The sequence below is a fragment of the Drosophila simulans genome, chromosome 3L (assembly GCF_016746395.2).
Source record: "Drosophila simulans strain w501 chromosome 3L, Prin_Dsim_3.1, whole genome shotgun sequence".
Taxonomy (NCBI): Eukaryota; Metazoa; Arthropoda; class Insecta; order Diptera; family Drosophilidae; genus Drosophila; species Drosophila simulans.
The window spans coordinates 15,239,768-15,505,197 of record NC_052522.2 but is presented as its reverse complement, the minus strand read 5'-3'; the positions used below and the strand labels follow the sequence as shown (position 1 = coordinate 15,505,197).

The following is a 265,430-nucleotide window of genomic DNA, read 5'->3' as shown; positions in this document are numbered from 1 at the left end:
TATTTACCTTTAGATTCCTGTTTGATGTGAGAGTGTCTCGCTCCGTGTGTTGATAGTTCTGCGAGCAATTAATTGATTGTGACAGATTGCTCCATACCGACACTCCATTCCATCAGAATTCTTTGAATGGCCCTCGGGGGCTTTATGTTAGTTCCTCCCGGCTTGATTGACACTTTTGTGTCTCGTCATGCGTTTAAATTGTGAAAAACTCTCGCATTCCCCCCGTTCGAGCAACAAAAGAAGTGCAGAAGTAAGTGGGTTTTTGAGGAGACCTGTGCCACTGCAGCTGAATGCAAAGAATTGCATTCAATGTTGCCCCGGGCTATGCTAAACAGATGTTGCTCCATGTAGACGCAATGTCGTACTTGCTGTACTTGTTGGGCTGTCATCAAAATCGTTTCATTGTTGTCCCCAGCACGCATATTAATTTTATGGCTAACAATAACATATCCATCGACAAACTATTGTGAAACGCATTTAATAGTGGCAATAAAAAGGGAACGAGCAAAATGTAGTGTAATGTGTTCAAAGGGATTTGAATTGTTCTGTTAACTGGGAATTGAGAGTGCCCTTCGGAAAAATAAAAACTTTATAAAACTCAGCTCGCAAAACGAAGTCAAAATTTTTTATATAAGATATAGATAAGATAAAATATCTTTTAACATTACTCAATAAAATATAATGATACTTACAAAGATAAATTATATTATAAAACTACATCTTGTATCTTGAGTTGTACTATTACATTTATTATTTTTAGATCATTGAGAACCAATAATTTACATCAAAATAGTTAAAAACACATGTTATGGTACTTTAATTATACTTTTTAATCTATATCGTAATATAAAATAATCTTTAGCTTTTAGAATCTTAAGCTCACAAACGCTTTGAAGGTCCTAAACTAAGCGTATCCTTTCGCAAACTCGCAGGATACAAGAAGATAGCGGCGCATTGCCGTTCACGACAACTGGAGGACATTCAATCCCCTTTGTGGACCTCTCACCTTCATCCTCTCCCCTCTTCCTACCACCCCCGAAAAACCCCCTTTTTTTGACGGGCTGTCAGTGACAGAGGCGAGTCAGTAGTCAGTGTCGTCATTGTTGTCGCTTTTTTTCCCAGTCGCCGTTGCATTTGTCGTTGTCGGTATGCCACATGTGCAGAAGGCGGCGGGCACAAAAAACAAACTATAAGATTTTATTGCTTTCTCGCATGTGAAGAAATACGGGCTGCTGCAGGTTATTCTGCTGCTTCTACTGCTGCTGATGCTGCTACGGCTGCTACTGCTGCAAATGCAACATCCATTGCTGCTGGCAGGAAGCAACAAGCCGGTGGCAGCAGAAAAAGCAGAAGAAGCTGCCACTGCAAACAAGGGCGTTGCACGACCTGTCAAAATGAGCAATTACTTTGCAAAAATGTTGCAGAACTCACGTGAACGGGACTCAGGCAAAAAGCAGATCCAGAAACAGATCGAATGCCCCTATTCTTCAAGCTACACAAAGAAACAAAATGATAAATAGCTGGAAGAATTTGAGGTGTTCTTCATTCTTTTGCTCTTTGATGAATGTTTCTCAGATTCCTCTGACTTTACAACCAAAATATTTTAGATATTAAATATTTTATTTATATATTTTTATGCAGCTGCCTGAAGAATACATCAACTTTTTCTGCAGTGCACCGCTCCCCAAACTGACAAGTCGTTTGTCTTCTGAGCAAAGTTTTTCGGCGGAGCGCTACCTCAAAACGCTGGCATATGAAAATGGATGGCATTTTGCTTGCCTTTGAGTATCTGGGGGATTTGCAGTAAATGGCTGTCGCAATTGCTAATTGTCTGGCATTATTAGCTGATTAATGTGGAGCACAGACTTCACTTGGTGTGGCAAGGAAACTTCAACTGCAGCAGCGAAGCTGAGTGTGAAATATTCACATTGGGCCAGTGCAATATGTGGAAAACTATTAGAACTCTTAAGTTCATGTTGCATCTGGAGAGGCCATTACAATTTCGACTTTGGCTCAATCTCAGCTGGGAATTCGCTCATGTGGAGCTTAGAGGGCTTTTTCGCGACCTGTCAAAGTCAGCAGTGGAAAGTCGCGACATTACACTGCGAGAAAAACTGAAAGATATCAAGAAAATAGTATTACCCTTACAATATATATTTTGTTATTAAATACTTATAATATTGCTTTAGTTGTTTACTTTCTCTGCAATAGATTACTGTTTTGTTCTGAGTGATTCCTTGTGAAAGATGTCGACCTTTACGAGAGTTGCTCCTCACCTTCATTCCCTCCTCCATCTGCTCCAGCAACTCCATCTGGGCTATGACGAGGAGATGATGTTGCCGCCTGGTGTTGCTGCTTCTGTGGCTCCTGATGTTGCTGCTGGGACTGCTGTTGTTGCTGTTGCTGCTGCCGTTGGATGTTGATGCTGCTACTGTGGCAACGTGTGTTTTGCCCATCGGGTCGTCAGCGGGTGTTAGATTTTTGTTGCCAGTGCTTTCTGGCTTAGAACTCGTACTACTTCTGCCTTCTGTTTCCGTCGTATATTCGATTTTTTTTCGGCTGGCTCCAAGTTTTGCCGTTCATTTAATGGCTTCATTTTGCTTTGACATTCCTCCATGTGCCATATAGCTCATCCTCCCGCACTCTTTTGGCTTGTCAGCCTGTCAGTTGTTGGCTGTTTTCCCCACTTTTTTCGTCTTCACCACTTTGGCTGGCTCCTGCTCTTTTTGGCCTTTTAAACTAATTGCATTGCCGTGTGCGCCGGGTGGGGAAAAGTGCAATAACTATTTAAATGATTGCCTCCGAGCACACATGTGCAGCCACAGGCTCCTCCGCACTTTTCGCACGTTCGATGGCATGCCAAACTGACTGACTTGCTCATTATACTCTTATAATTGCCACAGTAGTTGCGGTTTTTTTTTTTAAATAAGAAATAAAGATACATTTGTTTTTGAAAAAGATAAGGTAAGCCAATTAGGTTACCGCAACTAAATATAATATTTAAATTTGATACTTTTTCTAGACATTTTCTTTTTTGAAAAATGTAGGAGTCCGCAATCATTTTCCAAGAAAAGTGCATCACAAAGTCCATGCACCACGGCCTGGAAACTTTTTGTTTTGGTTGCCAAGTGCCAATTAAATGTTGCTTATGCTTGATTCGAGCTGTCAATTTTGTGTGTTGCACATTTGTTGGCTGTTTATGCGATGCACGGAGAGTCCAAAAGACTTCCAGCTGTTTGACATCAGCGTCCGCAGCAATGGGAACAATTCAGTTTTATGCTTTTTCCGTGGAAAAGCGGAAAAGTTTTCCCACTCTCGCGACGAGGAGCATTGACCCAAAGTCGAATTGCAGGGGCGTGATAGAAAATACACCCTGTCCGCCCCAATAATTGTGCTGTTTTGCAGGGGGAGGGCAACCCCAACACTTGGCAATCAATTAATCATAATCCTGATAGGAAAACATGTAACAACCGCAAACAACGAGTCCGTTTCGGAATGGTAAGCCGATCGATAACACGAAAAATCCGAGCACGAAAATTTAACCCCACAAGTGTCGAGAGTGTGGGTAGTGTGAAAAACCATAACATGTGCTTATCACAATGTGCAGCTGAAAGCCATGACAAATCTAAGCACCCCCCACCCTGGCGGAATCACCTAAAACCACCCGCCCCACCTCATCCAATACGAAACGTGCCCCATTGCGGCACAAACGATAATTACATTTGGCCAATGCTTCGCCGTGGATGCCATAGATTCGAATTATCCTCATTGATCCTTATGGACACGGCTTAAATGCAACGCGAGCAGGCATAACTTGGACAGTGATAAATGGTGGCTACTAGTGCAGTGAAAGAAAATCTGCGGAAATCTCAAGATCCCAGCGAATGATGCAGTGGTTCCTGCCTTTTTTCGTTGCCCATTGTGGCAAATTTATCGCATATGTCGTCGGTCTCACATGATGTGCAAGATTTTTATTCCATAATTTTTAATGGTCTGCTTCCTAGGATCTCCTTCTCCCGGCCAAAGCAGGAGTCCTGCCTGGCCTGCTGGAGTCCTGTACAGTAATAGAATTTTGCATTCGCTCGCTTTTGCAAGCGATAAATGTGATAAATGAGTGCCGGCCATGTCTGTATGTTAGTCGGTTTGGGGAGATAAATGCATTATGCAGATGCCCGCTCGAAGGATTTATGTGCCTGGTGTTTGTCTTGGTAATAGCTTAAGTCGAGAGCGGATATAAATATTGGGCAAGGCATTAGATTGTCGGAGCATAATGTGGCCAAGTGTTATGAATGCGGTCCAACTCGATTCGAGTGGCAAAGTCCTTGTGGCCTGACAACTCGATGAGCAAGCAGATTTGTTGCACAATTGCCAACTGGGGTTATAAATTCACTGCGGAAAGTAACGGTTGCGTAACGTGTAAAACAAGTATTATCTGCAGATAAAATACTTCTCGATTCCCACAAGACTGCTATTTGATCTAAGACAGGTGTTCATACACTTCGGTTATCAGTTTAGATATTAAAAATGCCACATAAACATAGACATTGTATTATACAGTAATAAGTAATATTGTTTCCCATTTTCCGCAGTATATTGTAATTTGAACAACAATTTATTGATATTACAATGTTAGACTTACTGCTAATACGGCTAGTTACCATAATTTACAACTTTGACACGCACATGGCATCCGAAAAACTAAGTTAAAGTAATTTCCAAGACCCACTGCATTTTATACAACTTTGATCATAAGAAATAGCTTATAGAACCATTAAAACCTGTAAGGCCAATCTAAAAACTGTCATAAACCGGCTACCAAATGCCAAAGATTGCGGACCCCCAAATGTTTTATCCATTTCAACCGAATATTTTTACATTCAGCGCAGCAGCAACTTCTTTTGCTGCAAATATCGCTGGCCACCTGAACGATCGCGAATTTAATGCTGGTTAACCAGCAAACTGCTCGACCGATTTATGGCAAATAAACATTTTATTTTCCATTTCCTGCAATTTATTTTGCCAACGCAGTGCAATTGCATTCAGTGCGCTTATCAATGAAAAGCGCACAATAAAATCGGCGAACAAACGAAGCTCACCGCCGCCGTTGAGTTGGAGTTGTCATAAATGTTTTGGCCGTATTTATTTAAAAAGCATCGTGTGTGCTATTATATTTATTTGCATATTAAAACGCAAACAAATGACAACGGCAGCGACATCAACAAACGTTGCAAAACCACCGACAACAAACATTGCCGCCGAGCATCGAAACGCCTGGCACAGTACAACTCATATATGTGCGATTCATATGTAGAAAAATGTTTATAATGCCCGGCGCGTGCACAGAATTTTAAATCGAAATATAAACACGCTGCGAGAATGATATATATACTGATGGTGCGGGGGATCGGTTCGCTATACGGCACACTTAAAAGATTAACCACGAGCACGAAACTCCGCTTTGTTCCAGGTTTCAGGCCCCAGGTTCCCATGCCATTCCGTTCAGATCCATACTATATGTACTCGCTATGTATGCCAGCACGTTGAAATCGGAATTTCCTCTTTTGTTGGCTCGGCTTTATTTTTGTTAAATATTTAACATTGCTTAAGCCGCTGAAAAAAACAACAAAGGGCACTCGCCCACATCTTTTTCGCCATGGACAGCGCGCCACGTTTCGGTTTTATTTATTTAAAATTTAAATACTCTGAATATCTTTGTCTTGCGCCGAAATTTATGTCTTTGTAAAAAGTACTTGAAATTCGTTGTTCTCCATTGAATGTTTTACTTTATGTAACTTATTATCTTTTAGATACTGTCAATAGTTCATTTTATTAATAGAAATTTATATTTGGTTTTATAGTGCATTAAATACTTCGACTTTATGTAATGAATTTTTGTTTGCATTCTTACTTGCATATCTTTTGATACAGTAAAGCTTTAAGGCGATTTTCTCTGCCACTGATTTTACTTTGATATAAGGGAAAAATATTGTTAATTTATTATTTAAGGATTATTAAACACATTAATTTGCTGAAAAACCAAAATTAATAATTTAAGATCCGAATATTTCTTTAATTTACCAGTATAATGTTGTCAGGTATAAAAGAACATAATTTATTCCAGAGCTGGTTTTATAAAAACTGTTATAAATATATACAAATTCGTTGATCAAAAGCAAATTAAAACATCTTAAATTATTCTAATTTAGTCAGTAAAACACGTGCCAGAACTCTGTTGAATATATTAAGTAAATCTATCCGTTTATATGAATACTTTAGTAACCATAACATTTTTAATAGGGGAATGCGGTTTATTTTCTGATATATAACGAATTTTAAATGAATAAATTAAATATTAAATAAATGCATCACAATATTTGCATTGTTTTTCTATGTAAGCCTTATTTTTCTAAATTTGTTTTCCCATATTTGTTAGCATACCGAAGTTAGGGAATTCCTAATTCGTTGGAATGTTTGGCCATATGTCCTTACTTCTTTGCCTTTTATTTACATAAGCGACCTGCACACCGACAAATTGTTTGCTTTTGTTTTCTGTCAATATTCGAGGAGCTGTATATGCACTTGTCGCCATCATCGCCGTCTTTGGGTAAACAGAAATCCCACGTTACGTAACCGATGGCAGAGGACTCCGACTTCAACTCCCGCTCTTCTCTGCGGCAATGCAGTGCATTTCCAACTTCAGCCGCCAAAATCCACTTGACTTTTCTTTTGGGTGAGATACTCCAGAGTTTTAGATGGCGATGAAGATGGAGTTGGAGTTGGAGATGGAGCTGGGACTCTGTACGATTTCTAATTATAAACTGCTCTGTCAGCGGACCAGAAGGCAAACCTTTTCAAGTCGGTTTCCCCAAGTTCATGAACTTGTGCATTGAACTTCTTCGCTCAGCCGAGCGGTAAACCAACTTTAGCTCCAGGATTGTCTTTTTTCGGTTGTTTGGGAGTGGTTTGTTTGGTGGGGTTGTGTGGGGCAGGGGTTAACGGGTGAAAAGTGCGGAGTCCAAACACTTTAGACACAAATTCGGGAGATTTTTGTTGGTGCTGCTTGTTTTCATTACGTTGCAGTAGCCATCTGTTTCTCCTTTTGCAACTGCAGCAGACTTTTAATTTTGTGTGGATTTTTCGGTTCCGTTCGAGGTTTTTCCAAGAGTTCATTGGGTTAGGTTGGGATTGGTATGGGATGGGTTGGGTTGCGTTCCGGGTCCGGGTCCGGAGGTTGAGGTTCCGCTGCCGTGCCATGTAATGTAAAGTGGAAGTTGTAATTTAGTTGCTCCGAATGACTTTTCGGCACAACATTATCATTATGTGCATTTAATTGGTGTTTGTCTTGGCTGTCTACTTGACTTTGGCCGCTCTTCCTCTGTCTTCCTGGCTTTTCCTCTTGGCTGCCCTGAATTTTCCCGACTTGGCTTTAATTTGTGTGAATTTCCACTTGCTCTCTCTCTTATTATTTGTGTTCTGGCTGGCCGGAATTGTCTATCGGAAATGAGGCGTGGATATTAAAGAGTGGTGCGGTAGGTTAATGAACCTCAAATGAGGCAATTGTTGTGTGTCAGATATGATGGGATCAGATGGATTATACGAAGTGTTTCTTTAATGTATTTTTAGGTGTGAAGAAAGAAGCCATGTGATTATGTTCTAAGTTATGTTCTTAAGATTTAAATTATTAAATTAGCAAGGAATGGAAGTATTTTTTCTTTGCTCCTCAAAATTCTTAAAATTTTCATGTAAGTAAGGGGTGCATTAAGAGGTTATTCTAATTATTTAAGCATTTTTGCACGACTTATGCCCGCTTTAATTCGCTTCCCATGGCTTATATCCATCTAGATGTGAATATCCCTGTCACCGTGAGGCCGCCCATCAGGACATCCTGGGCAACCACAATCAGTGGGACAGGACCTCCGACACACAGAGGGACCAACAACTGTCCGCAAGCACAAAACACATCAGCAAGTACGGCAGCAGCAGAAAAACGTTGAAATTAATGAGAAAATTCTCAACTTGATGCAAAAAACCGCAAGATAACACAGCGGGCTGGGTTGGAAAAGGACGTGGACAGGATATGCAAGTCCAGTTCCAAATGCAAAAACACGTAATCCAGCGGGGGAGTGAAAAAACGGAGCGGAGGGCTGGTATATCCTTTTAGAGCAGATAAAAATTGCATTGCATTTAACAGCATTAAAAACCCAACAGCAAACAAAGTGCTAAATAAAATTAGTAAAAAAGGGAAGCAAACAGCAAGTAGCAAAATGATATTAAGGGCGAAAGGATGCGAACGCAGATCCAAACAGCGCGAAGTAATGACAAAAGCCGCCATTAGTTGGCTTTTATTCGCAGGCTATCTTCATAATCACCCAAACCAACTACTTCAATGCAAGGATGTGGGTCCTGAAATACACTGTTCACACTTAGCAAATTGGTCTGTTATTAATTAGCTCTATAAGGATGAGCTCAAAGAGTAGATCTTAGATCTAATAATTTGGTTTAGATATCAAAATGCGCAAGAGAACTCAAGTTAATTTGTTTGATTCTTCTGTACAAAATAATACTTTAAAGTCTTAAAATCTGCTGAAATGTTGTTTTGTTTTCGAAATTGTCATTGATTTTGCGCAGTGTTCTGGGAAGTTATCCAGGAACAGGGGCACTAGTGGCAGTTGGGAATCACGTGGAACATATGCTGACAAGTGCATCGACACGTGGCAGTTGCCGTAGTGGAGTCGAGTGGAGTGCCAAGGCAAACGTTTGTTGGACACGTGCGCCAACTTCAGTTTACAGCCGTTTTCCGGGAGAAGTGGGATATGTGGGTGGTTGGATATTCGGGTGTTTGGTAGTGGGTGGTGCTGGACTGGCGGAAACTTAATTTTCGTACTTGCAGCGCGCACCTGACGTACTGGCAATCGGTAACGTCATCGTTATCGCTGACTGATGTGCCCATTCAGTTGGAAGCGGTAGATGAAAAGTTTCGTGGGAAGAAATGAGGGTCATATGCGATAGATGCGGTGGATTAAATATGCAGTTGGCTAAAAAATAAGTGAATTAAAACTCCAAATAATATAAGAAACGATTTATAAGACAAAATCGATGCTTAATTTATATATTTTATTGCAGCGATTTTACTAAATTCCCCTTACTATCTTTATAAAATAATAAATCTCATGTAATCCTATTATGGATTAAATTGTAAATATATGAATGAAATTGCTGGTGGATTAAATATGCAGGTGGTTTCAAAACAAAATACGAGTATAACTGCGCTTCAAGCAAAAAAAAAAAAAAACAAAGTGAATTGAGAATCGACCGTGTTTAACTTATTAATCCATTTTTCTCGCTGCAACCAAATAGCCCTGGGATACGGAAAAGCGTATTCCGGAAACGACAATGTGAGCAGCCGTACAACTCCGTTCGATTGATTGCATTTTTATGATTAATGCATGGATGGTGGGTACCGCCAGCGTTTTCCCTTCGATTCGCAAGCCAATCGCTCTCGCACTAATACACCGGCAATTTAATTAAAGCCCGTCTGGGCCTGGCCCACAAACGGTCATAATTATGCAACAGCTTTTCTGTTTGATGCGTTTATCGATTTATTGAAGTGTTAACCAGCGTGACGGCAAGTTGTTGATATGCCTCGATTATATATTGCCCCCCCATGGATGTACCACCCACATCCCATATACTCCCATATATGTACGTACGTGTGCATATTGATTGACAGCATGCGGTTATTTTGTCGTTGCCACGCCCAATGGGGCACCACCCACCCATAGGGCTGGCCGAGTGTGGGCGTGGCCCCACCCACTAATGATACGCTTCAACGCGTTTTACATTGATTTCGCCTCGTTTGCATGTTATTTATTATTATATTGCCCGCTGTTCGTTGGCCTTTTTTGTCTTTTTGTTTTTGCTTTTTCATTTGCAATGCATTTAATATTTTCACTAAAAGTGTTCTGATCCACCCACTTAGCCACCCACATAGCAAGCCACTGTCCTTGTGAAATTAATTTAGTGTAATGGGTTTTTACGAACACTTCGCTTGTATTTATGAATATTGGATAGTAATTATATGGTAAATCGGCTTTTGGCTGCCACAATTAACCGTATAAATTAATTAATAGGTTTTCGGGCACCGTGCAACTTTATGGGGTTTCTAGAATTTAATCCAATTGAATGGGAAGCGTTATTGTTTTAAAACTAGTGAATGCTTTTTAAGGTGGTATTTTTTCAGCAACTATAGAAGATTTTAAACTAAATATAGTTTTGTTTTTATATATATACAATAATGTTATTATTATTTTTATTTTCTCCTTGGCTCTTTAGTAGCTCTTATATTTCATTAATTATAATTTCTATGGACGTATAAATAAATAATTAACTGCCCTAGATAAAAGTCATGGGCATATTTATGCTAGGCCCTTGGTGAATTCGCATTCCCAACTGGCTTATGCAAAAACCTTTCTCAAAAATTAACTAAACAATGGGTAAATTAAGCCAAACGAAAAATCGCATTTCCCTTGACATTAATTTTGACGACGTACCTACCACTCGGGCCCAACCCAATCCACATCCGGGCAGTCCATTAAGTTCGAGGCATTCTGAGCACTTGCGAAACAATTAAAGTAATTTGCCACATACTCGCGTCGTCCCCCGACGCAATGCAACAACCAACAACCAACAGCCATCAGCCAACAAGCAAGTGCGACCAAGTTCCTTTGTGAAAAAGAAGGCCAAATTGCCAGCACTTAACTTTCGCAGCCGTTGTCCAACTGTACTCGTTGCGAGCGGGCAGGACATGCCAGGATCCGATCCTGAAACATGCCACACGCTGCTAGAAAAACGCCAACATCAAAGTCGGGTGGCATTCTGGGGAATTTTGCATTTTCGTTCGCCCAGCCTTTTGTGCTCCCCCGGTATTGTCACACATCCTTGCAAATTCACGTAGACAAAAACTGGTAGCTAAATTAATTCAGAGATTATGGCTTGCTTAAATAAGATATTTATGCTTGAGGGAACAGTGATATATAACCGAAAAGAAGAATTTTTATAGGTATTTCTAGATAAATTTATAATTTTCCACTATTATTGTTAAATCATTTTTCTGGAGTCATATTGTAAATTTAATTGTTTTTCAAAAGATACATTTCATTAAATCAAAATGGAATAATATTTATGACTTACATTTTATAATGACACATTAAAAGCACAAAGCTTTGCTTTTTGGAAGTTCTTGAAATCCGCATAAAAAATACGTAAAATTGTCGAATTATGCAACCACAAATTTTGTGTGGGTCCGCGCTTGCATAAGATATTTTTTTTTTGGTTTCTAAAAAGGGTATCCCCGAATCTTTTTTCACGCTTTCCACTCACTTCACTCAAGTTGCTGCCGTTGCCTTTGGTTCAGTGGTTGTCGCTCGGGCTATGTGTGAAATATGCCACTTTAATGAGCCAACGTTGCGCACTGAGTGCTCTTGCATGCAACCCTTTTCACCTCCCCTGCCCACTCCCCACTCACCATGCCACCAAAGTCCTTTCCAGTGGCTCCTGTACCACAATCCAGCACCACCCCCCTCCCATCAACCACTTGACGGTACTAGTTGTTGTAGGTGCAGTGGCGTGGACTAAACTGAATCCCGCCAGCGGCGCTTGGCCATCTGGGGGGGAAACACTGAGAAAAAGTCTGATCTAAGCTTAGAAGTTTATTCCCTATTTAAAATGGAACTAAATGGAGGTACCTTTATGCACTCATATAAGCCATTTAACTACTTTAAGGCCACATGGACAAAGTCATTTTATGTGAATGCCTTGGAATACTTTTGTGAGTGTTTAGAGCACTTAAAAAATAAGATACAAAGTTAATTAAGTTATTTTCATTTGTAATGAAAGTTTTGCAATAAAAGCCGTACTGACTTAGATTAGGCTTGTTGTGTCATTATTTATAACAAAATTTATCACTTTTTTTTCAGTGCATGTGCAACAAACACTCGCAGGATTAGAGTGTTTTGGAGTCCAGGAATAGAGACCTAGGTCCTTGTTTGGGGGAATGGCTTCGGGGCGTGGGTCCATTCTCTTTTTTTTATGCTTTTCGGATGGACTGCCTCAATTGACATTTTGAATTGTGCAGCTGTTGCCGCTGCAAAAAACGCATTGCATATTGCTGGGTGGGGTGGGTCAGCCACCCAACCTCTCCCCACCTTTTACCAGAATACAGAACATCCCCCATCCCTGCCGTCCACAACCAGTTGTGAGAAGTGCCTAGGCACAAGGATAATGCCGGGCAAAAAACACGTGTTTAACGCATAAGTGCGAACGTGACGCTAAACTCATTTAAAGGATTACGTTCTGCACACTGTTAAGTGTATTTGAGAGCTCCTGCGGCTGTGTGAGTGTGCCCCAGTCAAAGGGTGTGTGTGTGTGTGTGTGGGTAAATAAGATTAAATTTGTTGAAAGCATTGCGACCAAAACGCAAAGTGTTGTCCACACTTTTTATACCCAACAAACTTGGTTTCTAGAAGTACTTACAAAATAAATTGAAAGTTTATTTGCTGATTTTTTATAATTCTTGAAAATCCTAAGTTTAATTTTTAAGAGATGGTAACATGGCAACTTAAAATTTTTAATGAGTATCCCTGCAGTTCATAACTCTGAACCACCAGCATTCTTACTTACTGTTTTATATACTCATGTTTCTTCAGCTGCCCCCAACTTTCCTGCGGTACCGCCATCAAGGGTTAAAGTCTATTTATGCATATGTTGGATGGATTCCGAGTCTGTTTACTCGCAAAAAAGTAGGTTAAAAGCACTTTTGGACTTCTGCGCCACGCCCCCATTTTGGGTTGGGCGCTGTTTGCACTTGCGTTTGTGTTTGTGTTTACATTTTGTCTTCGGTTTTGTAGTGTACAGTTTTAAGCCTCAAGTTGTTTGGCCATTGTATTTGTTAATCCTTTCGGGGCGTTGTCTGCCACCCATTTGCCCCACCACCGGAATCACCCATCCGCCCTGTTGGCACGACTTTAAATTTAATTAATTACAATTTTATGCGTTGGCTGCGAAATTCATTCAGACACCATCGCCATTACCCCGTTTCATTCGTTTGTTTGTCTGTTTGTTGTTCCATAAGATTAAATATCAAATATTTGTCCAGCTGTCTGTCTGTCTGGGCTTAGCAAAAGTCTTGGCCACTTGCCAGTTGGTCCGGGAATCCAGAACAGCAGAGCCAATTGGATATTTTGCCTGGGTTGTCAGGTGCATTCGAACAGCACTTTGCCGTGTTATCTCATGTTGTGTCTGCATCGATAATGCAAAATGGGATTAGTCGATTGATGTGTCAGATACTGGGGAATTAATGTTAGGTTTCTGAGTTGAACATTAGAACAAATTGGAAATAATAAATCGAATATAACATTTAGTGTATCTGTTTTAAATTTCAAAATATGAAAGTTTTGTCTGCTTTTATTACCTTGGTATGCCTCAGATATTGTTTCTTGTCGCATTGAATTGTTTGTTATTTAAATTAAATAAAATCTTATAATTTATTGCAACCAATTGCAATTGTCCTTTGTAAAATTGAAGGGTTTTAGCTTAAGCTTATAAAGTGATTAAATAAAAATCTAAAGTAAATCTGCTTCTGAAATGTACACATAAATAATTCGCTTAACTTAACCCCTTTCGCTGCTTTGTTTTTTAGTAGCTGACAACCCTGGCGAATCAATTCCTGGAAAGGGTTAAAAACGCTGAACGCTTATTATCATTTTGACAACTAACAGACACTGGCTCTTAACCCACCCCCGACTGGCGGCTTAACCCCTTCGTGCCGACCTTATCGAGCGTTTAATTAATGAACTTCAAACATAAGCATTCCATCTGCAAAGTAATATCTATCGTTTTTCCCCGGTTTATGCAACGGCAGCTAATGATATCGGTTGCAGTCGCGTAGCTAAAGAAAAACATGGCTTATCGATGCTTAATTCAATTATGCTAATTCGCTCTGAAGCGATTCGAGTGGTTGTGTCAACGCCATAGGATAAAGTTCAGGTTCAGGTTGGGTCAGTTCAGTTCACTCCACTCCAGTCCAGTCCAGAGTTACCGTAACCAAGACCCACTCACAGGTGGTCAACTGAGCGTGAATAATGATTCGGAGGAGGGGGATATGTAGATGGAGATGGCGATGTCGATGGTCAGCGGGTGTCTAATTATGCAGCTCGCTGTGTCGCCGTCTTTCTTTGTTCATCAAACTGTTTAGAGAATCAAGATAAACTTTTTAATTCCCGGCCAACTCGTAAAAGCCCTCTCCACGTGGGAAGTGACGAAGAGTTTCCCAACTAACCAACAGCCAGTTTTGTACAATTTATTTAAATTTAAACTGCTACAGCAACTGACGAGCGACTTGCGACCATAAAACTGGACATTTAACGAGCGCACTTTTCACTGGCACGTTGTGTCCGAGCTCGAAGTTCTGGCTGCCCCATGAAAAGGGTTAATTTGCAAACCCCTAAACCCTCTCACCTAAGCCCAGACCATGTGTTCCAAGGGTCTGAGTGAGTCCTTAGACCCCTTTTTTTTTATTCACTTAGTCTGGCCATCTGATAATTAGAAATTTATTAAGCTTAATTATGTGTCGGCTGGAAGTACGCACTTTTTCGGATGTCCCGAGTAGCTTGATTAAATGTGGCCGACGAGCAAAAAAGGGTTGCCTAATTTTGTTGTGTTTGTTTTGCCGGTTTCGTTGGGTCACTAAATATCCCTCTTTTTCGGGGCGCCAAAAGTTTCCGCAATGTGGTGGCGTTTTATGAGTCATAATGAAAATAAAATTAAGTTGATGCCTTTTTCAAACGAATGAAGCGAATTTGCATTTCGACGCATATCCTTTTTGGTGTAATAAAAATAAAATCATAAATACTTGGTCAGGCGCGGCTGCACAAAAGAATGTTTAAGTTTATGACTAAGAAATGGGTATGGAAGTAACTCGGAAAGTAAAGCAAGTTTTAAACCGTTATTAGGGGTATAATGGAGGCTTAAAAATATATACTGGACATAAACATTTTTTACAGCACTTTGCATTGTTTATTAAAATCTGCTGAAGCTAATGATTTTAAGGAGATTTATTTATATAGCATTGATGTTAATGGCGTTCTTATTAAATAATTTATTTATACTTAAAATAATAAATTTGAATTATTTGTCAGTTTTATATGAATATGGAAAAACTGAATGTGGTGAAATAATATTTAGGTTGGTATTTGTCGCTTTAATGAGCATACCAAAATATTTAAGCACAAGTTTTAAAATACCACATATGTATTTTGTATGGGATTAACGAATGTTTGCCCCAATCCAATCATAAATATTTCCCAAACCATCCACACATAAACGCCCAATCTAAATGCCATAAAAACAAACCGAAAATACTCGAGATGAGGAGAAAACTTTCGCTGGGGAAAACTTTCCTTCATCATTTCCTCGTTGGGCCCCACCTAATTGCCGCTGATCGATGATTTTGATGATCAGTGCAACACATTCAACTTTTAACCCGTTTAGAATCTATAAAAATAGAAACGGAAATGTTTTTGGCGTGGGCCGCAAAACGGCGTCGAGGCCCGAAAACAAGAAAATTATTTAAAAACGCATTAAATTTGCATATTTATGCCTACCCCTGCGACTTGATGTGTTTATAGCGCGATGTGGGGAAGGAACTATCATCATGGGGTGATAAAAAACTTTTTAATTGGGTGATACCCATATCTCTCGGCCGATAAGTTTTCGAGTATTTAAGATTCATATTCATTTATGCCAAAACAGCGGGGAAATTGTGCAGATGGGAACAGATGTTGGCGACGTCGACTTATTCGCTACGTGACCAATCCGAAATCCGTTGACTTATGTCAAGATGACGTAGAGTCGCGTTTTGCCAGGAAATCGACTGGAATCAAATGAAGATAGACGCCGCCAGACGGACGCAGTTAGTCCGTCCGTGTTCGAGCAACTTTTTGGCAGTTGTGAGAAATCAAATAAGGACGCAGCAGACACAGATTGCCATTGCAGCGGCTGGTCGACACGACTAAATGACAGAATGTCAGACAAAATGACAGTCTAGTCGGGGTTTTGAAGCGAGGAAAAGCCTTCATCGAATCAAATTTGTTTGGGCTTTATTCAAAGGGGCATTTGCATCCAGTTGAGTGAGGATATTTTTGTATTGCTTAAATATCAATGACATTACCGTCGTTTTATTAGGGCATTCCTAATTTAATAATTCCTTTTTTTAATGTTATACTGAAGCTAGCACATTTGGTCATGTCTTATACATATTTAAATATATTATATAAAAAAATATTGCTTTCATATTATTTCACATTTATGAATTCATTGACGTTTTTGTGGTATTATTTATAGTTTATTTCTAATTTTGCCGTTCACATTTTACTATTAAGCAACTGACATTGCCATTTTTTTCCATCAATTACCTTTTTATTTCACACCACGCTGTCAAAACATCGAAAAGTAGTTTTTGGCAGCGGATTAAAGAGCTTAAATCTTTTTCTATCATTTTTTCCGAGCAAGCCACCGACCACGCCCCCTTTTCACAGCCGCCCCAGCTCGACAGCTGTCAACAGTTTGGCAAAAATGGCGTTCAATTCGTGCATGGAAAGCGAATGAAAGAAAAAACAAATTGCGAAAAAAATGATGAAAACTTTGGCAAGTGTTTCGCCAATTTTAATAACCTTTTTGTGTAGGCACGAACTCGACAAAAAGCGGGTTCAAAGCTGTCAGCAATTTTCGTCTGGCGGCGAATAAATCGGTATATGCTATGCACAAATATATATTCAATTTCCCATTTATATTTACTTTGGCCTTAATGCAATTTGACGCCAAGCGGCGGCAATTGATAGCGCTACCAGATACCGGGGACTGGTCAGCAGGATAAAGGATAAGGGGGCTTTCCGGGATTCGGGCATTGGCCATCGGGTAACCGGAGACAGGCGACAGCAGACGGGCGACAGGACATTCAATGTTGGCTTCTGCGGTCTGCTCGTTTTTCTGGCACGTTGACGCCTCTGACCAGGACATCAGCTATATTCGGTCTACCAGTAATCCAGCACTGAGAGAAAATTGGGTGGCATTATATTCTGATTTTAGTTGCAATGAGGGTTCTTAAATGTTTTTGCACAGTATTTTTCATATACATAGAAAAACATTGTAGAGTTTCTGATTTTATATATATACAATTATATATTATTATTATTATTATTATATTATATGACTCTTGAGATATTTTTCTTAAGTGCAGGTCTGTGGGCTTCCCCGTCTGCCTACATGTTCTGCATGTCCTTCGATGCGTTTGGCCACAGAATGTCATGCACCTGTCAACTGGGCCGTAATAAGATGCCAAAACAGTTATGCGGTTATCCCCGACCAAGGGATAACACGTGAAGGGACACACATCCGGTTCCTTGGCCACACGCACACACACACTAACACAGACGCACGTCAGGAAGTGCGTCATAGTAAGCTTTTGGGACTTGAGGGGATTAGCTGTAAGCGGTTTAAGGATTTATGAAGCTATACATCTTGTAATTGGTGGATCGAACGGTAGACGCATTGATTTGGGTTTAGGATAAGGGAAGAGGAGTTGTACCTTAAATTTAAATATTTCTTACAGAGTTTTTCAATGAAATTAAAGATATCGAATAAAAGGATCAAAACTTGCAAAGTTTTTGTACTACTTAGGGATTGCTCATGCGATATCCAGTAAAACATAAATAACGCTTAATAATGCTTAGCCAAAGCCCTTGTCCTCGACTAGTTACAACTTTTCTTTGAATTATGCAAAGTTTTAACATCATCCTGGTAATTTTTCAATTTCTTTCATTTCGTTAAGTAAACTTCATCCTTCGCACCCATCATCTAGTTGAGTTCTCCTTTCGCTTGCAAAATAAATGAGATTTTTTAATCCGGCCGTCTTGTAATTTTTCGCACTCTTCAGCAACTATTTCTCTGCATTTTGCCCATCATCGTCATCTCGCCATCGTCAGTTTCAGCTTGGACACTTCAAAAAATATGCCAAGGTCATAATTTTAATCCAGCTTTCAGTCGCAGTTTCGCCGTTTTCCGCCGCCCAACGTCTCACGCACAATGTGGCAAATTAGCAACAATATTTAAAACTAACTGCCAAGGCTTTGCCACTTTCCCTTTGCCACTTCTGCTTGCCTTGCCAATTATTTAAAGCGCAAACTTTTGCCATTTGCAACAAGACAAAGATGGCCAAAAGGGGCGGCGAGTTGGTGGGAGGTGGTGGTATGCAAACTTTATGGCCAAAACATTTCAACTTTAGCAAGAGCCAAAATTGTCGCACCGAAAAGCACTCACCAGAAATTTGTTTGGGGCGAGGGAGGAACAATAATAGCTGAAATTTTTCACACATTTTTCTGGGTCAACCATAAAATGTGGATTTTAATTTTCAATTTGCCTGGCTGACAATTTTTAATTAAAAGCGTGAGCAAAATAAACATTAATTTTTATTACAGACCGTCGGTTGTCGCACTCAAAAAAGCTGGTGGCTTATCATAAGCATTCCTATGGTAATAACATCATTATCAACTGCCTGACGCCCCTCACTCTTTTGGGCCAGTTCATCCTGGATCCTGGCCATTTTGCGTTGACAAAGTCCTTGCTCTGGCTTTTAACGCCTTTTTGCCCGCTTGCCATTTGGCTTTCCGGTCTCTGCCTTTCGCTGCCTAATGTACAAGCGTCTTATCCTTATTACCATCTCATCTTCATTTCTGCCCGTTCAGCTTCCTGGCCACGCAAATCCGGGCATCAAATTTATACGGCATTTCCAACGCAAAAACCTCGAAACGAGTCAGTTGAGCTCTTTGTTTTTTTCGGCTAAGGGCTTAGCATTTGTTGTTCTTGCTATTTGTATTGCTGTTGCTCTTAGTGTTGTTTTTGTCGTTGTGCTTACTGTGGGTTTTTCATATTACCGGAAATTGTGGTCACCGGAAGTGGGATTATGTTTTCAAGTTTGTACCGGAACTTTGGCGCTTGACGGCGAACGGTTATTGTCGCAACACGAATCTGGGTTGCGGTTCAGTTCAACTCACTCTGGGCTCCATTTTCGGGTTGTGTTAGGTCAGTTAGGGCTTTTGATTGGGGATTGGTATTAATTTGGGCACATTTGTAGCGGAAAGTGTGTATGAAATGGTGATTTCTGGAGGTTTTTAAGGTCTTAGTAGTCGGGAAAGTTAATCAGGTGGTTTTCTGAGTATTAGTATTCCGTTTATAGTTAATTACTATTTATTTAGTAATCGTTTGAATCATTATTACTTGTGATTGTTATTTAATAACCGTTCTTATATAAATGCACATTAGCTTAAAGCCTTTGAAATCGACTTAATAGCTTAAGCCTTTAAAGTGTGTAATCCAATATTATGTTAGGCGGTTCAATCGGATTGTTATCACGTACTTTGGCTTCCCATTCCATATTTCCTCAGTCATCAATTAATTTTACGCCACTCGCCGAAAATTCCGCCATTCCCAGGCCATACTTACGTCAAAGTCAGGCTGGCAGGCAGTTTGAACATTTCTGCGATTTACGTGGCATAACTTTTATTGGCTTGCGGCGCCTTTCTGTTGCGTCCTGTTGTCACCAGGATTCAGTTGGAGTCCTGGAGCTGGAGCGCGAGTTCTGTCCCCAAATGGGACGTAGTCAATGGCACCGCCTCGAACTTGGTCCTCGCCGTCATTTTGTGCACTTAAAGTAATTAAGCGAATTACTTCAAAAGTCGCCAAGTTTTCTAATTATATCGAATAAATTTGTTTAATAGTATTCCCTGGGGTAAAAGTTCTTACTCACAGGCATCGCTGTCTTTCATTTTCTCCTCCCATCTGGACCAGAAAACCAATTTGCACGCCATTCAAATTTCTGTTGATTTTTTCCGATTTTCCGCGTTTTTTTCCCCGTTGGATCTTTGTTTTTTGTTTTCTGTGATTTTGGCGCCACCGTTGATTGTTTACTCTAGTGGAAATGTTAATTTCTGGACTTTTCACTGAGGCTTTGCGCTGATTTCTGATTTCCACTGATTTGAATGATTTCGGCTCGCTGTGGATGCTCAATTGGGGCTCTTGTATTTGGGCCTTTGTTTCTTTTGATTATTTGGCTCACTTGCTTATTTCAATTTCCGCTTCGGTTCGTCTTTTTATTTCCGCCTTTTGTTGCTACTCCCGTCGATTGGCCTGCTCATTTGGAAACTGAACGGCTTTTTAGTTTAGTTGGAGGTTGATTGAATTTTTAGATAAGCTTTTGCTGAGCGGGGGGAGATCTTTAAGGAATTTAAGCTTGAATTAATTTCTAAAAATTATTTGTCTTTTCCTGAGTTCGCCTAATGTAATAATTTAAATGGCGAGTGCGGCAGCCTTTTTCCAGTTGAAAGTGTAAATATCTTTTGTGTTCTTGTAAAATTCAAAGTGAATATTTTCTCAGCTCTCAGAAAGATTTTCCACCTCAAAAGCACTCCCATATATGCAGTTTGTTTTTCTTTCCCACCTTAATTAAATTCATTCGAACTCCGAACTGTCCGCTTTAATAAAGTGTTTCATTTGTCTGGTCTGGAGTTGGTAACTGTATCTGTCACATAATCAGCTCGCGCGCACACTTACCCAACAATCCAATCTATATCAAAGGCAAATAAACACGCGCCTCTTGAAATCATAACCTACCCCTCTTAACACCCTCGTCACCGGCAACCGGGTTTAACCCCCTGCTGCACAATCCCAGTCCAACTTACAGACAATTGTAAGTTGGTTGTGTCTGACCCAATTCAAGTTGTACTGCTGCTGCTGCCGTCTGTGTAACTATATATCCGTAAGTCAACTAACCGGAGAGGAGGATCCTGATCCCACCGTACACCCGTACCCCCCGACTTGTTAGGTCTTAATGAAGCAACGCACGTAAACAATAAGCAAACTTTGAAGCGAAAATTTTGCGCAAATAACGCTGGGAGTGGAAAAAACCAAGGGTAACGGGAAGTTGCGGATGGGAAGGGGCCAGATACGGATACGGATACGTGCGGCGTGAGGCAGGAACCGGCGCGAAGGTCGAGGGTCCTCTGCCCCCTCAACTCCGTGCTCCTTGCTCCTCGTGCCTCTTAACCTACCTCGGACTGGAAAAGTTTCGCTGCTGTAACAAGTTGTTGGGAATTAGTTGCGAAAAGTGTGGCAACGCCGCTGCTCCTCCGCTCAGCTCATTAATTTTAAGGCACAAAAGCGGAAGCGTGCAGCCGGCTTCCGGATACGGATACCGAACTCGACCACGGGCCGGAGACAGCAGCACGGCCGTGTCAGGACTCCGGCCCTCTGCATTTCTTTATTTGGCTACAGGGAAAAAAGAGCCGCAGGTATAAGTATCAAGTATTTGAATGGATAGCAATAGAACACAGGACAGTTATTTAAAAAACTTTCAAAATTTTTAAAAATATTACTATAAATATTTACTTATTTACTTTATTTATATCAACATGTGTTATTTTATTAACACATTTCTCTTTTTTTCAGTGCAGATTTGTTTGTCTGCCTGCCACACTTGAGTTATGGTGAAACATTTTTGTTTCGGCCTTTTTGTTTCTCTAGCTCTCTTAATAAGCAAGCGAAAACTTTTGAAGTGCGCGAAATATGCGCAAATGGCACGCGAGGGGCGGAGAAAGGTGGAGAGGTGGTGGGTGGGTGGTGGAGATGGTGGGGCAGTGCTATGTGGGGCAACAGCTGATGATGCCACAACCACTCTTTGGACTGGTGGTGCAACATCACCCAGTTCTACGCCCGAACAATGAATAGGAAATTAATGTAGGTCGAAATGGCAGGGAATGCTCTTGAAATAGATTAATTAGATAATTGGGTTGGAAACCTGAAAGCTATGGCTGTACACAGCGAAGAGTCCTTCAAGGATTTTCAAAAATGTGGCGCTGCCATAGACATGATGAATGGAAAACGCCACTGCAAAGCTAAAGACCAACTTTGCTTTCGTGAGGAAGATCATGTTAAAGTCTGCTTAGTTTTCTTAAATTTGCGAATTAGTTTCGACTCTCGTTTGTTTTTATTTCTTTTTTTACCCGGAACCATAGATCAACACCTCTGGTGACTAATCGTAAAGCACATTCTCGCACATCCTTGAAGATGCATGCTTTCCAGTTGAATTCCTCTGTCGTTTGCCTAGATACTCGGGCCATAATCCTTTGCCAAAAAAAAAATCACCAGTGTTCATTTATGTGGCATCTTGGCCGTAGTTGGCATAAACTACAGCAGCAATGCCCCGAGCATATTTCAACTGCAAATCCTTTTAAAACGAAGTAGAGAGCCTTTTGTTTAGCTGCAGGCTGCAGGAGTTGCAGCAGGATAACGAGGGGAGTGTGGGGCAGCGTGGAGAAAAGGCCTCTATATTTGTTTTCTTTCCTGTTGTTGTCGAGCAGAAACGAAAATATGCAGCTCGGCACAAAAATGTGCACTTGTTTGTTTTGTTTGTCAACAGAGTCCTGTTGGCAGTCCTTTTTGCGGTCCTGTGGCCTGATGTCTGCAATGCCTGCATATGTTGTCAGCGCTAATCAAGCGCACATATGATAAACAGACTCGCAGACAAACGTACGCAGTCCGAATCGGAGAAATGCAGAGAGAGAAATTAGTGAGGTCAATTAATGCGAAAGATGACAACGGGCACTCAATCCCAAATAACATTTATAAAATTTCAAAAAGAAATGACCAGCTTAACAGGATGACCTAGCATATTTATAATATATGTATATATTGTGAATTATCTTAATATATATTTATCACTATTTTTTTTAAGTGCACTCACCAAGACATGCGACACTACAAAAATTACAACTAGCCGGACAACAACAACAGCGGCATCAGGACTTATGCAATTGTATTTGTTTACCCGGACGGCTTAGCTCTGAGTTCTCCTGCCTCTTCCCTTGCATTGTTTGCATTTCTTTCACTTCCTCGGCTTTGTACACATCCTTTGTGACGAGTCCTTTGGCAGAGCGCAAAAGTTTCTGCGCAATTTCACAGGCATTTAGCACCGCACATGCAACTGCAACTGCAGCGGCCCAAAGGTACAAAGGTGCTTTATGGCCTTTGATTGATTTATGTTAATCTTGGGCAATTATGCCGGACACGCACCCAATTGCTATGGTATGGTATGCTATATGGGGTTGGGGGCTGGGGTCGTGGAAAGGACCTCTCTCCTTCGAAAGGAGATGCTAATTGCATTTGGCCATTAAATGCATAATTTGCCATTGATGGCATTCGGACACGGCGAATGGAAAATCACTTTTGCATGTTATGTGTGGCCTGCTGTGGGATATGAATCGATTTGAATAATGAAAGGGAACTGGGATCTAGTTGTTTATTCACCGGCTGTTGCATAATCAGCATCCGAATGAATAAGCCAAACAGGAACTCATTGACAGTCGAATGGATTGCCTACTTGGGTAACATCAGGCTTTGCAGGGCAGTGTGTCATCTTAATTAAGTATTTATCATGTACTTATGACGAAATTAAATAAATACTAACATTAATGTGTATAAAGTATCTAGGATGTACATTTTCACTTATATTTCATACCAAGCAGTTGTCCAGTTAACTGTTTTTAGTATTCCAAACTTAAGAAATACAAACAAGAGTGTTGTGGCGAATATGAGTGTAAGAAGTTTATAGTTTCTAGATTCGTTTAGACCGCAAAAACCATTTGCTGTTCCAGAAACTGCACTTAAATCTGCACTTTCTAGACTGGCAGAAAAATGGTGCGGAGAAAAGTTGCTTAGTGCCGCAGTTACCACTGTGAAAAAGCGTCTTTTTGCGGGCGGTTTCGACGTCTAAACTACTAACTAAAGTAACATTTTATTATGTCACTATGTCACACACATCCACACACCCCCACGGGCACCAACACCAGTGCACACACACACACACTCACACAAACGTACGGGGCTGACATGTTGACATGTTAAAGAGCATGTAAGTGAAGTGTGATGGAAGCTGGAAGATAAGATGAAAGCGGAGCGAGTCATGCACAAAGCATAGAACCCGAGCCCAAACCCAGAGATATAGTCCACATCCTTCCTTCCTTCAGTCTTATAGCCACGCCCCCTGCCGCTCAGCGCCCCTTTCCTGGTGGCGTCTTGTCTATTTTATGGTTTACTTTTAGTTAGTTAGTAAAAAGAATACAAGTTCTGCGTCCTTTTTTCGGGCGCTCACGTCAGCCGAGGTATTTTTATGATGGAATTTTTAATGAATTTACTTTTAGCTGGGTGTCACGGAGCATCTGCCTGCGCTTGCATAGGAGTCCTTGTGACTCCTGTCTGAAAGACGGAATATTCACAATTTTCTAAGGATTCATATTAAAATCTCGCAGAGACAGGCTGTGAGGTTTCATACTTCGCTGCACACAAACGAAAGAGGTGTAAACTTGTTTATCAAACCCCACTTTTGTTGGAAAATATCGTTCGGGGTTGGTTTTCCATCCGAGCAGATTGAATGCGACAAGTCAAGTGATGTGAATTTAATTTGCATTGCCATCAAAATTGGATTACAAACGAAGAAATGCGAACAAATGTTATTGAAAGCTCAAAGAGGAATTCCAACAAATCAAATTGTGTGATGACATTTTTTGTGGTATTCTACAAAGGTGTACAAGTGAGTTATTTCGAGTGCTTGGCGAGTATAGTTTGCTTTTGTTAGTGGGCTAGCATAAGAAAATATTTGCAATGCCAAACTTAATTCCATTGTTTGCTAAAATTTCACAACAGCATGACCATTTATTTCATGCTTTAAATATATATAACATTATTGAAGAGATTACATTAAAACCCAAATATCGAAATTATTTCGATACCAATAAAACTTCAACTAACCCAAAGCCCAACAAGTTTTTAAATAGACCAAGTAAATGATTATTTTCTAGCTGCATTTAGGCCATCAAAGTTTCCCTGAACTACCCAACATAGTGCACTATGCCCGCAAACACGCATTGATTAAAATCGCTGCAGTTAAAACTTATGCTCAAGTTCAAAATTAGTCGAAAGCTAATTAACGATAAGCTCGGCTTGCCAAAGTGCAGTGCAGAAGTTTTCGGCGGGGCTCGGAAAAGTTTTTAATGCATTTATCGAGTGACTTTGGTCTCTAGCTAAGTGCTTATTATCGGGCATCTATTTCAATTTCCCCCTGGCAATTACAAGGCAGCCGAAACTACACAGTGTAGTTGTCGGGAAAAACTACGTATTTTCCAGCCGCCCAAGACCTCTGACATTTTGAAACACCCACAACACACCGTGTCACCTTTAACCCAGGGCAGTTCAAAGGCAACTGCCATCGACTGCTCATTTTCGGATGGGTTTTGCGCCAGGGAAATGGGAAAATTCACTCACCAGAGAGAGCGAGAGCGAGAGAGAGAGAGAGAGTGCGCAATCGAGTGGGAGAAAATTTCCCTTCGAGTCCAAGTCTCTCCGAGAAAAACCGGTTTTCGAGTGGGTTTTCGAATGATATTGGAGTGAGTTCGGGTGCAGTGCATTTGTTCCACTTTCTGAGCAGGATATTTTTGGCACGTTTTTGTGTCGTCGGAGCCTTTTGTGCATTGAGTTTTTGCCACACTGCCGGCTTATGGTCAACATGAGCAGAAATGAAGCGTGCTGTGGGTCGAATCCCCTTCCTGATTTTTGTTGTTGTTTTGTACCCCATTTTAGCCTTTTTGAAAGCAACAGCAACTGCTGGCAGCAGGAAGCATTGCGGTATCCTGACGCTCGAGGGACTCATAATGGTCGAGATTTTGCGTTCTGGTAACAGTTTGGCCACTGGGCCACTTTAAAGCCGCTGAAAACTGGGTTAGTTTAAGATGGCTAAAAGCCAGACGTCACATAATTTCCATAAATTCTTCATGGCCCAAACAAAACTTTTCGCTGGCCATAATTCTTCGTTTGATTTGGCGCAAACTTCGCGCTCACGCTTATCAAATGCCACAGAACCCCTTTTTGCCTTTCATTAAAATCAGCACAGACTGGAAACTTTGCCACAAAGCAATTTGCTGGAAAAACACAAGACCGAAAAGCGTTGGAAAAACTTTAAACAACGAACGTGACCGAGGTGAAGTTTTCCCTTCTTAACAGCGGTTTTTTCCTCTGGTCTTTCGTACGGAAAATATAGTTTTTGGTCAAACTAGGTCAGTTGGAGAGCAAAAAAATAAGGCAAAGGAAGAGGGCGAAAGGACGTCAAACATTTAAAAACATAAAAGACATGCCAGAAATTGCATGCTTCTTTAAGCAAGGACTTGACTTGATTTCTTGAGTGCCTCGCCCACGACTCACTCAAGAGCGAGTGAATCGAGAAAATGAGTGAGTGGAATGGCAAATTTCCCGCATGGCATGGCATTCTCAGCGACCCGATGTAGGCATTATGCTCTGCCAGCGAGCAGTCAGTCAACTTATAGCCGCTCCAGCGAACGGACGCACCGAAAATCGAGCTATAGAAACTCTACGGCAAATAAAAAACCCGAAATCGAACCCATGACTTATATATAGAGCCAAACGATTTGTTTACGTGTCGTGACGCGAGTGTGCCAGCAGTTGTGTGCGTGTGCCAGACGCAAGCAGAAAATAAAGTTTACAAATTAAAATAAATCAAAGGCAATCACCATGATTAGCACCACGGATTATCCAACGGTGGAGACCACCACCACAGCCGAAGAGCTCTATGCGGAGTACATATCCGCGCCGGCCAGCAGCATGAGTCCCGCTGCAATTGCCGAGCACCTGCAGCAGAATCAGATCACCTTCGAGATACCCAGTGCCCACGATCTGCGACACATCGACGCCCTCAACTCCTTCAACGCCCTGCTCCAGAGGATTGGCAATGCGGCGGTGTCCTACGATCCCGCTCCACCCAGCGGCTGGTCCCCGGATGGCAGCATCAGCACCGAGCAGCTCTCCAAGTCGGTGGTTCTGGATCTGGCTGACTTGCGGGATAGGTCCGAGGAATCGAGCGAATCCTCGTGGTGGAGCCAGATCTTCGGGGATGCCGACATGCATGTGATCATCAACTATCTGTGGATCGGTGTGGTCAGCTCGCTGGTCATTCTGTCGCTGGTCTTCATTCTCTTCAGCTGCTACTTCTACAGGAAGTTCCGCACTTGGAAAAAATGCAGTAAGTTTCAGTCGGACAGCCACCCAAATATAATCCCCACTCATTTTCCGCCCCCAAAATGCCATACATCTGGCTTTTATGTGCTCGACTTTAATCAAAATGTTTCGCCAAAGCCTTATCTCCGGCCATTTATTCAGCTGGCTAAACAATATAAAATGCAGAAACAGAAAGAGCAACCGAAACAGGTCCCACCACCCATCGGTTCCATCAGCTTGGTAGCTTTGCTCCATGGAGCTTCATATCCATAGAGCTCCTGTGGCCGCAAAGCCTCATAAATTTTTTGGCGCGCTTCGAAATTGTCAGCCAGCCGTTTGCATCGTTCTGTTGTAATTTTAGATACACAAGTTTATTATGCCACAAAATATATGTGCCGCATATTTATAATATTAAATTGACTCGCCTCGTAGGCATTGTGCCCCTTTTATGATAGCGATAATGTACGAGCTGGAGAATATGGACGACCTCGTCGACCCTTCTCCCTCGGAAAAGTGGAATTGTTGCCCCGAAATTTGTTGCTCTGCAGGCGAAAGGCGTGAAATTGTGACTTGATATTTATATATATTTTGTGTTGGGGGCCGAGGCGATAAAGAGTAATATAATAAAATAATGATGGACCATATCACTCAGCTGCTTAGCTAAAGTCTGAGGAAATGTGGTCTTTGAAAATGAGGGAGATTGTAAAATATTTATTTTGTTTGATATTAGTTTAGGACCTAGAAATATTCAATATGGGATTTTATATTTTTCTGACATCTCCCACACTTTTAGTTCGCCCAGTCCAGTATTAAATCCAAAATCAATCAAGTTTGACACAACTGTTATCAAAATCCCACCTAAATCCTGCCCAGATTACCGCCACTCAACCCAAATAGAACCCATGTAAATATATATCTTATCTTCTCGAAACCTGTTGCTCCCAATCCCAAAAATAAATCATATGTTTAGGCACTTTACACATAATTACGGAGCACACCACAACAAAGAACCCAACTCATACTAAGCCAAATAGAACTAAAATGGAATTGTATTGGAGGGGCTGGCTAAACAACCTACACAACTAACAAGACTCCGACTCAAGTGTCAAACTTTTTGCAGACCAATTTAGCCAAATGATTTATTTAGGCCGGGCAGCAAGTGAAGGACTACGGCCAGGAGCAAACTTTCGTCCTGTTCCTGGGTCTGTGAGCAGAACTTCTTGGGCCAAAGGGCCGTGGCCTTAAAGCCTGGCCAACTCAACTGTCAAACTGTCAATTTTGTGCTAACGAGCCTTAAAAACTTTGCCCTGCGATTACGACACGCGACCAAGAAGGGTGGATCCGGAAAGCTCCATTTATACATATATATATATACGTGAAATATCAATTTGAGCGATATGTGTTGGCTGCTTTCGGGCGTCCAATGCGTCTAATTAGTTTCGTTAGTGTCGTGTTCTGTGCTTCTTTTTTTTGTGCGCTCTTCCCTAGTCCTATGGCCTAGATAGATAGCAAGTGGTGGTCGGTGGGATAGGTTGCCCGGGATACTGGGATACTGGGATACGAGAAGTACGTGTGTCATTTATAATTAAGCAACTAGGCCGGAGTTCACTTCGGCTTTTGTGCATTTAATGCCAGCTACGTGGCGTCTCGCTGTGTTTACCTTATAAATGCTTAACGAGGCCCAAACACAAGAGTGTCTGGCCCAGTTGCCATTCAGCCAGCCAGCCAGGCAGCCAGGGAGCCCGGCTTACACCTTATTTATTAAACTGTCACACACACTGGCAATGGCAAACTTTCGGTCCTTTGGCTTTGGCTTGTTATCAATTAGTGCAGCGGAGGACTACGACTGAATTTATTAACAGACCAGATGAAGTTACTAAATTAAAGCCAAGCAGAGGAGCAACAGCCACTGTTTATCATGTTGTATAGGTCCTGCATAATTTAGTTGCGTAAAAATGTAATTAAGCGTAGCATATTTGCCCAAGACCAGAAAAAGTTGCTCTTAGCCGGGCAGTCCTTTTAAATTTTTAATGGTTTTCGGAGCGAGCAGCGCAGAAAAACTAGAAGCTGCTCTCTTTTTTGGCCATGGAAAATATTTTAGTTGCTCTTGTAGTTTTTTACCCCCATTTTGGCAAACTCAAATTGAGTGCTGTAATTAACCAAATTGTTTTGTAGCCGACCAGCACTTAGTGGTATGGGAAAGGCATACATAATAGAGCTGGCAAAAGTTTTAATGGCTGAGACTGCATCTTTTGTGTGGGAAATCGAATACCCATTTCAATGGGCGGCTTAATAACAATTGAAAGCAGCTTAAATACAATGATCATAATTCTTAAATAAAAAACTCCACTCAGATCGAATAAAGCCAGAAAAGTTGGGGCGTTTAAAAAATTAACAGACATTTATGGCAACACAAAATAAAGCAGCTCACTGCTTTCCATTTGCCAGTTTCCATTCGACGAGAGTGCCAGCTTATTGCGATGAATTTAAATTGTTGCATACATTTGGGCGCATCGACAACAGAAATGGGGGAAAAAAGACAGGATACAAATGCAAAAATAAAGAGAAGGAAGGCAAAGTGCCAATGCAGCTGAAAAACAAAAGGCATCAACGAATGGCGTTAATTTTTTTGTGCCAACCGCACAGAGAGCGAAATACAAACCGAATTTTGTAGCTACATATTTGTTCCATTAGTGATACTTTATTTTTCTCAAAATAACATCACTAACTGCTTGCCAAAATAATAGCAAGTGAACGCAAAAATATTTGATATCCCCATAGGACTTATAGTTAGTAATATAAATTTTCTGCGTGCATCGGCCACCTTTTTCCCGATTTTCCGACTATCTTTGCGTCCATCTGCAATGCTTGAAACGGCTGAGAGGCTGGGGCGGCCACCTTTTTCAGGGGCGGCTGTTTGTTCAACACTTGCATAAAATATGAAGCCTGCAGTCTGTGTATGAGTGGGCCACGCCCCCTTAGTCCAGCGCCCTGTTTGCCGGCTGTCTATCAAACAGAGAGCAAGGAAAAAAGCACGGAAACAAAAGTCGAAAAAGGGAAAACAAAGAGACAGAGTCCTCATGTGGGGTGTCCTGGCCGAAAAAAAGGATATATATATGTGTGTGTGTTACAGTTATAACAATAAATCAACAACTGCTGGCAGCCACTGTAACTGCTGACTGGTTCTGCTACCGCTGCGTTTTAATATTGTAATGCGCAAATTTTTCAACAGGCTTTACCCCATGCCACAAAAACCGAAACACCGACCACCTTTCCTTCCTGCGAGATGCGCTTTAATTGAAAAAGCGTTTTCGGGAACAGAGAATTTATGAAAAATACAGCCTGAACAATTAAAAAACTGGCGAGTTTTTCCACAGCGAGGCGGCAACCAAATTAAATGACACAAAAAATGGACAGAGGCGATCCCCTATTTATTTATTGAATGCAGTTTAAATTGCATTTAATAACACTGAATACCTGCCTCTTTTTGCAATGCCACATATGCTGGGCCGAAATTCTATTTGAGGCAAATTATTGCTTCATGCATTTTTAATCAAGGCTGTAACTCAAAATACAACCAAATTAAATTCTTTGATGGCCTCGGCTTAGAGCGCGTGTGCATGGAAATTGGAATTTTCCAATCTTAATTTAAGTCTGCTTAATTTGAAACATGCACATGCACACACAAACTCATGCACACACACATGGAGCAGCAGCTGCGGCATTATAAAAATTAAATGCTTTCTGCTGCCTACTTTCCGGGGCTGTCGAGCTTTTATTTCATTGCAGTTGGCAGTTGGCGAGCGTGTATGTGTGAGCCTGTGTGTCTGTGTGTGTGCGAGCGAGTATTTTATTTCATTCCATTCTGCCACGCGCGCACTTCCGGCATATTATTGCCTAGTTGCTGTTGTTGTTGCTTGGTTGGCCGTCAGTCCGCTGTGAAGGAACTTCGCCTGTCCTGCCATCCTCGCCGGCATTTCCGGTCAGCACAAAACTTTCCGCTTCCCCCGTTTTGCCTTTTTTTTCGCCTCTGCATTCGGGAAAGTTCAAGCGTTTGCGCCTTTACGCTAAATTGAATTTAATGCCACGGGCCCCATCCTTCTACAAATGTCCTTTGACATGGACAAACAAAGTAATGACAGAGTCAAAACTTTGATGCCTGATTGGGAAGCACCCATTCCGCTTTTCCTACACAGCAAGAAATGAACAAAAAAATAGTATCATAAAATAAATTCTAAACAAAAAACGTATTTCGTAGGACATTTTCAAAAATATTAGTTACCTCGAATATTGTTAAGAATCTTAACATTGCTTGCCCCAAAAAGTCCCTATTTTTTCTCTGTCCATCTAAACAATAGAAACTTTCTGCTGACAAACTCAACTAACAAACTCCGTTTTCTGTTTATTGCAGATAAGGACATACGTGCCCAGATCCATGCGGCCAGTGACTCGTACTCCTCGCACCTGGTTGGTTGCGATGCCAGCAGACTGCTGTTGCACCAGCAGATGCAGCATCCACATCATCGGAGCAGCGAGGCTGGGTTTTACCAAATCGAATCGCCGCCCTGCTACACAATCGCCACCGGATTGCCCAGCTACGATGAGGCACTGCATCATCAGCCCCGGCACTTTGCCTACGGCATGAAGTTCGTTTATCCCTCGTTGGCGGCCGTGCATCATCATCACCATTGCATTTCCAATTGGGAGAAGCAGGAGCCGCTGAATAAGCTGCAAAAGTGCAAGCTGTCAGCGGCAGTGGCAGTGGAGGAGGATAAAGCCGACTCCTCATCGTCCTCGTCTGCATCCGCATCGCCATCCTCTTCGGAATCCAGCAACTTGGCCGCAGCAACGCCTGCCATTTGCATTAACATGCCAAGTGGGCGGCAGGATGAGGAGGTGGATAATTCAGATTCCGATTCCGCAGTTGCAGTTGCAGTGGCAGTAGCACAAAGTTTACAGCCGGCGGCGCCTGCCGACGATGATTGCGCCTCATTGGTCGTTGTTGTTGCCGCGTGATTGCCCACCCAGGGGTCAGGGGTCAGGGAATAAGGGGTCAGTCGAGGGTTTAGGGCCGGGAGTAGCAGCCCAATTGCTTAGTCACTTGTAAATAGTTGCATCGTCTGCTAATGTTGTTTGCCCCATGTAATAACATATATCTCCGAGAATGTACCCTCCTCCCTCTAAGCAAATTTAGTTTTGGTTTTTAGTTATCTGTTATATATTATTGTATTACGCAAGACTGAGTATTATTTATTGTACTATGTATAAAACCGAATTGTCTATCGATTAAGCCCTAATATCTAAGCGAGAGTTGAAGAAAAAATATAAAACTCGAATGAACACATTGCAAACTAAATTGAAATTTTCGTTTTCATTTCCTTATCAGTTTTTCAGTTGCGCCCAATGCCAAAAAAACAAATCATATCCAATGCTATGCGATTTCCACTCCCATTGTTGACCTTGCTGGCAGTGCACGAATCCTAATCCCTCAGATACCCGTTTTTTGGGCAGAGCAAATATCAGATGCCGTTTGGGGTTTCGGATTTGGTTTTGTTTTGAAATTATGTACGTGACTTGGATGCGCCTGGCCGAGATTAGGTCAGCAGAAATGCAGTGCAGCTGGGAAAGACCCCACGAACGTGCACTGCTGAAAGGACTATTCAGCATCCGTTTTAAGTGTTACTTAAGGATTTGGCCAAATAACGGATTAAGTCGGAAAAGTTTATAGAGGAAATTAAGCTGATTACACAAGCGCGTGTCTTTAAAAATGGTCAGTTAATTAAATGATTGTGATCTTCTGGCATCAAGATTTGTCTATGATCCATTAAGATATCCATTGATATTTGAAATTCCCGCTTTAATTTTCAAAACTATTAAACATTATGGTTATTTTTTCCCTTGTAAAGATTCCGCTTCAATTTCCAACACAAAAATTGTTGTCCACCCTCAAGACATCATTGATCAATAACTAACAAACACAGTTTCTTAATGTTGCAGTTACTACGATAAAATAGAAACATTAACTAGAGTAAAATCTAAAGCTAAAGCTCACAAAACAAACAAACGGAATACATATTGTCTACTATGGAAAGGAGAGAAAGGGAAGAAATTAATTATGCAAAAATATATATGAAAAGATATTATCAAATCAAAAAAAAAAAGAGAACAAAATCTTGAAATTTTATTTGCCTGTCTGGGATGATTTCAGCTCCTCAGGCGATGAACCTAATTGGGTGCACAGAAGACCCAAGGAACCTAACGGCCAACAAAGCAGCACTAAAAACACGAGTTGAAGCTTCGTGCGAGCATAAATAATTTCATGTCAAATTTGACACTTTTGTTGAAGCTTCTGCGTCTTTAATGCTGCAATTTGTATTCAAATGTACGATTTGTTGATGAGTCCAAGCAGAATGAGGCATGGACGTGGTGGAGGCACCGGAGGCATGGGAGGCACTGGCATGGCACATCAAACATTCCATAACGCAGCGGAGAAGTGAGCGAGGAGCTGCAAACACCAAACAGGGCCATAAATTATATTATCGTGCATCGTGTATCTGGTTCAGGTCGCAGTCATGAGTGACTGTGCCTCAAAACTGGGCAAAAGCAGGGGGAGATTCCGAATGGGAATGCCAACGGGATTGGGTTCGGGGGAGTGGGAATTGGGGATTGGGGACTCTGGACTGCGGACTGTCGACTGTGGACTGGCACTGACATCAACACCAGCAGCTACAGCACATCTACAGAACTTGTGGCCCTCGTTCCCTCTGTGTGTCGTGGTCGTGCCTTGCGTTCTCGCCATGATTTGCCAAAATGCACAAAAACCCAGTCGAAGACAAAAAATATAAGTCTCGCAGAGAATAGCGAATACAAGATGCTCTTGTGATGGAACGACAGGTGATGAAAGTGTATTGCAGAATCAACAACAAAATAGGGTAATAAGTAATTTAAAACTAGGAATATTGATCAACTGTAGGAGAAGGCTTTACCATAAAAAGTTGATAATATATAGCGGATCTTCAATTATTCACCTATATTCAGGTATACGTCTATAAAATAGGTTATCAATTCAAAGTAACCTTAGCTATTTAATAACCATACAGAACCAGCCATACCCTGCACTGCCAAACCGATCCCCGAGAGCTGCCCTGAACCCCAACAAGGTTAGAGACCAAATAGAAGCTCCATCAGCGAAAACCGTAGGTGGAGAGGCCTGCCCAACAGATAAGCGATGTGGTCGGCATTCATACATGCGAGTAAATGTGTTATATGCGATGAGTTACTACTGTACGGTGCGAGTATCCGAGTATCTGAGTATCTGGGCACCGGAGTACGCTTCGGTACGTTTTTATGGTGACTGCACGTGTGTTGGCCGTAATTTGTTAAACGGTTTTTCTGATTTTTTCCTTCGGCAGAGTTCATTGAACAGGTTGTTTTGGCCTGACTTTTCGGTCGGCTCTTGTTTACCCCATTTTGTGGGCGGCCCATAAATCCCTGAGACATTAATTTGTTTGTCACCTGTCGCACATGCGGTTGAATAAGATGTGTTGCCCCCTTTAATGAGTGCAATTAAATGCCTAATGGCTCTGATGACAATCGGCAAATCGGATTAAATTTATAGGGGAAAATAATTCATATATTGTTTACGGCTTTAAGAGCCTATTGCAATATGCTCGAACTGACATTCATTACAAGCTTCTCATAGTCTGGAAGGTTTATTGGATAAGGCTCTCTGGTAATTAATGGCTCAGCCCAACGGTCTGCATTTGGTCGATACTTATCTTCATGGATCCTCTGGTCTACTAATTTTCGGATTTCATCATCGGATAGCTCTTCCCATGGAGGTGGGTCTTTTCGTTCCAATAAAATTTGTTGTCTGGTTAGTCCTGTCATTTCATCCTTTTGCAAGCTGTTATCCCTATTTCTGAATCCACTTTCTGAGCTCTGGAGAAAATTATTTTGCCGGAGATCACTGTTCTCATCAGCAGGAGTAACACTTTCAAGCTTATCATTTTCAATATAATTTTGTCGTTCATTATCCATTGAATAAGAATCCCTCCTGGTGGGTCTTGCCTTAGGAATAATATATATATGTGAAGAGTCGGTTGACTTTGGCTGGTAGTCTGCTGGAGGAAAATCGACATTTGGATCACCAAAACCAGCTGCCGATTTTCCTACGGCATCACCAACATCTACTTTTGGTCCAGTATTGGGATTTTGATAAAACTTATCAATCGGCTGTCCAAAATGAACATTAATGGGCACATCCGTGTAATCATCCTCCATATCCTCGGTGGGAGTCGAATGCACTTCACCATCTTCTAGGACATCTTTTGAATTACCTCCATAACGGTCATCAAAGGGCACTACCATGTCGATACCTTGCGTAATATATTCAGGATCCCATTCGTCCGGCTTACGATGTCTGTGGTGTACGGTTTTCGGTTCTGGACCTTTAGTTCGGGACCTTCCACGACTCCTAAATCCATTTTTTGGCCTTTGATGGTAAACTGACCAATCTTTTGTGGAATACCTATTATTTGGCCTGTGTCCGTGAATGTGATCTGTGTCATAAGGGTTCCGGTTCCCTGGATTTCCTCTGCCGCTTGGAATCTCAGGATAGTCTTTTGCATTTGAATCACTATCATAACCGTCATCAAATCCTCTGTTGAACCACGGTGGCAGTGTTGTTCCATCTGCATAAAATAAAATATGTAATTTCTCGCAGTGTAATTATTTCCGATATAATTACCGCCATCAAGACTTTTATAAGCATTGGTGGTTCTTATTGAGCCATTGTAATACGGTGTAGAGGTCTCTAACCAGCTATCAGGCGTGATGGGTCTATAATGAATCTGCCAATAGAATGTTAGCCAGAAAATGATGAGGAAGTCGTGAAACAGAATCAGAGATCCCAAGAAATAGTCGTTCAGTCGCATCTCAGCAAATCGGTTTCCATTGATTGTTTGGCCATGGTACATTACGAACTAAGTATATGTAGACCGAAATTGAGTGAATATACATTTGGGAATTACTTACCAGTAGAATCGTAAAGGTTATAGATATTTCCACCACTAGATAGGCATAGGGAATGGTTTTGCTCACAAGTAGTTCAAATAATAGTATAAAACTGGCCACAATCAGGAAAAGAAATGCTAATATAAATAAAACCGCAATATCTAGGGTGAGGTCCGCCTAGCAATTATTTATTTTTTTGAGCAATAAAAAGATTATTTAAGCTTAAATTCATATCTTACTCGTGCTGGTAGAAATACTCCTATTAGAAGAAAGATTGCCATTAAAATTAATGCGACTCCAAAAAATGTCAGGACATCCGCCCACCAACTAATGGCGACTAGAGCAAATGTGGATATGATCTGAAGCTCGACCTGAATTAAGTTTAAAATTAAATTAGCAAATAATATATACATTCATTATGAAGCTACTCACTATAATCAGTGACATGAAAAAGTTGAGACCGTTGATGAAACGCAGCTTCTCAATAAAAATAAAAAGCGCGAAGATCAAGATTGCCAAAGCAAAGGTCGCAAGGCAGATGTAGTATAACGACGTGAATATTTCCCTTGCATCCTCTCTGGTGGCAAATGTAAATAAGGCAATATGTTTATTGATATTATTACTTACATAAAAGCTATTACCAGCCATTGGGCCAGAGCTAAAATGAGCCACAGAACCAATAAGCCATATGCCTTCAAAGAAAACTTTCTTCGCGCCTTTCGGTAGTAACGATGCTCATCCGATACATACATCGTAACTCATGGGTCTACTATGTTTTAAATCAGTATATTTGACTGCAAATTTGTCCACGACCACGAAAAGTTATTAGGAAAAGATCCAAAAGATTCGTTTTGTGTATTGTGTGGAGAAAAATTTTAAAAGGAGCCTCAAAACTAATGTGATTTTTTTAAATGTTCGACGATTTATTCTATAACCGAAATGCAATATATTTATAATCTTTAACAGCAGCACGTCATGCAGTTCTACCTTATTAAACTTTCTGCAGCTATAGTATCCCAATTATCTAGTAACCAATCATAATCGGTTTCATTTTTAGGCGACCAGTCATCGTCAGATGTGTTTTTGTCTGAAATGTTCAAAAAATTTGTTCAAAAAGCTATTTAACATAAGATTAATATCACATACCGTAATCACCATACTCCGGATATTCGGGTGTTGTTCCTCGTGTATTTGGGGTACTAGTCGACATCCAGAAGAAGTCAGCTGATGTGAAGTAGCTATAATGAATCTGCCAGTAGAATGTGAGTGCGTAGGTGAGCAGAAATTCGTGGAAGACCAGCAAAGCGGCCAAGATGAAATCCTTCAGCCTCATCTGGATATACCGATCTCCATTAATTGTTTGAGCATGCAGCATGATCATCTTAAAATGAATTGTAATAAATATATTATATAATATGCTGCTGAATAAATTTACCGATGTCATTACAAAGGTTAGGCCAAGCTCAAATGTGAGATAGGCATAAGGCATCAGCTTTGGCAAAAACAAATGGGCCAACAGAAAATATGTGGACATCATGGCCAACACAAAGCTCAAGATAAAAAGCGGAGCTATGTAGCGAGTTAAGTCCATCTGATGGTTCGGGATAAATTATATACATGAATAATGATTTGATAGTCCTACCGAAAACGAAAGATGACATCCAACGACCAGGGCAACCATCATCAGGAGAGTGCAGAAAAAGAAGAAGGCCAGAAGATCTGGAACCCAAGTACGAGCTGCTAGCACATACATCGAAAATATCTCCAGTTCCACCTAATGTACATGTATATGGATTTTAAAAATTTATGGAAATTTTATAAAGCACTTACTATCACAAACGCTACAACCCAGCTATAGACCCTGTGGTTGCGAACACCTTGGTTAAAACAAAAAACTGTGAAACATAAGCCAGCCAGAACAAAGGTGGCCGAGCAAATCATCTCAAAGTCACGGAATATTTTACGACCACTTTCCCTGTGAGGTTTAATGTTATGAAATATTACATTTATTTTGTATCTCAATTACCTACACCAGGCAGACCAGAATCCATTGAGAGACAGCTAAGCCCATAAATATTACAAGGGATCCGTAAGTTTGACGGCCAAATTTTTTCCTTCTGCTGTCAGTGTCCATACTTTTCAAAACAGCGCTTGAAAGTTTAAAAGTAAGACCATTAACTGTAGATTTAATTACAATCGAAACAAATAAACAATTACAATCAAGAAAACAACAAAATAAAATAATACAAAAACAAATACATTCGTGATGGATGTGTGAGAGGTTACTATTATCCTTTAAATGAAATTGTTGATTGTAATTGTCTTTGATATATATAAATTTATCTTCAAATTAGTATTCATTTTGCATTATTATTTAATAATTAGTTGTCTTGTGGACTGTCAGTTTTAAAATAGGGGAATCCCATTACTATTCTTAGCCAAGCTGTGCATTTTAGAATATACATTTGCCCTGTTAATGTGCCAATTATATTATGGTATTAACAAGTTCCGTCGACCCCGGGCAGTTGAATTGGCTCAGATGCAGGGGAGCAGCCTTTGAGTATCTCAATGCAGTTAGCCCTATCATTGTGTCAACTTACTTTACTGCTCCGTTCACACACAGCTGCGACCTGGCCCCGATACAAATACTGCAGCTACAGTAAACACACAGTGGGGCAGCCAAGCGGCTAACGCGTAAAATCAACAAAAATTAACGTGGGGCAAACAAGGCGAGCACGGAGCCAAGGTTGAGAAATTTGTGCTCAGCTCGATGCAGCAAACAAATTTGCACTTGTTAGCCCGACTTTGGGTTTTTTTCCCTCACCATTTTTGTGTGTTTGTGCGCTGGCAGCGGAGAAAATAGCGCAGAATATGCCAAAGCGACTGTCAACGGCAAGTGTTAAAAATGCCAGATAAATAATGTTAGAGCAGCCCCAGACAAGAGCCACAATGGCAAACAGACTCACTAATGAGCTGACTGCACTGTAAACTCAACTTTTCTGGCTGGCTGACATTCTGACAGATTCGAGGCTGACTCGCATGCGTCACACAAACAAAAAGACAGAAAGATACAATTTGCATACTAAGCCCTGTGCGCGTCACACGGTGCGTATGAGCAATGAGGAATAAAAATCATTAAGCGACACATTTGGCATATCAAAGCGGCCCAAATGGCGTGTGGCATTCCCAATCAGCAGCCGTGTGCGTTTGTTAACTCACCGAAAATGCGACTTGAGAAGCAGCTAGCTAACTATCTGACTATCTGACTGGCATGCAAAATTAATTACGGCCAGAAATTTATTTACGACGACTACGACGTTTCTTCTTCTCCACGCGCTGCGGCAGCCATAAAAGTTTAACGCTTCAGCCGAATTTAGGAGCCGGAAAACAGGGACCAGCGAAACCAGGAACAAGACTGCAGCTTAGATACATTCTCCTTTTGCCGCCGCCATAAAATCCAGGCGCTGATGACATTTCGCCAGCTGCATTGCAGTGGATGTGGACGAGGACGTGGTCGCGGATGTGAATGTGTCACCACTGCGGTGCTTCCATCCAGCTACTGCAGCTAGTGGGGATTTTACGAGCTTTTGCAACACTGGTAGTTGGCGATGGTTAAAGGGGGTTCCCCCAGAGAAGGGTGTGCCGAAAATCACACCGCTTAAGTGCGCGTAATGAAATTTTAAGCAGCATTCGCTTCTGTTTATGATTTAAGCTGTAAAATGGATGCATTCGCCGGAGCCTCTAATTCAATTTGGTTTGGTAAGTGCACAGCTTAAATTATTGCCAAAGGGTTGAAACATTCCGGGGACATTTTTCCACTACACTTACAATGTAACCTAAAGGAGGTATACAATAAAATGCCAATATAAGGAAAATATATATTATAAAAAAATATGCTTCGTTAAATATTAGATATTTATAACCTTTAAGATTTGTATATTTGAATAATTTAATGTTTTGGTGATCCAACGTTTATTTCTGTTTCATTTATTTTTAGGTTATCCCATGAAAAAGCTATTATGCTAGCTCGAATTCACCCCACTCCATTACATAGAATGGATTGACTGCCTCTGTAGATTAGCTACAGCTAAGCAAACAGGGCAATCGGAAACCCTTTCGATTCCCTAGATTAGCCAGTTACATGTTAGTTTCTATCAAACTGGGTCGCTGTCAGATTATTCCAGCCATGAAGCGCACATCCACACACTATACATATGTATGAGGAAATACCGCTGACTTAGGTCAGGGATAGGTTTATACAGCGATAAGCCAGAGGTCTTATCCCAATTCTCAAACGCTAATATAAAACAAAGAGCAGTGCGGCTAACTTGCTGTTTGTTTAAGCCAAATGCAAACAGCTAGCAGACGCTCATTAGCAGCAGCACACGCCTGAGATAAGGACCACACCGGGTCTGAAGATAGCTTCTCATCCAGAATACAGAATCCAAAATCCAGATAAAATGCCGCAGGCCAAGTTCAAAGAGGCGGCGAATCGTGTGTCGTCACATCATCAAACAAAATGAGCAGCAAATTAGAGGCAGCGACTACGTAGACTACCGCCGCCCGGAAAATCTCTTTAGGTGGGAGACGGGGTACCCACTTTCATTTCCATTTTCCACTTGCGTCATCGAAATTTGTAGCAGCTTATCAAGCTGGCTGCCTGATAAAAAGATGAGCTCCGGAAAATTCTCGGATCTCCGGAGTCGGTCGGTGTTTCAGTTTCTGTGTGTGACTCACTTTTGCCGCAGACCAGAATTCCGAACGTGACCTGGCACTTTAGTGACACTCACTCTCATAATCGGAGTGGAGTGTTTTTCCTTGGTCCAGCGCCTTTATCAATTTTACGACTTCCTTTCCCGTCGAAGTCTGGCCAGAAACATATACGTGTATGTACATATGTATGTGGAGCGAGGAGAAGGACCACCGGCTAGCTGCAATTAGTTTTATTTTTCTTTCCGATTCGTGGTCTTGTGGCTCGCTTTAGTATCTTTATCTTAGCTAATTGATATTTATGGCCCGAACACGTTCTTCCACTTCGCTTCATTCGTTCAGGTGAAAATGTGAAAATTCTCGTGGTGCGTTTTCGATTTTCCTTAACCGTGGTATTGGCAACATGGAATTATGGGCGGTAGGTTGGGTCGGTTATACTTTATTGGGGCATGCGGGAACGATTCTTGGTAAGCGGTGACTCAGACATTAGCTTAAGTTCCGTGGGGTCAACGATGGAGTCACGTTTTGGTTTTACACAGAAACAAGATTAGAGTCGTAAACAGTCGAGGAGAGTCCTCTTGGAATGGCTGGGAAATGGCTGTGGAAAGGTGAGTTCCCCCAGTCTGAGTCATCAATCACACTGCTCCCCGAATGATCCAGATAAAAAAAGAAGTGCACTCACAGGAAGCCCAAAGGATACTACAATCGGCCAGCTGTCCCGCCAACGAAGTTATAGGCTATCATATTTCCCTCTGGCATATTTATCCTAAAAACAACCGTGAGGAAGCATATTTTTTCCAATAAACACTTCACAGGCTTCCTAAAAAAATGTATCGAAAATTAACAATACTTGTAGCCATTGATTTATGAATGAGTTCCTCTAGCTGTGTGTTGTCTTTTTATGGCAGGATATTCTTTTTAGAGCATGATATTTGAGTTTTTGCGCCGTGTTTTTTGGTGGTAGGCAGGATATTATGAATGCATTTAGAGTGACTACTTAAAAGTAAATAAATAATGTAGGAAATTGCTTCACTGTTTATTCAGGAGACCATGTTGAATAGAGAATGAGTTGACGAACTAGATGCGAAAGTGGGGATTAAAAGGTTCAGCCTGCAAAGCATAACGAAATCAGCTTCTTAATGCAATATCTCATTGTATGAATCGTATTTTAATGATTATGAATTTTTTGTAATAAAACCTAAAAAATCTTAATAAATATTTAAAATTCACAAACATTTCGCATATAGTTGGTATTATTTTTTGTTCGAATTAACATTTCTAACATTTCTTCTAATTAACGAATAATTCATTATATAGAAGGGTAAATACGAAGGGTTACTTTGAATGTACTCCACATGCATTCCAAGATTTCCATATATTTTCCCAGAGCAGCAGGAACAGCAGCCCTACTCGACTTGACTTGAAGTTCATTCTTAATTTATGACACTTTCAATTAGGAACTCCTGCTAAAAGGCTAACATCAGGTAGGATTCTAGGGAAACCTATGCAACTCCCATCCACGCTGTGTGTGCGAGCGGATTCCAGGAATAAATTGAAAACCATAATTATGCTCACGCTTACAGCCTTCGCCTCCAGCGACTGTCAATTGCAAAAACAAACAGGAGATGGCGAAAAGAGCAGGCAGCCAACAAAGGCCAAGGCTATGCCCATACAGATTGAGATTCGGGGAAGGAGTAGTGGGAGATACTTGCAGATACTGGAAGATAGATTGACAATAACGAGGCCTAGGCCCAGGGCCGGGCCTACCTGCAGCGCCTCGCAAGTGCTTTGTCCTTGGTCCGGGCGAAAGATAGAGATACTGAACAAACATTGTCAATGTCGCATGTCTGGTGCTGACAAATCGCCAGGAAAAGGGGATTTATGAATAGGCCGAGTGCCAAAGAAGCCAAGGAAGCAGGATGAGGTTTTGGTCCCCTGATCGCTTCATTATTGGGCAGAACATGTCAATTTGGTCCCAAACTTCCTCCTACGAAATTGTACAAAAACTGAGCAGTTCCAGCTGCGACTTTGTCTCATTCATAAATTGCAGCACAAATCTATCAAAATCCCCCAAAGTTGATTAGGCTGTCAGATAAATCAATTTGTCGCCGGGCATAAAATATTTTTATTATTTCACAAAAGTCCGGCTTAGGCTGAAAATTTAATGCCATAATTTAGATTGATGGCCTCGAGATACGGGACAAAACAGAAAGTGTCTTTGGTATAATTGCAAAAGCAAAAGTAAATTGAGTTTCGCAGTCCTTGGAGATGCCAGAAGGAGGTGGCTTGAAGGCCTCTGTGCTAATTTTATGACTAGTTCGTGACTGGAAACTATGGGGAGTGATAAAATAAGGAGGGAGGACCAGGACTCACCTGTTACCTGCATCTAAAATTCAGAACTCACAACTCGCGACCGACACGCGTTCCACTTGAAAATGTGCTCGCAGCGATGGCAAATAAAATAAAAATTTTTACGTGCCCACGCGTCCTCAGTCAACAATTTTCGCGGCCAACAGCAACAACAGCGGAAAAACGAAAATCCGTTTGCACGTTGTTTTTCCAGAAAATTAGTTTAAAAGCATCATAAAATAATTTTCGTGCGGCGTTGGGAAATTTCGCGTTTCGTCTCTCGTTTTATTATTGCCATTGACTCCCTTTCAACTTTGGCCATTTCGGGTTCGCTTTTCGACCATTCCCACACCCATTTTCGTGCCCAGGTGGGTAAATGGATTTGGAGCGCTTAGATAGCCCATCATCATCATCATCATCAGCATCGCCATTCGCTGGCTCTCTTTCAAATGGTCCGGCGCCATAAAAGAAGCAAATGCACAGGTCCAAATTAGATTTATGTCTTTTTATTCCCAGATTTTTTTGTGGGGCAGTTAAAATTGAAAATGGTTTGTGCCCTCTGCACTTAGGTCATCGCAGGGTGAAACGTAATTAGAGATACAATTTATGTGTAGATGCAAGGGTCAAATTGAAAACAAATTGTGGCAGGTGAAAGACAAATTGGAAGGGATGATTGAAAATAAATTAAGTCTGTAAAACAGAATAACTTAACAAATATTTTACAATATCAAATTTCGAACTCATCACAGATAAAAAAATAAAAATGATTTCATCTTTTGTATGAAAATCCCCTTAAGCATTATCATTATCATAGTACATTGTTTGTTTAGATGAAATTACCCCTTTTTTCTGGTATCATCCACTGAATCACGCAACTTAAATCGGACCTGAAATTCATCTTTTAGATAGCCGAATTTCGTCATTCGTGATAAGGCACAGTTTAGAGAATCTTCCTTTTCGACAATCAGTCTGAATCATAGCCGAGATAACAGCGTTATTTGGTTAGTTGAAGTATCATCTGTTGCCATGGGGAATTCCCAGGGGCTGAATATAGTAAAAAAGCAGTTGAACACAACAACTTCCTTATTAGTCGGACAAATTTGTATCTTGTCCCACATCCAGAGCAATATCCTTCTGGCTCACGTGTAATCCATACCAAAATGCACTTAAGTCCGCACTCCCACATGTATCCTTAAGACCCAAGGAGAGTGCCCTGAAATTCGAGCAATTTGTTTTCATAAAGGATGCCCTCTCCCACTTCCTTCTTATACAATATGATGCCAATGGCCACTAAATAGTATCTGGTATCTTAAAAAAGAAGACGAGTGTATCTTTTGTTGTTGCTTGTTTTCGTAGGAATTATGCCAGGGAATTTGTTGAAAATCTCTCAACTAAAGCATGTGTGGATTGTGGCATTACTCGCATGTTGTTCCTCCTTTTAGCAGTCGCTTCCTCTGAGAAAACAATCACCAGATCCCTGCCAAACCACTTGGCCGACAAAATGAAAATTAAAGAAAAACTAAAAATGAGGACTTGCGGTCGAGGCGTGAATGTGTTTCAAGTGCCTTTCGCCGAGCTGTCCAACAGATTGTTTGCTAAGCTTTTTTAATAACAATTTGCCACAAATGTGGCCAGGTTTTGTTCTCTTCTTTGCGCCTCATGCATTTTTATATGTAAACATAATTTCTTTAATTGGATTTCGTCGTCGGTGCTGCGCAAACATTAAAAGCGCCGTCTGACGTCGCCATTCCATTTGGTGACAATGCCGGTGTGAAAATCGCCGAGAGGTGGTGTCCGGGGTGGCACTGTCGAACAAAAACAAAACCAGGCTCAGAGCCAGACGGTGGCTTCCAACTACCAACATGCAGCCAGCTAGACAAGCCAGTCAGTCGGCCAGCTGGTGGAACCCGTTAAAATTGCGACCAAATAAAAGAGTGTGTGGCTTAAGTGTTTAGTTTAGGTCTGCTAAACTTTCCTGGGCGCTGCAAAAGTTTTGGTATGTTGGTGAGTGTAGACTTTAAGAAAAGGTTCGCTCTGTTTTGCAATTAGAAATTAGTATAAACTAAGTCGTAAAATCATTTATTACAAAATTATTACTTATTATTTGAAAGATTGTGAGTATATTAGGAGTAAATATAGATATGTATTCTTCAGTACTCTTTTGGGAATGTGTTCAATATAAACACTCTTTTCTTTTAATACAAGTACATCCATTTAGTGACTGCTTATCGCAATAAAACTTGTTTTTTTTTTGCGAAATGTAATGAAAGTACACCACTTGCAAATACATTACAAAGCTAGTTTATTACCTTCTTAAGGCCTTAGCTGACATAAAACTAACCGTAAGACTCCACCGAATGCCTTCAGCAATTCTTCTCTGCGGACTTTCTTTCCTATTTTACTTTTAACTGTTGAGCTAATCCCGACCCAGTGCGACTTTTATAGCGTACTACATCCTCCCATCACCCAGCCGTCCCTTTGACCGCTGACCATGTCCAAGTCACTCTTCATCCGCTTTGGTGGAGTGTATATCACCGCAGGGTATTCGCTCCAAACAAATGCCACCGACAGGCGACAGCGCGACACGCTGTCTAACAATTTTAATTTTTAATTTTAAACTACGGCTGCGACGACGTCACGCGGCTGGGTCTTAACCAGGCCCAAGCCTACACTGAGAGAAATTCCTGTAAATACTTATATATATTTTAAAACTAACACTTACTGCTAAAAGTCTACCCTTTTAAATATATTTAAGTAGCCTACAACCCAAATATATTTCTTAGCACTAAATCTTGGACATTACTTTAAGCAAACTCAATAAGTAATGTTATTATATTATGTAAAATATATCTTTTTTTGCAGTGCACTAAGTTCTGTTCACAATGCGTCCAGTTTTTCTCTAGCCGCTTTTGCAGCGCCACGTATCTGGGTCAGTGGTGTCAATTGCTCGCTGGTGTCGCTGCCACTGTTGCTTTTGCCATTGCCATTGCTTTTGCTTTTGCTTTGCTCGTGCTTTTCAGTTGCTTTTGCTTTTCTGGTGCTTTTGCTGCTGCTGTTGTTGCATCTGTTGTTGTCAACTTAATTATGTCGCAATTGCTTTGAAGTCGGGTTCTTGTCGTGCTGTATTTTTTGCAAATGTAAAGCAGACAGCAGGTGGCAGCAACATGGCCACATTGCTCCGCTGCCGCTGTCCAGTTGAAATTGCGCTTTATTCAATTTTTATGCCAGCTCGCAGTTCCCATCGCCCCCAAAGGAAACTCCCCCACAAGCCTCCTGCCTCTTAGATCACCCACTGTCCTCCGCCCACCGCCTACTTGCCCTTTTTAGTGGATGCAGTGTCGTTGTCACTAGTTTAATTGGATTTGGACCCGCTGCCTTGCCAGGGCTTTGTCTTTGGCCGTTTCCATTTCCTTTCGACCAAGTCGTGGATTTCCCTCATCACCCTCAAGACATTGAAAAAAATAGGATGTTGTAACTTACTTCATATTTTAACTGGAAATTTTATCAATGGTGAGCATTTTTCTAGACGAACTGATATACGTAATATATATCCATTTAGGTATTTTTTATAATTTCTAAATTTTAGTTTTTGGTGTTTTTAAGTATATACAAGAAAAGGAAGCTTAAGGTTTCATTTTATACGGCAATTTTTGTCTCTGTGCATCATCATCGTGATCGCAATTCGTTGCTGTAGCTAAAAAGCTGAAGCGCATTACAAATTGGTTTAGTTATTGGCTTAATTGAATTGTTGCAGATTGGACTTTAAATAAGCGCGACCCAGTCTTCGCTTCAGTTTTGAGCGAAAAGCGCCAGCGGCAATCGGTGTATAAATTTCCATCAGGTGCGCGTGTAAAAGGTAGCATGCAATTAATTTTTAGCGTGGGTGTGGAATGACTGCCGGCTATATAGTACTATATATAGTGTGGTGTCTAATTGGAACATTCGCAGATGAGCGTGTGAAAAGTGGCAGAAAAGGCAGAGGGGCTAAAAGCCGAGGGGAAAATGCTTAGCTGTTGGCTTAGAGGTGCGGGGAGTGGAAATCCCATTACAAATGCAAATAGTGCGGAATGATGGGGGATTATCTTATCTTAATTGCTTTTACTCCAGCTGATGTTTAACTAAAAGTGGGGAACGTTTAATAAGATATTGGAGAATGTATGAACCACACGATTTTTGCAAGTTAACATACTTAAAGTTAAATGCTTAAATCGACTATTTTAACTGGTTTTTAGAGGGTTAGGCCAATTGGCATGCAACAATGTAATCATCATAATAATCATTCTGTTGAATAAGATAAGAAAAGAGTTCAATGTTTTTATTAATTTATCCCTTTATAAATGAATTTTCATTTAGCCCCAAAATGTGAGGCATAATAATACTAGAAATATTCCTCTATTGTCCCCCTACCCAAGCGAATTCATTGATGGAGTCTTGAATCACTCTGGAAATCATAATTGACTTTCACTTCATTCATTAGCCCACAGCACTCAGTTCGATTGTTGTGGATCCTTTTGGCCGAATCACTCAACTGCCATTCACAGGCTAACAAACCTTTCGAGCCCCTTTCAAACGCCCCAATAACCGATTTATCGAACCCAAATTCGAGGGGGAAAAGTGAATCTGAAAGGGGAAAATGATATCCGCGCCAAAAAAAAATCACACAATGCAGTGAGAGTGACACTTCCAAGAATTGATATGCCGAAAAGCAAATGCTTTGTAATGCTTCTGTCGCCAGGTTGAAAAACTCCCCCTATTCCCCAGATTTCTTGTTTGCATGCAACGTTGACGAGGCGAAAAGGAAAAAAACTGAAAAAAAGAAATGTCAGCACGGAAAAAATTGGACTACGAACTCTTTTTTCAGGCCTGATTGACAAGAAAATCAGTGAGGCAGGGAAATGTTTTTGTTTCTTTTTCGGTGACACTCGAAAACTAATGCGCTTATCAATGGAAATGGATCTGGGGTCCCACCGAAAAATGCAGGTGATTGTGTTGGATCGTGTGTGGAAATAATTAACATGTACTTTCAATTTCGTGAGCCGCAAAATGAAAACTGTGGCGAGGGCGCAGCTAAGAGAAACATAAATGAAAACCCAAAGACACAACAATCAATAACATTTGTAATGTCAATAATGACAAGGCCCCCAAAACTGGAGGTAACCCTACTACAACAGAGAGAGTGCATTGATGAATTGCCCAAGCACATCAATCCCCCGGGCACCTTGCATATCATTTGATAAGAGTGCTGCGATAAGGAAATACAAGAAATTAAAGAAGTTTGTGCTGCGGGAAAGCAATCCGAAAGTTTCCCAACACCTTGTGAACATGACCAACACGATAATCAATAATAAAAAATTTGTTTATTGATCGATTCCGATGGTCTGACGAAACCAATTGGGGTCAGTAGAATCGGAATCGGGTCTTAAGTGGGAAATCGGAAGAGAAAATCGGCTGGGCGCCAAGTGCGAAATTAAGGTTAATTGAAAGTCTCCCATCGATGTTAAAGGTCTGTGGGTCTCTGGGTCTCAACTATTAAGGGATCCCACACTGGGAGCAGCCCAGCAGTCCATACAATTAAATGAAAGAATTCCATTCGATATGCCGGATTTGATGATCTTGTGGTTTATTAGACAAGTTCGGTATGTTAATGCAAGCGAATGTTCACCACGTGCGAAACTTGTTTCGCTCATTCGGGTTCAATGACTGGCCACAAAGTGCAGTTGATTAATTAAGATTTGATTAGGCTAGATCGTGGGCTGATGCACAGAACCATATAAAAAATGACAGCAAAGCACTGACCTCACTAGGTGTTTACGTTCTATAATGGGAATGCAGCTAGATTTTGAAGCTGTAGTTTCATGTAACTCCCCTAATGAATCGTATTCTCTGCAAAATTACTTCAATCTGACTATCTGGTGAGCAACATGGTGTTACATGGCACTATCATTTCCTCAACTCAAGAGCTAGTCCGATATAATTACAGATCTCGAGCAGCGACAACTTGTTGCTGTCGGCGTAAGCGATCTATAAATCACGGGGATAAATAATAGAGTTGATCTAGGGAATATTAATATGAAATTAAAATATTCCGCGTTCTATCTACAGATGAAAAGTACGCTTTGATTAGTTACAGTAGCTACAAATTACGAGTCAAATGAATCAATAAAGGTATATTAAAATGCTTGCAAAACAGTTCCAGTTACCCGGCTTATGGGCGGATTTTTTTTGCACACTCGATTTTGAAAGCTATACATTTATCGGATTGCGTGCTGCGTAATTTAGCTTTTCAGCAATCCAGTGTTTTGTAACTTGTGCGATTGCATTTGATTCAGTGTAAATTTAGCTTAACGTTTGCCCCGTTTGTATCTATAAATTGCCTAGACATTTGGATCATAAACGTTTCTATCTATCCATCAGCTTCGTAACATCTAGGTTTTCCCCCACCTAATGGACTACAAATATTGAAGCCTTATACAGCCAGTTAACCCTGTCGAGAATGTCGAACAAATTTATGCTTGAGTGCTAATAATGTTCAATCAATTGTTGTATAGAAAACCTTTGGAGCGATAAACCAACAAAAAACCGAAAACTTTGACAGCCGGTGATGGGGAAAGGTCCCCAAGACGGCGACAATAAAATGAAATAACATCATAAGTACTACACATGGATGATATGGTGGATATGGTGGAGGTGATGGGGGGCTGGAGGAGGAAGTCTGGCCAAGCGCAACGAACTTGGGGCTAAAACGCGCCCAAGATAATCAGACGGCAAAACCATAAACAAATAAAGTAAAAATCCAAGCAACGACAGCGTCGGAAGGTGGACAACTTTGGAGTGCTCCATACCGTGTGCTTCTATCTGTCTCTATAGCTGCAGGCGGAGAAAAAGCCTAGAAGTATAAGCAATTTATACTATTTAATATTTTTATATATTTTGTATATACATTTTTTTAAATTTTAGGTCATGCCAAAGTATAATAAACTTTATAAGAATTTGTGATTACCATCAAATTATGGTTTTTTAATTTAAGTGTTGCTTTTCAACATGATTTACTACGGAATAATTTGAAATTGTGACAATTTATTACACATTTTTTATAATAATTTTATAATAAATTATTCCATAATTATTTATGTGATATTTCAACAGATATTTGTCTTAAATAAAGAATTTCGTTCTTGAAATTTAATTTTTTCTAAGTGCACTTGTAGCTGTATCCGTATCTTTAACTGTGATGGGCGTATAAACATTACAACTGCGGTTCATTGACATTGAATGGGTGGGTGCCTACACGCAAGATGTTCCTGTGGGCAGGGGATTCGGAGGTTTGGCTTGGCTAAACTTGAGCCAGACTTCCAGCTATTCTGCTAACTCTATGCACAACTGCGTTTTTAATTGTGCCTGGAATAAAAGGCGCACTCATCGCTGCACTTGTTGTCTTCGGACTCAGATACAGATACAGAACATAATAGGCCCAAGCCACTTGGCTCGTCACATAAGAATATGAAAAGGATGGCTGGAATGCTAACGCGTAATTTCTACGAATCCATAACAAACACAATGGGACCAAAGACAATGCGGAGTCTAGAACTTGGAGTTGGAGATGGCACCGGTACCTACTCGGAACCTTGAGGGTTGCATGACCTATATCACAGATTAGGGAACTGCGAACTGACTTTCCCATGGCAGCGGCACGTCTCGGCTTCGGTCCATATGACAAATGTTTCACATCACTGCCCCCCGACAACTGCAGCAATTACCTGGCCAGGCTCTCGTACTTGTGTAGTATATACTCCTGCCATGACTTTCGCTCCGTCACAGCTCAGTTGGTTGCATTGCGTCTTGCTGAGCTTCAAAAAAAAGGAAAAGGCACAAGATACGTATCCAGAAAATGCGCCCCCGGGCAGGGTGAGAAAAAGTCGGAGTGGAAAAGGCAGAACAAGTGCTTCTAGTTGCCCGGCAGGATGTCATGACTTTATGGCCCATGCCCACGGGTGGCTATTGGGAACTGAAACTCCGGATTCGAGAATCTGGGATTCAGGGAATCCGTCTCAACTGCGAGACTGATTCGCCCAATGATACTTCTCCTGATCTCTCAATTAGAGCACTGTGCCCTGTAATTATATGGAAATCAGTTCGTTTTAGATGTGTGGCAAAAATCTAGGGTTGAATTTACAACTCAATTAGAGCTGGAAGGAAGTGGCAGTCATATTGCCAAGGGGTTTCCAGATGCCAGCTGCCTTTGGATAATTGATTTAATTTGAAGTATAAATTTGTAAGGTGGAAGGGCGGTCATTCATTCCAATGCTTCCCAGAATTAAAGTCCAGTGCAGTGCTTGCACTATCAATAAGTTTACTAGAGTAAACACATTTAAGGTCATTTTATTCGAACTTTCTAGATTATTATTACACAATCAATATTTTGTTTACTCCAAACAGTGTAATCAGCAACAGTTTTTGAGATATTTTATTGCAAACTCATACCTACCCCTTTTACATATGTGAATATAAATCTATATTTAACATAGGTTAGCAACGAGTTCCGCATCTGCAGTACTTTTTCTTAACAATTAAAAGATTAAATGATGTAATTGTTTAGCAAACGTACGGCACTTTTGCAAAACGGTCATAAAAAATGGGAAAATAATAAAATAAAAACGTGAGTTTATACGTCACAGTTCAGCAAATAACTCAAATCAAAGTAATCGGCCGTCCCAGGGTTTCCTATACAATTAAAGCCGGTCCATTTAAATCACTACCAGCAAGCCGATTATGGAGCTGAACATAACTCAGGGGCTCGATCGGCGGATTCTTTGGGGCCAGCTTCTAGCTAAGGTCAGTCGCCATCATCAATAATGCACACACGGAGCCCCTGAGATACAAAGTGCCCTCAGCTAGGTCGGGAATCAAAAATACACCGCTCAAGATCAAATTTAAGCCGATTTATTAGTGTCAGAAGCGGTTGACTGGCGACAGAGGGCGTCGGTGGGGAGTGAGAATACCTAAGCCGAAATCCGAAAAATTAATAAACTATGTAAAAATTGTGGCTCGATGGCGGGGCTGCATTATGCAAAGCAGCCCAGAGACCCCGATCTCAGAGTCAGTGAAAAATTAAGCAGCTTTATCAGCATCAGAGCATCTGAGAGCATCACCCGCATCCGAAAATGAGGCCCCCAAAACCGAGAGACTAAATCCCAAGCCACCAGATCCAAACACCAAAGACTAAAGACACCAACTGGCCGTGGACTCATTAATTTAAGTTTTGTTCGCGGGCAGGGAGACGACCAAAACACAGTAGTCGGCATTGAAGACACAAAGCCCAGAATGCCTAAATGGCTCATTAGGGTCTTAAATTAAAGCTACTTGGCCCAAGTCGGTCAACTAAGCCGACGTGCGGAGAAAGAAAAAGAAAGCGGCGCGAAGACAAGACCACAATGCGGAGGAACCCAGATATACATACATATGTATATGCAGAAGCTACCGAACTACCCCGAGAATAGGTTAAGGCCCAAGAAAACCCAAGGCGGGCCTTAGCCTCCTTAATTAAATTGCCATTGTCTCTTCTCACGGTCCGTGACAGTTGATTGCAAAAGAACCGCATACCTGGCGTACTTAGTTGGGCGGTTCTAAGTGCAGGGAATGGGAATCGGAATCGGAATGGTATTGGGACTGGTATTCGCCCATATGGGTTAGCCGCACTAACCAGAGAAGAATGCCCGGATAATTGTCTGTCCCCTGTCTTCAAGACGTCATCGTTGCGAAGACAACCTCCGGCATTTTGCTAATCTCCCCAGCCTCTCTGCTGATTCATTTCCTCAACGAGATTAGCGTGATAAGAACTGCTCACTTCTGGCCGCTCTTCGATGAGCTCATCAGGAAGCATTGAGCCCGGAGACCATAGGCAACCCTTTGTGAATCGCAACAAGATTCATCTTAGACTCTGTCTTGTTGAAAAGCAATTTCTCCTCTCCATCTTCCAGCGGGTGCTGATCTTATCCGGCCTGTTTTGAGTGCTTGTATTTATGTGATTTTTATCGACGGGGGCATCGTAATGGGAAATGGCAACGCATTTCGGAGGGGGGCTCTTGAAAGTTAATTATTAGGGGATGGCTATAGAGTTTTAGTTGATTTATTGGGCTGTTATGGGGCCTGAGGAAATGCTTAGAAATGTGTTTTATCATCACCAGTACAGCAAATGTTTCGCTTCGGTGGGAAATTAGTTTCAATGCTTAAAAATTCTACCTTTAATGTCTTGGTATTTCCATTGACAACCGTTAAGAAAATATCCCGAGAGCATTATCCAAAGATTATGTCATACCCTAGTCTGCGCCTCTTTGATTGCAAGGATAATCCCCCGTCAGCTTGCCCTGCTCATCCACAAAACCTCCAATTACACACACATCAATCCTATAAATGGACAACTATTGTATCTACTCGAACCGATCCTCAGTGCCAATCCCCCGTTCCCGGTTCCATTCTCAAGATCCAAAAGCGAAGACCTAACCCTACCTGCTGCTATCGCCAAAAAGTGATCAACCCAAAGCCAGGTGATCATCGCGTCGCCCACAAAATTGCTGCCCGAAATAAGATATCTGCACGTAGCTGTAATTTAAAACTCCACCGAGCCAAAATAATAAAAAAAAAGAAGACAAAATTGAAGAAGAACAAGAGAAGTCTCGGGCCCCTTTGGGCAACAACAACAGTCCCACAAACACATTATCCTACAGCAATAATTTCTCTTTCCCCGAAGAACAATGCAGCGGAACAAGAACTGAACTGTACACCCAGCGGAAAAATGTGCCGTGAAATTTGGGAAAGAAATTTCTAAGATAGCCGTAAAAGTTCGAATAATGACAATGAAAGATCGACAAAAATATGAATAATTCTTTAAATACCTTTAGTATAAGCATGAATTTTCAAATAAATTTTGAAGCCATGTGCCTTTCTCGACATAATTAATATTTGAATGTTTTCAAAAAGCATCCTATAATTTCCTATTTTTCAAAAATTTTTCCCTATTTTTTTCGACTGCAAGGAAATGGAGATATGTCATTTGCCCGGCTGCAGAACGATCCGAAATCGAAGGAGCCGCCAGAGAAATGAAGATCAATGCCACAGGGAAGTCCCACTATCCTCTCCTGCCGATTCCTATTCCCAGCCCGAATCCTCTTCCTTTTCCCTCTCTTCTGCTTGAGCAACATGTGCGCCGCTTTGTAACGCCAATTATGGTCCCATAATTCCAGGGCATTGTCAGTTTCTGTGGGAGCACAAAAGATGCGCTCCGGGAATCGGAATCGAAATGGGAATTACAAGATACAAGATCGTTTCACGGCGAGAGAACGTTCTCAGCGATGCGTATCCGAGCGGCAAATGAGCAAGAAGAGAGGAGTGATCGAGATCTTGGCCAGGTAGATTTGGATTTACACTCCGGATCGGATGGGATCGGATCGACTCGACTCGGCTCGGTTCGGTTCTCTCTTGAGTGGAATGGAGTTAAACTCGTGGAGCTGCTCGGCTTGACCGCTCGACGATGGGCCGCTCAAATCAGTTTGTTTGTAGACTCAGACGTCGACGGACGTGTGCGTTCGTTAAAAGAAACCGGAGACTAAGAACGATCCACGAGATACAGATACCGATATCGCAGCAGTGAAAGTGTGCCGCAGCGGAGACACGGATACAACAGCAGAGATATAGATACAAATAGAGATTACACCCGCCAGTCGACCGATATAAAAGTAAACCATGGAGGAATTGCCGCGCGCATTAAACTACGAACTCTCGCACGATTTGCATTTCGATCATTACGCCGGTGCCGCAGCTCAGAAGATTCTGAACAGCGGGAGAAGTTCTCCTGAAGCCTCCACGCCGACCATCACCACATTGGATGCCATCTCCAGCAGTGATTTCCTGAAACAGATTGGCCAGCAGATCCTCACTTCCATTCAACTGAAACATCAGCATCAGCTGAACGAAGTCAGCCATCCGAGGAATTCCACCAGCGAGGAGATCATGGATTTCGATCTGGCCAATCGGGTGATTCTGGACAGCAGCAGTGTGGATCAGCTGCAGCAGCAGTTGGAGTACGATAAATTCATGAACGAGGTGTGGATCGGCATCGTCTTCACCCTGATCCTCATCTCGATGGTCTTCTGCATCTGCTCCTGCTTCCTGTACCATCAGTTCCGCACCTGGAAACGCAATTGTAAGTATTCCGCATTAGAAATGGGGAAAATGTACATACGGCATCCATATATAGTTGTTAATTGAGATTATGATCTTATCGACTGCGTGTTTTGATTAGCCAGTACTGCCAAAAAAATGAAAAAAAACACTCACAATTCAAACCACATAAACAAGTAAAAATTCCAGGCCATTATAAATTTTTTTTTATTGCTGAAATTAGGTGACCTGACTTCAACCGTCATCAGGGAAATATACTCCATTAGAAGTGGAAATCTTTTCGTATTTTATTCCGTCTTAAGTGCTTCCACATCTCTAATGATTCACTTTGTTACGTCAAACTAGGTTTTTTTTTTTTTTTTGAGGTCGTAAAAGCAAAGTATTTCGTTAACTGTCGTCAGGTTCAAGAACAAACACCAATTTTCTGTAGTTCGTGATGCGGCCTAAAAAGTCACGAAACCTTGGGAACAAATTAGCACATCGCCAACGAAATCGCAGAAAAGTGCGGCAAAAATTTCAGAGAAATTCGTCTACCTCGAGTTTAATTCGAAAGCGGTGCCAAGGCAATTATGAAAAAGAATGCAGCGAAGAGAAAATATTTAAAAAGTTAATGGCAATGAAAGCCAGCAAATAGGGCAAAACAAATGCGGGCAGAAGCAATTGTAATATTGCAACTGGGTCGAGGTCTTCATTAATCTCGCCCAGTCAGTCAACACCAATCCAACGAAGGCAAATACTAATAAACAATTATTAATCTTTGTTTTGCAGATCGCAACAATGCAAATGGCTCGACGCAGTGCACCATTGTGGATATAGAGGCGTTGAAACTGCATCCGGATGTGGAGGATCCTGTGCCGGAGTACACCCTAGTATCTGGATTGCCCAGCTACGAGGCGGCTCTGGAGCTGCTACAAAAATCCCCGCAGTCATCCTGCCTGATTGTCTATCCGAGTGTGTTTAATGTGTTCAATAAGCAGGAGCGGAGCAGCCAGGAGCTGCAGCATCCAGGAGTAGCAACATCAGCACCACCAGCCGCACTCGAGAATCAGCTGGCACCGCAGACACCTTCGTTTTGTGATGCCACAATGCCGCTGCTCCCAGCAACAGCAGCAGCAGCAACACACGCAGCAGCAACAGTAACAGCAGCAACAGCAACATCTGCAACATTGGCAGCTTCGCCCACGTGCGAGGCGATTAAGCCAAACTTTGTGATGATGCCAATTGTGCCCAGTTATGCGGAGGTATTCGGCAGCTCGTACAAAACCGTCGACGAGAAAAAGAAATCGAAGTCGAAAGACAGCCAGTCGAAAGACGATATCAAGCGGTAAAGGTAAAAGTGAAGCCCATGCGGATACGGATCCGGATACCTAGCCAAGCAACTGAGCTCTGTGATATTTTCATGTTCATGCTGGAAAGACATACCCATATGTAATTAAACTAAGCGCTGTGATTATCAAAAAGACGTAACTAAACATACTACTCGCTACTAAATGTGTTAGCTGGATAGTTTCGCCACATTGTACTTAATGATTTCGTATCCAGTACTTACGGAAACGCAAAGATGCATATTGTTACTAGACTTAAGTAGGCCACAAACTAATTATTAATAAATTATACACTAAACAATTTAAATGATCATGGCTTTAATTATTCCTCGAGTAACAAGCACTCGCTTAAAGCTAGAAACACCGAATGGAGCTCTTCATCTGCCGCCAGCTTCTTTGATTATTATTTCGCCATCAATCAGTTGACATTCAAATTGATTCATTGATGCTGCAGCAACTGATTTGATTGACGCCAGGAACAGATGGCATACAAATCCTTTCGCCAGGCGCTGCCACTCCCCGCTCCACACTGAGCTTTGTAAATAGCTTCCAGCTTCGGATGCCGGAGCACAACATCAACAATCCGGCAGATTGAGATAGTTGTCGTAGATAGATAGATAGATGGATAGATAGACAGATAGAGACAGTTCGATTTGACATTGAGCTAAGGACGTGATAGCTTATTCGACTGCCGGTGCTTGCAGTGCGCTCAATGCATTTGTGCAATTGTAATTTCGCATTGATAAGCTAGTAAACCCATGTATAGGTATGCAAATCGCTGGCAGAGACAATAGACATAATAAATGATCTCAAACAGTGTTTTCCTAGCATCGATGCTAAGTCGGTGGACGTGACTCCCAGTTAACCCCGTGCTGGAAAACGTGGCCGCTTCCGAAGGCAATACGAATTGTGGTAGGTCTTGGGTTCTATCGCTCTATCTTTAAGAGTAAGAGGTTTTTTCAAATTTATTTCTATTTTATTTTTATTCTACGCTACACGGCGCCGCATTCCAACAGCTGAGTTGGGAAGCACTACTGCAACTAAGTTAGTATCTGCAATCTGAACAACCCGCTATCGACATTAACAAATGGCATGAATTCTATGGAAATTTATCTCACTGTGCAATGGATTTGTCGCTCTTAACCGCCATGTGATTTTTATTTATCATTATTATTATTATCGTTATTGTTGTATTTATAGATTGCCGGTTGCAGTTGCACTTGCAGTCGCCGTCCGTTTCCGTGCTTCATTATTGTTATACCCATTTGAATGGGTAAACAAATCACCGACAACCAACTAGAAATCCACATGTGAGGGTGCGAATAAATTGCATTTATGCGAGTGCAATAAAAGTTATTTATCTCGCTAGCCGTGATTCACAATCCGTGATCGGTGATCACAGGTCCGTGATCGGCGGTCAATGAAATGGGCCAAGTTCTGGGGAAGAACCTCTTGCGGTGGCATTTGCATATCGGTGGGAACAAAAAAAACAGACTTCGACCGAATGCCGCCGCTTATGCAAAGCAATAATTATTAATTGCAAATGCAGTCGAGATTTACGATCGCTCTTTGTTTATTTGACAGTTTATGACATATTCCCCGATGCGAGACGCCTTACTAGCTTAGCCTCATGTCTAGAACCTATGAATATCTTATCTTAGCCAGCTCACAAGGGCTCGAATGATCTATGGTTGGATTTTATTGTCGGCCGCTTGGACTCTAAAAATAAGCGAAACCTGACCAAAAAGCACGCCCACCAATTTGTCGGAACGCCACAATGTGTGCAAATTGTTTCATTAGTTGGATTTTGGGCGCCGTTCAAAAACAATGCCAAAAAATTCCAATAAGCGCGTGGTCAGTTGTTTAAACAATCCACTCACGTTCTACCGACCATATCCAAAGCTATCAGGCTAGAAAGAAAGGCAGAAGTGTTGGCTCTACTGGTTAGGAGAACAATTCTGGACTATTCAATTGTTCCGTAGTTCAGCTACTTATTACAGCAGGCCATATAATTTCATCACTGCCATTACGGGGTATAAAGCAAACAGTTCCAGTGCATACTTGAAATTGTTGCTAATGAGTTTTAGTATCGGTTTTTATGTTAGCCTCGCTAATTGACTAGCTAATGGGTTAAAGCCCAATCGGTTATGATGCAAAAATTCGCCAGTTGCCAGCCAGCAAAATGTGGCAATTTGTCTATGCTTTCACCTTGCCTCCAGACAGCATGTCCAATTTTATTTTTGTTTGGAGTTTTATTTTTCGATTTGCATTTGCATTGCCGGTTTTAACGGCTGCTGCCACGAAAACATGTGTAGATCGCACCAAGGCACATCAAAATATTATACAACATAAACAACATAATTAGCTCGAAATGCAAATTTGAATGGGAATCCGAATGCGGAGAGGCAGCGAGAAAGCGCAACCAAAGGGCAATTTATTAAAAGCCCATCCATCGGATGCATCTTTCCGATCGGTGAAAGTTGCAGGTTGCTGGGGCAGAGGGTACGGCCTAATGAAGCGGACAATTTATTAATAAAATGCACATTAGCCCACGTTTATGGCCCCGCACAACACACGTCGACTTGGCCAACTGAATTTTCAATTAAGCGCCAAAATCGTGGCCCAAGCCGAAGTTAAATTTTAAGCTGGAAGTGGAAGCTGGAAGATAACCATACCCATACCCATTCCCATACCCAAACCATCGTGTGGCTCCAATCGACTAACTCCCAACTCAGACGAATCGCCGCCGATGTTTGAAAGCGAAACCGGTTGGCCAACAGCCGCTGGCTAAAAGGCAACGTCATACGCAATATTTGACCCACTTTATTGTGCAGGCGGCTAAAACCGAAACCAAAACAAAAGCCAAAATTAAAATTGGCAAGCCCGCTAGCTGTCTCTTGGAAAACGGTCACCAATTGTGGACATCTACACACATTTCTATAAATGTTTTTTATGGTCTCAGCGTTGCTTGTTCAAATAAAATATATATTACACAAACAAGCCACGCGGCATTTAAATCGATTTTAGCCTCGAGTCGAGTAAATAGCACAAAAAAAAAAACCTAAAAAAGCTGTGTAAATTGTATTGAGCCAATATTTAAATATTCATTTAAGCCCGTTGACCTAAAATCTAAAATTTATTTTAAAGTATTTAACTTTTCAAGGGTGATTACCGGCGATTATAGTCATCTTTTTTTTCAGATCTCCATGAAATGTTTATTTATGCTTTGCCGAGATTCTTATTAAGAGCCATACAGTGCCTCCAATTTGTTTATCACCCGTGTCAGCTGTGGAGCTTTTTTATAATGCCATGCGTTAAATTCAACCGCGATTTGTTTATCTTTTCTTTTAGACTTTGAGCAAACATTTCCAACTGAAGCTGCGTTGTTTGCTTGGATATTGCCCTAACTCAAAGGTGAAAGAAAGATCTGAAAAAAACAAAAAAAAAAAAAAAAGTAAAAATGCACGCAAACAATAGCAATAAATATTTGCAACAACTTCGCTGCCAAGGCTAAGATTTTGCAATTTGATGTGTTTGCCTTTGTAAGTGGCAAGCGAGAATGCGGCGGTTGGGAAAATATTTACTCAAAATGTTTTCCATATATGAATGTAGATATGGTGAAGTGTAGTAAAAGCTTTGCCGCGCGGCTTAAATAGCGAAAAATTAAGAGCTTTTCTAGATAAATAATCTAAACTATAGTTCTGCTTGCCTGGTTTGTGGCAGACCACAAAAAGATAATAATTTGAATGCTGTATCTTTGCACACAGATGCTGAATACTGAAAATCAATTTTCCGTTCAAGAAAATTAAAGAATTTTCAGATTGAAATTCCATAAAAAAAATAACAATAAATTGATTTGGGCTTGGCTTCGAGTGCGGCATGAAAACGCAATTTAGGATTGGGTCAAGCATGGAATGCGAATTAGTAACTGACAAACGTTCTACGCTCCAAAAACTCAGCAATATAACAATCTGTGCACTTCAAATTTGTATAAATTGGCAGCAGAAAAGTGCAGGCGGTTCAACTTTTATGCTTAATTCAAGTGAAATATTTACCTCGATTGCGTTGCCAAACAAAAGCAAAATTAAATTCTATCTCCATGAAAATAAATATATAAAAAGTTGGAGCGTTCCGAGAAGCCTGACTAAAAGAAAAACAAATAAAAATGCAAATAAAAGTTGTCCGATTCGAAGTTATGGGCGCGCTGCAAGATACTCCAGGCCTGAACCCAGCTCATAAAAACCCAACAGGAAAACTCCGCCGAACGAGTTAACTGCGATGCGCTAACTGTTCCTATCTTGGGCGCTTCCATCAGAGGAACATCAAAGTGCAGCAGTGGGGGATCGGATCGGATTGGATTTGGGACTCGGAATGGGATTGAAAAGGCACTGTGAAAAAATGTTGCAAATGTTAACTAAGGTGTTTACCAGAAGGATAAATTATTTTAAAAAAGATACAATACGTGAAAAAATGTTTTCACTATTAGTTAAAAAAATCTATTGGGACTATTTCGATTTTTCTTAAGATACACCAATGTATTTTTTAATTTTAAAATTTATAAAACGAACTACCTTTATATTTTATTTACGTTGATGTACATTTTTTCATATATAAATTTTGAATATGAAAAATGGTTAGTCATATGTCTAATCTTATACGATATAAATACAAGCTTTTCATGCAATTTAATTACTATTTTATATATATGTTAAGCGAGCAGAAATGCGTCATTTTCAAGTTTTTTTCTCCGTGTATAAATGGGATTGGGACGCGGATTGGGAGCTCGCAGCAGCCAGCCACAGCGGTTACAGATGCAGATGGAGATGCAGACAAAGATACAGATACATATAAAGTAGGTTGCTGCAGGTTTGTTTTCCTGATAAGCTCGCGCCATGAGATTAGCCTGTTTTCCCTTCATCCTCCATCCAACAACAATTTGTTTTTCTTTTTCGGTCTTTGTCTGTTCTGCGTATTTGGCTGCGGTTTAATTTTATGGGCCAAAGATTTTATTTTGTAACTTAATGTTTGTTTGGCTCGCACGAGATTCGAAGCAGCAGGTTGTTGGATCTTCTTTTATTTTGGTACTCATCTGCTTTCAACGGAAATGCACTAAAACGGAGAGATGACGAAGAGCGGGGGACAGCCATTTACATTTTATAACCCCTTTTCCTATTACACTTTAATCGCAGCCATTTGCAGTGATAAGTATTACTTAAAAGCATTGATCTGGGAGCCATCGAATTACTTGCCAAATCGTATGATAATTTGATTGGTAACCATGGTTACTTCGTTATCTGCACCGCTAACCACACAATTGTCCCCCACCCACCCTGATTGGATTACTAAAATGCAATCAAAGCTCGCTAATCTTATCAAAAATGTTGCTCCCAGTGGCCAACGAATCGTGTAATTATGTTTAATTGGCCCAGCGAATCGAGTTAACACTTTGCGGGCTAAATAAATATTTTAATTAACTATTCAAATTGTAGATGCAATCGCGAAACCATTCACCAATTCTGTTTCACTTAATAAAATTAAAACGACCACAAAATCAAGATTACTTTTTTTCGCCGAAAATTTAAACCGCCACATGAATGAAGTTCATTTTTTTCGCACTAAAAAAAAAAACGAATCAATGTTTAATTATAGGAACTGCTTAGCCATAGCATTTATCTTCCTATTTTGCTAAAAATCACTTAACCGGAAACAAAATAGCTTGATAGCTTCCGTCCCTTTTAAAATACCAAGCATGAGTGCACATCGACCACCGAAAATTCAGTGGGTTAAATTCTTACTGCATACTGATAACTGTCTTATCTAAAATTGAGTTTTCCCATTCATGTGATCAAACTTTAATAACAGTCAGTTTAAAGCCATGACTTCACCTAGACGCGTCTATTATGGCCTTTTTCTGGCTTTAATATTGTTTTTGGTTCTTACTCTCTATTATAATGTTGGCGAAGTTGATAGAACACCTGCCAAAGGAAGTAACAAGCACACTTTGGATCCCCTGTACGAAGATATCAGGATTCTCTGCATGATACCCTATAATTATAATAGCCCAGACACTGCCAAATACGTAAAACGCACCTGGGGAAAACACTGCAATGTTTTGCTATTTGTGAGTGGGGATATCGATGGCGAGTTGGAACCCTATGTGCCCGTGATTAATACCACGGATACGTGGACATTGGTACAACAGGGGCTAATGCAGGCCTATCTGTTCTATGGCGACAAAATCGATTGGTTCCTCAGAGTCGAGCCCTCTAGGTAAGACCCCGTATTTATTATTCACCAGATCATAACATAATTTGAATCGTTCGACGCAGTCATAAATTGCCGAAGAGCTCTATTATCGTTTTCTTTTATCGCTAGAATATTGTTATGATATTCTAAGCGCGCAACTGCCAGTACACCGAAAAAGATTTTAAGATTGCATTTATAAAGAATATACCATCATCAAATATAGTTCTTAAACCTAAAGCACAAACTAATGCCTCTGAACTTAACGACAATTGGTTTTTATTTTAAAACGAAATATTTTATCTATATCTATTTTTAGAACTAAAGCACGCTTTTAGTTAGCTAAGAATGCAAATTAAATTACAGATAACCAATGAATTTTTACATTGTATACAATCTTACCGCTGTTGTTATTTTTTTCCGTGGCTCCTTATTCATTCTTGTTGTTTATTTTTATGAGCGTTGAGTTCGGTGGCCGCCTCACTCAACATATTTTGACTTCTTTCATTGATAAAGTTATCAGTCAGCCTTCGGCAGTATTTGTTTGTGCTCGCTCGAGTTTGAGTTTGGGTTTCGATTGTTGTTCGCTGGATGTTCCCGTTTACGTTAAGGTCTACATCCCGTTTTGCTGTGTCGGTTCCGTTCTATTCACTCCATTGTAGATCGATTTTTCCTCGGCTTCCTTTTGTGGTTTGGCCCACGTAGAGTTTCCTTTATCTGGAGGAGCTGGGGGAGAGATGTGCCAAGGAAGTGCGAGTATCTATAGGCGGTAGTTTATCTGTCTTTTGTAGGGGACACACAATGCACTACCCCACACCCGGTTCCCCATTTCCCTCTGTGTATATGTCGCTTGATTGCTCTCCGGGGAGGTTTGCCTTCATAATTGGTACAAATTTCAGTTCGAAGTTGGAAAAGAATATTTTCCCATGGATTTTCATTCACGGTGCGGAATGCCATTAGCATAGTTTGCCTCAGATTATGCTGATAAGGCACAAATGAATTTCTATTCAGTGCGAGTGATCGCAACCCTATCCCAATGTATTCCCCATTCAATTCGAATTTGTGAAAATAAAGTGCACTCTATAAACTAGACATTTATACAGACAGGTTCAATATGTCATTCCATTTCACAGGCATTGATTAGTTTAAATATATTTGCAATTGGCGCTATCAATTTATTTTGATATTTTGCGCACTTTTCAAAATGCAATTCAATTAATCCCTGTTTACATTCAAATGCCAAGTTAATGGTCATATAAGTGCTAGAAGTTTCAATATGCCCTGCTCGTAAATGTTATTGATTAGAGCACACTATCAATAGTTTTTTTTTTAATATTGGGAAAAAATGCGTGCCAAGGGGGTCAATTAAGTGTGCCGGAGTGCTGTCGATTGAAATAGTATTTTCCTAATTTATGCCGTCATACATAATTGGAAATTTATTGGATGTGTGATGTCAACACCAGCCGTAGAATATTACAAAATCAATTGAATTATGATTGGATTATTTATACCGCGCTTAATCGTCTCTAAAATGACTTGATAACTTGACTTGGCGTCTACTTCGTGTGGTGGTCGTTGACTGGCAATTAAGAGTTTATGTCTTTAGCAAGAGTCATTAATGTTGGTAGTTTTATTAGCCGACTCTGCATTGGACAAAGAATACGATATTCAATGACGGCTTCTTCTGTTTCATCAACGTAATTAGCCTGATGGGAAAACAATGCAAAATTGAAACATTGTGATCGAGAATCTTTACGATTATACCCATCCCATATCCAAGTATATAGCACCTTACCTCATCGACATTATCAACAATTACTTATGTCTCGGTCCGGTTGTTTGGCAAATATTCAACGCAGTGTTTATGATTTTCTACGTTTATTTTCATTATTCTTTATTTTTGTAGATTTTAGCCATCGTTGTTTGCGCCGCACATTTGCGGCTTGAACTTGGACTTTGTTTGCTTTGCGTGTCCACGATTCATTCAAAAACGGATCTTGCCATGTTGTTGACACGGTTTTTCTAAATGGCAATTGTTTGCTTGTCGCTCTATCCGCACTAAATTTTTTCGAATATCCATAAGACTCACACATCCACCATTTTGGCTATTCGTACATTCGTACATATTTGAATTGCGGCTTTGTATGCACAGCAGATCAGTGATGGATTTTATAGATATGCACGATTTTGCGACGTGAATAAAGAATGAGAATTTGTTAGGTGACCACAAAGGAAATTTTCGACTAAAGTCTAAGTGTTTTCCAATTTCAGTTTTGTAGTTGTGGAGAATCTCCGGTATATGATACACAAACGGAAATATCAACCCAGCCAACCGATATATTTTGGCTACGAGCTCGAGAATATTGTTACACATGAGGTAAGTTTTATTTTAAGGGAAATTTAAAGTATATTTTAATATTTGGCACTATTTTTTGCAAACATGTTTTATTGCGGGCCTTAGTCCTTTGTCCACCATCATAGTGGGTATGTTATAAGTCGCGAGGCCTTAAAAAGATATACGATGGCTTCGAAGGATCCTGACAACAAGGAGTGCACTCATTGGGAGGGTTATGTTGAGGGTCTGGATATACATCGGTGTTTGAAATTTGCTAATGTAACGGTAGCAGAAAGTCGAGACGAATTTGAGCACGAGACATTCCTGCCAGTTACAATGGATTACCAGTTCTTAGATGGCTATGATACTATACCATGGCTGCGTAAATTGTCTTATCACAAACGAACAGAGGTAATACCACATTGCTATATTTGATAAAGCTGAATGTAATATTTCCGTTTATCACCTTTTTAGAAAACAGTTCCCATATCCAGTCGCGCCATTTGTTTTCTGGTAGAATATCCGCCAGAAATGTACGATTACTACTATTTTGTTTATCGAATGAATATCTTTGGCAACCCCGTCCAAACTCCATAGACTTTAGGCCGTAATAAAAGACTCACCTCTGGCAGCTGTCGACGAACTACCTTCCTGATGTTTCAATTACTGAAGGGCTGAGAGGGCCTTGGTTACTTCCTAGTAAATCCATGCAATCCCGAGTAACCCACATATCATGTCCATCACATAACTCATCTCACATGTGGGAAAAAGGGGGAGGATAAACGTGTTCATCAATGAATCTGTCGTCTGGCCTGGAGTCTCATTTTCCCAATGCCCTTTGTCTGTGCAAAATTACTTCCGTTTTTCTTCGATTTTCGGTTTTCTTTTTTTTTTGCCCAACTGCAAAGTGTCATTGTTACATCATGTCTGTGGGAAAGGAGATATCCGCATGAATGCAATATTGCACTTTTCCCTGCTTCCTGTAACCTTAATCATGTGTAGGCCTTTTGTTTACCTGTTAGATGAAAACTTGGCTCATCTGGAAACTTGAGCACGTAAACTGAGACATTAATATCCCACATAAGCAGAATATCGCTTACCTCGCACAGGTACCATATTTTTGGTTTGACAGTTTCACACGAAACCCGTACAAGTTGCTCTCACATGTGATTATCGAAATCTATACAAACATTTGTGTGTCTTTTGTTTTCGCAACAAAAGAGATAGGCGATTGAATAATATTTTCAAAATATATGTGACCGTGCTGTGTTATTTTGGGATGTCTAAAAATATATACGAGTATCTATGCAAATCTAGAAACGTGTTTAAATCGTGTAAAGAGTTGTAGTTTCGGATTCCACGAAGTTTGTTGAAATACGAGAAACATGACCGCCAGATGTGGGGGCCCAGTAATCGATACTCCACTTAAAGTTTGTGTAGTTTACGCAACACTTTATGAACTGACCAAACCCTTCCGGATGTAGCGACCCACTCGCCCCTTCACTTTCAACTGCAAAGTTTTGCATCAACTTGAAAGCCATTATCATCAATGAAAGACGATGGCAAAGCGTCTTCGATGCCCGAGTCGTCAGGTGGGTTAATAATTCTAATTGAAAAAGGCAATTTGTATGCGGCGGGCAAAGGGAGACCAAAGGCAGCTCCGACAGACAAAAGCACTCAATATAATTAAATTGTCGACGGACCACCCAGCGCCAATAGTTCCACCACCTGAACCGCCGATTGCAGTAATCGTTTAGAAATGCCACGACTGTTCAGTACACGGCGCCTCTTCCTGGGCGGAAAGAATGCAATTTATCTGCTTATCCTGGGCACTATGTTCTATACGCTAATGTTGCACCTGCCAGGGAACTCGAAATCTCGAGAAGTCGTCGAAAGCTATGGTCCGCCGCCCTCTAGGATTTTTTGCATTATCTCCACCTATGCATATCGCCACGAACATACCGCAATTCACATCCATCGGACTTGGGTCAGGCACTGCGATCACTATCTTTTCGTCAGCGATGACATTAATCACTACTTGGAACCGGCGGTATTTATGCATATGAATGACAAATGGCACCGAATGAGAGCCTATCTGGAGTACGTCTACAAGTATCACTTCCATCAGGGGGACTGGTTCCTCTACTGCAACGACGATAAGTAATAATGACGAATTTTGAATGGAAAACTAATACTCTGAGTGCTAATAAATTGACTTTTCAGTTTTGTAGTCGTGGAAAATCTTCGTCACATGTTAAAGACATATAGTCCCAAGGAGCTCATCTACTTTGGATGCAAGCTGCGAACACCCAATGGTCTGGTAAGTTAGCGTCTTATTTTATTTCCTAACTTAATAACTCTAAATAATTACTTAACTTTAAAGAAGTTTCACTTTTATTACCCTGATTACATATATTTTTTATTAATTTATAGGTCTTTATGCTAGAAAGTTCCGGGATTGTCTTCAGTGCAGCTGCTCTTAAGCGATTTGCACTCATGGCCCTGACCAACGAAAGTATTTGCAGTTCGGAGACGAAAGGAAATGATTTCACTAAGGAACTGGGTCGATGTCTCACAAATGTCAATGTGATAGCCGGGGATAGTCGAGATGAGTTTCAGGGACATCGATTCCTGCCTTTCGAAGCGGATTTGCATTTGGGATCAGCTATGAATGAATCCTTAGAACACCACAAGTATTTTTTGGAACATTCATACTATCCAGTGAAAGATGTGAGTTTTTAAAACTGAGTTATTGATTAGCTCATAAAATTTTTTATTTTTTGCCGGATTCTTTTCAGATGAACTTGCCGGTCTCTTTGCATTCAATATGCTTTCATGTTCAGTATATTCTCAACATTTATGATCTGTACTACTTTGCATATAAAACTCGAGTTTTTGGAGTGCCGCTCAACTTGGGCTTTGAAAATGAAAGGATGGGACTCGAAAATAGAACTGCATGATGGGTCTTTATAATGTAATTAAGACAAATATTCTTAAGTTATTCCAGTTATTGTAGAAATATACGCTTACATGCTCTCTCCTAAATAACAAAATATAAGTAGTAATATTTACAAATAATATTCGGCAGTTATGGACATAGCTTTCGACAATGCCGTAAAATTCTCCTATTGTGTCTTAATATTATCCCAAAAATGTTGCAGTCTTTGGCTATTCAGATATCCGAATTTCCACTGTTGCTTATGGTTCTTCGGATCACAGACACTCGAAGTAACCGCATTTAATTCCGGCTGGGCCTCCAGGCAATGTCTGGAGTTCTGCTCTTGGCCAGAGATTACCTGATGGGTCTTGGAGTCGAAGGACCAGAACTGGTTTCCACTCTGACCATGGCATTGGTATATATGAACATTCACTCCGTGATTGCGCACCTCCAAGCAGTAGAATCCAGAACGCAACTCCCTATGATTAGTTAGGCTCCAATACTGCTCTGGACTTGGGAATACGTGGTCCGAACTACAAGGAGCTAATTTGGGTTGACCATGACTAGGATCTTTGCGATCCAGGCAGAGTTTCGGTAATGCTCTACTTTGTAATACTCCCGAAGCGTATTCTGCGGGATCTAATATGGGATACAGATTGAGGAAATCCGTTGCGAGGTTATCCAAAAACCACTTGAAAGGCTTGCAGTGGAGGCGGTTCTTAAGGGCTCGTTGCTCGGCGAGATTGCCCACCGGAATCACTGTTAAATGTGGCATGTTGGCATACAACTTGTCCTTGTATTCATCTAACCAAATCTCAGCCACTCGGCGGTAGTTCTAAAAAATAATTTAGTTGGCTTGTGCCATTATTTTACATTCAAACTATTTTGTATAATATATTATGGTACTGAACATAAACGGAACTCACCCTTGAAATTAATTTCTTCTCGCTATTTTTATCCTTATTGGTATAGCGAACTTGGAAATTTCCGTCTCTAAAGAGATGACCAACCCTAGAGCAGGGGACTTCTAGGATCTGTCCTCCGCACAACCATAGCTTAAGACTCAGCTCGAACTGCTCGGCTCCCCAGATCTTCAAGCCCTTGTCGTAGCCACCGAGCTCAGAGAACCACTCACGTCCAATAGCAAAGAGACCACCATTCATTATGGGATTCTTATGCGGAGCCGGCATGGCAACCGCCTCCTCCTTGAGAAGTGGAAGCTGAATATAGTTAAATTCCCAGTTAAAAAAGCCCCTTGACGGCTTGCCTCTTCTGTAGGCAAAGTTATCAAAGTCAATGGTGTCTATAATAGGAGTAGTGCAGGTCCTGTTGTCCTCCAAAATGGGAGCAATGAGCGGCTCCAGCCAACCTTTGGTGACCTCCACGTGGGAGTCTAGGAAGACCAGGACATCGGCCAGGGCCAGTTCCGCGCCCACGACTCTCGCATGCATCAGACCCACCTGGGTTGTGATCCTGCGGTGCTGCACCATATTCAGGAACTTGATCTTAATGAAGTCGTTGAGCTTCTCGTCCACTTCGGTGCTCCCGTCGTCCACCAGGATAACCTCTCGGAGCAGCTGGATCGGAGTCCGGCTCCTCAAGCTGCTCAGTGTTCGCAGCAGCACGCTCGCCTCCTCATTGTGATACGTTATCACCACACTGACCGACGGGAGCTTTTCCAGCGGGTACTTGAGCTTTTTGCAGCTGTTGAAAGATCACAAAATTCAGAGAGTCTTATCATATTAACAGTGATGACTAGTTAGCTATTTATATGAAGAAACTACGAAGTAAAGCGTGTATAGGATCTTAGCCATAAGTACTTTAAATAATAAGTATTTTAAATAATATATTAATAATAATGTATCCTCTTAATATTTAAAATATGACTAAAGAAAATATTAGCTATTTTTATAAATATACTAAGATATAAAGTGTGTCCAGTTATAACAATCGTTTCCTAATATGATAGAAGATGTAATTGCTAGTAAATTATTGGATCTGAATTTTGCATTAACTAGACAATTTCTGCTTAAACATCAATTAAATTTGTTTTGTTTGAGAAATGTCTCATTAAAGCACCGACAGTACTGAATCGTATGCCACTCTTATAATGCTACCGATTTGCGCTCTGCAAGCTCTTAAAGCTTATTCTCTCGCCACTCACCTGCGATGTCGCATGTCGTAGAGCGATCGCTCAGGTGAGATGCGCTTGGAGAGCCAAGCATTGTAACCCGTTTCACGCTGACTTTTGGCGATGGTCTCCAGCTGCTCCTCAGTCCAATTACCCCGCGCCGGTCGACCCAATGCTCCCAGATCCGGAATGACCTCCGACTCGAAGACCGCCTGCAGATCCCTTATGTCACGCTCCAAACGAGAAGTGGTCGAAGTTGCACTTTCATCACGCTCCAGCTCCAATTTCAGGGTATATAGATAGTAGATAATACTGCCGATGGCCATCAGCAGTAGCAGCGGCAACACCTTCTTCTTGTGCCTCCAAATGTCCAGGCACATCGTATCACAGAAACAAACACAGCCCTCCGGAACGGACAGTAAACTTTCGGCTTAAACCGCACAGCGTTTTGGCCAAGACTGAAGCTGGCCAACTGAGAGCATGACGAGAGCGGTCTTGGTCTTCCACACCAGTAATCCCATCTTATACGCTGAGAAAGTTTTCGATTCGGTGGCTCAATGAGCAGATCAGGGGAGGGCATATTAAAATTTCTGAAGGCCATTGGAGTGGGTTTCAGACGTTTTGCCATAAAAGCTAACGACAAATGACTTTAATAAATCCTGTCTTAAGACAATGAAATGTACTGGTTAGTAAATATCTTACAAGGTACCTTTTTATATACTCAATTAGTTATGTAAGCGCAAATGAATATGAAAAGTGTTGGGTATCCGATAGTCTTTACTTCCCCAAATACACTATCGAATGAATTTGTTCCATCCAAACCGAATTGACGAAGGCCTTTAACAGTTATTTTTAATATTTATTTCAGTCTAATTTTAATCATAATGAGAACACTACTATTTGGTACACCGTGTAGCTGTGCGATTTTCATTTTAGTATATTGTATAATTACTCTATTTATCTGGTTTTTGTATACAGATAACTTGTCAAACCCCATAGTTGACTTTGAATACTTTTCAATACGAAATCTTGGCGAACTTGGGAAAGAAGCGCATTTGCAAATGACAGAAACTGATTTAGTTGATGCTGAACTACAGAATGAGAAATATCAATACAATGCCTGGCTATCAGAAAGAATCCCGTTGAAAAGAGCTCTAGAAGACTATAGGGATCCACAGTAAGTACAGTAAGCAAACCAATTTAATTACATGTACTAAATACTTTTTTAAAGATGCCTCAGATTCAACTATAGTTCAGAAAAAAGGGTTACTGTTAGCATAGTTATAGCCATCCAACAGGAGCATCCTCACACTCTGCTGAGAACCATCTACAGCGTTATTACGCAAACATCACCCCATTTACTCAAGGAAATAGTACTGGTTCATGATGGGCATCCCGATATTGATCTTATCCGGCACATTCATCATAAATTTCCCATAGTTATTCAGCTGGATATGGAATCTTTGATGGGAATTATTCAAGCACGTTTGACTGGAGCTAGTATAGCGACTGGAGATATTCTCGTATTTCTCAATGGCCACATGGAGGTCACAAAGGGTTGGCTTCCTCCTCTACTTGAACCCATACTGTTGAACAACCAGACTGTCACTGAGCCTCTTGTTGATGCCATATCTAGAGAATCGTTTGCCTACCAGAAACTGGTGGAACCTGAGCAAATGGCCTTCGATTGGCAGTTGGATCACATTTTTCTGCCCCTGGATCAGCACTCGTGGAATAGCCTTCCCAAGCCATACCCATCCTCTCAACTGGAGGGTCGTGTATTTGCCATTGATCGCAAGTGGTTCTGGCATCTTGGGGGATGGGATGAAGGACTCCGGGACTACGGAGGCGATGCTCTGGAACTCAGCCTCAAGGTGTGGCAGTGTGGTGGTCTCATCCTCGCTGTTCCCTGTTCACGAGTAGGAATAATCTATAAACGCGATGAGCTTGAGGCCCAGATGGCACCAAATAGAAATCCCAGTTTACAAGTCCAAAAGGTTGGTTAATATTACAAAATTATAGCCGAAACAATTCACATATTTCCTTAAAATTTCATATGTTATTAATTTCTTTTCCGGGTTTTAATTACTTTGCAGAACTTTAAGCGTGTTGTAGATGTCTGGTTGGACGAGTATAAGCTGCACTTTTATCGATACAATCCCAAGTTGAGAAACCTTACTACAGAATCGCTGGACAAGCCGCGGGACTTACGACGCCGACTGAACTGCAAATCCTTTGGATGGTATAGAAGCCAAGTGGCGCCGCAAATTAGGAACCACATTCTTCATGCTGGTCTTACCAACTATGCGATAGGTAAAATAATGCCCTTTGTGGCGCCACATTTTTGCTTATCGATCAAGGGAGGATTTCCTGTCATAAGGAAATGCCTCCCAACCAATTTCGAGGACTGGACACTGACGTCTCGTTGTCAACTGAAACATGGTAACATGTGCCTGGATGTGGACTATAAAAATAATGTGCGGGCTACGAAATGCACTAAAAAATTGACGAAAAATCCATGGCACTATAATTACCAGCACAGCTCATTTGTGGCCAACGGAAACAAATGTCTACAAATTGATGTCAATAAAGTTGAACTCATTTTAAGTGCTTGCGATTCTCAAGTGACGGAACAACGATGGATGTTCACTAATGTGCAGGACTTCAAACGAGGCCGCAACAGGGATGTTTGCTCAAGTGTTAACCGCTAAACTTATGGAATTCTTAAATTTAGTAACTCTAGTTTTGATTTTTCAAAAGGATTAACGTTTATTCCTTTAAAGCTACAACTAATGTTTAAGAATTATGAACCAATTCCGAAAATCTTATAAATATATCTTGAACTTCATATACTTTAGAACCTGCGGACCTTACAGCTATCATAAGGCTTAACTCTATAGTTCTTTGATATAAAATCTATACTAAAGTATTTGCTGATTGCATTACACTAAGATTAATATTATCGAGAATCCACCTTTGTTTTTCGTTCGCGGCGTTGCAAATAGCAAGAAAAATATTAAGTTCATCCGCAAATTCCAGACACTTTGTGTTGCCTATTAGTTGATTGCTTACCAAATCATAATGCCAACTTTGCCGACCTCCTAGGCTGTGGCACAAGTTGTATCCCAACCTCAAATTGGGTTGCACTTCTGCACAAATAATACCAGCCACGCGTAGATCTTTAACATAGGTTAGCGTCCAGTTTTGATGAGTATTATTTGTACTGCAGCGTTCTAGAAATAAATGCTGACTTTTTGCATTGATGGTCAAACACTTTTTGGGAAATCCAAGGGTTTTAACATGTCCTGAGGCATAATCCGTTCGATTTAGGGCCGTAACGTGTCTGAGACCTGGCGTTATATCATTTATAAACTCCTTAAACGACTTGCATTCGTTTTGCTTATATAGTTTTCGCGGTTCATTGAGATCCCCCTCTGAGATATTCAGGAGATGCGGCTGGTATTTATAAATGGCTGATTTTAGATCTCCTGTCCACACTTCTATAATGCGTTTGAGGTTCTGGAAAAATCATATATTTAAAACAACATTTCGCGATTGATTTCATTCTTGTTTCCTTTGTACATACCCTTGATTTTTGTTCACCCATTTCATGGAGATCTCCATATCGTTTTAGGTAGTCCTCATCCTTGGGCTGCAAGTGCCCAACTCGGGAGCAGGGAACTTGAACTATTCGACCACCAGTACACCATACTTTGAAGCTGAGCTCCAGCTCAGCAGCACCGAACCCCCGGAGATTCCTATCGAAGTTCGCGATGTCCTGGAACCAGAGAGCTGAAATGGCAAAAACGGAAGTCCTTACGGCAGCCACTTCGTAGGGCCGAGGAAGGTGCGACCTCCTCGCTCTAGATAAAGGCACTTCCCTACGAGTTAAGCTCCAATCGTACATTCCTCGTCTTTCTATAGATCGTTGGTAGGCCAAAGTCTGCTCGTCCAGATTATCTAGAATGGGAGTGGCCACGGTATAACTTTGCTCCGCAATGGTATCAAGTAATGGGGATAACCAGCCATTTGTAAACTCCACTTGTGCATCCACGAACACCAAGTTTTCGGCCTTGGCTTCGGAGGCGGCCAAAATGCGAGCCTTGATTAGGCCCACTTGTTCAGACAGGTGAAGAACTCTCGCATTTGGATGAATATACCTGTGCACATAGTTGTCGAAGAAGCTGAGCGATACTTTATCTTTCCAAAAGTCCATATCACTGTGATCGTTCACCAGAATAAGCTCGATATATAGGTATTTTGGAGTCCTTTCCACCAAACTATGTAATGTTCTTAAGAGTACCACGAGCTGTTCGTTTCTGAATATCATAATAATACTGGCAGATTTCATCTCATCAGAATCCTCATCGTATTCAAACTTCAGGCATCGTGGATCTCGTAAGTCTGGCAAAGAACGCCTTAGAGGAATTCTTTCCGCCAGCCAAGCGTTATATAAGTAATACCGCCAACCCTGCGTATACGCATCGATTTCCCAAGATGGAACACTTAAATAGGAGGCAGATCCATTTTCGCCCAATCCCGGATGAGAAAGTGGTCCCATCAGGCCATCCCAACTGCTCAGATCTCTGTGCAGCAGCAGAAGTACAATAAATATCCACAGGGGTAAAACAATGTATTTAAAACAGTAATTTAGAACTGACGCGATATCTTCCATGTCTATGAAACAACTGATTACTTAATAGGCGAAATGGCAATATGTATACTGGCATGGCTATTTTAAAGCGTAACATATTAGTTGAAAGTGGAACACTTACACGAGAATGAAGTTTTCGTTTATACCACTAGAAATATCCCAATCTTATCTATATTTATTAAAAAATAAATATAAAATTATTGTCATTATTAATTCACTTAGGATCTAGATATCTTAGCCCTTTAAGGTAAATCCACTAAATATTTGTATTTGTAAGTAAGGATAAGATTATGATGGTCCAAACTATTTTCTGTTAATCAAAATATCATATTGAGCCATGGAAGTTTGTTAGAACTTCGACCAAATACTTTTTGTATTAAATAAGATTACTTGCTTTGTGGGTTTTTCTAGCTGTGTATACTCAGAAAAATAAATTAGAATTAGCTAAAAACAAAAATATTTTTCAAGCAAAAAATTCCAAATTATTAAAGATAAATATATTATATTTCCGAAGCCCGGTACTTTCTCCACCCATTATTTATCCCAGCAAACCGCAGCCACTACAGAGTTCCCACACCCCGCACCTGTCACATACGTGCGCATTATGCATCCATCATTACTCATGCCATAAACGGAATCCACTTAATCTCGCAACGAAACATCCAAACATTTATTAAAGACATCGCACGTTGAGGGTTGCCAGCGCCGGAGGTCCCATTCCCCCGAATCTTCAAGATATTCAGGCAAAAACTGCAACAAAAGGTACAATTTATAGTTCGACACCCTTGCCGGCTAAGTCCAACCCCCAAGATTTTTTGGGGGGGTAGCGCACGCCAAGGACATTGGGTGGGTGGTTCGAAAATGAAATTGCTGCCGCCCCAAAATTTGGCAAAGACCTTGAAAAAAAACACCCAAGGAACAAAGGGAAGGGGAGCTGCTTTGTGGGGACGAGGGGCTGCTTGGGTTGGAGGTGAGTGATAGAACTTTAAGCTCAAACGCCCGGCCGTATGCAATGAATATTTACGACTAGGTCCTCTGAGGATTACATTGTCGGGCTTTTGGGCCTGGGGCTTTATGCAATTGTGCGCAAGTAAAAATCTAATTTATCCACCCACCACCCAGCCGGCGTTTTGTTTGACAATTGCCTGAAATGATGGCAATGCATTGGCATGAGTTCTACGCTCTGCCGGCACGTAATTCTTCCGGACCTTCGATCTTCCGGGGGAATTCCCCCACAAAGCAGGCTGGAAAAATCGCTTCGCTTACGCATATCAATGCACCCTTTTTCGGACTACCAAAGTCCGTGGATTTGGGGTGGCTCTGCAGAGCTCTATGGGGTGGGTGGCTGCCGGGTGGGTGGTGGTTCGGTGGCTCAGTGGTTTAAAGGTCCCAATCCTCATCATAACACCACATGTTCCGAAATTCAGCGGCGACGTGGCGTCTACTTCATGTAGATTTCTATCTATTCTATTGTCTGACTTTGTCGCGTGGTAAATTTCGGCATTCATTTCGTTTGATGAGGCGCAAAGTTGTGGAATTTATTGCGTACGGGAAAGAAGTTAAGTGGATTTTACGTAAATTAATGAGTTTCCATCGGGGGTTGATGCCAGCCAGTGGCTATTTAAATTGCTATACAGGATGTTGGTCATGGGTTGAGGAATGCTGGTAGTGCGAATGATTGCATAGGATCGCTAAACAGATCGCTGGAGGATCCCCCTGCAGTTATTGCCCTGCTGATTTATGCTGCAAATAATAAACATCAACTGAATGCCGTAAAACATTAAGAGCGCCATCAGTTGGACATTCTTCTGTCTCCAGTGGGGGTACACTGAAAAAAGAGGAAAAGATTAGTAATAGTTACCCAAATAATGTATTTAAATATACTTACTAGTTTCAATTTATCCCAAGTGCCCAATTCCTGTTCATCACTACTTGCGACATGAAAATGAATAATTTTCTTATGAAATATTTAAAGTATCTGAATGTTTTTCGGTGTAACCATCATAGTGGACACACAAAGCACCCACAATAAATTTCACTTATCAAAGTTTTCGCTAGCCGGCGGAGACAAAAATGGAGCAAAGGAAAGACGCGACGAGGGCCATTCGAAAAAGAGCTGAAAAGAAACCACGACGACGACTAACTTTATTGCATAGCCCCAGTCCAGATACAGATACTCGCCCTCCACGCACAGGAGGCCAAAGACGAGCGACGACGCCAGGCGGCGGGAAAATTAAATGTCTTTTGTCAACAGACGTTGCAAAAGGAACACTGGCCAGGAGTCGGTTGATGGAGGACTTGGACCGGAGGAGGAGCGGGCCCTGGCCAAAAGACAACGAAAAGCGAACGGACAATGACGCACTTTTTGGCCAAAAAGTTTGCCCACTCTGATATGCATTAAAGACGAATCGAAGGAGGGTGATGCCGATGGTCGATGGCCGGGGCTATGACTATGGCCAACTCCAATGGAGCGCAGAGCAATCTCGCTGTGCAAACTGGCATCATAATGGGCCACTTATCATGGCAATCACTCAGCAGTCAGTCGGGGAGTTTGTCTCTGCACTGCGAGAAATGCCACCTAAATTGGTAAGCCTTTCGAGACTAGTTCATAGTTAAAAGCCGTGGATTTCTTTTTCGTTGTAAATAATTTTAATTAATTTCTAATCAATTGAGACTGCGTAAGTGGCTTTCATGTGCAAAAGATACTCTTTAAATTCTTGATTTCAACTTCTATAATTATCGAAATTTATTAATTATCTAAGAAACCATTTTAGCTACATCTAATTAGATTAATACGAATTTTCTCCCGGTGTGAGCAAGGAGTGCAACTCCAGTGTTATGTTCATGGACACCCCAGAGCTTCGCTCCCAACTTTGCTTTACTACTTTCCGATACTCAATCGTCGTTTGCCTTTTAATACTTTGGGCAAACACATTAAATGGAAATTTCGTGCAAGAAGACCAACACCACCATCCTTTTGGATGAACTGAGAAGCTGAAGAATAGAATGTCCTGGGGGTAGAGCTTTTCCGACTGATTTTCCGAGAGCGAGGGTGAGCCATGCAAAGTGCCGGCATTTTTGGCAAACAGCAAACGCATTTTTCATGTGACATTTGCCAAAAAGGAAAAAAGCAAAACAAACTTTTGGCCCAAGCGTAGGACTTTCAGCCGACTGTTTGATCTCTTCACATTGCATTGCTTTTCATAGTTTTTTATTTTTTCCCCATCTTTGCCGGCCTGGGAAATCCTTGCGTCAATATGCCCGAAAAACAGTTTGGACATTTTTTCTCGTTTCGAGTGTTTTATAAATAAAAGTTCGCTTTTTCTCACTCTGCCTGGATAACTCTGAGGAAAAAATTTCTGTCTGTTTACTTTGAAAATTGCTGTGATTCGGGGCAGTTCGTTTGCATTCCTTGCGAGCAGGAACAGGACCAAAAAGGGAGGAACTCAAGTGGCATCTCTTAAGGGGGTTTAAAATTGAATGATTGTTGAATTAGCAGATTAAAATTATTCGCCCTAAAGGGAACTTCCATAATGAGAATTTTGCAGTGTGCTTGCGGTAGGGATTAAACGAATTTGAGATCTATATCGAATCTAGCTTTATTTGTTCAGATTATCAGATAATTATTATATTATTTATAGAACATTAGATAATGTTTTAATCAAACGAACAATAAGAACACTACTTATATACCATCGATTATTTTCGAACATAGCAGCAGTGAAAAAATAACACTTCGAAATTAAATCAGATCTAATTTAGGACCCAAACAGAACTCGAAATAAATCGAAATTCAAGTTCAAGTTGCCCATATGCCCCGACATTTGTATCTGTGTCTATTTAGGCATTCGTATCTGTATCTGTATCTGCATATTTGTACATCATGCACCCGAAGCTGCAGTTTAGGACCCGTCTTTCGGCATCTGAGAGTGCCTAATTAATTGTCAAACATTGCGCGCTATGTGACGTTAATAAATGTCAACTAAATGAGCTGCATGTACGGCAGCCAAGCGAGGCGAGACGAACTACTCAAAATGGATGTGGTTCGGGACTGGGAGAGACAGGAGCTCTGGAGAAGGAGGAGGGGGCTGATGCGACTCCCTAAACAGATGCTGATGATGCAGACTGGGGCTACTTAGTGGCGTTGCCAATGCCACATGTTGCACTCGCCGCCGAAAACAAATGAAAACTATTTTAAGCCGATTGTCTGTCGAGTGCCAGGCAGGTGTGACTGAAACTTTGTCGGGACACTGAGAAAAAAAGACACTGCAAGGGTGATCACATTGGACCCAATTTAAAGTTCCAACTAAGAGTAAAGTAACATATTCTGAATTTAAGAATAATGTACAAATTGTAAGTGTGTTATAGTAATATTGCTAATCTAAGGCATTTGTGTTGGGTTTCGGAACCAAAATAGTTTGAATATATTCATCATTTTAAGAGTGATATAAAATAGTATTTCTCGCAGTGCAAATCGGTCTCCTTCGAATCAGCCCCGCCATCTCCTCGGTCTGTTTACCAAATTAGATGCATTTGAATTGATGTGCGTGCATAAATTACGTCTCAAATCCGAATCTCACATCGACTCTGGTTTTGCTCGGTGGGTTGCTTGGGTTGCATTGGACTCTGGGGTTGGGCGATTGCCTGTGGACAAGTTTAAATTAAATGTTTAACATTCAATCAGGGACGGCGGCCAACTCAAACTACTCGTAACTCCAGTTCAACCGAATCCCTATGTTTCTCAGCCGGCAGTTGAAATGCATTTGTAAACTTTTCTATTTGTCAGATGCGAGATACCAGCTTGGAGGTACATAAACTTATTCACCCACCCCTCACTTCTAAACTTGCAATCAAGGCAACTTCCTGCCTGCCGCTTTCACACTTTAATTTCCGGTCTTTATTGTTATAGTTTCTTTGGGTTTGTGTTACGGTTTCGGCTTGAGTTGAACTGAGTTCTGGTTGAGTTCAGCTGACAGGCTCTATATGGCTCAAGTGGTTTCGGTGATCTGTCATTCGAAGAGGGGGTGGGGCGGGGGCTGAACTCAAAGTGACTAGGATGTGGACAACCGCGTTTTGGAATTGAAAAGTTAGACAGGAAAATTAATTAACATGAAGGCGCTTAGACGAGAAGGAGACAAGGAAAATGGAAATTTGCCGAAATGTACGTGAACTCTCATTTTGGCTGGGTATTTTGATCGTAGAGATTATTAATTCAATTTAATTTTTCGCACAAAATTCTTTAAAATATAAATTATATAAGTTATTGCATCTTAAAATACTCTTCCCCACGCTTTTTACCAATTAGGCAAAGTAAAAGCTCCTGGCTATGCTATCATATTCGTCTGTTAAGTTATAAATAATGTATTTTCGTTTGAATTTTCCACAACCGGCTTTCAACATGCTTTGGTAAGTGATCACCTTTTAGTTGAAGCGAATTTAAGCTGCAGCAATGGCCCAACTTTCCCTAACTTCCTGATATATCATTGACATATCATCCAGCTGAACTTTCGCATCTGGCCCCGGGCTAACAACCTTCAGCAGACACACACAAAAAATAAGTACATAGAGGTAGCTGGCAAGCTGAATCCGCTTTTCACCTGCATGCAAAGCCACCGAGGAAATCTCCTCTTACCTTGGGTCATCTTCAGCAAGCCAAAGAAGGGTTTAATATGGTGAAAAAAAGGGGGAATTCCCCGGCACCGCACACTTAACCCACCCGCACACACTTGTCTCATTTGGTATTTGTTTTACGCTGAAAGTGTGAAAGCGACGGCGAGGTGTGGGAAACATGGGTATAAATATGCGCTTGGGGTTAAATTCTATTTGAACTTTCTACATCCGTTTTTGTGCTGGCAAAAGGAGTACCGCACCGAACGGGGGAACCATGGAGCATTTCATTCACACTTTCATTACAGTCTGTGGAATATATTGCACCCCCGGGACGTTTGTCACAATCCGTAGAAGGAGCCGGAGCACTCCGAGTCCGAGTTTGACTCAAAGTCAGCGATGGACCCTCAAACTGGTGGGAGATATATTTGCATTGAGATTCGCCTTTCAGCGTCTGCCATGCGGAAGTTCTCTGTGGCAATTGCATTGGAATTTCCACTTTTCTCCCGATATGTACCTTTGGATATCTCGTCCATCGCAACAATGCGGTGCAATTAGTTGATAGCACGCCTCGTGCAACTCATTTCCCGAACAGCGACTGGGAAAAATAGTAAAATACCGCCCAGTCACGCGGCCACATTAATCAACATTGGCTTCACAGTCGCGTTGCAAGTTGCACGTTGCACGTTGCCGGTGCCAAGTTGCCAGTTGCATTCCACTCGGATATAGGTGCCAGGTTCTGTTCGGTGTAGCCCATCGCAGTCATCTCAGTTCCGAAGATTAATTAAGGTCAGCAGGGAGTTCAGGCTCAAAAGAATGCCGCCTAAGACGGCTGACCTAGTCTAGTCATGCCAACTAATATGGGAAGAGCCATGGAGCCGCTTCTCTCACTTCCTTTTTCAACCAAATTAAATTTCTTGCCCTGTGTATTTTTTACACTATAAAATAAAATTTATAACACATCGACTTTTGGTAATGGATAAAATTTACACACCCCACATTACAAAAGTAGGAATTGTATGCATTTAAACCATTATATATCTTTACCACTGCTATAAATTGATTTAAATATTAGAATAAGTCGCTAGCCTCATATATTTTTCTAAGTGCATAGTGTTAGCCCCACAAACAGTAGCGTCGTTAGAGATCCGCTTCCAAAATCTGACTTAGAGGCTTCCTGATGCATGTCGAATGCAGCGTAATGAGCGGGGGGTGGTTCACCATATGTGGTCCCCATTTCCACATCCATATTGTTAGCGGGCGAAATCTACGATGAAATCGACTTCAGGAGTCATCAAACATCATCAATTTAATCAATGGTCAGCCCACTGGGGTGTCCTTGGCACGAGGGGGCGAAAGTGGGAGTCGCTGCACTTCCAAATTGCAAAGTCAAGCAGGCTGAACTTTTTCTGGGGGATGACCCGGGCAAGCTTACAAGTAATTAAGGGTGGCAATTTTAAGACAAATCCTTGGGGTAAGGTGTTCCCCCGAACAATGCCAAGGATTCGATGGATTCATTCGGATTGGATATGTAATTGAGGGGGGTTTGCTGTGGGGTGTCGCTTCTGTCGCCCTGAAGTACGTGATAAGGGCATTAATGATGGCTAAGCCGCCACCTTCCGACAACCAAATAAAACTTGATGAGTTTCAATTATTCTGCAGACGGGGAAGCTCCCGATGAGAAGTCGAATTTTGGCTGATGAGAATGCTGCTTTGAAGTAATAACATTCCGTTCATTATTTTGTTTTAGATCTATGATAAAGAAAATCATCAGCTATATTGGATGAGTATTTAATGTAGAGCGGAATTTTAATAGAATTTTAATTTGTGGCCAGAAATATTATCAATGAGAATAAACTCTTCTACAAAGCAACAAAAAATGCAAAGGAAAGTTGAAGAAGTGGTCTTACTCTTTACCCATTAATTATTACTCAAAGGAAACTAATTGCTTTTCGCCATTTCATAAAATAAGCTGCTGTGAAAAGCAACTTTCGTTGGGCACATTCAATTAAGAAATAAAGAGGAAATTGAAAGGAAAGACGAAGTCCGAGGTTTCTATCAAATAATTTAACTGAAATAAATTCCATAATTTTGCTAAGCAATCTCAATAAATTAGTCTGCCAAAGCTTCACATTTCCAATCCAAATTATGGACCACAAATTGTGTCTAACGATAATTTACGGTCAAGAGCACACCGCATCCATCAATCTGAGTTGCACCTTGCTGCTCTGCTTTCATTCTCAGCATCATTACACATTCTAACCGCAGGATCGCAGTCAGACAACATCCTTCTCACATGGAATTATCAAATTGCACCTGCTGAATTCATTAAATTTGGCTAACGATCTGCTTGAAAGGCAGCAAAACAGGCCCAAAAAAAAAAAGAAAACATCATAAAAACTAAAGCCGAAATATTTGTCTTCCGCTGCTTAAAGTGCTACACATAGCCCAGCACAAGCATCATTAATTTTGCACGTAATTATGTGAGGCAAGTGGTAAAACACCTAACAAAAAACCCAAACCAAAAACCCAGCCAACCAAGCTGCAAAAACACAAAACTGTAAATCAGTGCAATTAAATGCGACTTTTCAACAAAATTTACTGAAAATTTATGACAACAAACGAGACTAATTACGCGACGAGGAACAAGAAACCGAAACGAGCGAGAATCTGATGATGAAGTTGGGGCGACGATGAAGACGGCGACACTATAGATACTGCAAAATTGAAGGCAATAAAATTGCGTTGGCCAAAAGGCGCGACAATAAAGCCCCAAACGAGAGCAGAACTATCATTAATCAAGGACCTAATGAGAGCAGGCGCGCCACGGCATATATGTACATCTAGTCTGGGCAGGAAGAACTTTATCGCCAACTCGTCATCGATATGTTGGCCAGCAATACATCAAGCCAAAAGTATTCTTCGCCGTTGAGGCACAGCCCACTTAACTAAACTGACAGTTCAGCTGCTACAATTTAGTCGATTAACGTCAGATCAGCAGACGATCCTGACTTCTCGAATCCCAATCCCTGTTCCAAGGGATCAGCCCTCTGCGATCGTTCTTTACCATTTTTATTTTTGCCCTGGCAACCTGTCGTCATCAATTTTGTGGAGTCGTCTGGACCCGAAAAAAAAGTAGTGGCAGCTGTTTGGCCTGGTCAACAAACAACGGCCAAAATCACTAAGTGGCCCCGAGTGCCGCAGGTAGCTGCCAGACGGCAGGAGGCACGATCATTGTTCAATGATCATCAGGACAAGGGGCACTCCAGCACAGGTCGCGATTGTACACTCAGAGAAAATATGAATCTTAAGTGAGCTACTTCAAAGTAATAACCATTTTAAAAAGAACAATTAAAGTTTAGCTATTATTAACAAAAGGTACATCGAACTAAATAATGGATATTGCTAGAAGCTATATTATATAAATTTAAATATTAAATTCTTGTATTTTATTATTAAGTAAGAATCAGACTTTTTGCTGAGTGTTTTGTTGAACTCAAGCAGTGCGCAGGTGACTTTTTACCTTCACATATTCCATTTGAATTATGAAATTATGCAACCCAAGAAGAAAGTTAATCCCGCAGATGCGTATTCCCTCATTGAATGTCAGAGATTTTCCTAACGTTACATGATATGTGACCAGATCTTTATCGCTACCAGGCCATCAGGCCATCAGAAGTATAATTAAAAATCGTTCATTTGGCTCGTTTTCATTATCTCGGTATACAGATCTATTGATTGCCTTTCCTGGAACCGCGATGCTGGCTTGTTAGTTTAACAAGCTGAAGGAGAAGCTGCGACTTGGCGGCCATGGAGACTGCGGCTGACCATTTAGTTGGCCGGAATTAATGGTCAGCAGACTTCGGCTCCATCTGTTCGACCAAGTCCAAAGGCTAGAGAACCATACGATTTTGGTGGCCCGAGAACGCGTGTCTGCATTTAATTTAATAATATGGTGTCATGTAGCAGTTGTTAGGATGCGCTAAATGCCCCATCCTCAGTCTACGAAACTCGGACTGGCATCTGTTTGAGTTTTCGGAGTTGTGTAACCCAATGCCAGACGGCTCTCGTAGACAAAAGCAAGCTGTTCCTGCCCCGAACAACAAACCTGATGCCGAACCTGAACATGAACCTCAATGGAAATTATAGCAAGTCTTGTCCATTTAAGAGGATTTAGGTTCGGTAGGTTCGCATTTGTATGCTAACAAGGGCGTGCGCTGAATGGTCTTTAAAGTAGGTGCCTGAAAATTGAAGAATTTCCCCATAATTAAATACGAGAGAATGCAGAACGATTCTCTGGTTGAACAACTGCCGATGACTGATCTAGTTACCTCAAGTGCCGGCTCTTAGTTTGCCCTTACACTTAGCAGCTTTAGATGGTATCTTTGAGTACGTGAATGAACCGTGAGATATGATGCAAATACGAGATACGTATCTCCACTTGAGCTGACCACACAGTCACGTTCTCAAGTCACCCTTAGATATTTAATACCTGAAAATAGTTCAGTGCTTTCATTTTAGGTATTGAGGATTAATTCGAGTTTTTGTCCAATTTAAAAAATATTATATGAATGCAAAAGTATCTATGCATGAAGCAAACCAACCATCCTAGATAATTTCGAAAAAAACTGATAGTGCATTTAGTGAGTACAGCTATACATATAGTGCATAATATTTTCAAAATGCAGAATGAATAATCGCAATCTAGCAGTTCCATCTCATATCAGCCACAATAATAACACCACTCACTTTGCCACAGTATTTCGAAAGTGCTCGTGTTCATTTGCATTCATTTTAGCATACCATAATTCGTTTGATATTCTCTGTTTTTTCGGAGGAGGTCCTTTTCCTGATTATCATGCTGGGTATGCCATCAGTGGAATGTCCTCGCACTTATTACATATGCAAATGGCAAACAGATTTATATACACCGAAACCGTTGACAGGACTCCCAGCCAACTTTCATTTGCCAACTTTCCAACTGTGGAGCTATGCATCCCCCGCTTACCATTCAAATGCAAATCCCCAAACTAATTTTTATTTCGACAAAATATTCACGGCTCGTTGCATTTTGTGGGGCCATCCTGAAATCAACCCTTCCGAGGGTTCAGATAGACGGGTTAGCCAGCTGGTCCATGGCAAATGCACAGAACACTACATAATACAATCGTAAAATTTGCCACAAAAGCCACTTGGAAATATTAAAAACAGCCGCAGGACAATGACAGTCACGCTCTCCAATAAATCGCTTACGCACAACTTTTCCCTCCGCTCCTCGAGGAGTGATGAAAAATTTTCCATTTTCATTTTCCTACATGCAATAAAATCTAATAATTTTTGGGGGTTGTGATGCCAATTTCTGGGAGGCTGTCGCCGACAAAATAGCTACAAACAATTGGCAACACTTGTGTTGTGCGGCGATTTTTTGGGGGTAGAACAACCCTCAAGTAGTGCACTTGCCACATCTCAAAAAGGGGTGTGGGTGGGGCAGCGGGTGGTGGGGGATTAGCCAAGAAAATTGGGGGAGTTATTGCAATCAAAACGAAATCATTTTTATGCGATCCCCGCTTCCCTTCCGCACGACAAGTTTTCGCCTCTCTGATATATGAGATGTAATTAAAGTCCGGACCACGAAATCAGTTTTGGTTTACTGCAATAGTTTTGCGGTGGGTGGCTCTGAATGCGGGGGTGGTTGGCTGATGGGCGGTGGGCGTTAGTCGGTGGGTGGTGGGGCGTGTCGGTTGATTGCAAATTGGTCCATGGCCTGTTGGTGACGTGTCTTTGATTACGCCGCAAGTCGCTGGCGCTGTCATAGTGTTCCCGGATTCTGGCTTCTGGTTTCTGGCTTCTGGCCGAGATTCACGGACTCCTTGCTGTTTGTTTTTAATATAAATGCAAATTTCGCCAACGGCATTCGCCAGGCGCCATGCTCCATAGTACATATGTGTGTGCGAGCCTGTTCCGGAGATCTGTCATAATTAATATTTTGAAGCTTTGGCCACCGCATCGCAATGCGTGCGGATGTCTACAACTAGTTGCAGGACGCATATTAAACAGGATAGCCATCCGGCACTCTAAGAAAATCCCTCAAAGTTAATTATAATTTTGGTCAAAGATGATATTGTGCGCTTTATGACACATTTTAAGCGCTATGAGAGCTTGAATCCCTCTCTGAAATCGTACATAATAAAAAGTGAAATAATGGCAAACTCAATCTAAAACAGATAAATCCACACTTTATTTAAGAAACAGACCTTAATGAAAATTTTGAATTAATTTGAAAACTATAGCTGGAAATATATAATATATATAATAATATTAAAAAGGATCAAAACTGAGTTTTGTTAAATTGGAAATATGAAAGAGCTTCAATTTATCATTAATCGAATAACACATTTTTCCGAGTGAAGGCCACACAACTATGCCGCCGGCCTATGAGCAGTTTTAATGCAATCTAAAGTTTTTGACAACCCCTCACTTCAGTCCACAGAAATGAACTGTGTCCTGGGCCCGAAAGGATCACCGCCCAGTTTCCTGTCTCCAGTGACCAGTGTCCTGTGAGCATTCTGGTCCCTTTCGAGAGCCGGGTGAGGGTTTAATTTATGACTTGCAATTAGCAGTTGGCAAATGTGTAATTTTCATAGATGCAGAGCCTTTTCGGAGTTGATATATAATGATAGGACATGCCTCCACAGGATATTTCGGCTAATCGAGATTTGAATTTCCAGCCATTTCGGAACAAAGGGGAGTTTAAACTTTTAAGTGGAAGAGAATTGCCCAATATTAGGTTGCCATTTAATTGTAGTAATCTGACGAAGGCCAAAAAGTTTGACTTTCAGGAAATGTTGCAACCAATTTGTATCAAAATATGAATCCAAAACTGGGTCAGCTTATCACAATAAATGGAAAGTTTCTAAGGAGTGCCCGAAGAACTTTAATCTGCGTCTGAACAAGTTTTTCATTACAACGATTTATGGTTGAAAATAAAATCAACAACCGACCCGCAAAAGAGCCAAAGCTCAGCACTCCAGATTCCTTAACAATTCAACGCACTGCAGCAGTAATTTCTCCGCTCCGGACATTCGTTTTCCGTAAGCTGCAAGGGCAAGCTCAAATATTTATAATGCTGTCCAACACTTGGTTGACCACAACTGCTGGCCTGGCCAAGAACATTGACCGCAGCCCAAAAATACACAAAAAATAAAATAAACAAAAAACCCAGAGTGTTGGGCAATCGATGGGGAGGGCGAAGCGGTAAATTGATTTTTGTATCTCATCGAACAAGTTGAACAAGTGCAGGATCCGGGTAAAAGGAATAAACGTATCCAGAGTGCTCGCACACGCCCCGATAATTATGAAATGCGAAGCAAAGAAAATCTACAAAAAACCCAAAAATAAAAGAAACCAAATTTCTACAGAAACAAAAATCAATTTATGAGGCGAACACGCCCCAAAAACTTTGCAGCAACGACGTTTAACTGCAAAACGCCCAATTTCCAAGGCGTGTCCGAGCAACAGACATTTGAAAGGATATGTGGCGAGGCAGCCAAAGGACAATGCCTGGCCGCAACATATGCGAAAGGGATAATAATTCACTGGCCGAAAGGCGATGGGAACAATGGTCGCATAACTCAGGCGCGCCAGATGAACTAAGGACATACATATATATATATATATGTAGTTATATGTAGGGATACAACGAGCTGACCGACCGCATTATGGACTTGGGATCGCTTCTAATTCAAAGGACACGCGCACAGCGGGATGTATGCGATGTCCTTTTCGCCAGCGTTTGATGTGCGGCGGCGACTAGAAATTGACGTTTAATGAGCACAATACTCGCTCCCACGCGGCACCGATGGGTGTTTTATTTGAACACTGGAAAAATAATATTGATTTGCTATGCACTAAAATATAAAAAATACTTTTATATTTAATAGGAAATGCTTAATATCTTATTCACAAATCTTAAGTACTGCTTACTCTTGCCTCATCATTGATTTTATAGGAAATTAGGATACTGTATCTGGATCTATCCATACTACACTCTATATTTTTTCTAGGTGCATCCTCTTACATAAATCCCGGCTAGCCAGGACCTCGTTTGTGCAACACCTTTTGTTATCGCCGAAAACACTTGTCCTGTGAACCAGGACTCCTTGCTGCCCAGTCGACTGGCAGTGTCTGGCCGTCTGGTCGATGGGGATTTTCGATTAGCTCGCTCTTACACATATCAAAATCGGACGTTAATTGTTTTCAGGTTCGTGGCATGTCAACAGCTCCAAACACGTCGCCGGCTTCACCGAGGTTCTCTGCTCGATTTATCTGTCTAGCCGGCGAAATTTTATGGATTTGTTTTGTTTACCAGCACTGAGATTGCAACAATTACTTATGAATCATGAATCAAGTTGGCGAGACTTGGACTTAACGACGGTTTTTAAGGAGCGCTTTAATGCGATTTTTGATGTGCACATTTTCTCGAGACTAGTCTGCAATCTAAAACCAACCATTGATTTAACGAGATAGATATAAACAACACTACATTATTTTCAAATGCTACGATTTAAGAATTTTTGTCTAACTAATAATGGAAGACTTTAGTGGACTGAATACTTACCTATTAGTTAAACGCTTTATATCATTTTATAAATCCTAGTTACTAAGTTTAGGAAGAAAATGTAAAATCGCGAGCATTTGTTAATCAATGACGAATATTTTAAAAATAATTTGTATTTTAAGCTTGGACTTTTTTTTGTATGTAACTGACTTTTTGTTTTATTTTTCTATTAGTGAGCAATTTGTACATGCCATTAAAATCACAGCTACCCACCACATTCCACGCGTTTTAAGATCGCAAATCGCTTGACTTTTGCGCTTTTGTTTGCCCTGCCAATGAATTAAAATCCCCGGCACTCACGCAAACATATCGGCGAAAAACAAACAAGTGCTGAGGCGAGACAAGGGTCCTTCAAATTGACCACACTGCGGCCAAGTACTGGTCGCATTCTGGCCCTGGAGCACCAGCTGTTGCGTAGACCCACCCACTCAGAGTTAGACCAACCATCCACCACCCACCACCTTGCAGCCACCACAAATTCCAGCCGCGGAACAACCAACTGAATTCTAATAACTTTAAACAAAAACAAACTTCCTGGCCACATGCCTCATGCCCATGCACTCGCGTATTACAGAAATTACAATGAGCGAGTTTAGAGAATTCGTTTCGAAATTTCACGCCACCGTCTGTGACAAAATTTTTTCTGTTTAATAGCAAAGGACAAGTGCAGCCAGGAGCAGGATGAGTCATCCCCTTTCTCTTGCGTCCGGGGGCAACCCTCGGTGGCAAGAGGAAAAAGGTTGCAACACGAAACCTAAACCGAAAAACTCAAAAAAGCATCGCAACCCCGTAGACACAGTTGCCACTTTTAATCAGCATGAAAGTTCCCGTTCCCGTTCCCATTCCCATTCCCAACCGGCTGTTCAGCTATTTAAGGACCCCGGAGATTCCGATTCCCCCGAATTAAAACTCAGCCGAAAATGAAAATTTCTATACTGCGTTAGTTTGCCTTTTTGTTGAAGGCGAAATAAATGAATGCATGAATTCCAAAGCAATTTTGATGTTGACATTGAGTAATGTTGGTTCCGTTCAGCCTGGCTGCTTTGCTCTGGATCTATGGATCTTAGGATTTTTGGATTTTTGGAGTCGGGTTGCTCCGGTGGGTGGTTGTTTGGTTTGGCATTTTCATATCATTTTCGAATATTACATGCGGATTAGCATTTCCTCATCGGGATTGCAACAAAACGTGTGCCCATCTATTGGGGGGGGTTTTTTGTGGGGTGCTTCGCAGTTGTGGAATGGGGAGCGCTCCATAAAAGGGGGTGGTTCACTGCACTGGGTGGGTTTTGGTGGTTTGGCCTTTGTCTGGGGGAGTGTGCTGTCGATTACCCTCGGAAGGTGTTTTTTAGTGTTCTTAAAGGCCTTTGTTCGGAAGACATTAAAGTTGTAAGGAAGGCGTTGAGGAAGTGAAATTGACGCACGAAAAGATACAAATAATAATGAAAATGTTTAAAAAAGGGCGCTTACATCACATTTTTTTATAGCCAATCTATTTTAAATAATTAGCATAATGTTTAAGGATTTTTAAGGTAAGAATATAAAGCGTCGATATATTGTCAGATGTTCCCTATACTATTATATTTAAATTATTATTAAATTATTTTACGTAATATAGCTCCTTGAACCCAAATACTCCTAAGCTATTCAAAATGAAGCTGGAGAACACCGCATTGCACTCATAGTTCGCAAAACTCAAATAGCTTTCCTCATTTTCGTACTTAAGAAAACTTGCCATAATCCCAGCATATATACCTTCAACAACTTTTGGCTTTTACAACCCGACTTTCGGACAAGTTTAAGGAATTTCCCAAATCAACAGCCTTTCAGAAACCGAACTGGCAGGAGGGGGGATTTTAGGGGGCTGACGGAAAACCCGGGCGTCGAACTAACTTTTCAATTTTCTTTTCACGCTCGCATTTTACAAGCTGCTACATGATTAGGGTCAATGGTTGCAGGCTCCCTACTTCCTCGCTCCGGTGGAAAATTGTAACAAGCTGCCAAATTTCACACTCAGTTTCTGATTCTGAAATAACTCAAACGAACACCTAACGAAGTAAAAGTTTGGGGAGGGGAAAACGGAGGGGGTTTGTATCTCTCAATCGTGTCATCACTGCGATTGTAATCATAATAAAATTCACTGAAAATTTTATTATTAACTGAGAGTTTATTAAAAACGCATTGGGTTGCCCCTGGTCTGCTCTGATTTGTTTGCCTGGATTACTGTTTGCTTTTGGTCTTGTTTGTTATCGAGATCATGGACACATGTCGGGGATGGCTGATTACTGACGCTAGATAAATATTAAGCAACTATGTGGAGTGTTTCCTCTGCGAAGAAGGATTCGGATTCGGATGACGACATCATCGTTCGCTTCCTTGCAGTAATTGACTCTCTGCCAGAGGGCACAAAACTGCTACCCCCAAAATGGTAATGAAATTTTGGGTTCGAGTGCTATCAGCATATATGTGTATGGGGGAATCCCCCCAGTCAGCCAAACTCCACTCGAGTTTGTTATTGTTGTTGTTTTGGCACGTGGCACGTGCAACGTGGCCAGGAAATGCCCTGAAATTGATTTTTATTTTTATTTTAGTTGGGAGTCTTCGCTTTTTTGCTCCTGTTGCCCCGAGGTCTTGGCGTAATTATTTCTGTCCGCTGTTCCAGAATGTGATTAGATTTTCCAGTAAAAGTTTACTCAGCTTTTGTTGTCGCTCGATGATAATTAAAAATGATTAGCTCATAAATATTTCCTCCTGTCGAGGGTGAGATTTATGCGAAGGTAAACAAGGAGACAGCAGATGCCCCAATGGCCACAGAAAAATATATTCCACTCAAAAGTAATACTCATGGAGAATTTAGGGGAGGCAATCGAAAAGTTTGTGCTTATGCTAATAAAAATGATTCAAATTTAAATAAGTAATGTTTTATTCTTTACTATTTACTTGTAATCCTACGATTTTTAAAGATGCATTACATCGGCAATATTATCACAATTCGCGTCCATTGCATTCATCTGGTTCACTACAGATTATAAATATTAAAAATTATAATTGTTATATTAAATTACTTGCATGTATTCTTACACAAACACTTTGTGGCTTCCAATTCACAACGGGTGATATTGCTCCACTTGAACCCAATTTCCTGGCTGCAGTTATGATTTAGCTCATTTGTCATTCTATTGAACTTTCCCATTATGGTTTCAGTTTCCTGACATTTAAGCAGCAAATCACTGCATTTGAATAAATCCCCAAAATAGTTGCCTTCACTTGCTATAAAAACACTGAAAACTTTCAACGCAAATTAGGCATAATAATAATAATATTAAATCCACATAGTAAAGAGGCTTACCAATCAGCACCGATATGATTGACATCTTTAAATTAACTTAATATGATTTCCCATTTTAACGGCTTTTATAGAGTTGGACCTTAAAATTACTTTGTTTGCATTTATTAACTTTTGATACAACAATATGTTTATTGCCAGTCTGTTATTGCTTAAGCTTTTGTTAATATCTTCTGTTGCTGAACAAAAGAAGATTTCTTATAAAGACTTTATTACAATTCCAAGACATCTGCAATGTTGTTGCAGGACATATCATCACAGCGTCGAAAAATCACTAAAATATAAAATCAGTGAGCGATTAATATGACTTAAATTGCAAATGTGACTCACGAAGACAGGTGGCTTTTTCCATTTCACATCGAGACACACTATTCCACCTTCCTCTGCGCTCCCGACGACAATGACGATTAAATGAATCTATAGTCTCATCGAATCGTCCAATTCTGGGTGTAAATCGTTGGCAATCGTTATAGATATTCTCACAGTACTCCCGACTCCATTGAGCTTCAATGTGGCTCAATTGCAGGATACAAAGAACTTAAAAAAAATGGGTTGTTAGAAAGATAAACAATCGTTGACAAGATAAAACTCTTACCCAACAGCAAGAATATTTTCCACATTTTTAAGCTTCCCAAACTGATGTGACACTATCTGCGCGGTTGTATTTATATGGGCAATCGGATCAAGATTCCTTACCATGATGAAAGGAACACCTTTCCACAGTTCCATTTTACTCAGGTGCTTCTTTTGTTGTACCTGCGAATCGATGTCAGTAGGGCTATCCTTGCTCTAATTTGAATTTCATTATTATACAAGTGTTTTTTTCTGTTCGCCCGTGTATAAAACGAGTTATCTCAGTTTCCAGCTATCAGTTGTAATAAAAATGCGGTATCTGTGCGTTTTTTCCTTAACCCTTATCCTTTGCTGCCTTTCAATAAAGGCTCAGAGCTTAAATTGCACCAGGCTTCGCGAAAATTGTCGTCCTTGTACCCGCCGCTTGGTGGATCCTATTAACAACCTGGAATTCATTAATAGCGATTGTAGGGAAAAACTAAGAGGACGTTGGATTTGGCGGGATGTAAGGCGTTGTGATATGCAAATTGTTGCGTGCGAAAGTAAGTAAAATATATAAGTATTTAAAAAGTATTATATATAGAAATCTGAGAATATTTTATAAATTGCAGATCACGAAACCCGACTGGATTGCGAAAATGTGGCTAGAATAACAGGCATGAGACGGATTCGTTGATATTTCATAACTCTTGAGAGAAATTTAAAACTTTTTGTCTTTTTAAACTATATTTTTTAACATAATAAAGAAATATGTTTGTACAAGCAATTTAAGTACTTTTGCTTAATTTATTTCCCGCAAGTCCATAGTTAGGGAAAATCGATTTCCAAAATCAAGCTGAAAAACGACCTATGCCCAGGTTTTTAAATTAATATTGTTATCTAACAGCTTTGTATCATATGTGACCAAAAGAATAACATATATTTTTTTTGGATTAAGGACACTATTAAAATTTGTTTAATGTTGCAAGAAAATATGCACACATTTATTGAATCACAAAATATAGTAAAGTTTTGCAGAAAGAACAACCCAGTTGATTGCAATATTTAATGAGAGCCAAACTTAAAATATTACATTTAAATAAAAAATAAGAATACAAAATTGAATCTTGTTAAATATCATTTCTCGTTTTCAGTTTATTCAGGGGGGTTTAAAATTTTCACCACAGACGCATGCGGTGGGCAACATTCTTGCAAGTCGGTGTTTCGCAATCGCGCACAGTAGCTGAATAATTAGAAAAATATAAGTTTGATCCTTCTGAAGCTTTTCCAGATGTTCACTCACATAAACAGGCTATTCGCAGAAGATCACAGCGGCTTACATCTGACCAGCCAGAATCCGAACGGCGACAGTAGTCGTTAAAGAACTTGGAGGTATCGTCCTGTTTTCCCAACCTAGCTTCATTTTCAATGCACTTATCATAGGTGCGAATGCAGATTTTGTGACGCCTGTTAGCTTCATCGGGATTGCCTTGTATGTGAGCCATAAACAGGCACACAATAGCTGAGAGGAAGTAGCTTATTACCACTTAAATAATTATAAATACCTATTGGTAAAACTTACCCAATGACAGCAAAAGTTTTAACATGGCTTGAAATAGTTTTGAGGTCTAAACTGACTACACTGGAACGGGTCCCGCGGTATTTATACCCATAACTATACACTTAAAGCTGTCATTTGCAATTGTCCAAAAATCGCTATAGAATTAATTAAAAACCCAACTGCATTTAACACAGGTATTGGGATCATATCTGTTTCTTTGTCCAGATTCAATGAATAATAAATTCTTTATGTTCAATAAATTGGGGACACTTAAGAACTCGCTTCCTTGTTGGCCATCATATATAAGGCCCCATTCTGAATACGGTTTCATCAGAGTGTGCATCACCACAAAGTGATTTGAAGATGAAGTTGACACTCTGCTTCCTGCTGATCCTGGGCTTTGTGATAGTCCATGGCCAATCGAACGACTGCAAGGAGATAAAGGATATTTGCACGAAATGCATCCAAAGACTTAATGATCCCTATAACAAGGCGGACTTCATAAATAAAGAATGCAGAAGAAAGGTTCGAGGCAGCTATGTATGGAAGGACCAGAATCTTTGCGAACTTCAAGCGATAGCTTGTTCGGGTAAGCCGATATCTTTTCGTTAATTTATACAGTTTCATTAATGTTTAATTGGTTATTTTCAGTTCCGACACGAGCAATGCTTTGTGTTGTCATCGCCGAAGTTGCCAAAATGCCCAAAGTGACTCCAAGACCTCCAGGATAATAAATATAGCATATGGCCAAAGCATATGATATTCACATTCGGGACTGGATAATAATTGTTTCTCATATTCTTGAAACAAATATGTTTAAATACAATAAAATGCATTTATCAGAAATTCTGTTTGATTAAATAGATTTACTATCATTATCAAAGCTTTTAAGGAGTATAATATAAATCTCCCAAATTTCAAAATAGCTAGCGCAGGATTATATAAGGAAAACTACGCTAAATTTGCAGTCATAATTACTACAAATGTAATTTATGCTTATTTACGTTATAGAAAAATATTTATTTATTTTATTTTTTAAGTCAAAGTCCCGTTAAAGTTCAAATTTAAATCAATACGTTCAAATTAAATGTAAACACAATATTATGGATCTCCAATTCTGGTCAGATATTTATAGCACATCTAGAAATAAGTACATGAGTAACAGCTGTGGAACTGCCTTGAATATCGTTACTATATAGATATCGGTATTTTGAGCAGATAATTTTCCTTTTCCGGTTTAAAAAAATCAGATTTTTGTAAGTCCTATATAGTTTGAGATTCGCTTCGTTGTTGCACATCTTATTTGATTAAGATTAAGTTATAGAAATACGCAGTATACGGTGGTAGGAAAACAAAAAGCTTATATATTATAATTTTCTATGCTGTAAATGTCCAATGCCTGTTAGTTTTACAATTTTACAATTAATTAAATATAAATAAACTATAAGCAAAAGCCAATTATTTAAATAGTGGAAATTAAAATCACTTTATTTGCTCTCATTGAAAACCTTTTTCTATTTCGGCTGACAACACATTTATTAAATCTCACAAGAGTAAAATAATGCAATTTATTAAGACCGCAGGCTATCGGCAACATTTTTGCAGGATGCATTATCGCAGCGAACCATAGTTACTAAGGAGGAAAAATCTTAATAAAATTTCAAAAAAAAAATAATAATTTGCTCACATATGCACGAGGCTTTGACCAGCTCACAACGGGTTAATTTCCTCCAGTTTCGGTCATTTCGTCCACAATATGAATTGAATAGATCCACGGTATCATCTCTAGTTCCCACGGTGGGCTGTTCACGAAGACAGTCGGCGAATAAACGATCGCAAAATTGGCGACCCGAAGCATCCTGAGCTAGGACCTGGCATATAAATATGCAGCAGAAAGCTAAAGGATTGGAATTATAAAACTAAGTTTTATCATCTATAAGGGTTGCTTACCCAACAATAGCAGAAGTTTTGACATTGCAGAAGTTTTTAAGGTGAACTTGTTAACTACTCTGACTATATCGTAGTATATCGCCCTGTATTTATACCGTAAACATTGATCAAGGAAGAATACGTTTACAATTGTAACAGGTGTACAAGGGCTTTATCTTTTTTACAATTTTATATGAACAATCCAAATTCAATAGGTCAGACTAGAGTAGAGTCTGTAACGCAAAATTAGTTGCTTTATTATCTCATCTGAAAAACAGATGTGGTCCTATTTGGAACATAACACTTCCTTGTTTCCAACTGATATAAAAGCTGAGATTTTTTAATTTAAGCCAAAAGGAAATCTCCAGTTGATTTACTTGCACGCAGGCTTAAAAATGCAATTGACAAGTATTATCTGCGTCATCTTGTTCCTGGGCATTGTACTCATTAATGGACAAAGTCCCGAATGCCGTAAGTTAAGGGACACTTGCAATCCTTGCATCCGAAGACTCAATAATCCCATCAATAATGTGGAGTTCATGAACGAGGGATGCCGTGAGAAAGTCCGTGGTAGATACATCTGGAAGAATCAGACTCGTTGCGATCTTCAAGTGATCGCTTGCGGAGGTAAGTTGATATAACCTTTTTGAAGAATAGGTACCTAGTTCTAAAAACCAACCATAAGTCTCGCCTAACTGAAATGTTAATTAACTAATTTACTAACACTTAGCTTAGCTTGTCACTTAGCTTTAAAACCTTTGAGTTTTGATATTTTTATTTGAAAATGTAAATACATCTTTTGGACTAAAACTAATGTATATTGAAATGAAAACCAATTTAATTAATATTTATTTATTAATTTTTCACAATTTACATAATAATAATGTTATTGACTTTTCCCGCATTTGCAGCTCACAAGAGGAAACTGGATTGCTTGGTAATAGCAGAGATTGCTGGGATGCCAAGGCGAACTTAGAAGAATGCCCACCAGCATTGTGATTACCACATGGGAGCGCAGCTAAAATATTAAAAGTGATTTTGTCCAAATAAATGCATATGTGAAGAGATTTGACTTGGTTACTCTAGCTTGTCTGTGCGGCCAATAAAGCGATATGTTCTTGTCGTAGTCGCGGTCTTGGCCTTCAATTTATTCTGGACCCTCTCAGCGCTCAGCCCTTCCAGGAATCAACAGTCGCCCGACCACGAGAGCATCTTCCACGTACGGGGCATTATCGTAAAGACGGGTCCAGACCAGCATCGCGATGAGTTGAGCCAGGCACGCACATCGTGCACATCGTCATGCTTGTCTTGCACTTGATGCATCCTCGTCATCTCGTCTGGCAGTTCTTCAAAACTTCTCACTCCCCTCCATCTTTTTCCAAAGCATAATTTTTCAAACGAAATGTTTTTGATTTTCTTGATGCCATAAAAAATTGTAGTTTATTATTTGGCTGTCTGAGATTGCAGCCAATGCTTTTGGTCCAAACGCTAGACGGGGGAGTTCATCTAAAGATCTGAACTTGAGGAAAATTTTCCACGCTACATGTGCAAACAGAGTGGCGCCTATTAATACCTGTCCCAAAATTTGCAGCCGCCCGAGTTCATATCTATAATTACATTCTTTCTACAGTTATTGACACAATTGGCAAGTCAACTGGCGCATTCTAAATGGTATATAAGTTCTTTGTGGAGCTATGGATGCACACAGTTTCCGACAACTTCCTAAAGGGGTTTCACCATGAAACTAACCGTGGTCTGCTTAGTGGGTAAGTTGAATTACTAAAATGGATAATTCATTTAGCTAACGTGATCTTTTTAGTGAGCTTCTTTCTGCTGTACTATGCAGAGCAGAGTGAAGCCTGCCTGGAGGTAATTGAGAAGGCATTGGGTCTCGAACCGTGCAATCAAGGTGGTCGCAAGGAACACAAGGAGCCTCATAGGGGTGGACCAGGACCTGTGAGATCTACTGGGAGGCGCAGGAGAATCCCTAGGAGACGTGAGACACCTAGACCAAAACATCACAATATCAGAAAACGGAAGCATCACAGAAACACAAGGAAGCCTAGAACACACGTTCCTTGTACGAAGAAGAAAAAGAGGACGGAACCACCGGTTCCACCATGCACTTGTACAGATAGCACAACTCGAAAGACCAATCCGACTTGTACTTGTACAGATAGCACTACTAAAAAGACCAATCCGACTTGTACTTGTACAGAAAGCACTACTCCATGGACGGAACCACCGGTTACAGATATTTCTACTCAAAAACCCAATCCTCCATGCACTTGTACAGATAGCACTACTAAAAAGACCAATCCGACTTGTACTTGTACAGAAAGCACTACTCCATGGACGGAACCACCGGTTACAGATATTTCTACTCAAAAACCCAATCCTCCATGCACTTGTACAGATAGCACTACTAAAAAGACCAATCCGACTTGTACTTGTAGAGAAAGCACTACTCCATGGACGGAACCACCGGTTACAGATATTTCTACTCAAAAACCCAATCCTCCATGCACTTGTACAGATAGCACTACTAAAAAGACCAATCCGACTTGTACTTGTACAGAAAGCACTACTCCATGGACGGAACCACCGGTTACAGATATTTCTACTCAAAAACCCAATCCTCCATGCACTTGTACAGATAGCACTACTAAAAAGACCAATCCGACTTGTACTTGTAGAGAAAGCACTACTCCATGGACGGAACCACCGGTTACAGATATTTCTACTCAAAATCCCAATCCACCATGCACTTGTACAGATAGCACAACTCAAAAGAACACTCTTCCACCCAATCCACCAAGCACTGAACCACCATGCGGTTGTAGTAGCTCTCACCCGTCTGGATGGAATCCTGGCGGTCCTATAATCCCAAGCGGTTCAACGACTACCAAGAAACCAGACGAATGCTCGAGAAAACCGTCAGGTTGGAATCCCGACGGTCCGATTTGGACAATACCAACACCTTCTCGAACGCCCTGCGGCTGTGTCTCGTGGAATCCACCAGGTTGGAATCCTGGCGGTCCGTGTTTTCCCCCATTTCCCGGACCTTCCGGACCAGGACCTGTTATTCCCAACAATGCAGAATGCGGATTCGATCCACAATGCCCACAAGGCTGGAATCCCGATAGTCCTCTAATACCCGATCCCGAAATTCCCGGGAACTTTGGACCCGGACCTGTCATTCCCCTCAGTGGAGAAAAAGGATGTGGCTGCTCGTGATGTCCCCCATTTGATGTCCACCAAAAGCGGAACATAGGAAAGAACTTCGTACTACCGTGGATCGAATACCATTACTGATAGAAGAATGCATCCAATAAAAACCATGTTGATTGAACAAGAATGCTGACCTAATTGTTGTTCATAGTATTATATTGTTTTGCAATCAGACATTGCGGGATCCGGCGGAATATGACGGTACAGGTCAGCGGGTCCAGTCGGGACAGCTCGTCGGGACACTTTGGTGGGACTGGTTGCAGGACTGATCGACGAAACAAGTTGGCGGGAAAGGTCGGTAGTTCAAATTAAAACTGAATATGGTAATTCTTTGCGCTTTTTGGATATCAAATATACCCGTTACAAAGTTATGAAATGGATGGTGATGATTTTCCACTCAGCCTGTGCCAACAAACTGCTTATATAATATTTGAAAATTGAACATTTGGCGCTGCACTTGAAAAATGCTTAGACCAGGCCATCATGATGATGAAGTTTATAAAACTCTTGACCACAGTTGCCGCACCCGTCGCTTCGCCACTCCCCTCCCGTTTTGAAAAGTCTTTCCTTTTCGTTGCCTTCCACTTTGGACATGTCTGGCCAGCTGACGTCGGAAAAAGCGGTTAGAGATGGGGTCCGAATGGAGCGGGCTTGGGGATTTAGAGATGGGGATGGGGTATATGGAATGCATTGCACTTGACTTTAGCGCCACTTGTAAGTGTAAATTTTATTTGAGCCAGCGAAGTAGGTACACATGTAGACACTCACATTCAACAGCCATGCCCTTTGTCAAGAGAGCTCCACATCCAAAGTGCCTGGCCAGCGATATTGGCGTTCGCACTCGTACTTGGTCTGGGACTTGGAAACATTTTCGACTTGGTCTTGGATTTGGCTGTGGAGCAGTGGTTTCAGTTCCGTAGCCGGTTTTTTGGACCGGAGTTTGGCGTCGTGTCGTTGACAGCTAAGTGGTGATAATCGCTTTGGAATTGAATCTGAGCGAGTACATTTACAGGCAGACGAAGTTAAAATTAAAAATGCAACAGACTTAAAGATGCAAGAGTTTTGCTCAATGGCCATCGGACAAAAGGCGTCACTTGCTTCGCTTTGGTCTGTCTCAATTTTTGGGTAGGCGTTTGGACTTTTGTCTTTTGGGTTGCGGTTTTACTAGCTACTATGGTTTCATTGGCTTGTTGCAGTGACTTTACTTTGGTTAAGTGGATTTAAATCATTTGGGCTTGATTTAAATAAATGTTTAAAGTCATAAAATCATGACTTGAGATCGTAAAAGGAATTAAGGTGGTGAAAAGCACTTGCATGTGATGAATATAAGAAGTAAGTCTAATTGAGTTTCTTCTCGGCTAAATTCTTGATAATATATTCGAGTTGTTATTTCAATGCTCTCTGGTGTTTTTATTATTAATAAAAGCAATTTTATCATTATTAATTAATACGATCCATGCCAGCGAGTTCAGCAATATCATTACAGTTCATGCGTCGATTAGAACCTGATGGCAAATGAGATGGTAAGTAAATAAATACAAGTATATAGGTTTGTATTCTTCTATGTACAACTTACCCAAGCAGTTCAGCCTGGTGAGCTCACAACGTCCTACATTCCTCCAACGCCAATTGTTCCGAGTCTTAGTCCTGCACTCTTTATTGAGAACGGGCAGGTTACGATCAGGTGCATTATTCAATGATTCCACGCAGAGTTCACATCTGCGGGTCAACTCGTCGCAGTTCCGATTTTGTCCAGCCACCAAGACCAAGAGCAGGACTTTGAGCCAGAATTTAAACTAATTATTATGGAACACTGCTACATAGTTAAAAGTCCTAGCTTACCAGAAAATACGGTTAAAACAGCTTTAATATGCATAATTTTAGTTTTAAACTTTTAGGCTGTTGACTGGAACTTATCAGTTAGGTAACTACCGAAGACTTTGACAGAACCTGACTTTATATAAACACCATAACCTATGCGTAAGCAGCTGTTTCACAACAAAAGGTAAAAGTTAAAAATATGGAACAAAAGCTTTACAAAATTGTCATACACCCTATTCAAGCCCCTAATAAAAACTAGACCATCTTTTGAGTGCATTGAAGGGCATTAAGACAATAACTTCCTGGTCTAAATAAAGGGATTAATGCATAAAAGCCACGTGGTTCTTATTCCGAAGGCTGTCGATCACTTTATAAAAGCCAAAGACCGAAGCACACTTATCACTGAAGTCAAACAAGTTGTCAGTAGCAGTACCAACATGTCGAAAATTACTCTCCTTTTTGGTAAGGATATAGACCGATATACCATAAATGATTATTAACCCTTATGATAACCATTTTAGCTATTCTTTGCCTTTGCGTGGCTGTTCAGGCTCAAAATCGTGAACAAGAAATTTGCCGTAAAGAAAACGAAACTTGCCGACGAAATGAACGGAGATTGGGAGTTCAAAATGATGTTTCGAACACATTTAATAATCACTGCAGCCGCCAGCCAGGCATTCGAAACTGGCGAAATGTCTCTCGTTGCGAATTGACTCTGGCTACTTGTCGATGTAAGTATCTGATTTGAAATAACCGTATTTCATATAAAAATATATTATTATATTATCTAACTTATCGATTTAACAGTGACACTCGAGCGTTGTGCTGTTATAAACTGCAAAAATGTGAGAAACAGCCTTGATGGCGGGTCCGGTCGACCTCCCACTTCAAGGACGACAACCCCGCGAATTCCTGACACACGACGACCTCGAACTACTCGTAGGACCCCAACTACTCGTCGTCCTCCAGCAACTAGACCTTCTCGTAGAACTACACGTGGTCGTGCTCCAACTACCAGATCTTCTCGTAGAACTACGACTCGCCGACCTACTGAAGAATAACTCCTGGAACCAAATCGTTCAGAATAATATCCTGGAAAATGTATACTGCTGAAAAACAATAAAAAACTTTAATGCTCTCAAAAATATTACCCTCTATATTAATATAACAGGATCTGCCTAAAAAACAAAATATATTTGGCTCAAAGACTTTGATCGAACTTCTTTTAAAATATTTAAAATTTTGACATATAAAAAATTAACATCTGTTTATTTCATATATCATTACTTAATTAATATCTTAAGGCATTGCAACTTATGAGTTATTATCAGTTTTATTAAATTCATCAGGGGATTCTTGTGTACCTTCTATGCTCAATTTTGTAACCGCTACGCTATTCTCTTCTAACTTTTTGGCGGCAGTATCCAATTTCGATGTGGCGTTTTTGTTTTCAGGTATTTGTACTCCAATAATGCTCATTATATTCCTTGAACTTTTCCGGCAGTCTTCGTTCATCAACGAGTAAAAGAGTATTCCGGCTAAAAAAACTCCAAGTATTATGCCAAGAAAGAGGCAACCGATAGACTTTCTGGCAGGTAGTCCTTTGAATAGAATATGTAATTAATTTCAACGAAAAATAATTTAATAATATTTATAATAATATTCAATATTATTTATAATGAACACTCACCTTCATTTAAGAAGGGTCTACTAGCCAGTTTCCTATTTAATGTTGATGAGCTTATTGGGATCATTTTTGAACGAGGTCTCTTTGTCGAATAAATTAAAAACGTGTTGAGCTCATTCTTTTCTTTTAAATATTTTATGACTCTGAAACAATTGAGTAAACATACAGTTTAAATGCATAAAAATTGAGCAGACAGAAATGCGCACGAGGTAATTTAACACGTTTCGTCTTACTAATAAAAAACTTTTCGAATACTCAATTTTGAGCGGTAATCAAATATTTAGTCGTATTGACTGACTAGTTGCACTAAGTGAAATCTAATATAGCTGTGCCTTCCATATTCAGATAATGATTGCGAAAATCAATTTGACATATCTATTATGTATTGATTGTTTGTATGAGCAAGTTTTCTTTATTTCCTCAAAAAATTCTAAGCATATAAATTGAGAGCATCGAAGTATTTATTTCATTGCAGTAAAAAATGATTTTCCTTTTTATATGTATGTCCATTACATTTTTCGATTCTGATATCGGTATTTTATTAGGCAAGTGCTCGCCGGACATTCTCGCAGGACAACGTGTCACATCGTTCAAGGGTCACTGCACAAAGATAACATATGTATAAAATATATAAAAAAAGTGTTTATATATACTTACATATGCAATTGGCTTTTGCGAGTTCGCATCGGGAGATTTCGCGCCAATTTCTATGGGTTCGCCGACAGTTCTCATTGAAAATATTCGAAATATCATTGTTTCTGCCATTTCTCACGACCCTTGACTCACATCTATCGACAATTCGTCTACAAATATCTCTATCGCTTTGGGCCTGAACGATAACGAAAAGGCAAATAAAAGCTAAATAAAAGAATAAAATATATATTTAATAATTTATGTATTTGGACTCCGAAATTCCATATGCAGATCCTTACCAATAAACAGAGTAATCTTGGACATCGTGAATTTCGTACTAAAAATCGTTTACGTACTGTGTAGCTTGAGCTAAAACATGGGCTTTTATAAAGTGTAGCCCGCTTGAAGAAAAATTCCCGGCTTTTAATTTTTGATTTACTTTTTTACTGCCATCCAGGAAGCAAAATAAAAGGCTTATTCAACTTAACAAAAGCTCGTCCTACTTTGAATACATTTCCTAAAACTTTTCCACCCTTTACTAAAGGCTTTTATTTCTGATTTAAATACTTGCCATATTTCTTAAAACATCTGTCATTTCTGAGATATATTGTTTATGGTATTTATATAAAGTCAAGTTGGATCGGAAACTTCTGTAGTGCGCTAACTGATAAGATACCATCGTAAGAGTTTAAGCTACAATAATGCGCCTGAAAACAGTTTTAACCGTCTTTTTCGGTAAGTTTAAGCTAGAAATAATTATGGCATTATGTTCAGAACTTAAACATCTGGTTTATAGTCATATCGCTGACTCTGGTTGCTGGTCAAGAACGGGACTGTGACGAATTGGCAAGGAAATGTGAATCCTGTGTGAGGCGTCTAAATAATTCAATCGATCGCGATTTACCCCTGTTCAATAAGGAGTGCAGACAAAGGACCCAATTATCTTGGCGCTGGAGGAACGTCGGACGCTGTGAGCTCTCCAAGCTAAATTGCTTGGGTAAGTTTATCTAAATACTTATATATATACTTATATCTTTAATAAACCTTTTTATGCTATAGGTTGGCAATCACCCATGAACTGTGAAGACATTGCTATGAGGGCTGGTATGGAACGCAGGCGTACTTAATGAGCATCCACTAATGCATAAATGAAATGATTAAAAAAAAAAAACTAAAGAGAGCATCGAAGTAAAAAACCAAGTTATTTTATTTGCTATACAATTCAAATTTCTTCGCGCCACTTATGCATCGCATATCGCACTATCCGATCTTCAATTTCATGTTCAATGTGTGGATCATGCTGACCGTAATCTGTATCTTGCTGATTTTCTGGATTTTTAGACAAACGTAGAAAATATAAATTTCGCTGGACTTTTGTTTTATCATTCATACTACCTTCAAAATAATCCATTCCAGTGGTATAATGATCAACGTAGGATTCGGAATAATTATCAGTTGATACATCTACTTGAGGATCTGGGTGGTTAGTACTGTCATGGTTTTCATTGTGATAATCATACGACACTGTCATCTCATTATCACTACTTGCCACATCCTCATCTGGCCTTGTTAGGTGATCATCTAAGGGCTCTTCTGGATCAACATATTCTGCATATTCTGGTTGTCCAAAGTCTATGCATTACAATTGTTAAGCACCCAAAATAATTTACGAATATTCAATTGACTTACCCACTAGCAGTAGAACGCAAAATAAATTAAAATTTATATTAAATGACATGTTCTCCTTGGCTGTCAGATACTGATAATACTGATGGATGGCAGTAAAAATACATTGCATTTACCATTTCGAGCTTTTAATATTTAAACAGCATGTTCCTTATTAAGTATTCACATGTATGGTGTTGACCTGGATCTATTTGCTTACCGAAAATTATATTTAGGGTATCAAAGCTTTTTATACCAGTTGTCAATAACTAAAAAAAATACAATTTTTGTATTTATTTTGCTGGTCAACAAAACCTAGAAGGGTCATTACCCTATCCTATTTTGGCGAAATTCCTATGAAATACCGAGATTAGTAGACCGTAGAAGCTCTTCAAAGAATTTCAGAAAGCTTCCGGCTGTTCACCAACAAAAGAACTTCACCACGGGCCCAGGGAGAATTCACCACGACCGATCAACTTTAGCTAAACCTCTCACTGGTAAACAAAACTCGGCCAGAACGTGCGAGAGGAAAAGGCCAAAACAGGCCTGTCTGGCTCAAAAAATAAAAATAATAATTAAACAAAATCTGGCGGGTAGGCGTTAATACGCGTACAATATTGTTTAAACAAGAGACGAGATTCTGTCGCTGTCACTGTCACTCGATCTATCTGCTTAAATACATAATGTGATAACGAAGATTGCGGGTATGGGCATTAAACAATCTTTCCAAACTGCGGTTCAGTCGTCAACTGTTGTCGCTGTTTTTCACACACAAAATACGAAATACGAAATACGAAATCCGACATCCAAAATCCGAAAACGAAACCAAAGGAATAAAATAAATAATATATGCGCAGAATAAACGTTGAACAGACCAACTAGTTTAGTTTGTTGGCGAGTTACCAAAGAAACGGTCACGTTTGGCGGCTTCAGTTTATACGTTCTCGTGCCAAATTTCAGTTAATAATAAACTGGTACAGTGATTGATTGATTGATGGACTCATTGAGTGAGTGAGCTGCAATCATGGCTAATTACACAGTGGTGCGTGTGACAAAAGTGCAACCATACCTGCATACGGTGGGCAATAGTTATGCAGCTTTGGCCAATGTCGATAGCTTTTATGCGCCGACCTTGGAGGCCGGATTACTGGATTTCCATGCAAATGGCACTGCAACCCATGCCAATTTAACGGCGGAAAGTGTCCTTGTTCTCATCGGCGAGGAGAACTACAGCTATCGATCGACCTCGACCATAGTCCTCATGGTCTCCGCCTGGATCCTGCTCATTCTGGGCTTTGTCTTCTGCTGCTGCGCCGAGTGCTGTGGCGTCAGCGTGTGGCGTGGCAAAAAGACGCGGTCCAGCATCGATATCGATGGCTTAAATCAGGCGGAACAAGGTGGAAGTGGAAATGGGAGTGCCTCCGCCCGCGATGCAACTGCAGGTGAGTGCACCAAGTTCGCTCTATCATCGAAAGCTTTTGTTTTGGGGGCTCGTTTGCATACTTTTAGGCTGCCATCGAATATTGATTGGCCTGGGGGGAGACTGGCCAAGTTGTTCTCCCTTGCCGGTGGATAACTAAACTCATATTTCACGAGTATATCCTATAAATGGCTACAATAAACGAGCAGCCACAGGGATATCCAAGAATTTGCAAGTGTGCAATATACCCTGCGATTCGCTTAAGCACAGAGCCTAATGGATGTGTATAAATATAAATATTCAAAGGAAGCGGAATAAACATGCTTATCATATTTAACAATTATTAGATTACTTAACTATTTTTCTTTTTTAATTACTGAAACATTTTCTGACCCTTGCACGGATCCTTTATAAACTTATGTCCTAATTCTACCAAATTTCATTGGCTCCAACCGAACTGCAGAGTATAAAAATGCATTCGAATGGCCTGTCAATGCGCTTTGCTGTTATTGCTGAACTACTTTTCGAAACAACACGAAGGGGCTTCTGTGGGCTTGGGAGTTGCTCTGCGGAAACTGCCTGCCTCATCGATATCATAAAATATTTAGCTATGTCTCTTATTTCGCTTCGCTCCGTTTTTGGCAAATTTGGCATGCGTTTTGGCTGAAAATTGGCTTTTGGCCAAGTTAACGAAACGTTCACAGAAATGAATGCTTCTACACAAACATTCACACGCAAATATGCCAGTCGGGCTTGCACATACACAACAAAAAAATGGGAGAAACTTAAAAAAAAAATAGTTATTTGTTGTTACGAAAGAATACGAATTAGTTATAAAAAAATAAAATATTGCTGGCCCATCTACATATGAGTTAGGGTATTTATTGAATGCTCATTGTATATTTATATTAGTGCGATAACTTAATATATTTTTCTCAGTGCACGGGCTGTAGAATTTCGTCGGATAATTTGGTTGCATATGCTGCGCTCAATGCAGCTTCTGTTTGCATCGTTGGCAATTAGCATTGTCTCGAAGATATTGCGTTTCATTAGAGCGATATGTGTTTCAGAGTGTTTGTTTGCGCCTGAATGTGCGTATGTGTGCGTGCGTGTGTGTGTGTGTGTGAGCCAAAGTGCACAGCAGTCAATGGGTCATTTCGATAACGGCAAAATTTGTTGCAAAATTTGTTTGGCATTTAAGCCAAAACTGGGATTTGTGTATTGTGTGGCTGCCAGAGCTTAAGTTGTTGCATTTCTGTCATGGTTTCTGTCGATTTTTGGTATGCTTTTGTGTCCTGGCATTTCAACTTAACAACTGATACCATAGTTGAGCCATTGTGAGTAAGCACAGATGATAGGTTCAAAGTGCACATAAATAGGGCTATGTTACGCCCATTTGAGTGTGCAAAATTGTGTTTAACGAAAACCGATGACTTTTGCCGGAGTATTTGCCTCGTTCTTTGATAAAGCATACATTTGAGATGTTTTCATTTCTCAAATCTAAGATATAAGAACATTTTCTAGGCATGCTGTGAGATAATCATTTATTTCTAGCTGTGCAGAAGCATTGGTAGTTTCAATTTATCAACTCGCTTATCACCTAGTTAGATAAATTGCAGATCAATAATGCCACAACTAACCTAGATAACATATTTCTTTGTACCTACCTCATGGTGGGGCACAATCAATTTATACGCTCGAGCGCATTTGGCCCATTTCGATAACGAAATAGGAAGCATCTTAGTATGTCAGTGCAATAAATTCCTCCACTTTCGTTTCGAACTGTGGCCACAAAACGTGCCTGGGCTCCATACCAGACCAATAGTTGCCTAGTTAATACCCCCGTTCCTTACTCCACTTTTGGCCCACACGGGCAACTTAAAGTCGAGAGCCATAAAAATTGCGCAAAGTCACAAATGTTTTATGAAACTTTTTATTTTTTTTTTATATTTTATTTAGCCCAACGCTCATTTCGCTGCACAAGTTTTAATAAAAACTTCAGCCTCTTGTGCGAACCAACTGCAGTCGATGCCGCTGCTCCCCGACTTTTCTGTTCAGGAATTCATAACCGCATTTCTCTGCCAGGCAGCCGGGCTGCCGGGGAAAATCGAGCGGGGCAAGTCGGAAAACCAGGAGGCGCAGTTGTACATACCAATTGCTTATGTATCGACAATACGGGGCTGTGAGTGCAGATACCCACTTTTTCGCCTAACCACCCACTTTGGGGTCCCAGCTGATGCGGCAAAAGCCCCGGCGTATAATAAGTTTTTGTCTTCCATCGAGGAGGAGCGCCTGCCTGCCAAGTTGCTCGCCTCGAGTTGAATCTATAATTCAGTTTCGCCAGCTATTTTCTTTTGTCTTCGGTGCGTAGACCACTTTAAATTTCCTTAACCAATTCGCCAGGAAAATGCTGGAGCAACGTATTATAGTCTAGCATAAATCCTTTCTATCGAAAAAGATAACTGTATCATATAGATAACTCATAATTTAAGATTACAGAAAGTTTTAAAAAGTTTATGAATTTTCTTTTAAGAATTACTAACTTAAATTCTGTTTGACCCTGCGTTAAGTTTAGTGTTATAAAAGAATACCCAAAAATACACGTTTTTCTACTCCGCGAATCAAGCCAAAAAAATAAGGGAAATTTTTATTATTTATGCGAGTAAAAAATGCGTAAAAATTTCTCTCAACTTTATTTGCTGTTTACGCGCTTCATTTACGGGAACCAAAACACCAAACACGCCTCCCACAGCCACCCACTGTCCCGATAATTCGTGTACATCATTTTTTACAGCCCCTCATCAGTTGGTGGCGCTGCTTAGTTAGTCTTTCATGGCACTTTGATTGCTCATTTGGCATTTATTTGATGATGCCAGGACCCGTCTGTCTTCGGGGTCCTTAAATTATTCATTGTGCGTGTGCGTGGTGGCTCCTGCGCCTCCATCGTTTGCCATCTAAGCATCTGAAACATCGTCTCAATCCTGCAATGAGCCTGGCGAATTTTTTTTTTAAATATTCATGTCCCGCCTTTGGCTAGCGAAAAGAGCAAAAAAGAAAAATAAATCCGGCAGACAAGTCGCCGAAAACATCCGCGGACGAAGGCGACCAACTAAGAGTGCGTAATTTTTACCGACAGCGCATTGAAAATATCGCCCTCGGCGATAACAGCAGACATCAAGGATTGGGTGTGGGGATGGATTTCGCAGGACTCCATCATCGGGTGGGGGTCACGGCGTCCTACGTGAGTTTGAAACTTGTACTTGGTCAGGACTCGGCCAGGCGGATTGGATTTGCACCATGTTTCAGCCGGAGACGAAGCATAAAAATGCTTTTAGGGTGGATCTTAATTCGAAGAAAAAAAAACTAGGTCATAAAAAAATCATTTTAAAATTGTTTTAAGCTTATTTAGATGTTATGTTACAAACAGAGCAAAACTAACTTACGAGCAGTATCTCGAAAGAGATACTAAAACAGCTAAATTAAAGAATTTGGTTCACCCCAGCGATCAGTGCTTATGTAACCCACTTGGCCTGTTTTTGCTTTGACATTTCATCTAATTTGTATTTATTGTGTTGGATTTTCCTCTTCAAATTGCGCATACAATTTACATTTTTTATTGGCGCCGGCTACTTCGAGTATAAATTTCCCCGACTCTAGCAATTTTTCGACTTCATTCTGCAATACATTTTTTTCACACGTTCGATTATTGATTGAACTGGGGCCGAAAGAAAGATGTTCGATACTTCAATTCAAGGGAGATGAAAATTCGTGCAATTTGAAATGCAGGTCAATTGCATTTGTTTTATCGAGGGGTGGTTCTGCATTTGAAGCTGTCAATTTGCAATTTGATTAAGTTGAATTTAATTGCTTTTGTTGTATAATTATAGAGTAATTGCAAATTGCATTGGTCTTACTGTAGTGTCACTTATTTTGATAAATAATGCTCAATTTATTTTATAGCTATAGCTATAGCTTTTTTAATTCGACCTTTTCAATTTAAAATGACTGAACAGTGTGTTTTAAAGTGGTTTATAAATGAATTTTGAGCTGCATATTGAGTACAAATGAATTAATGGATTAATTATAGAGTCAGAGGGAAAAGCAATGCCAAACAAAGGTACGTCATTGGAGTAACATTAATCAATTAAAAAGGTTAAATCTGAAATACAGCATATGCAAATGAATCAACTGATTTAATTATTTAACCAATATTTGGCAACAGCTCCTTAATTGGCATTTAATGCTCCTTCTGCTTTAGCCGTAAATCTTGCACCCATTCAACCGTTTCAATTGCCCACTTAGCAGCCTTTCAACACAAATTACCATAATTCGAGCTCTTTCTCCATTCTCTTTTTGAAAAGGCTCACACACACTTAACCTTTAATTAAGATACTCGAAAGTTTTCAATATTAAGCTCAATTGTATGCAGTGGCGCCGCATTGTCGGCTCCCTTGCACCATGGTGCACGTTCCCATTTTCCGCTTTGCCACAGGTTCTACGACACGGGGGAAAACAAGATGATCTAAAACATTGCAAATTAAAATTAAAGAATTTTATTTCCAAAATTTTAAATATTTTCTTTGTACTCTTTTTATATCATATTTAACAAATATTTATTCTTACAACTATGTGTTTTCTTTAATAGGAGGGCATTTTCATATTTGTCTTGTATAAACTAAAAGATTTTCTAGCGAATATCATTCAGTTACTTAATATCCGCCATAAAAACATTGCTAACTAGACTAATTTCGATTACAAGGACTATTTTCCCCAGTGTCCTGTCCCTCTTATGCCCATTACCATTCGACTTTCCCGACTCCCATCATCCGGTTCCCCATCGCACGCTCACATGTCAAGTCGTTGCAATTTTCCATAACGAAATTAACGCCATGCCAGGCGGCGCTGCAAAGTATGCAACGTAAATTTTTGCGCCGAACCAATAAAAATAATTGAGGCAAAAGCGCCACATGTGATGATGTGATGGTGTTGGCGGGGCTGCAAGGGGTTAAGGGGGCTTGGTGGCACAGGGGTATTGAAAATGCAGGGGGTCCTTGCTCGAATGGCAATTTTGCTTTTATTGCCTGAATGCCTGATGACGGCAGCTCCTCATTGCACAGCCCTTTTCAATCCCTCCCGCTGACACTGCACTCAAAAGTTGAACTCTTTTATTAATAAATTATGTATTTTATAATGTTATAACATTTATTGCAGGAAAATAAGACTTTTAACGTCACAACCTTATAATAACTAATAATATTCTTTAATATAATGAGTTTTCATAGTTTTAAAACTGACTATACCCACTTTCTAGGCTCATGAATTATAAGGTAAATTAAAGCGCGGGTTTACAAATTATTCTTATTAATTATTCATATTTTAAAATGCATTGTTGCTTAGTTTTGTTAATTTATTATAAATTTTAAACAAACAGCACATTAATATAAAAATAAAATTAATACGTTTAAATTCACCAGTTTACTTTTACCATACCGTTTCTTATATATTTATTATTAATTCGTTAAATCAAAGTTAAATAAAATCGATTTTGATCAAATATTGAAAGTTAGCATACATTTTTCTCAGTGCATCCATGCGATGTTGACGCTGGCGCCTTCGCATGGCTTTTAAGTGCTCAGTCTTTGTTGTGGCTCGCCTTTGTTGTTGCAGCTTTGGTTGTTGTTATTGGCGGTACTTACACTCTCTTCCTTTCTTTTTTTTATGCCGCTGTCATCGCTCGGTTTGCACTTGCATTTATTCTTGTTTTCATTTCCGTTGCGCTTATCACATTATTGCAAGCTCATTGCCGCGGCTTCCCTTCTGACGCACACGCACACAAGCATCCGGATACTCTTAAGCTCGCACACAGATACACACGCAGACATATCAGTCAAGCTGTCTTGCTTTCTGTTTGACAAAAGGTACTTGTGTGCGTAAGAAGGAAGAAATATTCATGCGTTATGGGTATTACTGCTATTTTAATAATGGGAGTAAAGTCAAAGGTAAATTAAATACATTTTTTAAGTTACATATTTGGATGTCAAAAGGTATTAAAATTTAAATACGCCTTAAAGCTTGCCTGGCAAAAACAAAGAATTTAAAATTTGAAATATTCAATTTATATGGTCATAAGTATCATACAAATAGGAAGATCTGTATTTTACTTTTTTAGCTGTTTTTGAAAACATGTACACATGTACATGTAAGGTAGATGAAATACACATATTCAGTTGTTAATCTTTTCTGTATTCTATTCGCTGTAAACTATTTCTTCAGATCTTCGAGTATTTAAATATAAATGAAAATATAAGGCAACGATTTATCGGCATTTACGAACCATTTCAACCCCTTGTCAACGTCCAGAAAAGAAGAAAGTCTGGAAATTAAACACAAAACACAACAAATGTCAAATCCTAACCTCCGAGCAGTTCAAACCCTCTTTAACTATGGCACTTTCTCGTTTCCCCCCCTATCTGGGTCCCTAGATTCACACAATTTTGCATAGACATTAATAAATAATTTGGAACGTGTGAATGATTTTCATATAAATCGCCGCCAAGAAGGAGGAGGTTCCGGCAAAAAGAAAGGGAAACGGAGCTCTGGCCTCCATGTGTGTGTAACGTTTGTCTACTCTTGCAGCTCATGTAATATTCATGATTATTTGAAATTTGCGCTTCGTTATCCTTTATCCCTTTTTATGTTTGGGCGAGGCAGACGACAATCATATGTTAACGCGACGCCTTTTCCTTCTTCGTCGCCTGCACAGATATACCTATGTATATAAACCCCTATGTATGTACTTAAGGGATGGGGGCATGGGGGCTGGCAGGGGGTCCTTGCATATCAACTGAGCGTAATCGGGTTTTCATGCTTTGCTGCCACGCAGGACACACTGGGGAATTCCTCCAATGCCATTGATAGCAACTCAACGCGACTCTGGTCCGTCAATATCCCCTGGCAAACTGTTGCGTCGCCCATTCTCGCCTGCCAAGCGATTTTTTCTTTGCCACACGTTTGTCGCTGCACTCAGAGAAAAAATATATACCTTAATTTGAAAGGATGCAACTAAAACATAGGCGCTAAAAGTACTGTTCTAAAAATGCCTAATCAATTATTAATTCGATTTAGAACATTGTTACATGGTAATAAAATCAAATGAATAATAAAATCAACATTTCAAGCTGATATGTAGATCTTAAATGTTTTCTCCAAGTGTACCAATACACTCATACCCATTAAGCTAGTCCTGTGTCTGTGTGCCACTTCCGTTTCGTCGCTTATCAGCCTTCGTCCTTCGTTATTGTTGTGGCTCCCTTGGTGCACTTTTTGCTGCAACTTTATATGCAATGCCGCCAAAAGCTAGCAAACGCGATTCCTTTCTTCCCGCTCGCCTCCCATATTCCCGCCCACAAATGTCAATGGCTTTGTGCTGAAACTTGCTTGATGCCGCTGGAAGTGGGCGTGGCCAGCCGCCCATAGCCACAACCTGGCTGCATTGCGATAACAGACAACTCGAAACTCCAGCACCACCAAACTCGTAGTTTGTTGACAAACTGAGAAACAATTATGATTGATTGTGTGTCCAGGAGACCAGGGCAGAAACGCCAGGAAGCCACTGGAAGCCGGCTGACAAGGAAGCAAACTATTCGAAAGTAATTTTTGAGATCGCCAAGGTAGATAGTGCTGAAGGATTCCAGGACACACAGGAATCTATTGCAAACAATGTGATGAAAACTTTGAGTTTCAAATTACATGACAGCGTAAAAGTTTAAAAAACTGAAAGGTATATTGAAGAACGCGGAAAATATACATAATCTAATCAGTTTAAAAGTACTGAGATGTTAAATTCAAGTATTTAACTTGAAGTTTTATTATGCATCTAGCTAAATATTAGATACTAGTAATTCTAGAAATTAAATTATATTTAATTTGGAACCAAGCCCCACACCTTTTTAAATTTGTTTTTTTTTTTAACAACCTTATTTCGACTGGAACTTCTTCTACCCTCACCTCTTTCTTGTGGATATTCCTCAATTAAATAGGATAATGAATGAGCCAGTGTGTCGCCCCATGACATTAAGACGATTTGTTCAATATTTGCCCCTAATGAGTATTTAAATTTATTCAACAAGGAGCGGAAGCGATCAAAAACGCCTCATTAGGTCGGTGCTGGTCAGTTTCGGTTCCAGTTTACGATTCTTTTCGTATAATAAAATACGAAATAGATTTTCCTGCTTTGTTGACAAACAGCTCGTAAATTACACCCTCGTTTTTCAGACATTTTATGAACAGAACCGGGCCAATATCGACCTTTCAAGCCGGCTACTGTGTGTGAGTCGAGTGCATTGGCCACGGTTCTGGTCGTTTGTTCTGCAACGGAAGTTCAGATAGAGGTAGGGGCGTAAAAAGATTGTTGTATAGCATAGTACTTGCCTGGTGACAATCCCAAAAAAATAGAAATGATTACAGAAATGCTTGCATAACTCTATGAGGAATACTCGGGCCAACAGCCTTTCAATTTCCGTTCTCACAGCGGCATTGGCCCAAAGGTAAACAAATCAATAAGTTGAGAGAAGCGCGAACGATTGCATCCTTATCAAGGCATATGTCGTCCTTGTACCTGTCGGAGGTGCAAAGCCGAAAAGGATACAGCCTGCTGTCAGCCTAACCATTTCCGTTTAGCAAGCCAAACAATAACAATGAGATTTTTCCTCGCTGCGGCAGTCGCTCCGGAGATAAAAGAGGAAAAGAGGCCGCGACCGGAAAAGCGCATTTAACGCGATTTGATGGTTTACAAATTGGCTTAAAGGAACCGGAGAACCGGGGAAACTGGGGAATCGGGGACCGGGAACATCGGGAGATATCCCACAAAGAGGAGTGTTCGAACAACTGACGGCATTTGGTCGAAGGGTCGGAGATTGAGAATGAGAATGAGGCTTGTTGTGTTTGGATAAAAGATTGTTGCGATAGGGTTGCCGATGAGGGATCTAACGGAGACAAGGTGGTTCGGTACTGGAGTCGAGTGCGTTAGTAAAAGATGGTTTATCATAAGGACGAGGGTTTTTCCTTTTGGAGATTATAGGAATATGCAAAAGGGCTTATTATCTTTTATTGTATATTTAATTGGATTTTTCCTGGAACCTATACTCACTGATATTCCAATAATGCTAACTGCGTACCATTGAAAATATATATAGTAATAAAATATGGAACAGAATTTTAAGCACAGATAATGACTTTAATATTCAGGTAACTGCAAAGTGCTATTGAAGAGTTTTTGCTTATAAGTTATGTCTTACCATATAAGCTGTTTAAAAGTATATATCCATCGAGCTGCGCATTCTCTGCTATTATCTTGGCCCAACAATGTTACCTAACTATTTCATAATTCAGAAGCATTATCTTTCTATGCGGTCAGTTCTCGTTCAAAGACCCCGGTTACTCAGAAGTCTATAATTAAGTGCATTACAGGCGGCCACCACGCCGCGCACTTCCTTTGTTTGCTCACCTTTTCCCGAGTGGAGCGAAGTGAAGCGAGTGAAGCCGCAAATAACGCTGACTATTTGCCAAGTATATTCAACTGGCTGGAATGTTCGCATTGGAGATCGGGGCTGACATGGGAAATACCCGGGGGTTAATAACATTCCGTTGCAGAGTTACTTAATTGATGGCTTAATCAGCAGACTGTGAACTTTAAGCGGTAATCTAGCCGAACGACATCAAATTCCAAAGGTGATGAATTTATGATTTTAATATAACAATTTTATCAAGATCTTATCACCAGACTCAGTGGCGTCGCATTCTGTCTGTTGACCTCATTTGTTTTTAATTAAAGCATGCTGTTCACAACAGTGTGACGAAATCATTCGGTTAATTGTAGTGCAAAAATACCAAAACTGGTTGAATTACCTACTTAAAATAACTTGTACTTTCGATGTCATCACGTGAGCTGTGTCACTTGATTATTCTGCCCGGCGCATGCGCAACCGGTTCACAACTTTTCACTACTGCCAGCCGGCGTCTGACACGCAAAAAATATAAACGTAAACATCACAATGTTATAAATAATAATAAATACACGTCGACGCCTGGTTTTCGTAGTATTTTGGTTTTTTTGGGACTAATTAGCCATTTGTGGTGAGTTTGTCCTAATTTGGGGAGTTTCCTGTCCTAAGTAGTCTAATTAGATCAAGTTAGCGAGCGCAACAACCTTTGGTGCATGCAATAGGGTTAAAAACTATGCTAAGGTCTTGATGATGTTGTGGTGAATTTGATTTTAATGATTGAAACTCCTAATATTCCTGTATATTCAAAAAAAATTTGGTAAAACAAATATACTATTTATTGAAAATAATTGCTAATTGGTTGCATAGAAATGTAGCTATCCATTCTGTTATATCTATTCCCCATTATGGAAATATAAATATATGTGTTTTGTTTCGAAATATCAGAGATCATTAAAAACTATTTGTAAGCAATAAATCCTGTTAATTACAGTATAAAAATAATAATTATAGCTAACGAAGCTTTATGGCCAAGCTAATGTAAAAAGCATGCAAAATACCAGATCGAACCAAATCGAACCGAAACTTACAAAAAACGTATGGCACCGCATGAAAAACACATTTGTTGTTTTGCCTAAAAAAAAGTATTTAGCTCATGTTTAATGTAGAACGTAAATAGTAATCTGACGTATGTACGAGCTGACAAGATGATTGGTGACCACTTGAGATAAGGAATCACCGTGATACACAATGCAACCGGCTACTCCAAATAAATCATGTGTACACAGATACTTTAGATTAATATTGGGGTGAAATGACCAGGGGGGAATGTCCACAAGACACCTGGAAACAAGTAAACTTATTGAAAACAAATATCATTTGTACGACTTTAAAACAATAACTCAATCAGCCGTTGTCCCACTTCCCCATTCAGGCCTTTTAACCCAATTAATTCCATTCAATTTAGCTTTTAGCTGTTAAAGAGCAAAAAGAGGTCATTTTAATGCACTCAATTGTTGATTGATTCGCCAGTGCGATTTATTTGCAAATACACACATACTCCGTAATCTATCAATTGGAAAGCCCGTGACAAAGGCTCTTCAAAAGCGATTAGGAGCACCCCCTTTGAGTGCCAACTGGGTACCAGCTTTAAGTGCCAATATCAATAAAATAATTCGAAATTGATAAAGCTCTAATCATGCGTCACTAAGCCTGTGCAGAATGCTAATTGCAATTGATGCTCATAAATAGTGCAACGCCACACAGAAAAGTCAATATTAGCAAATGGAAAATTCATAATCAGGCAGTCGATCGAATCAATTTGTGATTTACAAATAGTTAACCGCAAACACAGGAAAAATTACTTCCACTAAGCACACAGACAAAGCAACTTCTGCATTTGGAATTATGCAATTGCATTAAAGCACAACATAATTGAAATTGTTCTACATTTCGAACATACATAGTTTAGGCAGCAAAGTGCAGCAGCCACAAATTCCCAATAATCAAATGAAACGAAATAATTAAATGCAAATTTTAATAAACACCAAAAAGATAATAAAACATACACTACGACAGCCGAGCAGCCAAATAACAAATATTACCGAAACACTAATGAAATATTCGCTGTGAAATTGTCCATGAAATGCTCACGTTTCGGCAACATAAGTCCAATGCATAAATTTAAATGTAAATGATATGCAATAAACATGAAATATGCATGGCCGGATTAGAAGAACAATTTCTGATAGTCGCCGGCGAAATTGCAACTGGAAATAAACCAAAGCCAAATGCATGAAAGCCAGACTGCACTTTATAAATTTTACTTAAAACATTGCTGTTTATAAATTCAGATAAAATTTATATTTATGTATATGGTATATAAATACAAAAAAGACTGTGTGAATAGAAATTCTTATTACTGATTAGAAAAGGCGGAATCGTAAGTTATAGCAAATTAATAAATTTACATAAGCACGATTGCTTTCACTGCAATAGGTAGACTGCAATTATTATTAAGTATAGACGGAATATATTAAGCAATAAATAAATAATAAAATGTGAGAAAATTGCGGCTAAGGAAACAGACGACTTATTTACAATTATATTATTGAATCATAATTATTGTACATTATAAATATAATTTGTAAACTATATCAATACAAATGAAAATAAAACTTTAAGCCTGTAGGAAACCAAAGATCATAAAGGCCTATATTATTAAGTGGTGTTATATTCTATAATAAAATTTATTTACTAGTTATAACATTTATTTAATCAAAGCGAAATGTCACAAACAAATAAATCTAAGAATATAGTAGAATCAAGCCGAGTCAATTGCTGCAATCGACTCGTTATGATTACTGATTTGCTAGTTTTAGTTTTCTCAGCAGACTTACTAAGTGCACCTAGAAAAATATGAATTAAATTTCCATTCGCATATTTAATTTAAAATTGGTTCCCTTTCATTTACAATTTATACCTCAATCATAATTATAAAGATATATACATGTATATATATTTAAATCATTAGTAAAAACTTTAATAAAATTAATAAGATTAAACATTACATATATGCTGATTAAATTTATGAAAAATATGTTAATTATATGTTTTATTAATACAATAGCTAGCTTGTAGAGGTAATCATTTTCCAAGTGTCATTTTTGTCTGCGGCGACCGTTGATCGCGTTGTCTCACTTGATTTAAATATTTGCCGCGTCTTCGCGTCAGAAGCAGTTTCGGCCAGACATAGCTCAATCTCAATCTCAATCCGTATCTGTATCTGAATCTCAGCATCTGCCTAGGTTCCGTCATGCAGTCAGTCTGTCAGTTTGTCACACGCTCAGTTAGTCATTCATTCGGTTTGTTTGCCAAGAGTCGCTGGCTTTTTCAACAATATTTTGCGGTCGCAGTCGACGTCGCGCTGTCACCGCGACGGCAGTTAACTTTTCGCTGTTAACGTGGCTATAATTGCAAGACGCAAGAAAGCAGTTTTAATTGTTGTAAACAAGCGCGCCCGGTCGGTTCATTTGGCTAAACAATAACAAACGGCCAAAAGTTCTACGCGAGTTTTTCAATCATTTTTTATTGTTGATAAAGGTCGTGAAACTTAAATGGAAAAACCAAAAAACGTTTGGCGCCAAATATTTAACTCGTAGTAAACAACTATTTTACATAAGCAGTGTAAATAAATGAAAATATCTAAAAAGAAGCGGAAACTAAATGAAAATGATTTAAGAAATGTGTTCATAAAATATAAAAAGTAAGCTTTAATGAAATCGTGTGCTTCCTACTTTTCAATATTGCATGTTTGCTGATTAGCTGCGTCTTCAATAAAAGTGTGATTACATTACAAAGAACTGGAAAATATTTAATATGATATAAACAATAAAATAGAGAGCTAAATTAAAGCAATTCAGCTCATAAAAAACGAATGCATTGCCATTACTTAAATAAATTGTTTGATGAAGAAACCCATTGAAAAGTCAATGACAATATTTATCAATGAAAGCCATCTTTTTGTTTTATTTTTTGCTAGCATTCCAATATATATTTGTTGTGACATTAAATTGATTTGTTAAACAAGTGTCCAAGCACTATACATTTATATACTATTCTCATTATCAGTCGTTGGCTTGATCTAGTATTCAAGTTGAGATCTTAAAATTTTCCGCTTGATTTATTCATTAATTGCATATATTCCAGACTTTTAAATGCCCAGATATCTGTACTGAAATTCAATAGGGCTCCACCAGTTTTAATTAATGTTTATAGATGCTGAAAACAAGCGGCCTAATTGACTGTTATTGAAGCTGTTCTAAATATAGAACAGTCGTCTGCCATAAAATGAGATGGGTGTGTGCTTCAAGACTCGGAAAAGCCTCTGATTGAGGCTTAAGTTACGCCTATCTAGTTGTCAGTTGATCGAATTTGAATAAATCAAATAGGCATTATTGATTGAGTATGTGCACACAAGCGATTTCTAATGAATGACTGATTGATAATATAATTGGTGTTATTAATAAAAATCAGCAAGCCACTTTTATAGATTTATAGATACTATAAAAAATATAAACTTTAATTCTCAATTTAAGAAATTCGAGCTTTCTAAGTCACATTCATTTGCTTTGAACTTTGGTAAATATTTTGTTGATATTCGTAGGCCTTTAGTTTATGGAGTTTATGGATCTTAAACCATCATTAAGTAATTCACTCAGCAAATCGACATTTTACACGTGAGCTGCCTTGGATTTGCCCTTATGCACTTCACGTGTAATCGAGAATTAGCTGGGCAAATATGCGAAGATTTTACAGCCTCGCAAGTGGCAGAGATTAAACGAAACGGAGCAGAGCTCCGGAGTAATGACAAATGTTTTCCCTCATTTCCACTTGGCAAATCAATAAAACTGAATTTCATACAGATAGATAGCCGAAGGATACACAGTATATGCATATGTTTATTGCTAAGATAAATTCCCCAGCAGCAAAACAGTAAACAGCAGAGATATATATGAAAAAAAGGAGAGCTTTAATGCCAACGATCAATATTTGTGCAACAAATCAGCAATGAGAGCGGCCTGTATCTGTGAGATACAGATACCATTTTTTCAACCCAAAACCGTACGAGATGCGTGAGGCGAATTAACACCGATGCGTTAACACAATTAGTTGAAAAGTGAAAAACGGCATAAAGTAGAAGCTGGAGATTAAATAAAATAAAATCTATATGCCAATCGGGAGTGTCGACAAAAAGCGGGCCAGCGAATTTGCAACTTTACACTCGACGCCCGTTTTCAGTCGCGCAATGAAGCTCCAGCATCGCGGCTGAGTTAAAGAAAGAAATATATACGAAAGCACATGTGCCGACTGTACTAAAACAAAGTGATAAAAAATTATTACGTAATATATATAGTTCTGAAAGATGGCCGATTTACTAAAGGCTCTGAATATTACGGGCAACCTGCTGGCAGGCCTCGAAGATGCCGGCAATCTAACGATTGCAACTGCCACAACCACAACTTTAAGTGAAGGCCTTAATGGCAATGCAACGACCTTGGATGCCGCAGCATCCACCAGTAGTGGCGAAAAACTCGATCTTGGTGGCTTCGATCTGCCCGGCAATTACTCCATACTCATTAATAAACTGGAGCAGCTGGCCTTGGGCTTGGATTCGGCATTGGGAAATTTCACCATCGATCGCCAGGAGGTCGAGATCAATTTGAGCGGTGCAGCCACGGCCAACGACGTTGCCGATGTGGCTGACGATCTCTTTGATGTCCTGCCAGCTGCTCGGGCACCTCCGCCGCATATAGCGCACGGATCAAGGATATATACGGGCGACGATGGCCAGGACTTTGCCCACGTGGTCAGCGATATCTGGATTGGAGTCATCCTAACGCTGCTCATCGTCTTTGTGATATTCTTCATATGCGCTTGCTTCGTTTATCACAAATTTCAACAGTGGAAGAACTCATGTAAGTGTGGCCAATGGGGCGTATGCGTAATATTTGGTATAAATGTATTTTAAAAATCCATTCGGTGTGAGATTCTTGATTCGATTTGCTGTTATAAATCAACTTATTTTGCATATCTTATTACTTAAGCGCCATTCAGTCTACCCTTCGAATTTCACCTATGTCAGCAGATCAATAATCAGCGAAATATTATTTCGCAATACTCCGTTGGGATTTAATCTGTGCCTTCATATTTACATACCTGACAAATCAAACAAACGCTATTGAAAATTCCGATTCGCGGTAATCCATAAATCAAATTGCAGAATCATTCGGGCTGAATTAAACGTCAGTGGAAACTCGTTTAGACTTGGACTTTGGCGCGAAGAGCGTCGAGAGCCAAGCAAATAAAAAACAAAAATAGAAACCGATAAAAGCAAATAAACAAAAGTACCAAAAGCAAAGTCTGCGGCAGGAAGGAACTTTTCCAACACAAATGAAAAAAGCGTAGAACAAAAACAAAACAATAAACTCCATCCCAGCGGAGTATGTAGTATGATTCACCACCTCTATAAAAAAGGGGGAATTGAAATTTCAGCCAGTATTTGGTTAGCACATACCACACGCATTCGTATCTTGTGACTTGGAAACAGTGGAAACAAGAGCCCAAGATATTTCACAGCTTTGCTGGCTAATAAACAATAAATGAGTGTGTTCCATGAGCTGCCTGTTTGCGCCTACTATTTGCCAAAATAATAATTAGAAGCCGCAGATCAGAAGCTAAAAACACTGCAAAAAATTATCACGAAAATGTGCCATTTAAAATAAAAACAAATTTTGATACAATTAATACAATTTAACACAATTACCATTCGTAAAAAATCTATAATGATTTAATAGAGCAAGAAAATCAAATTCGATTGTTATTGAATAAAATAATTTGGTAAAAGAAAGATAATAATTCTTTTATAAATTATTTAATTCAATGATAGAAAAACCTTGCCTATAAAAAAACTATAGTTTTCATTTTTCCTTTGTTCAAAAATTCAAAAAAAAAAATAATCATTAAATAATGCATTATGTAGATTTATTATATGTTTTCAATTTAAAGCTGATTAAATTTTCTTATAAATCAACGAATTTTTACTGTGCACCACCTCATCACATAATAATAATTATGTATTGTCCTGTTTCCACTCCCCAATAAATTAGAAAGCAATTAGCCCAATAAATTTCCAACTACATTGATTAAACATTGGGTAGAGAACAGCCCCCAGACAATGTGTTTTGGGCCCTTATCTTTCGAGAACCCCATCTTCTTGGCTTTTGGATCTTGGTTCTCTGGGCCATTGTCTTTGCGTTGTTGGCCGCCTTCAAAAACAAACATAACGTTTCCAGTTAATTAAAGTTGCAGTCAAGTGGGCCATTTAGAGTGAGAAATTCAAGCATTTGCCGTTGTTTACTTTTGCCAACATCTCGAACCCCCCCAGATACTTGTGCTTCCAGCGTCTCTATTACACTGCAAATTTGTGTTAATTAATTAAAATTTCCTTGTCCTGCACTTGGCCAACAGACTGGTTGTCAATTGTTTGCTTACGTTCAAAATGACTGCTGGCTAATTTCTTTTCCTCGTTTGGCTTCAATTAAGCCAGTTCAATTAGGCCCATAAGGGGCGAATGTAAGTAAAGTGCAGGAAGTCAAAGACCTCGAGCATTAATGGGCAAATGACAGATATTTGCTATACTCGTGAATAAAATAGACAAGGTCTAACACAATAAAATTCTAGTTGCCTTTGAAATTGAAAGGAAAAAGGTTTAAAAAGTCACAAATTCATCCAAATTTTCATTCACGTAATGCAATTTACTTAAAACAGTCTACGTGCAGCTATTTAAAGTTATTTTATAGTATTGTTTCAGCTTAACTGTTTTATAATATCTGTAAAAGATATTTATACACCAATATAAACATTGTTTAACAGCAAATAAAGTAGTAGTCACTTAAAAGAAATTTCTTTCTCTGCCTGAGCTAAGCTTTTTCTAACACTTTTCACTTGCAATCTATTCAACTGATATTTGTATCAAATAAACTCTAAAAACCACCAAAAATGTTCGAGTTGGCAACCGAGCAAAGTCAACAGTCAGATGCTAAATACTTTTGACTAACCACACCCCAAATCTATTGAAGATAACTTTTGTTATTTGTTATACTCTTTAGTCATTGCTTTTTGTAGCAAAGTAGCATTTAGCCTAGACACGTTTAGAGGCGATATGTTCAAATAAAATGTATTTCCATTTATTTATAGACGATAAAGTCATTTAAATTTTGCTTTACATATCAATGCCTTTATTCAATTTCCTTTCGGTGAAATTCTTTATTTTTTTTTTGGAGGAGTAACGAGTGTCTTTATCAAACCGCGAAACGTCACTCACGTACGGCCAGACAACAGTGCGTATGAGTGACGGGTCGTGACATGGTGTTCGTTTTGGTTCACGGCTGTTTAATTTCCTTTTAATGAGTTGTTTATCTTTGTGTTGTTGCTGTTACTACCGGCGTCATTGTTGCGGCCATACCATTGTTATTATTTTAACTGATTTGCCATCCAATTTACCGCTTTCGGTTGGCCAGCAACACTTATTGTTTTAAGCTGACACCCTTGACTGGTTTGCTTGGTTAAAGGCTTTAAATAGTAAACATATGTTCGGTGTTTGTTTGCGGCCAAAACCTTAGGGCAACAAACTTAATTCTGTACTTTGGGGGATTTATGTTGATGGGCAGGTTAAGATATGTTAAGATCAAGCGGGTTCGCAGAAGCTCAAGTTCCACAAATTCAGCAAAGTTCGAATGTTTCTTCATGATAGGAGCAACAAGTAACTACTAGATCAATTAAATTGTCATAAAGATAACTTATTAATAATACCACAAGTTATAACCATAATGTGAGTGGTACCAATTAGCCGAGAAGCCGAAGTACCAAATAAAGATAAGCCTTTTTAAAGACCATTAAATCTTATGCGCTAGGACCCTAAAATCAGGCCATAAAAAGTGTGTATATAAATAGAAACCCCTAATATTCCAAATCGAGTGCAAACTTTTCCGTTTAACTTTTAGCGCATACTCTCTCCAAAATACTTTGCGAACCGTAATGAAAACTCCTCCTACAATTTTAATCAACTTGGCCACGCGGCAAATAAAACTTAGCGATTGGTTAATTAAATTAGGCAGTTCGATATTGATTGCATTTGCAAATGTAATTAACATTTGCGGTGCTTTATCGGGTTTATTAAAGTGCAAATTGCAATGGCAATGGTGATGCATCATCATCATCAGGGCCAATGTCCGTCCACGAATTCTTCAAATCGAACTTAATCAAATCCCATCGTATTAAGTACGACTTTCTCCGTCATTCCCCCAAAAAAACAGCGATGGATTCGTTTTAAGCCGCTTTATATAATGCAGGAGGGCAAAACACTGACGTCAATACAGAATGGTTTTCACGGCAGACAACAAAGCCGTAAGCAGCTTACGGATATATATGTAGATTCACGTTTAGGATCAAGACTTTAACGTTGTATACGTTGTTGTTTTCGATTTGTGGCTAAAATTGAACCGAAGCGGAAAATTCGCATAAATATGCTAACTGAGCGGGGCACATATATTGCGCAAATTAGCAGTAGTAACGAAAATGGCATTTGCATTTGTATTTGTAATGCACGTAATAAGGCTAACACTAATCAATATTTGCTAAACTTTAGTAGACTGTAAACTACTGTGGATTTTGAAGGATTTTTTATAATTATTTTAAAGATAACTAAACAATTTTAATCTAAAACAATTAAATTTAATTGACACTTTTAAAATCCTTTCACGTTATATGTGAGAGTAGAAAATGATAGTATTTTAGGATGAAAATTTTAAAAGAATCAGGGTAAAATTACTTTTGTATTTTCCTCTCCAGCAAACAGGCTTTTCCATCCATCAATCAATTCCCAAACAAACACGCATACCCCAATTACCCTTTAATTGCCTTAAATGAATGGCCGCAGAAAACAAAATCCCCAGTCCTATGGCCTATTCCCGGTTCCATTCCATCGACCGCAGGGTTCGAACCAATCGACATGATGCTTCAGTTTATAAGCCACAAAACGTGTTGGATTTGTTTCAATGGCGCTAATTGCTTAATTGAAACTGTTTTTGCATTGGCAAGCACTAGTGGGCTAACTGTAAAGCTATAGACATGTGTTCGGCCCTATTATTCCACCATTACCCTCCGTAGGCGGCATAGCGAGATGTCAATTAGTATTTGGTTGCTAAAAGCCAAAAAGGCAGCGGCAGCAGTAACAGCAACAAATAACAGCTACCAGAATTAGCTTGTACCATCACACATGTCAAGCTGTCGTATACGTAATATACACTTTGATTAGCGTTACGTATACGCCACGTTGAGCATTCGATTCGGCGTAATTCGGCTAGGGAATCGAATCTGTGCATATATGTAGGTGTGTGTGCACTGCATGTATTTTAATTGCAAATTTCCTCCGACTGCATCATAATTGGGCAGCATATTTCAATAATTGAAGCGCGCTATATTTTTAATTAGTTAAATGCGCGTTTAATTAGCTTTATAAATTATGCACATTCAGCGGTTAGTTGCAGTCCATCTCGCTCCCCCGCCGCGCTATCCCTCTCACTTGCACTCAATTGAAGCCCTGCGGGAGCTGACTTTGGGCTTTTTTACAATTATGAATATTTGTTTGTTCGACAGAGCGACAGGCCGCATTGTTGTTTCCCGCTGCTCTGATTTATTTATGCATTTGGCTATATTTTTTTCGCGTTTATTTTCATTTTTAACGTTTTCGACTTTGTTTGTTTGTTTATGTGCCATTTCACTGTCGACGGGAAATGAACTCGAATGCATTTTTTATTTATTAACGATTGCATGATTTATGGATAAATAATTTTTAATGCATTTCATGTGGATGAGGCTTGTCAACAGGACTTATGAATAAAAATTGTTGCTAACGCTGGCAATATCGCTTGGTAATCGTGTAAATCAATTGAACCAATTCAAGAAATTCGTAATCCTGGTGTCATAAAAAAAACTAGTGGATTGCATAGTAGAATTAATTTACTGTTAATTTGATTTCACGGTCCTGCGGGTTTTAATCACATTTATTTTGTTCTATTGATGAAAAAATACAGTTTGAGCATAGTGCAGATTAAATTTATGACTCGAAATTATAAACTCCTTTATTGTTCGCATTTCCCACTAAAAATAGGAAAGTAAAAGTGCCTGTCATGTTTTATATTGTTATTTTTTCTTTTTTAATATTCATGCGGAAGTAAATTTACAACTCTAAATTAAATCAATAATAGTTTGCATTTCCTATTAAACAGAAAGTCAACGTATAACGACTTCCATATTTGTCAATTTCGTCTATATGTATGTACATAAATAATATAATATAAAAGGTGCTATATTTTCTAATATCTAATATATATCCCAAGGTAACTTAAGTTGCTACCTACATTAGTCTTTCTTCAACAGTCCTAATATAACTTTCCTTTGACCAAAACCATTAACCATGAATTACGTATTAAAGAATTGCATTGGTATTAAAACCCTATTACCCTATACTATACATTATAAATCTTATTTAGTATAAACAAAGGAATCGCATAAATGTAACCTTATGCCACTTTGCACTTTAATCATTCATACGCACCGTTGGCGATTTAAAATCTTTAAATGGCGCGCGTTCGCTTGAGTGTTGGAAAACTTGACAGTTCTCTCTTTCGCTCTCATTTGCCGTACGCACACAAACACAAGTGTCGATGGCAAAGCGGCTCACACACAAGGCAATGAGAGCTGCGCAAACAAATCAACAAAGCCAGGCAACAACACAAACACTGGCGCATTTCGAGAGCGCAGAACTTAGAACATTGAGCGGGATGCAACAATAAACAAGAAGGAGAGCGCAGCGGCTAATATCAACAACAACAACAAAACACGTTCAGCTGCAAGTTAACGACCGCAAAAAGAATGCAATGGATGAAGAGCAGAAGAAACGCAGCAGAGAGACTTAGCAAACAAAATCAAAAGCGGAGAGAGAGTGAAATGAATGAGTCTACACAGAGAAAAAATATTACAGAAATTCATTACTTTTGGTATAAATATAGCCCGTGTTGTTGTTGTTGCCTAAAACTATCTATCAGAATAAATTACACTTATTTTGACATTTTACATTTTTATCCCTAATTTTAATTTTAACGTTCTTTGCCACTATCACATTAGTAAGAAACCCCACTAAAAAATGTAATTGTATTGGTACCAAAAACCGCTGCCTCTGCCTCTGTTAACGTCGGCGCAGCGTGTGGCTTTATGGGTAGTTTTAAAATTAACCACAGCGAAAAGAAAGAGCAGAAAAAACCGAAGAAGTCAAAGTCTGAGAATGGAGCAAAATTCAATTAAAAGCCAGCAACATAAAAGTGTAAAAATGCTGACGAGTCGAGCCAGAAACAAAACAAAACAAAACAGTGAAGACAAGAGAGGAAGAGAACGGAGAGGGGAGAGCAGGCTTGATCGGCACACAGACACAGGCAGACACGCAAACACTCACAAATGCACACATGCACACATATTGCGGGCTGACTGACTGTACAACGGGGCGTATACTCGTTTTTTTCGGCGCTTTGCTTTCCACAATCGCCAGCCCAAATAATGTGTATACGTACAGTTTTTGCTCGCTTTTTACGCTTTCTACACCAAAAAACGGCGAGAACAAAAGTCGCCACACTTAATTTGCATATTTTCGCACACACCAACATGCACAACTCCCGTGCACATGTGTGTGTGTGTTTGTGTGCCTATGTGTTGTGTGTCACGTTGACTGTCTTCTCGCTTTCCCTTATTTTTTTTCGGCTTTTGGCACAATCTCCCAAACAAAGCACGCGGTACCACGCGTCGTATGCGTAATATTGCATTGAAAGCAAGCATGCAGCAAGCAAATTCTTTTTTCCTCATATTTGGCCTCTGTTATTCGCTGATTTTAGCATTTTTTCCCCGGCTGCGCTTTTGTTTGAGAGCCAGAACTAAATAAATTGTCATTGCTGCTGCCAGATGATAAGCATATGGCCAAATCATGCGAAGAGCAAAAGAAATTGGCTTTTGTTTAGACCGGAATGCCGCTCGAAATGAAAATGTCACTCACCAAAGAAGTGCAGAAGCTTATCTTTTATATATTTGTTTTTTTTTTCACATTCCTGCTCTTATGTATTTATTTATTAAGAATATTTATTTTAAGACGAGATAGGGAAATTGATATTTTGGAATATTTTTTTTAGTATTTTTGATAGCGATGCTATTATCCTGCTCCGTAGAGTTGAATGATCGTCTAGGAGATAGCTCTTCCACCTGGATCTGAGCATAAATCTCTCTCAGAGCTCCATTTGTCCCGCTTTATTTATCTCTCTCACATATCAACCCCTTGGCAGCATGAAATGAACCGTGTACAACCCCATTAGAAATGACAAACTGCCGCTCGACATTTACTCTCCGTGGTCCTTCGTCCTTCGGCCACCCCAAACGCAATCCTCTCGAGCAATAGTTAGTGCTGAAAAATTGACAAGGGCTGCAGCAGCAGCAGCAGCAGCTGCCTTTGGTTGTCCTATGCCATAAACATATAACATAAAACTCGCACACCCCCATTCAAATAATTGCAATTTCGGGGTTGAAGTACCAGGCACAACAACTGGCAAGTGGCATCAAATTAACAAGCGACAAATGTGAAATTATAAAGTAACGTATATTCATCGGACTCTCTTAGATGCTACAGAATGAGCGAAGCTGCCACAAATTCAATTTACAAAAATGCGTTCAGTGTATGTAGGAAGTAAGCGATGTTGACTTTTTGCATGTTCATTTGCCTTTTCACTACGCTTACGATTCGAGAAATTAAGTAAATATACTAAAGTAAATGCGTAAAGTATATAAAATAAATATAGTAAGCGGAGATGCTGAGATAGTGCAGAATGCTTTCCAAGGGAAAATATATAAAGACTTTTCCCAAAGCAATTCATGTGCTTATACAATATAAATTTAAAATTATATTCATAAAATTAGGTTTGTTTTGGAATTTCGAGCATAAGTTGCAGATTTTGTATAAACTGCATGCTAAATGACTTGCAATTGATTTTATGTTTGCTGTGAAATTAAATGAAATTGTGAAATATTTCTCAGCTTGTTCGGACTATAAATGCGGGGGGAATGGAGGGAATATGTTTGCAAATCAAATTCGAATCGGTGTGCGCATTTGTTTATAAATATCAAGTTTTGCTGATATTGAAGCTCGATAAGATTGAATTGGTCGAGCGTTTGTTTGTTTACAAATTATTTATAAAAACCTTGATTTGGGACTTCAATTTGGTTCAAATGAAATTTGAGTTTCAGCCATTGAATTTTAAAATATTTTAGTTGCCTAGTGTTGCAAACATTTCCCATGCTAGCTTACTGACTAATTTATTGGTATTTTTACATAGTTTAACTTATTTTGTTCACAAAAGTTGCTCTGTCTATAGAAAAATATATATATATATTTATGTATAAAACTCATTGCAGTCTCTTGCTTGATTTCTTCATATCAAATATCAGTATTTCTTTTATAAAGTAGTCTTTTCTTGTTCTTGTCGGCTTTATGTCCTTCACAACGTTGAATAATTCCCGGCTAACCGTATCCTCAAAATTAGGTCGTAAGTATATAAATAGAATATATAGAAAATACTTGATCCCTGCTGCAAGATTGCATTGTAAATCGAAAAAGTTAAATTGCGAGGTGTGCGCTACGCTAGGGAAATGTCTCCATCATTTCCAAGTACAGTGGCATCTTAAAAGGTAATGAGTAAGAAGTGTTGCTGACCCTGAACTTAAGTCTTTAAATTTCCGCCTGCTGACCCACGACAGTGAAGTAGCTGGTTATCTTGCGATTCGCCTTTGTCTTGCCATCAGCTGTCATCGAGCTGGACAAAGCGTTCTCCTTCTCCGGCGTGATCTCCTCGTCGTCCTCGGTATTGGGTGCCGGCTCCATTTGCATGGACAGCGTCACTTGGACTTGAGCATGTCCTGCTCCGGCATCTGCCGGTATGTCCTGGCCAGATCCATCAAGTTTGTCCTGCGTTGGCTCCTCAGGTATTTCTGGCATAGCACTCAAGCTACGCTTCAGGTCATTCAGTAGCTTCTCCTGAGCAGCAATCTTTTGCTGCAGCTTCTCGCGTCGCGGACGTCGTGTCGCTGCTTTGGCTTTGGGTTCGTTTTCCTGCTCGTTTTCTGTTGCCGTTTTTGGGTGTTTCTTATCCGCCATGCCAGATCCAGAGACTTGCTCCTCCATGCCATGCTCACGCTCCTGGTGGCGCAATAGATTAACACGCGACGAGTAGCCACGCTGACAGGCATCGCAGTTGTAGGGTTTTTCACCTGTATGCCTGCGCATGTGCACCCGCATATCTATCTTGCGAGCGAAACGCTTGTCGCACAGCTCGCACTGAATGGGTTTATCGCCGAGATGAGTGCGTCGATGGACCACCAGATTTTGGCGTGCACGGAACGCCTTACCGCACAGATCGCAGCTGTAGGGCTTTTCACCCGTGTGAATGCGCACGTGGATGGACAAATCTGAGCTGCGAACAAATCCCTTGTTGCACTTGTCGCACTTGTAGCGCCGATCGTTCTTGTGATGACGCATGTGCAGCGAGAGATCCTGCTTGGTGGCCAGTGGCATTGAACAGATATCGCATTTGTATGCCTTCTCGGCGCGATGACGCAATTGATGTTCCACCAGACGCATCTTTAGGCGGAAAGCCCTGCCGCACTGTCCACACACGTATGGTTTTTCGCCGGTATGGAGGCGCAGGTGATCTTGCATTCTTGAGAAGCGCTTAAAGGTTTTGCCACAGAAATTACAGGTGTGAATTCCCCCGATTCCGTTGTGCTGCGATTCCTCCGATGACTCACGTTTGATCGAGGTAAAACTCTCATCTGTTGAGCTGTTGTGCGGCGAAATAGTGGCTGAGGAGTCATCATCCACCTCAGCCTCTTCCTCCTCGTCATCATCCTCCTCCTCATCTTTGATTTCGACAACGTAGTCCACATGTTGGCGGCTCTTGCGCATGCGCCGCTCTGGGAGTTCTGGCTCCTCCTTGATTTCTTTGTCTCCCAGCGGAATGAGTACGGGTGTCGGTGACTTGCGCTCTTTGCGTCTGCGCTTGCGCTTGGTTGAATTGGTGGGTTCCTGTATTAAAAGGGTTTTAATAGGCAGCTTTTTAGAAAAATTCATGTGTGATCTTACCTCTGCCATCTGCTGATGATCGTTTTCACTCTCGACAGGCATTTGGTGATGCACTTGATCCACCTTTTTCGATTTGCCAGCACTCGCCGGCTGGGAATGACCTTCCTGGTGGCTGTTGTCATCTTTTTGTGTCCCTGCTTGGCCTGCTTCATCGCTTGTCAATTGCTTATCGTTAATAGTTCCTTTTAGAGCCACCGATTCTGTCTTATCCGGCAACTGGTGATCTTCCTTTGAATTTGTCTCAGAATTCTCTAGGTGCTTGGGATTAGTCTCAGATTTCTGTGCCGACTGAGTACCGTCTTTCTTCGATCCCTTCGCGTTTTGTTGACCTTTTACGACATTACTCGACAGTGGTATCTCCGTTGCAGCGTGCTCCCCCTGATTACTTATTTTTTTGGCCAGCAGTGGCTCCAATACTGGCTGCTGTCCCTCCTCCTTGTTCATTTTTTTCTTCTTTTCCGTCTTTTCCGCATTATCCTGTTCGTTCCGCATGCTCTCCGGCTTGGTCCGCTTTCTGCCTCTTTTTTTGGGCATCGGAAGCTTGATGATCATCTTGTTACCCTTGGAGCTGCTGGTTTTCTTTACTCGTTCGGCTGCAATATCCGCCACCACGTCGTTGATCATGGTGAGATCCGCCTTGTCATTGGGCACGGTACTTGGCGGAGCCTCCTGCTCGGGTGGCGGAGTTTCCGGAGCTGGAATGGGCAGCTGAAGCTGGGCATTGGCCTTGTTCAGAGCCAGAGCACCGGGAATTGTGACCATGACATGCGGTGGGAGATCGGTGGGTTCCTCCTTGGGCACCAGCAACTGAAAATAGCCATGCTGCTGGCTGAGGTGCTCCTGAAAGCGTACCACATCCACAAACTGTGAGTTACAGGCGAGGCACAGTTGCAGCACGGATTCTCCTTGGACGAGCAACTGGGCACAGGCCTTAAGTTGGCCCACTTCCAAGGGATCAATGATCAAGGGAGGAGTAACCATGGGTTCTTCAGCAGAAGCCTTGGTTTTGCCTCGCTTCCTTTTCGGTTTCTCGACGTGCTCCAGCTGGAAGTGTCTGGAGAGGATCAGGTTGTCGTCGTAGTGGTGTGCGCAGCTGGTACAGCTGTAGATTAAGCGGCGTGACTTCTCATCTGCGAGAACTTGAGCGGCCACCAAGGTAGCACTGGAGGCGATGGAGGCACTGGAAGCCTGCGAACTTGTGGAAACCTTGCGTTTGGGCCTCCCACGGGCTTTGCGTTTGTTGTTGCTGGGTTTTCCACTTTCCTCCAGCTGCTCTTCGTTACCGTTACTGACCTGCGCTTGCCGTTGTTGTTTTTGTTGCAGCTGCTGCCGTTCTTTCTCGGCCTTTTTTGTTGTCTTGGCTGCTTCTTCTTCCACCAAACGAATGCGCTGCGCCTCCAGTTCCGCCTCATCCTCGCTGTCGATTTGTAGCGCTACATCCGGCAGATCGTCCTCCTCCTCGTCTTCCTCATCCTCCTCCTCTTCTTCCATATCGGACTCATCGGACTCCTCGTCGCCGATTGTTTTCTTCATTGTTTGCAGCGGATTTGCACCATTTGCCATTGCCATTTTCATCATGTCAGACACGAAACGCTTGCTTTTCTTTTAACAAATCGGCAAAAACTGCGGCGCAGCGTTCAGAACAAATCCAAATCCACCGACGCCGCTGGAAATTTTTATTTTTCTGCCTCTCTCTCTCTCTCTCTCTCTGTGTCTCTTTTTGCGTTCTTACCCTTGTTTGTGTTCGTGTGCGAGCGTGCAAAATTCGGCGTGCATGTGTTGGTGAGCGTGATCGCTTGCAACACTGTTTGAGCGTGTCAGTGCTGTACAGCGCCTACCCAAAGGGCAGTGCTGGAAGTCGGAGCTGCCGCAACGCGCTACAATTCAAATAAAAATGAGCGTTAAATGTGAATTGTTAAAGTAAAAGAGCAGCTGCCGCCACTAATGCCTTTTTGATAGATATTTGACTTTTGGCGCAGAAGCGGCCAACTATTTGTGTATTCCGTTCACGCGCTCAAATGGCACGTATTTCCCATGCACTTGTTTTTGTTGTATTCGCCCACTTTTTGCACTACTTCGTGGCCAACATAGCGGCCAAAACTGATGTCAGTGCAGCTGACTTGGATTTTTTAAGCCTACTTCTTTTCACTGTTTAACTTAAATATTTTAAAATAAATAATACTAATCTTAATTCGTGGGACAAAAAGAATTGTTAATATGCATTAAAATTCTCAGAGGAAGAAGTTTTCGATTGTATACTCCTTGTAAGCTTCTTTTATCATTTCCTTTGTAGTTAGTCCAACTTTTTCTCATATAATCTTGCCAGCACTGATTCGCAGACACCCAGACGGTTTAAGCCTATTGTGCTATGTTTTTTTGATTTTAGTGGGACGTACTTTGGCTACATTGTTTGCCCGCATTTTCGCTACGGCGGCAACATGTGCAAAAGTCAATTTGAAAATTGCCGCAACTGCCGCACAGTCGCCCAATAGGCAGGAAAAGTGGTACTTTGTGGTTTAAGGCTTGTTTTCCACGCCCCAAACACCCCCACCCCCCCTCACACACATAAACAATCGACCCCGAACAGCCCACCGGGAAGTTGTTTATATTGTTTTTAATAACATTCAGCGCCTCGCACAGGCAAAAAGGCACCATGTGTGGCTTGCATTTTATGAATTACACTAACTTTTTTCTTCCCCTGCCTACGCACGCCGTTTGCATTTTATGTATTAGTTGAACTTTCAGCAAGTTCAATGTACATAAATCAAATGGTCCAACAGCAGTTGCTAAAATTGAAAAAAAAATTCTACTTTGGCCTAAAAGTAATTTCAAATTTAAAAACACTAAAATATACCATTATGGTATATGTGAATTTATAAATAAAGAAAAAATACCATTTATACCATAAACTGATTTTGCATATTGAAATATATTAATTTATTAGAATATCACATAAGTTTTAAACAAATGAAATTTATTGATTCATGAAAATGATGCCTGAAGGCTTAACCTTTTTAACCTGGGGCTAAAATAATACTTTGCAAATTCAACTGGAGTTTGTTAGCCGCAAACAGCGACTAAATTTGATGTACGATTGTATAATTTAGTTTTGGGAAATGCGACTTTCGTGACAGACCCCTAGTTTCGTCCTTTTTTGCACAGGAGCCTGCTGTGGGCGGAAAACGGGTGATATGGGGGGTAAGCGGCACGGGAAATGAAATATTCGCAAACAAATAGACACACTTATTACTTTTTCGTCCTGGCGGCGGCATGTTGGATGTTGGATGCTCCTGGCGCGTGTTTCGCTTACTCCTGCTGAAGACGTCTTCATGTTGTCGGTTTTGTCCTTTTTATTGTTGCTCCTCCTGCCTTTCACTGACATGCAGCAATTTTTCTTCATTTCTGTTTCGTTTCGTTTCGTGTTGCAAGGACCCACCGAGGACCTTCGCCCGAGATGGATGGCTTGTCTTGCTAATAATTTAGCAGTTAGTTTTAATGCCCTACAGTTGCTGATGATGGGACATTTGTCCGGCAAACACACACAAATGCCACGGACATAATACGACAAATTTACCACCGAGCCTATCTGATTCGATCCATTGTGCTCTCTGCAATAAAATGGAAATTTAGGGAAAAATATTCATTAATTTTTATAATTTTTATGTCAATACTGCACTTTTGTTAGAAGACTACAAATATTTCAAAATTATTTTACTAATGAAGAGACTCTGATTTTAATCAAGTTACTCATTCTGAAACTGCAATATAATAAATAGTAATAGTTTTATTTACTTAAAGAAACATAATTGATTAATTTATTTTTTAATTATTTTAAACTAATTCCCTATAATTTCGTATTGATAATTTTGCTTAAATGGTAGGCCATTTGATGTCCTTCAAGCTCGAACCAATAGCATCTTGTCCAGATCCTGGCCATGGGCAACATCATTTTTCTTGTCTCCGGCTCAAGGAAAACAATGCAATTCTGACATGCGTTTAGTTTAGGGCCTAAAACATTCTTTCGCATTGTTTTCCATCTATTTTTTTTTTCCATGCCAGACCGACACGTGTTTTTCCGAGGCAAGGCCAAAATATGGCCTGGTATTTGCATGCTGGCTGCTACAAGAGTTTAATTAGTTAAACAAAGAACAGAGGCTGCAGCAGACAGGGCCATAAGTTAGCCGAGTAACCCCTGGCAAAACCCAGTCCAGACCCTTGACACGGATCAGAGCAGAGCTCCAGATCCGCAAAATCCTGTGGGAGGCATAGGTAGCATTTAACGCCTGTCCTCTCCCTGATCCGTTTCCCGGGAATTGTCTGGCGGCGGCCACAACTTCAAATACAAAGTTGTCGGGGGATTGAAACACCGCCCGCCCCCTTGGGGGAACGGAACTTGCTGCCCAGATCTTGGGGCAGGCCTAACAGGTTGGCGAGGGCAGTTGGTTGGGGCAAAGGGGGCGTCACAGTCATAATAATGTTTCAAGGCCGCTTTGGCCCCGGGCGTAGACATTGGGGAGAAATTTAAACGGCAATTTGGAGCCGTGTTTACCAACCCCAAGGACATGGAGATGGGGCAGGGGCAGCTGGCAGGACGGGCACGGCTCCACGGCGGCAGCATCCAAAAATGTGGGCTGAACTCTTATTTTTGGCTCTCTTCTTTTTTCTGGGTGTGGGTTTCGGCGGGGCATAAACTGCTTACGTGCCTGGCAAGCCTTCGAGATGGCTGCTGTCTGCCAGACATTTTGCACTGAAAAAAAAAATATATTAAAAAAATAATTAAAAATTACCATACTTAACATAACAAATTAATCAGTATATATATTTTCTTATCCACAAATTTCACTAGAATTTAAATACCCAACACATAATATAATAATATAATAGTTAAAAATTAAAATTTCAATTTCTCATTAAACGTCTAAAAACATTATCATTAAAAAAGGAGAAACCAGCATTTCAAACATAATACATAATTGTTTATAAAATATTGTAAATTTTTGAATTTAATTTACTTTTTTGTCATAATAATAAGAGTTTTTGCCAGTGCTTTCGCCCGAGGAAAGCATTTGCCCCTTTCCATTCTCGCCCACTTTTTTTCGGTCTGGTGGCAGGCATGTCGCCATCGCCATCGCCATTTCCATGGTCCTCATCCTGGGCACGTCACTTTTGGTTGCTTGAGCTGTGTGTCGTTTGTTTTCCTTTTCTGCTTTGGTGGTTTGGCGCACAAATCCACAAAAACGCACAAGCGCCCACTCCCACCCACTTCCTGCGATTCATCCGCCTCCTTGGTGGACGCCCAATGCTCGGGCACGAAGCCCCAACATAAAGTGTGTTTAACTTTTTGCGTTGATATTGTGAAAATGCCCAAATATCTTTAGCCTGCCTTAGGTAAGGATGCTCAGTACCTACACAAAAATAAGAGAATAAATTGCATGATGTTGGCGAAATATTTCATATGAAATAGAGATATGAGTAACATAATATACAAATTAAGAAACGTGTTCTAGAAAATAGGCACATATACCAATAAACATATACGTTTTATTTTAAACCTTACCTTATTAATTACAAATTATTCAAATTTTGAACTTATATTCTTGTAGTCTGCAGTTTTCGGTATAACTGATTTAAATAATATGAAAGTTAGTATGCAGTTTTTCTTTCTGTGTAGCTGTAGTTTCAATCCTGATGGCAAGCGAGTTTTTGTTGTGGGCGCTTTGGCGCTTTCACGACCTCTGGCATATTGACTAGTTGGAAATTTGGGTGTCCATTTTGCTGCTGGCTTATAACTTGTGGCGAATATTTTATGCACAACGCACTTACACTTTTGGTCCTTGTTTATTTTCGTTTCGTTTCATCGTGGCAAGCGGCTTTCGCTTTTTTATGCGCTGCACTTCATTTTATTGTCGTGCTAAGCTGCGTTTGGGGAATTGAATGCGTATGTCCTGCGGCTCAGGATTATGACCCCAGACAGTTCATCAAGCCAAGTAGTTGCTGGGCAGGTCAGAAAGCGTCCTTTTCGGCCAGGGGAATGGACAGTTTATGGCCAAGTGGGGGTTGGTTACATACTCCAACTAGAGTGGATGTTCAAGCAGAACTACAAGTCGCACGGTCATAGAGGCTTTTTCCGAATTAAAACTTAAATTTAATGTGAATCAAGCGATAAAATACTTGATAGAAAAATAACTAGAAACATCAAAAATATATACAGAATATTAACATACATATATACATTTATGCTTGTAAAATGAATGTATTTCTTGATTGTTTTTACCTTGAACCTCCTCCAGTTTGACTAAGCTCTAATTAATCCTTTAAGCCTCTGTATTTAACTGAAACTTAAATAAAGCAACTACAAGTACGGACGACCTGTCGCAAAATCAAAAGTGTAGCCCTGCGACATGTCCTCCCCTTGGAGGACATACGTTAAGCTCGTTGTAAGCCGGCCATAATTAACTAAAGTCAATTGAAAATTACAAAAAGGCTTAAGCACATTGAGCTGTCGTCGCAGGAGAAGGAGGTAATGGAGTTGGGCCACTGACAGCTCCCCCACGGTGCTCCACTGCCACATGGTCGAGCAGGCCCACCCAAAATGAGTTTTCACTTTCAATCCGCCCGCTTTCTTCCAACATTTTCCGGCCATCATCAATTTAATTTCGTAAGCTCACCGCCGAGCATTGCATAAAAAATGAACGTCCATTCCATGTGGGTGTGAAAATGTTGGAAAATGTTTGAAAATGTTGGAAAATGTCGACCCGCAGGCCTTAAATCCCCGCCAGTATCGCAGGAGCAGCTAAGAATGAAAGGGTGTGAACCGAAGCGTGTGCCATTTTCAATATTTGCCAAAGCCACCCAGCATGCGGCTAATCTGGAAAATCTTGTACCACGTCATGGGTAAAACGCTTGCCGCATCAACAGTTCCATGTACTCCATCACCGGGGCTGCTGACTCACCTTCTCTGGGCGGAGAGGATTCCTGGCCAGATGCTTTGCCCATCCCGAGAGCCACATTTATTTTCCTCCTGCCGCTGGACAATTGCAATAAATGTTTTTGTTGCCTACTTTTAAGGGTTGGCTCGCCACTTGCAGTTGGTCGCCTTAAGGGCTTTTCACTGGCTTTTAAACGAACAAGCATGGGGTATAAAAATTTCATTTAGATCCGCAGCAGCATCCCCAAAAACTATAGGTAACATTTCCGGCCGTTTGAAGGCGATTTAAGTGCCGTGGATTCCCAATTCTCAAAGGGCAGCAATTGATTTGATAATTCTGATTGTTCTTTTTTGTTCGTTTGACTGCCGGATGTAGCGGGCTAAAATCTGGCGGGGAAGAACAAAAAGGATACAGTATGAAATAAATACATTTAACTAATAGGTAACTAACCTTAGAAGAATTCAATATAGCATTTGTTATATGAAAATGAAGGGTATGAGGCTCATACTATGAGCTACAGAAATATCTTCTATATTTATAAACTAGTTAAGCTTGCCACTTTTTTCTTTAGTGACCGGAGTATTCATTTCTTTCTCAGACCGCGCCAATCACAGTGATCCCACAATCGAGATCTGCCGCCGCTGTCCGCCGGATTACGAGGCGGAGTCGCTGCCCTCGTACACGATTGTTTCCGGATTGCCAACGTACGACGATGCACTGGAGGAGTTCCGCAAGGCGGGCATTATTCTCACACCCGCCGTGGTGCCCATCATCAAGATCTTCGAGTGCAACGAGACCGGCAAGGAGCAGGCGGTGGGCTACAGCCTGGTGGAGACGAACATAGCGAGTGCGGATGCTGCCGCGGATAATGTGTCGCTGGCCTCGACCACCTGCAATTGTGGCAACTCCTCGCCCACCTCATCGCTGCCCAGTTACAGTGCCGCCACGGCGGCTGTGATGGCAGCGGCGGCTGCTGCTACTCCGCAGGTGATTGAACTGTCGCCGGAGCACCTGGCCTCGTTGTCCCAGAAGCGTCTCTCCCTGCAGATCTCATTCAATAACTCGGTGCGCCGGCAGTCGCCGCTCAGGAATCATCTGCTGAGATCCCGGGCGGTGGGAAATACCGCCGGAGTGGGTCCATCGGAGGCAGCCGGTCCTGCCATTCACGGGTCAGGAGCTCACGGAGTCCATGGCGGCGGAGGTGCCACCATTATGCCCGTTCTGCATCGCTCCTCTTCCACAATTTCACTGTCCCACGAACGCCAGTTGCTGGATCAACGCCTCAGGCATTTGCATCATCGCGGTTCCCTCTACTGAGAACCCATATAAAGCATTCAAACTGCCTGACTAATCCTTCCTAAAGGGTATTCCCTACGTTATTCATATCCCAAGAGTTGTTAGTTTTAAGATACAGACATAATAAACATGCGTTGTTTTTTGATGGCTTTTGTTTCAATTCAATATCATTAAAAGATTACTTTTTGTATCTTTATGTATAATAAATAGAAGGTATTTTCAACTACCTTGGTTGTTTACTGGTAAACGTAAGTACAAATCGCATAAAATCAATAAAATCAAGTCAATACACCGGCACCTCAACTAATTACTATGGAAACTAAACAAAATGTTTTATGGGTGCCATCGCCGGCTTTTGTAGTTTAGTTTGATATTCAAAGTTTATTTTAATAGTAGCTATGAGCGCCTCAACACGTACTGGATTAATTCCCACGCCCAAGAGGCATGTCAAGTATCTAAAAAAGGTAAAGACCTAATCATTACCCTAAGTTCTTGTGTTACCTCTTGCTACTATAAATAATTATTAGTACTGATTCAAAAATGATAATACTACATTGAGATACTAAAGGCGATCAAAGTTGGGTTTTTTATTTTATTTTCAAAAGTATTTAAAATTGAAAAAAATAAAATCAATTAAAGTGCTTCTGTTTTAATAGCGCAAAAATCAACATGGCGATATATCGCGAATGCCTCTCAAGTTCGAGGCCACGCCCATGCCGCTTTCCTTACGCCCCTTTGGAGGTCTCTTCAATCCTTTTGCCAAAGGATGCTCGGTGCTGTGCAATCATCCGGCGCCATCTGGGGTCAAGGATGTGATTAATCAGCTGAAGACATCGTTGGCGATCGAGGGCAAAGGCCAGCAGCATGGTAAACAGGATAAAATTCCTGAGGAGCCGGAAATGCAGCCCCATGAGGCGGATAATATTCCGGAGGATCTGTTCCGGCGATATGCGGAAACGGATTCGCGTCCGATGACGCCAACGCCCACGGTAACTAGTATCCATACCAGGACCAGTGCTGGGTCCTTCTATCGCCGATGCATTACTCCGGAATGGGGCAAACACGAGAACATAAAGCGGAAGAAGATCATATTGGATCTACGGAGATCGCACTCCCAGGAGACGCTCTACTGGAAGCCCAGTTCGGAGCTGACCCAAAGCGGCCTGGAGGAGGACAAGAAGCCGAAGAGTGCCGGTGCCAATGAGGACAAGAAGCCAAAGAGGCAGCCATCCAACGAGCAGAGACCCAAGTCCTCGCTGGCCACCGCAACTCTGGCACCCGGCGGAGATGCCTCCAATGACCAGGAGGCCAAGCCCAAAACCTGCATCAATGAACACGAGCTCAGCGACGAGGATGTGCGAAGGGGCAAGAAACGGAAGAAGTTGAAGCCAGCTCAAGGTGGGTAACCAAAAATATTTATGATTAAAAATAAAACTAAATTGGCTTTGAGTTTAAATTAAAGCCACCACCACATTTCACTTGAGTGAGGATCCCGAGACGCAGGTGGCTGCTTTGGGTCCCGATTCACTGAATCCCAGCACCAGACCAAGTTTGATACCTAACTCACTCACCTTGTTGCCCAAGGACAAGCGAGAAACTGAGCGGGAACCGATCCTCTTAAAGGGCAGTTTCCTCACCGATGAAGCTTTTCAGGCGTTGAAAACCGATTTGGATGTGGACTTAATAGAAAACACTTTTGGTAGATATGTAAGTGAAATTAGATTTAGCTATTGGTTTTTGTAAGTTAAAATATATTTTCAAAGCTCAATAGAGCTCTAAGAGAGGCCATCAAGTACATGCCACCCAAACCCAAAACTGTGCCGAAGCCAGTCGATGATAAAGTTCCACCAGAAACAACGTCCAAAATGCCGCGAAAGTTCTCCAAATCAGCGACCAGATTCGATGTACCCATGGACCTTTCCATGCTAAAAAGTGAGTACGCTTCAAGTATTTTAAAGAAATTAATTATACTAATTAACTTACCCATTTAGATATGACACCGTGGGATTATTTGAGCAAGTGCGTCTGGGTGTCGCAACAGAGAAAGCAGCTGTATAAACGAGTATTCTTGAAGTATCTGAGTAGAATCGAGGAGCCGGAAAGCGAGTTGGCCGCCATGGGAAATGATGAGCTGCCGGAATACAAATACCGTGAAAGAACCCTCGTCTGGCAGAGTCTGCCACAAGCACTCGAGGATGTTCTGGAGTTCCATGGCACTGAGGAAAATGTACAAGGCACACTGAGAATGTTGGGCTACGACGCCCAAGTATCGGGTGACTTGGACTTCCGCGCCTGGTGCGGAATCGTCTCCTTCGCCGAAAGATTGGCCCTAGCTGATGAGTCCGGATCGGATGATTCGTGCGACGAGTTGGAAAAGGCAGATTTCAATAGCATGGAGCAAATAATGCCGGACTTCACTGTGCCCGAAAAGCTTAAGGAAATTTTCGATGTAATTCGAAAGACACATAAAAATAGATATTGATTTAAGATTGGTTACTAATCATTGTCACTAAATTGCATTTAAAAAATAAAAACTATGTGAAGCAAAACAAAATATCAGCAGTTATGAATCTAATTGTTCTAGAAGAAGAACATACATATGTAGCACTATAATTCATTTGTAAACTAAGTGAAAAAACGATTTTATTATTTTTAAATAAAAACGAGAATAACTTGAAAACAATTTTGAATATCGCGGTCATTGAAATTGCATACTAACAAAATATTATTAAATACTAACGTAAAAATACTGACAAAATACAATCATACTAAAAACAGTCGATATCGAAACTGAACCATCGGTATTGTGACAATCGACCTATCGATACTACCATTAGTGAATAATCCAATCCCGACTAATTAGATTGTAAATTAAAAGTAAAGACTCGTTAATTACCAATCATGGCCACCCTGGAGGACAAACTACTGGGCGAGAAACTGGAGTACTACTGCAGCAGCAGCGAGGGCGAGGACAATGGCGACGAGGGAGACGATAATAAGGGAGCATCCGGAAAATCCCGATCCTCCGGTCTGACCATCGACACAAATCCGGATGCGACTCCGGCTGGCGGATTCCGGCAGCAGAGCTCAACGAACACGGGTCCCAAGGGCGTTGTTAAGGACTGGCAGAGATTTAAGCAGCTCGAGGCGGAACGACGGGATGAAACCGAGCGTCAACGTCTGGCGCTGGCCAAGAAGCTCACCATTACGGCGACAACGTCGGCGGAGGACGAGGAGCGCAAGCGACAGGAGGAACTGGACGCCGAGCTGGACGAACTGATGAGCGAGGACTTCCTGCAGCAGTACCAGAAACAGCGGATGGCCGAGATGCTGCGGCAGACGGGACACCATCAGCAGTTTGGCCAGGTGCAGCAGTTGACCAGCCACGAGGAGTTCCTCGCCTGCGTCGAGCAGGAGAACAAGCACACCACCATCATCATCCACATATACGAACGACAATTGGCCGCCTGTGCCACGCTGAACAAATGCCTGGACAGTCTGGCCAGCGATTATCCGTCCATTAAGTTCGCCAAGATCTGCAGCTCCGTGGCTGGAATGAGCAGGGACTTCCGCACCAAAGGATTGCCCGCCCTGCTGGTTTACAAGGCCCAAGCGGTCATCGGAAACTTTGTGCGGCTTACCGATGACCTCAGCGACGACTTCTTCGCCTCCGACGTCGAGAGTTTTCTGATTGAGCACGGCATTATAGTGGACAGAGCTCTGTACAATTGAGCTGGTAGCAAGGTTTATGAACTGACAAGTAACTTATTCGAGGTTTAACGGCTGGACCTTTCAATGTATAGCTAAGACCATTAAACTTTTAAGTCCACTCTATCTTGGTTAATTCCTTGATCAAATTCCGACACGTTTTTACAAAGTTATATATAAACCGTATTATTTGTATCAACAAAAGAAACTAACACGACTTCTTGGAATCTCCGAGTTACTTGTCAGTTTAAACCTGGGAATTAGAATTATCCGCAAATTTTGACCAAATATGTGTTCGTAAGATTAGCATTTAAGAGAACTTAAGCCCGCCCTCCTTTTTGATTTTGCAATTTAAATATTTATTTTTTCCACTCAGTAATTAGTTACATTATATGTATGATTCTTTTCTCTTTTTTTGTTTTTTTTTGTATACAGAAGTTCTTAAAGTGCAACTTTCACAAAATGGAAAATGTCTCTAAAATGGGGTAAATCAAAAGAACTATAAAACTAAATTAAAAATATTTGAAAAATGTATTCGAAATGCATTTTGCACTTGAAAATATATGGAACAGATCCTGCTCACTAAATATAGCGTATATCTATAACGATTCTGTCATCATTTACAACACGATTTATATTTATGTAATAGTATTTAGTGGCTAATGAATGTACTTCACTCGAACTCGTACTCCGTAAGATTTATACAATTATATATTTTATAGCTTATAGCCTACACATATACAGCAATAAAAATGATGTCGATAAAATTAACCTTCTTTTTGTTTGCTTTGCTAATCAACAAATTGGTGTTACTTGCAATACTCATTCCTATGTTCTGGGCAACATTCAGAGCTTTTAATTCTAATTTTTACACTTAAATAGATGCGCTTCATACTACGTATGAAATGGCAAAATAAGATGCATTCATTTCCATTTGTTTTATTTCCTTAGCTAACATTTAGAGTAATTATGTAAATTCAATTTCAAAAACACACCAAATGTGGCCAAACACAGCGAGGAGGAAATTGTTTCTTTCTCTAACTTCGCAAAGAATTTTTCAATTAAAGCTGAAAAATCTCCAAGTCTGGGATGAAGGGGAAACAGAACTCTAGTGGCGGGGCAGTGGAAATCAATCTGGAGAGGGTCCTTTGGGACCATCTGGAGACCATACATGGATTGGTACTATTAGTAACTAGTCGTCGAGAATTCGCTAAAAATCAGATTCTATATAAAGTGGAATTATCTCATTCGTTTTAGCTGTTGTTTGGCGGTTCTGCTCCCCCGCAGGAAGGTCTGTTTTAGCATATCGTTTAGTTAATATACATACTAGATATATCTTGGACACATAGACATACACGTATATATGTACACATAGCACTATTAACGATAACATCAGTGAAATAACATCCGATTTACATATTGATTTCCGTTCGCAGTTATACAAGTTTAATTCGAAAACGCTTATCTACATATTAAATGCTAAGTTTTCTTGTTTCTATCTTTGTAAGAATAATGTAGAATTTGTATTAGATATTTTCGATTGGTTTCTGTTTAGTTTTGATTTTGTACTTCACTGTATCAAAAATGAATGTATATCTGTATTCGGATCTATGATTGCCTTTAAAGAGCTCCATTCATTTGATTAGTTTCAATTTGCATAGCTTAGAAGTAAAATCTATAATGGTTCTTATAAAGACAGAGAGTCGGCCTCGAAATCGATTGGTTGGATTGTTCAGATGCTAAAGAGTTTCGAAATTCTTCTGCTTTTTGTATCGTTGTTTCGGTTTGCGATCAGGTGAAAATTTCGTTTATTTTTACCTTGACAATGTTCAAGTTTGAGAGATTCTTGGCTAAAACATAATGTAAAATCAACCTAAGTCACACAACGAAATGAATGCTGAATAAAATTTGGCAATTTGTTGCATAATATAGTTAGTTTCAGTTGTAAATTGTTTGTTTGTTTGTTTTCATTCGTTCGTTTTCCATGTTTTTTGTTTTGTTTGTTTAACTAAAGAAAATCAGCCTTTTCTTGCTATACACATTAAATACATATATCGTTTACCATAACCTAATGTATGATGGTTCTTAAAGGGGCCGTCAAAATCTATAGAGATTTAACTATAATGCACAATGCAAAACTGCCGGTGATCCCATTAAAATCTCTATAGATTTCTTCGGCACTCTCTCGTTTTTGTGTGTGTTGGGTTGGTTTGAGTTGAAAGTATGTATACGTATTTAAAAAAAATGGTTAGATCTTAACATAGTTATGGGCCGAGGCTTTCTGGGTGTGCTTAGCCTTCGATCGAATGGGCTGTTGTCCTTGTTACAGCCGCGGCGGCTTGAAGCTCAGCGTCGTGCTGCACTCCATGCCCACGTCCATTGCATCCGGCGTCGAGATGCCGCACTCGGCAATGGAGTTCCGCACGGAGGGCGGCTGCTCGGCACCCGGCAGTAGGCCGACCATCAGTAGGGGTTTGTTTAGCACCGGAACACCGACGGCCGATCCTGCAGCTGCTCCAGCATTTCCGGTCAACTGATCACTGCCCAGGCTATTGCTACTGTTGCTCTGACTATTGCCGCCGATCTGCTTCTCCTTGTTGCGCCGCAGCGAGGATCGATACTGGCGCGGCACATTGATGAGCAGCCGCCTGGTGGTGGGATTGTGGGTGCTGGTGGTGTTGATGGTGGCAATGGCGCCGCCGAGGCTGGGATTGAGGCCAAGACTGGCGACCGGTCGTCGGGCTGCATACTGAATGGACTCGGCGCTGTTACTCAAACGGATGTTGCCAACTAAAATCGGGTTCGGACATAGGGTTGGGTCAAAAAAAGAAAAAAGAGGAGAAATAATATTGCTGATGAGTTCATTTGTTTCATTCGGAGGTCTGGGAGTAGTAGAGCAAGTAAATGTTGGTGTTGTTTGTGGTTGAGGCGCTTTCTTGATGTGTTATATATGGCTTACTACTCTGGTTGGCTGTGGTTGTTGCTGCTGCTGACCGTCTCTGTGGGCGTTCCGACCACAACAACTCACAAAAACGTTAACAATTAGTGTACAAAATGTGGACGAAACACACAAAACTCGGGGTTAGTAGGCAAAATCAAACAACAACAAGTACAACACACGTTATTATGCATGTATCACATGTATCGAGTGTGTATAGTGTAATTATATCGAGTGTAGAAAACACACAAAAAACAACACAAAAAGCTTTCAACATATTTCGATTTCGGTTATACACAGTATAAATAAATAAAAATGTTTATTGTTACAAAGCAAAATCATAAATGGATAAATGGAAGGCAAAGTACACAATACGAATAAATAACTAAACTATCTGAAAGATAAATCAAAAATAATACAAATTAAAATGTACACTTAACAAAATTCCGATGGTCTGGCGGTGGCAACACGGAAATCTTGGCCTATCATGCTGGGTTAGGAAAATTAAAATTAAGTTGCGTATTACGCTTCGATTCCATATCTTAATACTTAGGCATGATAAACACTGAGTTCCTCTTCAACAACACGAAAATAAATGAAAATCTTAAACGTATGTATGTTTTAGCATTAGTTGGACATAAGCAAAATTCATGATTGGATGCAATTGGTAGCTACAAAACACAAGACATTTCATTCCGATTGTTCAGCTGGCGTATTTGTTCTCTGCTTTCTTCTTTTTCTTATCAAAACAAAAAGTCCAAAACATTGAAAATGACTGTGGCAAAGTTGTTGTTGTGGTGGTTATTGTTGCTATTATTGTGGCCGCTCCTGTTGTGGTCGTTGCCGTGGCTCACATCGGCGGAGGTCACGTCAAAGGATTGGTACAAGGACGAGGCCATGCTGCTGCGATGTTGCTGCTGCGGTGTCGAGTGTCGCAGCAGCAACATGGCCGCCTGCCTGGGCTCCACGTGATGCTGCAACTCGTGAGCCTGCAGGGTGTGCAAAGCACCGCCGTCAAGGGAGTCGCCATCGCCATCGCTATCGGTGACCTCCGCCAGCTGCTGCTCCTCGCGCACAACGACAACAGGTGGCAGCCGGTTCAAGCACTGGCTGGAGTAGTAGCATGTGTTGCTGAGCGGTTCGTGTAGATAGTTGGCCAGATCGTCGCCGAAATGAGTGTTGTTGGTGGTGAGCGTAGTTAGTCCAGCGTTATAACTACCCGAATTGACATCCAGCAGCAGGCGACGTTGCTGCTGCTGCTGTTGATGCTGATGCTGCATCGGCGGTGGTCTTAGTAGACCCTTGGAATGTATGCGTTGCTGTTGCTGCTCCTGCTGCTGCTGTTGCTCCTTCTGCTGTCCGTAGCTATCCTCCGTGTCCATCATATCGTCATAGTGTTGCTCTTGCTGCTGCTGTTGCTGCTGCTGCTGCCTGCGGTAAAAGTGATAGAGCAAGGCCGCCTGATTCCGCTCGCCTTCCGTTTGAGCCTGTCGCATGTCCCTGGTGCTGCCGCCACCCAAATATCCAGCGGCTGCGGCCAGACAGCAATTGCTGCACGTGTCCGCCGGCAACTGCAACGTGACCACCGCGTCCCGGGGACCCAGGAACCACTCGGAGCGGGTGCGCATGCGGGCGGTTTGGCGTTCATGGACCTAACACATTTTCCCATTTCGGATATGTTTCGACATGGCATTTTATTTGTTTGTTGGTTGATGTTGTTGTCGTGTGGTTGTAGTTGTTGGTGGAAAGACGAGGGGGGATTCAAAATTATCGCATTAGAGTTTTTTTGGCAATTGAAATTTGAGTTTTAGCTAGCTGTAACTTTTGCTTGATTAACTTAATTCGAAACAAAAATTGAAAAGCCAAATTAAAATCTTTGAAAACAAAAACAAAAGTTCACAAAAGAAAATGGGTTAACAATATTATGTGATATATAAAAATGCAGCAAAATCAGCGCAGTGGAAAAAGTGCAAGACTATACAAAATGATGGATAGAATATTGCAGGGTATTCACCGCAAAATAAAGATGAAGAAAGAGAAGCCTTAATCCAGCTTAACTTTACCACGAATACCCCAAATACTCGAAACAAGAACATTTCAATTAGGTATAGTAACATTCAGTGAAAAAACCGCCAACAAGCGCTTTGATTGCTTATCTTGAGGTGGAAGTAACAACATTTAAATTCCGACAAAAATAAGATTAATTACAAATGCAATTTTGGGTTTCTTTTTCGGCTCGTGTTTTGTAGTATTTGCATGATGATCTCTTCGTATTCGTATTCTCGTGTCTTCTCGTTCTGCTTAGCAACTAAATGTTAGTTGGTTAAGAATTAACTACCAACTAATATGCAAGGTGCAGCCAAAACATACAAACAAAACAGGCAAGACAAAAGCAGGCATCTACGCTACATAGACCAGATAGCCAAGCGACAACGAATCAAAATGGTGCACAGTTAACAATATTCTTCGGTTAGCTTAGGGGTCTATAGTAAAATATAGTACAAATAAACGATTACAACAAAATCAAAGGAAATCATACCGGTAGCTTATGGATACATTATACATTGTTCTAGTTATTTCTGATATGCCACCTTCGCTTTGTACAGCAAATGATAAGAGTGAGAACATTACACAAATAATAACTAAGTGTACATGGTGTGCTATATCTAGAGATATCTACGTTTATATGTGGTGTCAAGAGTTTTTGAAAAGGCTAGGATACTTATTCCAAATTCTTTTTGTCCATAAAAGATTTTTCAGGAAGAGAATTCACGGTTCCAAAACATTACTTTTCTTATTTAGCCACCTAATAGCTAAATATTTTCAAAAGCCAATCTCATAAAAATAGGCCCAGAATATTGAATTTCGAATTCAAGAGATCGAATTTTTGAAAACTTTTGAACAGCTGTCACTAATTTTATCCTTAGTATTTACAACTGCATTAGAACGAACTTATATCTGCTATATCTGCTATAACTTATATTGCTATAAACTTCTCTTATTGCATTCATATTTGTCAGTCCCAATTTGTTTAAATTATTAAATACGCAATTTGGTGTTTAGTTTTCTTTTGTTGCAACATTGTATAGCACTCGTTTTTTATTTAGTGAAAATAGGTCTTTGGGCATAGAAAATGTATTTATATAATGTTTTTATGTTTTGGTTTGACATTTTGTTGTTTTCGTTTTTTGACGTTTTTTTTTGTTTTGCTTGGTTTTTCTTTGTAAGAGAAGTTTGAACAAAAGCAAAAATGGAAAAATAAAATTAAAATATAAACATACAATGTAAAATGAAAGGTATTCAATCAATTTTGCTCCGTTGTAGTCCATTTTTACAGAGTTTTGGTGAAGTATGTTGATTTCTTTTTTTTTTGTACTTTTTTGTACAGTTTGGGGGTGTAAAGGGTGTGAGGGAGCATAGATTCTTCAAATTCTTTAGTCTTAATGTGTTGTTGATTGTTGTTTTTGTGTAAGTAGTTGTTGAGTTTCGTTGGCAGGCGCAAATCGTTTTGTTAGATTGTGAAAATATTAGAAAAAACTAGGCAAACATTTCCAAAATGAAACAAACTTGAGCAATTTGCTGTGTGATTCGAGTTAAGAGAGAGAGTCAAAGTAGAAGTGAGTGATAGAAAGATTAGAGGGTTTAACATTTCCAATTGACAAAATTCAAACACAAGAAACAAAAGATATTAAATTAAGGTATTACAATAGGGTTCAATTACAATAAATCAAAAATTCGCAACAGAAAATGGAAGAAAATAAAAAGAGAAAACTTAAATACTAATATATTCTTGGTTCTTGATTCTTTTTCAATTCCTGGAAAAAAGAAACCAAAACTTAAAAGAAATTCGAGCATTTGCAAACGGGGTTAGACCTAGGATCTATATAATAGATGGTACGTTCTACACAACGATCGCAAGTTCTCAAACGGAAATGCGTGAGCCCAGCAAGAAATCGTCCCTCACCTGTGGCAGATACGAGAGGCTCTTGGTGCTCTCCGCATATCGGTTGACGGCCCTCAGCTCCTCCATGGTCATGCCGCCTTCGGCGCCTCCTCCGTTGCCGGCTCCGGAGCCTCCGTTGCCGCCTCCTCCGCTATTCGAGCCAGTTGCTCCGGCGGAGTTGGAGCTGCACGAGCTGCTGTGCCGAATGCCTCGATTGCAGCGGCTGCACGTTCGCTGCTTGAGCTTGGGCGGCGTGGGATTGCCAACTGCTGAGCCTGAAGCACCTCCTCCGGATCCTCCCGCTGCTCCCGATCCCGTGCGCCTCTCCCCTCCGCCATCGAGACTCTTGGTGCCAGTGCGCAATCGCCTCTGATGTTGGCTGCTGCTCGGCGGCGCCGGCTTCTTTTTGTTCTGTCGATACCGGCGCTTCACAAACGTCATCTCATCCTCATCATCGTCGTCGTCCTCGTCGTAGTCCCGCTGGTGCTGAGGCGGCACCTGCTGCTGCTGCTGTTGGTAGTGGTGTGGCTGCTGCTGGGCTCGCTGCTTGTGGCGATAGATGCCACGACTTCCCTGCGGCGGAGCTATGCTACTGATCTCCAATTCGGCACCAAAGTCGTGAACGCCGTCCAGCTCATCGTTGTCCTCATCATCGTCGGCATAGTCATCGTAGTCGTAGTCCGTGGCATTGCCGTTGCCATTGCCATTCCGCTTCGCCGGCAACGGCGACGATGTCATGGCATAGATGCCAGGTCCCTCCAGCGAAACCGAGAGACGGGCGCAGCTCTCGATGAACGAGTGCTCGGGGGAAACGCCCAGCGACAGGACACTGTTCTCCAATGCGGAACTGGAGCTGGTCAGCAGGGCGGGCGTCGAGCGGGACTCCTCCTGGGCCACTAAATCAGGTCGGCAGTGGGTTATAACAAATGCATTGGATGACTCGTCAGAATGAGAGGGGTGGTGCAAACAACTACTGGGCATGCGGCACAAAGCTATAGAATGGGGGTGGTGCAGTGCTGGTGGGGCTAGAAGCTTATCTTTTCGGGACACCAGATGACCAAAGATGAGCTAATAAGGTATCAATAACATTTTCCCCTCCCACACAGACACACAGACAGAAGTTAGATCGGACAGTGTGTAGAGTAAATAGAGGTGGAGATTCCAGAAGCAAAGCACAATAGAGTATGATTCTAGCTATATCTACGTATAGGTAAACACATTTCAGGTACTCACGTAAGCCCCAACGCTCGCATTGGCACTGCAGCCATGTCTTCTCCGCCTCCAAAGAATGTTGCACTGTGGGTTGAAGCGATAAAAACGTATTAGCCAGCGAATATGTGTGGAATTTTCATTGCTTCAACAGAAGACTGATCTTGGAGTTATTTAACCAATCAATAAATCGATTAAGGACGCGCTTAATGGCATGCGTAAACATCTTAATATTTCATCGACAAAATTAGTTTGTTAAGTTATTAAAGTGACTTATTCATAAACGTCATCATTTTCTGATTTACTTTAAATTCCTATCTCATGAATATAGAATATATAGTAAACATACATCGATAGCAATGTTATTCCAAGGCACTACTCATATCCACGGCTTATTTTGAAATTCCAACTTACATGCGTATTTTTGTTGAGCCAACTTGCCACGTGGCGGTGGTGGATACTGAAAGCTGCATATCCACTCGTCCTGCACCTTGAGAATGCGTCCTGTGACGCGGGCGTAGTACTCATAGTTGTCACGCCCGAAGATGTCGTGCGTGGCAAACTTATCAATTATATTCTGCATGATCTTCGTAGAGACCTGTAAATCAAAGAACAGACTTTAGAAAGGTTTTCTTTTCGAATGAAAATAGTTTACCGAACTCACCTTGAACTTGAGCACATCCTCCATGCGGGCGGTTTTGCCATCGCTGACGCAGGATTGAAAGAAACTGGGGGCCACCGAAACGCCCAGCGCCTCGCTGGTCATTCCGGTGGAGGCGTGGGCCGCATTGCTCGCGATAACCCGGAATGTGCCGAACAGTAGAACTAATAGATGCTGTGTGTATTTCGGCAGCGAACCGAAGAGTCTGCAAGGGGGAAAAGAGAAAGGTTCTTTAGATGAAGAATGTCGGCACATTTATCTTAGAGATACCAGAAAGCGCGCACTGCGAGAAAGAGTTTCCTATATTTTTTTTCACTTTTTATGATTTTCAAACCATTCTAAGAGTTTTGTGATGACTTGTTAACCCAATCATCTCCTCACGCCTTTTTTGTTTGCTTGACATTCATTCTCATTCGGCATTGTAATTTTATTGTCTTACAGCGTGACAATCTTTTTCTGTACATGTGTGGGCTAGATTGTAGATTGTAGATTTCATAAATATTTGTTGAGATCTGTTATCATAGCGAAATAAATCGTTGTCAGCTCTTTGTTTGTTACTCATGCTATTTGTTTTTATTGCCATTACAGAAGTGCAATGACTCATTCTCAGGTGAGCTGCGCTCCTCCGCTTTTGCTGGCCGCCTGTTACCCATCAAAATCATCGCCTGGCCAAGCGGAGCCGGCAAAGAAAGTCAGAGCAGAGCAGCTCAGCTCAGAGCTCCCCTGTTCACACTTTCATTTTGGCGTGCCTAATGATTTTTCGAAACAAATGGTTGAGCCAAGTCTGCGGGCGCCCAGCTGCAGCCCGGTGACTTTGGCCGGGGAAGAAGAAAAACTGGTTGGCAGCCTCCTAAGCGTCCACATTACACAACTCGATAGAGGTAGCTAACCAAAACCAAAATAAAAAATAAAATAAATGAAAGAAAGACCAAGCCAGCACCAAAAGCCAACACAAGACAAGCCAAGCCAGGCCAGCTTTAGGATGGAGAAAAAAGAAAGATATATAAAACTCAACTCAATCAATTAATGCTTTTTAAAAGCAACACTCGCACAACACAAACAACATCTCTCCCCAGCTGGCGCTTAAAAAGTGAAAACTTCAAGATCCAACAATAAATTCAGGAGACGATGGGGGGGATGGGGGTCGAAGTGGGGGCTAAAATCGCTTGACAATGAACTATACTATAATGCGATGGCTGTGTCTGGCTCTATTTTCGTTTTCAGATGTGGTGTAAATTGCCCCGCGAAGAAAGACTGAAAAACAGACTAACGAGTGAAAACGACAGCTTAGGCCGATCGATAAGTGTTGCATTTAGAATGAATGTCTCCGGGTTCGAAAAGGGAGTGCAGCGATAGGGTTTTTCAAGAAATAAATGGAAAATATTGAAATGTCACCAGATTCAGTTAATTGAAGTGAGGAAATTAGCCAAGACAACCAGCCCGCATGAACTGTCGTCACAAGTGGAGAAATCCAAAGTGGCAAACTGAGAGGTGGGTACCTCAAAATGCTGCACAAAACTGAGACCCAAATGAGCAGTGGTTTCTGGGAACACCCACCCAATGGTGCAAAAACAAAGTTTAAACGGTTTCGAGAAATGTAGTTCTTTAATCCATTGTTATTTAAATGTTTGTAAATAAGTATTATAACATTATTATCAACGATACTCCTATTAGAACTGACATCGAAGCCTTTCTAGGGTTATGGTTGGTCAAGGTTTCAACAAGTTCCCATGAGGTTCATTAGTTCATTGATATCTCCCAATTTGTTTGCCGAAAACTACAGACGAGTCAATATGGCGATGTGAACAACCCAGGCAATGCCACCAGACCCAACCCAAGCCAAACAAACACTTTAAAGCAAGTAAACCCTTGCCGAACGAACCCTAGTCAAACCAGCATTGCATTGTAAACAAAATTGGGAAAAACGTGCCGCCGAAAGCTAAAAAATGTAGATAGGCAAGAAAACCGTATCTTATCGATACAAATTTGAACTACACATGTTGCGGCTTCTTTGCGGCGAGCATCCGAACTCCTTGGAGGACAAAATGATACGGGGCCAACAGCTAGTGATCACCTCGAACTTCTGGCCAAATGTCGCCCGATAACGACGATTATCAATTAGTTAGTTTTTTTATTATTTTTTTTTTGCTCGTTCTGGCGCCGGTTAACGCCCATAAAGCGGAATGCGTACAAATCGTTTATTAATTGCATTAATTACGTGGAATGCTGTTAAAAAAGAGCATAAACAACAACCGCAGAAACCACAGCAACTGAAAGCGGAACAAGTGTTTACGTCTGTTGATATTGGAGAGATAAGCCGTATCATCGTAGTTCCGAGCCCTATGATTCCGAATATAAAAAAAAAAAATCACCTCAATGGTGTGAGTAATTGTGGTTTATTGTTTACTTTATCATTTGATGATTTCTACCTTTTTTGTTGTACCCTCGCTGCTTCGTGATTGATCGCCGGACCATTAGGGTCTATGGATTACCTTATATAATCGCGTTGCGCATGCGTCGTCGTATCAGTTTTTGTTTTTATACGCCATTCATTTACATAATCAATAGGCCAAACAGAAAGAGAGCCATACAAATAAAGGCAATATAAAACAAAAAAACCGGCCAAAACATTAGCATACACCCATATTTCCACGAATCAGTGCTAAATAGTTTCCGATATTGAAAATATTTAGCATTTGGCAGGCGTAGCTTCTGCGTATTGTTCATTGACAATCGGACAAACTCGTCATTTTATTTAGATGAATCATCTTCATTTATTGTTAACTTTGTTTATTTGCCCTGCTTGCTTTGCTGGTTTTTTCTCTTTTTTTTTTCATTCATAAAAATGAAAAATGTCGGAGATTTTTTTTGTATTTCGCCGCATTTGATTTGCTTTTGTAACAGTTTTTTTTTTATCACAATATTATATGTGTCTGCTGATATATGCGATTTGTTTTCAGTTCGTTGCGTTACGTATGAAAAGTCTCGGAAGTTGAAGATGCCCTACAGAGAAACCAGTTCCCCGATATTCCCACAAACCCAAACCCAACTCTTTTGTGACACTTTCGAGTGGAGATCTCGAATCCGCATCTCGGTGGCAGTCGCGGTTTCAGTTGCTCCCAGTGAGTAAGTCAAGTGAGTGAGTGAGTGAATTGTGCCGACTGTCGAGGTCTGCGCGTATGTGATAAGTGAAATATCACACACAAGATAATTGAGTTTCCTTATGTACATATGTACTTCAATGGTTTACATTAATGAACAAGTGCATAATATACTTTATGGAATTCAACTGAATGATAGCTTGCAAATGCGGAATTATTCAAAGTCTTTGCTGAGGAATTTATGGGGAAGTACGAAAATTTGATTTACAAGAAAGCAAAAAACTACTTAACAATACTATTTGTATGTCAAGCGGAAGAAAGGTCAAAGCATAAGTTATAAATTACTTTTCAGCTATAACAAAATAAATCTTAATTGCAAATAGAAAGCAATACGTAAACAGGCGCTAATTAGGGCGGTCAATAATTTTAAATTGACAAAGTGTAAACACAAACTTCTTCCAGTTGAATTGAATTTAAAACGGAAGTTAAAGCTATTAAATATTTATTCGCAGCATAAACTAAGCTACTATAGGATATAACAAATGAAATCCCATTTCCACACATGAATGTTGGTCAGTTCTTTTTATCTGCAATGTGTAATCGTCTGAAGAGGCCTATAAAAATAACAATATGTGGATCAATTGATGTGGTCGCCTCGCTAATGATTCATTTACATTAGGTCATAAACGAATAAGTTTATGTTAGTCTGTTAAGGGCATTACGCATCATCAATGGAGCGAACAAAGAGCATCCAGTATCTGAAGGAACTACAAGTATGAGAGTGTGTGTGTGTGTATCTTCTGGATCGCTTATCGCATCGGCAACATTTTTTGCCTACTAAGCAGTCCGGATCGGTCAGTTTTATAATTATGCTGTACGTATCGCTCATATCTTGGAGCTCCCTTCTCTGTTTTTTCTGTATTTTTTCTGTCTTTTTGCATCAGCATCAATATTCATTGCGACAAGCTCAATCTGCATCTTTTGTTCACTTCCACGCCCAAGATTCGCAACTGGAGAGTCAAGTACACGGAAAAAATAGGTTTATACTTAGATCTTAACTGATCATTAATATAATTTATCAGTTGACATCGTGTCATGTTTAGCATTTGCATTTGCAAGTATGACTTCCCCTATTCTAAAATGTCTTCTTCTCAATTAACGAAATAGACTTCGAATGTTTTTTTAAATGTCTCCAGTACACATTCAGTTGAATGAAGTGGCTTTATGATCGCTCAACAGATGCGAAAACATAACCGCATCGGCAGCCAGTTTTTTATGGCTCTTGGTCGGCAGAATACAAAAGACAATACGTCATAATAACGAACCAAGGAAAGGCAATACTCCAACATCAACCACACCAAGTGCACGATGATAAAAAGCAGTTTATAACATACATATACTAAGTGCAAACATAACGATATGCGACGGATGACGGCTATGACCCACCAACCAGGCTAGCGACAATGCCCTGATTACACTCGACATCCCATTGTTTGTTTCTATCTCGGTGATCAATCATCAACATCAGATAATAAATTTACTGCTCTGATGTAAGAATTTCACCAGAACAATTATTTATTAAAAGTTCACTGTACCTCATTATGATCGGTAATGCTCTTATGAAAACAAGGACTTTATATTTCGAAAAACAAGCTCAGGTAACTAAGAAATATTTTGTAGATCGTTATATGTTTACAGGTAAGAAATCTGCATGTTTTATAACCCCGCCTTCTATAGAACTTTCTACCTACCTAGTGCTTCTTGAAACCAATACACCCATTTTTTCTCTACAACTACTGTCAATAGAATTGCTGAAAAACAAAGATAAGCATTTAACAAACAAACACAACGAATCTTATCCAAAGTTCGTTATAAACTGGGCAGCAAAGCATTTTAGGATAAGAGCAGAGCCCTGACCTCAAATAAAACCAATTCCCTGCTGGCCAGTGTATATCCGCCATATGTTTTTAGTGGCTGCGTCTGCAATGTTCGGTCGGTTGTTCAACGTTCAACGTTCAGGGCGATTCACTGAGGGAAAAGTGCGAACCCAAGAGAACCCTTGAAGAAAAGAAATACCGACCGAGCCGTCCGGTCCACTGACGTAAATTTCCACGCTTTTCGCCTGTTTATAAGTACATTTTTTTGCGCCCGTTTCATTTAACATTTATTGGTTTTGTTTGCCATTGTTGTTTATACACGTCGGCGGCAGTTTCGAGTTTTTATTTATGCAAAGTCAAAGTCGAATGGATACTCCTGAGGTGGCAGTCGATAAAACAAAGACAGAATTAGCAAGCCCATTGAGGTATTTGCTGTTCTACTTCGAATTCTACAACAAATAGTAGATATACGAAATTAAATTATACTTAATTATAAAGATTTGCTTTCAATAAACTGACATTGTTTAGGTTTTAATAAGTCAAAGTATGATATAAATGATATTTACAAAAATATCCATAACTTGCATAAAAACGATTTAAATTCGGAACTATCTTAATATATAACAATCTACCCAAGGATAGGTTAGATCAGGTAAAAAGTTGATTTTACAAATGGTTGGGATTTTTACAGAAAACCAAATCGTAAAGAATTAGTTTTGCATCCGTAGAACTTTTGTTTCAAGCAACCCCGACCGAAAAACCGATATAAAAAGAGGAGGAAACAATGCAGCGCTTGTGAATAACCATATATAATAATAATCAGGAAGCGAAACCTCGGGCGTCTGGAAGTGGGCGATGGAAGGGAGGAGTGGAAGGGGCGGGGCCCTTCCAGACGTCGGATGACGATGACGGCTTATCGACTTATAGACAAGAACGTTGTTGTTTTTGCTGTTGGTTGGCTGGGGGTTTGTTGTTGTTATTGTTGGTAATGCCATTTGGGACAATGCGGCTTTGTCGTTTTTGCACTGCAGTTTTTGCCATTTGTTTGTCTAGTCCAACAAAAGCGGGTAGAAATTTTCATTTATTCCTCGGCTGCTCGCTCTTTTCTGCACTTATCAGTATTCGCAGCAGACAGTTTTCCCTGGGCCATCAGCAATTGTCCACCAGGCAATTGTGTAAATAGCCTATTAACTATGTATGGCCAAAGACTAAGACGGAGGAGAATCAGAAGGATAAATAACACAAAGATTGAAACAAAGGGAAAGGAAGGAAGCCAATCGGACGGAAAATGTGATTTAGGAACCAATTCTGAACGATTGTGAAAGATTTCTAAAAAGAAGAATCCTTGCAAGGTTAAAGGTATAGTAAAAATAATACAATCTGTTTTTAATCCTGTACTGTGAATTCGATAAATCGTTAGCAAATAGTGTTTTGGTATTGAAAAAGGGAAGAAGAAGAAATTTAGATTTAGATTAGAAATAAAAGCAATTTCTAACGAGGTGGTTTCTTACTGGCCGTCAAGGGTTTTTAAGAAATGCTTTGATTTTTTTTCTTAACTGTAAGTTTTTACAATAGTAATATATCCTTAAATTAGCGATTAAACACACGTTACTTTATATAGGTCAAATTGTATCTGATTCCAGAGCTTAAAAATCGAGGAGTTTGAGTACTGTACAGATAGAAGTTAAACGAAAGAGCAACAGGCGTTGGAAAAAGCTCGCGAAAGCTCTTTTTCAGTCAGGCAACAAGTTGCGAATAACAGGACTAACGGCAAAGAGAGAATCAACTCGGGAGATGCGTGGGAGCGAGACAGAGAAGGCACTAGTCCCACTCTCTTCCAGCAGCAGCTGCTTTCTTGGTTTTTTCTTTTCGTCCATCCGCTGTGTTTGTAATTTACACAAAACAAAACGGCAAGAAAAACAATACACAATTCATTTGCACAAGCGTACGCTTGTTCATATGTAGGTACGGTTGTGGATATTTTTGGACTATTGCAAAAACGTGCAACAATGACGTCGATCCGCTGCAATAACAACAGCAGCAGCAGCAGCAGCAACAACAACAACAACGGCCAAAAGGCCAGCAGCTGGAAAGTACACAAACAAAAACGATGTGCCAACTGATGGAATTAAACACTATCTGCCTCTCTCCTCGCGTCTCCTTTTGCACTCTCTTCCTATTTTTGCGTTTAGTTTTAATTGATACAAAGTTTCCAACGCGTGTCTATTTTTAAAGGTGTTGCTGTTGTTGTTTCTTTCGGCAGAGGCGCTATTTTCGCGCATTTTGTTTGATTTGATTCGATTGTGATTGCCCAATGTTTTTGTTGTAGCTCTGGCCGTTGTTGTAATTGCTGTTGCTACTCGTGTTGTTGTTGCTTTTGCTGTTGCTGCTGCTGTTGCGCCTTCCCCCAAAAAGTAAATAAACAAAAGTAGCCAACGCAGCAGCAGCAACAACAATTACAATAAATGTGTATATAATTGTACAGGTTTGAAAAGTTTACACACACGCACAGCGGAGGTCAAGAAAATACGACAATGAAAAAAAAAGTAACAATATTGGGTAAAGTTATTTTCAGTATAGTAAAAATATAATTTAAAGAGATTTTAATTTTAAATGCTATAAATTTAAAAAAAAAATTAATAATTTTGTAGATTTTTACTGCATTGTTATAACTGATAAATCACATTTTTATTTGATTAAGCGCGCTCCTAGTATCTCAACCCCTGCTGTAGAGAAACACACAGGTTGCCAAACTGAAAATTTACGTTTTCCAATCCTTTCGCTTTTCCCACCCGAAAAGCGCTTCCCGCGAAATGAAAATAATTTGGCGGTCGATTTCTACGCATGTAGAAGTTTTAAATTTATGTTTTATTGCTGACGTTATTTGTTTACACGCACATTTGGCGTTTAGCGATCGGTATTTCACAGTGTTCAGTGTTCAGTGTTCAGTGTTCAGTGTTCAGTGTTCAGTGTTCAGTGTTTAGTGTTCGGCATTTAATGTAACCAATGGATCTGCTGACGCAGAAGCATCTCCCATCCAGCAGCCACCATCCATCCACCGTATCCCATATCCATCTCAATCAGATACCGAGTGTTTGGCAAATTAGGCAAACGCCAGAGGAAGCCCAAACAGACAAATCATTTCGGCCCGTCAATTGCAATCGATCGGCTATAAATGTTCGTTCGATTTCTTAATTACAGGCAGGCAATATGTATGTACATACATACATATGTATGTAAGCCGAGTGTTGAAGAAGAACGGGCCAAATAGCACACACACCTCGCAAATTGCAGCGGCCAAGTATTTCGTCTACATTTTAATTGAGCCTGCGTTCGTGGGCTGGCTGCTTTGTGATGTGTTGGCCCACGCTTTCTGCTCTAATTCAGATGGTTAGAAATCGATTGCAACAAAAGGAAAAACAACAGCAGAGAGTTAGCCAAAAGCCAAAAGCGAGCCAAGAAATCCAAGCTTAACCCTTTCAGCGGCTTCTGTTTGCATTTCCATTTCCAAGTTTCTTAAAGTCCATACAAGGCTGCACAGTGAATCAGCGAAAATCGGAATTAATTACATATGCACATATACACGGTCGGAATTCTATAAGTTTTACTTTGCTTAGTTATCTGCAGATCAATGAACGCTTTGTGGGAATTTAAAGAATTCTTTATACACTGAATCGGAATTTAAAAAATATGTCTTTTCTCTTTTTTGCAATACAACAAAATACTGAATCAAACCTTAAATAAATATTCATAAGTACCAAAAAAAAAACTTGTTTGTATTGATTATATTAACATTTAATTTATCTTGAGTGGGAGACACATATTTAAACACCATATGCTGGTTCAATATTTGCAAGTAATACTGTTTACTATATCCGATGCTTGTTTTTTCTGCTGCCGCACAAATTATGTAAATTGCCTGGCACATCTAAGGGTTAAGCGAACGCTTAACGCTCAAGTGAAAATTGGTGAAAATCCACACAAATGTGTCAACAAGTGCCGAGGAACAAAAACAAGAACAACGCCGATTTAACAACAACCACAACAACAACACGAGCAGAGGCAGCGAAAACAACAAGAGGCTGGCTGGCTGGCTTTCCAGTGAATTAACTCCCCCTGAAGATTCTTGGGGCTGCAACAACCGAATCTACATCTATATCTATATGTGTACATCTAAAGATCCGGTTCAGCAAGTTTACCGCAAGCTAGTTACACTACAACAAAAAGCCAACGTCGGTGTGTGCGCGCCGCACAGCAAAGGCCACAAAAATAGTAGTTGAAAAGAAGATAGCTCAATCTAAATATGCAAATCCTAGCGATTTGAAACAAATAAAAGATGTGCAACTGCGTTACAAACTTCTAAAGTGGTAAATACCCTTCGCAAGAAGGCAACATGTTAATAAATTCTTGTAATCCCCAACACGATCTGAATACTAATGTGTACCAAGTAATTGGTAATAACATTCTGAATAAGGAATCGCTGGCATTTACTTGTCTACCATTAATTTATGATATTGTCGAACGCTTATGTTTGGTGAAAATATATTAAAATGCCCGCTTAGAATTTATGGCCAGTGTAATGGTTTCCACAGAAGCACTAATAAAATATCGAAATTTATTCATTTTCAAGACCTTGCCAAATTTATAGTGACTCCTATGTTATTTACTCGCAGTGGATTCCTAGAAGTGATGGATTTATTCCTTAATTTCATTTTTATTTAATTTAATTTAAACATTGAAATGAGCCTAGCTATATGACAGTTTTCAGTGCCAAGCATAAAAACTTTTCTGATTTTCTCAAATATAAAAATTGATTCTCAAAAATTTGTTTAGTTCATTTAAATGATCTGAATAAAAATAAAGTGATTTACAGTGCTAAGCTAGCACCATGTTTTATCAATAAATTCCACAATAACTTATTCATTCACTATTAATATTTAGGGAATTAAAATATTCTTGTTTATATGTCTCTCAAACAAAAGGTTTATTTCTGATTGTTCTTATCAATGGAATTCCGTACTTGCTGAATCAGTGTAGAGCCCATTTCACATTTACGTTATTCATAATTAGACATTCCCTACATTTTATTTTGATTCTGTATGCTAACATAAAAAAATAATAACGAAATTTACCCTTTTCTTCAGCTGATGCTAACTGCGCGACCCCCATAGTGTTTTGGGTGGCCCCACCTTCTTGCCACTCACCTGTGCAGTCGCTCCGTTTGCTCGGCTTCGTTTTGCAGATCGTTGATGGCGAACAGCTCCATCTCGCCGCTGCGCCCGAATATCCCATTGGGGATCTTGCGCAGGAACTTCTTGAGCACGCTGGCGATGGTGAACACCGAATAGTTGTCCACGTTGACCAGCCGACCGGCCTGCAGGAAGTGGATGAGCTTCTTCATGGCGCCCTGGTGGCCGGGGGCGCGGAATACATCGCGGCGGTTCGGTGACTCCTTGTTCAGCTTGAGGATCAGGACGAGCAGGGGCCCGGGAATGTTGTTGTTGTGCTTGCACACCTCCTCCAGCGGCACACCGAATTTGACCTTTTCGAGGCGGTACGGATAGGCGGGTGCGGTGGCGGGGTGGCCGCAGGAGGTCACCACGTTGCCCAAATCCGCGGCGCGCCTATGGACGCGTTCTGCCCAGCTGGACATGATTTTTCACGCGATTTTCCTGCCTCCCTGCCTGCCTGTGCTTGTATGCTTTTCCGTGCGTGTGTGTGCGTGTATGTATGTGCTGGCGAGTTTTTCAGCGAGCAGTGGAAAATGTGCTCGGCAGATTTTATGGTTTTATGCTGGCCACAAACATGTTCACTTGACTGGAATGTTAATTTGCTCGCCTGCCCAATATGCGGAAATTATCTTTCAGATTTTCACTATTTATTTTTTTGTATTATTTTTACTTTATTTTCGACACCTACGCTCGCGTCGCAGCCCCAGATTTTAGCCCAAAATGAGCAGCTTTGGAAAGCCAGCTTTGATTAAAAAATCGCCACCACTCCTGCTGTATGCATTTTTCTCTTCTCTTCTTCGCGTCTCTCTTTTACACTGCGTTTCTCCGTTTCTTTTGCGCTTTTCTTCTTTTTGGCCAACGCCTCGGAGCTGCTATGCCTTTTGCGCCTCTTCGCTTGCTGAATTAAACGCTCGCCTATCGCATTTCGCTTGGGTTTGTTGAGAACGCGGCGTTCGGCGTCACTTTCGGTTAGTTTAGCACTAGTTTAGTTGTGTTATTTCGGGGAGTGTTTAATTATTTTGCTGCGCTCGCCCGCACGCTCGACTTTTTTCGCTGTATATTGAAAACGGAGTGTGGCCATCAAGCGGTAGCTGCAGAATGCCTGAGGTCTTATCGCGTCGCTCTGAAATACCAACAGAAAATACTAAGACATAATACTGCAAATGTACTGCTATAGTAGGGGTGTTCCGGCATTCGTTAAGTTTCAAAATGCAGTCAAAGAAATATATATTAATAAAGTAAACGCACTTATGTATTACCAAAAACATATAAATACATACATACATACATTTACCAACTTGACTTAACAAAGTTTATACACATTACAATGAAATTAAATCTACTTAACTACTAGTGTTCTTAATGTTATTATTAGTTATTTCATACGATATGCAGGACTCGAAAAATTTGTTTATTAAAACTAAATTTTCATAGATGTTTCGAAATTGTTTAAAAAAATACAAATACGCTATTTATCTACATTTATCAGTCTCTACTACATTTCTTAAATAAATCATTTGGAAAACTAAAAACTAAACTTTTTAATAAAATCTACTCTCCATAAAAAAAAAACAACATTATATAACTTAAACGCCTTGATATTAAATCATACAAAAATTCAAATGCTAAGGTTTTCTTTTAAAATTTGAAACTCGCTGGAATGCCGAGACTTGTGACGTCACACGCTATCTTCTTGCTGCGCGGCGAGAAACATGCGCAAACGTCACCTTCTCAGCGGCAGACTCAGGGCGGCCATCCCTGGTTCAAATAATGCCACCCTGGTTTTTGTTTTGTAAAGTGAAATTGTTGCAAGTCAAACAACAATAATAAAAATCAGTTAACGCGCGTACAAGAAGTCAAAAAGAATTGCCCACACAAGTACGTACTGTCGGGCTGTCAGCCTTGCTATATGGAAATCAATTTTCCACTCAACTTTTACTTGGCAATCGGTATTTAATTTCGTGTTGTCTGCTGTGAAAGTAACAACAACAAAATCAAGAGTAACGTCAAGAGCAAAAATAGTTTTCCCCATTTTCAAAATCGACAAATATAGATGTAGATTTCCCGCACTTCTGCCGGACAGCTGGACTAGAGTTTAGACCAAATTTCGCAGTTTTCCCAGCCCAGTATTTTCGAGCAGCCGCACAGTCATCGCTTTTGTGACGTGCTCACCTTGAATTCATCAGCAGGCAGCAAGATATTGACCCTGCACATAGACACTCCCGGGCATGAAATTAGTAGCCGTTGCCAGTAGCCATTTGACACACACCATTAGACATATCTAAATCAAAATATTGACATGTCTCGGCATTTTGAAAACTATTTCTCGAACAGAGCACGGCGACAACTGCAAGTGGCTGAACAAATGACCACCGCCGCCTCCACATCGCAGCATGCGACATCGTCCTCCACAATGATGGCGGGATCTGGATCCTTGGCGACCTCGTCGTCCGCCGCCGCCCCCACAACCACGCCCAGCAGCTCGGCAGTTCGCGCCCTGGCCATGGAGTACAAGTCGCTGCAGGAAGAGCCGGTGGAGGGATTCCGCGTCAAGCTGATCAACGACGACAATTTGTTCGAATGGGAGGTGGCAATCTTCGGCCCGCCGGACACCCTCTACCAGGGCGGCTACTTCAAGGCACACATGAAGTTCCCGCACGACTATCCATACTCACCGCCATCCATACGCTTCCTGACCAAGGTCTGGCATCCGAATGTCTACGAGAACGGTGATCTGTGCATATCCATACTACATCCGCCGGTGGATGATCCGCAGAGCGGCGAGCTGCCCTGCGAACGCTGGAATCCCACGCAGAATGTGCGCACCATCCTGCTGTCGGTCATATCGCTGCTCAACGAGCCGAACACATTCTCGCCGGCCAACGTGGACGCCTCGGTCATGTACCGCCGATGGCGGGACTCACAGGTGAGACTGGCTCTTCTAGCTATAGTAAATGACTAGTATGCGGACTTCTTAATAATGAAAGCAGTGCAATACTTATCTTTGGAATATGGAGTAGTCTTTTAACTCGAAGAAGTAGATTGACTACTTCCGTTCTAAAGCCCAGATCTAGTTTACTAGTTTCATTAACTTCGATTTCAATGAATACCAATTTCAATGCTTCTTTTATGAACTTGACCATTGTAATTCACTTTTAATTACATGCCTTGATTTTGGTTCTTCGATCGTGCATATTTCCATCATTACATTGTAAGTACGTTCTCTTTTCACACGAATAATCAATGTAACTCATTCAACTAACATTCTAATAGTTATTATATAAATTGTGAGTGTTAATAATATAATAGTAATCAACGCAAAGCTTGAAGTCCGCATACTAGGCATTTACAATCGCCACTTGGCTTTTTAATAAGGACTTGCTTGATTTCAGGGTAAGGACAATGAGTATCCAAACATCATACGGAAACAGGCACTGGCCGCCAATGCCGAGGCCAAGCGGGAGGGCATTGTGGTTCCGATGACCCTGGAGGACTACTGCCTGAAGCCCACGCGCAAGCCCACAACGGAGTCTGGCCTGGATGCCAACTTCTACGATGATGACTTCGATCTGGAGACGGAGGATGATCTGCCATCTGATGATGACTTCGATGAGGACGACGACGATGATGAGGACGAGGATGAAGATGAGGACAGTGCCACCGCGCCGATTAGCAAAAATAATGGAGGCAGCAGCAAGTGCAAGAACAACGGGCTGGTCAGAGAGGCGGCCGCTGCCGGAGCGGACGATGCCGAGTCCGCTGATGACAGCGGCAAGGGCGAGACCACATAATGCAGCCAGGCCAGAGTCGCGTCATCTCTTCCTCCCACTCCTGCCCAGGGCGGCGAGCCACCGCCTTTTAATTTCTCCAACATTATTACTATTATTAATTCTAATTATACACGTTTCGAAACTAAACCGAACAACTGAGAAAACAATTATTTAGCAAGTTTATACGTACGAGGGTAGTTGAAACAATGGTCCTACGCTGATTTTATCTACTCAATTTTACTTTGATAACTAAGATGATTCGTATAAGCTACAGGTTATATGCATGCGGGCTAACTCAATTCCCAGCCTGTGGGCAAGCAATTAAGAGTTCAGGGACTTCTCCAAATCCAAACGTTTATACGCAGCAGAAACACACAACACAGAAACAAGAATAAAACCAATAACACAAGAAACTCAAACAGAAACTGATTATCAATATACACAGCATATGTACTAGGTATTTAATATTTAAAAATATACATATACACATTTTTATGAGCGGAAACGAAATACAAATGTCCCAATTCGCGCGACGCGGCATCCTATCGAACATAATGACACAGCATCAAGGTAAAGAACAGCAAAAAAAAACACATATTAAACAATCAATGGATTTCAAGAATAAAAGCAAATATGGAAACATAGCGATTAAGCAATTTTTAAGTGCAAAATTGACAAAGTAAGTTTAAAACCAGCTATTGCAATATGGAAACGATGAAGCGCATTGTTCAAACAGTAACAGAATTGCAACAAAGATAAATAAGCCAAATAAAGTTACTGAAAAAAATAAGATGTTCCTTCAATTTGGATGGAATAATTGTTGGAAAGGGTACAGAAAACCACTCATTGCATCACATTGAACTCTACAATTTATTTGTTCGCCTTTCTCGATTAAATTATTTAAATTTGAACCACGAGCTTGGCCCTTTTTCTCCAAGCCACTAGCGCAGGCGTCAGATCCTTCTCGGTAACAGCTGGCATGCGTATCAGTGAGCTGTAGACACCAATATCGGCCACCGACATCTGGGCTCCACCGAAATACTGCTGCTTCTGCAGTCGCTTGTCCAGCAGGCGCACCATGGCCACCTGCGTTTTGTGCGTGTTGCAGCGCAGCAGTTGGTAGCAAATGTCCAGGACGAGGTCGATCTCGTTGCAGAGCGGAGAGCCCTCATAGCGATACTGGGACGGACCCACACGGCCCAGATAGCGAATGATGTTAACCTCTCCGTAGATGGGCACGTACATGGTGGGCGAGCTGATCATCTCGGTGTGTTCGCCTGGAAGGCATTGCATAATCAGTATTTGTACTTTAGGAAACTAGCTTGAATGTTAATCATGGGGATTTATGGAAGCTATTTTTTAAATGGTCGTTTTGGTGGTAAGCCCTTGCTCTTACTCACAGTTCTTCCAGATGAGCGTCACACTAATCTTGGGCAAAGCAGGGTTTACTGGAACCTTCGCCAAGTTGGCCTCGAATTCCCGAGCTGCTGGTCCAATGTCGGCCATCGTGGAGTGCGTAAAGGTCTTGACATCAATAGTGTACAGATCGCGCCAGGCATTTTTCAGGGCCAACAAGGCATAGGGTATGAAGTTGGGATGTCCATTGATGACGACATCCTGCAGTGGCACCTGGTTTGGATTTATTGGAAATATTATTAAATAAAGGTATTTGAAGGCGATGGAACTCTGTTTTTAGCTAAGACTTTTCAAAGCTATGTTGCACATAATTAGATCCTATTGCATAAGCTTCTAAACATTATTATTATTATTTAATTATTTATTATTTAACCTTTGAGCTGCTAGCCTTGAACTTTTCATATATTGATAGTCGTACCTCCTTTAATCCACCATTCTGGAAGGCAGTCGTGTGCTGGAAGGTCTTGCCGCAAACACCAAGCCCCGCCCGGATTTGTCCCAGCTGCGCCTTCAGGTCCTCCAGCTGCTTGAGAACCTTCTCCTGGCGGGCGGCCACTGATGCCGTATCGTCCTGAAAGTAAAAGCAGGGAGAGCGGATATGTTAGGGAACGCCATATTCCATTGGCCAAGGCCACAAGAACACACAAAACGAAGCATGGATGCATTATAAATATTTCTGGTACTGGCTTGTTGTTCATTTTTTTTTGTTGTTAGTCGGTGGTTTATAAATAGAATTTCGTATTTTAGTTTGGTGGTCTTAACCTTTAGCAGTCGTTGTATTTGTCGGCCTAAAGAGTCCAAATCAAGTGCACATGTGGCTGCGTTTTGCCCCGTTCTGTCGATCCTGTTGGCCTCCAATTTCTGGCAAGGATCACACATGCGGGAATGGAATGGATGTGGCGTTGTAGACATACGTTGCAATTTCACTGTCCTTGCGACCCGACCAACTTCTCACTGGCCCGGCAATTCAACTTACGCATGATGATGTGGACGCGGATGTGGATGCGGATGTGGAGGAGCCGCTGGCCAAGGAATCCGCCGCCAGGCTAACGTTCTTGAGGTGATACATGCAGGTGGGCAGCTTGATGTCGAATTGCGGCAGCAGGGTCTTCAGTTCGTACATTTTCGCGGCGAGAATCGTTGGATAAACACAATAACCTGCACAAATTAGCAATTCCAAAATGTGCTTGCCGTCTATGAGAAACTCTACAAAATACCAAACTTAAGGCAATGCTATCGGTATCGTTCAACGTGACACCAATAATCTGGTCACATTGCTTGCTATTAAATTCAAATTTAAATTTAATTTTTATACATTTTATACAGCACAACTTACGGTTTGTTTCAAAGTTTTTTTGAGTTTCCCCAACTTCAGAATATTCTGCATGGTCAACTATATTCGTGTCATTATAGCTTTAAATCTTTTCAATTCAAGTTTTTTTTATAGAAATTTCCTAAAGCAAGTAACAAAAATAGACAATTTGAGAAAATTAATGCAATTTATAAAATAACTTCCTTTTCTGTAGCTAAGTAAATTGGGAGACTGACAATCGTTCATTTCATTCAGATTTATTTTTAAAACTATTCCTAGTTCTATGCTATCTTGGCCTTGGGTGGCACTTTCGGTATGCGCTTTATCCTCCTGTCCACGATGTGGCGTAGGCGCCTGTCCGGCTTGACCAGCTCGCTCTCCGTCATGGGCTCGATTACCTGGCCCTTGCGCGTGATGACTGCCGGACGGGTCAGCATGCGGAAGGCCGTCTCCGGCACAAAGTTCCGGCCAACTGGGGCACGGATACTGGCTTCGTAGTCGGCCAGGGATCGGAAAGGAAATGGTATGCTGGAGACCATGTGCTGGCGCGCATGCTTGCTGGCCGACTCGTTGATGTAAAGATTATCCTTATTTTCGTCACGACGCTTTTCCGGAGCAGCCAACTTAAGAAGAAGCCGCTTGTTTCGTCGCTCCATGACCTCCTTCGAAATGCCAGCACCCGCCCAGGAACCCCATCCAGGCAGGGCGAGCTGAAGCTCAGTGTTCTTAAGCTCGGAGTCCTTGCCTTTGTCCCTATTAAAATCAGCTACAATGTCATCATCCTCGAAGGCCTGACTGATTGTCAACTGGCGTTCAGCAGCTGCGTCTTCCTCGTCGTATTCAGCTGCTTCATCGTCTATTAGAGCATCGTTAAGGCCTCCCGAGTTGCCCTTCTTTTGGGTAAACACCAAAGTTGTCACCTTGTTGGGATCTATGGTATCCACAGCTGGGGTTTCCGTGCTTTCTGTGTTACTTTCAACTTGGACAGGGATATTATTCTGTGAATTTTTATCCTCTTCGTAGTTAAGGGGCTCGTCAATCTCTATCTGCTGCTTTGTCTTTTTTAAAGCCAGACTTTTTAGGTTCTGCAAGACGTCCTTCTTTTTCGCCTTCTTTGCCTTGATAGGAGCTTCTTTAAGTTTGTTTACCCGTTCCTTCAATTTCTCCATTTTCTTACTTAGTTTGGCTCTGATTTGATCCTCGTGTTTCTCAAAAATGTCATCAATGGCTTTTGAATTCGGCCTTTCCTTGGCTTCTTTCCGATCAGTTGGGCTAATATCCTCCACCTGCCAGCCATTTTCTATCTTAACTTTCGATTTCTTAAGTTTCTTCTTAGCAGGTTTTACTTCTGTTAATGGTTTTTGAATAGTTTCTTTCTCCTCCTGCTCGTCATTATCCTGGACTCCTTCCAAATCCCTACGATGCTCCTCCAGTAACTTTTCGTTTTTATTCCTTTTTGTCCAATATTGCCGCCAATTGGCATCCCCACTTTCACCTTTTTCATTTTCCGTTTGCTCTGTAGCTTTTCGTTTTGTCCAAGGATTAAAGGGATCGTAGTCATTCTCCTCCTCCTCGGGTACAACTCTCTTCTTGATGGTTTCATCTTCGCTGTCTGACTCCTGCTTTTTCTGTGTCAGTTCCCTGCTAACAGCCAACTGCTCTGCCAGATCCTTTCGCACATCCTTGTCGTACTTGGCCCGTATCTGCAGATTCTTCGCCCAAGTACCGGTGTTCTTGTGCCGCAGGCTGGCACGCTCCTGCACTCGACTCTTTTCCAGGGCATTAAGCTTTTCCAGCGCCGCCTCTGGATTGGTTTTCTGCAGCAACTCGAACTCCTTCATCTGCTCCAACATTTTTTGTCGCTTCTGCAGCTTGTGGAACTTTTTCGATTTGATTTTGTTCTGCATGCGCGCCTTTGCTGACTTTTGAGACTCGCGCATCTTCAGGTAAGCCAGCTCCTTGCGACGGGCGAATAGTTCGTCTCTGGTAAGCTTCTTTTGTAGTAAAAGCCGCTCCTGCTTGGCCAGCTCCTTTTCATCCGTGGTATCCCCAATTTCCGCTTTGCGCAGTTCCCGTAGTTTACGTTTGTTAGCCTCGAGTTCTTGAGCAAGATTGGACTTGACTCTGGTGTTTAAAGGCCGTGCATTCGCCGAAGTATTTACGTAAACCGTTTCAGATGGTAGGGGGAAGATCTGTAATAAGTTTTGGAGATTATGTGTGTATCTCACTGTTAGCATTGGCATTTACTAACCTGCGTCTCTGCAGATCTCTGTTGAGCCACCACAGCATCCCAACGACCGAGCTTCTTGGTGACTCCCTCGTAGCCAATGGTCCGCTTGATTCGATCCGCTGCTGGTTTCTCCAGCGGCTTCTCGAGCACCTTTTTGCTGCCCTGGATGTTCTTGAGCTTCTTGCCCGTCTGACTGTGCTTGGTGGAGGTGCGTAGGATGTCTACCAGATCGTTCAGACCCACGGCCCTGGGGGTGTTATCCGTTTCCGCTGACGAAACACCTTTCACCAGTTGGAACTCATCCTGGCGCGATTGCCGCTCGTCGCGCGTTGACTTCTGGATGTGCTGCACCTTGCCCAGACTGCCGATGGCCTGCAGCAGCTTCTTGTGTGCCTTCGGTTCGTAGTGCTCCTCGTCGTCGCTCATTTTTTGTCAGAAAAATATTTAAAATCAAATAACAATACAAAAATACTTCGCGCAGCACGTGTGCAGAACAACAGCTGAGTAGTTATCGATAAATTTGGAGGCCCATCACAATTTCTCCTTGTGTTCAATAGCATGGGTGTGGAAAATGGGGTTGCCTTCTTTTAAAAGTGAACTTAAATATAATAACATTTACTACTCAATACATCTATTTATGCATTAGGTGTAAATCAATTGGTTTTTTTATAGTACAATAAGTGCCCTTTTACCTCAGCGATAACCCCCTTCGTAACGCCCTTGATAAATACTATCGATTGTTTCCCGACGAAAGACCGGCTATCGATGACAACGGGATGAAAATATTTTGTTTACGAATTCGACATTCGAATCGTCATGGCCGACACGAAATCCGGTAGTGGTCGGCATTCGGCTGCCGGGGGAAGTGGAAACACCGTCCTGTCGCCCTTGGGGCAGGGTCCTGCGAACTTGGAGTGCAAGGACTTTCAGGAGTATCTGCGCACCCGCCAAACGCCAGAGTCGTTGGAGAAGCTGTACAACTATCCGCCCATTTGTTTGGCCGTATTTCGGGAGCTTCCCGAGATAGCCCGGCAGTTTATCATAAGGATACTGTTCGTGGATCAGCCTGTGCCACAAGCGGTGGTCACATCATGGGGTGCCCAACGTTGTGCCAAGTAAGATTGTATCAAATTGGATTAAATACATCATTGCAATGCATTCATTACGTTTGCAGGGAGCAAGCCGAGGCTACCAGCTGCCTGACGGCTTTGAACGTCTGGCGGGTCACAGCCATTCCGGGTGGCCTTTCTGCGTGGGAGCTCTCGCCCACCTTCAAGAAAAGCGTGCGCCAGGTGCTGCTGGGCGGCGGAAAGCCTTGGCCTATGACCAACACGCTGGATAAGGACTCGAAGCCCAGGGACATTGCTTTTCTGGATACATACGCCATGTCCCGCTGGCGCTGCGTGTTGCACTACATGGTCGGCACCGGAAATCGCAGTGGCACCGATGCGGAGGCCATTAGTCCGGATGCCGTTAGGATTCTGCTGCACGCCAATCTCATGAAACGGGATGAACGAGACGGTATCACAATAACCCGGCAGGGCTTTCAGTTCCTGCTGCTGGACACGCGAGCTCAGGTGTGGCATTTTATGCTACAGTACCTGGACACGTGCGAAGAAAGAGGAATCAGCCTGCCAGAATGCTTGTCCATGTTGTTCCAGCTCAGTTTTTCAACGCTGGGCAGGGATTACAGTTCGGAGGGGATGAACAATCAGATGCTGACCTTCCTGCAGCATCTACGGGAGTTTGGACTAGTCTTCCAACGTAAACGTAAGGAGGGACGCTTCTATCCCACACGTTTGGCTCTGAATGTGACAAGCAAGGAGGCGGCTGCGACTGCTTCTGTGGCCATGGATGAGGAGGCCACTCAGGACTGTGGCTACATCGTGGTGGAGACGAACTACCGAGTGTATGCCTACACTGATTCTCCGCTCCAGGTAGCCGTGTTGGGTCTGTTCACAGAGCTCCTCTACCGCTTTCCCAATCTCGTCGTGGGCGTGCTGACCCGCGATTCAGTGCGCCAGGCGTTGCGTGGCGGTATCACGGCGGAGCAGATTGTCTCGTATCTGGAGCAGTATGCGCATCCCAATATGCGCATGGTCGAGTCAGCCATTCACTCTAAATCCTGCCTGCCACCCACAGTCGTTGATCAAATTAAGCTGTGGGAACTAGAGCGAAATCGCTTCACCTACACCGAAGGCGTGCTGTACAATCAGTTCCTCTCGCATACAGATTTCGTAACGCTACGAGACTACGCCCAGTCGATCCACATGCTGGTGTGGCAAAATGAGCGAACTCGCACGATGGTGGTGCAAAAGAATGGCCACGACGATGTCAAGCGTTACTGGAAGAAATACTCTAAGAGTGGTGTTTAGCCCGGGATGACGACCAATTGGGCTGTTATTCTAGGAGTAACATCTGTCCCCATTTTGTTACTAAGCTAAAACTTTAAAATATGGTTTAATAAGGGAGTGGGATACATATAAAGCATCGACATTCAACATACAAGTGGAAGAAAATTAAAGTACACAGGTATCATACACATCAAAACAGAAAACCACCAAAGCTTTTCCTGGATTATCTTTATCTTTGTTTAGGGTGAGTCGACTTGTAATATTGCCAAACGTAAAACAGTGAAGAGACAACTAACAAATGCATACAAAATAATTTTATTTACCCAATAATAAAGATTTAGAAAGTCCTATACGTCCTATAAGTCCTATAAGCAAATCGAAACATCCTCGCCTACCTAAATGCGAATGGAAAAGAAGCTAGCTCAACCTAATACAAAATGGGCCGCTGGGGCATGCAGAGATTGTAGTAGCTGCCCTTGGCCCAGAAGTCCATGCCCTTCCAGCCGCACCAACCCTTAATTTGAATGGTGGCCAAATCATCGGCACCTGTATAATGGGGATCCAAGATGAGGAACTTCACCTGACCCGTCTGCACGCAGTAGTCTACTCCGATAATGGTGTGGGCCAGCACACCGCCACCAATCATCACCGGTGTTCCTTGCGTTTGGAAATGCATCGCCAGCTCAGAGGCAATAGTGGCCAGCTCAGCTCCAGAGGCTACGTGCAGAATCTTTGAGTCCACGTTAAGGAATCCCTGCAGACACATGCTGATTTCTGTGGAGCCAATCCACTGAGAAGACCCCACGAATGCAGCAGGTTTGTCGTTGATCTTGTGAAGGTATTCCTGCACCTCCAGATGAGTCGGAATCGGTGCGTTCGTATAACCCTGCAGCACAAACCAGGAGCAGATCGTCTGCAGCGAGCGATAGGCGCATCCCCATCCCTTGTCCTGCACCTGCTGTTGCAGGTAATGATAGTAATGGTAGTTACCATTCACTAAGTACTCTTTGCCGTCGACAACTCCACTGGGACGTAATCCAATGTGGGTATTTAGCAGCGGAGTCCATGGTGCGTCCTCCGTTTCACCTAGGAAACGCATCTGGTTGGACCTGCGGAAATAAGGACGACTGACGGGCAAAGCAAACTGTCGATGCAGGCGCTTGCGTCTCTCTAGCATGCTTGGTGTATCGTCACTCAGACCTTCCAGATATGCGCAGCTCACGAAGTGACCAAACTCTTGTGGGTAGAAGTGATAGCTAGCGGGCACCAGCAGCTTTCCACTTCCCGACTCCGTGAGATGCTCAATCAGGCTCAATTCGAACAATCTGAGACCTCTGCAGATGCTTTCAATGAGCACGTCGTATAGCCGTTGGAGCTTCGTCTTGCGGCAGAGAATGGCCATGGCTTCGATCTCTAATGGTACCTGGACTCGGATCTGTTCCTCACTGGTCACAGCAATGCTGAGTGCCGGATGAGGTGGTTCTCCGGCCACGGGATCACGACTACGCGACCGCATCACATCTATGTGGATCACCTCGTAGTCACAGCCAGTCGGAGCCAGTCTCTTGACTGGCGTGTTCTGACCTTTGGGCTTCTTTTTGTCGACACTGGCAGTCTCCTTTTCATGTCCTGGAGTGGGAATGACGTCTATAAGATCCTGAATTTGGGAATCGCCGCTAAGCTGTTTGTCCAGTGGACCGTTGTTATTAATGAAAATCTTTGTCTGCGGAACGTTAAACACTAGATTTCCGTCGGCTACCCTTTTGCGCAGCACATGCATTTCCCGGGACACGGATTCCGGTGTGGCGGCCGTTTGCAGAAAGAATCCGCACTGCAGCCGGGTGAAGCAGAAGTCGTTGTACAACTGATATGCCTCCATAACCTCGTAGGGTACCTCCTCCAGCTTTCCGTGGACGAAAAACGAGGCCCGCAGGCCCACCAAGGTGCCCAATTCGCATTGCAATAGGATGGGATTATCGGTGATATCCACTGATTTGATGACCTCATTAAGGTGCGCCTCGCCATCGGTGCAACCACCAAACTTGACCAGTCCGCATAGATCCAGTTCCGCCGGAAATCTGTGTTGGATCTGCTCGTAGTTCAGCTGTCCCAAACTGGACTCAATGTTGAAACTCAGAAGGAGTAAGGTACCTTCTCCATAGAAAACTCCAAATAAGCAACCACTGCACTGCTGCTTTGTTCGCTCCAGGCGCTAAAATTGGGGAATCCGGGTAAACGATATATGGTTAAATAAGCCATTTATAGTCTCACCTTCAGCAGGAATGCGGATATTTTTAGTTTGGGCAGCATATTTTTTATAAATGTATAAAAAGAAAAAAAGTAATACGGCCACCAGAGCAAATGTTGCACAGCTGGCAATTTTTTATCGATAACTGAGTCTGTATGGTATTTACCTATCGACTTACATATGTATATTAATTTACTGGAAAGTATTTGATTTCAAATAAATTGTGTTTGAATTGAAAAGAATGCATTAACATTTTAGTAGGATTTTAGTTTAGGGATTCATTGGTTTAATTTGAGACATGTCAAATATTTGTACAACGCACTTTGTAAAAGAATGCGCTTTGTAAAAATTAAATTTATGAACATTTTTGTTTTAATAGACAAAAATAATGTTGTGCACATCAAAAATGAAATGTACGATTACCTATAAAGGCCAACGTTTTATACAATAGTCCATTACTTGCCATCTGTACAACTAATTAAAAAGTCGGTTTAAGTACACACACATATAACATTTATTTAATATATATTTTATATTGAATTCGGCATAGTGTATAGATTCGCAAAAATGTTATAAACGCAGCCCAACGCCGCGCCACTGGCTCCATGACTCTCCCATCGACTATCATCCGTAGTCCACAATTCGTTAATTCTATCAATGTTACACATTTATATACAGTACATAATTGCGTGGTGCCTCTTATATTTGCTTCAACTGGAATATCGTGCTCCTTCTCGATTTGCTTTCGTGCCTACTAATTTACATTAAGAGTTTTCAAGCGGTTTTGTTTTGTTTGCCTTTAGTTAGGACATCTACAAACTACTAGGCTTTAGAATTTTCTAATTAATTTCATTGCTAAATTGTATGATTTGCGCAAAAACAGAAGCTTACTTAGAGAAAACAAGTTTAAAACGCAACTCCCGCTCTATATTGAATTCCTGCGGCCTTCCATTTCCATAATTATTTAAACGCGAAACTTAAAACACAAGCATCCATATCCACCGCGGCTACTCTGGCGCTACTTCCTCTGCTTGGCAGCAGAAGTGGCTGCAGATCCTCCTGGTCCAGAGGTTCCTCCACCGGTCGCAACCGATGTATCCTTGCGTGGAGCCGTGGAGATGGTCACGCTTGGACTGGCGGGCTTTGTCGTTGTCATCGAAGTTTTACAGCCACTGTTGTGGGGTTTAGTTTTGGGCGTTCCAGGAGTTGTGGTTTTACCTAAAAATAAATGAAGGAAAGGAAAGGAAATGTTAAATTTTTTTTTTTTTTTTTTTTTGCGTTAAATCCATTACCCTGGTCGACCTTCTTGCTTTTGCCGGCAGGCTCCATCTCTGGCTGCTCGGTGGCCTTTACCTTTGTCGGCTTTTCCAGGGTTTGAGTGGGCGAAGATGAGGATTCCCCCTCCGCGAACTCCTCGATAGCAGGCATGAATCCCTCGGACACACTGCTGCTCTCTTGGGTACTGGTGGGCGAATCTTTCTCCTCCGCAATACGCGGTAAAGGCTCACAATTGGCCAGGGTAACCACAGCGGTGGCACTTGGTTCAGTTCCAGCAGCGGTTGTGGAGACCACTGTTGCCATAGCAGTTGGTCTTTGAGATTCCTCAGAAGCGGCAGGCACCAACTGCAGGGGTTGAGCTGTCGGAGCCCCCAAAACTGCTCCTCCAGCTCCCGATGCACTGCCGCCAGGCGTCGACCTCCAAGTCGTGGTCACCACTCGTTGGTGGGTCGGCTGCTTGATAGGCGGCGAACAGCATAGTGGCGATATCTTTGTTTCCGCGCTACGGGGATGCAAGCGATCCGGTGACAAGGCGCGCCTTAGCAGCGGAGAACTCGGTTCCGCTGACTTGGTTCGTGCAAATCCTGCCTTTTTGGTGTTTGCGTTCACCGCCGTCTGCAACGTGGGCAGCGTGCTTCCCGGACTATAAGACTGTGTGGTGTTTGAGGCACCGGGCTGATGGCCCACCAATGGAAAGGCCAATGGGGAGGGAGATCTTGTGGGTGACGATGGCAGCGGTGACGGTGAAGGGGTTCGCGCCAACGGAGAAAGAGGAATGTGACCCACAGACTTCCGTCGATTCGGCAACGAATTGTTGTTCGTGGTATGCAAAGTCTTTAGGCCTCCGGCGGGATTGTTCGCATTGCCCCCGCCTGCTATTACGGCGGTGGCTGCATGCAGCTTGTGCTTGAGACCATGTAGAGTGGATGGACGCTGATACAGCTGCGGAACGACTCCAGTGGGAGAGACTATACGAAATAGGTAAGAAATATTCAATAAACTGATAATGCATTGTTGTGGCTTATCCCATTACCCGGTACATTTCCAACAGAGGTGGGGTTGCTGCCAACGACGGCTCCCACATGGGGCAGGAGCACCAGCTGCGTGGGTGGCGGAGCAGCAGATAATTGCACACTGAGGGCCGAGGGAGCAACTGCAACGGATCCTGCGTTGCCACCGTGATTGGAGCCACTTGAGCCGGTGGGTGTGTTAGGCGAAGAGGATGAGGGCGACGTGGATTGCGATGAAGAGTTGGCTGCCGACTGACAACAGCTGCTGTGATACGAGGAATCCAAAGGCGACAAATTTCTGGCCGATGGTGTGGTGGGTGAACTGGTGCCAGCTGAGTACTAAAATGATGCATATTAGGTAGTAAACAAGTTTGGCTTTAGATATGCTGCACCAGAAGGATCTTACCTGCTGCATCTCTGCATTTGCACGCTTGCTGCTTATACGGCGAAACAGCGACGTCTTGCGCTTCTTGTCGTGCTCTCGCTTTGTCTGCTTCTTTTGGCGATTCACACCTTTCTTGGCCAGCTTGCTTTGCATGAGATCGCGCTTGCGGCCACCGCTCTGGATGCTGGTGTGCTCGAGTGGAGTGGCCCGCAGGGTTACGTGCTCGCCACCACTAAGAAGCAGCTGCAGCACCTGTGTGTGGAACAGGCCTTGCACAGCCTCCCCATTAACATGAGTGATGAGATCCGCTGGCCGCAGTCCCGCCTCAAAAGCTGGACTGCCCTCGTCCACGGCCATAACCAAATGATGCATTGTATAGAAGTCCGTGTCGCCATAGTATACACGGATGGTATGGACAGTAAAACCGAACCCACGCGGACCACGACGTATGATGATCGGAGGCTTCAGATTTGTAACCAATGGCGAGAGCTCTCGACAAGGAGAAGTATCCCTAGAGCTGGCCGTACTGGAGCCATTGCCTCCACCACCTGGCGATTGAATGCCACATAACTGCGCAGCCAGTTGACTATTGTCTAGAGATGTCATTAGTGACAGACCCAAGGCGGATGCAGATTTAACAATCGACCTGGACCGATGATGCTTCACACTGCTTCCGCTAGTACTGCCGTCCATGGATTTTGGTTGATGCTGCAGTGCCAGCGGAGATTGTTCTCTTGGCAAGTTCATGTTCTCCGTTGATGAGCTGCCCGCGGATATGGTTTCGTCCTCTATCGAGATGGAGAAACGCGGCAAAATGTCTCTGGCGCAAACACCCTTTCGTTTCCGGTTAATCTGCGGCGAAAAATCATCACTGTCCGTTTGCGAACTCTCTGGCGTGCTGCGCGAAAAGCTGCCCACAGTTGCCGTTGGCGGAGTGGCCGCCATTGCCGCCTGAGTTTGAGTTGGTGGCGGAGTGGCCGGCGTACTAATGATAGTGGTTGTGTTCGGTGGCATGCTATGCCGCTGCTGCATTCGCTGCGTGGCCCCGGGATTTGGTTGTTGGAGATAATGCTTTAGCATTCGCAGCTCAGCATCGTTTCCAATAGTCACATTGTGCAACAATTCAGGCAAGTAATCGGCATCCGGAGTGGACGGCACCTTCAGGCAGCTGGAGGAGAGCTAAAAGAAATGTTTCAATATTAATAAAACACATCATTTTCAAATAAAGCCCGTGTAGAACGAATACTCACATCTAGCTTTCGCAGTTGTGGCGTGTTCAAGAATTTGTTGACCACTCCGTCGTGGGAGGCGCTACCCGAACCACTACCACTACCGCTTCCACTACCGCTTCCCATACCCGATTTAAGTTTAGGTATAGCGCCAGTTGATGTGGCTCCTACGGTAGCTGCGGGAGTCTCCTGGGCACGCGATGGCAGCGATGCAAGTGGTGGTGGACCCGTTGGCTTCGCTCCATCGGTAGACGTGGGAGTGGCATGCCGCGACCAGCTATAATGCTGTTTTCTGTACTGCGGAGTATACGAATTGAAACTGCCAAAGACGGGAGTGTCATCCGTGTCATCGGTATCTTCTCCACCTAGATCATGGTTATAGCGATCCATTCGGGCTGTTGAAAAAATATTTCAACAATTTATCAATAGGTAGTTAAAATTATTTTAATATAGCTTATAGAGCTTACTGTCAAAATAACTGGTATCATCATCGTGGGACAACTGCGGCACAAACTCAGCCTTCTGCCGCAGAAGAGAATTCCAATCCATGCCCAGAAAGTATTCGTGCTCCTTCATCTCCAGTGCACCCGATTGAGTGCCCAGACGATCCCGTGGATTCTGCTGCAGCAGCTGCGAGATTATGTCCTTTGCCTCCGCTTGAACAGGCCAGTCCTCACTGTCCGGCCACTCGATGTCATCGTTGACGGTGTGCGCAAATAGTTCCTCTGTGGTTTCGCCAAAAAACGGCACACAGCCGATGAGAAATTCATACAGAATGATGCCCATGGACCACCAGTCGACTGGTTTGCCATAGCCTTGGCGCAATATCACTTCGGGTGCAATATACTCGGGTGTGCCGTACACCTTAAGAGACGTTACATTGAAAAACATGTTTTTTTTTTGTGGAAACTGAAGAATATTTGCATACCTGCTTGTCGGAAAACTGCCTCGTCTCCGAGTCGATATAACCCTCATACAAATTGGTGGCCAAGGACATTAGACCCATTTTGGAGAGTCCAAAATCTGTTAGTTTGATGTGACCCAAGGCCGTGATCAATAGATTGTCCGGCTTAAGGTCGCGATGAACGATGCCGTAGCTGTGCAGATACTCTACGGCTAATACTGTCTCGGCGAAATAGAAGCGGGCCATGTCCGCGGGCAGTGGCCCGATGTTCTTCAGCAGCGTTCCGCAGTCGCCGCCCTCCACGTACTCCATCACCAGGCACAAGTGCTTTTTGGTCTCAAACGAACAGTACATGCTGACCACAAAGGGATTGTCGGCGAACGAAAGAATGTCACGCTCCGCAAACACCTGCTCCACTTGGTTGCGCAGGATGAGATTATTTTTGTTGATTTTCTTCATGGCAAAGCGTTGACGGGTGGTCTTGTGCTTCACCAGGTAGACGGCTCCATAAGCACCATTTGAGATCAGCTTGACAATGTCGAAGTCGTTTTCTTGGGGTGAGGGTTGTTGGACTCCACTGCCAGTTGCTGTTGCAGCCGAACCTCCGGTTATTCCTTCAGCTCCTGCCACCTTCAAACCCGATCCTCCAACTGAACTACTTGATCCTCCCTTCTCCTCATTCATCTGGCTAATAGCCAGCGCAAAAGAGGGTGCCGTGTCACACGAAGCCACTGGCGTTTGAGGAGGCTGCTGAGGTGTCGCTGTGCCGCTTCCCGAGTCCATAGCTATGGCATCCAAGGCCAGGCTGCTCAGCTGCTTGGCTGCACTGGTTAGGGGCGAGTTGAGTAGCAAACTGCCACCGGGTTGCAGTGGATCCGCATCCACGGTGACTTGCTCAGAGCACATCTGCTGCGTTTCCCTTAATTCCTGCTGCAGTTCTGCGATTGGATCACGGTTTAGGCCCAGCTTGTGGATGATGTATTGCGGAATGTCCGCCTTTATCACAGGCATAGCCTTGGCATGTCCTTCAGCAGCCTCCAGTAGCTCATAGAATTCTTGCGGATCGAATTCTAGGCATTCCAGCAATCGAGCTGGTCGCGAAATAATCAACAGCAGCTTTTTAATCACACCATTTAGTTCAGCTGCCGCCTCGGGAGATTTCTCCTTTGTCTCCACCAGCAAACGCTCCAGATTTTCACTCAGCTCATAAAAGTATTGCGAGGTTATCAACTTGGCCTCAGATTTGTGCAGGCAATCCCTTGCCATTTCCAATACTTGATGATGCACAAAGCTGCAAGGGAAAAACAAAAATAGTTTTAAAGGATCTACGAGGAGGATTTGATATGTGTATAAAGCAGAAATCTGCCAGTATCTACTCAAAATGATTGAATTGTTGTAGGGTTTAAACTCACCGCACTATCGGCTGCGAGTCCCTAAAGCTATTGCATGCAGCACTCTTGTTTTCGTTGATAAAGAGCTTCAGCCGCTCTTCCATTTGCTGTGTGGCCTTGGGAAAACGCTCCTTGTACAAAGTGTTCATTACGGCAATCTCATTGTCCACGATTGGTGAACGCGATGGGCTGGAAAGCGATCGGGAGCGCGGACGAAAATAGGGCGACATACGACCACCAACTTGCATTGCACTCGAGGCTGAGCTATTCGCGGATGAACCACCATTACCAGCACCACCACCTGCTTGCTGACCACCACAGGTTACGCTCAGCTCGGCACAGCAATTAACGCAGGACGCTGTCATCGATTTCTGGGGCTGCAGCTGCGTTGGCTTCGGTGGCTGGGGCGTCAGTTGCTTCTGGGAAACGGCTAGCAACAGAGCGCAGTGCTTGGGACAATGCTGTTTGAGGTGCTCGGCACAGCAGGCACCGGCGGCCACGGCAGCGGCATCCGCCTCCTGCACTCCGGGCGGAATGTTGTGCGCCAACTGGTTGAGACCCTCCTGACTCGAGCACTGGGACTGTGATACATGAAGCCATTAAGCTATTAACATACATACATTTGGTTTGGATTATCGAAAAAAAAACTTACCGATAAATTGGAGCTACCAGGCGTGGTTCCGTAACCCGAAGAGGGCAGCGAGGCGACGGACCAACGACGTCCGTCGGCTACAACGCCCCGGCACGAGGCGATTCTTTTGATCGGAGCAAATGCAAATGGCATGGGTGAATTGAGGCGCGGACTATCCACGGGGCTGGCCGAGTATGGGGAATGGGTCCGGGATCCGCCAGCCGCTGCCACGGCAGCCGCGTTGGTGACCAAACTTAGACGATGATGGGCAACTCCACTGGAGGAGCCACCACCGGAGCCAGCACCTCCTCCAGCTGACCCCCGCATCACAACGCCATGGAAGTGATGGTGATGGTGGTGTTTGGCCAAGCCAATCCCTGCACAGCTGCCCGACCGCGAAATGTTGTGACCGCCCAAGGGAGAACCCCCAAAGCCAGGTGGCTGTACTGGTAACGGAGCGGCCAGTTCGTGGCGAAAATAGTTGCCCGTGAGGCATGGAGCTGACTTCCCCAACGAGGAGTGACGCATACGTAGCAAGTTGGAAGTTTCTGCAATGAACAATTTAATACACGTTTTGTATTGATTGTGTAATAGTTGGACAAGAAAACTTAATTCTAACTTTTGGATAAATGAGTGGCTCTTAACTTGATAATTTTTAAAAGAAATTCAATAAATACGTTTTGATCTGAACTTGATAACTTTTTTTTATACGATTACAAGGGCAGACAGACAAACATGATTAATGCAAAAATATAGGTGTCAAGATTTGGGTGCTAATTAAGTCAGAATTGACATCTTACCAAAACGATAAAAATAGCTTGTAAATATGCTACAAATATAAATATCAAAGCTAATTTTATCGTTATCGTTATACATATGTACGCATATATTCTTTCTTTTCGTACGTTAAATCTTTCTTTTTTATGTGGTTGGGATAATCTCTTACCGCCGCTGACAGCGCGCAGCGAGTTGGTGTGCTGCTGATAGGAGATCTTCCGGAGCAGGGCGGTGTATCCCCTAGAGTGCAAAGAACTTGAGCTTCCGCACAGACCGCCAGAGGAGCTCTTGGTCAGGTTCAGGTTGCGCATCATTGAGGAGCCGTTGGTGCTATCGTTGCCGATGGATAACTTGGCCGGCGAGGTGGGCAGCAGCTCCAATCCGCTGCACGACTTGACGCTGCTGTTGCAGGACGACGATGCTACCGCAAGTGCTGCTGCAGCGGCAGCCGCCTCCTGGTCGGAGTCGTCGAAGACGAGTACGCGTGCCGAGTAGCTCGATTGCGGGCGTATCCGCGACAGATTGGCAGTGCTCAAGTGCCGCTTGGGCACCGGGCTGCCGCTCATGGTGGCTGTGGCCGTGGCGCCACTGCTGCTGTCCGCGGATGCCGAGCCCGAGATGGACATGGCCTCGATCTCGCTGGCCACGCTCTGATTGATAAACTCCTGCTCCTGTTGCTCATCGTTCTTTTGCGGCGTTGAGGTGGATATCTTGCTGCCAATTACAGCGCTCACTGAGTGGTTGGACGATGTCGATGATGATGACGATGTGACTGGGCCGGCCGCTCCATCGGCTGGACGGGATGCAGCTCCCTCCTGGCGACTCATGTTCGTGCTGGCTTCGCGTTCGCTCTGATCTTAGCAGGATCGCATGTTGTTATCTGTCTCCGGGGCTTTGTTGCTTCGGCTTTTGGGCATGGCGTCGGCGGCTGCAATAAGAGCAATTAATTAGCATACGGCTGGCAAGGCGCTCCCCAGCTCTCAGTTCTCAGTTAACAGCTCACTTCCCATCCCATCCCACACCATACCATCTCCGACATCCAGACGCTGGCAATTGCTTCCACACACAAACCTCTGGCTAATTAATCTCGTTGGGCTGTCACTTTGCACGAGCCCAACAGCTAATAATTAAATATATACGTGTGTATAAATCGGTCAAAAATTGGATCGAAATATACTAATATGTAGTACATACTACACATATTCGTATACGGGAAGCGATCGCCCACTTGGTTTTGGGTGATAGTCCAGAAATTCCACAATGAGCAAGTGCCTGCTGAATGGTTGAATCACAATGCTGTGCAGTGACAAGGGTGACACGGAAATCTCTTTCAACCGAAAATCAAGTCCCGATGACTCAGAGATCTATTTTAGTTGACTAAAAAACCATTGTTTTGAGTCAACAACCTCACAAAATACAATGCTCATATTCTGCATAAAAATACTAATAGAAATTCTTAAATTATCGACCAAGAATTTTTGCATATCAAGTTCAAAATTGTTTAACATTGTGCATTCTATTAAAATGACTATACAATACAATTGGAATTGAGAAATTTAAGAAAGCTAAGTATCAACAAAGTTTCTAATTTAGATGAAACTTTTCCAAATATTTGTATAACGAATTAGACCGCTAGGAAATTTATAAACACATATACATACTTATATGCTTACAAATATACATGGATTCAATAAAAGTTTCTCAAGTTCATACTAATACATACATAAGTGTTCAAAATTTACTAATTTCAAAAGACATTCGAATTTTTTCAATACAATGTGATGTGAAATTATTTCCTTTAAATCTTTGTGTGAAATTTCCACATTTTAAGACATTCTATCTTGAAAGATCATTAAGTACAACAATGTGAAGTGCATTTAACAAATATAGTGACAATGAAACAATATCACAAGTAAGTGCAGTAATGATCATTCCGAAATCGTCAGTTAACAATTCTGATAAATATTGATAAAGAAAAAAGTTACTGCAGGCTGCGTTTGTTTATTGAATTGAGCGGCTCGTTCCACGACTCCAGTTTCCGAAACTTACACGTTTCGGCTGAGTTTATACACTCGAAAAGCAAACCAAGAAACCCAGTTTCGGTTCCATTGTTTACCCTCCTCGCTGTTCTGAATAAAAGGCTACTAAATTATACGATTATCTGCAGGTGAGGAGCAGAGCTGAGCAGAGCGGAGCGGAGTGGATGTGGTGGGTTGGGATCGGATCTCGAGACGGCAAGGGGCTAACAGCTGTGTGAGCGATATAAGCTATACGACACTATAGTGCACGATCGTAAAAGGTGCTCCGAGGTCTCCATGTAGACGTTGTCGTAGTCCGACGACTTCTGCGGTTATCAGTTTGTTTTCGTTTCGTTTATTTTTGTGTGTTTAGTGGCATTTATTCACACACTGTGCGGATTGTACACTAGGTGCGCACACACACGGCCAACGGGGCGTATATTTGTTTAAATTTCGCCCACTCGAGGCGAGACGCGCGAGTTATTCACATGATAATTGGATTTGCAAATGCGACCACCGCTGTTTGCACGGATTTGATTATATTGTGTGGAGCGCCCAGAACAGCAGTCACAAAAAATAAATAATAAATAACCAAGGGCAAAGGATTTTCGAGACCAAATTAATTATGGCCAATAGGAAGAACAACAACAACAACTGCAGCCACAACAACAGCAAGTGGGGGCTTTGCTTTGGTATGGGTAATGGCATAGCTGTGTATGTGTAAGTGTGTGGGGGCGGCGAAGGAGCCCCACACACACACAGAACACGAACACCCACAGACGTTGCGATTACGGGGTTTTTGGTACAATAAATTGTTAGTTTCTCACTTTTACATCGCTTAACACTCGATTTGGAACTTTACATTTCATACGCAGCAACTACGCTGAGGCAGACACACACACTCGCGTGCCTTGCACGCGATTTAAGGGGTATTACTAAATATTTTAACAGCGAAAAAATCGTTGTAACAATATCAATCAGCCGAACGGTCACATTACTAGCGATGACCCCCGATGCTGCTCAAGTTATCGAATCACGGCAGTGGTGGCACTCCAATCTTAAGTTTTTTTTGCCATTGGCGGGGTGTTTGAAAATATAAATAACAACATTTTGTACAAGCAAAAAAAACTCATCTCAGCTTTAAGAATTGAATTGGTTGCGTCTTAAGTTACCAGCTGTTTTTAACCCAGAATAAAAAGGGAAAATAATCGATTTTAAACGGTACTCTTCAGTGTGACCGAAGAAAAGCAATTCTACTTTGTTGAACTTTTTTAAAAATATTTTCACACTTCATTTTTGAAAAATAAAAAAAAAAATTTATTTTTCCGTAAGTGTTCTAAGTATGTGTATATACAGTTATTTAACAAAACAAAAATTAAAAACAAAACAAAAAATTATAAACAAAAATTTCATCAAAATTATAGCATTCGAGTTTTATTTCAAAAGGGAAAATCATTTCAATTTGTATTTATCAATGATAGAAAAGCGTAAAAATTACAAAATATTAGGTACTAAAATAATACCAGAGGGATGTGATTTATGTCTAGTCATAAGCAAAGAAATAATAATTCATTTAGATTCTAAATTTAAGCTTGAAAGTGATAAGCTTATATTCCTCAATTTCTATTTATTTCTAACGGATGAACTAGATGTTGTCTACCACAATCAATTTCAATGAATAGGACGCCGGGGACTTACATTTACTAACTTTATTTATTTATTATGACGCTTTTATAGAGAAAATGTAAATTTACCGGCCTTGCTTAGATTCTCCGTTATTTAGAATAATCAGAATAAAAGCAAATCTATCATTAATGAGAATACAATACAGTGTAACAATTCGTTAGCCATAGTTCATGTTTGTACTGTGCGAGGTCTGGTAGGCGCTGGATATGTTCTTTTGGGAGCTTGAGCTAGCACTGGACTGCTGCTGGTAGCCGGATCCCGGCGAGGAGTCCTCCTTGAGATGATCGTTCTCCTGGCACCACTCCACAAAGTCGTCTATTAGAACCGGCCAGGCGCCCTCCGAATCGTAGTTGCTCATCCGGTCGTCGATGTTGGTGGCAAAGTCGAGCAGCAGGTTCCACGTATCTCGCGAAATGGCCCGCTTGTGTTTCTCCTCGAGGAACTGGCACCAGATGTCCAAAAACTTGAAGCGCCCACTAAGAACGATGCACCAGTAGGCGATTGCCATTTCCAGGTCAATGCCTTTTTGGCCCGGATCCTTGGCGTAGTTGAAGGTAAAGTGGTAAAAGTCCTTGAACTTGCCGGCGTCGTTCAGCTCCTGCTCAAGGATGGGCAGCTTGGTCTTTAGCTTGTCGATACTATCGATGCCCAGGTCGCACATGCCATTGATAAACTCATCCCGCGAGAATTCGCACTGTACCTCGGCGTGGAATTTCCACGCTATGATCAGCACCAGTTTTGAGTCTGGCTTCAGGTCCAAATCCTCCAGGAAGTGGATTACGCCCTGGGATCCGATCTTCAGGGGATCGCTGGGATCCCGATAGCGCATGAATAGCTGCTCGATGCGCTTGCGATCCAACTCCCGGTAATAGTACTCCGGATTCTGGAAGTAATTGTCGCTGGCCAACTCGAATTTCCAGTCGTTCTGTTGCAAACAGAATATAGCCGTCTGTTCGCCCGTGTGTGTCAGTGATATGAACTTCTTCACCTTATCGCGGTGCGTGCTGGATTTCAGTTTGTTCTGCAAAATCATAATGGGGCGTTACTGCAGATGACTATGATGCGTGTGTCTTAAAGATCTCGGGATATAGTGGATCTATAGCTGTGGGATTTGGGCTTCTAACCGTGCGTTTATTAAAAAGATCTGAATACTACTCGTTTGAATATGAACTATTTTGAATGAAATATATTCACATATCTCTCTGCAAACTGGAATATTTACATATCCCAGTGGTTCCCAGGTAAAGGCTTGAATATAAGATTCCTGTCGAGATGAGAGCCATTGACTAATGGGTAACTTATAGTCGGGAAAGGGTACTATACGATTCTAGCGTTATTTTCTTGTTTACTATGGATTTTGCTGCCCAGGCGAATTGCATAAATACAACAGCAGCAGCAACAACAACAACTACAACTAGTGTGCCCAAGCTGGCACTCCAAGAAGAAGCTGCTGGGGATGAGAAAATGGATCGACTTAGCCACGTTCTCCACGGTTCTCATTTGATGCTAACTGGGCCAGCACTCTTGTTGAAAATTTGGAGAAGTACTCACCATTGCACTGCCTGCCACTGGTTCAATTTTCGCACTTGTCTAGAGCTGTGGTTTCCGACTATTAACAACAAGAAACTGCGGACTGCAGGTGTTGGAAAACGACTATTGTTTGCCTGGAGAAACTAAACTAAACACGTATCGCACAGTTCCGTTAGGTTTAATTCGCGAAGAAATTTTTCTTGTTTTGGTAAATCTGTGTTGATTGTTTACACTATTTAGCCATATTTTCCAAAGGGATATTTTTATTTAGTTTTGCTCACTGGCGAGTGACCTTCACTTGACAGTTGAAATTTGCCATAATGTTTCGAAATATACCGAAGCGTAATTAAATAATACCGAAATCACATTGGAAACTTAAATGGAAATATTTGAATTAAAATAATTTACAAATCTTAAAAACCAAACAGATTATATAATTAAAGAAATTAATTCGATAAGACAATTTTGGAAACAATTTTTGCTAATAGGAATATTTTATCACATATCTATTAAAAACATATATGAATGAAATGAAACAATTAAATTTTTTTCAAATAATGGGATGTCATATATATTTTTAAACAAAATTTTTCCCAAAAAAGACTGCTTGAAACGCAGTGGAAACACATCTAAAACTTATCGATTACTGTGCGACGCGACAGTGGATACGCAGTCAACAAAATATCGCTCAGCCCATCTGATTCACTATTGATTTTCTTCAATAACAAGGCAGAGGAAAGTGGACAAAAAGAACGCAATTTGGGAAATACAAAACTTGGAAATTCGGAATGACGAGATGCAGCCTTGTATTGGGTGTCCTGCTGGCCCTTGGCAACCTTATTCACGCCAGTGATATTACGGATAAAGTTTTTGCAGATATTAAAGAGGGCATTGTTGCAGCTTTCGGGGATTTCAATTCCGACGAACTCACGGATGTTTTTGTGATTCGCGATGGGATGAGGAGGTTGCAGATACTCTTTGGTATGTTATTGGAGCCAGCAAAATGGATCTCCAAAGGTTTAATTGTCCGTTTTACATAGGGCACTACACGGAGCCTCTACTTAAACTGGGACCCGAGTGCCAGTATGGAGATAGGACCATTGTTAGTGTTATACCCGGAGATTTTGATGGCGACGCCCTAATGGACGTGCTGGTAAACCTGAAGGGCAAGGACGAGGACACCTACGAGGTGCTCATCAACTGGGGCAATACCACCGAACTGAAGTGCTCCAATAAGTCACTATTCACCAGCAAAGGAGAGGTAATGGCCCTGGACTTTAACCGCGACATGATTATCGATTTATACGGACTTGACTCTGTGGGAGTGCGCACATTCTGGATATTCAACAGCAGTAGGCTTCCGCCTGAGCCAGTACACCAAGCAGAACCCACAGAAATCAAGGAAAACTCGTTGAGCATCCCCAATGCAAATGCCTATCTGGATCTGAACGGCGACTTCTTGGCCGATCTGTTCTTGCAGACGAACACCTCCTACGAAATATGGCACGGCATCAACGAGCGAGACAAGCAGGAGAATTTCAGCTACCAATACCAAATTAAGTTCCAGCCGATCGGAGCAGGCAATGACTACCACATCGGTCAGACTGTGTTCATGGACTTCGAGCTAAAGGGCGTGCAGAACATTGTGGTTCCGTTTTGCATCCTGTCCAATTGCCGGAACTCCTCAATCATGGTGCATGATGGCACCGACTTTCGAAATCTCCATGTAAACTTCCGCGATCCACAGGGCATCACTTGGGCCTTTGTGCCGCCCGTGTCAGATGATGTTTACTTGCGAACCATTACGGCAAGGAGTGGGGATTTCAACCTGGATGGGTATCCTGATCTCCTGGTTACTTTGCAGCCACTGAATGTGGGTAAGCCAGTGATGCAGACGTTCTTGCTAGAGAACGTGCCTTGCACAACGTGTAACAAGCCGCTAAAGCGCACTTTCGAGGTACGCTGGAACGCCCTTTCGCCAATGGGCAACAACACGGTGGCAGGTGCATTCTACGACTTCTACCAGGACGGTGTGCTCGATGTGATTCTTATTCGAAAAGAGGCAAAAGGCAAATACAAGCCACTCGCTTTCCGGAACACGCTTGACTATGACGCGAACTTTGTGAAGGTGATTGTGCTAACCGGATTGGATAACAAGCAGAACCCGGAGAGACGCACTCCTTTGGGTAGGAAAAAGCGCACCTATGGCACTAACTTGCCAGGACCACGGATCACCTACAGTACCACTACTCAGGATGGTGATCAGCAGTGCGGCAGTAGCGTTCAACTACCGCAGGCCTCGTACTTTGCTCTGCAACTACCGTATACGTGCTTTGGCTTGGGTCGAACGCCAAATTTCGTGGATCAATTGACCGTAGGACTTGGCAGCAAGTTACGCAACTGGACGCAACTTATACCGAACTCTCAGATCATTGTGGTTCCAAAACCCCTAAACGAACCGTCGCACTGGAAGGCTCAGCTTTTTGTCACGCCTAGCAAATTGATTCTGATGAGCGTCGTGGCGCTGGGTGGCACCTGCCTGGTTATCGTCTTCATCATCCTTGTGCTATACATCAAGGAAAAGCGTGAGGATAAACAGGAGCGCTTGCAGGAGTCTCACAGATTTCATTTCGATGCAATGTAAGGTGGTCGCCCCATGAAATGTAAATGATTCAACCAATTAGATGAGCTTTTAATTTTAATATTATTTAATGTTGATGAATATGCCTAAAAAAAGAAGATTGCTCTGTTGAATCCATTATAAGCTTACCAACCCTTTTGAGGTTCTAAAATGCCACAAACAAATTGATAAAAATGTAACGTAGAACAATATTTGGCGGACCATCTCAAGGTGGCTTTTAAAATCTTAGCTCATCATGGAATCAAAAGAGACACTCCTTTACATAATTTATATTTGTAATATGGTTTAAGAAATGTGATAATAAAAGGATGAAAAATAAGATTCAATAAGTTGCTCAGACAAAGTACATGGGGTTTTTCTTCATGAATTCGGGAACAATCGTGCGCTTTGCGTACTCCTTCTTCAAATCCAGAAACCTGTGGGTGCTGTGGGTGACATTACAGAAAGAATTAAGCTCAATGTACGGGTAAAAGCTCACAAAGAATATCATACCCAGTCAGATAAACGCGTCCGCGAGCAGCTACCAAATGAGCTAGATAGGCCGGGGCCGGATACGAGACCGAGCGATTGCAACGAGGGAACATGTGGCACAGGTTGTAGGTCAACTGCTGCAACAAGTCGATGTCAAGATTGCCTGTGTTCTCGATCACATTGTATCGTGTTGGCTTGGCTGTGCCCTGGATGGCCTGGTGGCTGACCATGAAGAACTGCATCTCGTTGGGATGCACAATGGTGCGATCGACCACGGTACCGGGGTCCACGTTGTTGAACCTGTTCGATGGCGTTTCGACGCCGCTGGGAAAGAAGCGAGTGTGATGACGCTTCACCACAATCACGCAGCAAATCTTAGGTGTACAGCCCACCTGTATGTAATAATATAATAATTAACTTATATCTGGTAACTGTTCATGTTAAATAGCTAGGAAATTCAAAAACTTACCTTGTCACAGGCTTGTCTAATATGCCTCAGTTCCTCGTTTTTGATTTTCGGAAACTGGCCGTCGCTCACGCCATCTCGGTAATAGAGGATATGATCAGGGTAGGCGTTACGGTACTCCTTATACACGCGCAAGTGCTCCAAAGTTACTGTGTACATGTCCTCGATCTCCTCCAAAGTCCCTCGCTGCAAACGATATTGCATGTTATAACTAGCTCCGTAGGGATCGTGTGAGGCTGCTACGCCGACCACACTGGGAATCTCGCGCTGATCGGGAGAGGGATGGGTCACATCGGCTCCCATGTACATGGTGTTCACCAGCATCGGCAGTCGAGGATCATCCTTGATCTTGTGGTTGATGCCGTTCAGCTTGGAGTTGACCTTAAGTAGAATATTTCCAATCGTCTGATCGTTACACTTTCTTTCCACGGTGAACTGCTTAACGCACTGCGTCAAAATCCCATGCTGTAGCTCGGCCTTCTGTTTAATTGTATCGTAAGAAATTCTAGACTGAGGAATAATCACAATTGCCAGATCGTAATGGCTGCGCTTCAGATCCGCGAAAACAGTGTCTAGGCTGCGCTCGTCTTCCGTGAACGGTCTGATAGACACCTCAGGATCCAAGCTTATATTGAATGCCTTGCTTTGGGATAATATTTTTCGCCCGAAGTCATTTATCTGGTTATAGGATATTTTGTGACCACCACTCCTCGAATCACAATACAAGACCGTCCACTTGTGCGCCACGTTCTTCGGCTGCAGAAACTGCATATTATCCATGCGCCACGACCCCTTATTCACCAGACTGAACTTCTTATTATGATATTCAACCTGAGGTGGGTTTAAGGTGCGGGTGCTGACCACAATAAAATCGTTGGCAATGCGGATGCCAAAACGACTGATGGTCGGATCCAGGTTGTGCTGGAAGTATTTCATCAACTTCATGATCTTGCCCTTTCGCACGTTCGTCGATGTGGCTGCGAACCTTATCATTTCGGATACCTGTCTTGCTCCATCCTTGCGCTGTGAAATACATGTGTTAATAAGTATGTATATGTAATGACAATACAGTCGAGGGTATTGAACAGCAAGATATAAATATAAAGGAATGTAGTGAACTCACGTTTAGGGCCTGACCTTCCTCGATGCTGCATAGCTCGATGGGCAGCATAACACTCTTTACTGAAGATCCAACGTTCAAGCAATGAAGTTGGGGATACTTCAATGGGTAGTTGCGACTGTGGAAGTAGGACGCAATGGTGACCTTCTTCCCATCGTGTTCGAAGACCTCACTGTTGGCCGGGGCACGAGAAAGTCCATTTACACGGTATACCCTTGGAGCGCTTTGAAACGACTTAGGAGGCGTGTAAACCACATTGATTCCTCTGAGGAACGGCTCAAGGAAGCGTCGCGAATATTCCAAATTTGTTGTATTGTTGATTTTTCCATTTAAACTAAATTCCTCCAAATATTGGATCATCGGAATGGGCATCGGAAAGGATTTGTGCGATATATCTACATTTAAAAATGGCCTATCGCCCAGCATAAAAGCCTGATAAAGACCGACCAGGGCCTCGTATCCATCTTTCAGATCGTAACTTTCACCAGGATCGGACATCTTAAAGAAGGAACGACCAACACGAATGGATTTCTTGTAGCAGGGTGAAGCCAACACAACCTCCAAGCACTGCATTGCTCGCATGGGCTTGTCGAAAATTCGGTCTTTCATATAACTGCAGAGGAGCGCGTTTAAAAGGTGTCTTTATGAAAAACCTAATTTATATTTACGTAGTTAACGATTTAAGGTCAATGTTCGAGTCAGCAGTCTCCTTGATTTCGATAGTGTAGCGCAAGGTACGACCATTACGATCTGTCACCTAAAATAATAAGAAATAAAAACAACTAAAATATCATATAATTCATAATTTAAAAATGTTATTACTCCCAGTTGTTCATAAGTTAGTACACAATTTCTTGCAACTTACAGTCACTTCCGGATTTTGGGTATTCAACGGCAGCTTATCCACCGAGTAGCAAGAGGCTTTGCCATCAAAGGCAAGAATTGCACCGCCCAATTGGTCCATGCGAAATTGTTCAAATGCCTGCCTGTAAAACTTTGTGGGGCGCTCTGGCATGATCTTCACGTCATAGTGGTATGCCACAGAAGGCATTTTGGACATGTCAAGGTCCAGATAGTTGATGGCTACTTGCCCGGGTCGGCCGATTGTTCCCCGCTTAATACTCCCTTCTGGCTGAGGCGGTAATGGTAATGGGGCAGCCTGCTGTTGCTGAGGTGGTCCACGAGATTGGTATTGGCCTTGGCTCTGGGTTTGGTATCCTCCCTGACCTTGCTGATAGCCACCTTTTTGACCCTGAGCAGGCCGTCCTTGTGGTCCCTGCTGGTGGCCACCTTGTTGTTGTGCAGGCGGACGCTGTTGGTAGCCACCCTCTTGCCCTTGCTGTTGGCCACGTTGTGGACCTTGTGCAGGCCGCCATTGTCCTTGCTGTTGGTCAACTGAGCCATCCCGAGCCTGGCCTTGTGTTTTCTGTCCTGCCCATCCTTGGAATTTCTGCTTTTGGCCTCCGCCTGAGCTTGTGGATGGCTGTTGCTGAGGTGGTCCACGAGATTGGTATTGGCCTTGGCTCTGGGTTTGGTATCCTCCCTGACCTTGCTGATAGCCACCATATTGTCGTTGTCCTCCTTGCTGATAGCCACCTTTTTGACCCTGTGCAGGCCATCCTTGTGGTCCCTGCTGGTGGCCACCTTGTTGTTGTGCAGGCGGACGCTGTTGGTAGCCACCCTCTTGCCCTTGCTGTTGGCCACGTTGTTGACCTTGTGCAGGCCGCCATTGTCCTTGCTGTTGGTAACCTGAGCCATCCCGAGCCTGGCCTTGTGTTTTCTGTCCTGTCCATCCTTGGAATTTCTGCTTTTGGCCTCCGCCTGAGCTTGTGGATGGCTGTTGTTCCAAACCTAGATTTAAAAATCGATAAAGAATGTTTATTACAATAGGTGTTGTTTCCAAAAAAACTGCAAGCAAACTCTTCGAAAAGTATTCACCTGGCTGATTTGAAATTTTGAACGCGATACAAAATATTTTGTATCTCTTTAAAGTATGTAACCTTAAATGTAAAGATATTTTGATCACACTTATTGATGTCAAATGTTCAATTTCGCGTCATCAATTAGATTTTTAATAAGTTCATAAATTAAGTTAAAATTTCGTATCTGGTATAAATTCCCCCAACTGTATATTTGTTATGACTTATTTTAATTCTTTTAATGAGAACTTAATACTACATTTAACGCACAAATTGTATTTAGCTAAGCCGCACCAAAATTAATTTAATTAATTTAAAGATACTACCGACTGGCAGAAGCATGAAAATACAACTTAGGGCTATATGTTACGTAGAACTGAACTTAAGAGATTAAAAGCAGATCTAACTTTTCAGTTGTTTGCTGCTTCTGCTCAAAGCACAGTTGTTACATTTGATAGTGAAAATTATTATTTTTTAAATATACGAGAATTTTAATTTAGTTATGTTAAGGGGAAATTCAATAACTGTTATATATAATTCACTTTTAAGTTAAATTTGGACCAAATCATTGATTATATTTTTCATCAACTGTTGTCTACTAATATGATAGAATATAACAATTTTGTTATGGTAATAGTATGCTATACTTTTGTTTACAATTATTTTATAACAGTAATATGCTTTCCTATGTGCAATGACAATATAACAATTGTAATAATTTTAGTTAAAACATCATTTACTAGTCCCATATAAAATTGTTCATTTTCTTTAATAATTGTATCCAATTACATAGCATTAATTCGTATTTGGAAAGTAACCATAAAAACATTATTTGCAGTGATTGTTGTCCTTTTTGTTTTGAGTATTCATTTAATTAACAGCTGCTGTTACAAAATAGCTACATATATACATACATACACACATACATAGGTTCTATACAACCACGTCAGTTAAATTGCATCATGGCAGTTCCAAGCAGTTCGAAAACTTCTAGAGCATTCGATTGCAAATGTTAAACACATATAAACATACATAGATGCATACATACATATATATGTTTTTTACATACGCCGAGAATGTATAGCAAGTTGTACTCACCTTGTTGGTTTTGCTGTTGCTGCTGCAGCGGTTGTTGCTGCCGTTGTTGTTGTTGCGGTTGCTGTTGCTGCGGCTCTGGTGCTGCGGCGCTCTCCTGCCCACCTTTCTTGTACTCTGAGGTGGTAATTAGAAATTTTTATATATTTGTATAGCTGCATTGTCCTGCAGGTCGGGCCACTCACTGTCATTCTTTCTTCCCATGATATACTTTTGAGGGTTTCGAATTAAGTGCTTGAGAAAACAGATGAAATTTTTTTTGCGTTTCACTTTGTTCACAGTCTCTTTTAGTGATGGGAGGCCTTAGGGCTGGGTGATAAGTTATTGAGCGCACAGCTGGTGTTTTCTGCTTATCGATTATTGATAGTAACACACGGATTAGGCGGGCGATTCAAGTGGGGATTTTTCTCTACCTATTTTTTTAATGTTTTGATATATTTTTCATATTAGCCTTGTAAACGTCTATCGATTTGGCAAAAAAAAAATTTAAAATGCCACATTCACACAAAATGCCATGTGATATTTTTTCATATTTTTATTAGTCTTGTAAATTTCTATCGGTTTGCCAAAAACTTTTTGCCACGCCCGCTATTACGTCCACAAGCAGCCCAAAACTGCCACGCTTCCAATTTTGAACAATTTTAAATTGTTTTCTTATTTTATTCACCAATATCTAATTTACGTTCGCATTTCCAAGAGCTGAGTAACTGGTATCTGATAATCAAAATGTCACACTGACGTCTTTCCTTCTTTTTATATATCGATGTTTCATAAATAATAATTTAAAATAGGAACAAAAAATAATTTACTAGTTTTATTTAAATTTTATTTTGAAAGATAACATCAGTAAGAATCAACCATATTAATCACCACTGCTGGAAAACATTATTTTTATTTTTCCGCCTTTAAGTGAAAAACCATTTTACATTCCTGAAAAAAAGGATAGTTTTCCCTTAGATAATAATAATTGAAAGTACCAGATTCCCGCTGTTTGTATGGTTGTTTGAATTTTATTTGGAATTGCACTTTTACTTTTGCCAAATTACAGCAACCAATCATAAAAGTTTTACAATTTTTTTGGATGTTTTTTCTTGTTTTGTTTTTTTTTTCATTTTCAACGTTAAACATACAATATATGCGTTTAAAATGCTATAGCCAAAAAATAGTAAATAGTCGTACATTATTCATACTTGTATATATAAATATATCATAATGTATATTTCATGTTGTCTTCAATTTGTTTGTTTAACGCTTTATTAATAAATTTTTTTTTGTCATTGCACGAGCGTTTTGATTTTCAACATCGATTTCTGATTTTCGTATTTTTACTAAATATCTTTCTTTTAAAAATGTTCTAACAATTGCACAACTTCGCCCGCTTGATTTATACACACATGCACAGACATACATAGAAATAGCTAAATTATATTTTATAGATATTATCGATTTGATAGGAAATCAACGGGTTACGCTTGAAATTTCCGTTAAGTAATTTTGTGTATATAAATTCAACTAATAAAAACTAGAATGACTCATTCAGAACGCTGCGAAAAGAATACAAAAATATCTGTATAAATATGTATGTATGCCAAAAAATTGCACTAAAACGTAAAACACAAATTGTAAACATAAAAAACAAAATAATTGCTGCGAAATTTGATTAAATTGGGTTATACTCTCAAAATATCCCTTCGGTCAGTGCAGCGCCGTCTTATAATATAAAACTTAACAAACAATAATTCATTTTCATAATTGGCTCGGAAATTGTTTTAAATTGGCCAGGCAACGCGGCAGTTGGAGAACGCAATCGAATTGGGGATACGGATATGGATACGGATGCAGATACGGATACGGATACGGATACCCATTATAAATTCGTATGCTTTCCATCTATTGAAACTCCAACTGGACGGCCGCTGGCGAACAGATGATGAAGAGAAACTTAAATGCTGCATATAGACATAGTTCGTTACATAATCCTCCTATATAGCTACATTATGGAATTGTTTAGGTATTTTATCTCGTCGTCAGCTTTCGTTATTCGTTTTGAGAAATATCGTTTAAAGGAACAAGAGTCATGCCAAAGACAGCACAGAGATTGAGCTCCGGGAGTCTTTCGTTAATTCATTCATTCAATCATTATTAAAACATAATGTACATGTCGCCTCCAACTGTCGGCTTAACTCCAATCTGGATTTCATATACAATCAGAGCCTATTTGCGATCGGCTTTCTTTTCATCTTTCTATCGTTCTTTCATTATTATTTTTTTTTTGTTGTTGTCGTTAACGTTTTCATTACTTTGCTGTTTTTTTACGTTTTTGTTTTTGGTCTGTTGATTTCGTTTAATTACAATATTATTATTTAGCTTCTCTTTAGACGCTTTCTGGATTTCTGGCTTCTGCATTTGAGCTTCTCGTATTTGTAAGTGTAATTGTAATTGTGGTTGTTGCTGCAGCTGGTCATTTGCCTAAGCTAGATCAAGTTTATATAACAGGAATGCATGACTAATATACATAGCTTTATAATATAGGCCCTACAAGTAGCTAGGATTACATACACATTATTTATACGATATTAGTTATGGGCATTCTGGGCATCTGGGGCCCTGCGGAATATTTATTATGGGGGTGCGGTGGAGCAGGAGTGAGGAGGGGAATGTTATACCGCTTTGTGCTATCCAAAAGCCGAACAAAAAATTCATCAGGGTTTCCTCGTCGCATAAATTCATCAAAAACTCCCAGACTGATTAAATCGAAACGAAATAACTAAACTGCATTAAGCTGAACTAAATTGAACTGAACTGAACTGAACTCAATTGACATACAAATAATAGATCTAAAATATAAAACTCAGGAAGGCGGGCAAACAAGAAACGATTCCGGCTACAGAAGCCCCCCGGGGATATCGAGGGGTCCATGTGAATCCGGGTGCTTAGGACTTTTTCACATTGTGCTTGCTAACTAGGGCCTGCAGTTTGTGCAGCTGACTAAGTAGATTGGCATTGGTCTCCTCCAGCCCCTCGAGGCGCTTCTTGTAGTCGTGGTTTTCGGTGACCAGGATCTCGACGCGCCTCTCCAGCTGGTCCATGTACTCCTTCTTCTTGCGGCGGCTTTCCTGAGCAGAGATCTGTAAAATGATGCAAAATGATATATAAATAAATATGATTTCTAACGCTGCATCGTTTAGTTTGCACCTACTTTATTCTTGATTTTGCGTCGAATCTTCTTCAGCGATTTCTCCTCGGCTTTGGTTAGAGGTAGCTTCTGCGGAATCGGATACCCTTCGGCCAGCAAAGTGCGTTTCTCCTCTTCCGTCAGCAACAGCGTCCCGGTGGAGCCCTTCTGCAAAATCCACATAATTGTCCAAAGAGTTAGTGAGTGATGAATTTCTTGCTAAATCGCCGCAATGACGAGCATAAATTGTTCATGATTTTAAAAAAGATTCTTTGGCATTTTCTTCTCACTTCCTATGACTAATTTTAGCTACTTGCTACTATGTAATCGTTTTACTTGAAACAGATATTTATTTACGGAAACAATGTTTTTTCATATGGCCAAAACTATTCCTAAAATAACTATTAAACAAACTTACCGGCTGCGAGCTAATCAGCGGCGTGTGGATCGGCTGCCGTGTCGTGGTGACCGTTGAGCTGGAACTGGAACCGGACGCTGATGCGGATCCGGAGGACGAGCGCGTGATGCTGGCAGCGGTGCGGCTGACCCGTACGGATGACTCACCGCCGGCTGGATTGGCCACGGAGATGGAAACGGTTGCGTTCGGCGACAGGGGCGCAAACAGGTGTTCCGGACTCAAGTTACCTTCGGAATCGTCGCTGGGCAGGGAGGATGGTGGCGTCAGCGGGATTCCATAGCCGTGGGCATGCGATTTGCCCGAGCTATTGCTGGCGCTCTGTTTCTCGCTCTTGATCTCCATCTTGGCCAGCAGCAGATTGTCCTGGCCAAGGATTTGCTGCTGGCGCTGCTGGGACTTTATGAGGCTGTTGTTGCTGGTGGTTAGCAGGAGGCCACAGTGCTGCAAGACAAACATTTCCCAAAAAAATATATATAAAACATAAATAAATGTGGCAATTAAACATTTTGGGTGGAGTCCTAGTTATGCTGTGTGAACTCACCTTTGGCTCGAATAACATTTCCGACTGCAGGTGGGCCAGATTAAGGCTGAGCTGGTGCTGCGAGCTGCTCGCTTGAGAAGTGGGACTGGCGGGGCAGCTGGAGTCCGGCGACATGGGCTCATCCTTGATGGCCGACTCGTCGATCTCGATGTCGGAGCAAATGTCCGGCGACATGCTGCCTTCCCGCAACGACGACACCGAGGAGCTGCAGTCGTTGTCGTACAGGTGCTGAGGTAGTTGAAAGTGCTCCAGATTGGCCACCACCACGTGGCTCGAGCCGGATCCGTGGTGTGGCTGGTGTGCCTGCAGGCTTTGCAGGCTTTGCAGGCCGGAGGATCGTGTTAGATCCGCGACGGAGGTGTTTAGGGCGGGATTGCTGCTCAGCCGGCTGATGGGCGTGGCGTGCGTGGGCGGGACGTGGAAGGTGAGGCACTTGGGATCGATGGTCACGCGCCCATTGGTCGCCGTCTTCGGTGAAATGGCGGGAAAGCACTCGTCGTCCATGTCTGGGGAAGCATATATATGTAAGTCATTAGAGATTTTAGTTAAAGAGGGTTAGCTATTACAACTTAAGGGACACGTCATCGGAATCCACAGCAACACTGCGTATTAGTGATCACAAAATGTGAGTTACACTTTCGATAAACTTGTTAATTAACTTCACATAAACTGTTAACATTTCATTTCATTATAACCAAACTTTTGCTTATAGCCCCTAAAACCTGAAACTTCATAATTGATAAATATCTTTTTATATTTAAAAATATTTAATTGCTTTGGCTTGCGTCAGTTAAAATCGGTCTCCGTTAGTCTCAGTTAATTGTTAATTTTCCCAAAAATAATTAGCTCACAGCCGTATTTGCTCCATCCCCCTTTTTGTTCCATAGACAATGGGCAAAATCAAATAGAGCAATATGTGGGTAAATATTATGGCCAAATATTATTGCTTCTAACCCACATTATTATGCAAGAATTGGGGCTCTTTAGACTGTAGTCTGTAACTAAGCAAACGCCGGATCACTTTCCTTTGCCTGAGCACGCGTCAATTGGCCGAGTTGCACTTGTGTTTGCATTTCATATTCTGTTGTTTCAGTTTTTTATATTTTTTCTGGCAAAACTTTGGGCCCCACCCCCCGACGCCCACGTCCGTAAAACTGGCCCAGCGCACAGTCACAACAAAAAATTTTCGTTTTATTTTATTTACACAGTTGTCGTACAGTTTCCATAAAATTACAAATAATAACAGCTCGAAAAAAAAGAGAAGCCCAGAACTCAGGCAGGGTAATTATACACAGTTTGCCGTCATACATACGAACAACTGATATCGCGTCAAAGTACAAAACTTCATGCACGAGTACTGCGTTAAATTGCTAAATGCTACCGCGACACTAGAAACAGAACAGAGCGGATCTGAAACTGTTTTTCAACTGTTATTCTTGTCAGCGTTGTTTTCACTGTCTACATGGCCCAAATTAACCAACTGCCAACTGTGTTGGGATTGCTATTCGGGGCTTACAGACAGACCCCTTCAATAATACAAAAAAAAAAAAAAAAACAAAATTGTTCGGTCTGCGTCTAAATGCAATTGGCCGTGTTATCGGTGATCGCTCTGTTTCAATCAGCAATCGTTCAAATTGCATAGGTCCACCTTGATGGGCATTCTAGCATGTGCTAGCATTGTAATGCATTCATATTTTAATATTTTACATTACATGAAAGCTCACCATACTACATCTAATAAACTGTTTTATGATATTTATGATTGCTTGCATGTCTGCAGTCATCGACAATCGATATGTCTAACTAGGTACGACCCTGTAACTGCTTTTTACTGTTATCCATTCCTAAACTTGGCCTTCTTTACTTTAAATGGCTTTGACCACCTGCACGATTTCGATGAGTGTCATTTTACTCTTACTTTGCTAGATTAAATGTATTATAACACGTTATGGCCTATAGGTTTCTTGAGGTACCTACCCTCGATCTTGGCCTGGAGGCTTTTTGGTGAATCGGGCAGGGAGTCAACGTCGCTGCTGAGACTGTAGGAGTGCTCCGTCTTGATCGGCTGTGTGCCATTGAGCAGGGCATCCGAGATGAGCTTGTCGTTGAGTATGACGGTGGGATCTTTGACGTCCCGATCGAACAGCCAGTCGTGCATATCGTGATCGGGGCTGATTTTCAAGGATTCCTGTAACAGTGCAAAATGGGAACAAACAAATGGTTTGCAATTAGTTAATGTACAAAAGTCATTCATAGTCGTGCTGCACAGCGATAGCACGCTTATATAATTAAAACACAAAAACTGAATGCGAAAAACAAAAGTACATCTGCTCTACCTACCTATTTATACCTACATACATATATACGACCTATGGCAAAATCACACGAGAATCGCACACCCAAAACGCAACGCGGCCACTCGGGCCATGCAGATAGCTCAAAAAATGAAGTATATTGTATAAAAAAACTGATTTCATTTGATTTGATTTGAGAAGTACATATATGAATATATATATATAGCGCAGATCCCGAACGGCCCCTGCATATGGTGGCTATGCAATATATTTTTGTTGTCAATCTTATCAGAAGACATTTTACCATCGACCACGCTCGCCGATTCGGACGTACCCTTGAAATAATTTTTGTTGGCCCGGACAATCAGTGGAGGGAACCATTTTGAAGTTATCAATCGTTAAGTCATAATTTTTGGGGACCCGCAAATCAGTGGTGGGAATTTTTCTAGCCTAGCCTAGGTGGGGTAGCAGGTATTTGCTTCTAGGTTGGGTAATTGGTACTCGAACTTTATGGGGCTGCGACAAGAGGAATGTTTGGCTGACTTAAGGAAACAACAGAATCTTAACTTTTAGAAAGCTAACAGGTAGCATGATACAAAAAAAAAACAATCTTCTGATGAAAAAATAAAGTTCTATCGTTTCTTGCACAGAGTTGCAAAAGAGTTTCGATATATCATTGCAGAAATAGGATTTATCGGGATTTTCCTAAAGGACCCGTCAAAAGCACTCAACGGTCATTGCCCCTGGTTCCATTAGAGTCGTCAATCGAGTTTTGGGGCAAGTGGTTGGCGGTTGGCAAATGGTTGGCACAAATTTAAATTAAAAGTCGCGTGGAGCGGTGTTTGCAAGAGTGTAATTAATTATAATGAACAGGGCCAGTGTTAAGTGTTTTTGATGCCGAGATGAGCGCAAAAACCAACCTTGCAAATCACTCACAATCACGATCAGAGTGCAGCACAAATAATCCAAACAAGTTAGCCGTGTATTCTATTCAATTCTATTCTATTTGCCGCCAAAAAGCCCGAAGATCCAAAAACAGCTCCAGAACATATTTATTTTGAAGCTAAAGCCCGCCCGATGATGTAATCCCGAATGTGCCAGATTTTCGGACTGGATTCGCTTAATTGTCGCCCGCAATCTACGGCAATAAATTGCTGACCCATTTGGAGGTGGCATTTTGTGGCAAATATGCACATGGATACAACTACTTACATATACACCAGAGTGACTGTCTGTCTGTCTGTCTGCGATAAAGAAGTGCATGTAATTACGCTTTAAAAACACATTTGTATGTAAAATCCCAGCCGAGCCCCACCTCACCAAAGTTCACATTCTAAGCCAGGCCAAGTGGAATCCAGTTTTGGCCATAAAAATAAAGGGAACGTCGTACGGATAAATACATACGCACGCATGTACATAAATACGTACATATGTATGTAGGCAGGTACGATTCTTCCCGGTTCTTTGTGGGTCTTTGGTTAAACGAATTCTTCGGGTTCCTCCACGAAATCTACCGTAGAAGGAACATACCGTGAGTCCAAACATTGATTACCGTTTGCACGCATGCATTTGAAGGAATTCGGAATAATTATGCTCCACTCGCAGTTTCGAACGAGGGTGGTTCGATGGGTTTTTATCAACGCAAAAGTGTCAAGATCAACGTGCTCTATGCTCATAGTTAATTTAATTAATTTATAGCTTAAAGATGTTACTATAACTTTGTTGTTCGCATATTAAATGTATGATATTCGAATATCTCCAAAATACAAATTCCTTTTTCTCTATGTATATTAAAATAAATTTCTATAAAAATCATAAAAAATTCCAGTTGTGAGCTGTAGCTCTCTATTTTTTCTATTATTGCGGATTACCTAATAAACAATAAAATGTATTTTTCATGTAGCTCACAAATCACTGAACGTAATTTGTTAAGCTCGATTGTGAAAAAAAAAAACAAAAATGTGCATTTTTTAAAAAATGCAAGACTTTATGTTTTTCCAAAAACAGATTATAATTATATACGAATTTGACGCTAAGTACATAATGTTAGCACTGTAAATTCGAAGTAAAACCGATAATTGCCAAGTAGCAGCAGTATTAACTGATGTATTTCAACGTAAATACCTTAAACCATAAATTAGCCCCTGTCGTTTATGTATTTATACGTAATTACAAGTTTTAATACCTTACGAGATATTTATTTTTACCGCATTGTAAGGAGTTTCTTTAATATTTTACGGTGAAGTGCTAATAACGTTTTCAGTAATTAGCCAAAAATGGCAAAGGGCCAAAGAAAGTGCTATAATAGTCAAAGTTTCTCTTGACCAAAAAACCGCCGTCGATGTTTACTGTAATTCGTACATTCTGAAAGCCAACGAAAGTATGGAATAACCGAGAATTAATGATCCGCCCATTATGCTAATACTCGTGGGCCGTCCCTCGCATTTCGTTGCTGTTGTTGTACATTTCATTGGACAGTGCATTAAAACACAAATACACAAGTGCTTTCTCCGCATTTTAGCCGTCTCCGCACATCGGGCCAAGAATCAGCAAGCAGTATGGTATATATAGTATACAGTATACTACTTATAAGCAGCGAGAAGCGTAAATAAAATGTGAGTGTGCGTGCCCAGTGTGTGTGTGTGTGTGTGTGTGTGTTTATGATGAGTTCAACGAACCTCGGGAATTGTTGAGAATTAGCAATTCTTGAAAAATGCTACCAAAACGGGCAACACAGATACAGACAAACACACGTACTTCCATTCGAACACACAGATACAGAATACAGATGCCCAGGCGGCAGTCGTACAAATACAAATATATGTACATATGTATGTATGTATGCTGTCTGTATACAAATATGTATGTTGCCGATGATGAAAGAAAGAAGAAAGCCAGGAGAAAAATACAACAGAAAAAGACGGCAAAAATGCTCGCAGGCATTTGCTACCTCTTTTGTTAGCTGCTGCGGATCAGGTGGGGGCATCGTGTTCCGGAGGTGGGGTATTACACTGAGCGAAAATGCACACTGCCCCTTTGCAATGGTCATCGTCGTATCTAATCTTTAGTCATGCCAAATCAAAGCCCAATATCGTAGTGCTAAGATAGCTTTTGTTTATTTTAAATTCTATTTATGTCAATTCGATCGCAAATCTTATCAGTTTCTAACTTAAATCCAAAGCATTATACTATGGTGAGACCCAAACGAAGATCGTTTAATATGCCACAACGACCTTGCCCGGAAAATGTGTAAATCACTAGGTAAATATGGACATTGCGGTCTAATAGTACAATAATGTATCACTTTTATTTAAAGTCTACCATTTCCCCAACATTTTAATTTGATTTTTGGAATCAACATATAAGCCATCTGTGATATTACGATCTAATATTACGCAATCCTATAGCTACTGCAGCTTAGCTTGAAAATATTTCTCATGGTGCACCTGTAGCACCGTTTGTTGAACGTTCCAGGTGGGTTTTTGCCTCCGAACCAACGCCACTTCTCCGATTTGTGTGTTCCAATGAAAGCGCGGCACCACCGGTGAAATGGCTAAGGGCGCCTTCTCAAGTGGAAAGCGATGTGGTGTGGTGTGGTGTGTGGTGTGGTGTGTGGTGCGATGCTCGACTTGGAGCTCAAGTTGGAGCTGAAGATGGAGCTGGAGTGGCTCTTGGGCCACAAAAACCGCTTGAATGCGGCTAAGCTCGACTTGACTTGACTTGGCCGGGCAATCGATTCGATTGCCTAACCATCGGCGGTGGAGCCTGCGTGAAATGCAGTCATTTGACCCCATTTCATTGGCGATTCACAAAAAAAATAAAAAAAAAAATAAAAAAAATAAGAAAATGAAAACCTGTTGCTCCGCTCGAATGTCACGTGCAGAGAATTGTTCTGCGGGTTTCTCGCACTCGTCACTTGGGATCCCAATCAGGCAGCCACTTTGGAAACGATTAAGGTGGAATCAAATCGAAATAGCCGCCGAAGGGGTTTTCTTTATCTTACGGCATTAAATTAGCATACACACATGGGTGTTGGTGTTGCCTCGTCCCCCCCTGTCTTTCGTTTTACCCATTATACAATCTTATTCAAATTTCCAGTCTTCGTATCGGTCTTCCCGGAGAAAAAAAAAAAAAAAAAAAACGCCAAGAAAGGGTGAAAAAAAGAGCCACAAACCATACAATTTCATAAAAATAATTAAACTGGTTATACATAGTTTGGCTTGGTTTCTCCTCTTTCTTCTTTCTTTTTACCTCTGTATATTTTCATTGGGCTTTACTTTTGCCTTTTCTGGCTGTTTTGTCTATACATTTTTTCGATTTTGCTTTTTTTTTTTTCGCTTGCTCCACAATTTGGATTGATTAAATAATGTTGCAGCAAGCGAAAACCTTTCACATTTATAAAACTGCAGTCGTGTGCGTGCCGATCATTATGTATGTATCGCCTTTTCTTTGTGTTGTGCACAGCATTTTTTAGCCGAGTCTTTATTTCTTTCCAATTTTTATGCCCAGGCTGCATCATTCGGCGCTGGAGTGTTGGTAAAGTGAAAGGTGCTCCCACAATTCAAAAAGAGCAGAAACCAAAAAAAAAAAAAACAAAAAAAAAAAAATACGAAGCGAAAAAAAATAAAACACAAAAACACGGATACTGAACTGCCTTTTAACTTGAAAAATTGCTACGGTTTCGTTTTTCGTGAGCGTGGTAAATGGTAATGGGGCTACGATGTAAATGGCCATCGTCGAAATGCCTCTGCTTTTGCCTTGAAAAGAAAGTGCGAAATTGGCCAGGAGGAATGCCGGCCAAAGAATCCGACGACTTCAAAACGGCTAAAAATCAGAACGCGCAATGAACTCACTCATATTACGTAGCCGCCATGTTGCAGCCTCCAATGCACAGTTAGAGTGTCTTTGAGACTTCCATGACGTAGTGATGGTTATAAATATAACCTAATATGTATAAAAATAGCTGGCGAAAGGGAGAATAGGGCGGATGGGTGGGTGTACATTGCGGGCTTAGCTTATCACCACCATATGTTTGTGCGCTTTTTTTTTTGCGATGAAAGTACGTAAGCAGCGCGTCTGACGTACACATGAACAATTTGCCAAACGGAAATCACTGTGAAAGTAACCAAAAAACATACTGGGCGAAAAATGCGAATAGGCGGTGCCCAAGGTGGTTAAAAACTGCAGAATCTTCGCTAAAATCCTCATGCCCCACAGATGGTTCATCATTGGGATAGTGGGTGCTCAACGGGGATCTGCCAAGTCTCAGCCTTCGAGACCGTCTAATGCCTTTCACAAAATCGCTGGCGAGCGTCGAAAAGCCAAAATCGTACATCTGCATATATGCAAAGCAGACATAACCAATTTGGCAATGCGCGGATGAGTCAGAGAGCTGGGCGACCTTATTGGAGAGCCCATAATGAATTCACTTTCAAGGCTTCTCGGAAAGATAATGCTTGAAAAATGTGCCTGTCGCCGGGTAATTACTGAATTCTAGGCCCTAACTTATGACACTCTAATGGATTTTGATGGAGTGAAGATTGGGGTTTCTGGTGAATCCGATTAGTGCACTCTATTTTGGGTTTGCTAAAAATATCATCTTACGTCAGTTGGCCTTTTTTATTTTTATTATTATATATTTTTATTTTATATTTTTATAATATTACTTTAAAATTGCAAAAGGGTACTTTATGACATTTATTCTAGTTTCTTCATCATAGAAATTCTCTTAAATTCATTGCAGAGATTGTCAGCTGTAAGCACTCTCCCTTAACTTTTCCAAATGAACCCTAAGGTCCATATGGTTGCCAGAATTACAGAATTACGGTAACAGAAGAAAACTCTCCAAAAACATCTTTAAAAGGTCTTAAGGTCAAAGGGTACACAAATAACTTTTTAAAACGGAGTGCAAATAAATAAAAGGTCTCGGCCTTCAATGGCCTTTCTTTAAAGGTTTTAATAATTACAAAATTATAGTAAGTGATTTTATACATCTAAGAAATCTGTTAAGAAATTTATACATCGAAGAAATCTGTTAAGAAATTTATACATCGAAGAAATCTGTTAAGAAATTTATACATCGAAGAAATCTGTTAAGAAATTTCGAAAGCAAAATTTCTGTTATTTCTTAGGCTCAAAAAATATCGTTTTTTGAATAATTCTATTTTGAGCAATTAAACATTAATCTTAAGTCCTTGAAAACTACAGTGATTATCGCTTACTCGCCTGGTGCCAGATAAAATGTCCAATCCGAGGGTGGTCTCCTGGAACCCCGCTCCCTAATCCCTGCTTAAATGCTACATCCATTGCTTCTCCGCCCACAAGAAGCAGCTAACTGTTGCTTCCTTGTTGCCTGTTGCCTGCTGTTACACTTATCGTGTAGCACTTCATTAGCACTGGCAATATGCTGCAGCGCCCACGCCCAGTTTCCCAGTTTCCCAGCTTCCCAATCCCCCAAACCCCTCCCTTCATGAGTGGGGAGAGGGGGTGCGCTGTAACATATTGTAACTTCCGAGCGGGTCCATGAATAATTCACGCTCTTCGGGGCTTTGGCCACAAGTCAACTCCTTCGACATCCTGACATTGACGTCAACAAAACAAAGCGCGAACAGCTGGCCAAATGGCCCAAAGGCCGCCCACTCTTTTGGCCAAAAGAGAGCAGCTACCGCAAGTAGACTAAGCCCGGTCGAAAAGAGCAAGCTAAGAGTGGATTTTCCGCGTGGACACTACGGCTGCGCATCCTGCAACGCGCAGCGCGTGTAAGTCCGCATGAATGGCCGACATGAATGGGAAACTATATATATATATATATATCTACAGAGAGAGGGAAATAGAGAAATAGAGAGAGTGGAGCCATTGAGACTGGCGCACATGTAAACCAATACTATGTGTGTGGGGGCACAAATTTAATTATGCGCGCTTTTTTTTCTGCCTCGGTTTTGTTTTTTTTGTGTTTTTTTTTGCTCTTTCGCTGGCTCGCCATATGTTTGGACTTTTGGCATAGAAATTGTGTCGCTGGAGCGAGCTAAATTTGCAATAGTCGTCGCTGGGTTTCTTTGCATTCGCTTTGTGCTTTAACCTGTTTTGCAGATTGCAACGCTCCGGCTCATTGGAAATGTCAAAGTTAAGCAATACACAATACGCTGTACAGCGGCGTATAGCCGAACAACGCGGCGTATACGCGATATGCGAGATATACAGACGATTGGATAGACCATATTGAAAGTATCTAACGTGCATAGCTCGAACTAGTTATTCAAATATGCTCCCGAGAGTCAAGACTCTGAGCTATCGAAGTTAACAAAATGCCGACACAGCCTGTTGCCAAGCACGTTTTACTGATTTCCGTTTCTTGCTCGCTGGAGTTTGGTAGTAGTATTCTCGTGTGCATTTTAAGTAGCGAGCCACATGCATTTGGCCGTTAGAAAATCTCAGTCTAACCTCAACGAAATGCACATTTGCATTCGATGGCCAGGCAACAGGCCATATAGGGTATCGAATTGGGCGAAAAGAAATTGCTAATACCATTATGCATGCCCCGCGCCCCCGCCACCTTTGTATATTTTGCTTATATAAGCGAAAGTTGGCCCACAAAAAAAAAAAAAAAAAGAATAGCTCTAGAAATGTCAGAAATATATATTCGCTTGTATCTCAATGGAAGTGGTGAAAAGTTGCTGACTTCTGGTCTTCTTGTTAATGCTGCACTTTTTCCCCGCTTCGGTCTTTAACTCTTAACCTCTCACTCTTTCCGTTTTGGCCAACGAAATCATTTCGGAAAGTCGATGGTTTTCGACTTTGGTCAGCATTCTTCTCTGAAGGCGAATGCAATTTATTTTGCCCAAGGCAATCTTTTCCGGCAGTCTACGGTTTCGACTGCAGAGCTTCTTCTTGTTCGAGGCCAGCTCTGCGACGATCTTGAGAACGTTTAGTTCGAAGCTTAGCTTTGTTTTCGCTTTCTTTCGAGCCACAACCCTTTCTCACATACTAGCCTATATATGAGTGCGCGAATTCTACTTGGCTATTGAGAAGATAAGCTCGTTTCTAAATCCGCATTAATTAGGCATTCTGTTTCCATGTGCTCGCTTCTCTTATCAACGAAATGTGAAAATTTCAGCAGTAATTTTAGCGCTGAACAGAAATAATTTCATTTTGTATTTTCTTATCAAGGCTGGACCAGAATCGAAAGTCGTTAAGCTGAAACATTGATATTTGTATTTGCACTGGAAATGAATTGTTTATTGTTTGCCCCATAAGCTGTATTCTTCGTAAATTGAATAGCCAGTTACACAGAGATCATCGTAAGTAATGTTGTTGGTTTTTCCACCGCCAATCGATTTTCACAGAATTCCCCCGATCGCGAATATATATGGTATGCGTGTGTTTTTCTAGAGCTTTACAGAATCTGCTGTGTCAACTCTTCATTGCTACCAACTGATACTGATAGTCAGGGGAACCACTCCAAGATCTCTCTGAATGAAATGGTTGGGGATTTCTTGATAACACCGATCGGAATCTCGGAAATGCAGGGCACGTGACATTATCGCAGGTCTCTCTGAAGACCAGCTAACCCCAACTGGGACTTTCCCATTTGTTGCCTTTCTGAAGCCTCTTGCCAATTTAATAAAATTGATTATCGACCCGTCAAGTCATTATTTTTGGTTTTTTGTTTTGGTTTAACGCAAGAACAAAAAAATCCCATGGCATCATAATTATTATTTATTTATTATTATTATTTTTTATTTTTTTTGTCAACAGTTTAAGTGGAAAATGGTGCGCTAAGGCTAATCAAAATTGGGCATTTCAGGCCTTATCTGGGCGCAAGTTGACTTTTTTTGTTTTTGCTTTATTTTTTGGTTACAAAATACTGTGAGATAAGATTGTTGATATGCTTGAAGAGACTTTAGAATGATAGTTTATATTATTAAAATAATGCCAAAATAGAATGCTGATAGGCTTGGGCTAACAAAACAAACGCTTTTGGATCGGATCTTTCAAGGAATTCAGCTATCTAACCGCGATCTTGATCTCACTTCCCAGGGTATTTGGGCGGCGACTTCCCACAGAAACCGATAATTTCTTGTTATGGGCACACACAGGCATTTGAGATACTTATGAGGTAATTGAGCGCACGCCCCGGGTACGGGTACATTGTACCGCTTACGGCGGGAAAAAAACAAAACGCAACAAATGCAACAAAACCAATAAAAACTGCACGCGCATTTTCCCGGGCATTGGGCCTATTTCTGTCCCTCCGGCTACATTGTCTACAAGTCGAGTAGTCGCCGGCGCGCATTTATTATCTCCCAATAGTAATGACACTGACGAGCCATACTCTACTCTATTTGACTAGCTGCAAAGTGCAGCCGCAGCAGCAGCAGCAGGCAAAAAAAGTCATTACTTTGCATTTAGACCAGCTGATAGCAGCCTCTTATCAACTCCACATGTGTCCTCCTCCCAAACCGTAATAGATTCTTTTCTTTTGTGCTCGCCCAGCAGAGCTTCCTCTACACAGAGCGGAAATTTATGAAACATATTATTATAATTTATAGGGTATATAAAGAATAGAATACATATTTGTTTTCAAATTCATAGTGCCGCCTTAGGATTTGAAACCGGACCATTTCCAAGAAAAGATCACTAACTAGGATAAAAACCGACGTTATTAACTGAAACTAATACAATTATTGTAAGTATCTACTTAATTTGATTTGGATCTGCTTTTTTACCGTGTACAACAGCAAGAACAAGTGAGACGAACGGACTTGGGCTGAATGGACGGGCGGACGACATATATTCATTACTGTTTCCGCAGCGATAAGCAATAGACGACGGCATCTCCATCTATGAGTACTCCGCAAATGAAGCTCAACCCGGCACTCACATGCTCATTTCATTATATTGAAACAATTCACGATTGCAGTACGAGTATTTCGAGCTGCGGGGGTGATAGTGAATGGAACTACGAGCACAGAACAACCGAAACAGAAATCGTTCGCTAATGATAAATTTCTTTTAATTTCTTGGAAAACTTCAATTATCATTATCGCCAAGCGACACAAAACAACTTTGTAGGACAGCGAAACTTCTAAGTTATGAACAGAAATGTTTCCTGAATGCCAGATATAGTCGCTGTCGCTTATCAAAAAACCATGTAAATTGATATATTCGAACACAAAAAGTCACTAAAAATTGTCTTTCTCCCACAACGAGCACGTAACTGCCAAGATAAAAAGCCTTGAAAGCTGCCTTTTCCTTTCGGCACTAGAGGGTTTGTTTGATTCGGTACGTATCTATTTGGCAAAGTTTTTTTTTTTTTTCTGTTGAGTAATGCCATTGGGTTCGGCAATCCAAGAACGTCCTCCACGAAAATGAAACCAAAACTGTGATTCTGGGTGTGTTGTATATTACGGTGTCTGATGTCTGGAAGCCGGGCAGTTCGATTAGATTCTGGTTTTTTTCTTTTCACTATACGGTTATTTTTTTTTTTTTTTTACATTCGGATTTTGGTGGTGCGGTGAGCGGACATTTTTATGAGGTGGCTTGGGACAGGTTTGATCGTAGGCCAGTTTGTCGGTGATCGGTATTCTCTCAGGTGATCGCATATACATACATATAAATGCGAACCACTTAATATGCAGAGAAAGAAAAGAAAACTGGCTAAATTCCGTGGGACCCTGAGATCGAAATTCGTTTCTTCATTTTCATTTTTCCCTTCTGAAATCGATCATCGTACTTAGAATTCAGCTCATGAATATGTTCACGTTTTTCTCCCCAACTGATAAGCTTAATGTGGGTCATTAAAGTGTTTTTCCTTAGATTTTTTAAAATGCAATTTCGTTTCGTGGAAGCACGACTCTTGCATGTTTAAAATGTATACCGAAATGACTTAATAATCGTATTGAAGATGTCTCTCTAGTCAAAGATCGAAGTTCAAGGGGTTCAGCAAGTTTAGTTGCGGCATTGCCACATAAAATTTAGTGAGCTATAATATATATATATAAGAGCTACCTATGTATATCTCGGACATTTTCTTATCGTTGCGTTCGAGTTGTCGGCTTTAACTTTCACATACTCGTATAGCCCATATCAAGCATACCTGCTGTAATAAAAGGCCTCAAGTATCAATGGTTCTGTTCTGACTGATATAATATGGGGGTACAAGTTGCTTTTCGCATTTTATTTGTGCTCTGGAGTGGTAATTCGAACACTTACCGGATCTAAGTCGGAGTCCCATATATCTTTGAGGTCGCCATCGTAGAATTCCATGGTTCTTTGGGGTTGGCGCTAGTCAGATGCGCTCTAAGAACTCTTTTAGTTGCTTTTTGTTTTGCGGTTCGGGGATGGTATGGTATGGTATGGGGTTTGGTTTAATTCGGTTCCACTCGGTTGCAGTCACACTAATTTTTCTACTTTAACCCACTTAAGAACTGTCTTCTTATAATTTTTGTAGTTTATGGTATTATACTATTATTTTCATACGATTTTGCTGACTGAAAGGTGGCTCTTTCTCCGCTCTTTCTCTTTCTTTATACTTTATCTTCTTTACTCCTCGTGCTCTCTTCTACCTCTCTTTCTCTTTTATTTTTTACTTTACTTTTTTCCGTAACGAACAGTTCTGGGTGATGACTGTTGGTTGCTTCTTTATAACACTTATTAAGGGGAAACCTGTTGCTTCCAGAGAATGTTTTCACTTGACATTGTTATAGTCTGCGTGCGTGTGTGTGTGTGTGACTTTTGCGTTTGTATGTGTATACCGGGCATTCATTCGTATTGGTTGTGTGGTATTTGGGGTGTATCTGTGTACGGATCTAACTTGGTTTACAACTGTCGGCTGGATTTAACTTGTTGCATGCGTTTTTCTCGTCGGATTATATTTGGCGTTAACATTAATTGAATTATTAACTTTTTCCCGATTCGGAAACGAAACACTCGATTTTCATAGAAAATAGTTATTATATGTATGTTTAGATTCAACGTTGATAACCATATAATTTAAGTTTATTTGATTTTTCTTTTCGCTGTACTGTGTTTTGGACTCGATTACGATTTCAATTGATTTAATTGAATTTTTTGATGTGTTTTGTGTGTGGATGGGCAGTAAACCGCTTTTGAAATGGCTTTGCTCGGCCCGTGTATAATAGCATTTAATATGTGTAGTTAATATCGTTAACTTTAGCAATAATATTTGTATGTTTGGATGTATGGGATGGTAGCACACAATTAGAATAAACTGTCCGTAGTGCGACTGCAGCCAAAAACGGTACTAAACTAAATGTCGGTGAAATTCTTGTGAATGCGAACGAACGAATCGAAACGTCAGCCCTCTGCTGACGTCGCTGCCGCTGCTCTGTCGCTCTCTTTTACTCTGCAACGCTCTGTCTCTCTTCCGCACGTATAGAGCTCTCTTTCCGTCTATCTCTTTGTCTCTCTCTCTCTCTCTGCGTTTATAATGCCGGCAATTTCAGAATTTTATACAGAAAACCTCGAACAATTGATACTTTTTGTAATTTAAAAATAAAATTAAAAATGTTAAATTAGGATATGATTTATTGATGTTTCCTCATCAAAAAGAGAATATACATGTTTAGAATAAATACTGTTTTACATAGTAATTCTCAATCAAAAGCAGAAATCTTAAAGATATTTTTAGTATGTCTATCTTCCAATTTGAAAAGAACGTTACAAAAAAATTTCGTATCTTTAATATCCTGTGTTAATCGTGTTATTGATTCGTTAATCTATAAGAAACGTTTGGGGTTGTTGATATTTCGTTCCCAAAGGTCAACTAATCACATACCTTATGTTACATTTGCTATAGTTTAATTGAATTTATTGACTTCTTAACGTGTTTGGGGTAGTTGTAACTGAAGCCTTGTACCATGCATTTCAGATATTGTATTCCCATGGTTCTTGGCCACCAATCTACCCTTGATACTGTGTAACATGCGGGCTAGCCGGCTTTGAATCCGAATCCCGAATGCGCGATAGCATCCGACTCTCTCCCGAAACGCGTGCTCTTAGTGAAACTTTCACGCTCTTTGGGGCTTCGAGAAGTGAATGTAAGTTGATTGTCGTAAGCCGGCTTTGACGTCGTTTTGAGACCGGAGATCGGAGATCGGAGACCAGGGGCCCGAGATTTGAGATTTGAGACCCGGAGCCGCATAGGAAAGGAAAACAAGTTTCTTCCGACGCTATGGGCTGCGTCGACGTCAGCGTTGCGGCAACATTTGTTAACCTGTTTTTTATTATAGATTTTGTGTTGTTGCTGCGAGTATTTGATTTGGCCCGAATGCACGATGGTGTAGGTAGGGTGGGGGGTGTTCCCCGCTCTGCAACCAGACCCGACTTTGGCTGCTGCCGCTTGGTAACACTCGCTCCGTTGATCTTGTCAACTTGACCAAGTTATTTGAACTATGCACATGTGCAGACCATAGAGAGTCGGGCCATTCCAACCCAGGCGGGCCAAGCCGAGTCATTTGAAGGCTGTTTGCCGGAGCTGGGAGCCAAGAGTTTTGCTCGCAGATCTTTGAGAGCCAGAGCCTATGGATATGGATATGACTGTGCGGATCTTTGGGGCCTGGCCTGGACTTATGCTTCTGCTGCTGCTGCTGCTGCTGCAATGCTGCGACGACGGCGACGACGCAAAGTGAATGTACTTTCAAACCAAAGATCCGGTTTAAAGCTGCCCGGGCAACAGATACAGCGCAGACAAACGACGATGACAACGGCGATGTTTTCACAAAAACGCTTGTGTAATACATATGGAGAGGCATAGGTATATGGCTATAGCTCCGTGGTCCGTGCATGTCATGTATACCCCCGTTGAAAATATACACACAGCTATCGGCCACTAATTTCTTGTTTGTTGACGTGATTTTATTGTATTCATTTTAAAAATTTCAAATTTAAAAATCCCCAATATGGCTTACACCACATAGTAAATCGAAACGGGTTGCCCCGGGTTCGCTTGATTATCGCATTGAAAATCCCCCAATAGACAATATAGACAACAAGCGCTCAAGCTCCCAAGACTCCCAGATCAATGAGCCCTGATAGCTGAAGCTGGCTGGGCCAACAAGACGCCTCTGAGAGGGATCAGATCATTGTGCGCCCTTCTTTTTCGGCGCTGAGTACATCGATTTCTCCACTCTGTTTGGTCATAGAGGATTTCCCTGAATTATGACACATATATTTGTGCGCTGTATTCGATATGGAGAAGAGCGTTTTGTTCGCACTCCCAAAAACATTTCGTTACACTTTCTAATTGGGAAAAAGGTTAAGATGATCTTGTCAAACTTGATCGATTCCATGGCTTCACATCAATTGACTCTCGGTGTCAATTTAAGCGGTTTATGGTAAATTTGCAAGGGTAGCCTTTCCCTTCTTGTTTCAATATTTTGTGTATATACGCGCACATACTTGAATCACAATCCCATCAACAACATCATCAATGTGCATTGTGAGTGTATAAACAGCCCCATGAATCGACTAAGTGTGCGAGTGTTTTGTATTTTACACGGAAAGAAACAGGACATTACTATGGACTATTTTACTTAACATCTACCAAGATCTTAAGATCTGGTAACAAATATATATGAATTAATAAAAAAGATTGATAGCTAGGGTGGGATTTAAATATTAGTGAATAATATTCATTTTGGCTGATGGAGTTATAATATTAATATTTACAAATTGGAAATAAAATCTATTTTAAATAATTAGATTTTTTAGTTCAAAGTAGTGGGTTCAAATCAGTCCTATATTATTATGCAGCTCCGTTTCAAATGTCAAAGTAATATTCCAAATCTAGTTTTATCTATTCGCTCGCGTCATTTCAAGATAATAATACCTGTAGATCCACGTTTTTATGGGTGTGCAGATTTCTTGTTTATTTTAAATGATGATATCATTGCGATTTAGCTAAGCTTCTGTTTTCTTGCTGTTTAATAATGTTTTTAATGTTTTTTTTGTTGATATGATGATTTTTAGTATGATTTTTTGCAATTTAAATATCTTTTTTTTGCAAGTGTACATTAAATTTCATTTGCCAGTCGCGAGACTGTGTGTAATAATTCGTCATGCTGGCCGCATTTGAACCCGCATAGCTCGCTGCCGCAGTCTGCGTCTCTGGCCTCTGGGTTTCTTCTCGAGCCGAGCCGAGCCGGGCCGGGCCATTCCCAATGTTTTTCGTACCCCCAGCCCAACCCCAACACCGCCCCTAATTTGCGAGGCAGCGAGATAGTGCGCGCCTCTCTTAGCTGCGCTCTTAGTTTGCTTTGCCGGATTCGATCGCTCTCTGCGGCTTCAAGTGGATTTTTACAGTTATATAGTATATATGGAAAGAGATATTGTATCTTATGGGTTATGGCTGGCACAAATACTTTTCGCCACCGACGACGACGACGCTTTTTCGTGCATTTTTCTTTTTTCTCTTTTAATATTATATATATATTTTATTTGATTTGTGAATCACGGCAAACAGACAGTTGAGTTGTGGATAAATGGGTGTGTGTGTTTTGCGGGAAAATTAGAGATACAGCTCAGTTGGTGCAGGAAGATGTAGGTAGGTGTCTGCTCGTCCGCTTTTCCCCCGCCTGGTTTATCTGCCGTAATATTTTAATCTGCACTCGAGATTTCTTTTAGAATATAATTTAGCGTTATGACAGAAAATTGTGATTAGATTCCTTCGCTGTCATGCCGCTGGGGTTGATAATTTACTAACTTCCCCCTATGAATGAATGTTTGTTATTGCGGGTTCCTGTTATCATTCTAGATTTGCCCCAACGAACACATAAACACTATAAATATCTGCTACCATGGTTTAGAGCCGTACAATATTTTAATTTCGAGGAGTTTAAAGCCTCTGTGTAATAATCTTTAAGAGGAATGCTAGTTCCTCACTAAACATACATATGTGTGTGCTGATAAGGATTTCCCTTGCAGGACACAAAGGACCGCTTATCGCGTTGGTAAAATGAGTCACTCCATATCGACTCTTATGCTGTGCCTTCTTTCCCAGCGGGTCACAACATTTTCTTATCGCTAATTATTTTTAGCATAAATTTCATGTGTAGGGAACCCGTAGGCTGAGAGACCGATATAAAGTGGCCATAATATAAATCCATGCGACAAGAAACTTTTACCTCGAATTGCATTTCGCTTTCAAGTTGATAAGTTTAATTTATTCTTCGCATTGAACGAAATTCTCTTGTTTAATGATATGCTATTATTAGCGGCACGTATGAAAAAGCAGCTGTGCCTGTGGCTTTTGTGTTTTCCTCGGAAAAATACTAGGAAAATGCATAAAAACATATGCCATGGCATCTAAAAATATGTGCTCGTATTCAACTATTTCGATAAACGATGGCCACAAAGGCCAGTGTTTAGCAGGACATTGATCTCGTTCAGGAGAGTTGCTAATTGCATTAGGCACTTAGTCAGTCGCACTTAGTCAGCTTCCCCGGTCCTCTATTTAGTTATTATTGCCACTGAAAGCGACAGCAAAGTCAGCTAAATAAGCCGCACTACGTTCTGACCCAGTTCCATCATTATCATCACTTTGTCAAAAGCAGAATTCCAGATCACACGCAGTAGCATGGGTAGTATCTTATAGTACCTGCCTTTTGGAGATACACGATACGCATTTACCTTTGTCTAAAAATAATAAATGATCTCATTGTTGACTGTTTGTTTGTACTCCTTTAGGACTTTTTTGGGAAACGATCGTGTTGTCATCGTCATATTTTGGGCCACTTGTTTTGGCCGCATGAAAAAGTATCTTTAGACGAAGCTGGCGAATGATATTAACACACGAGGAGATTGTCAATAAATGTACATGTGGATTGTAAATTAAATACACCTATATTGGGTTGTATCTATATATCGAGTCGTGTAAACATACGCAACGCAGCAGACATTCTGCCGTCGTTGTCTTTACAACTGAATCCACATACTGCATATATATGTATGTGCACACAATGTATCTGTATCGTCAGCGCATTGAGCACTCTTTTGTTCCAGCTCGATCGATGTTTCCCGTCATCCGTTCTGTCCATCAGTCCATCTGTCAATTGCATTTAAAGCAAATATCGCCCATAAGAAATGGGCTATAATAAAGTACATTCGTATGTATGTACAACAGCACGAGAAGATTGGTTACGTCTGCACTTGTTTAAACAATTCCAATAAAGAACTTCAGCCACTAACTGCGCTTGTTGATTTTATTTATATTTTTAATATTTTTTTCGATTTCTTTCCCCTTACAGGTGCACGATAAAGTTAACCAGCATAGACCAGCAGCACTTTTTTTCGGCCTTATCGTCCCTGGAAATGCTTGACAATAAATTAGATTTTGTGCAAATTCTCCCGACCGATCGATCCACTCGATGGTGTCCGTCCGCCATGATGGTGCAAATAGTGGAAAGGAATCCGAGCACCGGACGAGAAATATACTATACTATACCTCAGGCAAATCGCAAGTTCGTGTGATTTATATCATAACAAAAGGTGGAGGGGCGCAAGAGAAATGCCAGATCGAATATCGGATACCCTTTCTGCAACTAAATACTAACCATTGTATTATAAGAACATGATAAAGCAAATGGCATCAAAAATAACATCTAATTTTCACATCTCCTAAGTTTTTTAATAGATTAAATAAAAAAGTAAATTAGCAATTTACCTCATAATCTAATTTAAAAAAAAAGTTAATTTTTAGGCAAAGAAATGCACTTACACTCCATCTATCATAACTTTCCTTTTGATTAAGCTTATAAATACATCTCAAGTTGAAAAATGTAGAAGTTTGCTAAGACCATGACCGATCATAATTTAAAAATGCAAAATAAACGCATAAAATATATTATTTCGAACGTTAGAGCTAAAAATGTTATAGTTATGAGATAAGTGTAATCTAAGATACTTTTCTAGACACCCTGTTCTATTGAAATTTGGAGTACTTGATGCGAAATGGAACGTGCATGGAGATAATTTCCTATCTACATTTTCGCTTTATTTGAAATGACAGGGCAAAATAAGTCTTTTTTGACAGGGTATAGTCCAGTCTGATCATAGCCAAACTACTCGTCAGCTTGAAGTCTTCGAGTTTGGCTATCCATAAACAAAATACGGCCAATGCGGCGTTTGTTGAGGTCAATGATTTCTGTTGCGTTGTCTTTTTCACGCTTTTTTGACGCTTTTTGTTCATATGTTCGTATGTACGTATGTATTGAATATTAATTTTAAAAGTTTTTCGGCTTGTGTAAACATATTCAGCGAAATACTTAAGTGGAACCATCGACCGCTGTAATGTCGATTCTGCAAGCAAATGATGACATAATGGAAGATAGTTGAAACTCCAAGAACAGGAATGCTGTGATTCACGGGGACCAGAATATTTTGTAATACAATGAACCGCATCTGGAGCTATCTCGAAGGTCTTTTCGATAAAATGATATTCAATTATACTAAAAAGAAATGCATGTCGGTTACTTCTTAGGGGAAAAAACTCATCGCAATAGGTCCATAAATATAATGGGGAAACCGTCGACTCGATTCAGTAGAACATTCCATACGGAGCCAATAAAATGTCCAAATATCTGATACACCTGTGCCTGGTGCTGCTCTGCAGCTCTCGGATAAATGCAGATCACTTTGACGAATGTGACGGCATGGACGATGGGGCATTTGTACAGAGTTGGGAGAGCTGCCAATCCTACGTGTACTGCGAGGGTGAGGAATCCCTGAAGGGCGATTGCGAGGATGGTGAATACTTTGATTCCGAGGCGGGAACCTGTGACGTTGCGGCCAATGTGTCATGTTTCCTGGACGAAGTCGATGAACCTTCGGAACCGGAACCGGAAACAGACGAAGAAGAGGAGGAAATACCCGCCACACCAAGACCAACCGAACCACCGATTGTGGAGACCCCGACCGAAGTGGATATCGTGAATATTGCGCCCGTTGTAAGGCCCAACTGTCCGATCAGCGATGATCCCGGCCAGGTTATATTCATGGCCAGCAATAATTCGTGCACCAACTATTATCTCTGCTATCACGGCCATGCCATGGAAATGCATTGTGATAATGAGCTGTACTTTAATTCGCTCTCGGGACAGTGTGATTACCCGGATAAAGTTCAGTGTGCCGTAAGTATCTTCTGCAGATCCTTTTACCCATCGGTTTTCTGATCTAAATTCCACTTGCAGTTTGAAGATCCGCGATCCCACAAATGCCTGCCACACATGACCGAGTTCTTTCCGCATCCGGACAACTGCAACTACTTCTACTACTGCATCAAGGGCTTCCTGACCCTGCAGCAGTGCCCCTTCTACTACGGCTGGGACATAGAACGCCGGAGTTGTGTGCAGATAGGTGTGGCGAAATGCTATGGAAACTCCAGGAGAACAGGTCGGAAAGCCCCATTGCCACCCAGAAAACAACTCATCAAGACTTAAGGGGAGTTGTCTACCAGATAAGAGCTCTATTTATTGATAAGTTACAAGATTGTGGCGACATGAGACCTTTAATTAAATATAACTTATTAGAGAAGACCTTGATTTTGATTGACTTGCCACCGGGCTGAGCTATAAAAAGCTTAGCCCACCACCACGAACTCCACAAAGATCGAGAATGCAGCAATCTTTACGCGTGGAACTGCTATTGATCGTTTACGGTTTGATTCTCGTTGTCTGGGGAATCAATGGACTGAACATACCCGAGTGCAGTGGCCAGAATGGATTTATCAACAATACGCGACCCAATTGCAATTACTCCCTCATCAATTGCTCTGGCCAGAACTCGATGTTCTGCACGGACAACACGACCTGCAATGCCAACTTCACCTGTGGCGACATAGTTCCGGTGGATAATTCAACAGCATTACCCATCAGCACAACTCCCAGTGTGGTAACCACAGCCGCCACAACTGCTTCACCTTCCGATATCCGACGAGAGTGTCGTCAGGGTGTTACCAAAAGATTCAGCTATCCGCAGAATTGTAACTACTTCTACTACTGCGTTGATGGCTTTCTGCTGGTGGAGCAATGTCCTATTGGCTTCGCATTCTATCCCCAAACTGGAGCTTGTGGTGGACGCATACGTAGCTCCAGCGATTGTACTTTCAAGTGAACATAATCGCACAACACTTTTAATTAAGCCTCTTGTCGTGTCAAATTAAACAATTATAGCTAGAAAATAAACTGAATTTAGAGTCTTATCAGAGAACAAGCCAACCGCACAGCATTTCCACCTATAAAGAAGGCACTGATCTCGGCGATGAGGCAGTTGAAAGCCTATTGAATGTGGCAATTGTTGATAGTCTTGGCCTGCCTGTTACCTGGCTACCTCTGGGTGCAGGTGCAGGCGGTTTTTCTCGAGGAATGCAAGGGTGTGATCATCAATAAGGTGACTAATGAGAATCAGGAGTGCAGTGAGTTTGTTCACTGCGATGGCGATGATTCCTACTACTGCAATGGGGATTGTCGTGAGCCCGTGGAGTGTCATACCAATGTGGTAACCAGACCACCGGTTACCACCTTAAGACCCATAGGAACCTCTACGGAACGAGCACCATCCGCAGAGTCTGTCAATACTACCCCTACGACTTTAGCTACTACCACGCCTACAACGATTGCTGTAACCACGACTACAACCCAAGTTCCGAGCACCGATGTGCATGTCATCTGCAAGACGAGTGGCAGGAACGGGGTCTATCCCTATCCGGCAAACAGCAATTACTATTATCAGTGCCTTTCCGGTTATCTGCTGCTCCAGCAGTGCCCACAGAATTTCCATTTCGATGCCTCCCAGGGACAGTGCGTTGCCACAAAACCCAATCGTTCATCGGGCTTACGTTTGTAAGATTCATATCCCAGTCTGTAATAAAGCAATTATCAAAAGCGTGTTCTTGGGCAAATTATTTTCTGATAAGGAAAGGTGGTAAGAAAACCCCAAAGTTTGCATACGCAATCGATCAGTTTACCATTTGAGATCGAGCTGAGAAGATGTTTGGTGCTTTGGAGTGTGGATGGATCCTGGTGTCCCTACTGTTTCTGGCCACCAGTCATGCGGATATTTTCGATGAGTGTAACGATGGTAACAACCTATCCTTTATTACTTCGCCAAAGAGTTGCGCACATTATATCTTCTGCAACGGCGATGAGTCATACGATGGTGAATGCGAGGATGGCGAATACTTTAGTCAAGATATGGAAATGTGTGAGCCCATGGGCGATATCGACTGTCGCACGGGATCGGAGGTGCAAAGGGAGAACACTACCGACAGCTCAACGGAGATTACCTCGGAGTCCAGTACGATTTCCACAGTTGTAATCACCACATTAGCTCCATCAGCAGTGGTCACATTACGACCATCAGTCAATCAAAGTGGAGCCAGCAATGCGACTTCCGTATCGCCTGCTATAGACATTATTGTGACCAATGTGTGCCCACAACTGGATAATCAGAGTCGTATCGCATTGCTGGCAAATCAGAACTCCTGTTCAGATTATTACATTTGCTATCGCGGAGTGGCACTTCCCATGAGCTGTGCCACCAGTTTGCATTTTAATTCACGCACCGGAAAATGCGATCATCCCGAAAACGTCAGGTGTTTGGTGGGTTAACCCATGGGGTACTCCATATCTTATCAATTGTATAATAAATTATTTACAGGCCATGAGTTATAATCCCAGGGAGCAGTGCAAGCGACATGTAATCGATGTTTATCCGCATTCCGACAACTGCAATTACTTTTACCAGTGTCGTTCTGGCTATTTGATGGTCCAGCAGTGTCCTTTCTTCTACGGTTGGGACTACGAAAAGCGATCCTGTGTAGCACTGGGCCAAGCCAAATGCTACAACAAACTACAAATGCAAATGAAAATGTATTAAATATACATAATATTTATTAAAAAACTAAAGTTTACATTTACTCAATTAACGAGCTTTGTGGGAAAATTGAAAATATTGGGGAATTTTAAAATATTTTGTTGGATATTTTAATGGAAAGAGCCAAAGTATGAAACAAACCTAAAAGTTGGTAGTCAATAAAACTTCTTTGTGAAACTATCAAGAAAACGGACGACCTTGACTCATTCCTGAATTTATCAGGTGATATCAAGCAATTCTTTCATATCTCTGCAAAATAAAAACCTTGAATCGGAACATTTGCCAAAATTGCTTAGAAAATAGGCCAACCTTCGATGTGAAACATAACAATTTGACCGATATGATATGATTTTCCTCACAAGGCCAACATATGTCGTGATATCACCTAATCAATTTCCTAGCTAATCTCGGCTTCCTTTTCACCAGGTTTTAAAATTAAAAATCCAGCATTAAAGATGCATCTGCGTGCCAATTCGAGATACGATATCGGTTGATTGTGAGGAAAGGGAGCCATATTTCTTTTTGGCAAAACAAAATACGGGAGTCTTATCAACTTCTTCTTACAAGCAATTGAAAATGTTAATTTTCTGATACTGAGCCACATAGTCGGCTGTATCTTGGCGCCGAATGTATCACATATATGCCAAGTTCAGCGGGCATTACGAAATTAGAATATAACTGCGCTCTACTGGAGTCTGACGATAGAACAAACGATGATGCTTAATACGGGTTAGTAGGATGGATATTCAAAACTAATGGTATGATGAGAATTGATTGGTTTCCAGCCTTCTATTTGATGGTGAACTGTTTGCTGGCCACAGCGCAAATAACCTGGAGACCATCGAAGCCCACAAACTCGGTGACCATCCGGCAGAGTGGGAGTAGAATTTGTGCCAATCATTTGGTTGGTGAGTTTGTGGAGCATGCGGAGGATTGCCACATGTTTTACCTGTGCGTTGAGAACGGGGATGCAGTCCTAGCTTCCTGCCCACCAACGATGCTCTTCAATTCGGAGAGCAGACTCTGCGATTCGGCGGCAAATGTAAAGTGCAGAAATGGCACGGATCCCACAGAGACTCCTCCATTCGATGGCGGAAATGGTGATGGAGATCCAAATAACATGGTCACGGATGCCGCCACCTATTGCTCCACGTTAGTGGAGCAACAACAATCCAGCGACAGGATTGTATATGTCGGCAGCTCGAGTAGTTGCAGAAAGTACTATATTTGCTACTATGGACAGGCGATCTTGCAGGAGTGCAGCTCGCAATTGCACTGGAATGCAATGACGGGTAAATGCGATATTCCGGAGAGAGCCCAGTGCACCGTAGGTGGTCAGGAGGATATGCCAACGAATGGGAATCCCGGTTACCCATCCGGTGGATCCGCCATTTCGAGTGATCTCATCCACTGCCCCGCCTACGGACAGCATCTGTATCCCCATATGCAGCGATGCGAGTTCTTTATCTACTGCGTTAAAGGACACGCCAGCCTGCAGCAATGTCCTTTCTATTACTTCTTCGATATTGCCACCAAAAGTTGTCAATGGTCGCGAACGGCTCAGTGTGTGCGAGATTTAAATTTGGCGCCACTAATAAAATAGAAGTTGTAATATACTTGGCATACAATTTTTTGAACTTTGGGAGAAACAGAAACAGGGGTTTCTTTTAAAAGTACTACTATTAAATGCTATTTGAAAAAAAAACAAATATCAAAAATCTTATAATTTGTTAGATAATGTTCACTGGCTGCCACTTTAAAACTAATATAAGTTTTAAAATTCCCGCCGATTACACAAGAAGCCCCGAACTAATGTGTGTACACACTATCTTTCGACATCGATGTTCGATAAATCGGTTTCGATATAGCTTACTATATTACTATATATTTTTGCGGTAATCAGACACGGTCATACAAATCCCACAATATAATGTTAAATTAATCATATTTATACTTATCTACATATAAGTAAAGCGAAATATTCGATTGCCCCTCGAAGTAAACAACCCAGGTGCTCAAACATGAAGCTAACAATGTTAGATTAAGCTGTGTCTACAAATTATCTCGAAGCACACGAATTTCTCGTCATCGAACTCAAACTGCCCAACTCGAAAAATCAACAATATATTTGCATCGGGCCAAAAGTGCATTAAAATCGGAGCCTCAAGTCTCGGGCGGCAGGTAATTTATTGAAATTCAAAACAGCCACCCGGGGATTCTCCTAGACAGCGGTTGCCACAAGAAAAGAAGAAGAGTTGGGCGTAATCTTCTAGAAAATTGGTGACTTTAGTCGAGAATGTTGGAGAATTTGCGAGGTATTTTTCGGAAACGGCGTCGCTGCGAGTCGGACACCGCCCCACCGCCGCCGCCCGCGAAAGAGGCGGAGATAATACCCCCTTATCCGGAAGACATAGACGACGAGACGCCCGAGTCCAATGATGGCTTTGACGCCTCCTGGACAGAAGAAGGCTCTTTTCACAGCCCACATTCTGATAGGTAATTGAATTCTGCGCATTCACGCTTCCTCTTCTCTCTTATTGCAGCTTCAAAAAACAGATAAAATTAAGCTTAATAAGCAACAGCATCAAACACTTCGACACCCACTCGAAAAAAAGCTAAAGACATTCCAAAAAACTAGCCACCAAAGCGGCTAAAACAAAAATAAAAAAAAAGAACCTAAACCCAAAACGAAACAGTAGGCAGATATCCAACCATCTTTGGTGACAAACACTTGACCGGCTTTTTGGAGGGCGACAGGTTTAAATCAAATCTGGAGCAGCCGCAGGATATGGAAGTTGATGCGCCAACAGCGCAGGAAACCAGTGACACTCATCGGCAGACCCAGAATTACCATCACCATAGTACTCATCACCAGCAGCTGCATCAGATCTCGCCCAGCGATTACCACTCGGAGGCATCCATGAATTTTGATCACTTGCAAGACCTGGGGGCCAGTGCCATGGCCTCCTCATCCGCGGCTGGATCCGGAGGTGGTGGCAATGGTGGAAACAGCTACGGACTCGTCGACGATAGTAGAGCTCTGGACAGGTTGTTATTTCATCATAACTAAAACCAAATCAGACACGAAACCAAAACAATACCAGCGATTACATTCACACAACCTCGTAGCGAAACAAAAGTTATACGTTTCTTATCTATTATTTCTTCACACTACCAGCTACCAGCTTCATTCGAATCTTTTGTTCCATAATAGTAATGGTGATAGCTTAAAGTATCTGTCGCGAACGCCCACACAACTCCCAAAAGAGCTTTGTGTGCGAGCGCCTTTTCTTGTAGACCTATTCTGGTTATAATTTCGTAGCTCTATAAGTGGTCAGTCGATCTGTAGCAGAGCGATCTAACACTCTAACGATGCTTGTCTCGTTTCATGACTTAACCACTGAACCGCAATCACACTTAACCGACATGTGACAGACCATTTAATACCAGCGAGAGGTAAATCTTGAATTTATAATAACCATTGAGCGTGACTAAGCTTTGAGTGACTCGCAGATTTGTCACCATACTGGATAATTTGGATGCACGTGTGGAGAAGCTGCGCAAGGATGCACTCAACTTGCAGGAGAAGAAAGACTACCTTCTGATGTCCATGGATCTGATTAAGAGCAACGAAATGATGCAGAACATGAGCGAGGGTAAGTGGGAGTAATTCTTTAAACTAAATGGAACTATCATAGTTCATAACATTTAATTGACTTCTATTGAGAAGCATCATGTAGCAGAGTCGATACAAAGGACTAAAATGTGTATTGCATTAGTGTAAAGTATTATATCAAAGTCATAAGTAATAGTTTCTGATGACAAACTAAGTAAAGGGTTATTCATAGTTGACTGCGAACTAATAGTGTACCTTCTTTTGCAGCTGAACGAGAGGAGATCATTTTGTACATACAGCGGGTGAGCTCTCGCTTGGCCACTGTGGAGCTGAATGTGCGCACTGTTCGGGACAACTCTCAGGAGGATTCCCTCAGCCAGATAAATGTATTGATCGACAGCATGATCAAGATGGGTGATCCCGTGATCGGACGCCAACGATGCCAGTTGTACTTAAACGCCTGCTGCAGCAGCTCAATGGATCCATCCGGACACATGGACACCGTGCACGAGGCCGATGTTGGGCCCATCGACAAGAAGTTCGAGAGCGTTCTGCTTGGCTGCACTCTGGACGATCAGAAGAACATTAAGAAGCGGCTCCAGGCCCTAATGGCCTATCTGAATAAGCAAACTGTTAGCCATTAATTTAATTGTTTTTGGTCTATTAACTATTCATAGCATTATTATCAAACCAAACGAAATACATCACCAAGCCAGATGAAACGAATAATAAAGAAAGCAGCATATACACCAGGCCAGTAGTGTTTGAATCAAGTAAAATATAATTTAAATATTTATATTACAACTAAATGTTACAAGCTAGGAAAGCACATGTCCTTTGCATTCAAGACCCGATCACTTAGGACCCATAATGCATCATTGGAGGTGAAGAAAATCTGCTGAATGTTCTTCGATGTGAGATATATGATTTCGTTGCCCTCGGCTGTGATGTTGTCTAGTTTGGCACATCGTACGACAGCTCCGAATTTGGGAATAACATAGTACAAGGTTCCGAAATTGTCGATGATCATGCTGCGACTGCTGCCCAGAAGACTGCCCAAATGTGTGAGTTTAATGCTATTGCTTATTGGTTTGCTTGCTAATTCGCTTTTGCCTTCAATTTCCAGTCTGTCCACCGTACTGTATAGATCACCATCCTGGTCGGAGAGTATGAGTTCCCCTTGAATACCGAAGGTGAAGTCCACTGGCTTGATGGGAAACGATTGGTTCATATTCTCGTACTTGTTGCTCTCCAAGGATAGGCGTTGCCACGTCTGCTCCAGGATGTCGTAGGCTAGAATTTCTGGCACCCTTCCCAGGATGAAGTAAATGTGGCGTTCGTGCTCGCATCCCGGACCCTTGGGTCCCATTTGGACAGTCAGAAAGTGGGTGTCATTAGCTCCTATATGGTGCCCACAATCGATTCTCAATAGCTCCGCGTTGTTACGCATCAGATCGAAGACAAACAAACGGGGTGAGCACGTGCTGCCGGGAAATCCGATGTCCATAACCCATAGCCGACTCAGTGCATCCACCTGGGACCAGTGTGCCTGCTGTACCAGCGAGCAATCATCATGATCCCCCATGGAATGAACATCGATGTGTGGAAAGACGACAGTGGGCATGGGGAAATAGGAAACCGGCCATTGCGCCTCGATCAAAGTGGGCGCATCGTTGCTTTCGACGTTTACGCTGAGAAATACCCGCGAAAAGTGCATTGATAGATGACGGACTTTGTAGCTGGATTCGTTTAACCCAGATTCGGATAACAGCCAGGCGTCCGTGGCCAGAATAAGACCAACAACAATGAGAAATCCCAAGCCGAGGACACCTTGTGTGACCATCTTTAAACGCGAATTCAGACTGAGCTTAGGGCTAGAGAACTCTGCTTACGTTGTAAGTGCCCGTCCAAGAAGTCCACCAAAGTGTCTACATCAGCAGTTGGGATCGGGTGTCGCCGAATATATCGGCGACCTGCATTAATGGGGACCAGCATTGGAGTGTTTCTCTATTCACTTGTGGTCCCAAAAAAAGCTTACCAATTTCAATCGGAGAATATCGAAATCGTGACATAGTTTCCTCTAAAATGACCCAAAATAGATTGTTATATTTTTCAAAATAAATCAAATAAACAAAGTGGTTGGTTTTTTTTATTAAGTACCACAATAACCTGTAATTAATAAATCATATTAAAGCTATTTTTGTCGAACTTTAATGATATTGATAAGGTTCCTGTGAACTGAACCTACCTTAAGTGCTTAGTTTTAACATAACCTTAATGTTAGCTAGTATTTCTTCGCGTAAAAATAATAAAACTCAATCATATCTTTTCAGCCATTATAAAGATTACTTGTAGATTACTCATTTTCCTTGGGAATTGCCAAAAAGCTAACGTGAACCCCCGAGGAATCAATTATTGTTGTTTAGCTTTCAATTTTCAGTACACTCGTATTTTTTTAATTACTCAAATTATTTAATAATAAGAATAAACACTAAGAAATATCTTACATTTGAAACTTTCAACGTTATAGAGCACTTATCGTTGCTTAGAAAGAATTTCATTAGCTTATATTATATTTTCGTTTGTATGTTTAGATTTTTTCTAAATAAATTATATTATAAAATTTGTTGCAAAAATTATAATACTCTCTTCAAATCCACCCACTCCGAAAAATGTGGTAAGCTTTATTTTCTAACACTTCTCTTCTGATTTTGTTGATTATAACTGGAATCTTTATCGATATCTCACTTTTTTTCCATCAGCAGGTTGAGAGCTTTTCATACTTTTCACGCCAAAATGGGAAAAATGGCACTGTACGTAGAGTCAGTTATCCAATTGGATTGGTCAAGATCAGATCGAAGTACGCAAATACTTGGCTAAAATCATTTTCGGGAACCCAATCGAATACTCATACACCACAAACTTCAAACAAGGATTATCATCATGTGCAACGCCATTTGTGAATGCCTTAAATGTCCTGGCAAAGTTATTTGCTGGTAAGTTTCCATCAGATTGAATATCCTTATAAATATATATATGATATATTATTAAAAATATTAAATAAGTAATTACCGAAAAAGGGATAGTCGACTTTAGGCTTTGTTAACAATTAGGGTTTTACCATATAGATAAGGTTTGATGAAAAATTCCCCAACAGCGTTATTTTCGTGGTATTTCAAGTACTATTTCTGGTATTTGCAGCTTAGTTGACAACTTTCCACTATCAGCTAATAGGTTTTTTTGATAGAGATTGCCAAATCCTCGAGGCATTACAATACTCTTCAAATTGAGCAGAATTTCTAGAAAGCTCCTACCAGAGTTTTGATTTGTGATGATAACAGGTATATATTACTTCCTGCTCAGTAATGCCTTAAATATAGAAAGCTTGAGGTTGGTAAAAACCCCTTCTATTGCCACAAAGTTGATTGTTGTCTTTTAACAATCTAGAACGGATGAGACATACATATCTTTAACCGAACAAAACAATTTGTCATTGTCACAAACACTCTGCGCCCTACACTCCAGTTCAAAATGATTCATCTACCTTTGCGACCCTAATCAAATTCTTTGTTTCTTATTTATTTGGAACTAAATAGTAAATAAAATCAAATGTAGGAAACTATGTGCTGGAATCGACGCCTAATCGTTGTCATTGTGTTTATCGTCGTGCTAACATTAGTTTCCTTTATAATATTTCATATATATGATAAGTATTACGATCAGTCCCTCTTCACTCGAGATGTGTGAAAAACAAGTAGTTCTATTCCGTATTTTTATTCTGCTGGATGCACCAGTACCAAAAGATGGATAATGCAGATACAGATACCTCGGTCGAATGGAAACATTGTAAGCTCCGTTTTCCAATAACTCTCGCCCACTTTTGTCACTGGCGTAGTGATAATTATAGCCGACTTGTTATCAGTCTATTTGATATTTTTTCGCCCGATATGATTAAAGCTTTCAATACCCGTAGACCCCAAAATGCGGTCGATGGCAGTTACCCGCTTCAGTTAATATTTTGTGTTGGTCAACCACGCATCGGGAATCGGAAATATACTGTATCTATCTATCTATAATAGAATAACCCAAAACCGTCATCACCATGTGCAACGCTCTCTGTGAATGCCTCAAATGTCCCGGCAAAGTGGTTTGCTGGTAAGTTTCCATCGGTTTCTGACCCACTAATTATATACAAATATATACTATATATATTATATGTGAGAGATCTTGACCAGCTATGGATAAAGCCAATTTAGGCAATTTAGAAATGGGTATCTTGAGTTACAACCATCCTAAGTATTCGGGATTGAACCTGATTTGATCTGACAACTAGATCTGACATCCAGGATATCTCCGGCTTGATGATCATGTATCAACTTTTCTAATCAGATTTTTCTATATCCTTGCAGCTGCTGTTCCTGCGCCTGCAAGATGCTGCTGAGCATCGTGTTTTCTGCGCTCCTGATGGTCGTGGTGATCGGCTTGATTGTCTACTTCACGGTCTTCTATCACAAGGATAAGAACACGGATGAAGTGCAGAAGCAGGTCGCCCAACTGACGCCCATTGTGAAGCGCAGCATACGCGACTACTTCAACAAGGAGTACTGATCCGAGGACATGAATTTATACTATAGGCCATATTAATAATCGAAATCCGTCGAAATCGAAATCGAAACGAACTAACAACCAAAGCCGTTCAGTGCATGACTTAATCTAATCGCGTCGGATGCTCGTTATGGGATTTTTTCTTATCTATAGATAGTTTGGGACTCAATTGAATGGGCAATTTGTGCGTTCTTTAGAAAGGTAGATAATGTTGGAGCGGCAAAAAATGTGACTCACTGTACACCTTACAATACATTTTGAACTCGAAACCCAGTAAAGCATTCACAATATATGTATGTAAATATGTATGAATGTAAGGCAGATTAATAAAGTTATATTGTAATGGATGACACACTATAAACAAGGCAATGAAACTAAAATATCTATAGAAAATTAAAAGTGGAAATAAAAGTAAGTATATCATGACTTAAAAAAATTAAAAATTTTTAGATCTGAATTAAGGAAATCAGAAAACTTCGCCATTGAAGTGTGAGATATTCACTAATAAATATTTGAGCTGGAATTTGAGTTGGAATGTTTTCGAGATGAGGGTTTACCAGCAGGGAAACCCCTCATTAGCTCCGTCTAATATTGGTCCTCCCTTCCAGCTGTTTTCCTAGTTTTATGTACACCATTGTTAGGGATCAGGTAGCCTAGAACACAGTCGAGGGTTGAAAAGTGTCTGGTGGTCGGTGGTCCGTTCAAATGCATTTCAAACTCGTCCCCTGACTGGCTTCAATCAACTTCGAGCTCAGTTGCTCGCCAGCATCAGGTTCACAATGTCCTCCGATTCCACGCTGTACTTCAGTGCCGTCGAGGATATGTTCAAGGAAGTGTTAACCATGGGGGACGAGGAAAGGGATCCTGGGAACGAGGAGTTCTCGGAGACACCTAAACGCTGTGTACAATTGCGGCAGCAAAAGTTGTTTGCTAACGAATCCGCGAGTTTTGTGTTAGGTCGCCGTTCGCCGAGGATTGAATACAAAATCGATCTCAAGAGAGATGTATCTCCTGGAAGGCGAAGGGAGCTGCGCGGCGAGGAAATCCTTCGGATGCGCAAGGATCGGGCGGAAAAGGAGCGAATGAGGCCCCAAAGGCGACTTACCATGCGGATTTAGTGCCACACCTGTCCACCGCCGAGTTGTGTTCCCCAATCGAAGTGCTTCCCTGTTGTATGCTTTACTTTAGGATTTAGTTTTAAGCTCCCCTAAGTATGCTAAGTTTTGAGTGCCAATAAATTCACTTAATAAATATTAAATAAAAAAAATAAATACAATTGGTCTGCTTGTGTCTTTACGTTGTTGTTATATATCATATATAGACCAGGATTGTTAATTGACTAAATATTTGTTTCTTAAAAGATTTTCTTTACATACTTTTGCTGACTTCGCTGCTATACAATTAAGACACATATTTAAATATAAAACTTTATGTAGGCAGCCTTTTTTTTCAAAATGTCTAAATAGACAATGGGCTATTTATTATTTCCCACATTGAATTATAACGAAATATATATTATAAAATGGGTAACAATTTTTTCTGTTTTCTCATATTCAACAATAACTCTTTAAATATTTTACTAACAGTGTGCTCCAACACAAGTTTAAAGGAAAATTGGTTGATTATCTAAATCTAATACTAACAAAATTCTAATAAAAATAGAATATTTCAGTTTGTATAAATATTTCATAGCAATTTAGCTAGTACACAAACCTTCCTACAGTCAACGTAGAAATTGTGTAAAATATACTCTTTATCAACTGTAAAAGGATACAATTTTCTAATCCTGTTTTGGTAAAACGTATCTAAACGTATTCACTTGAAATATTTGACTAAAAGCACACTTTAAAGATATACTTAATAATTTCATGTTTGTATTATCCGTTAATATATCAAATTTTGAGCCTACCATATAATAATAATCATCTTTCTTACTTTTGAAAAACACTAACAGGTGAAACTGATTTTCTTTTAACAAACAGGTTAATGATCTGTGACAATGTTTGGGCTTTCTTTGCCATTTAAGTGCCAACTACTTCTTTTAACTTGAAGATTAGGGTAATTTGGCCTTCCAGCCCTATCTTTATAGTTTTACCCTTGGCAGGTTTAACTCAGCTTAGCAATGATTAAAACTAATTACGAAGCGCAGGCCACTTGAAATCGGTGTTTAATCCCAAAAGGGATTAGCTGCTAATCGCCCTTAGAAGGAGTAATCACTTTTCGCTTAGGAAAAATTAGGTGCAGTTGGTAAGTACCTGATAAATACTTTTGTATTTAGAAAGTAGTCATTGGGGTCAAGATACTTTAATTATAAAAAGGAAGACTGCAGCAGTGATAATTTCGTAATCTGTTTGTTTTATTCTGAGTTGTGTAAATCTTGTATTAATTAAATTGCAATATTAATCGCTGGTCCTTTTTAACGAGCTTTTCTTTAAATGCAGAATAATCAAGAGCAGACCTAATTTAATGCCATGACTTGAATTTCTTCTTAATTAGTTAGAACGAACTAAATTTCCAAACAAAATGATTTGCAAATATACCGTCTTTATTTCATACGCATTTAATATTGCAAATCATCGAGATTACATTTAGTTAAATCGCCAGTGACCTTTCCATTTCCCCGTGGGTTCGGAAAATCTTGTGAAACTATATTTTTTTCGACCCATTGATTGATTAGTAAAGCCTGCCGTTTTCCGTTTCCCTTTGCCAGCCAATAAAATAAACTATTATCAGCCCGTGCGACCGATTCAAGAAAGCTATGTACATACAAGCGTACATCCATATGTACATACGTACACATTCATAGTTCGCCGCCATCAACAACTTTGGATGAATTGTAGTAGTGGGCTTGTTTTTGTTGCTGTTATGTCTGTAGCGCGTCTAGTGAAGGCGGCTCTTCTTCTTCGCGATGCGAGCTATAACGGAAAATCTTGTAAAATTCGCCACAGTCAAAGTATTTAATATTTTTAATTCAAATTTGGACAATTGATGGGTAAGCGGGTAATCTATACACATGCCAAAAATGATTTGAATAACTTCATTGGAACTCCCTCAAATCGACCGAGTTTGTCACTCCTCGAGAATTTCTCCGATTTTTATGATTTTTGAAAAATCAGATACTTTTGTGCAATATCTACCGATTGACCCGGTTTAAGCCGATTCCATGCACTATTTCATATAGAAATCATTTAACAAAGAACAATTTAAATCGTCCACCAGCGGTAAACAAAAAATGATTCGCTATAATATGCTCGATCTATTTCACTTATCGCCAAACACGCGGCTAACCGGCTAGCGTTGGAGCGAAAGAGAGGGCCGCGTGGGACGAAATGGGGGGACAATGCCAGCAAGAGAGAGAGAGGAAGAGCGAGAGAGAGAGAGAGAGCTCCATTTGTACGCTACTTGCTTTTGCTTTGGGAAAGAAGAGACAACAAAGAGCGGTCAAGTCTGTCGAAATTCGGGTTGAAGGCCTGGTTATATGTATCTATGTATCTTATAGTTTACGTATCCGGAATATTCCCAACATAGATAATATTAATAAGATATTCCATACTAAAACTATACAGAGCTATTTACCTACAGGTAACTTTCTATTGTTTATTAATTATACAACGAATGTTTAAGGAGAATATGCCCAGCACGTGCGTTTCTTAAATGGATAATTAACTACGAAACATAAGTATCTTTGTATCTTGTGCTGCACTTTTAAATGCTATATATAGAGGATAAGCTTATATTTAATGTACATGCTTATAATGTAATGTTTATGTCTTAATATTAAATAATATATATATATATATATATATATAAAGTATATCGCAAAAATATATAATTATCAATGCACATTTTGGTGATCTAATGAAATAAACTAAATATATAATCCACTTGATTTTCGCTAATCAGATCTTCACCTATGACTAAGTGCATTTTTCTACTTTCAATCGATTAGTGCCAGTCACTATCGCCACCAATTTATAGACCCTCAAATTAAGTGTAAACTACCCAACCGTTTATGATTAGACAAAGCTACTGATAGTTTTGCAATTTATGGACAAGAGCGATTCATTCAAATACTTATAAATTTTCTAAATATGTGTACCTTAATTATATGAACATACTATTTTTAAGAATGGCGAACGTCTTGAGGTCAGTCACTTTACTGTCCTTGGTTAAAGAAATTTATTGGCATGCCATTTTGGCAAGGTACGATTTCAAAAATATTTTATAAAAAAATGAACTCCTCTTCAAAATAAATTAATTATATAAAATATAATACTGTATAGTAAAAACCGAATTTCAGCAGAATTTCGTTCAGATCTTGACAGCAATGCAAACTCATTAAAGTTGAATAAACAGATGAGCCAGCGAATTTGTTATCGGGTGTTTATGGCTGATAAGGCAGGATCCTGGACAGGAACTTAATATGACTTGCAAGCTGTTTATCACGCCAGATTGTTCAGTTGGTTATCATGTTGTTTTCGCGCATGAGGAGGATCAAGTCGAATATTACTGCTAGGTATTAGTACGTATCTGCAGATATTTTATCGTTCAGATGCAAGCCAAATTAAGTTCGTTGCCTTTGTGGCGAAATAATACTACAAGTGAGCAATCTGCAAAGGCAGAAGATTCTGCATCAAAAACCATAAACATTAACTTTAGTTTGAGATATATTTTTATTATAATAATAAAATATATGTGTTTCATATATATTTCATGCGTTTCTAAGTCTATGTAATACACAATTTGTTTTTGAACAAGCAAACTATCCATAAAATTACCCCCCTAGGTGTACGATCTACGCTTAACGTCTATGCAGATTCGGCCATGTCAGCAGTAGAGACCCTGGCCCTCGTTCTGCTCCACGTGGTAGTAGCAGTACTGCCGCTGGGTGGGCGTCAGACCCATGGTCTCCGCCTCCGACTTGAACTGCTCGATGCCGCCGACTCCGGCCAGGTAGCCATTCAGTTTGGTGGCCACATAGCTGGTCTGCAGCAGTTTGGGGCTGAGATTCAGCGAGGAGGCGAGATCCTTGTGGCCCTGCAACCTATACTTCTGGTGGTACCTATGGGCAAACGGGGAAATTCATATCAAGGCAACCAGATATTCCTAGTTAAAACTTACGCCTCGGCTGGGTAAAAGTTCTCCTTGGATGCAATCTCAGTGGTTATGACCTCCGGAGCACGGCGCTCTTGCTCCTCCAATTTGGAGGCGTGAGCCACCTGCTTCTGCTCCTCATCGTGGTACAGAATCAAGGAGGCGTACTGCCTCTTGATGGGCGTGGTCAGGCCATATTCATGGTTGTTCCAGAACAGATCCAGCAGCTCCTTGAAGCTAATGACTGTGGGATCATAGTCGATTTCCAGCACCTCCGTATGATCGCCCCTGTTGAGATTGGTGGTTAGTACCGGATCCGTAAGGATTATGGGATGGAACATGTAGGGACGTGAAAGGAAGACACATGGATGATTAATGCTCTCTACTCGCTCCCTTACATTTTACGGTACGTTGGCAAATCCGAGCTACCGCCGGCGTAGCCCACGGTGGTTCTCAAAACTCCACGTGTGGCTCCATACAGGGATTCTGCGCCCCAGAAGCAACCCATGCCGAAGGTGGCCGTGGCTTTGGTGACATTCACATCGTGAACCGGCGAAATGTTCAGCTCCTTTTGTTCATTGCGAACGGTGCTCTGGGAGAAGAAGAAGAAAGGGGAGTATGAGCAACAGATTTCTAAAACTTTAAATATTAGATTTATGCGTATTTAGCGCACACCAAAAACAGAAACGTGAGGCCGTAACCGTAGCCCGGCAAACAGCGCATTTTAAGCACAAAATTATGTATATAATAAATGCAATATTCGGCAGCTTTTAATTATTTTTTTTGGGGCTTTGTTCGCGTCTGATGTCGTCAGCAAAATAATAATGCACTTTGTGCGCTCATTTTAAACTCTCTCTCTCGCGCTCTTTCCGCTTTTCGCTCTCTTCGCCTTGCACTTGCAGCTGTCGAACAGCTGATTGAAAATACTATCTCTCTCGCACACACTATTGCAAAATCAATTTCAAAATCAAGGTCAATGGAAAAACTGATTTAAAGAAAGTAAAAGTCGTTGGCTAACAGCGCTTCACTTCGCACAGCTAACAACTAAATTAATCCTAGCTTAAATCACTTTTAAATCCATTTAAATATACGGTTTTTTAGGTGTGTAAAACTCGCCTTGAAATTACGAAACAGTCGCGAAAACATTATTATGTGTAAACTGCTCAAATGTTGGGAAGCAACTGAACCTGGCCAAAACAAACTGAGTTCAACTAGCCAACAAAAAGGTGCTCGCATGAGCTTTAATTATTCTGAACATTAGATGTCGGAAACTGGCTTTTATGACTAAGCACATGAACATTTTGGCCACCCGGCCTTGGGGGTTCAAGAAACTTTAAGACTATTAAATTACTTAAGTGCTGTGCATCAAATAATTTAATTTCATGTTGGTTCACAGCAAAATATTAGAGGCACTGCTGTTTAAAGGTGTATTAAAGTCACGATTCGGCAAAAAAAAAATTTAAATACATTTCATTAGCTATCGTAGCATGTTGTAATTTACATTTAAGCTCGAACTAAGCCGCAGGACATTAGAAATCACTAGTCACAGGATTAGGCACCAATCACTAGACCAATTACTCACCAGATCCTTGAGCTCAGGATGAGTGACACTGGAAGTAATAGTCAGAGACATGATTTCACTAGTTGAAATTGTTGTTTATTTAATGTGTCGCTTTTAACATTTAAAGCTGAACTGATGCATCTGCAGAAAGGTCGGTCCAATTTATACTGCCGCCTCTCCCGCTTTCTACGCGAATGTGGAGAGTGCCGCGCTATCGTTATCAATTCTCCCGCTCTTCAGTCTTCTGGTGGCCGGCCCCGTCTCTTTCTTCCTCTCCCGATTCTACGCTGATTAAAACTGCGCAGCGCTACAGGTTTCTTTGGGGCCACAATGGATCGTACAGCTGGGACATTTGATCAGGGTTATAATTTAATTGCTTTCAATATTCTAATTTAAACAAGTCAAGTGCAGTCTTTTGTGTTCTCCGGATTGTGGACTAACTGTTATTTGCCGGGCTCGTATTTTAGCCGGCTCAAACGCAAAATGAAGTCTAACAGGAACATTTGTATTTTGATCTCCTTGGGATTCTCGGTGACATAGAAGCCGGGAACGCCGGCCTTCTGAAGTGTGGATTGTTGGTCGTTAACCTGCGCAATGATATTAGATTAGATTGGTTCAACATCAAAAAACGAAGAAAGTAAAAATAGTAAAATCTAAATTCGTATTCCCATATAAGCATTCGAAGTTATGACTAAGAATACTTTGTATTACAAAACAAAATATCTTAGTAATAAAGCCGATCTGGATATATGTAAATATGATTTATCTATAATTTCACTGCAATTATGCATAATTATCATTATGATCATTATGCCGTTTGATCATTATGCATTTAGAAAAATATATCTAATCTATAGATTATGGATTTCACATTCCGTAGAATGGAACGACTCAATAGGATAATGAATTCTTCACCTTTTGATCTAGAATTTCGATAATCTTCGTATCCGACTCGAGTAGTTTCTTAGTGTGCTTAATTTTCATGAGTCCCAATATGTGGCGCAGCTCCTCGGGATCCTTGATCTTGCTCCTCCACTCGGCCACTTCTATTTCATACTCGTTCTCCGCCTGCATCCGTATTTTAATCAAGTGTCTTTCGGTTTCGTGTTGCAGCTCCATTAATGCTTTTACTATAACAAAAATGCCCTCGTTTAGCACACAATTGGCGAGTTCGGTGAGTAGATCGTAGGAAATGCGTGTCTGCAGGTTTCTGTTAATCAAAAATGGCGTTAATTATTTAAATAAAGTAAATATCAAGGACTTACTCGGGTAGTTCCGAATGGTAAGTTCGCAATTGGTCCACCAAAAAATAGATTTTGCGCTGTAAAAACTCTGAAGTTGGCTGCTGATGCTCCACTACTGCCTCACTGGTGTTCGAACTACCTTCGCTGGTTGCCGTTATGTCCGCCATCTTAACTAAATTGTGATTTTCTTTCTATTTACAATAACTTGTGTAATATTTCCAAGTATTTGTGTTTTTAGTGATGTTTTGTGCAACCGCACTCCAAATTCGCCTCTTCGCCGCACGAACAGCTGAGCGCCAGGGCTGTCAAATGCAGCAGCAGCAGTGTGACCACAATCAGTTTGGCTGCCCACATATCGATAAGTTAGAGAAAGGCGCGGAACGTAAAATGTTTCAAAAGTATTTATATTTATTTGTGTTGTGTCAGAGCGTGAAAAGAATTGTGACTGTACGATTTGAAATCAATGATGCTTATGACTAAGGTGATTACATCGGTTCGTATTATGATTAGAAGTTTAAAGACTTGCGCGCCTTGATGAAATTCTTGTCAGCCTCGTAAGTGTAAAGGCGATTCAGTTTGTTCTTGCGGCGTTTTTTGAGCTCGGTTTGGAACTTTCCGTGTCCTGAGCTGCTGGGGGTGGCTGGTACCAGGGAATACTTCTTGCTGTCCAGGGAGTAGCACTCGCGTTTTCCAAATTCCTTCTGCTCCTTTGGGGTTTCCACGATTTTCAGGCTGTTCAGGCGCTGCAGCACTTGGTTGGTTTCATTGGTCGACGACATAATGACTGCTGGGTTGGCTGATCAGGAAGTTAATGTGAAGCTTGACGTTGCTGATTTGCTACTGACTTCCTTTTGCCCCCGGCCTTCTTTATATCCACTTGAGTGTGCAATTTCAGGACTGCCATAAATATCTGCGCGGAAAATACAGCTTATCCGTTTTCCACATCTGTCACTTTTATGGCGCTACCTGCTCGTAATTAAAATTTCCGCTGAAAATTCTCGCTAATCCCTTTTTAATGCGTTCAGAATTATGCGAGCAGGTAGTAATGGGTTTTAGTCTACCGCCATAATGTCCGCCTTTTACTAATCGCAATAAATTAGAAAGGAATTCGTAACAATTCCCAAATTTGATGCTTGAGGTGCATCACTTTTTTAATACAGTATATTAATATATTACTTTATAAATATTAATACTTTAAAGATAATAATAATAGCTCAAAGATAATAATATAAACAAGATAATTTATTGGATCTAAAAATGCTTTCAATCAACCAACATGAAACATTAGTAATAAAAATCCAACTTAACGGCATGTCTTTTAAACGTAGCCTCTAATCATTTAATACGCTTTTTAAAAATCGCGGGCAGGTGAAAGAACACACTGCCGTCTTAAAGTGTGCACACACTGGCGGTATCATATGGAGACCATACACGTGTATCGGTTGTACAGTTTATGCGTTCATCGAGTTCGCGAACTATGAAACCAAAAGCTGTTTGATATTATAAAATAAAGACTTTCTTAAACAATTAATAGTTCCCATTATAGTTGAAAGCCCAAAGAAATAAATGCTTGCCAAATATAATAGCTGCCTTGGGTTATTGCCATGAAGAAATTACGATCTGCTGAAAGTCGAGTTGTCTGCCGCATGAACGCCCTTACATACGGCTCTTTGCGAGTGTCTCTCTTAACATTTCGTTATGCGATTTGAATGGGGCACTTGCATTGGAGCCTCGTCCGCCGAACACAGAACATTACAAACGCGTTTCCAGGAGTAATTGTCGGTGATTTTAATCGAAAACAATTGATACGAGCGCGGTGCGGCAGCCATCAGAATCAAAGAGTGCTAAATCGGGAATCACTGCCCTAAGTAAAGTGTATTGTGTAACCTTTCGAGACGATGACAATAGGCCTAAAGGAGGCGATGTGGGGCAGGCTGGGCTGCCAATGATCATATGATTGCCTAGAGCGGAAAAATACTCAAAATCATAGCAGTCGGCGAGGCATTTCGTTGCCTGAAACGAAAACAACAATACGTAAATCGAAAGGACAAAGTATATTTTACCCCGGTACTCCCCATCTCCCCACCACCATGTACACAATCAACAAGGGACCCAGCAAAATTGTTGCTAAAACGCGTCGCGGTGAGTCCAAAATATTGATAGTAATAATGGTTAATAATGCCACAATAGACCCTTTCAAGAGAACAGCTGTTATGTCACAAAAACATACTCTTTTCCTTTCTCTCTCTCTCTCTCTCTCTCTATCTGCCGCTCTTGCTCTCTGGCTCTGTTAACTTTTTGTTTTGCCGGCGTTTTCCACTGTAAATACGTATTTTATAGCTTTCCATCGCATGTTTTCCATCCGCAGGCCTGGCACCAAATTTTGAAAAATTCGAAAGCATCAAGGAGAGCGGCCGCAAGAACGCCAGTTTCGATCTGAACAGTCCCGAGGAGCACAAAAAGTAAGAATGCCATGCTCATCATATATACCCATACCCGAATCTTGGGTGCTTATGCAAACGGATGGCACATGGTGAAATGTGGAAAGCGGGAAAAGTGACGGGGGAAAATGCGGGGCTGGGGTTCAAGACCCTCGTCTTATCGCGCTGACATTTTATCGCAAGAATCCGTGGCGACCTAGCACAGTAATGCTAATTGCTCCCGAGCAAGTAGTCTTATTCTCGCTAGGAGACCTATGGGAAACACGTGGGTCAGGCGTCGGTTATCGGCTCCATTTTAATTTAAATGCCCCGGAGGCATTGACTTTTCCACGTCCGTTACGTCACGGCTCCAACGTAACTTCTCGGCAATGCTCGGCATAGGCTGTGCCAAAACAAGGCTGATTAATTTACTTATTTTACGTGGAAGGGTGTGAATTTATTCCGAAAGTCTAGCTCCAATCGAAACTTGCAATTTCAGAGTAGAAATTGAAGAGTGTATCTCATTTCTTGTTTATCTTTGCGCCTCTTATGTCAGCTGTGTTACGCTGGCTGTTGAAAGTGCTTTATGGATGCGAGCTTTCTAGAATTTCCCATAGCCAATTCAGCTTAACAGAAAATATCTCTATCTAAATATTAACTTTATGAACTCCCAATTGTCTTTTATTTCATGCGATTGCTTTTATTTTTAGAAATTCAAGATAAAAATTACTTAACCCCTTGCCGAAATACTCTTATCTAAATTAATAAACCACAAATCCTTGTCAGTCAATGGGATGGGCACTGCTTACTATCTGCCACTGTAGATAGCTTATCAGTACTCATTGCTCTTAAAAATAACAGTATTCAATTACTTATAAAAGTATATATTGAGTTTGTAATTGTTTTTTAGACACATACTTTTAATATATACACATTAATATTACATATATTGAGCTTGTAATTGATTCTTCGATATGTAATTTTAACATTTAAAGGCCAAAATAATGTGAATATTGTAATCGACGAACTGCAGCGCCTTTCTCGAATTAAAATGCATTTAGCGTTCCTCGAACTGAGTAGCAAGCTGTCGAACCCAAGTTACCCCACCTTGTTCTCCAAGTGATTTATTTTCGTAGTCCACATGTTTGCTGTGATCTGTGTGGTTTGCATAAGTGCCTTTAAATTGAAATTCAAGCACATTGTTATTAAAATTGTATGCATATTTCCTGATTTTAAAAACAGCATACCACGTCCGGTGTTTCAACAGAGCTTCGCCTCCAAGCGGATAACGCCAACCAAACTGATCGAGGATGAGGTGATAACGCCGCAGCATGAGGAAATAATACGTTACATAAACGACTGTAAGTCTGAAATATGATTGTAAAGATTTACTTTTAAGTATTTTATAAATGTGGTTTACTATTGTTACTTTTTGGCAGCCTGGAACATGCTGGTGGCGAAGAACCCCTACGACTCGAGCTCATCCGCCAAGCCTGTTGAGAAACCTGTAGCGGATGCCAACAACAACAGCGCCGCCAGTCCAGTGGAGAGCATAATGGCCAACAGCCCGGTGCCCGCAGCCTCGACAGCCACTGTCTGGGTAGAGCCACCGAGTCCAGTACTGCAGGACTTCAAGCCCTTCGACCTGGAGTCGTGGTGGGGACGTCGCCTCTTCCAGAACATAACCAAGAGCCTGTAGGATGGATCGAATGGGATCGATTGAGTGGCAGAGCCTGATCTTTGGCAATTCCTAGATAGTCAGTGCTTCCTTCTGTGCATGTACATTCGACTGGACATGGGCAAAATCACACTAGATGATAGTGGGCGAAACGAGACGTGACGAGAGACTTGCTTAGTTTTCGGCTAGCGACTAAGTAAATATCACTTTGGATGTTAGTGGTTGGGAGGCCACCGTGGTGGCAAATCTTGGCATAGGTTCATCTCGCTTATAAGTGTGTATATGGAGTAAATTGAGAGTCGTCGCCGTTGGCCAATGTAAATAATACGATTTCAGATTTACAATTAAGAATGTGTTATAGATTTATAAGAAACGTGTCATCTGGATGGCTTGCCAGTTTTTTAAAGTCAACAACACTCGTGTGAATTGTATAAAGCATAAGGATTAAACTAACATCAACTTGATTTTGGTTTTTTGGTTTTACTCAATTCTGTAAATGCCGATTCCAGTTTAAATATTTGCCTGTACATACTAAAATAATTGGATTTTATTACGTCAACTCTAGTTAAGATTTAGAAATATCCAAAGTAGGAATTGGTTGAGCCGATTTCTCACCACTGGCGTTGCCTGTATTTAGTTTCTCACGATAAAACGATTTATGTTTAGCATAAACAAAATAAAAATCAACAAAATCATTTTCGCTTTTAACAAAAATACTTTAAAAGTTTAATTAATGGGGGGAAAGGGAATGCGAATATTTACTTTGTATGAGCGTCAAAATTAATGGATATTCACCTCTTAACGTACTTTAAATTTTTGTTTAAATTTGCCATCCCAAATGATATAACAAGAAATAATTAAGTCTATTTAAAGATTATTCATTACATTTCAGAATTTTTAAATTCCAATTTGGTATATTTCCATGCAGTCAAAATACTAAAAGTATATTTTAACGGTGCCGATATTTCCGACAGCTTTCAGTATATACTAACGGCAGCAAGCTGGTCACTCTTCCAAAACCTGCCAAAATATTTTTTTGTCAGGATTAAGTTTATTGTTATTTATTAAATAAAACAAAATGTGTGACGGCGATGTGGCAATTGCGGAGCTGGAATCCCGTCTGGAGGATGTCAGTCTGGAGGACATAGGGGCCAGACATCGTCGCGAGCGCAAGGATTTGCAGGCCAAGCTGCAGGCCATGAAGAAGAATGCGCCGAAAAATAATAAAAACAAGCGGAAGGAGTTCCTGGAGGAGATGGCTCGCCTGGAGGGAGAGCTGGAGCAGCGCCACAAGGCGGAACTGAAGGCAGCTGAAGCCATAGAGGCACCGTTGGTTGTGGAAGCAGTCGCCAAAGAGCCAGCGGAAAAGCCGGAAACTGAAGTGCCAGACGACGATGAAATCGAGGAAAAGGAGGAACAGCTGGCGCCCAATCAGCGTGTTTCCAAGGCACAGAAACGCCGGGACAAGAAGGCCAAGGAGGCACGTGCACGAGAGGCGGAGATCAAGACGGAGCTGCAAAATGCTGCCAATCAGCCAACACCCAAGTTAATCGAACTGCAACAGATCACAGCAAAGCTATCCCAACGCCAATTATCCCTTCACAATATACCCTCCGATGGCGACTGCTTGTATCAGTCCATCAGACACCAACTTATTGTAAATGCTCTTCCAGGTAATGCTTCACGATTCAGTCCATACAGCACCAAAACTAATCCATAATCATTGCACCAAAGGTCACAGTGTTCAGGAGTTGCGGGAGGAAACTGCCAATTATGTGCGTGCCCACAAGGACTCGCTTATCTCCTACATGGTCCACCCGGAAACAGGAGACCTGCTGAACGATCAGCAATTCGAACAGTACTGCCACGACATAGCAAAAACTCACGCTTGGGGTGGCCACATAGAACTGAAGGCCATCTCATCGCTACTCCGGGTGCCCATTGAAGTTATCCAAGCGGAAGGAGCACCGACGCTCCTGGGGCAAGAGGAATTCGGTGGATCGCCGCTGATCATCTGCTACCACCGCCACATATACCAATTGGGCGCCCACTACAACTCCACGGTGCCAGCAGCCTAAAAGGGAAATGCCCAATGACATCCACCCTCAACTCACTCGATTTTGTAACAGATTGTTTTATTACATATTATGTTGACTTTATAAATACGTATGCATTTGGAAGATTTGAATTATTGTCAAAAATTGCAAGTATGTAGTAGTTATATACAATAATAGTCAATATAATAACAATTCTAGGTTAGCTAGCAACTTAGTTAGCTGGATTTGTTCTAAGAAAATATTTCCTATATAGAAAAATAATTTGTTTAGCTCAAATTTAGTTTTCTTGCGGCGGCTTAGTGTAAATTCAAGCAATAATTTGATTATTCCTCGAGCCTAGCTACTTATTACTTGGTAATGTTGTTGCAACAACCCATTATTTGTCCTTTTTTCTAGGTAAAGCGTTCGATTTCAATTATTTGTCCTTCTTGCTGTCCTTGGGCTTCTTGGCAGCCGGTTTGTTGGGATAAATAGCGAACATGGAGAGCTGAATGCCGCCCAGGACCAGCAGCAAAAGATTCTGCAGCTGAAATAGAATAATATCGGTTCACATTTACTTTCTCTTTTAATAGAATTAATTGCTAACTTACCACCATCACAGTATTCTTGATGGAGATGGCATACAGCGTCCAGGAAAGTGCCACCAGATTACCGGCAAAGATAATTGGGAACGGCATTCCCTCGGTGCTCTTCTTCTCAATGATTTTCGGCAGATGCAGCAGGGGAGAGCCCACCATCCAAACCAGGATGCCGGTGATCAGCATTCCCAGGCGGAACTCGATCTTGGCCGGATCCTCGAAGTTGGCATACGCGGTGATGACCAATAGGAAGACCGAGGAATAGCCAATCTGCTTCCAGATCTTGCTCCTGCTGGCGCTCGAGGCGTAGTAGTAAAATCCGAACAGGAAGACGAAGTTGATCACCAGGCCGATTAAATTCGTATTGATCATGGCAGCATCATTCATAATGTTGGCCAGCTTCAAGCTGAGAATGGTCCTAGAAAGTCCAACAATTTATTAATTAATTAGTTACTTTCATGAGAACATTTTTATATTATTTCTACTCCCAAAATCAGAACAGCAATTTATAAAGCTTCTTTCTAGGAAGGAAGTTTATCTTATAATTAGACTAATCATTTTAAAAAATTCTTATATATAGGGCTCGAAATTTTATAAATTCCAGTTAACTTGTAGAATAGAGCATAGTTTTCTGAAGATATTATAATTAATTCAAAATAATTGACCCTGCCCAAACCAGTTTTCACCCAGTAAATCGCTACAGAAAGTTCGAATCAAGAGAAATGGAACTAGTTTTCATTTAAAGTGCTCCAGTGACCATTAGTATAAACATTTCAGTCTGCCAGTTCATTGAAAAAACCAGTTTACACTTACTAATTGTGTTATCAGATTCTATACTAGATGGGGATAGATAAATAAGCATAATAGGGCCGGCGTGCAAATCATGGTACACGTAGCATTTGATAAGGAGCTCAACGCGTTGGAAAACAAATAATCAGCATTATCATCGATCACCTATAAACAAACCCACTACAATGGTGAAATACACCCGTGCTGGGCGAAATGAATTGCAAACTGGCCGCGGAACCTGCCCTTGACCCAGACCTCGAGCGCCCATTGGGTGGAGTGGAATTCGTTTAGCATACAACTGTTGCTTCGCTTGCATGTCTGCGGGTCCTTACACTTGACACAGTCCAAGTTAACACCTTCCGGAAAACCACCCCCAGTAAAACCCGGCAGTGATGGCACACTCACTTGGTACTCACTTGCTGCCATATGGCACTTTATCATCTTTTGAGATGCACAAAACAAACAGTGGAAAGTTTACGATTTAAAAATAAAAAGGTAAATGCCACGAGAGTTCGTCCACATTTAGTGTTTTAGCCAGCAGGAATTTGGATTTGATTAAGTAAATGTATTATTATGGGAAGTATAGTTGAAAAAATAAGATATTTCGCTCAGCAAACACTATTATTCACATGCAGTAATGGGCAAGCCTTACAGCTATAATTAGAGAAGATTATATTTATAGTGGGTACAGCTGACAAGATATTCCCATCGCCACCACTGGTGGCCACCCCCTTTGGAATCTGGGCAGCCCCGCTTTATGCCGAGCACGTGGAGAGGGCGAGTCGCGTATCTTTCGCCCGTCATATAAACGATTAGCGGCTCTCCCAGATTTGGACAGACTCTACCGGATCAGCATTCGTAATAGAGGAGCTCTAAAACTATACACTCCAGATAAGAGCTACGTGTTTGGAGGGGTCTCGCATCGATAAGGCGGCAAAGGTGCTGCTGTCGGATTCTCGACAAGGTTAACGATTTCGAAATGTAACGGTCGCGGAGGATCGAAGTGGAATTCCCTTTTTGGCCATCGCAGTGATGTAATCGATTCCATTGTTATCTTCTTGAATCAAGTGCAAAACCGATTCACTGGCGGCCTTGAAGAGACTCGATTCTGTGCTGTCATGGCGACAGTTCAAAAATTTAATCAATTCCCACACAGATGCGTTGGCTTTTGTGTTTTTAACTCGCTTTCGCTTTTCCTGCCCCCTGCCCACTAGTTTTCCTCGATGTCGTATGCAGTGGAGCATCACGGAATCCCAATTAGGTTACTTACAGCACCACTCCGAAGAGAAACGGGCCCACCGGGTAGACGTCGCTGCTACCCTTCTTGCGGATGTCGTTCATCAGAACGACTCCGGACAGGAATTGCAGGGTAGTTATGGTGCCGGCTACCTTGGCGATTAGTTCGCTGTGTGGCGCCAAGAGATCCCCCAGTGCCTCCATGATTCCAATGCTACTCAGTTGATGCCTTTCAAACGGGTTATGTGGGAACGGGTGGGGGGGCCGAGTGCCGCGCGAGTATAAACAAATGAACGAAAACAAAAACTAACGACCGACTGGCGGCTGCCGTAACAACAAACGAACAAATACTGAGCACCAACGGCGGGGCTGGCAACCTTTTATAATCGAGAATCCCCTAGAAATGGACACGTCTCTCCGATTTTCCCCAAAACGTTATCGCCCGCGGGGGCTTATCGGATACGAATTGAATTTCAAACTTCCGCGAAACGTTGCTGCATGGCAAAGCAAATGAGTTTTCGCTCTAAAGCAACAGGAGAGTATTCCTTAGAGTTTATCAGCACATTAAACATATTCTTTCTTCTAGTATCACTGCATTAAAACCAAACAATAGCTTAAACTAAGCAAATTCGCTGATAGCTTCTGTTTGCCTTGACCAAACTGAAAGTCACTTGAGAACAATGAGTGTTAAGTCTGAAATTCGAGGAATATTAGGTTCCTCAATATATACGAGACAGCGTAAATACATAGTCTCCTTACAAAAATCAATTTTATTCAAACTTATCCAACTACAGTCGTAAGCAATCATCCTCACACCTCCTCCTTCAGCACATGCTTCTTTTTCTCGCTGACGTAGGGCACCTTCTTGCTCTTCTTGGTGTGCTTGCGCACATTGGCCTCCTTGACCTGCTCCTTCTCCTTGACCGTGCGCATCTTGTTCTGTGCATTGAGCACGTGACGCGGCACCTGGCGATGGCGGGCGATGCGCTTGATCTGCGGATGAGCGGCATACTTTTGCTTCAGCGCCTCCTGGTAATTGAAGTTGACGCGCTCACGTGGACGAATGACGCCCAGCTTTTCGGAGGCATTCGCCTTCCACATGCGGACGTTCATTTCGTCGGAGCCGGAGAAAACGTATCGATTGTCCAGGGACCAGGCCACGCAGACCACATGCTGCATGCGTTTTGTGTGGTAAATATCCCGCGAGTGACTGTGGTGGGCATTGTAGATCCGAATGGTCTTGTCGTAGCTGGCCGAGACGAATTCCTTACCAGTGGGCGAGTAGTCAACATCAGTGACGGCGGAAACATGGTCAAAGTGAACCTTCAGCGGCGTTTGCAGCTTGCGAGTGTCAAAGGTATAAAGGCTGTAAGAAATAAAGATTTTAGCAACACATCCTCTTCGTATAACCGTTACACTCACTTGCAATCCTCGTTGGCCACTGTGAAGTTGAACGCCTCCATGGGATTCCAGGCGAGCTTGTTGCTCTTCATGGTGAGGACGACCTTCCTTAGTGGCTGCGCCTCTCGCTGATCGTACAGGATAATGCTTCGATCGCTGGCACAGCACGCCAGGATGCTTGTTTCCACGGGGTTATAGGATATGGTGTGCAGGGTATCGACGCCCCACTTCAATGTCTTCAGAGGATCGTTGTGACTCTCGTCCCAAATGGCGCATACCTCGCCACAGGTGGCGAACTTGTTGTCCTTGCGATTGTGCGAGATGCCGTGCAGTCCAAATTTACTCAGTATAGTGTTCACCGGCACCTCATCCTCGCCGACTTCCGGAGCCTCTGCCTTCCAAACCTTGATGGTTTTATCATCGCCCACGGTGAAAATGCGAGCTGCGTTCTGGGTGTAAACAATGCCGCGAACGAAACCATCATGGGCCACAAAGTTCCTGGAGCTAATACGATTTGCCAAGTCCCAAATGCGCACTTCGCCGTCATAGGCGCCGGTGGCCAAGGTGGAAAGTTGCTTGGGATGCTTTCCGAAGCAGGAGACTCCATCGCGATGTCCGCTCAAATTGCAGACAAAGGGTTTGGCAAACACTCGATCCAACTTGGTGGCGTTCAGAGCGCGCACGTATTCCCTGGGACCCTCCAAAGGATGCAGCGAAGGATCGTAGTTTCTGGGCACTGAAAGTGGCATTCTTATAATACGTTGGTCTTCCTTCGTATATGAACTTACTTTTGTGCTGTTGCAGTTTGGTTTCTCGGACATAGTTATCCGGATTGCGACTAATCATTTTCACCTTCATCCTGATTGCATTTATTGAGCTTTTCTGCGGCGTAAAATAAAATTATTCGTGAATTTCGAACATAAACAACATGTGCGTGCTACAGTGTTGCCATACAGAGCGGGTGTCAGCTGATTGTGTCGGGTTGTGGATGTGGTAACACTGATGCGCAACCAATAGGGTAACACTGAAATTTGAATTTTTGGAGGGAATTCTTTTACGTGTTGTTTGAACAATCAAACGCAACACAGTTCACGTCCATTTTATTCAACTGCATAATACTGAACAATTTCTTATATTTGATTGATTGTACTTCAACCTAGTACTGATAGCAACCAAAAACGGCAGTAATGCAGATAAAACTGCCACCATCGAAGGTGAAGGTTACGTAGTCATCGGACAGCTCATCCCAAATGGCGCGAGCTCCATAGAAACATCCGGCTCCGGTCTGCTGGTACAGCATTACGTTAACCACGTGCTTGAATCTCGGAGAAGATCCGCGTCCCTTCATCTTTATGTTTATGTCATCGGCGACTTCGCGGATCCACTTAAGGGCTTCCAATTGATTATAGGTCTTGTTTGCCAGCTTCTCCTTGACCACCTGGGCTATCATCAAGCGGATATACGGCAATGGGAACTTCTTGCCGAATGCTGGTCCCATGTTGTAGTAGTTATAGATGGTGACATCAGATGCCGGCTTATCCTCATTCCCCGGCTCCCATTCTTCATCCGAGTCACTGTGAGAGATAACCTCGGATCGGCTGTCTGCGCTGACCGCGGACGCTCGAAAGGACTCCTTTGCGGTTGACATGGTTTTGGGTCTTTGTGTCGACATTTTGGCGATATTTTTATCTCAGTGTTTCGTTCAAATTCCAGATATACTTCGATTGGAATAAGTTAACAGAAATAATCATATAGAACCAATTTTTCATGGCCATCTAGTTTCCTTAAGCGGTAAGTTAAATTTTCGCTTTTTGATCCTTTTATGCAATTATAAATTACGCAATAATAATAAAATGTATGGTTTAGTTAGTTTTTTTTATTTCGCATAAACATATTTTTGTTATTTTTGACACTTTCCATTGTCTAAATGACCCAATTTTTTCTAGTTAAAAGATTTCAAAGTTAACCTAACGTTAAGTAGTAACCAAAAGTGAAGATTTAACGAGCTGAATGCCTGTAACGTCGAAATCGAGGATGTCGATTGGAGAGATTCTGAACGTAGGTGTCACTACTCTGCTCTTGACTTGAGCGTTCCCTGGCCCTCGGAGTGAGCAAGTCATCGACTGGATTCTGGCTCTGACACTTTTCCATTTCCTCCTTCTTGAGCTGCTGCTGCTGAAGCTCGTGGACTTTTCGCAGGCAGCAGCAGTTCCTGAGGGCATCCATAAAGCACTCCAGATTCCTGCGAAAGTTCTCCAGATTCTCCGGAGAAATGGGCGGCTTCTCCGCATGGCAACACTCATCGATAACCACCTGAGCATGGAATATACACTCGCTAGCCTGACCGAGGGTATTCTTCAGGTTGAAGATTTGCTGTTTCTTCTTCAACTGCATTTGGATATAGCGGGTGCACAGCATCTCGAAGCGGCGCTGTTCACTCCGGTACTCATCGAATAGCTCGTCGTATTTGGAGTGCAGCTGCTCCGTTTTGCTTTGAAGTACCTTGAGAGCCTTTTCCCTCTTGGCTAACTGCCGACGACTCTGGCGATGGGACACGGAGAGCTCAACGTAACTAAAAAATTTTCTTACTACTATATATATCTTTTCTAATATGGTTAAAAACTTACCGCTGTTGCATCAGCAGGGGACTGATGGAGTCGTACAGCTCACCAATGGAGTTCACGTGGGAGCCGCTGGGGCCCGTCTTCTCCGGATCGCTCTCACCCGAACTGGAGCTATCGATTCCCCGGAGCAGCTGCACCAGTCGCTCGTTTCGCTTCCTTTCCGTGTCCAGTGAAAACACCAGTTCCTGAACCCGTTCTGTCTGCCTATCGAGGGCCATTCGGAGCTTGAACTCCTGCTGCCGATCCTCGTAAATTGTGTGCTCCAGTTCGTTAACCAGACGCAGTATCTGTTGGACGGTCTGCTGGTAGGGATTGGACGACTGGTTTTTGCTCAGACTGGCATCAGCTGAGGCCAGGTGATTTTCGCCCAGTGATATGGCCTCGTCTTCGTCCTCCGAGGGAATTAAGAGACTGGAAACGGGATCCAAATTTGAATTATTGGAAGACGAGCTCGACGTGGAGCTAGGAGTGCCCAGGTGACGGCCCAAGTCGCTCTTTCTCGTGGCGGTTCCGAAGCCAAGACCGTTGCTCACACTCCTCAGGAGGGTGCTCAGGTTCATCCTTGGTCCTTTCCCACCTCGTGTCGCTGTCGTCGTCGATGTCTCCGTCTTGTCACCTGACTGTGAAAGTACTCAGGTGTGTGCTGCGTTGTGTGCTCGGCTTGTTTGTCACTAACTGACTGCCTACTTGTGGGTACACTACAATAAATAAATCTAAAAAAATACTTCGCCTTTAAAATATTTGCTTTTGTGTAAAATTTATTCTCTATCAATGTTTAGACTTTAATTTTAAGAGCAGGAAGTCAAAAAGTTGTGTAATTATATTTTCTATTATGAATATAGCAATATTTACTAAACTTTGCAACAAACTAAACATTGGTTTCAGAAGCTTTTCTTAGATTTTTCCGAGTATACCAACAGCTAACCGAAAGTTGCTGCCTTCCGGGCTCACTTTCCATATGGTATCGCACAACTTTTTAAATTGGTTTCAGTTTTAACACCTTTGCCTTCAGTTTCCCCGGCACTCAATCAAAGTTGTCGTTACTCCGCCACCGATTTCATTCCCTCGCATATGTTCTGAAGGCTTTTCCCCGACTTTCCCCAACTGCCTTCCCAGCTTTCCTCTGGTGTTTGTTAGTCGTGCGTAAATTGCCATTAGCCAAAAAGGGTTGCCAAGACTTGATACACTTATTGCATTTTTATGGGCCAAACTTTTCAGTTTTTCCATTTTCGGTTTTGCTGACATAGAGAAGTTGCATGTATCCTTGATTAAGAGGGATACATACGTATTGTAAACTTGATTGAGGTAATTTTGCAATTGGTAGAGAATGTGGAGAATACTCTAGAGATGCCTATGCGTCATGGATTTCAGTAAAATTCTTGATGATGTTTTTGCACTATGTAAACAAAAATATATTAATTTCCAGCATATGACATTTTAAACTAGATATGAAAAGATTCTAGTATTGGATACCACTTTTCACATATGTAGAGGCATTCATATTTGCACTTCTCATCATTTACATTTAATTCATTTAAATTATATTTCGTGGAGTCACAATACTCGATTCTATCATTGGTTTGGGATACATCCTGGTTGAATAGATCTAATTTTATAGAAATGATTCCAAAGATTCCTTCCTGCTCCACATCCGCATCCAAAGTCCAGTACAACTCATCTATATCGTTTTTAAACAGATACTGGTTAACCAAGTCCCATTCTTCAATGGTCTCAAAAACAATTAGATGAGCACCCTTCCGATGACAAGATTCGGATGCATCAATCAAATTTGTTCTCTTCTTAGTTTCAATGTAATAATAACCGCGTCCGATTTTAACGAATGCACCTTTGGTAATGTTCTGATAAGAAAAACCACTTTCTTCAATATTTGGTGTCACTTGATAACCTCCAGCGACAGAAAGCAATAGTAGAGTGCATTTAATAATCATTTTGCGGTTATTGAGTGAAGCGTCATTAGATTGAGGTGTTTATACCCCTACAAGCTGGCCGCGTTTGTTCCGAGAGTCTTTATTTATTTTATCCTTTTCTTACTGAAAAAATGCTGTTGACCCGTCAATAAAGGCATTGCTATTTACAATTAATTATAAAGACGATAACAACAGCTGATCCAATGAAATAATAAGTGACACAAGGCTGCTAAGCCAACGACTATTTAACCCATTAAATTGATATTCTGCTTTAGTGATCACATCTGATGCTGATGGATCCAAAAAGATATAGTTAAAGCCAAAGGATAACGAGAAAGGAAGCTGGTTTCGATAAGCCGAAGCTTATATACCCTCGCAGAGATTAAAAATTTAAAAAAAAAATGGAAAAATTCATTTTCTAATATTTTTACATAATTTTCCGACTGCTTCTATGACAGCTAGCGGATATAGTAGTCCGATTTTATAATTTATATATTTAATAACTTATAATAATATATTAATATTCATTCTTTTAATCCAGACTGAACCGCATTTTCGTTAGGCATTTATTTATTATATTTTGTACCATTTTTGCTTTTTAGTTTGTAAGAGTTTATAAAAAACTTTTAAAGTATCAATATTTTCTTTGCTCCAATAGTCGCCGTAAAATTCGTCAGATCTACCCAAATATAAATCCTAATCAAAAATGAAACTGTTTACTTTGGATATTCTTATTTCACCTCTTTAAATCTATACAGCGATTTCAATGGAGTACTGGAAGTCTCAGCCGCGGTTCTGTTTTGGGTTCCTCGGATGCCCATCATCACAATTTCCTGATTTTTTAGCATTGTTTCGAACTCGTTAACCAATTCCCATTTTTCAATGGCCTACTAAATTTTTTTTTAAATTCCCCTTTAAATTTCGTTGATGAAGTATTATTATAAATGCTGGAAGTAAGTACTTGAATTAAATCTAATCTGTAAAGACTGATAAGGCGCTCTAAGATATCGCTTAGTTAACTGCATTCTTAAGCTTTTATTAAAAAAGAAAGACAAAATTTACTCCACGCTCTTGCTTGCATTCAAAAAATGTAAACATGTTTATTTTCTCTTAGCTGACCGTCTTTCTCTTTTTATCTATGCCTGGCTCTCTGCTTTTTACTTATTGTCTTTTGTAACAGCTGAGCCATCGCTTGGAATTTTCCTCAGTAAAGCTCCGTCAGCGTTGGCGGCTGGCCGCTTCCAAAAAAAAATTCATTAGAAAGTTGTAACAAAAAATCTTTTATAAAAATTAATCCAAATTTAAGCAATTAAGATGATGGCTCGGTTAATTTCGGGAGTTCGCAACTTGTTCCATCGATATCCGTTCGTCACCAATAGCGCCATCTATGGGAGTCTTTATGTGGGCGCCGAGTATTCCCAGCAATTCGCATCCAAACGCTGGTTGGCCGTAAGTAATATAATTTACAGACACTTATGTGGAGAATATGATCTGGGAGATATATCCGATGTCCGAGGGGTATATCTGGCGATTTCTAATCCTATTTATGTGCCCTGTAGACGGCGAGCAAGCCCGAGGATATCGATTATGCAACAATAGGAAGATATGCCGTGATGGGTACTGCAGTATATGCCCCAACACTTTACCTTTGGTTCGTGCCTTTCAGTTTTATGAATCTGTACATACAAAGCCACATATTATTATTACTTGTACATGTAAACAGTGATGGTCGACATAGTAGCTCTGATTTTTTGTTTGATTTCTAATCCAATTTAATGAAATCTAAAACTTTTTATTATAATTTCTAATAATTTCTGATTTTATTTTATGATTTAGAAAAATATTATGATTTAGAAGATATATATATATATATTAGGGTATAAATCGGAGCTATTACGTTGGCCGAGGCTGTGTCTGCATACTAACACATTTGTGGACCATTCAATTTACTCACACTTACATGCTCGCCATTTAACCATTCTTTTTATTTCCTCAATTTGCTTCGCCGTACGCTTCTGTTGTTGTTTTTGACTTTTATCAATTTGTTTACGATTCCGTAAAAGCTCCATGAGCACGTGTCGCAAGTCAAGAGCATGTCTCTCCGCCACTTTTATCACTTTCTCTTCACACTTTCTCTTTAGAAGCACCCACGCCACCAGAGCACCAAGCTTTTCCTCATCAATTGAGTGAGAGGGAAAAGCTGCCCAGAAAAGCACGCAACGCACTGAGAAAATGGGGCGTATTTGCACGACATAAAAGTCAAAATGCAACGTAAGTTTGGAATGATAAAGTTGGAAGGAAGTTGGCTACTGGGGATCACCCATTCGAAAAACAAAACTTACAAAGAAAACAGGATGCACACAAGGATATACAAACATGCGGGATAAACATCTCGGAATATTATAAAAACATATCACGAACACATACACAATGTATGAAACACTTACACATAAATTAATACTCACACCATAAATTAAATACAAATATGCAAACACACTATATGAAGAAACTTCAAAAGCACCAAAAATGATCTTGCTTAACTAGCCTGCTTTAGCTTTTATTTTGATGTCTTAAATATAATTAAGCATTAATCTTAATAATTTAAAAATTTAATTTCCCAGGTACAAATGGTTAGATCGCGCTTTTCCTGGCACCACTAAGGTTATCATAGTTAAAAAATTAGTGCTTGATCAGTTTGTACTAACGCCTTATCTATTGACTGTGTTTTATGCAGGTAAGTTCCTCTCATACTTTTAAATATAAAGATTAATTAATGTATATTAAATTAAATATAAATGTTCATGTATGTTTATGCTCTTTGGTATTTTACAAATAACAAATTAATTTGTATTTCCAGGCATGTCCATCATGGAGGGCTCTGAGGACATTTTCCTGGAACTCCGCGAAAAATTCGTGCCGACTTTTATGCGTTCCTGCATTTTCTGGTTGCCCGCGCAGGCCTTGAACTTTTCCCTGGTTGCACCCCGATTCCGTGTCATCTATATGGGTATTTGTGGATTGATTTGGGTGAATATTCTATGTTGGACCAAGCGGCAAAGTCTTCCAGTCGCAACGAAAGAAATTGCAACTGATTCAAATAACAATGCAGCTGTCATAAGGAATTCCGAAACATGAGATTTGAATACACACACCATAACCATGTATATAGTGCTAGATAGTTTTTGACCATGCATTGCCAAATAAAGGAGAAGCAAAGAGTGTGGTTGACTTATTTATTTAACCTGATTGCAAAGCGTTGGTACACAGTGCGTATGATTGATGTTCCCATAAACGGAAACTCATCAATTACTACTTACCCTCTATTCATCTCTATTTCTGTGAGTGTGTGTGTCTGCTGTTTATCAGCGTGTGTAAACGCGTTAAATTGTGTGCGTGTGTGCGTAAATGTTTCCATCAACATTTGCCACACACAAACAATAAAGAACTATCCTGCATAACCCGCTAAATCACGTACACTGAACCCCCAAAACCACAATTTATGTGACATACAACAAAAACTTAAATTTTTAAAATTATTATATTATCAATTTCCCTGTTTTTGCTACAAACGTAAACAGGTGCGCTTCGTCACTAAGTGCACTGCTGTACACAGTAGAAATCAAGTTTCAAGCTTTGGTATGTTTAAGTGGGTTTGGCCTTAACATTTACATTAGATACTGTTCCCTAATTTATGTCTCTTGTTCAATGGCAGCTATCCGTGGCTAAATGCATTGTAATTCCCCGATCGCATTAACTTTTTGCCTAATTATTGCTCATCTCTACCATCTCGGCCGACTGATGTCCATGACCCCTGACCCACAAGCTCCCGGAGCGCCCAGCAAAACTAATTAGACGTGGCGTGTTTCGGCCGCCGCCCCGCAATTCCAACTCCCTTCGATATCCGCCCCATGTTAATGCGTTGAGTGTGTGCGTCTGTTTAACTTATTGCTGTCTATTTAAATTGCAATTTGTCAATATGCGTGTGTGTTGTAGTTACCGCACGCCCATCTGAGGCCATCTCCTTGTTTTTCCTCACAGTTTTCCATTTGCACTGAAAGAAATCGTACTAATACAAAGATTTTCATAGCAAAAGTAGGAAGAAAGATATTTAGTGCCTAAAATTAAAAATGCCCGAAAAGAGATACTTAAGTTTGGCCATATTATATTGTATCCCTACAAATAAGATATAACTATACCTCCAAATTCAATACATTCTGCGCTTTATATAGCTAACATTCAATGAAGTTTGCAGCACTCATTTTTCGCTGTGTAGGCAGTCATACAATTAAACTTCTTGTGCACTCATTAACAGCACATAACGTTGGCCCAGCCCGTGTCCAGGCCGAATTTGCTAAACTTGGCAGACATCGTAGCTCCAGTTCAACCGACCCTCCGAGTCTCCATTTCCCAAGAACTCCCCTTGGCCAGAAGTGCGTCTACTTCCTTTTGGAGCGCCTGCGAAGGTCCTTTTTCCCACTCCTTTGACTTTGACGTCTTCGCTGGATTCTCTAGGTTGCTGCTGGTTCCTGGTTCGTTTTTTGTGTGTGTTTCTTTTTTTTTTTATTTACATCCGCTTGTTTGTTCAAAGCGGAAAATTAATTCCATCTTGGCTTGTTTCCGTTTATCTTGAAAAAGTATTTCGTCGTCTTTTCGCTTTATACCGTAGACCGCCTCGCCCCTTCAACGCCGCCCCACTTTGTTTTACTTTTATTTTCGACAGCCTGCTGACCAGCTGAAAACTGCTTTTCCTACTTTATATTTGTGTGTGGAGCCGGGGCCAGGGACTATTTACTTCATCTACTCGTTCTGGGCAGATTTTCGGGTGCTTTCTTGGTCCGCTACAGAAATGAAGGGTATTTGCGGTTGGTTTCGGCGATCGGAGGAACTCAAAACTGTTTTCTAAAAATATTAATATGCACACTAATCTGTAGATCACTTTCAAAAATTAACTAATAATTTTTACTTGGGATTATTATATTTAGAATTCAATCCTAGCTCAGCTTGCGTTAATATTATAAATTATCTCAAAATTATTGTCATTATGCAAACATGATTTAACTTGTCCTGATTTAAAAGTCCTGCAGGACTTTCAACTTTATATATTTATAAAAAAAAATAAAAAATTTTCCATTAGAGCATACAGTGTTCCACGTCCAATGGCCATTCGTGTTTGGCTTTCCACTCTTGTTTTGTTTTGCTTTGGCTGTTTGCCTTGGGTGGGCGGTGGGTCCTTGGCCCCGCCCACTTCCTGTCGCTCCGGCCATCGTGGCGTGAAACTAGCGCGTCGCCCACCACACGTACATTAAATTAAAAATTAATTTACAAAAATAAAGTTATGCCAGAGGAAGCGTCTCCCGAGCGATACCGACCATAAGAAGCTAATACTAATGCTGCTTCATTTGATTCAATTACCGGAAGCGGTCCGTCCAATCCGTCCGTCCGTCTGTCCGGCGGAACAGAGCGGAGCGGAGCGGATCGGAACCGCCGGACTCTGACGCTCCTCGGAAATTTTCGTGTTTGTCTTGGACACGCGGCAGGAAGTTGGCTGGCTATCCAGCTATCTGAGTATCTGGGCATCTGGGCATCCATCCTGCTTCAAGGACTTGTCGTAATTACCGCACAAGACAAATAGAAAATGGCGTAAAAACGAGAAATTAATCAACGTTTGGCGCCCCGGCCCACCGTCACTCGATATATATATATATAGTCCTGTTCCATCCATCCATCTATCCAACCTGATTGCGATTTGATGTGAAGCGCTTGGCAAATATGACAGTGAACAAAATGTCCAGTGATGGCTCTTTAAAAATGAAAATGAAAAGTGTGAATTTGACGGTACGGAGTCGCAGGACTTAGCAAAACTACATTTGTGGAATATTTTTAAAAACTTTAGAATCAAGAATAAATTTCAGGTTAAAAAACAGCATAAAGGTGAGAAAATAAATAATACAAAAATATTTTGGTTATATTAAAAATAGTACTTTCTAATACTTTCTGCTGATAATTAAACTAACTATGATACTTTCTTAAATTCAATTAGCTAAACAATAAAGTGTAACACTATATAGGTTTATATATATATTTGTTTGCATATTATTATACATCTGTGCCAGCAATAATTTTCTAAAACATATGTGTTTCTTCTATTTATTGACTTGTTAACTTGTTAGCTAGATTCGTTTCCAAACTCCTTACAATTAAGGCTTAATTTACACTAGAAAGGGTTAATTAGTGTTAGACTTCATTTTGGATTGTAGGGACTTCCGGTGTTGCCTTTGTTGCCAAGGGCTCTCCTTTGATTTCCTGCATTGATGATGGACCAGCATAATGGATCTGCGACGCGAAGGGGCATTATAATTTAAAACTACTTCTTCGGCAGTCCGGCTACCACCTTTTCGCCGCCCCCCGCCCTCCATTCCGACGCCTCTGCCCCTTTCTGCGCTGGGGGACATCCTGGTGGGGCACATTTGTTCGCCGGCATGTGAAAATTGATTGCTGTTGTTCATAGCTGCGGGATATGGCCAAAGTTTTTAAGTTCCCAATGCCTGTCCTCCGGTTTTGGGAAACCGTCGTCCCAACGCCACGCCCACTTATTTGCCCAAACCCCCGGCTTTCCGCTTTTCGGTTGTTGTTTGGGCGCTGAAAAGCTGAAAACAATGCGAATTTTCCTCGCGGGTCTGCCGTCGCCTTGGACCGAGTTTACTCCTCCTTCTGGGCCGCCTTTTTTTTTCTGCTCGTTGTATTATTAAGAAAGTTTTATATTTTTTTTGTCGGTTTTGGGGTTGGAGTATATTTACATTTGGCAGTTGGCTGCGTTAAGCGGCTTGCGTTGCTAGGGAAATTCTGGGAAAGCAGGGGCAAACTGGCCGGGAAAACATCTCGGACGAACGCTGGTCAGAAAATTCTGTTGCTGCTGGTGCTGGTGCTGAAATTTTTAATACTCTGTTACCTTGTCGTGCAGACAATTTGATGCCAATGGGAATATGAGTTTTCCCTCCACTTCTCCCATGCTATTATTTTTTTTCTTCATTTTGGTTTTTTGGGCTGTAGAGCTATAAAAACCCATATATATTTATATGTATGAAACCGAGTGTGAGTGTGAGCCGGGTTCGTGTAGCTTTATAATTAAGGAAAGACGAGGCGAAAACAAAAGAATAATAGCAAAATAAGAGCTTGGCAACCGTTGGCAAGAGATTGCGCCCATAGAGAGCCTGTTGATATGGCTCACCTTTAAATACTTCGAGGGTCAGGAGTGCAAACTAAAATAAAAAATGAAAATTCGTTGAAACTTGGATAAATGTGAGTTGAAAGAATAATTAAGCGTAAGCGATGAATTGTGGTTATTTAAAGTAAAGACAAAATATATTTACCTATAGGTTATAATGGCTGAGTTCAGGGTAAATTATTATGGTATATATAATCTTGATCAGGATAAATTGTCTTATTTTTCCGCTTGGTTAATTTCAGAAACAAATAATTTCCCTGCAACTTACAGTTTATTACAACTTATAAATTATAAAAACATATAAAAAACCGCCATTTTCGTGTAATTTCAGCTTTTAAAAAGCAGATTGAATTGTGCAAAGCTACTAATTAGCAATGAAGTGGCAACATACAATTATAACGCTAAAGCGCCCGCATCCTTAGCTGCATATTAAAACTGGCAAATTGAAATTGCAATTATGCAATATCTAGATCGGCCATTGGATAAATTAAAAGCGATAGCGCCGACCGAAAAGGGCTAACCCATTAACCCACTCGTCGAGCAAGGTCAGCTAAGCAATTAAAAGCGAAAACGGGCTGTGCATAAATGTAGCATTATAACGCAGACATTGTGGTTTTTAATGCCAGCCACCCAGCAGCCACCCCCTTAGTTTGACCCCAGAAATGCCATAACTTTTATGGCACGCACGCAGTTTTTATCCCAGTCGATCTGCAGAACGAAATGCCATCAAATGCCTCAACTGCCAGCCAACACCTGCCGTCAAAGTCAGCCATGTAAATACCCGTGTTTAAAAAAAAGAAAATAATAATAATAAAAAAGGTCGAGGTTTGTGCCGTGTTTGACTTCTGCCTTTATGTGCATGCAAACGCATAATCAAGCGTGAAGAGCAGACAACCCGCTCCAGATACATTCGGTCCCAGCATCTGCGAGATATATGATGGTATATATATAATAGTACGTCCGGGGAGTACGCATCCCTGGCGCCCCTCCTCCTCCATATCCTGCTTACATTTAATTTCACCTTCAGCCACCAAATCCGGACCGCCAAGACGTCGCGTCGCCTGCCAACCAAGCCAGCCAACCCAAGTCAGCCTTTTGCTGCTCCTCCTTGCTTCTTTATAATGTTCCTTTTGGGGGGCACATACCCTGCCAAAAGGGTATATTCATAATAAGCTATACCATTGATCTATTTGGTATGAAGCCAAACATGATCGCATTTCATTTATGCGTAGAAAGTCTTTCACATTTAACACTTAAATAATTTTAATTGGATATACCTTCACATTTATCTGCATGTAACGTGTAAAAAGTTGCAGCACTAGCTTTACGAGGGCAGCAAGGATATTAAAATGTCGGCCATCGCAGATAATATTTCGCTT

The 265,430-nt window shown here is 41.2% G+C and overlaps 60 protein-coding genes across 100 annotated transcripts; 30 read left to right on the top strand and 30 right to left on the bottom strand.

Moving 5' to 3' along the window:
* Window positions 1-26,436: 26,436 nt before the first annotated feature.
* On the top strand, window positions 26,437-32,524 carry LOC6738195 (protein commissureless 1). The gene is made up of 2 exons (XM_002084972.4): window positions 26,437-27,193; window positions 31,580-32,524. Exons 1-2 carry the CDS (start codon window positions 26,686-26,688, stop codon window positions 32,182-32,184), a joined length of 1,113 nt encoding a protein of 370 aa, XP_002085008.1. The 5' UTR covers window positions 26,437-26,685; the 3' UTR covers window positions 32,185-32,524.
* A 2,255-nt stretch (window positions 32,525-34,779) lies between these two features.
* LOC6738194 lies at window positions 34,780-36,952 on the bottom strand. The gene is made up of 6 exons (XM_016171540.3): window positions 36,811-36,952; window positions 36,616-36,760; window positions 36,423-36,554; window positions 36,205-36,360; window positions 35,918-36,152; window positions 34,780-35,861 (listed from the first exon to the last, which is right to left on the bottom strand). Exons 1-6 carry the CDS (start codon window positions 36,933-36,935, stop codon window positions 34,825-34,827), a joined length of 1,830 nt encoding a protein of 609 aa, XP_016032023.1. The 5' UTR covers window positions 36,936-36,952; the 3' UTR covers window positions 34,780-34,824.
* A 17-nt stretch (window positions 36,953-36,969) lies between these two features.
* On the bottom strand, window positions 36,970-38,467 carry LOC27207493. 4 transcript variants are annotated; one of them, XM_044922800.1, is made up of 7 exons: window positions 38,214-38,464; window positions 38,014-38,158; window positions 37,826-37,957; window positions 37,619-37,774; window positions 37,330-37,564; window positions 37,171-37,270; window positions 36,970-37,111 (listed from the first exon to the last, which is right to left on the bottom strand). In XM_044922800.1, exons 1-7 carry the CDS (start codon window positions 38,315-38,317, stop codon window positions 37,009-37,011), a joined length of 975 nt encoding a protein of 324 aa, XP_044778735.1. In that variant the 5' UTR covers window positions 38,318-38,464; the 3' UTR covers window positions 36,970-37,008. The 4 variants fall into 4 exon arrangements, with proteins under 4 accessions (XP_044778735.1, XP_044778736.1, XP_044778737.1 ...); XM_044922801.1 differs by having other exon boundaries at window positions 38,210-38,449; XM_044922802.1 differs by lacking the exon at window positions 37,619-37,774 and having other exon boundaries at window positions 38,214-38,467.
* A 16,279-nt stretch (window positions 38,468-54,746) lies between these two features.
* LOC6738193 (protein commissureless 2) lies at window positions 54,747-57,051 on the top strand. Its single transcript, XM_002084970.4, has 2 exons — window positions 54,747-55,441; window positions 56,188-57,051. Exons 1-2 carry the CDS (start codon window positions 54,982-54,984, stop codon window positions 56,745-56,747), a joined length of 1,020 nt encoding a protein of 339 aa, XP_002085006.1. The 5' UTR covers window positions 54,747-54,981; the 3' UTR covers window positions 56,748-57,051.
* Window positions 57,052-62,583: 5,532 nt separating this feature from the next.
* On the top strand, window positions 62,584-65,974 carry LOC6738192 (glycoprotein-N-acetylgalactosamine 3-beta-galactosyltransferase 1). Of its 2 annotated transcripts, none has more exons than XM_016169478.3 (4): window positions 62,584-63,014; window positions 65,259-65,364; window positions 65,449-65,733; window positions 65,797-65,974. In XM_016169478.3, exons 1-4 carry the CDS (start codon window positions 62,620-62,622, stop codon window positions 65,917-65,919), a joined length of 909 nt encoding a protein of 302 aa, XP_016032019.1. In that variant the 5' UTR covers window positions 62,584-62,619; the 3' UTR covers window positions 65,920-65,974. The 2 variants fall into 2 exon arrangements, with proteins under 2 accessions (XP_016032019.1, XP_039148929.1); XM_039292995.2 differs by lacking the exon at window positions 62,584-63,014 and adding an exon at window positions 63,499-63,598.
* A 618-nt stretch (window positions 65,975-66,592) lies between these two features.
* On the top strand, window positions 66,593-68,282 carry LOC6738191 (glycoprotein-N-acetylgalactosamine 3-beta-galactosyltransferase 1). Its single transcript, XM_016169479.3, has 4 exons — window positions 66,593-67,482; window positions 67,546-67,642; window positions 67,756-68,052; window positions 68,121-68,282. Exons 1-4 carry the CDS (start codon window positions 67,082-67,084, stop codon window positions 68,280-68,282), a joined length of 957 nt encoding a protein of 318 aa, XP_016032018.1. The 5' UTR covers window positions 66,593-67,081.
* Window positions 68,075-70,876, bottom strand: LOC6738190 (polypeptide N-acetylgalactosaminyltransferase 8). Its single transcript, XM_002084967.4, has 3 exons — window positions 70,425-70,876; window positions 69,187-69,964; window positions 68,075-69,095 (listed from the first exon to the last, which is right to left on the bottom strand). The coding sequence occupies exons 1-3, from the start codon at window positions 70,769-70,771 to the stop codon at window positions 68,448-68,450; spliced, it is 1,773 nt and encodes a 590-aa protein (XP_002085003.1). The 5' UTR covers window positions 70,772-70,876; the 3' UTR covers window positions 68,075-68,447.
* Window positions 70,877-71,263: 387 nt separating this feature from the next.
* Window positions 71,264-73,229, top strand: LOC6738189 (putative polypeptide N-acetylgalactosaminyltransferase 11). Its single transcript, XM_002084966.4, has 3 exons — window positions 71,264-71,568; window positions 71,623-72,388; window positions 72,488-73,229. Exons 1-3 carry the CDS (start codon window positions 71,276-71,278, stop codon window positions 73,100-73,102), a joined length of 1,674 nt encoding a protein of 557 aa, XP_002085002.2. The 5' UTR covers window positions 71,264-71,275; the 3' UTR covers window positions 73,103-73,229.
* LOC6738188 (putative polypeptide N-acetylgalactosaminyltransferase 12) lies at window positions 73,221-75,066 on the bottom strand. Its single transcript, XM_016171539.3, has 2 exons — window positions 73,978-75,066; window positions 73,221-73,910 (listed from the first exon to the last, which is right to left on the bottom strand). The coding sequence occupies exons 1-2, from the start codon at window positions 75,064-75,066 to the stop codon at window positions 73,308-73,310; spliced, it is 1,692 nt and encodes a 563-aa protein (XP_016032017.1). The 3' UTR covers window positions 73,221-73,307.
* Window positions 75,067-92,191: 17,125 nt separating this feature from the next.
* LOC27209361 lies at window positions 92,192-92,757 on the bottom strand. Its single transcript, XM_016184796.3, has 3 exons — window positions 92,616-92,757; window positions 92,348-92,554; window positions 92,192-92,285 (listed from the first exon to the last, which is right to left on the bottom strand). The coding sequence occupies exons 1-3, from the start codon at window positions 92,638-92,640 to the stop codon at window positions 92,224-92,226; spliced, it is 294 nt and encodes a 97-aa protein (XP_016032016.1). The 5' UTR covers window positions 92,641-92,757; the 3' UTR covers window positions 92,192-92,223.
* Window positions 92,758-92,824: 67 nt separating this feature from the next.
* On the bottom strand, window positions 92,825-93,232 carry LOC6738186. The gene is made up of 3 exons (XM_002084963.3): window positions 93,208-93,232; window positions 92,943-93,149; window positions 92,825-92,886 (listed from the first exon to the last, which is right to left on the bottom strand). Exons 1-3 carry the CDS (start codon window positions 93,230-93,232, stop codon window positions 92,825-92,827), a joined length of 294 nt encoding a protein of 97 aa, XP_002084999.1.
* A 32-nt stretch (window positions 93,233-93,264) lies between these two features.
* LOC6738185 lies at window positions 93,265-93,924 on the top strand. The gene is made up of 2 exons (XM_002084962.4): window positions 93,265-93,727; window positions 93,797-93,924. Exons 1-2 carry the CDS (start codon window positions 93,496-93,498, stop codon window positions 93,859-93,861), a joined length of 297 nt encoding a protein of 98 aa, XP_002084998.1. The 5' UTR covers window positions 93,265-93,495; the 3' UTR covers window positions 93,862-93,924.
* Window positions 93,925-94,326: 402 nt separating this feature from the next.
* Window positions 94,327-94,819, bottom strand: LOC6738184. The gene is made up of 3 exons (XM_002084961.4): window positions 94,747-94,819; window positions 94,468-94,686; window positions 94,327-94,407 (listed from the first exon to the last, which is right to left on the bottom strand). Exons 1-3 carry the CDS (start codon window positions 94,769-94,771, stop codon window positions 94,343-94,345), a joined length of 309 nt encoding a protein of 102 aa, XP_002084997.1. The 5' UTR covers window positions 94,772-94,819; the 3' UTR covers window positions 94,327-94,342.
* Window positions 94,820-95,038: 219 nt separating this feature from the next.
* LOC6738183 lies at window positions 95,039-95,484 on the top strand. Its single transcript, XM_002084960.4, has 2 exons — window positions 95,039-95,314; window positions 95,377-95,484. The coding sequence occupies exons 1-2, from the start codon at window positions 95,089-95,091 to the stop codon at window positions 95,454-95,456; spliced, it is 306 nt and encodes a 101-aa protein (XP_002084996.1). The 5' UTR covers window positions 95,039-95,088; the 3' UTR covers window positions 95,457-95,484.
* Window positions 95,485-96,215: 731 nt separating this feature from the next.
* Window positions 96,216-96,807, bottom strand: LOC6738182. Its single transcript, XM_002084959.4, has 3 exons — window positions 96,676-96,807; window positions 96,413-96,622; window positions 96,216-96,358 (listed from the first exon to the last, which is right to left on the bottom strand). Exons 1-3 carry the CDS (start codon window positions 96,698-96,700, stop codon window positions 96,297-96,299), a joined length of 297 nt encoding a protein of 98 aa, XP_002084995.1. The 5' UTR covers window positions 96,701-96,807; the 3' UTR covers window positions 96,216-96,296.
* Window positions 96,808-96,993: 186 nt separating this feature from the next.
* LOC6738181 lies at window positions 96,994-97,750 on the top strand. The gene is made up of 2 exons (XM_002084958.3): window positions 96,994-97,281; window positions 97,566-97,750. The coding sequence occupies exons 1-2, from the start codon at window positions 97,050-97,052 to the stop codon at window positions 97,628-97,630; spliced, it is 297 nt and encodes a 98-aa protein (XP_002084994.1). The 5' UTR covers window positions 96,994-97,049; the 3' UTR covers window positions 97,631-97,750.
* Window positions 97,751-98,323: 573 nt separating this feature from the next.
* On the top strand, window positions 98,324-100,012 carry LOC6738180 (TRIO and F-actin-binding protein). Its single transcript, XM_002084957.4, has 2 exons — window positions 98,324-98,420; window positions 98,474-100,012. The coding sequence occupies exons 1-2, from the start codon at window positions 98,393-98,395 to the stop codon at window positions 99,889-99,891; spliced, it is 1,446 nt and encodes a 481-aa protein (XP_002084993.3). The 5' UTR covers window positions 98,324-98,392; the 3' UTR covers window positions 99,892-100,012.
* A 1,284-nt stretch (window positions 100,013-101,296) lies between these two features.
* LOC6738179 lies at window positions 101,297-101,839 on the bottom strand. The gene is made up of 3 exons (XM_002084956.3): window positions 101,728-101,839; window positions 101,462-101,662; window positions 101,297-101,390 (listed from the first exon to the last, which is right to left on the bottom strand). Exons 1-3 carry the CDS (start codon window positions 101,759-101,761, stop codon window positions 101,326-101,328), a joined length of 300 nt encoding a protein of 99 aa, XP_002084992.2. The 5' UTR covers window positions 101,762-101,839; the 3' UTR covers window positions 101,297-101,325.
* Window positions 101,840-102,058: 219 nt separating this feature from the next.
* On the top strand, window positions 102,059-102,856 carry LOC6738178 (salivary glue protein Sgs-3). Its single transcript, XM_002084955.4, has 3 exons — window positions 102,059-102,168; window positions 102,228-102,437; window positions 102,514-102,856. The coding sequence occupies exons 1-3, from the start codon at window positions 102,144-102,146 to the stop codon at window positions 102,765-102,767; spliced, it is 489 nt and encodes a 162-aa protein (XP_002084991.3). The 5' UTR covers window positions 102,059-102,143; the 3' UTR covers window positions 102,768-102,856.
* A 100-nt stretch (window positions 102,857-102,956) lies between these two features.
* Window positions 102,957-103,524, bottom strand: LOC27209082. The gene is made up of 2 exons (XM_016184592.3): window positions 103,397-103,524; window positions 102,957-103,307 (listed from the first exon to the last, which is right to left on the bottom strand). Exons 1-2 carry the CDS (start codon window positions 103,458-103,460, stop codon window positions 103,021-103,023), a joined length of 351 nt encoding a protein of 116 aa, XP_016032014.1. The 5' UTR covers window positions 103,461-103,524; the 3' UTR covers window positions 102,957-103,020.
* Window positions 103,525-103,836: 312 nt separating this feature from the next.
* Window positions 103,837-104,453, bottom strand: LOC6738177. Its single transcript, XM_016171537.3, has 3 exons — window positions 104,326-104,453; window positions 104,051-104,251; window positions 103,837-103,993 (listed from the first exon to the last, which is right to left on the bottom strand). Exons 1-3 carry the CDS (start codon window positions 104,348-104,350, stop codon window positions 103,935-103,937), a joined length of 285 nt encoding a protein of 94 aa, XP_016032013.1. The 5' UTR covers window positions 104,351-104,453; the 3' UTR covers window positions 103,837-103,934.
* Window positions 104,454-104,659: 206 nt separating this feature from the next.
* On the top strand, window positions 104,660-105,545 carry LOC6738176. Its single transcript, XM_016169481.3, has 3 exons — window positions 104,660-104,761; window positions 104,823-105,023; window positions 105,086-105,545. The coding sequence occupies exons 1-3, from the start codon at window positions 104,728-104,730 to the stop codon at window positions 105,151-105,153; spliced, it is 303 nt and encodes a 100-aa protein (XP_016032012.1). The 5' UTR covers window positions 104,660-104,727; the 3' UTR covers window positions 105,154-105,545.
* LOC27208831 lies at window positions 105,210-105,872 on the bottom strand. Its single transcript, XM_016184387.3, has 3 exons — window positions 105,716-105,872; window positions 105,422-105,658; window positions 105,210-105,355 (listed from the first exon to the last, which is right to left on the bottom strand). Exons 1-3 carry the CDS (start codon window positions 105,822-105,824, stop codon window positions 105,249-105,251), a joined length of 453 nt encoding a protein of 150 aa, XP_016032011.2. The 5' UTR covers window positions 105,825-105,872; the 3' UTR covers window positions 105,210-105,248.
* Window positions 105,873-106,184: 312 nt separating this feature from the next.
* Window positions 106,185-141,272, top strand: LOC6738174. Of its 3 annotated transcripts, none has more exons than XM_044922815.1 (3): window positions 120,000-120,377; window positions 121,680-122,589; window positions 140,433-141,272. In XM_044922815.1, the coding sequence occupies exons 2-3, from the start codon at window positions 122,037-122,039 to the stop codon at window positions 141,149-141,151; spliced, it is 1,272 nt and encodes a 423-aa protein (XP_044778750.1). In that variant the 5' UTR covers window positions 120,000-120,377; window positions 121,680-122,036; the 3' UTR covers window positions 141,152-141,272. The 3 variants fall into 3 exon arrangements, with proteins under 3 accessions (XP_016032009.1, XP_044778750.1, XP_016032010.1); XM_016169483.3 differs by having other exon boundaries at window positions 121,537-122,589; XM_016169482.3 differs by lacking the exons at window positions 120,000-120,377; window positions 121,680-122,589 and adding an exon at window positions 106,185-107,133.
* LOC6738175 (zinc finger protein 37) lies at window positions 130,352-134,824 on the bottom strand. Its single transcript, XM_002084952.4, has 2 exons — window positions 132,906-134,824; window positions 130,352-132,848 (listed from the first exon to the last, which is right to left on the bottom strand). The coding sequence occupies exons 1-2, from the start codon at window positions 134,481-134,483 to the stop codon at window positions 131,496-131,498; spliced, it is 2,931 nt and encodes a 976-aa protein (XP_002084988.1). The 5' UTR covers window positions 134,484-134,824; the 3' UTR covers window positions 130,352-131,495.
* Window positions 141,273-141,773: 501 nt separating the features above from the next.
* On the top strand, window positions 141,774-143,674 carry LOC6738173. Of its 3 annotated transcripts, none has more exons than XR_005543872.2 (4): window positions 141,774-142,528; window positions 142,593-142,837; window positions 142,902-143,062; window positions 143,122-143,263. XR_005543872.2 is itself a non-coding variant. In XM_002084950.4 (4 exons), the coding sequence occupies exons 1-4, from the start codon at window positions 141,817-141,819 to the stop codon at window positions 143,610-143,612; spliced, it is 1,617 nt and encodes a 538-aa protein (XP_002084986.1). In that variant the 5' UTR covers window positions 141,802-141,816; the 3' UTR covers window positions 143,613-143,674. The 3 variants fall into 3 exon arrangements, 2 of the variants coding, with proteins under 2 accessions (XP_002084986.1, XP_016032008.1); XM_002084950.4 differs by having other exon boundaries at window positions 141,802-142,528; window positions 142,894-143,062; window positions 143,122-143,674; XM_016169484.3 differs by lacking the exon at window positions 141,774-142,528 and having other exon boundaries at window positions 142,698-142,837; window positions 143,122-143,674.
* A 239-nt stretch (window positions 143,675-143,913) lies between these two features.
* Window positions 143,914-145,609, top strand: LOC6738172 (phosducin-like protein). The gene has a single exon (XM_002084949.4). The coding sequence runs from the start codon at window positions 144,032-144,034 to the stop codon at window positions 144,860-144,862; it is 831 nt and encodes a 276-aa protein (XP_002084985.1). The 5' UTR covers window positions 143,914-144,031; the 3' UTR covers window positions 144,863-145,609.
* Window positions 145,610-146,254: 645 nt separating this feature from the next.
* On the bottom strand, window positions 146,255-164,929 carry LOC6738170 (rho GTPase-activating protein 20). Of its 6 annotated transcripts, XM_016171535.3 has the most exons (7): window positions 163,772-164,929; window positions 153,593-153,794; window positions 153,343-153,526; window positions 152,953-153,015; window positions 151,741-152,615; window positions 148,996-149,428; window positions 146,255-147,628 (listed from the first exon to the last, which is right to left on the bottom strand). In XM_016171535.3, exons 1-7 carry the CDS (start codon window positions 164,218-164,220, stop codon window positions 147,162-147,164), a joined length of 2,673 nt encoding a protein of 890 aa, XP_016032006.1. In that variant the 5' UTR covers window positions 164,221-164,929; the 3' UTR covers window positions 146,255-147,161. The 6 variants fall into 6 exon arrangements, with proteins under 6 accessions (XP_016032006.1, XP_016032004.1, XP_016032005.1 ...); XM_016171534.3 differs by lacking the exon at window positions 148,996-149,428 and having other exon boundaries at window positions 147,471-147,628; window positions 163,772-164,927; XM_039294372.2 differs by lacking the exon at window positions 146,255-147,628 and having other exon boundaries at window positions 148,060-149,428.
* A 590-nt stretch (window positions 164,930-165,519) lies between these two features.
* On the top strand, window positions 165,520-167,735 carry LOC6738169 (ubiquitin-conjugating enzyme E2 R2). Of its 3 annotated transcripts, XM_016169485.3 has the most exons (3): window positions 165,520-165,676; window positions 166,133-166,724; window positions 167,191-167,735. In XM_016169485.3, exons 2-3 carry the CDS (start codon window positions 166,164-166,166, stop codon window positions 167,587-167,589), a joined length of 960 nt encoding a protein of 319 aa, XP_016032000.1. In that variant the 5' UTR covers window positions 165,520-165,676; window positions 166,133-166,163; the 3' UTR covers window positions 167,590-167,735. The 3 variants fall into 3 exon arrangements, with proteins under 3 accessions (XP_016032000.1, XP_016032002.1, XP_016032001.2); XM_016169487.3 differs by lacking the exon at window positions 165,520-165,676 and having other exon boundaries at window positions 165,771-166,724; XM_016169486.3 differs by lacking the exon at window positions 165,520-165,676 and having other exon boundaries at window positions 165,775-166,724; window positions 167,197-167,735.
* A 684-nt stretch (window positions 167,736-168,419) lies between these two features.
* LOC6738168 (probable aminoacyl tRNA synthase complex-interacting multifunctional protein 2) lies at window positions 168,420-170,216 on the bottom strand. 2 transcript variants are annotated; one of them, XM_002084945.4, is made up of 5 exons: window positions 169,961-170,216; window positions 169,747-169,845; window positions 169,403-169,555; window positions 168,969-169,197; window positions 168,420-168,845 (listed from the first exon to the last, which is right to left on the bottom strand). In XM_002084945.4, exons 1-5 carry the CDS (start codon window positions 170,105-170,107, stop codon window positions 168,469-168,471), a joined length of 1,005 nt encoding a protein of 334 aa, XP_002084981.1. In that variant the 5' UTR covers window positions 170,108-170,216; the 3' UTR covers window positions 168,420-168,468. The 2 variants fall into 2 exon arrangements, with proteins under 2 accessions (XP_002084981.1, XP_016031999.1); XM_016171531.2 differs by lacking the exon at window positions 169,747-169,845 and having other exon boundaries at window positions 169,961-170,213.
* Window positions 170,217-170,537: 321 nt separating this feature from the next.
* LOC6738167 (U3 small nucleolar RNA-associated protein 14 homolog A) lies at window positions 170,538-173,064 on the bottom strand. The gene is made up of 2 exons (XM_002084944.4): window positions 172,548-173,064; window positions 170,538-172,488 (listed from the first exon to the last, which is right to left on the bottom strand). Exons 1-2 carry the CDS (start codon window positions 172,950-172,952, stop codon window positions 170,578-170,580), a joined length of 2,316 nt encoding a protein of 771 aa, XP_002084980.1. The 5' UTR covers window positions 172,953-173,064; the 3' UTR covers window positions 170,538-170,577.
* A 217-nt stretch (window positions 173,065-173,281) lies between these two features.
* Window positions 173,282-175,232, top strand: LOC6738166 (general transcription factor IIH subunit 4). The gene is made up of 2 exons (XM_016169488.3): window positions 173,282-173,641; window positions 173,701-175,232. The coding sequence occupies exons 1-2, from the start codon at window positions 173,343-173,345 to the stop codon at window positions 174,899-174,901; spliced, it is 1,500 nt and encodes a 499-aa protein (XP_016031998.1). The 5' UTR covers window positions 173,282-173,342; the 3' UTR covers window positions 174,902-175,232.
* Window positions 175,180-177,302, bottom strand: LOC6738165 (probable Ufm1-specific protease 2). Its single transcript, XM_002084942.4, has 2 exons — window positions 177,152-177,302; window positions 175,180-177,092 (listed from the first exon to the last, which is right to left on the bottom strand). Exons 1-2 carry the CDS (start codon window positions 177,188-177,190, stop codon window positions 175,308-175,310), a joined length of 1,824 nt encoding a protein of 607 aa, XP_002084978.1. The 5' UTR covers window positions 177,191-177,302; the 3' UTR covers window positions 175,180-175,307.
* A 322-nt stretch (window positions 177,303-177,624) lies between these two features.
* Window positions 177,625-187,786, bottom strand: LOC6738164 (microtubule-associated serine/threonine-protein kinase 1). Of its 4 annotated transcripts, XR_005543975.2 has the most exons (12): window positions 187,614-187,786; window positions 184,903-185,661; window positions 183,978-184,504; window positions 183,347-183,906; window positions 181,959-183,225; window positions 181,498-181,894; window positions 181,052-181,425; window positions 179,823-180,980; window positions 179,440-179,755; window positions 178,421-179,374; window positions 178,020-178,346; window positions 177,625-177,955 (listed from the first exon to the last, which is right to left on the bottom strand). XR_005543975.2 is itself a non-coding variant. In XM_039293405.2 (11 exons), the coding sequence occupies exons 2-11, from the start codon at window positions 185,558-185,560 to the stop codon at window positions 178,147-178,149; spliced, it is 6,411 nt and encodes a 2,136-aa protein (XP_039149339.1). In that variant the 5' UTR covers window positions 185,561-185,661; window positions 187,579-187,786; the 3' UTR covers window positions 177,625-178,146. The 4 variants fall into 4 exon arrangements, 3 of the variants coding, with proteins under 3 accessions (XP_039149339.1, XP_039149338.1, XP_039149340.1); XM_039293405.2 differs by having other exon boundaries at window positions 177,625-178,346; window positions 187,579-187,786; XM_039293404.2 differs by having other exon boundaries at window positions 177,625-178,346.
* Window positions 187,787-188,445: 659 nt separating this feature from the next.
* On the bottom strand, window positions 188,446-190,292 carry LOC6738163 (DCN1-like protein). 3 transcript variants are annotated; one of them, XM_016171528.3, is made up of 3 exons: window positions 189,761-189,952; window positions 189,660-189,701; window positions 188,446-189,458 (listed from the first exon to the last, which is right to left on the bottom strand). In XM_016171528.3, the coding sequence occupies exons 1-3, from the start codon at window positions 189,935-189,937 to the stop codon at window positions 188,595-188,597; spliced, it is 1,083 nt and encodes a 360-aa protein (XP_016031995.1). In that variant the 5' UTR covers window positions 189,938-189,952; the 3' UTR covers window positions 188,446-188,594. The 3 variants fall into 3 exon arrangements, with proteins under 3 accessions (XP_016031995.1, XP_002084976.1, XP_016031996.1); XM_002084940.4 differs by lacking the exons at window positions 189,660-189,701; window positions 189,761-189,952 and adding an exon at window positions 189,989-190,292; XM_016171529.3 differs by lacking the exon at window positions 189,660-189,701 and having other exon boundaries at window positions 189,787-189,831.
* Window positions 190,293-190,617: 325 nt separating this feature from the next.
* LOC6738162 (T-cell immunomodulatory protein) lies at window positions 190,618-192,951 on the top strand. The gene is made up of 2 exons (XM_002084939.4): window positions 190,618-190,948; window positions 191,008-192,951. The coding sequence occupies exons 1-2, from the start codon at window positions 190,756-190,758 to the stop codon at window positions 192,609-192,611; spliced, it is 1,797 nt and encodes a 598-aa protein (XP_002084975.1). The 5' UTR covers window positions 190,618-190,755; the 3' UTR covers window positions 192,612-192,951.
* LOC6738161 (protein argonaute-2) lies at window positions 192,653-198,023 on the bottom strand. Of its 4 annotated transcripts, none has more exons than XM_016171527.3 (9): window positions 197,865-198,023; window positions 197,683-197,796; window positions 196,229-196,516; window positions 195,531-195,907; window positions 195,334-195,422; window positions 194,669-195,278; window positions 193,549-194,568; window positions 193,101-193,471; window positions 192,653-193,033 (listed from the first exon to the last, which is right to left on the bottom strand). In XM_016171527.3, exons 1-9 carry the CDS (start codon window positions 197,881-197,883, stop codon window positions 192,943-192,945), a joined length of 2,979 nt encoding a protein of 992 aa, XP_016031994.1. In that variant the 5' UTR covers window positions 197,884-198,023; the 3' UTR covers window positions 192,653-192,942. The 4 variants fall into 4 exon arrangements, with proteins under 4 accessions (XP_016031994.1, XP_039149342.1, XP_039149341.1 ...); XM_039293408.2 differs by having other exon boundaries at window positions 195,531-195,931; window positions 196,286-196,516; XM_039293407.2 differs by having other exon boundaries at window positions 195,531-196,008; window positions 196,354-196,516.
* A 637-nt stretch (window positions 198,024-198,660) lies between these two features.
* Window positions 198,661-216,421, bottom strand: LOC6738160 (cyclic AMP response element-binding protein A). 2 transcript variants are annotated; one of them, XM_002084937.4, is made up of 6 exons: window positions 215,319-216,421; window positions 203,791-204,001; window positions 201,814-202,319; window positions 201,273-201,713; window positions 200,879-201,022; window positions 198,661-200,807 (listed from the first exon to the last, which is right to left on the bottom strand). In XM_002084937.4, exons 1-6 carry the CDS (start codon window positions 215,370-215,372, stop codon window positions 200,613-200,615), a joined length of 1,551 nt encoding a protein of 516 aa, XP_002084973.1. In that variant the 5' UTR covers window positions 215,373-216,421; the 3' UTR covers window positions 198,661-200,612. The 2 variants fall into 2 exon arrangements, with proteins under 2 accessions (XP_002084973.1, XP_016031990.1); XM_016171523.2 differs by lacking the exons at window positions 203,791-204,001; window positions 215,319-216,421 and adding an exon at window positions 202,380-202,413.
* A 476-nt stretch (window positions 216,422-216,897) lies between these two features.
* LOC120284756 lies at window positions 216,898-217,960 on the top strand. The gene is made up of 2 exons (XM_039293409.2): window positions 216,898-217,470; window positions 217,534-217,960. The coding sequence occupies exons 1-2, from the start codon at window positions 217,300-217,302 to the stop codon at window positions 217,879-217,881; spliced, it is 519 nt and encodes a 172-aa protein (XP_039149343.1). The 5' UTR covers window positions 216,898-217,299; the 3' UTR covers window positions 217,882-217,960.
* A 1,332-nt stretch (window positions 217,961-219,292) lies between these two features.
* LOC27207664 lies at window positions 219,293-222,050 on the top strand. 5 transcript variants are annotated; one of them, XM_039293470.2, is made up of 3 exons: window positions 219,679-221,070; window positions 221,127-221,230; window positions 221,372-222,050. In XM_039293470.2, the coding sequence occupies exons 2-3, from the start codon at window positions 221,208-221,210 to the stop codon at window positions 221,592-221,594; spliced, it is 246 nt and encodes an 81-aa protein (XP_039149404.1). In that variant the 5' UTR covers window positions 219,679-221,070; window positions 221,127-221,207; the 3' UTR covers window positions 221,595-222,050. The 5 variants fall into 5 exon arrangements, with proteins under 5 accessions (XP_044778812.1, XP_039149405.1, XP_039149404.1 ...); XM_044922877.1 differs by lacking the exons at window positions 219,679-221,070; window positions 221,127-221,230 and adding an exon at window positions 219,293-219,591; XM_039293471.2 differs by lacking the exons at window positions 219,679-221,070; window positions 221,127-221,230 and adding an exon at window positions 219,293-219,611.
* A 512-nt stretch (window positions 222,051-222,562) lies between these two features.
* Window positions 222,563-223,655, top strand: LOC6739649 (peritrophin-1). Its single transcript, XM_002076509.3, has 2 exons — window positions 222,563-223,252; window positions 223,313-223,655. Exons 1-2 carry the CDS (start codon window positions 222,692-222,694, stop codon window positions 223,559-223,561), a joined length of 810 nt encoding a protein of 269 aa, XP_002076545.2. The 5' UTR covers window positions 222,563-222,691; the 3' UTR covers window positions 223,562-223,655.
* On the top strand, window positions 223,621-224,338 carry LOC6739650. Its single transcript, XM_002076508.4, has one exon. It carries the CDS (start codon window positions 223,737-223,739, stop codon window positions 224,232-224,234), a length of 498 nt encoding a protein of 165 aa, XP_002076544.1. The 5' UTR covers window positions 223,621-223,736; the 3' UTR covers window positions 224,235-224,338.
* A 17-nt stretch (window positions 224,339-224,355) lies between these two features.
* LOC6738158 lies at window positions 224,356-225,009 on the top strand. Its single transcript, XM_002084935.4, has one exon. It carries the CDS (start codon window positions 224,406-224,408, stop codon window positions 224,964-224,966), a length of 561 nt encoding a protein of 186 aa, XP_002084971.2. The 5' UTR covers window positions 224,356-224,405; the 3' UTR covers window positions 224,967-225,009.
* A 36-nt stretch (window positions 225,010-225,045) lies between these two features.
* On the top strand, window positions 225,046-226,027 carry LOC6738157 (probable chitinase 10). Its single transcript, XM_002084934.4, has 2 exons — window positions 225,046-225,721; window positions 225,780-226,027. The coding sequence occupies exons 1-2, from the start codon at window positions 225,110-225,112 to the stop codon at window positions 225,996-225,998; spliced, it is 831 nt and encodes a 276-aa protein (XP_002084970.1). The 5' UTR covers window positions 225,046-225,109; the 3' UTR covers window positions 225,999-226,027.
* A 560-nt stretch (window positions 226,028-226,587) lies between these two features.
* LOC6738156 (probable chitinase 10) lies at window positions 226,588-227,640 on the top strand. Its single transcript, XM_016169489.3, has 2 exons — window positions 226,588-226,724; window positions 226,781-227,640. Exons 1-2 carry the CDS (start codon window positions 226,709-226,711, stop codon window positions 227,596-227,598), a joined length of 834 nt encoding a protein of 277 aa, XP_016031988.1. The 5' UTR covers window positions 226,588-226,708; the 3' UTR covers window positions 227,599-227,640.
* Window positions 227,641-227,855: 215 nt separating this feature from the next.
* Window positions 227,856-230,364, top strand: LOC6738155 (BAG family molecular chaperone regulator 2). Of its 3 annotated transcripts, none has more exons than XM_039293212.2 (5): window positions 227,859-228,006; window positions 228,539-229,043; window positions 229,431-229,451; window positions 229,509-229,651; window positions 229,879-230,364. In XM_039293212.2, exons 2-5 carry the CDS (start codon window positions 228,784-228,786, stop codon window positions 230,253-230,255), a joined length of 801 nt encoding a protein of 266 aa, XP_039149146.1. In that variant the 5' UTR covers window positions 227,859-228,006; window positions 228,539-228,783; the 3' UTR covers window positions 230,256-230,364. The 3 variants fall into 3 exon arrangements, with proteins under 3 accessions (XP_002084968.1, XP_039149146.1, XP_016031987.1); XM_016169490.3 differs by having other exon boundaries at window positions 227,859-228,176; XM_002084932.4 differs by lacking the exon at window positions 228,539-229,043 and having other exon boundaries at window positions 227,856-228,491.
* On the bottom strand, window positions 230,357-231,704 carry LOC6738154. The gene has a single exon (XM_002084931.4). The coding sequence runs from the start codon at window positions 231,452-231,454 to the stop codon at window positions 230,423-230,425; it is 1,032 nt and encodes a 343-aa protein (XP_002084967.1). The 5' UTR covers window positions 231,455-231,704; the 3' UTR covers window positions 230,357-230,422.
* A 729-nt stretch (window positions 231,705-232,433) lies between these two features.
* On the top strand, window positions 232,434-234,573 carry LOC6738153 (protein midgut expression 1). 3 transcript variants are annotated; one of them, XM_016169491.3, is made up of 3 exons: window positions 233,141-233,457; window positions 233,585-233,766; window positions 234,021-234,573. In XM_016169491.3, the coding sequence occupies exons 2-3, from the start codon at window positions 233,714-233,716 to the stop codon at window positions 234,217-234,219; spliced, it is 252 nt and encodes an 83-aa protein (XP_016031985.1). In that variant the 5' UTR covers window positions 233,141-233,457; window positions 233,585-233,713; the 3' UTR covers window positions 234,220-234,573. The 3 variants fall into 3 exon arrangements, with proteins under 3 accessions (XP_016031986.1, XP_016031985.1, XP_002084966.1); XM_016169492.3 differs by lacking the exons at window positions 233,141-233,457; window positions 233,585-233,766 and adding an exon at window positions 232,434-232,607; XM_002084930.4 differs by having other exon boundaries at window positions 233,173-233,766.
* A 328-nt stretch (window positions 234,574-234,901) lies between these two features.
* LOC27206221 lies at window positions 234,902-235,492 on the top strand. Its single transcript, XM_016169493.3, has one exon. The coding sequence runs from the start codon at window positions 234,996-234,998 to the stop codon at window positions 235,332-235,334; it is 339 nt and encodes a 112-aa protein (XP_016031984.1). The 5' UTR covers window positions 234,902-234,995; the 3' UTR covers window positions 235,335-235,492.
* A 3,378-nt stretch (window positions 235,493-238,870) lies between these two features.
* LOC6738151 (peptide methionine sulfoxide reductase) lies at window positions 238,871-241,033 on the bottom strand. Of its 5 annotated transcripts, none has more exons than XM_002084928.4 (4): window positions 240,893-241,033; window positions 239,709-239,902; window positions 239,338-239,598; window positions 238,871-239,278 (listed from the first exon to the last, which is right to left on the bottom strand). In XM_002084928.4, exons 1-4 carry the CDS (start codon window positions 240,941-240,943, stop codon window positions 239,044-239,046), a joined length of 741 nt encoding a protein of 246 aa, XP_002084964.1. In that variant the 5' UTR covers window positions 240,944-241,033; the 3' UTR covers window positions 238,871-239,043. The 5 variants fall into 5 exon arrangements, with proteins under 5 accessions (XP_002084964.1, XP_016031980.1, XP_016031982.2 ...); XM_016171519.3 differs by having other exon boundaries at window positions 239,721-239,902; XM_016171521.3 differs by lacking the exon at window positions 240,893-241,033 and adding an exon at window positions 240,427-240,550 and having other exon boundaries at window positions 239,721-239,902.
* LOC27207250 (gonadal protein gdl) lies at window positions 240,946-242,282 on the bottom strand. Its single transcript, XM_016182976.3, has 3 exons — window positions 242,137-242,282; window positions 241,787-242,081; window positions 240,946-241,458 (listed from the first exon to the last, which is right to left on the bottom strand). The coding sequence occupies exons 1-3, from the start codon at window positions 242,280-242,282 to the stop codon at window positions 241,315-241,317; spliced, it is 585 nt and encodes a 194-aa protein (XP_016031979.1). The 3' UTR covers window positions 240,946-241,314.
* LOC6738150 (gonadal protein gdl-ORF39) lies at window positions 242,170-242,469 on the bottom strand. The gene has a single exon (XM_044923129.1). The coding sequence runs from the start codon at window positions 242,467-242,469 to the stop codon at window positions 242,350-242,352; it is 120 nt and encodes a 39-aa protein (XP_044779064.1). The 3' UTR covers window positions 242,170-242,349.
* A 57-nt stretch (window positions 242,470-242,526) lies between these two features.
* Window positions 242,527-243,002, bottom strand: LOC6738148 (protein Z600). The gene has a single exon (XM_002084925.4). The coding sequence runs from the start codon at window positions 242,892-242,894 to the stop codon at window positions 242,622-242,624; it is 273 nt and encodes a 90-aa protein (XP_002084961.1). The 5' UTR covers window positions 242,895-243,002; the 3' UTR covers window positions 242,527-242,621.
* A 776-nt stretch (window positions 243,003-243,778) lies between these two features.
* Window positions 243,779-246,677, top strand: LOC6738147. Its single transcript, XM_002084924.4, has 4 exons — window positions 243,779-244,257; window positions 244,484-244,577; window positions 245,778-245,896; window positions 245,975-246,677. Exons 1-4 carry the CDS (start codon window positions 244,206-244,208, stop codon window positions 246,232-246,234), a joined length of 525 nt encoding a protein of 174 aa, XP_002084960.1. The 5' UTR covers window positions 243,779-244,205; the 3' UTR covers window positions 246,235-246,677.
* A 496-nt stretch (window positions 246,678-247,173) lies between these two features.
* On the top strand, window positions 247,174-248,539 carry LOC6738146 (deubiquitinase OTUD6B). The gene is made up of 2 exons (XM_002084923.4): window positions 247,174-247,886; window positions 247,948-248,539. The coding sequence occupies exons 1-2, from the start codon at window positions 247,292-247,294 to the stop codon at window positions 248,289-248,291; spliced, it is 939 nt and encodes a 312-aa protein (XP_002084959.1). The 5' UTR covers window positions 247,174-247,291; the 3' UTR covers window positions 248,292-248,539.
* A 133-nt stretch (window positions 248,540-248,672) lies between these two features.
* On the bottom strand, window positions 248,673-251,254 carry LOC6738145 (sugar transporter SWEET1). Its single transcript, XM_002084922.4, has 3 exons — window positions 250,908-251,254; window positions 248,861-249,266; window positions 248,673-248,796 (listed from the first exon to the last, which is right to left on the bottom strand). The coding sequence occupies exons 1-3, from the start codon at window positions 251,075-251,077 to the stop codon at window positions 248,686-248,688; spliced, it is 687 nt and encodes a 228-aa protein (XP_002084958.1). The 5' UTR covers window positions 251,078-251,254; the 3' UTR covers window positions 248,673-248,685.
* Window positions 251,255-251,616: 362 nt separating this feature from the next.
* LOC6738144 (DDB1- and CUL4-associated factor 13) lies at window positions 251,617-253,258 on the bottom strand. Its single transcript, XM_016171517.3, has 3 exons — window positions 253,063-253,258; window positions 252,296-253,010; window positions 251,617-252,239 (listed from the first exon to the last, which is right to left on the bottom strand). Exons 1-3 carry the CDS (start codon window positions 253,130-253,132, stop codon window positions 251,684-251,686), a joined length of 1,341 nt encoding a protein of 446 aa, XP_016031977.1. The 5' UTR covers window positions 253,133-253,258; the 3' UTR covers window positions 251,617-251,683.
* A 28-nt stretch (window positions 253,259-253,286) lies between these two features.
* Window positions 253,287-254,023, bottom strand: LOC27206762 (dynein light chain Tctex-type protein 2B). Its single transcript, XM_016182571.3, has one exon. It carries the CDS (start codon window positions 253,944-253,946, stop codon window positions 253,431-253,433), a length of 516 nt encoding a protein of 171 aa, XP_016031976.1. The 5' UTR covers window positions 253,947-254,023; the 3' UTR covers window positions 253,287-253,430.
* A 109-nt stretch (window positions 254,024-254,132) lies between these two features.
* LOC6738143 lies at window positions 254,133-255,592 on the bottom strand. Its single transcript, XM_002084920.4, has 2 exons — window positions 254,902-255,592; window positions 254,133-254,846 (listed from the first exon to the last, which is right to left on the bottom strand). The coding sequence occupies exons 1-2, from the start codon at window positions 255,456-255,458 to the stop codon at window positions 254,273-254,275; spliced, it is 1,131 nt and encodes a 376-aa protein (XP_002084956.1). The 5' UTR covers window positions 255,459-255,592; the 3' UTR covers window positions 254,133-254,272.
* Window positions 255,593-257,487: 1,895 nt separating this feature from the next.
* LOC6738142 (mpv17-like protein) lies at window positions 257,488-260,045 on the top strand. Of its 4 annotated transcripts, none has more exons than XM_016169494.3 (5): window positions 257,493-257,779; window positions 258,133-258,275; window positions 258,386-258,477; window positions 259,448-259,560; window positions 259,684-260,045. In XM_016169494.3, exons 2-5 carry the CDS (start codon window positions 258,141-258,143, stop codon window positions 259,959-259,961), a joined length of 618 nt encoding a protein of 205 aa, XP_016031973.1. In that variant the 5' UTR covers window positions 257,493-257,779; window positions 258,133-258,140; the 3' UTR covers window positions 259,962-260,045. The 4 variants fall into 4 exon arrangements, with proteins under 4 accessions (XP_044778860.1, XP_016031973.1, XP_016031974.1 ...); XM_016169495.3 differs by lacking the exon at window positions 257,493-257,779 and adding an exon at window positions 258,968-259,097 and having other exon boundaries at window positions 258,134-258,275; XM_039293415.1 differs by lacking the exons at window positions 257,493-257,779; window positions 258,386-258,477 and adding an exon at window positions 258,968-259,097 and having other exon boundaries at window positions 258,137-258,275.
* The last annotated feature ends 5,385 nt before the right edge of the window (window positions 260,046-265,430 follow it).

Bases quoted from the DNA above. Each gene is read 5' to 3' on its own strand.
- LOC6738195 (XM_002084972.4), top strand. From the start codon at position 26,686: ATGATTAGCACCACGGATTATCCAACGGTGGAGACCACCACCACAGCC. The intron at 27,194-31,579 runs GTAAGTTTCAGT...TGTTTATTGCAG, and splicing joins CCGCACTTGGAAAAAATGCA to ATAAGGACATACGTGCCCAG.
- LOC6738194 (XM_016171540.3), bottom strand. From the start codon at position 36,935: ATGTATGTATCGGATGAGCATCGTTACTACCGAAAGGCGCGAAGAAAG. The intron at 36,761-36,810 runs GTAAGTAATAAT...ATTTGCCACCAG, and splicing joins TGGCTGGTAATAGCTTTTAT to AGAGGATGCAAGGGAAATAT. The intron at 35,862-35,917 runs GTAATTATATCG...TATTTTATGCAG, and splicing joins TTATAAAAGTCTTGATGGCG to ATGGAACAACACTGCCACCG.
- LOC27207493 (XM_044922800.1), bottom strand. From the start codon at position 38,317: ATGGACACTGACAGCAGAAGGAAAAAATTTGGCCGTCAAACTTACGGA. The intron at 38,159-38,213 runs GTAGGTAATTGA...TAAACCTCACAG, and splicing joins TGGATTCTGGTCTGCCTGGT to GGAAAGTGGTCGTAAAATAT. The intron at 37,775-37,825 runs GTAGGACTATCA...CCGAACCATCAG, and splicing joins GATGTCATCTTTCGTTTTCG to ATGGACTTAACTCGCTACAT.
- LOC6738193 (XM_002084970.4), top strand. From the start codon at position 54,982: ATGGAGGAATTGCCGCGCGCATTAAACTACGAACTCTCGCACGATTTG. The intron at 55,442-56,187 runs GTAAGTATTCCG...TTTGTTTTGCAG, and splicing joins CCGCACCTGGAAACGCAATT to ATCGCAACAATGCAAATGGC.
- LOC6738192 (XM_016169478.3), top strand. From the start codon at position 62,620: ATGACTTCACCTAGACGCGTCTATTATGGCCTTTTTCTGGCTTTAATA. The intron at 65,365-65,448 runs GTAAGTTTTATT...TGCGGGCCTTAG, and splicing joins AGAATATTGTTACACATGAG to TCCTTTGTCCACCATCATAG. The intron at 65,734-65,796 runs GTAATACCACAT...TCACCTTTTTAG, and splicing joins CTTATCACAAACGAACAGAG to AAAACAGTTCCCATATCCAG.
- LOC6738191 (XM_016169479.3), top strand. From the start codon at position 67,082: ATGCCACGACTGTTCAGTACACGGCGCCTCTTCCTGGGCGGAAAGAAT. The intron at 67,643-67,755 runs GTAAGTTAGCGT...ATTAATTTATAG, and splicing joins TGCGAACACCCAATGGTCTG to GTCTTTATGCTAGAAAGTTC. The intron at 68,053-68,120 runs GTGAGTTTTTAA...GATTCTTTTCAG, and splicing joins CATACTATCCAGTGAAAGAT to ATGAACTTGCCGGTCTCTTT.
- LOC6738190 (XM_002084967.4), bottom strand. From the start codon at position 70,771: ATGTGCCTGGACATTTGGAGGCACAAGAAGAAGGTGTTGCCGCTGCTA. The intron at 69,965-70,424 runs GTGAGTGGCGAG...ATCTTTCAACAG, and splicing joins TACGACATGCGACATCGCAG to CTGCAAAAAGCTCAAGTACC. The intron at 69,096-69,186 runs GTGAGTTCCGTT...ATTATTTTTTAG, and splicing joins AGAAGAAATTAATTTCAAGG to AACTACCGCCGAGTGGCTGA.
- LOC6738189 (XM_002084966.4), top strand. From the start codon at position 71,276: ATGAGAACACTACTATTTGGTACACCGTGTAGCTGTGCGATTTTCATT. The intron at 71,569-71,622 runs GTAAGTACAGTA...ACTTTTTTAAAG, and splicing joins GAAGACTATAGGGATCCACA to ATGCCTCAGATTCAACTATA. The intron at 72,389-72,487 runs GTTGGTTAATAT...ATTACTTTGCAG, and splicing joins CCAGTTTACAAGTCCAAAAG to AACTTTAAGCGTGTTGTAGA.
- LOC6738188 (XM_016171539.3), bottom strand. From the start codon at position 75,066: ATGGAAGATATCGCGTCAGTTCTAAATTACTGTTTTAAATACATTGTT. The intron at 73,911-73,977 runs GTATGTACAAAG...TGATTTTTCCAG, and splicing joins TGGGTGAACAAAAATCAAGG to AACCTCAAACGCATTATAGA.
- LOC27209361 (XM_016184796.3), bottom strand. From the start codon at position 92,640: ATGTCAATCATATCGGTGCTGATTG. The intron at 92,555-92,615 runs GTAAGCCTCTTT...TTGCGTTGAAAG, and splicing joins AATCATATCGGTGCTGATTG to TTTTCAGTGTTTTTATAGCA. The intron at 92,286-92,347 runs GTAAGAATACAT...TATAATCTGTAG, and splicing joins GGAAGCCACAAAGTGTTTGT to TGAACCAGATGAATGCAATG.
- LOC6738186 (XM_002084963.3), bottom strand. From the start codon at position 93,232: ATGTGGAAAATATTCTTGCTGTTGG. The intron at 93,150-93,207 runs GTAAGAGTTTTA...ATTTTTTTTAAG, and splicing joins GAAAATATTCTTGCTGTTGG to TTCTTTGTATCCTGCAATTG. The intron at 92,887-92,942 runs GTGAGTCACATT...TTTATATTTTAG, and splicing joins GGAAAAAGCCACCTGTCTTC to TGATTTTTCGACGCTGTGAT.
- LOC6738185 (XM_002084962.4), top strand. From the start codon at position 93,496: ATGCGGTATCTGTGCGTTTTTTCCTTAACCCTTATCCTTTGCTGCCTT. The intron at 93,728-93,796 runs GTAAGTAAAATA...TATAAATTGCAG, and splicing joins GCAAATTGTTGCGTGCGAAA to ATCACGAAACCCGACTGGAT.
- LOC6738184 (XM_002084961.4), bottom strand. From the start codon at position 94,771: ATGTTAAAACTTTTGCTGTCATTGG. The intron at 94,687-94,746 runs GTAAGTTTTACC...ACTTCCTCTCAG, and splicing joins AAAACTTTTGCTGTCATTGG to CTATTGTGTGCCTGTTTATG. The intron at 94,408-94,467 runs GTGAGTGAACAT...CTAATTATTCAG, and splicing joins TCTGCGAATAGCCTGTTTAT to CTACTGTGCGCGATTGCGAA.
- LOC6738183 (XM_002084960.4), top strand. From the start codon at position 95,089: ATGAAGTTGACACTCTGCTTCCTGCTGATCCTGGGCTTTGTGATAGTC. The intron at 95,315-95,376 runs GTAAGCCGATAT...GGTTATTTTCAG, and splicing joins TCAAGCGATAGCTTGTTCGG to TTCCGACACGAGCAATGCTT.
- LOC6738182 (XM_002084959.4), bottom strand. From the start codon at position 96,700: ATGTCAAAACTTCTGCTATTGTTGG. The intron at 96,623-96,675 runs GTAAGCAACCCT...CCAATCCTTTAG, and splicing joins AAAACTTCTGCTATTGTTGG to CTTTCTGCTGCATATTTATA. The intron at 96,359-96,412 runs GTGAGCAAATTA...TTTCCTCCTTAG, and splicing joins GGTCAAAGCCTCGTGCATAT to TAACTATGGTTCGCTGCGAT.
- LOC6738181 (XM_002084958.3), top strand. From the start codon at position 97,050: ATGCAATTGACAAGTATTATCTGCGTCATCTTGTTCCTGGGCATTGTA. The intron at 97,282-97,565 runs GTAAGTTGATAT...CCGCATTTGCAG, and splicing joins TCAAGTGATCGCTTGCGGAG to CTCACAAGAGGAAACTGGAT.
- LOC6738180 (XM_002084957.4), top strand. From the start codon at position 98,393: ATGAAACTAACCGTGGTCTGCTTAGTGG. The intron at 98,421-98,473 runs GTAAGTTGAATT...TGATCTTTTTAG, and splicing joins AACCGTGGTCTGCTTAGTGG to TGAGCTTCTTTCTGCTGTAC.
- LOC6738179 (XM_002084956.3), bottom strand. From the start codon at position 101,761: ATGCATATTAAAGCTGTTTTAACCGTATTTTCTG. The intron at 101,663-101,727 runs GTAAGCTAGGAC...TCTGGCTCAAAG, and splicing joins TGTTTTAACCGTATTTTCTG to TCCTGCTCTTGGTCTTGGTG. The intron at 101,391-101,461 runs GTAAGTTGTACA...ATTTGCCATCAG, and splicing joins CACCAGGCTGAACTGCTTGG to GTTCTAATCGACGCATGAAC.
- LOC6738178 (XM_002084955.4), top strand. From the start codon at position 102,144: ATGTCGAAAATTACTCTCCTTTTTG. The intron at 102,169-102,227 runs GTAAGGATATAG...TAACCATTTTAG, and splicing joins GAAAATTACTCTCCTTTTTG to CTATTCTTTGCCTTTGCGTG. The intron at 102,438-102,513 runs GTAAGTATCTGA...TCGATTTAACAG, and splicing joins GACTCTGGCTACTTGTCGAT to TGACACTCGAGCGTTGTGCT.
- LOC27209082 (XM_016184592.3), bottom strand. From the start codon at position 103,460: ATGATCCCAATAAGCTCATCAACATTAAATAGGAAACTGGCTAGTAGA. The intron at 103,308-103,396 runs GTGAGTGTTCAT...TTCTATTCAAAG, and splicing joins TAGACCCTTCTTAAATGAAG to GACTACCTGCCAGAAAGTCT.
- LOC6738177 (XM_016171537.3), bottom strand. From the start codon at position 104,350: ATGTCCAAGATTACTCTGTTTATTG. The intron at 104,252-104,325 runs GTAAGGATCTGC...TCTTTTATTTAG, and splicing joins CAAGATTACTCTGTTTATTG to CTTTTATTTGCCTTTTCGTT. The intron at 103,994-104,050 runs GTAAGTATATAT...ATCTTTGTGCAG, and splicing joins CGCAAAAGCCAATTGCATAT to TGACCCTTGAACGATGTGAC.
- LOC6738176 (XM_016169481.3), top strand. From the start codon at position 104,728: ATGCGCCTGAAAACAGTTTTAACCGTCTTTTTCG. The intron at 104,762-104,822 runs GTAAGTTTAAGC...TCTGGTTTATAG, and splicing joins AGTTTTAACCGTCTTTTTCG to TCATATCGCTGACTCTGGTT. The intron at 105,024-105,085 runs GTAAGTTTATCT...TTTATGCTATAG, and splicing joins CTCCAAGCTAAATTGCTTGG to GTTGGCAATCACCCATGAAC.
- LOC27208831 (XM_016184387.3), bottom strand. From the start codon at position 105,824: ATGCAATGTATTTTTACTGCCATCCATCAGTATTATCAGTATCTGACA. The intron at 105,659-105,715 runs GTAAGTCAATTG...TGTAATGCATAG, and splicing joins TTGCGTTCTACTGCTAGTGG to ACTTTGGACAACCAGAATAT. The intron at 105,356-105,421 runs GTAGTATGAATG...CTAAAAATCCAG, and splicing joins TGGAATGGATTATTTTGAAG to AAAATCAGCAAGATACAGAT.
- LOC6738174 (XM_044922815.1), top strand. From the start codon at position 122,037: ATGGCCGATTTACTAAAGGCTCTGAATATTACGGGCAACCTGCTGGCA. The intron at 122,590-140,432 runs GTAAGTGTGGCC...TTTCTTTCTCAG, and splicing joins TCAACAGTGGAAGAACTCAT to ACCGCGCCAATCACAGTGAT.
- LOC6738175 (XM_002084952.4), bottom strand. From the start codon at position 134,483: ATGATGAAAATGGCAATGGCAAATGGTGCAAATCCGCTGCAAACAATG. The intron at 132,849-132,905 runs GTAAGATCACAC...CTTTTAATACAG, and splicing joins ATCATCAGCAGATGGCAGAG to GAACCCACCAATTCAACCAA.
- LOC6738173 (XM_002084950.4), top strand. From the start codon at position 141,817: ATGCCTCTCAAGTTCGAGGCCACGCCCATGCCGCTTTCCTTACGCCCC. The intron at 142,838-142,893 runs GTAAGTGAAATT...ATATTTTCAAAG, and splicing joins AAAACACTTTTGGTAGATAT to CTCAATAGAGCTCTAAGAGA. The intron at 143,063-143,121 runs GTGAGTACGCTT...TTACCCATTTAG, and splicing joins GGACCTTTCCATGCTAAAAA to ATATGACACCGTGGGATTAT.
- LOC6738172 (XM_002084949.4), top strand. From the start codon at position 144,032: ATGGCCACCCTGGAGGACAAACTACTGGGCGAGAAACTGGAGTACTAC.
- LOC6738170 (XM_039294372.2), bottom strand. From the start codon at position 164,220: ATGTCCAGCTGGGCAGAACGCGTCCATAGGCGCGCCGCGGATTTGGGC. The intron at 153,527-153,592 runs GTGAGTTCGGTA...TTTGATTTACAG, and splicing joins AGGATGTGCTCAAGTTCAAG to GTCTCTACGAAGATCATGCA. The intron at 153,016-153,342 runs GTAAGTTGGAAT...TTCAACCCACAG, and splicing joins GGCTCAACAAAAATACGCAT to TGCAACATTCTTTGGAGGCG.
- LOC6738169 (XM_016169487.3), top strand. From the start codon at position 166,098: ATGTCTCGGCATTTTGAAAACTATTTCTCGAACAGAGCACGGCGACAA. The intron at 166,725-167,190 runs GTGAGACTGGCT...GCTTGATTTCAG, and splicing joins GCCGATGGCGGGACTCACAG to GGTAAGGACAATGAGTATCC.
- LOC6738168 (XM_002084945.4), bottom strand. From the start codon at position 170,107: ATGTACGAACTGAAGACCCTGCTGCCGCAATTCGACATCAAGCTGCCC. The intron at 169,556-169,746 runs GTTAAGACCACC...TTTTACTTTCAG, and splicing joins AAATACAACGACTGCTAAAG to GACGATACGGCATCAGTGGC. The intron at 169,198-169,402 runs GTACGACTATCA...AATCCAAACCAG, and splicing joins AGAATGGTGGATTAAAGGAG to GTGCCACTGCAGGATGTCGT.
- LOC6738167 (XM_002084944.4), bottom strand. From the start codon at position 172,952: ATGAGCGACGACGAGGAGCACTACGAACCGAAGGCACACAAGAAGCTG. The intron at 172,489-172,547 runs GTTAGTAAATGC...AACTTATTACAG, and splicing joins AGAGATCTGCAGAGACGCAG to ATCTTCCCCCTACCATCTGA.
- LOC6738166 (XM_016169488.3), top strand. From the start codon at position 173,343: ATGGCCGACACGAAATCCGGTAGTGGTCGGCATTCGGCTGCCGGGGGA. The intron at 173,642-173,700 runs GTAAGATTGTAT...TTACGTTTGCAG, and splicing joins GGTGCCCAACGTTGTGCCAA to GGAGCAAGCCGAGGCTACCA.
- LOC6738165 (XM_002084942.4), bottom strand. From the start codon at position 177,190: ATGCTGCCCAAACTAAAAATATCCGCATTCCTGCTGAAG. The intron at 177,093-177,151 runs GTGAGACTATAA...CCCCAATTTTAG, and splicing joins TATCCGCATTCCTGCTGAAG to CGCCTGGAGCGAACAAAGCA.
- LOC6738164 (XM_039293405.2), bottom strand. From the start codon at position 185,560: ATGAGTCGCCAGGAGGGAGCTGCATCCCGTCCAGCCGATGGAGCGGCC. The intron at 180,981-181,051 runs GTGAGTATTCGT...CATTTCTTTTAG, and splicing joins CACAACTGCGAAAGCTAGAT to CTCTCCTCCAGCTGCCTGAA. The intron at 179,756-179,822 runs GTAAGATCCTTC...GCATCATTTTAG, and splicing joins CAAATGCAGAGATGCAGCAG to TACTCAGCTGGCACCAGTTC.
- LOC6738163 (XM_016171528.3), bottom strand. From the start codon at position 189,937: ATGAGAACCGTGGAGAACGTGGCTAAGTCGATCCATTTTCTCATCCCC. The intron at 189,702-189,760 runs GTATAGTACCCT...TCATCTCGACAG, and splicing joins AAGAAAATAACGCTAGAATC to GAATCTTATATTCAAGCCTT. The intron at 189,459-189,659 runs GTAAATATTCCA...ATGATTTTGCAG, and splicing joins CCTGGGAACCACTGGGATAT to AACAAACTGAAATCCAGCAC.
- LOC6738162 (XM_002084939.4), top strand. From the start codon at position 190,756: ATGACGAGATGCAGCCTTGTATTGGGTGTCCTGCTGGCCCTTGGCAAC. The intron at 190,949-191,007 runs GTATGTTATTGG...CGTTTTACATAG, and splicing joins GAGGTTGCAGATACTCTTTG to GGCACTACACGGAGCCTCTA.
- LOC6738161 (XM_016171526.3), bottom strand. The intron at 195,423-195,530 runs GTAAGTTGCAAG...TTATTATTTTAG, and splicing joins CCCAAAATCCGGAAGTGACT to GTGACAGATCGTAATGGTCG. The intron at 193,472-193,548 runs GTAAGTTTTTGA...TATTACATACAG, and splicing joins TTAGACAAGCCTGTGACAAG to GTGGGCTGTACACCTAAGAT.
- LOC6738160 (XM_002084937.4), bottom strand. From the start codon at position 215,372: ATGGAATTCTACGATGGCGACCTCAAAGATATATGGGACTCCGACTTA. The intron at 204,002-215,318 runs GTAAGTGTTCGA...GCACTGTTACAG, and splicing joins GGGACTCCGACTTAGATCCG to GAATCCTTGAAAATCAGCCC. The intron at 201,023-201,272 runs GTAAGTTTGTTT...TGGATTTTGCAG, and splicing joins CGCTGATTAGCTCGCAGCCG to AAGGGCTCCACCGGGACGCT.
- LOC120284756 (XM_039293409.2), top strand. From the start codon at position 217,300: ATGGGCTGCGTCGACGTCAGCGTTGCGGCAACATTTGTTAACCTGTTT. The intron at 217,471-217,533 runs GTAACACTCGCT...GCACATGTGCAG, and splicing joins ACTTTGGCTGCTGCCGCTTG to ACCATAGAGAGTCGGGCCAT.
- LOC27207664 (XM_039293470.2), top strand. From the start codon at position 221,208: ATGGGCTATAATAAAGTACATTC. The intron at 221,231-221,371 runs GTATGTATGTAC...TTCCCCTTACAG, and splicing joins GGCTATAATAAAGTACATTC to GTGCACGATAAAGTTAACCA.
- LOC6739649 (XM_002076509.3), top strand. From the start codon at position 222,692: ATGTCCAAATATCTGATACACCTGTGCCTGGTGCTGCTCTGCAGCTCT. The intron at 223,253-223,312 runs GTAAGTATCTTC...TTCCACTTGCAG, and splicing joins CGGATAAAGTTCAGTGTGCC to TTTGAAGATCCGCGATCCCA.
- LOC6739650 (XM_002076508.4), top strand. From the start codon at position 223,737: ATGCAGCAATCTTTACGCGTGGAACTGCTATTGATCGTTTACGGTTTG.
- LOC6738158 (XM_002084935.4), top strand. From the start codon at position 224,406: ATGTGGCAATTGTTGATAGTCTTGGCCTGCCTGTTACCTGGCTACCTC.
- LOC6738157 (XM_002084934.4), top strand. From the start codon at position 225,110: ATGTTTGGTGCTTTGGAGTGTGGATGGATCCTGGTGTCCCTACTGTTT. The intron at 225,722-225,779 runs GTGGGTTAACCC...AATTATTTACAG, and splicing joins CCGAAAACGTCAGGTGTTTG to GCCATGAGTTATAATCCCAG.
- LOC6738155 (XM_039293212.2), top strand. From the start codon at position 228,784: ATGGAAGTTGATGCGCCAACAGCGCAGGAAACCAGTGACACTCATCGG. The intron at 229,044-229,430 runs GTTGTTATTTCA...GACATGTGACAG, and splicing joins GATAGTAGAGCTCTGGACAG to ACCATTTAATACCAGCGAGA. The intron at 229,452-229,508 runs GTAAATCTTGAA...AGTGACTCGCAG, and splicing joins CCATTTAATACCAGCGAGAG to ATTTGTCACCATACTGGATA.
- LOC6738154 (XM_002084931.4), bottom strand. From the start codon at position 231,454: ATGGTCACACAAGGTGTCCTCGGCTTGGGATTTCTCATTGTTGTTGGT.
- LOC6738153 (XM_016169492.3), top strand. From the start codon at position 232,555: ATGTGCAACGCCATTTGTGAATGCCTTAAATGTCCTGGCAAAGTTATT. The intron at 232,608-234,020 runs GTAAGTTTCCAT...ATATCCTTGCAG, and splicing joins CCTGGCAAAGTTATTTGCTG to CTGCTGTTCCTGCGCCTGCA.
- LOC27206221 (XM_016169493.3), top strand. From the start codon at position 234,996: ATGTCCTCCGATTCCACGCTGTACTTCAGTGCCGTCGAGGATATGTTC.
- LOC6738151 (XM_016171521.3), bottom strand. From the start codon at position 240,546: ATGCGAGCACCTTTTTGTTGGCTAGTTGAACTCAGTTTGTTTTGGCCA. The intron at 239,903-240,426 runs GCGAGTTTTACA...TTCTTCTCCCAG, and splicing joins GACTGTTTCGTAATTTCAAG to AGCACCGTTCGCAATGAACA. The intron at 239,599-239,720 runs GTACCGTAAAAT...CAATCTCAACAG, and splicing joins GGTAGCTCGGATTTGCCAAC to GGGCGATCATACGGAGGTGC.
- LOC27207250 (XM_016182976.3), bottom strand. From the start codon at position 242,282: ATGGCGGACATAACGGCAACCAGCGAAGGTAGTTCGAACACCAGTGAG. The intron at 242,082-242,136 runs GTAAGTCCTTGA...TTTGATTAACAG, and splicing joins TACCATTCGGAACTACCCGA to AAACCTGCAGACACGCATTT. The intron at 241,459-241,786 runs GTGAAGAATTCA...ATCATTGCGCAG, and splicing joins TCGAAATTCTAGATCAAAAG to GTTAACGACCAACAATCCAC.
- LOC6738150 (XM_044923129.1), bottom strand. From the start codon at position 242,469: ATGTGGGCAGCCAAACTGATTGTGGTCACACTGCTGCTGCTGCATTTG.
- LOC6738148 (XM_002084925.4), bottom strand. From the start codon at position 242,894: ATGTCGTCGACCAATGAAACCAACCAAGTGCTGCAGCGCCTGAACAGC.
- LOC6738147 (XM_002084924.4), top strand. From the start codon at position 244,206: ATGTACACAATCAACAAGGGACCCAGCAAAATTGTTGCTAAAACGCGT. The intron at 244,258-244,483 runs GTGAGTCCAAAA...TTCCATCCGCAG, and splicing joins TGTTGCTAAAACGCGTCGCG to GCCTGGCACCAAATTTTGAA. The intron at 244,578-245,777 runs GTAAGAATGCCA...TTTTAAAAACAG, and splicing joins AGTCCCGAGGAGCACAAAAA to CATACCACGTCCGGTGTTTC.
- LOC6738146 (XM_002084923.4), top strand. From the start codon at position 247,292: ATGTGTGACGGCGATGTGGCAATTGCGGAGCTGGAATCCCGTCTGGAG. The intron at 247,887-247,947 runs GTAATGCTTCAC...ATTGCACCAAAG, and splicing joins TATTGTAAATGCTCTTCCAG to GTCACAGTGTTCAGGAGTTG.
- LOC6738145 (XM_002084922.4), bottom strand. From the start codon at position 251,077: ATGGAGGCACTGGGGGATCTCTTGGCGCCACACAGCGAACTAATCGCC. The intron at 249,267-250,907 runs GTAAGTAACCTA...TGGACTTTCTAG, and splicing joins TTTCTCTTCGGAGTGGTGCT to GACCATTCTCAGCTTGAAGC. The intron at 248,797-248,860 runs GTAAGTTAGCAA...ATTCTATTTCAG, and splicing joins TCAAGAATACTGTGATGGTG to CTGCAGAATCTTTTGCTGCT.
- LOC6738144 (XM_016171517.3), bottom strand. From the start codon at position 253,132: ATGAAGGTGAAAATGATTAGTCGCAATCCGGATAACTATGTCCGAGAA. The intron at 253,011-253,062 runs GTAAGTTCATAT...TGCCACTTTCAG, and splicing joins CAAACTGCAACAGCACAAAA to TGCCCAGAAACTACGATCCT. The intron at 252,240-252,295 runs GTGAGTGTAACG...TATTTCTTACAG, and splicing joins GTGGCCAACGAGGATTGCAA to CCTTTATACCTTTGACACTC.
- LOC27206762 (XM_016182571.3), bottom strand. From the start codon at position 253,946: ATGTCGACACAAAGACCCAAAACCATGTCAACCGCAAAGGAGTCCTTT.
- LOC6738143 (XM_002084920.4), bottom strand. From the start codon at position 255,458: ATGAACCTGAGCACCCTCCTGAGGAGTGTGAGCAACGGTCTTGGCTTC. The intron at 254,847-254,901 runs GTAAGTTTTTAA...AAAATTTTTTAG, and splicing joins CCCCTGCTGATGCAACAGCG to TTACGTTGAGCTCTCCGTGT.
- LOC6738142 (XM_016169494.3), top strand. From the start codon at position 258,141: ATGATGGCTCGGTTAATTTCGGGAGTTCGCAACTTGTTCCATCGATAT. The intron at 258,276-258,385 runs GTAAGTAATATA...TGTGCCCTGTAG, and splicing joins CATCCAAACGCTGGTTGGCC to ACGGCGAGCAAGCCCGAGGA. The intron at 259,561-259,683 runs GTAAGTTCCTCT...TTGTATTTCCAG, and splicing joins ATTGACTGTGTTTTATGCAG to GCATGTCCATCATGGAGGGC.